Here is a 288,358-nt window from a genome sequence, read left to right on the forward strand (position 1 = left end):
CACAGCAGGTGCTTGGAAAGACCTCTGTTTTCCTGTGCCTTTATAGTTGCCCTTACAAAGCCACGTTTGCCCAGATACGTAGAAAAGCAAACACACTGATCGCTGTCACATTAGGAACGGTAGAGAGTTAGTGGAGCTGGATTTGGAGACCCAGCTGGCCTGAGTCCACTGTTCCCGGTCTGTGGCTCCTTAACTACCTTTGCTCCTTGCGTCCGTCTGTACGGCCAGACTCCCTGAGAAGCAGCCAGACACCTGCTTGTCTTTGGGCACCACTCCCTGGATCAGACTGGGGGGTTCACGTGCACAGTTCCCATTCTTTCCTTTAATTCTGCCGCTGCACCTTACAGAAGCCTATTGGTGATTATATAACTCCCCGGGGCAAAGAGAAAAATGAGGGCTGGAGGGAGGCAGCAACTTGCTCAAGGTCACGTGGCCAGGTACTGGCGGAGGCAGGCCTGGATCCGGCCCTTCCCCTCTGGGCGGTGTTACCGGGCACTTAACTGAGAACTTGGATACTGCGCTGGAGGCCACGGATCCGGCGGGAGTCCTTGTGTCTCACCAGGGCGGCCTGGCCTCCCAGGGCCAGTGTCCTCCTCTCCTCGCTCATTAGCTTCAGGTGGCTGGGGGCGGAGCTGCCTGTGGCAGAAGGGGATGGCCCCTGGGAGCAGAGGGCCTCCAGGTGGCTCACGGTGACCCCGCTGAGGAAAGCAGTTAGTGCCAAGGGGAGCACAAAGGACGCCAGCACATTCACCTGGAAAAGGTAATTCCAGAGGTTACGGAGGTATCACCAAGGCTCAGTGATACTCTGGTCATCAGGCCGGGCCCAAGGGCCCAGGAATCTGTAGCAGCAGGAGTGGGGGCTGGCAGGCGCGTGGTGACAGCAGGCTTACAAGAGTAAGTCGAGAAAATCCTCAGAAAGTAAGGAGAGAGCGATGAAAATGGAAGAGAAAAGATAAGAAAATTTGGGACGTTTAGGATGCTCACCATCTAAATAATAGCCGTTCCAGAAAGAAAAAGAATAGAGAAAACAGAGGGGAGGAAATTATAACAACATCGAAACACACGACCAAAACCACGTTTAAGGAAGCTTTCCCAAAATGGAGGAATATGAGCTTCTAGACTGAAAAGCCTTTGACTACTGAGAAAAATGAATGAAAATAAATCCATGTCAGGGCGTGTTCTTAGGAATTTTAGCGCCTGGAGATAAAGTCTTGAAAGCTTCCGAAGGGATAAAATGGCACATACAAAGGATGGGGTACCAGAATGGCATTATACTCACTCAGAACAACAGTGGAAGAAGCTAGAAAATAAGAGTGATGCGCCACAGTCTGTGAGGAAAACGATTTCCATCTTATAACTTTCTGCCCAGCCATATTACGAGAAACGCAAGGATAAAATGAAACATTTTCAGACATGGAAATTCTTAAAAATTTGTTTATCTTCTACGAACTTTCTCTCAGGTCGCAGGAGGTTACAAGAGCATATGTTCCATCAAAATAAGGTTCTGAACAAATACAGAGGGAGACCTGGGATCCCCAAATCAGTGTCCCACAGAGGAGCAGAGAGATGGGGTGGCATTGGCAAGGTGCCAGCTGTGCGCCCAGTGAGGCTGGAGCAGAGGAAAGGGCACCAGGGATGATTGAAGAAGACAAGATGAAGCTGGTAGATTACCTCATGGGTCTGAACATACTGAAATGGTATTTATACTTCTGGTAGAGCAGGAAAAATGAGTTAGAAATAGATGGGAAACTAAGCAAATGAGGGGGAAAAAAAGGCTGTTCATTATTAACTGCAAGGAAAACAAATACTGGAGATAATATTGTAATATTGGAAAGGACAAAAACCAAAAATATACAACCTGGCTCATCAGTGAAGAATTTTACATAGTCACAATAAAATAAATATTGACCATGAATCTAACCAAATACCATGACATAATTATACTGAAAGGATGGTGAGAGGAAGTGTGTGTGAACGTGGGGTGTGGAGGGCAGGGATGGGAGTGTAAAAGAATGACGTATTCATCTTCTACAGGTAGAAGTCAGTGGATAAATTTAAGGCTGATGGATAAAGCAGGCGTATTCTTTGGAAAATGTAGGCAAAATGTAGCGGGAGTTACGTAAGAGTGGATGGTGGTTGCCTCCAGATGAGAGACTAGAAATCAGAGCATGGAGGAGCAGAAAGGGAGCAGCTGTTCTACATTATAAGTCTTGTGTTATTATTTGATGTTTTTTGATTTATGAAAAACAAGTTTATATACCTTGTGTTTTAAATGTTTAATTTTTCAAATTCAAAATACACGTGTTATAGGGTTTTCTCCTCCTCAGTTCTTTCCCTCTGCAAACATTGGGGAAAAAAATGAAAGATTTTAATAGCACTTTAAAATCAGTGCAGAAAAAATGGGGACTTCCCTGGCAGTCCAGTGGTTAGGACTCTGCACTTCCACCGCAGGGGGCATGGGTTCCGTCCCGATCAGGGAACGAAGCTCCCGCAAGCGTGCGGCCAGAGCAACAACAAAAAATCATCACAAAACGTCTCAGTGCTGGACCTTTTTAAGGAGTTATCATTCAGGCTTTTTTCACCTTAATGCATGCTTACAAGTCAGCAACACCTAGAGAAAAATAAAACACTGTACATGACAATCATTTTAAGTTTGTTGTGGAACCAAACAGGTTTTTATTGACAATATACTTACTATCGAACTGTAACTTTAGTACCAGTCAAGACAGAAATTGAAGGTAAAACATATATTCATAAGTTAGTGATTAATCTTTGGCACCTTTGAGATCTTTCTAGAAGAACTATCAAGGCATACCTGGAGATATTGTGGGTTTGGTTCCAGACCACTGCAATAAAGTGAATATTGCAATAAATTCAAGTCACACGAATTTTTTTGTTTCCTAGTGCATATAAAAGTTATGTTTACCCTACACTGTAGTCTATTAAGTATGGAATAGCATTATGTCTAAAAAAAACAATGTACATACATTAATGTAAAAACACTCTATTGCTAAAATTTGCTAACCATCACCTGAGCCTTCAGTGTGTCGTAAACTTTATTGCTGTCATAATCTTTATTTGAAATATTGCGAGAATTACCAAAATATGACACAGACATGAAATGAGCAAACGCTACTGGAAAAATGGTGCTGATAGATTTGCTCAACTCAGCGTTGCCACAAACCTTCAATTTGTAAAAAACACAGTAAAGCCAAGAGCAACAAAACAAGGTGTGCCCTTGCAGCTTTTTCTGCTTTCAAAAACTCTGAGCAGTTTCCTTGGTCAAAAAGCATTGACTCATGTGGATAATGAATCAACTCACTGATAAGACACTAGAAAGAAAGCTGGGCCAAAATAATTTGAGTCTGGTTGTTTTGTTGTGTTAACACAGGCTGTACATCTCAAGTGAAACATTTTTGACATGCACCATTTGTCAAACAACACTGGTTCACTGAAAGAATTCACTACATATAATGTCAAAAGCTAGGCCCGCGAACACTTCATGGCTTTCATTGCATTGGTTGGTCCGTACCAGTAAAGCAAACGTTGAAAGTAGCATATCTGCAGCACAAACATTGCTTGACACTTTTTTTTTTTTTTTTTTTTTGCGGTACGCGGGCCTCTCACTGTTGTGGCCTCTCCCGTTGTGGAGCACAGGCTCCGGACGCGCAGGCTCAGCGGCCATGGCTCACGGGCCCAGCCGCTCTGCGGCATGTGGGATCCTCCCGGACTGAGGCACGAACCCGTGTCCCCTGCATCGACAGGCGGACTCTCAACCACTGCGCCACCAGGGAAGCCCCTGCTTAACACTTTTTTCTCTCTCAGGCCTAACTCCAATATAAGTACAGCCTGGAAGCCACTACCCCAGTCTGTGAAGCGTGGTAGAACTTGACAACCAGGTCTTTTGAGCCTGGGGTTGTTAGTCCATTGCCGGGGGACCGCATCAGTGTGCAGCGGGAACCAGGCAGTCAGGCCTTGGGCAGAAGCAGCAGTGCACTGACTGTTCTGCTGACTGATTCCCTGCAGCTCACAATCTGGGACGCTGGGAGGTAGATGAGTGTCCCGTGCTGCCCTGTGGCCGGGATGTGCTTGGGCCAGGGCGGGGGCAGGCAGCAAGCCTGTGGGCAGACCGCTGAGGTCTGAGGCCACAATTAGTCCACCTGATGCAGTGCTAGGAGGAGCCACTCCCACTGCTGTCAGTGGCCTCCCTTATTCTGACTGCTGTCTTGATTCCCTGCAGGACCAGTTCCATTAGTACGGTTACTGTTGGTGGGTTTTGTTGGTGTTTGTTGTTTTGGTCTCCTTTATCATCAGGTCCAGACTGGGGTAAGGAATTTGACAACTTGCAAAAATGTCTGATATAGGAAGTGGATTTTTTAAAAATTAGGGATCCTGCCTAGCTGCCTTGAGTAATTCTCCTTATAGGGACCAGAGTAAGCCACTTTGAAAGCAAGTGGAATGTTTTCTTATCGGGTTTAACTTCACATTTTTCCATATTCTCAGTAAGGCTGCAGTGGATATGTGTATTTCTTTTGAAACACTTCATTAATGTTGAATGTTCAGGCCTCTTTTTATATCTGCACAACGTCCCAGTAAACTAGTTGTTCTTTCATGTTCTTGTCTTGGGGCTAAAGATGACTAGTTTTGGTGATAATACAAAAGCAGAAGCCTGGGGGGGGGTCATGAAATCTATATTTTTACCTGCTCTCAGAGTAATTCTTACACCCCGTCACATTTGCTCACCACTCCTGCAAGAGTGGGAAGGCTCAGAGTTCATTTGGAATTCAAATCTGGACTTCTCTTTCTTTATTATTTTTTTTTATTGAGGTATAGTTGATTTACAATACTGTGTTAGTTTGAGGTATACAGCAAAGTGATTCAGTTATACATACATACATATTTTGTTTTATTTTCCATATAGATTATTACAAGATGTTGATTATTGTTCCCTGTGCTATATAGCAAATCCTTGTTGCTTACCTATTTTATATAGAGTAGTTTTTATCTGTTAATTGCATACTCCTAATTTATCCCTCTCCCCTCCCTTTCCCCTTTGGTAACCATAAATTTGTTTTCTATGTCTGAGAGTCTGTTTCCGTTTTGCATATGTATTCATTTGTATTATGTTTTAGATTCCACATATACGCGATATCATATAATATGTGTCTTTCTCTGACTTACTTCATTTAGTATGATAATCTCTAGGTCCATCCTTGTTGCTGCAAAGGGCAATATTTCATTCTTGTTTGGACTTCTCTTAGTGTTTCACTTTAGCCAAGTCTCTCCACAAGTCCTTTGTAAAATGGGGGCAGTGAGACCCAAGTTTCCGACTGGTCTCCAGTATGAGAGATGAAAACAGGCTGTAGGGTCGCCCCTCCCGCTTACCTGGATGAAGACCTGCAGCGTGGTACGGCTCACCAGCACGGTGCACACGCGCGAGGCGGGCTCCGGCTGCCCGCCGGCCGTCTGCAGCTCGTGCTTCTGCCCCATGACGATTGCCATGGGCAGAGCCAGGCCGAGCGAGGCGGCCCAGACGAGGGACAGCAGGCGGCGGGTCCTGCGCGGTGTCAACAGGCTTCGGGCGCGCAGGGGCTGGCAGACGGCCAGGCAGCGCTCGGCGCTCAGGCTGGCCACGCTGAGCACCGTGGCGTAGGCGCACAGCTCGCGCACGAAATAGTAGGCGCGGCAGCCCAGGTCGCCGAAGACCCAGGGGTAGTGGAACCACACAAAGTTGTAGAGCTCCATGGGCACGCCGACCAGCAGCAGCAGCAGGGCGGAGAGCGCCAGGCTGAGCACGTGGCAGCGCAGGCGCCCGGGGGGCCCGGCCCGCGCCTTCAGCACCACGTGCGCGGACAGCGCATTGCCCGCAGTGCCCAGCGCGAAGATGAGCGAGTAGAGCGTGGTGAAGAGCACCTTGGCCCAGAGGCGCGTGTCCACGCCCAGCCGGGCGTCCAGGCCCAGCGCGGGGCCGGGGCTGGGTCCCGGAGGGCGCGGGCTGCTGGTCTCCATCCCGCTCCCGCGGCTGCACTCCCTCCCTCTCCCTGCCCGGAGACTGGGCGAGCTGCCCCGTCAGCCGGCGCCTCCTCCTCTCTGGGAACCTCCAGAACAGGAGGACACGCCCCGCAAAGGGTGCCCCCGAGCCAGCGCAGGACCGCGAGGGGAGGCCCGCTAGCCGCGTTCACGTTTCTCAGTTCAGCTCCACGCAGGAAACACGTGCTTGGTGGACGGTGGGCTCCTTTTGGGACCTGAGAGACATGCTTTGGGCCAGACGCCTGCACGTACTAGCTGTGTGACCTTGGGCAAGTTATTTTTTAACCCTCTCTCAACGCATTTAAAAAATATTATTGCAGAATCTCTGTGAAGATGAAGTGGGTGAATCTGTGTGAAACTCTGCACTGCAGCATAAGTAGGCATCCCACACGTACTGCGTGCCCCTGTGCTGTGCTACTGTCTGTGTGTATAGTCCCAAGGACAACTGATCAAGAATTTGCCCGCAGTTCAGCATTTTGCAGCTGTCATCCTTCTTGCTAAAGCACTCTTCCATCTTCTGTTAAAGGCTGTTTCAGTGCCGCACTAATAACCTCAAGGACTCCTTTGTCACTGTCAGATGCCTCCTCATGATATCACGTTTCCCCAGTCCTTCAAGAACGTCATTCTCATGGAGCAGTGTCAGCAAGGGAAAAGAAATATGTTTCGCATGTTTCAAAACCTTCCATTGCTCTCTTTCCTAAGCCCTTCTAGAACACCAGAACATTACAACTGGAAGGCCCTTGTGGAGGGTTTCTTATCCCCCTCTTAGCTCCCCGGGCATTTAGGGCCAGAACCAGGTCTCCTGATTTTTTGTCTTCAGCAAAGTTGTTATGGCCCAGTGATATTTAATTCTTCCATTTGGATATATAACCTTACAGTCACTTCGGGGGCTAGGTCTTATTTTTATATATATATATATATATATATATATATATATATATATATATATATGGTTTGAATTTTTTAAATATTTATTTATTTGGTTGCATGGGGTCTTAGTTGTGGCAGGTGGGCTCCTTAGTTGCAGCTCACCAGCTCCTTAATTGCAGCATGCGGCTCCTTAGTTGCGGTATGAGAACTCTTAGTTGCGGCATGCATGTGCGATCTAGTTTCCTGAACAGGAATCGAACCCAGGTCCCCTGCATTGGGAGCACGAGTCTTACCCACTGTGCCACCAGGGCAGTCCCAACATACATGTTTTGAGTGGACACAATTCAGTCTATCACAAGGATTCCATACATATGAGTTTTAGACAAATTTTCTTTAAAGCAAATAACCAATATTAATAAATTTTTAACTTTTTACTGGGTTTCACATAGCTCAATCAGGCCTGTAGGACCTGGAGAAGGGCAAGTTCCTGCTTCCCTTTGGACGAATTCTCCAAGGACTTAGTCTCCCAAGGTCTAGACTGGAAGAGTGGAAAGACCCCCGGGGTGGAGTCGGAAGAGGTGGGTCCAAGTCTCAGCTCTGCTGTTCACTGGTTGTGTGTCTTGGACAGGCCTCCTGTCTCTCTTAGCCTAGTTTACTTTCTGAAAAGGAGGAATGAAAAATACTATGATCTGTTTTTCTTATCTCTTTGGGTTAGAGCACAGAGCAGATAGGAATCTTCAGGGCTGGAGTTCCCAGGCTGTCACTTCAAGGAGTTAAATTCTTAACTCTTTTGAGGTAAAGAAGCTCCAGGAAAAAGGGGGCAGTCTCTGGTTTTTCATTTGTGGTGCTATTGGGGGTGAGTCCGTTTTCCAGGACACACCATCAAAGACATGAAGAGGTATTGTTACCTTTTAAGGACAGTTCTAGGCAAGCATCCTGTGTCACGGAGAAAGAGGAGAATTTCCTTCGTATCTTCTGTGGTTGGACCTCTCCAGCCAGGTCAGAGGAGGACGGTGAAGTGCAGTTAACGAGTGAGTAGGAAGATTCAGCACCAGTGACGCACCCAGTGGGTTCCCCTTACAGATGTGTGCAGGGGGATTGCAGTTTCTCTCTTCACCCAGGGGGACAGAGGAGAATGACTGATGTGCCTTCTGGTTGTAGATCTCATGCATGGTCCCGCTAACCTGAAACTCTTCCTAGAGAGTGTGTCTGTGTATAGATGCTCGGAGACTAGCGCTTGCTTCTTCAATACCCAGGAGAACTTACTTTTGCCTCTGAATACAAACATCACTTGTGTCAAGATTGGTTTCAGCCTGTATTGGAAGACTCTGATCCTTGATATCCCCCACTGTCTATGTTAGAATCAAAATCTTGGGACTTCCCTGGTGGCGCAGTGGTTAAGAATCTGCCTGCCAGGGCGGGTGACACAGGTTCGAGCCCTGGTCCGGGAAGATCCCACATGCTGCGGAGCAACTAAGCCCCTGTGCCACAACTACTGAGCCTGTGAGCTACAACTACTGAAGCCCATGCGTCTAGAGCCCATGCTCTGCAACAAGAGAAGCCACCGCAATGAGAAGCCCATGCACCGCAACAAAGAGCAGCCCCCGCTCGCTGCAACTAGAGAAAGCCCACGCGCAGCAATGAAGACCCAACGCAGCCAAAAATAAATAAATAAAAAATAAAAATAAATAAAAGAAAGATGCCTGCTGACTTAAAAAGAAAAAAGAATCAAAATCTTGGCTTTCCTGTTTAGCCACAGACCAGGCTAAATTCCTCCCTCTCTAATTGCGCAGCAAATAATTCAGAACCACTCAGTGCTGGAGGGTGCTGCCAGGGGTGGGCAGTTATGGAAGGGCAGCAGTTCTGAGTCCAGGGATGCCAGAGGTGGAGTGTTGCTCTGCTTTGGGCTGTCCGGGCAGTAGTGTCAAGTATTGACAAGGCTTCCTGGCCAGGCAAGGGGGTCTCTGAGGCCAGGAGTCGGGGTTTTCTGCTTGCTTTGTGTGCTCAGGTTCCTGACTTTCTTGCCTGTTGCTTGTAGGATCCCATCCCGGGGGCTTCTGCTGTGGATTGAACTGTGTCCCCCGCTCCCCAACTGTTGAAGCCTTAGTGACTGTATGTGGAGTGAGGAAGTAATTAGGGTTAAACGAGGTCATAAGGGTGATTAGTGTCCGTATAAGAGGAGACATCAGAGAGCTGCCTCCCTCCCCCTCTCTCTGTCTCTTTCTGTCTTTCTGCCACCTGAGGACATAGTGAGGAGGAGATGTTCTGCAAGCCAGGAAGAGAGCTCCCACCAGGAGCCAAATCTGTTTGGCACCTGAGTCTTGGACTTGCAGCCTCCAGTACTGTGAGAAAATACATTTCTGCTGTTTAAGCCACCCAGCCTGTGGTATGCTGTTCTGTAGCTGGAGCAGACTAAGACAATTTCCGATCCCTAATCAGCTTTCGGTCCTGATGCCAACAAATGACCCGGGGAGATTATTTGCTACTTGAACCTTGAAAAAAAGACAGTTAATTCCCTGTTTCCCTCACTCCAGGAGTGAGTTATGGTGGGGTTTTCTGACTCAGAGGAACAGAGTTTACTTTCATGAGAACAAGAGAGTCATTGTGTGTGTGTGTTTGTGTGTGTGATGAGAGAGAGCGACACAGAGAGACAGAGAGATACAGAGAGACAGAGAGAGGGAGGCAGAAGATGTAACATATCCTGTGTAGTGTGACATATCCGCAGATTCGGACCTGGACACTTTGGAGGCCGATATCCTGCCTCATACACCTCAGGTCACTGATTCCCCTCCTGAGGGGCCTGGCCTCAGCCCCTCCCCTGGCTGGCCTACGTCCTGCCACCACCCCCTGCCAGTCTTCTTCACCCCTCCCCATATCCTTGTAAACAGCTCCCTTGTCAGGCCGTGACCCAGCTCCAGCCTCCCATCTGTTCTCAGCTACGACCTTGACCAATCTAGTGTATGTGCTCGATAGAAGACTGTTATCCAAAACATACACAGAATTCTTAACGCTCAGTTAGATGAAAAATGCGCCAAAGACCTCAACAGACACCTCACCAAAGAAGACATACAGATGGCAAATAAACGTAAGAAGTTGCTCCACGTCATGTGTCGTCAGGGAAATGCAAGTGAAAACAAACACGAACCACCATCAGACACCTACTAGAAAGGCCAAAATCTGGGACACTGACAGCACCAAATGCTGGAGAGGACGTGGAGCAACAGGAACGCTCATTCGTTGCTGGTGGGAAATGCACAATGGTGCAGCCACTTTGGAAGACAGTTTGGTGGTTTCTTACAAAACTAAACATACTCCTACCATACAAGCCAGCAACTGTGCTCCCTGGCATTTATCCAAAGGAGCTGAAAATTTGTGTCCACACAAAAGCCCTCACAGAGAGGTTTGTAGAAGCTTTATTTATAGTTGCAAAACTTAGAAGCAACCAAGATGACCTTCAGTAGGTGAGTGGATAAACTATGGTACATCCAGACACTGGAATATTATGCAGCACTAAAAAATGAGCTCTCATGTCATGAAAAGACATGAAGGGAGGGAGAGGTGACAGGCTGAGGACAGAGGACATTCATGGCAGTGAAACTCCTCTGTATGATTCCAGTGGTGGTTACATGTCATTAGACATTTGTCAAAACCATAGAATGTGAAATACCAGGAGTGAACCTTATGTAACTTATGGACTTTGAGTGTTAATGATCTGTCAGTACAGGTTCACTGATTGTAAAAAATGTACCCCCCTGTTGTGGGATTTTGATAGTGGGGAAGGTTGTACATGTGTGGGAACAGGGACTCTATGGAAGCTGTATTTTCAGCTCAATTTTGCTGTGAACCTAAACCGCTCTAAAAAATTGTTTATTAATTTTAAAAAAGCGGATGTGACCTTTTCACATGCTGTGTCACCCTCTACTGTGTGAGGTACTATTGGAGCTAAAGATGAGTAAGGCCTGGACCCTGTGCCTACAGTGGTTGACATAATGAGACATAAACTCACAGGTAACTCACCTGCCCCAGCACACACTAAGTGTCGGATAAGGGGAGTGGCTGGTGAGGATTCTGAGCTCCACCTCTTCCTGGCCAGGGGAGCCCCTCTGAGTCTGTTTCATCTGGGAAATGACAACACCTAACCTTGGGACTTCGAGATGATATGTGTGAGAAAAGCACTTGGCTCATGGAAGATGATCAGAAATGTCAGTCCCAACCTCGCATCCTTTTTCTCGAAGGTCAAAGCATGGAAACATCCTTATGGAGCAGAGAGATCAGGGGAGGCTCCATGGAGGAAGAATTCAGTTTGACCTGGGCCTAGAAAGTGGACACTTTTGGAAAGGCGTTCCAGGACGGGGTCATAGCATGAGCTAAGGTTTAGAAATGGGAACATCCAAGGTGCTCTTGTGGGGCCTCGCAGGAGACTCCCAGACCCTGGGCCTGGCCGTCTGGGAGAAAGGAGTGCCCTGTGCATTCTTGCCGCCAAGAGCATGCAGGGGCAGTGTTTCAGGGGAAATGCAGCATGGTCCTGGCCGTGCTCCCTTGGGGCAGCGAGGGGGTCCTCAGAAGCTCCAGTGGAGGACAAGTTGGCGAGTGTGGCCAACAGAAGTACAAAATAAAACAGCCTCCACTGCTTTGCCTGTAAAATGGAGCTATGAATACCCACCTCAAAGTTACCGTGAGGATTAATAGTTGTTACGTCTTTTTTTTTTTTTAATTTATTTACTTTTGGCTGTGTTGGGTCTTCGTTTCTGTGCGAGGGCTTTTTCTAGTTGCGGCAAGTGGGGGCCCCTCTTCATGGCGGTGCACGGGCCTCTCACTGTCGCGGCCTCTCTTGTTGCGGAGCACAGGCTCCAGACGCGCAGGCTCAGTAGTTGTGGCTCACGGGCCCAGCCGCTCCGCGGCATGTGAGATTCTCCCGGACCAGGGCTCGAACCCGCGCCCCCTGCATTGGCAGGCGGACTCCCAACCACTGCGCCACCAGGGAAGCCCAGTTGTTACATCTTTTTGAGGGTCTGATACACTCCAGGCATTGTGTCAAGGGCTCTCTGAGCCTGGCCTCAGTATCCCCACAACAGCCCTATGATGGAGAGACTATTTTTATCCCTGTGTTTCCCAGATAAGGAAACAAAGGTTATTAAAGGCCTGAGTCAGAACGGCTTCCAGGGGCCGAGTCAGCCCCAGGGCCCAGGTCTGTGTGACTCAGGTGACGAGACTCAGTCATCACATGGAGCTTCCGGGAGCCAAGTCAACACTCACGTCCCCATCTCTAGGCACGCCAGTCAAGCCAGTGCTGGCTGTCAGCGGCCTGACGAGGCAGCAGGACACGCATCAGCCTGACCTCCCTGCCAGCCGGGTTGAGAAACCCGCCTGGGCCCAGAGCCCCGAGGACCACGCCTCCCCCGCTTGTTCCTCCCGCGGCTCCACGTGCTAGCGCCTCGGGATGGACGCAGGGACGCCGGTGTGCTGTGTGCAGGGTGACTGCTCCTGTGTGGCTCTGTGCATCTAGGCTAAATGTTCACCGTGACCAGGTATAATTACAGTCTTACCCCTCGTCGGTCATGAGGTTCTCAAAATATCCCGACGGGATGAATTAAAACTAGTAAGAGGGGTGGGGACCCAGCTCAGTACAGATGTCTTAAAGTGTTGTCTTCTCCCTTCCACTGAGGACATGTGGGAGCCATTCCAGGGGTGGGCTGGTGGGGTCTCCCTACTTTTTCTGCTCTTCCCCAGTGGGAGGAAGGCCAGCGGAACAGTGTGACCAGGACCGTGGGGACCTGGGAATGCGGAAGCTGGGGGCTGAGGATCTCCCTGCTCCTTACTAGGTGCAGCGCCAGGGCAGCCACCGGCCCCAGCCTACAAAGGGAGGTCATTATACCCATCGTGTTAGATAGGACACGCCAGGCACCTTTCGTGTGTTCGCACACGCCGCTCTCAGCACAGCTCCAGATGGATTCCTTGTCAGGATCCCCTCCGGAGGGAAGGAGGAAGAAGAGTGAAGCGAGTGGAATGGGAGAAGGCCTGGCTGGGGAGGAGGTGAAGGACCAGAAAAGGGGCTTCTCGGCCCACGGAGCAGAGTTGGGAGACTTCAGGAGGTGGTTGGTCTTAGCGTCACAGGCTGTAGGGACAGCAGCTCTGGGGGACACGCGGGGCGAGGGGACCCTCTGTGCTAAGAGTCAGGGAAGTTGTCTCCCTCAGTCCCTGTCAAACTGGATCGGAGCCTCTGCATGCATGCTTGCAGCTGCCCTGGACCCCCTCCCCTCCCCTCCCCTCCCCTCCCCTCCCCTCCCCTCCCCTCCCCTCCCCTCCCCTCCCCTCCCCTCCCCCTCCCCTCCCCTCCCCTCCCCTCCCCCTCCCCTCCCCCTCCCCTCCCCTCCCCTCCCCCTCCCCTCCCCTCCCCTCCCCCTCCCCTCCCCCTCCCCTCCCCTCCCCTCCCCCTCCCCTCCCCCTCCCCTCCTCTCCCCTCCCACTCCCCTCCCCTCCCCCTCCCCTCCCCTCCCACTCCCCTCCCCCTCCCCTCCCCTCCCCTCCTTCCCACTCCCCTCCCCTCCTTCCCACTCCCCTCCCCTCCCCTCCCACTCCCCTCCCCTCCCTCCCCTCCCCTCACCTCCCCTCCCCCCACCCAGAAACACCTTCCCTCCTGCCCTGCGCTCCTCTGAGCCCAGCCCCATCAGCACAAACCCATGACTCCCAGCAGGATGAGAACCACATTTCAAGCACCACGTGTGGGATCAGGCTGACCCTGCTTTGTCACTTCCCGCTTTGTGACACAAGACCAGCTCTTCACGCTCCTTATTTCGCTTGCATAACCTTAGATGCAAAATATGTACCAGAAAGCAGCTTCCTGGTGTGTGCGGGGCATTCAAATCCAGCTAATGGTCGCGATGCTGCCGCTGAGCATGATGGAGGTGACTGGGGCCCACTGGGGAAGGGAGGCCACCGACCCCAGCCTTCCTGGCTCCCCAAGGGGTGCCCAGGCACGGAGAGAACGGATTCCCTGTAGCTTTTGTGGGATGCACAGGGAAGAAAGTGAATAGAAAGTGAAGAAATGATCTGCACAGCTTTTTTTGCAAGGTTCCCAGCATGTGGGGTGGTCCCTCCCTTAAATCCCCTCCTCCCCTCAAATTCCCTCTGGAGGCAGCACTCGTGGGTTTGAATCCCAGTTCTGTCCTCTGTTGCTGTGACCTTGGGGAAGTTAGTCAATCTCTGAGTCTCACTCCTGATTCCTCAGAGCTGGTGAGGAGAGAATGGCCAGTCGCCGGCCAGCAGGGGTCACGCCCCCTCACCGGGTGTCGTTCTCAAAAAGTCTAGAGAAACTGGCATGTGTGGGAAACGTCTGCATCCTTCAGGGAGCGGGAGGTGTCCGGTGTTGTTTTCTTAGCCAGTCCCAGGTGGGAGAGGATTTGCAATTCAGCACCCTGCTCTTTTCCTGAGCCTTGTGACTTGGCGAGGCTCCTGGGTGTAAAGAGAAGCCGCCTGCTCTGGGCTCAGTGTCGCCAGCCCAGCCTCCCAGCTCCTGAAATTAGCCGCTGCAGACACTGCTCTCCGGGCACTGGGTGAGGAGGCGGCTGGCATCCCTCGGGCCCGGCCATGGAGGAACAGGACCGCGCCTGCGGCTCCACCTGGGAGCCCTCACAGGGCAAGAGCCCCCCGGACTCACCTTGGTCATGGGTAAGGGCCAGGGCGTGGCCACTTGCAGACCACACCCCCTCCTCCCCCAGCTGAGGAGCGCTGATGGGACCTGCGGGTCTCATTGGGGATTTGTGCATTCCTACTTCTTCAAATGAGTGACAGGACCAGCTGCTGCCCACGGGCCCCTGCTATGGAGGCTGCATTTATAGAAGAGGGTTTAGAACTTATTCAAGAAGCGAAGGCTTTTTTCTTTGCCTTGGATGGAGGGAAATAGTGATTGCTTTGAGCCCCAAGATGGGGCATAATTTGAGGGCTCCCGCTCGCCAGGCACAGTGCTGGGACCTCTTGTTGTCCTCTGTGTCTGCATGCGGGAGAGGAGGGAGGCCCTGAGTGTTGAAATTACTGGATCGACAGTCATTTAAGCATGGTTGTCTCAGAGAGTGTGACCTGTGTGCTGTGAGTGCCCCTGGACTCCAAGGCCGGTGGCTGCACCGTCCTGCCTTTTCTGGATCCCATCCTAGATGCCAAGGCTTTGTTCAAAGGTAGTTATTTTCATTTAAAGCCCCAAAGCAAGAGCAGAGGGTGCTCAGATAACCCCAAGTGGAAGTGGGGACCGAGGACGGAGCCTGGGCTAGAGTCAGGCCTTGTCCTTTCTTCTGAAGGCTGGAGGTTTGGCTGCAGTGAAGACAGGGTGTTAATCTCCCACCCCGAACGGCATCTAGGACACCTGTGATGTTCCTCAGCTGCAGAGGCTGGGCCGGCACTGGAGGGTTCCACACGTCCTGCAGGCAGAGAGAGCCTGGGGCCTTCTGCTCCCTACGGAGAAGAGGGTGAGGGTGTGGCGTGCGCGGGGCAGACAGAGCCTCCCGGCTGCTGGTTCCCCAAAGCACCTGTCGCTTGCACTTCAGGCACGTTCCCCCCCGCAGCGCGGCTCCTTTCCCTGCAGGGGCGAGGGACCTTGCTGTTGGTGCTCGGGTCAAAATGCCGGGGGCTGGGGACGGGGGGCCGAGAGAGAAAGAGCGTCTGGATTCTGCTCTCACCATTTGCCACTTGGCCCTTTGGGCCGGTGTTTCCTGGGTGGACAGATGCCTGCAGAGGAGACTGGTCAACAAGCCTCCCTCTGCAGGCTGAGGACAGGAATGGGGCCTCCCCCAGCAGCGCTGTGCAGATCAGGGGCACCCACGCTCAGGCTAAAGGGACGGTTTTGTGGTTAGCTGGGGATTAAGATGGCTGTGTCTCATTTCCATTCCTGGAATATCTCTCTTGGACAGAGCAGCCCCGTGCTGCCTGAGAAGCACCCCTACTTCTCCCGCGTGGGGAGCGCTCTCAGAAACCTCTCCCAGGCCCACTCTGGGACCGAGTGTCCCCGGCCCTGGGATGCAAGTTTTATTATCGTGGGTATCTCTCTTGTGCAGCCCAGGCCGACACTGTCATTCCCATTTGACAGCCGAGCACACTGAGGCTTTGAAGTTGGGACTTGCCCACTGCAGCTTGGGGGCCGGCGGAGGACGGAGACAGGATGGCAGCCCCGCCTGTCTGTCATCCCTGGTACCCAAGGCCGCTGTGATCCGAGGAAGCTCTGACGATATCTGCTTTCTGCTTGTGTCTTTGGATTATCAGTTATTTTTCCTGGTTATAAAAGTCTGTTTATTACAGAAGATTTAGAATCTACAGCAAAGTGTAAATAAGATAGTAGAATGCCAGTCATCTTACCCCTCGGGAGGAGTCTGGGAACTTTGTAAACAGATGTCGTGCTTCATTTCCCTGAAGGCTCATTATAGTTGAGCCGCAGAAAGGATTTCAAAGCCTCTGGTCCCTTTTTATTTCAACCCTTACACCGCCCTGTGTGCTTGGTTCTAAAATCCTCAAAGGCCCCTTGGCTGTCCCACTGTGGCCTGGACCCCCGCTGCGTGGCGCCTGTGACTGTCCTCCCTGGGAGAGGCAGGCATCCATGGCAGGAGCGGGGGAGGGGCGGGTGGGTTGCTGGACCCCGCTGGCCCCTGCGGGGTGTCCACCCCTGGGCGCGGGGTCTCAATGTGCCCGGGAACTCGGGCTTGGCTCGGGCCGATGCCCACGTCTGGGAGGTTCTGACCTGCTGTGCTGAAGGGTGTCTGCAGGGCGGGGATCCTGGGAGCCTAACTGGGCTCCAGTGAGAGAGCTGGCCCCCTTCCACTGCTGGGGGCTGGGTCCAGCCCTGGGAGGACAAAAGAGGGCCAGGTCCAGAGTCGGGCTTCAGCAAAGCAGAACTGGAACACAAAGCAAGAAATGAAGGCAGATGCCCAGATGGACAGACTGCCATGCAGGAACGCTTAGGAGGAGGCTGCAAGAGAGCTGGCCAAGCAGGATGGGAGAGGCGGGAGCCACAGCTGCTGTGGCCAGGAGCCCGGGCTGGGCTGGCTGCTTGCAGGAAGGGGAGAAGTGGCTCGGCCACCATGGGGCACCTTCATTCCTGGGGCTGGAAAAGGGCAGCTGGCAGCTGAGCCCTCAGAGGCACCTGTGAAGTTGGCACCAGCTACCTGAACATTGGCCACGACCCTTCCCAGACACTGTGGGCGTGATCTCCAGGCCCTGAGCGTGTGCAGAGCCCCAGGGGGCACAGAGATGGGTGAGACCTAGTGTCTACCCGAAAGAGGTCCAGGCGGAATTTGAGTGGGTGGGTCTGCACCGAGCCAGCTGCCAAGTTCATGGGGACACAGATCAGGAGGAATTCCTACTGGCAGGGCTGGAGGAGGCGTCTCTGAGAAGCTGACATTGGAACCAGGCCTTGGCGAAGGGTAGGATTTCAATAAACAGAGCACACGGTGGGTGGAGTCTTCTGAGCCAAGGGTTCAGCCTGAGTGAAGGCTGGGCTTTGCGAGCACAGGGCGTTTCCCTAAAGCTAAGTCTGAAGGTTTTGTTCCTCAGGCCATTTGGGATTTTATTTCTCCTTAGCTGGGGCGTGCATGGTGACATTCGTCTTGGTCAGGCACCCAGCCTGTGAAAGAAAGCACACAGTCACGGGCCAAATATGCGGGACCCAGCGTGAATCTGGGGGTGGGGGAGGTGGGAGCCATGGGGCTCGAGTGCTAGTTTTGCCACTTACAAGTTTTGATTAACTGGAGCCTTAGTCTTCTCATCTGTAAAATGGGGCTTACAATACCTAATAATATAATAATCACAGCTATTGGGTAAATGGTAGCTATTATTCATAATAGCACCCAAACCCGAAGAAACGATAGCTTGTTACAGGTTGGACTGTAAATATCACAGTGAAGAGAAATCAAATCCTTCACATTTGGACCGTGGGTCTTAGCACCGTCAGGAGGAAAGGCACAAATCCAGACCCCCGTGTCCACTAATGCAGAGAATTCTGAGGGAGTCTTTGTCCAGACATTTTGGCTCAGCATTCAAGGCCTCTCAAAAGCTGGCCTCACCTTCCTGCTCTTGGCTCTGTTTCTCCTACCATGACCTTGTGCTGCACAGCGAGTGCCTTTCTTCAGAGGCGCTGAGCCAGTCGTGTTAGCTGGGTCTCCAGGGAGGTGGCCATCAGGACCCCAGACCCATTCTGCCACCTCCAGCCCCTGAGGCTTGGGCAGGGGCTGGAATTTGGGCCTCAACTGCTCAGAGCACATGCTTGCTACCTAAATGCCTTTGGGAAAGCTGACCGGAAGCCAGATGATACCCTCCTGGACTCCTTTCTTCAGGGACCTCGGGGGCCTGCACCCCTGACTGTGGTGAGGGCATGGAAAGACAGACTCAGGGAAAGGGTCCACCTCTCCCTAGACCCGCAGCCGACTTGAAACACCTGTTTGCCCACCTGGTCCAGGGAGGCTCCCAAGAGGCTACTGTCTGGGATCAGCCTGAAACCGCCCCCTGGGTGTGTGTGCATGGGGAGGCGGAGACAGAAAAACTAGGAAGCCGTCCCCACGCACCCTCGCTCTCCGGGAAGCAGAGCTTGGCTTCTTTGCTCCTTCTCTCGGTGTCCTGGGCCCACCCGATCCCCCTTCAAGTGAAGTCACAGGGGAGGACTGGAGCGCCCCCTGGAGGCAGTACTCTGCCACTACACACAGGAGAACCACCACGGCCTCCTAACGCAACCATGAGGCAGATGGAACTTTAAGTAGGGTCGGAAACTTAGGATGAACAGGGAAACTCAATGCAGCAAAATCAGTGATTACTGGGTCCAATTTGAACTCCTCGCCATTACGTTTGTTTGTGATTAACTCCTTGCGTCAAACTGCTTTATTTATTTGGCCGTGCCGTGCGGTTTGCAGGATTTTGCTCCCCTGCCAGGGATTGAACCCAGCCCCTCGGGCAGTGAAAGCGTGGAGTCCTAACCACTGGACCACCAGGGAATTCCCAGCAGCAAACTGTTGTTGGAATACATTCTGCATCTTGCCCAGAGAGAGATGCGGTTCCTTCCTTCTCAACTGATCCCAGACCTACTCATCCTTTAAGGCCCGGCTCCCATGCCACCATCTCTGTAACATTTCAGTTGGTGTTTAAGGTTGAGGGCCCCCTCCCTCGTGTCAAGTAATGCGTCAATTTTCTCGGCTTCATGTTCTGGATGTTTCTGATGGAAAGAGATTTTGTTTCCCTTTATGGAATTGGAGTGCAGGGGACGCTGCCTTTAAACTCGGACTCCAGCTGGCACCCCTCCCCCACCGCCTGTTCTGTTCTCATACTTATCTACAGCCTCTTCTCTCCCGTTGAGCGGTGAGCTCCAAGCGAAGCGAGGGTGTCTCCATCTTGGCATCGCCACCCCTCCTAACACGGCTGCCTCTGCCCTGGGTCAGTCGGATTTACACCTATTGTCCTGATGTAATTACTTGTAGCCTTCGGCTCTGGAATGGGGTCATCACTCTACCTGGCCCACACCTGTCAGTCCACACCTGTGCCTGGCTTTGGGGCCATCCGCTCACCCGCAGCTTGTTCCCAAAGGTCTTTTCTCACTGCCACTTAGGGGTCCTAGTCATCTCCCCCACCCCTCCGGTCAGGGCTAGAGCGGGTGGAGGGCTTTGTGCGGTAGCGCTGTGTTTCATGCAAAGATTAGGATGTAGCGTTACTGCAAGGGACAGATACTGTGTGGGGTCCAGTTCCCTGCTGATGCTGGCCCCTGCAGACACCATGCCTTGCCATGTTAGCAGAAAAACTAAGGGAATAGATTAAATAGCTTCTCTGCTGGGGCTCAACGCCCAGCTCTCCGCCTTGCTAGCTGGTGACTGACCTTTCGTAGACGCCTTTCCTTGTGTGCAAAAAGGATTTTGTGAGAACTCAATGAGTTAAAAGCCATAAAGCACTCAGTATGCACGTAACGAGTGCTGGTTCTTATTAAATCCAGCACAGGCCCTGTTTCCCGCAGCCTTGAAGCAGATTTCCATTCCCTCTCTTAAGCCTTGCATGATTGGCCTTTTTGTCACCAGGTGACCTCTCTCCTGGAACGCTAGACTCACGTGATGTGCGATGTTAGCCCCCTAAGACGCTCCTGAGAAGAGAGACAGTGAGGAAAGAGCAGATCTGCATCTTCTAGCCCATTCCTCTCTGGAAAACAGCAAGAGAAATTGTCATGCGCGCTTGAACGTATTTTTTTGTTCTCCCCCTCTCTATTTTGCCAAAAGTATAATTAATTGAATGCATTTACATTAAAAGTATGAACATGATGAGGGCTCCTCTCTTTGCCAACACTAAGTTTTGCTGTACATGTATACGTGCTATTGAGAAGCAAAATGCCGAGGTGCCCTAGAGCTGTGGACCCAGGGTCTCAGAACCAGGGCCGAGGGCCCAGCTTTCCAAATGACTAGTTATCTGACCTTGGACAAGGTCATGTCTCTGAGAGGCTCAGTTTCTCTGCCTGGTGCTGGGAGGCTCAGATGAGTTATGTGAGTTGAAGCACTTCGCAAACTGTAGGGCTCCCTAGAGATGCAGTTGAACTCGTGGGTATCCGCTCTGCCTGCCCTAGACCCTGCGGGGCTGCAGAAGAAGGGCACGTGCTCTCGAACTGAAACGATAGCCAGCCAGATTATGTGGCAGAAAGCTGGCGAGTCATGCTTTGAACCGTGAGGTCTGGAGCCTGAGGACGGTCAGGTTCAGAGATGGAAACCCTTGGAGTGAGGCCGCTCAGGAAGTCGGCTTTTTGTGGCAGGTGGGCCTGGAGCTGGACCTGAGGGCTGGGAAGGGGGGCTGAGAAGGCAGAAAGAGAGAAGAGAGGCCAGGGGCAGCTTTTGATTTGGAGAGCTGCAGGTGCGCACTTCCTGGCCCCTGACCCTCACCCCCCGGACTCCGCAGAGGAGAGAAGGCGGAGGCGGGGCTGCCCCTGCACCTGCAGTGCCTCCCCTTTTCCCGCCTCCGCCAACTTGCTCTTAGCGTCTCTGATGCTCGGGCTCTTCATCTTTACAACGGGGCTAATACACCGCCTTGGCTAGCTTACTGTGAAGGTAAATGGGGTGAGGTTTGTAGAGCCTTATTTTATTTTTCTCTTAGCAGCTGCATGAAAAATGCAGTAGAAGGAGCTGTGGGAAAAGTATAACTTCACTGAAAATTCAACGTGAACTGTAAAGTTCGTGAACCACAGGCTGGTGTCATGCTGGTTCTCTCTGATCCAGGGGGTGGCCCTGGATCTGGGCTGGCTTCTGGAGCTGGAAACCCACCGTTTTTCAGTGTCAGGAATGATCCCCACGTGAGCAGGCACGTCTGGGGAGCATGGGCCAGCCAGGGGCATGTGGACATCTTGTCTTTTTTTCAAGGAAGAAGCACTGTGACCCAGAGCTGGAGGGTTGGGAGGTGTTGGAGATGAACGGCTGATGGTGCCAAAGGCTTCAGTGATTCACAGTGGAAATACAGACTAGGGCAATGTTGTGTGACGTATGCGTTGACGTGACCTTTTCTTGGGAAAGACTACTGTTTATCCTGAGAGAATGCACTTCCCACTTTGGGGAGGTTAAAGTGTCTTTCCTTTATGAAATGATTATTATAGTAGATACCTTCCTTCCTTCCTTCCTTCCTTCTTTTCTTAAGATAAAGAGTTGACAGTTCTATGTCACTAATCACCTGTGGTCCTCCAAACAAAAGTAATAAAAGATTACTGTCTCTTTATTCATTTATTCATTCTAGTAATAAATACTCATTAAGTTTCTATTATGTGGCAGACATCTTTCTAGGCACTGGAGATGAAGCAGCAGATAAAAGGCCGAATATCCCTGCCCCGCTAGAGCTTACATTCTAGGTGGAGGAGAAAAGAATTAGCAAATAAAAAGTAAACTATATGCCAGATGGAGAGCGGGGGTATAAAGTACAGTAGGGAGCATAAGATGGGAGGATGACGAGCTTTCAGATGGAGATGTCAGGGCAGATCTCCCTGAGAAGGTGAGAGTTGAGCACTCCCCTAGTAGAGAACCTGGGGGAGGGGTTGCCACCGTCAGTCGTCCACTGATCCTTCAAGGCCTTGTCCAAGTGCAGCCTTTGCCTGGAAACCCCAGCTGCAAGTGATGTCTCCATCCTCAAGCCCCATCCTCTTTTTGGAACTTGGCACACACGGTCTTCCATTGTAGTTGTTCCAAGACTGGTCCCTGGCACACAGCAAGTGCTTGGCATTTGTTGAAGGAACAGGTGAATGAATGAAATGACAAAGTGAGAACCCCCAGGTCTTTATCACTTGATGGCGAGCTTTTGCCTGGTCTGGTCTTCATTTACGCACTGCTAGCACTTACTGTGTGATCACCCACAGCCCTGCCCTGGGTGGATGGGATGCACTTGGAGAGGAAGGAACCAGGGAGTAGGTGGGCCCTAGAAGCAATTGAGAGATGGCTCTGTAGGGACTTCCCTGGCGGTCCAGCGGTTCAGACTCTGTGCTTCCACTGCAGGGGGCGCGGGATCGATCCCTGGTCGGGGAACAACGATCCCCGCGAGCCACGCAACACAGCCCCCCCAAAAAAAGAAAAAACAAGAAATCTCCGAGGTTGCTCTGTAGTTAGGCCCAAGGGTGAAACGGGGGGCAAAGACCGGAATGTCAGGAAGGAAAGACTCTGGGAAAGGAGACGGCTCATAGGAAAGGGTGGTACCGGAGGGTCTCGCCCAGGTGAGGTATTCTGGAATGCTTGAAGTTAGTGGATATTGGCTGCTGGACAGAGGCTGTGTGGTGTGTTTTGGGGGGTGAGCTGGCCTGGTTTAAAGGCACAGGACTGGGGTGGATGGCCACCACCTGGGCGCTGTGAGCAGAGCGTATGCTCACCAGAAAGATCATACCCATCCCACGCGAGTGATCTAGAAGATGCCTGCTCTTGAGGCTCTGGTGGTCGGACGCTAGCTTCTGTTATCTGTCCTGTGTGAGATGCCATAAATCCATTCCTTGCAGGGTGTATGGTTGGGTTGCAGTCTAACGGTGATGAATCGACATGAGTCCTTCTGTCAGACAAGAGCCCTGTTTCTCATCTTCCCCCTCCGCCCTGGATGCCCTGGGGGCTGAGCCTTTCTAAGTGCCCAATTGCGGGATTGCTCTGAGACTAGATTCCAGGAATAAGCTCTCCACTTCCTCTCCTAATTCTAAATCCTGCTCCATTGCGTGGCTTTTGACGGTAGTTTTCAACAGTTTGATTACTTGAGTTTTTTCCCCAAGCTGCTTAGATCCTTTTTGGATTTGTTAAAGGATATAAGCAAACAATAAGCAAAAGTTTGGAATAAAAATACCTAATGTCTTCTTAATTTATCAGGATTGACAGGAAAGCAGGACGTTCTGGGAATGTGACACTCCTAGTTGGTTGGTCTGTAGTCTGGGGGGAGGGGCTGAAGAATGTGACATCTCCTTCAGCGGGGACAGCACGGGGGCGGGGGGGGGCAAGAGGGGCGCCTCTGAACTTTTGAAGAGTTTATTGTCACCAGGATGAAGAGAATGAGAGTCTCTCTCAGTAGGAGGGGAACACAAAGAATTTGAATGTCTGGAGGTCTAGGTTCTAAGCCACAGTGTGGCTTTGAGCAGGCCTGCTGTCACTTTGGAGCCGTGCCTCCGCCCCCATAGAGCCGTCTGCAGACCACAGGAGACCCTGTCTGTGTAGCTACAGGCACAGGAGCACCCACTCTGCAGAGCTAAGCTCACTATTCCTCAAGCCTTATCAGGTGCCTTTGTAGAATGAGGGTGCGGCAGGGCTGCCATGTAGGGTCCTGCAGTTGCGGTCCGCACAGAGTTCTGGCTCAAGGGCAACCGGGGGTGGAAAGCCAACCTGCACTCCGCTCACCAAGCCTGCTGGACTCTGGGACTGAGGGTGGCTGTGACAGTCGGGAGGAAGGGGCACCTTTTTGAAATCTGTTCAAACAAAGGGGTGCTCTTTCTGCACTCTGCGCTCCAGAGGGGCCCTGTGTGCCAGCTGTGGCCCGGGGAGTTGGGCCTGACCACGCTTTTCAGCACTTGCATTCCCCGATACGAAACCCTTGCTATCAATGAAAATATCTGCAGATCCCTCCCTGTAAATGAAGTAAAAATGGGGCAACTTGTGAAATGCCAAGATGGCGAGTTTGGTGCCCTCCCTCCTCAAGCGCCCACATCAGCCGCCACCGTGTCCCCGCCCTCGCTCTCTTCACCGTCACCCAGGGCTCCATGCAGCATAGTCTGAACCCCCTGGAGGGGGAGGTAACCTCCTGTGGTCCGTCCAAGTGGACCATCTTGGAATCACAGCCTGGAATTCTTTGGGGAGCAAAATGGAGTGACAGTCTCTGGACTTCAGATGGGTGCGCTGAGCCCTTCTGTGGAGCCATGGCTGGGGGACCCTGTTTCCATGTCCTGTTACATCCAGCGGGCCCTGCACGTTCCTCCTTTACTCCGTAAACGTGCAGCCTTTCGTAGGGAGCATCTAACTGCTGTCGTTCGGTGTCCTGGCCCAGAAATGCCCTCTAGAGGGCGCTGTGACACTGGGACCCATGTCCCAGTGAGGGACATGGAGAGGGACCATGTCCCCTCTGCTCCATACAAGTGCGGGACAAATGAAAACTGAATCAATATACAAAACATTTTGGCCAACAATTAGAGAGTTGTGTTGAAATTCCTGAGTGAATTATTTTTATCTAAGGTGATGTGAACTTCAAAGGAGTTCAAGATAAAGGAAATGGGGACTTGGGCTAGCTAGTGACTTCCCCTGGTTTGACCCAGGCAGAAACTTAGTCTATTAATAGACATTTGGCGGACACTTCACGTTTAAAGGTGAAGCAAGATGGGCTCAAGTTTCTAGGTGTTGTCCAATTAGAAACGCCAAACAGGTAAGAGGTCACCAGATGGAAAGAGAAAGAACAGTAAGTCTTACAGGCTGAACACTGAGCGGCCACCTGGTAGAGTAGTGTTTTTGCAAACATATGAGTTATTCGCAATTTATGGGTAATTTAAAGTGCTTTCAAAGTGATACATGTCCAGGTTTATTATTGTTGTTTACTGAGTGCTTTCTGTATGCTAGGCACCCGATGAAGCATTTTTCTTTTTGTCTTATCAGTCTTCATAAGTACCATGTGAGTGGATTTTAGCCTCCTTTACACACAGAGGCGCTTAGAGAGATTACGTAAGTGGCCTGAGGTCTCACAACTAGCGGTGAAACCATTATGCCTGCTTCTGAAGACCTGCCCTCTCCACCGGAAATGCTGCTTTTCTGTTTTTCTCTGGAAGCTTTCGCAGGAATGAGCTCTTTCACGGGAGCCAGTCTCCCAGCTTCACGTCTCTGCTCAGCCCTGTTGCTCAGGGTTAGAGATTTGAATCTCCAGCAGGGACCGTCTCACTTGAATGACGGTCATTTTTCAACCGGCCCCGTTGCTCCTTGCCTCTTCCTGGGGTGACCTGGCGGCGGAGCAGTGGAGGTGGGGTTAGCAGGAGAGACACTGTTCTCCATGGCTCCCCCCCCGGAGATTTTTTTGGTTGAGAGAGAACACTTCTTGGTATATGGGCTTCTCGAATGTTAGATGGGAAGGGAGGGGCCTTGCTGGCTGTCACCTAATCTAGTCTTACACTCATAGCTGACCTCATGGGACTCCTGTGGGCACTACCAGTCCTGGACATCAGACTCACGGGGTTTCCAAATAATACAGAATCAGAATCTGTGGGGTTTAGCTCCCCGTGTCTCTGTTTTCTTAGAAGTTCCCCGGTGATCCAGGCATAGAAACACAATTCTGGTCACACTGAGCTCTCAAGTTTTCCCCAAATCCACCCCCTCCACGCTTCTGCCCCCTGTTCACGAAGTTCCCTCCCTCCCTCTTTGTTCAGCGAGCTCTTACTTGCCCTTCAAAACCCAATTCCTGGGTCACTTTCTTAGTGAAACTTCTTGTCTACTCTTGGAGAGCAAATGAATTCCACCTTCCTCTGGTGCTGGTTGTACTTCGTATCCATCAGTCTAGAGCTGACTTCATTGTATCAGTTAGTTCTGCAGCCTTGTTTCCCTACTGGATGGTGAGCTTCTTGAGGACAGAAACTCTGCTGTGTTTCTCTGGTTTCCCGGCACCTGACAGGATCTGGGGGAGAGAAGCAATTCCGAGAATGGAAGTGGGAGGTGGGGCAGCTTAACTGCAGGCCAGCATTTAGGAAGCAACATTCACCTTTTTTTTTTTTTTTTTTTGTGGTACGCGGGCCTCTCACTGTTGTGGCCTCTCCCTCGCGGAGCACAGGCTCCGGACGCGCAGGCTCAGCGGCCATGGCTCACGGGCCCAGCCGCTCCGCGGCATGTGGGATCCTCCCGGACCGGGGCACGAGCCCATGTCCCTTGCATCGGCAGGCGGGCTCTCAACCACTGTGCCACCAAGGAAGCCCAACATTTACCTTTTTGTAAGGTTAACCCTTGCCTCCAGCTGGACCTCCTGTGCTACCCAGAATCAGTCTTGTATGTATATTTAATAAATTGAATCTTATTATTAAAACATATATAGTTAACCCTTGAACAAGACAGGTTTGAACTCTGCGGGTCCACTTATGTGAGGGTTTTTTCAATAAATACATACTACGATGTGATCCTCGGTTGGCTGAATCTGCCCATGCAGAACCGCAGATGCAGAACCGCAGATGCAGAACCGCAGATGCAAAAGGCCAGCTGCAAAGTTCTGTGCGAGTTTTCGACAGCACGGGGGTCAGTGCCCCTAAGCCCTGCATTGTTCAAGGGTCAGCTGTATTAATAAAATCAATATAGTTAACAAAGATAAATAAAAATATATTTAACAAAATATTAAATATATCTATATTTATTTAATTATAAATATATTTAAGATGTATTTTTGCATTAAATATATAGGTTTAAGTATAATAAATATATAAATATATGATATATATTAAATATATGATGTATAATATTTTTATATATTATTTATATTATATATAAATAATATATTATTTATATATAATAATATATTAATAAATATAATAATTTTTATGATAAATAAAATATATAAATACATAATAAAAATATAATAAATTTTATGATAAATATATGATGTATAATATTTTTATATTATTTATATTTTATATATATATATATTTTTTAGTAACTATGTCTTTTTTCCAAGGTATGTAGACAGCGTTCACGACCCTGCTTCATCTTTTCTTCTCCAGACTAGATATGCTCAGTTCCTTCCACTGGCTCTTTGTTGTGAGACATGACTTCTGATTCTGTCGACACCCACTCGGACTCTTTGGGAAGACCCTAGTTTGCTAGTGTCCTTCTTAAAGTTTTATCTGACCAGTGCAATGTACAGTGGCCCCCGTCTCCTTGTTCTAGATCTTATATATCTCTTACTGTTTTCTAAGATCAAAGCATTCAGAGCTAACTGCTGATGGCTAAGCCTCCCCTATCTTCTAGTTACACAACTGACTTTTTGAGCCTTAGTTTATCTGTCTTAAACGTCATTTCATTGGCTTTAGACCTGTCAGAGTCCTTTGGTGCTTTAATTGTTATCCAATGTACTGATTTTGTTACCTCTGGAAATCTGACTTACTTGCTTTCCTTTTCACGTTCCTCAGGAATGTTAGTTTAACTAGCTGTACTTATTACTACATTACCTAACCCAAATTATCCAACCTATCTTTTAGGGGCATCATGAAAGATTTTATCAAATGCCTTGGTCAGACCTTTAATACCCTTGTGTGTGTGTGTGTGTGTGTGTGTGTGTGTGTGTGTGTGCGTGCGCGCGCGCGTATGGTATTCTCCTGATCTGCCAACCTAAGTATTCTATGAAAAAGAAAGCATTTTCTTTGCCAGGTTTATTTTTTGTGGATTCTGGTGGCTGCCAGGCTGTCCACGCCCCTGGCTTTTTAACACTAAGAATGACTCACTTGGGGGCATGCAGGGTAAAGTCTACATGGTGAACATGCCTTTGCTGGGAGCATTGACTCACTATGTATCCTAAGGAAACACCGGCATATTCAAGGTAAAAAGTCATAGCCTATTACTCCTGCCAGGATTTTGAATGTTTCCGCTTCCTGTGAAAATGCCGCCAGAAAGGTTGGTCCCACTTCCTTCTTGCTTTGCTCTGACGTTTACTGACCGTGTGACTTCAGAACGTCCCTCTGCGCTAGAGTGGCTTCATCTGTAAAATGGGTTGCTGGGAGGGTTAAACGATGTAATACCTGCTTCCTAAATACCAGAATGACCTGGGAGCTTTGAGAAGGTCCTGGGTTCTCCCGCTAGAGGTTTCGATTCAGCGGGTTAGCGTGGGCCTGGAAGAAGGACTGTTAGTGAATTTTCCAGTGGATTCTGCTGAGCAAGCAGGTTCAGATCCCAAGTCGTAGTGTCTGTAAAGTGCTCAGCAAACAGCCAGTGCCCTGCACAGGCCCTCAGCCCCTTTCCTTCTCCCATATCCCCTCCTCTCCTTTCCTCCGGGACACCCGGGGCTCTGGTGTTGTCCACTTTGTGTCCCAGAGGAAAACCACAGGAGGAAACTCATTTAAATTGCTCTTCTCCAGATGTTTTCCTTTGATAAAAATAGAAGAAAGGGCAGTATTTAGTTCAAAGTTTTCATTTAAATTTTACTGCCACTTACTAGGTCCATCTTCTGTACCCTTGGGTAAGCCCCACGATACAGAGGTAAGTAGGATCCTGGCCCTGAGACCTTGGGATTATATTGCAGCCTGAGAAATTTAAGGCGTCGAGACCAGCTAAAGTGGGGGAGACATCTTCTTTTGGGTCGCGGGCCAGGCTTCCTTATACAGATCATACCCCCTAGGCTTTCTCCGGCTGAGTCCAGCTGAGAATGGAAGGAAGCTTTGAGGTCCTTGTGACAGACAACATGGATCCAGCAGGTGGAGCTAGAGAGTCAGAGACATTGAAGAGCCAGGGAGAGCTGGTCCTTGGGGTCTTGGGAAGGTGAGTTGGGACAGTCGTTTTTGGAAAAGACTATGCACCAGAATCCCTGAGCAACTTGTGTGTGTGTGTGTGTGTGTGTGTGTGTTTAAAGACTACAGAATCCTAAATGCCATCCCTATGGAATCAAATTGCTGGCATTAACAAGTTGCCCACGTGACTCTGATGTGCTGATAGGTTTGGGAAGCACTGATCTAGAGATTCTAGGCTGATCTAAATGTGGTCCAGGCGCTCTGCTGAATGGTCCGGTCAGCAGTCTGAGAGCCCTGTGTTGGTCCTCAGACCAGCGGCAGCATCTGCATCACCTGAGCGCTAATCAGAAGTGCAGACTCACAGACTCCACCCCAGGCCGGCAGGATCGTAAACTGCCTTCATAACTAGAGCCCTCTGGCTGGCTCAGAGGCGTATCAGAGTGTGAGAGGTCACCGAGAATGGCTTCTTGCTTACCTGGGCACCCAGCCCTGCCATGGGAGCTCCTGGAGGCCGGGTTTGTATTTTGTCCTTGGCGTCTCTCTGAGCCTCAGTTTCCTCATCTTCATTGTATCTTCTTCTCAAGGTTGTTAAGGGAACTGATGTCGGACTCCCATATTAGACTGTGAAGTCTTTGAGGCAAGAGCTATACCTTTAAAAAATTTCTGCCCGCTCAGTGCCTAGCATTGAGTGAATTGGTCATTTTGGCACACAGGATTATAGAATCCTCAAAACAGAAAAGACTTTGTGGGTTGTATAGAACAAGCGACCCCGCGAACGGATGCAAAAGTTATGGTGAGGTTGACAGATGTTTCTAGGGTCAGATGCTCTGTTATTGTCACACGAGCTTCCTGCGAGAGTGCACTGCTACAGCTCCTGTTCTCCATGAAGCCTTTCTCCTTCCCATGGCTCATCAGAGCTGACCTCAACTTCCCGTCTTTGTGAAGGTCTGGGCCCTGGGCCCTCTGAACTTCTGTGTCATCGAGTGTCAGTACCACTCGTCTGCCCATGAATCCTGGACTGTCTTCCTCGTATGTTCCGGAAGTTACTGTGTTGTCTCACTGTACGTGTCAAGGTCTTGGAGGGTAGGACCAGCATTCTTCGTGCTCCCCACCTACTCCCCAGCCCAATACCTAGCATAGGACTGAGCCCATAGTAGTTACGGCTAACTTGCTGAATATCTGTTATTTAAAAAAATATATGAAATCTTTCATAGATATAAAAGTTATGGAGAATAATATATGAACATCTGTATCCCTACTACTCCTTTAAAAAATAAAAAAAGATTATTACAGTTGAAGTGCTCTAGGTACCACTCTCCAATCATGTTCTCACCATCTGTGAATCTCCATGACAGCCCATCATCTGTGACATCATATGGTTTATTTGTTTGATTTTGCTGCCCATCAAATAAGCATCTTAAAACCAAGGTTCAAGGCAGTCATGAGACTATAATTAATTCAATTCCATCACTCAAGAATAATTATTGAGAGCCTATTATATGCCAAGAATTCTGCTAGAAACTTGGGACGCATCAGTGAACAAATCTGACCAAAACCCAAACAAAACAACTAAAAAATAAAGCCTCGCTCTCATGGAGTTCACACCTGGACAATCCATGAACAGTAAGTATACTAAATGTGTAAATTATCTAATGCACTAGAGGTTAGAAGTGCAATGGAAAAAAATGAAACAGTACAAGGATCAGAGATTCTGAGGTGGAAAGGCAGACTGTGGTCAAGCGTGGCTTGTAGAGAACGTGATGTCTCAGCAAAGACTTGAAGGAGATGAGGGAGTTGGTCATTTGATTTGGGGGAGAACGTGTTCCTGGTGGAGAGAATAACTAGCACAAGGACCCTATGGTGGAACCTTTGGGGACCAGGAAGAGGCTGAAATGGAGTGCAAGGGCGGTGGGGCATCAGGAGATGGTCAGGGTTGGGGTGGGGCTGGAGTGGATGGGGGAGCTTTTAGGGTTTTCCAGGATGTTATGAGGACTTTGGCTTTTATTTTGGCCATTGCCGGGTCTGAGTTGAGCACAGCAGTGATGTCTTCTGACGTCTGGGCCTGCAGTGTGGAAAGTAGTTTGTAGGATCAGAGAAGCAGGAAGTCCAGCTAGGAGGCCACTGAGAAGACAGATAAGGGGGTTCCAACTAAGGTGAGAGCAGTGAAGGGGGTGAGAAGTGACCAGATCCCGGACACATCCCAAAGGCAGAGCCATCGGGATTTCCTGGTGAACTGGATATGGGTGCGACAGAAGCAGAGAAGGTTGCCCAAGCCCCTGAAAGTCTATAGCTGTCATCACCCAAGATGGGGGCGAACCTACAGGCAGAGCGGGATGGGGGTCAGTGGAGGTCTGCACGTGCTGAGTTGGAGAATTCTGCTAGATTTCACAATTGGAGATAACGAGTAGGCAGCTGAGTATGTGATTCTGGACTTTGGAGAGAAATTGGAGCTGGAGATACTCAGTCAGGAGTCACGAGCCTTCTGTAGGTATTTAAAGCCCTGAGACTCGATGAGGTCACCAAGAGAGTCAGTCAGCTCGAGAAGAGGGACAGGGTGGTCCCTGGAGGGTGGAGGAGAGACCTGCAGGAAACCTAGAGCTAACATTGGAGCAGGAAGAAAAGACAAGGGCCTTTGGTGTCCTGGAGGTCAGAGAAGGAAGTGTTTCAAGGAAGGGGGAGTGAGAAATTGTGTCAAACGTTGGGGTTTTTTTTTGTTTTAATTAATTAATTTTATTTTTGGCTGCGTTGGATCTTCATTGCTGCATGTGGGCTTCTCATTGCGGTGGCTTCTCTTGTTGTGGAGCACGGGCTCTAGGCACGCAGGCTTCAGTAGTTGTGGCTCGTGGGCTCTAGATCACAGGCTCAGTAGTTGTGGCACACGGGCTTAGTTGCTCTGCGGGATCTTCCTGGACCAGGGCTCGAACCCATGTCCCCTGCACTGGCAGGTGGATTCTTAACCACTGCGCCACCAGGGAAGCCCTCAAACATTGCTGATGGATCAAAAACATGATTAAGGACTGAGAATGTTGATGGGATTTAGCAACCCGGATGCCACTGGTGACCCTGACGAGGACAGTTCTGGTGACAGAGTGGGGGAGGCGGGGAGCCCCTGACGCGGGTTTAGGAGAGAACAAGAAGATGCACCTGAAGAACACAAGCACGAACGACTCTTCAGAGGCATTTGCTGGAAAGGGAAGCGGAAGCGGGCAGCAGCCAGCAGGGGAATCAGGTGAAGAGAGGAGCTTTGATGGGCAATAAACAGGCAAAACAAAGGGAGAGCGTATTTCATGGTTGACTGGGTGGATCAGCGGGGGAGATGGGCAGGTTGGTGATGCGTTAAGAGGGGCTGCAATCCGTCCCTGTTGTGGGGCAGCCTGCTGAGTCCCTAAGGCCTGATGCACAGGCTGGGGCAGGCTGCGGGCCTTCCAGCCAGAGCAGGAGAGGCGGGCGCAAAGCAGCTTCATCCGCAGCAGCGCGGCCAGCTCGGCCTGGGCCCAGGGCGCCTCTTCCCGGCCCCGCATCAAGCCACAGGCCACCAGGGGCTGCTGCTCTGAGCTGTGACGCCCTTGTGCCCCTTTCCCCGCTGTGGGGATTCTTGCCCCCTTTTGGCCTTGAGACCCCCATCCACCTTCACAGCTGAGCTCGGCTGTCACTCCCCTGTGGCTCTCCCTGTGTTCCTGCCCCGTCATCATGCTCTCTTTTACCTGGTTCTCAGGTTAGCAGGCGTTGGTGGTGGGGGCCTGGGACCCCTCAGAACAGGGACCTCCACCCTGTCTCTGGGTACCCAGCCTCTGGCCCAGAGAAAGGTGTTTGTTCCCAAGAACAGAGCTGCGTCCTAGCTCGAGTGTTTCCCTAGCTCGAGTCCCGAGAAGGTTGCACCCATTTCTGTGGAGCTCTGGCTTATTCCCTCTTTGTTTCTAAGTGAAGCTGTCATTCAAACAGGCAGTCCCCAAACCCGAGGCCCCCTGTGTGCCCCAAGGCCAGGCTCCTGCACGTTCCAGAAGCCTCGCCCAGCTCCTGTGTTTGTGGCAGCCCTGAGCTCTGACTGCCCTCCAGGCTAGAGCAGCAGCAGCTCCTGGGGGCCCGTGGCTGCTGCCGGGGTTGAGGGTCAGGAAGGGGCCCCTCCAGCCACTCTGGACCACACCAGGCTTTGGTTCCTACTTCTCCCTGCTTCAGCCTGAAAGCCCGGCCAGCCCGAGGAGTCTGTGCATCAAGACTGAGGGATTCAGCCTGCCCCCCCACCCTGGGAAGCTTGCATTTGCGGAACCTTGGTGACCTGCTGGTTCCTTTCTTGCCTGTCATTGGTAGTGACGGTGCTTGGCCCGGGGACAGGGAAAGGCCCCCCTCACAGGCGGGCTGAAGGGAGGAGCTCTTGGATGGCCGTCTTGGCGGCTGAATACCTGACTCCCACCTGATTAGCCTCTTGGCTGTGGGCACCTGGCAGAGCCTGGTACCAAGCCCCTCCTGTGTCCCGCCCCATTTACATACCCCTCCTCCCCATGTCCCCAGGCCACCGGCCACCATCAGAGGTAGGGTTGTCATGCTTCCCTCAGCTTTCGGCGACTTCCCAACCTGGAAACGCCAAGCTTTGCCTGCAGTCCTGAGTGGGGCATAGGCGGCCAGATGGCCAAAGAATGTCACTGTGTCCAACGCTGACTGAGTTGTCAGTTTCTCCCGAGCAACAGACAGTCTTTCCCTCCAGTGCCCCTCCCCACAGGTCCCAATTTCACAGGGATGTGGGTGTCTGTCATCTGGGTCAGCTCAACCCATGGTGCTCTGGGGTAAGGCTGGCCACGTAGGGGCACCTCGTGTCCTGTCATGTCCTGATTCTCCTGCTGTCGCCTCCCTTGCCCCTTGCCCGCTCTTCAGCCTGGCGGGGGGCCAGCTTCACCGCAGCTGTCCTGGGAGACCAGATGCTTTCGTAGAAGGAGCTGAATGTACGCAAAGTCAGGAGGCTTTCTCCGAGTTCTTTATGTAAGAGTCCTCCCCGGAATCAGGGCTGCTGTAACTGGCTCTCTCCTCAACTGCCTCTTCTGAGAAATGCAAGAACAGTATTGCGTGAACCTAATGTCTTCAGGGGAAGCAATTTCTTCATCTTCTTGGTGGTTGTTTATACATAGAAACCCACCAACTTTTGAACTGATGGATCAGGGCCCGATTGTTTTTTTTTTTTCCCAAACATGCCTTCCCCGCTTACTCTGTACCATTCCCACCCTTCCATCATAAACTCCTTTTCCTCCGAGCAACTGAATTTGCTGAGCGTATTTAATCTGTGGACACTGTGCTCTGTTTGTTCTCTCCACAGGCTGTCTGTATCTTAAAAGATGAGCTTATTAATCCAGACAAATACTGAGTTGGTAGATGGCATAGGAAAGCTATCTTTTAAAATTGAGATATAATTGACATGTAACATTGTATTAGTTTCAAGTGTACAGTATAATGATTTGATGCGTGTATATATTATGAAATGATCACAATAAGTCTAGTTAACAGCCAACACCATACGTAATTAAACATTTTTTTTCTTGTGATGAGAACTTTTAAGATGTACTCTCTTAGCAGCTTTCAAATATACAGTACAGCATCGTGAACTGTAGTCACCATTGCATCCTCAGGACTTGTTTTATCGCTGGAAGTTTACCTCTTTTGACCCTCTTCATTCATTTCATCTAAAAGGAAACGAAACCGAATGCATAGACATGGAGAACAGGTTGCTGGTTGCCTGGGACTCATTTTTAAAAGCTGGGCTTTTAAACTCTGCGGCATGTGGGCTCTTCCTGGACCAGGGCTCGAACCCACGTCCCCTGCACTGGCAGGTGGATTCTTAACCACTGCACCACCAGAGAAGCCCCTGTGCTAAGTGTTTTAAATTCATTCACGTTCAGTCCTCATCATAACAATATAGTCTTATCCCCATTTTACAGGTGAAAAAGTTGAAGCACAGAAAAGTTAAGTGACTAGATCAAGATGGATGGTTTGTGATGGGTCTGGGATTTGACCTCAAGCTGGTCAGATTCTAGAATCTATGTTTTAGTCTCCCTGTAAAAAGCTACTTGAATTACTAATTGGTGTATCCAAGGCTGATGTGCCCTTTCTGGTTGGTTGGGTGTCTGTTTGGTTTGATCAGTGGCTGTACTAAAATTCTTAACTATTTTGTATAATCCCCCCTGGGTATATCGATACCTTGATGTTATCATGGCTGCTTCTGTCGAGTTCCACCTTCTGGGCTTGTGGCTCCAGGAAGCCAAGTGTTTTAAGTGTATGCAAGATTTGTTTTTTTCTGGTGCGGTAAGACATGTGGACACAGAAATGACTGCCATGAAGGAAGACATTTGTAATTCTCACAGATCCCTAGAAACAGGAAGCAGACACTCTATGCAGGGTCACACGAGGAAGCATCAGGGTCACTCAGGAGGTAGAAGGAGAGAGGGGAACATATGGGCAAGAGTCTTTATTGTGGTTTCGGGGGTAAGGAATGGACAGGCAGGGTCAGCAGGCTTCGGACTGGCTGGCGTGAATGATTGCAGCAGGCTCTGGGGGATGGAGCTGTCCCTGGTTGTCTGGGCCCTCTTCCTGGGGTGATTAGGACAAGTGGATAGTGGCCCAGAGTGTGAGCATTTGATCAGAGAGGTGGTTGAGTTAAGGGGTCTGGACTGGTTGCTTTGCATATGAAAGGCAGGCCCCTAGGTCATCAAGCCTGGGATCTGAAGGAGAAACCAGCCAGGGAAAGCTGGACTTCAACTGCGTCACTTGTAAGAGTTTTTTTTTCTTTTTTCTTTTCTTTTTTTTTTTTTGGCCACTCTGCTGCAAGGCTTGTGGGATCTTAGTTCCCCGACCAGGGATTGAAGCCGGGCCCTTGGCAGTGAGAGTGCAGAGTCCTAACCGCTGGACTCCAGGGAATTCCCATAAGAGGTTTTTATGCTTAAGAAAATAAAGAAGTAAATACTGCTGCCTTTTCTTTTGACTCACAAGACCAGGTGTTCAGTAGCAGAGAAACGACACTAATTTCTCTTCTTGGCTACTTGGGGAGGGGTAGTCTCTCCAGGATCAGCAAAGCTCTAGATATTAAAGCATTAAATACAGAAAATAAAAAGACATGGTCAATACACCATGGAATGTGGGTGCTTGAGACAGACAAACCTTGGCTTACTTGGCGTGGGCTGGAGAAGAAGATCTTAGTGAGAGCCCAGGGCTCTCTCTTTGATGAGACCTGCATGGAGAGTGTGTCAGGATGGTAGCAGAGAGGGCTTGGGCCAACCTCCCTTCCTCTGGCCTTGTTTCAGTCTTGTCCCTCATCCCCATGGCACAAACATCTCGTTTTCATTCATTTTTACTGCCCTCCCAGCCCTCCCAGCCCTCCCGTGTCTCCTTCCACTAGCCTCCCCATTCAGACTTGTCTTTTTTTTTTTTTTTTAAGATTTTTGATGTGGACCATTTTTTAAAGTCTTTACTGAATTTTTATTACAATACTGTTTCTGTTTTACGTTTTGGTTTTTGGCCGCAAGGCATGTGGCATCTTAGCTCCCAGACCAGGGATGGAACCTGCAACCCCTTCATTGGAAGGCGAAGTCTTAACCACTGGACTGCCAGGGAATTCCCCAGACTTGAATTTCTTTTATAAATTTCTTTCTTTCATTTATTTATTTTTGGCTGCATTGGGTCTTCGTTGCTGCGCGCTGGTTTTCTCTAGTTGCAGTGGGGGGGCTACTCTGTTGCGGTGCGTGGGCTTCTCATTGCGGTGGCTTTTCTTGTTGCGGAGCACGGGCTCTAGGTGCGCGGGCTTCAGTAGTTGTGGCACATGGGCTCAGTAGTTGTGGCTCGTGGGCTCTAGAGTGCAGGCTCAGTAGTTGTGGCACACGGGCTTAGTTGCTCCGCGACACGCGGGATCATCCAGGACCAGGTCTCGAACCCGTGTCCCCTGCATTGGCAGATGGATTCTTAACCACTGCACCACCAGGGAAGTCCCTGAATTTCTTAACACTACTTACTACCTTACCTTCTCTGGGGGGGCAGTGGAGATGGGAGATGTGGATGACTGACCCCCAGGGTTGGAGACTACACCTGTTACTTCTGCATCAGAATGTCCCATGAATGAGTTACCAGACACACAGAGACCACCATTTGCTCAGTGGAAAAGGGATTTCAAGATTGTGTGGTTTGAGGAAACCCTACGTTTTATATTCCCTTTAGGAGATTGACAGCATACAATGAGGTAGTAAGGAAAGAAGTTATGCAGGAAATAAATCTTTGTCTGTTTTATCTGGTGTTTCCAGAATTATCTACCCCACCACAGAACTGGTTTTTGCATAAGACTTACTACCATCCCACGAGAAATCCTCGGGGAAGGCTGCCCTGCTTGTCGGGTGGGGTGGGGCATGGCTTGGCTCTGAGCTGCCCACTCATGGGCTTGGACTGATGATATTACAGGGCTTCAGGTGCCCTAGGAGCCCGAGGTCACTGCCCCCAGAACTCTGGGCTCTCATCTTGGCCTGATCCTCCCTGGGTCCCCAGGCTCCCGGCATCCCAGGGCATTGTACCAGGCCTTGCTTCTCTCTGGATTCCCAGATCCTGGCACAGTGCCTGGCAAACAGTGGGTGCTCAGTGGTTGCCTGTATTGAACGAATTCCCCAATAGAACCCACCAATTAGAGGCTGTGTCCTTGTTTTCTAATCAAACCTTATCCTTGTATAGGCACACACACACGTGAATACATCTATGGTCTGTGTGGGTTCTTCTTAAAGATAGGCAAGGAGGCACGTTAGCCCTGGGATTGGATTTCACGGGGGAGAGTCGTCCTCATCATTTTGCCATAAATACACACACACAGACACAGAGAAAATAAGAAAACACACAGATAAACACACAGAAGCACAGGCTGTGTAGATACAAGCAAACACATAGACACACTTGCAAAACTAGGCACAAGCACAGATGCGCAGATGTAATTTTACATGTAAACAAACGGAAATAGAAACCAGACGCCCTCCCCCAACACACATCCTCTGTTCTGGCTACTTATTCCTCCAGAGCAAACTGCCTCACAAATTAGTGCCTTTACACAACAACTATCTCATTATATCTCATGATATCGTGGGTCAGGATTTGGGCAGGACCTGGCTGGTGATGTTTCGCCTCCTCATGTGATGACTCAGTGAACCTGACTGCTAGACGGGCTGGTCTGGATGGACCACGCTGGCTTCCCTCACGTGGCTGGTGGCTTGGCGGCGGTGACTGGTAGGCCGGCCTCAGCCGGGACTGTTGCCAGGAGTGCCTGCAGGGCCTCTCAGACGTGACATCTCAGGGTACTCAAACCTCTTGCGTCGCAGCCGGCATCGCCCTTAAAGAGCATTGCAAAACGCGGAGGGGACGCTGGAAGGTTTCTAATGACCTCGGGAGTTGAAGAATGTCACCTGTCCTGCATATCACCGAGCAAGCAGGTCTGTTAGGCTTCCTCAGATTGAAGGGGAGTGTTAGACTTCATCTGTCAATGGCAGCAAAGAACTTGAGGCCATCTCTGATCTAACGCCACACACACACACACACACACACTCACACACACACACACAGGCTTCCGGCAGGGCTGGGAGGTGCTGCCTCTCTTCATTGTCCTTCCAGTGGCTGCACATGAAGTACGAGGCTTGGGTAAGAGCCTGTACTGGGGAGGTCACTCCTTTCAGGGGAGAGTTCTCTCCTGGAAGTTATATCTCAAGTACTTGCAGGGACCGACACCACCTTCATCTTTCCTTAGGAAAAGTACGAAAATCAGGCCATCCGCAGTCCCCTTCCTTTACCAGTTGCCTGCAATGCAGATGGAGTGACGCTGTGGCTTAGAGGTCAGTCACACCTGGGTCAGATCCCAGCTCACCCACCCCCGCCTGCTAGCTGTGTGACCTTGGTCAAGTTCCTCGACCTTCTGAGCTCCAGTGTCCTCCTCTGTATGTTGAAAAAGTCACACTTCTATACTTCCGTTCAACGAGTATTTATTGACTATCTTCCGGGGGTGCGATGGTGAGAACAATAGCCGCTGTCCCTGATGGAGGAAGCTGTCATTAGCTGAAGAGTTGTGCAAACAATTGTAACTTTGCCAACTGTGCTTAGGGCCAGCAAAGAGCAATAAGGTGCTATCGGAGGCTGCAGTCATGATGTGATCTCTGTCAAGGAGGCCAGGGACCACTTCTCTGAGATGATACTTGGCCGTGGTCTGGGGGATCCGTAGCAGCTAACCAGCTGAAACGTGTCTTGGGCAGAGGAAGTAGCATGTGCAAAGGCCCTGTGGCTGGATGGAATAAATTGAATAGGAGGTGGTGAAAGGCCAGTGTGACTGGGTCAGAGAGATCAAAGGGTGCAGATGGGAGATGAGACTGGACAGGTGGGTGGAAACTTTGTTCACCAAGTTAAGGAAGGGTTTAAAAAATTGTATACATTTTATATATTTATTTGAGTGGTTTTACTCATGGAGGTAAAACGACCAGATCGTGTTTCAGAAAGATGCCCTTGGCTGCAGCAAGGAGGATGAACTACAACGTGGCAAAAGGAGATGTGGGCGATCCCATGAGGAGGCCGTGCCAACAGAATAGTGCCCCCTGAGATGCCCATGTCTTGATCCTCAGAACCCGTGAATGTGTTAATCACATGGCAAAAAAGAATTAAGGTTGCAGATGGATTTCAGATTACTCATCACTGACTTTAAAATAGGGAGATTATCCTGGATTACCCCGGTGGGCCGGACGTAATCCCATGAGTTCAGAGAATAGGTCAGAGACATGGGACGTCAGAGGCACTCAACCTGCCCTCGAGAGCTTTGAAGATGGAGCAAGTGCTATTAACCTCATTTTGTAGTTGAAGAAACTGAATTTCTAAGACATGAAGTGACCTACCCAAGGCCAAGCATCATTAAGTATTATAACCAGGGCTTAGATCCAGTTCTCTTGAGTACAGACTCTCTTTCCATTTCCACACTAGTCGAAGGGACCCTGGGGGACCCAGGTTAGAGTCTGACTGGGTCCAGTTCCAGCCCCACCTGTGGTGTCCTCCTCTTCACCCCGTCTCCTTCCAACCAGAGCAAACCCTTCCTTATCCTCATCCCTTACTTCAGATCATATTGACAGAGGGTGCTGGGCTCAGAAGAGGGGGATCTTGGCATTGGAATCATGATGTAGGAGGGCACGTGCATTTAGGCTTATAGAAATTTGGAGATAAAGAGCACTTAGTGTAATTCTGTCCTTTGACAGAAGAAAAACTGAAACCTAGAGAAGGGAAGTACCTTGTCCAAGGCCCCCTCCAAGTTAGTAAGACAGTCAGGACTAAATCCTGAATTGCTTCCTCCCCAGACCAAGGCTCCTCCCACTGCACCCTGGGCTGTTCCCAGGTGTTCCTGGAATCCTCAGCTGGCGGTTGGATGCATTTTCCCATAAAAGGAGGCTGTATAAACCGTACTGCCAGCAGGTCCCTGGTTGTACAGCTCAGCCTTGCTTCAGTTCATCTAGGCCATGGCTTCCTCTGCCTTTCCTCCCCTGGAAAAACGAACTCACTTGGATGGAACTCTTTCTATGCGAAAATGTTACTCTTTATTTAAAAAGAAGTTCAGATGAACAAATGAACCTTAGAATGTGTAAACTGGGACGTGCCTGGCCTATCACTGTGGACTTAAGGCCTGATGATCTGGAAGACTTTGTCTCCGAAGTCTCCCTCATTCTCCTTCTGTGTGGTGGGAATTCTGTGGTCCAAATGTTTCTCCATCAGTGAAATGGCAGCAAGAGCTTTGGGGTCACGCAGACCTGAATTTGAATTTGGATTTAGGCTCATATATGTGACCTCCAGCAAATCACGGGCAAAGGGGTAGCAGTGAGCAAAGGCCCTACGAGGAACACAGGAGACTGTGTCCTGGACTTTGACCTTCATCAGGCTGCCATCGAGATTCAAATTCACCTTCATTGAGCACCTACCATATGCTGGTCACTTTCAAGTACATCTCTCACTTAATTCCCACAGCAGCCCCGAGGTGGGTAGTGTCATGTAGGTTCTTTAGAAGAGGAAACGGAAGCTCAGAGAGGGTGAGTCAGTGGTTCAGTATTATTCTACTTATAAGTGGCAGAGGCCCTGACCAGGACCAGTCTTTGTGGTTCTATTTCAACTTCCCTACACCCCATAATGATTAATATAGTCAAGTGAACAAGCAAATCCACACAGCATAAAGGAAAAGACAAGAGGAAAGTATCTATCTATCTCCTATCTATTATTCCATCTACACTTACTAGGTCCATTCTCCAACCATTTTTCATTTCTCTATATCTGTCTGTCTATCATCTATCTGTGCACTACTGTATTTATCGAAGGACAAAAGATGGTTCAAAACATAACAGAATTTCTGTCTTGATCAGCTGAGGCTGTTATAACAAAAATACCACAGACTGGGTGGCTTAAACAACAGAAATTTATGTCTCATAGTTCTGGAGGCTAAAGAAGTTGTGCAAGTACAGTGCAAGTACAGTTTAGTACAGTGCAGTGCAAGTACAGTTTAGTTCTGCTGGGAGCCCTCCCCCTGGCTGGTAGGTGATGTGTCACCTTCATGATGTATCCTTACATGGCAGAGAGAGAGCTCATTTCTCTCCTATCTCTTCTTTTAAAGGCACTAATTCCATCACAAGGACTCCACCCTTATGACCTTATTACCTCTCAGAGACCCCACCTCCACATACCATCACACTGGGGATTAGGGCTTCAAATATGAATTTGGGAGGGACACAAACATTCAGTTCATAGCAGTTACATATGTCTAAATTAAGTGAGGAATAAAAGAAAATAAGAGGTAGAGGCAGAAAATAGAGCCAAGAATGAGGCTAACACAAACATGCATTTCATAGAGTCCGGCGCATTTATAAGGAGTAGAGCAGAAGTGTGGCTCTGGCCCCCAATGTCTCAGGAAAGACCTGAGCAATTACACATTTCATGGTATAAATAAGGTGAAAGCAAACCAGCTGTTCAGAAGATGCTCACCTGTTCCTGACACTGAGACTTCCGTGCTATCATCATCCAGGATTAGCAATTAAAATTTGTGCACTGTTGTTTTACACAGTATTATATCTTTTCTTTCTTACATCAGCTCCAGAACTATTTTATTTTTCTCTCCCTTTTACAGATGAGAAGATTGAGGCTTAGGAAGGTTAAATTCCTTGCTAAAGGCCATACAGCTCTTATTGGGAGAAGGGGGTTCAAACCCAAATTCATTTTTGGCTTCCCCCATGGTTGCTAACTGCTTGGTGCCCAGGGACCAAAGGTTGGGCTTCAAATTTTGCGTTAGAATTTTTTTTGTGGTACGCGGGCCCCTCGCTGTTGTGGCCTCTCCCACCGCGGAGCACAGGCTCCGGACGCGCAGGCTCAGCGGCCATGGCTCACGGGCCCAGCCGCTCTGCGGCATGTGGGATCTTCCCGGACCGGGGCACGAACCCGCGTCCCCTGCATCGGCAGGCGGACTCCCAACCACTGCGCCACCAGGGAAGCCCTGCGTTAGAATTTTGAATGACAACAGACAAATAGCTGTGGGGAGGAATGAGATTATTTTCTTCTTAGCTTTGAGAGAAATGACTGTTGAAATACACGGGTTCACCATTTTTGGTGTTCTTGTGTTTATTTTTAATCTCTGAAATCAAAGCGAATTTCTGGGGGGTCAGAGTCATTGCTCCCATGGCAGCAAAAAATATATTTGGTATTTGATTAGAAACTTCATTTTTAATTGCGACCAAATCCAAGCATCGTGAATTTGAACTGCTGCCAGTCTTCCTAGCCTACCTCGTGAGTGTAAAATCCGTGCAACTGTTGTACCCAGCGAGTGCTGGCGGGCATGTGACTATGTTTGTGTCCCATGAGGAATTTGAGGTGGGTGGTTCAGAACATCTGTACCCAAGTGGCATGATGTTTTGCAGAATGCTGTAATACTCTAGAGGAGCTAAAATGGAGGTAGTAACTGGACTTCCAGAAGTGTTTCAAATGCATTGATTGGTTGAAACCAGGACTGAAATAATTACTATATTAAGCAATTTATAGATGCAGAAACCAATCGCCTTGCCCGCTCTCCCTACCAGGATCTGGACTTGAATAGAATTCCTTAACTTACACCTACCTTCTTTCCTGGGTTCTGTCTTAGAGGAAAATCTATCCTTTTTATTACAGATCTTCCAGAGTACTCTAAGAGTCCTCCCCAAATTTACCCTTTCAGTTTTCCTCATTGGTTGATGCTTAATGATACCATCATCTACCAAGTCACCCAGGCCAGAAACTTCAGTCATCCTCAAACTCTCCCTGTTCTTCACCCATCCGACCATCCGAGTCAATCACTAAGCCTGGGGCCTCTCCCACTAGGCAGCGCTCACAGCCGCCCCTTCCTCTTCCCCCCCACTGTCACCACCTTCCTTCACACCCTAGAATAGGCTTCAAAGAAAAAAAAAAAAGGGAATTCCACTGCTATCCAGTGGTTAGGACTTCGCGCTTTCACTGCTGAGGGCTTGGGGGTTGAATCCCTGGTTGGGGAACTAAGATCCCACAAGCTACGCAGCTAAGGGGAAAAAAAAAAAAGCCTTTAAATTTGCTTCTCGGCGTCCAAAACACAGATGTCAGAGTGATCCTGTAAAACACAGGCCTGACCATCCTGCCCCTCGGCAGCTCCCCACCGTGTACAGTCATTTTCTCAAACTGTGTTCTCTGAAGCCAGAGCTCTGCACCCAAGCCTGGGGACTCCAGGCCTCTTCCCTGAAATGACCACAGCATTCCCCTTCTTTTTTTTTTTTTTAATTTGTTTATTTTTATTTTTGGGTGTGTTGTGTCTTCGTTTCTGTGCGAGGGCTTTCTCTAGTTGTCGCGAGCGGGGGACACTCTTCATCGTGGTGCGCGGGCCTCTCACTGTTGCGGCCTCTCTTGTTGTGGAGCACAGGCTCCAGACGCGCAGGCTCAGTAGTTGTGGCGCATGGGCTTAGTTGCTCCACGGCATGTGGGATCCTCCCGGACCAGGGATCGAACCCGTGTCCCCTGCGTTGGCAGGTGGATTCTTAACCACTGCACCGCCAGGGAAGTCCCCTTGAGCCTACTTTTAAAAAACTTTATTTAATTAATTAATTTATTTGGCTGTGTTGGGTCTTCGTTTCTGTGCGAGGGCTTTCTCTAGTTGTGGCAAGCGGGGGCCACTCTTCATCGCGGTGTGCGGGCCTCTCACTGTCACAGCCTCTCTTGTTGTGGAGCACAGGCTCCAGACGCGCAGGCTCCGTAGTTGTGGCTCACGGGCTTAGTTGCTCCGCGGCATGTGGGATCCTCCCAGACCAGGGTTCGAACCTGTGTTCCCTGCATTGGCAGGCAGATTCTCAACCACTGCGCCACCAGGGAAACCCCATTCCCCTTCTATTTACATACGGGCTTCTGCAAAAGGTTTTGTTTAAGGAGGGCATTTGTTAAAAAAAAGAAACTTTTTTTTTAAATGACCCCACTCTACCCATGTCTCCTGACTGCAGACCATCCCGGGCCTGCTCTGTATCACTTGCACACGATGGGATATTCTCCAGTCCTGGATGCTCCTGGCTGTTCCCCAAACATATGTGTGGTGCCTTTGTTTCTTTGAACACACCCTCTTCTCTGCTTGGAATGGAATTTCTCCTCCTCTCTCCTCAGAGAGCCCCACTTATCCTTCAGAAGCAGCTCAGATGTCACCTTCTGTGGATGGCGCAGAACCTTCCTTATATTCCCCGCAAGCAAACTATTGCCTCTCTCCCGGGCTCCCACCTGACCCTGGGCATGTCTTGGTGGTGGTCCTGGCCATGAAAACCTTTTCTACATGTCTTCCTGCCTGCCCCCCACTAGATCATGAGTGACTCAAGGACAGGATTTCTATTTTACTCATCTCCTTGTTCCCACTACCTAGCAAAGCACTTGGCCCCCGCGAGAAACTAAATGAACCATCAGGTAAAGCAACACCAGTAATTATCTGCCAATCAACAATATGGATTGGAAAAGCTAAATGCCGTAGATGAATAGCAGGTAGGGTGATGGGCAAGGGAATGAGAGGATGAGGGAAATAGGAGTAAGGGGCTTCAGGGGTTGTTGATTCTGGGCTGCTTTAGTTTCACTCAGAACATGTATGGTTTTTTAAAATTTTACTTTATTTATTTGGTTGTGCTGGGTCTTAGTTGTGGCCCGTGGGCTCCTTAGTTGTGGCATGTGAACTCTTAGTTGCAGCACACATGTGGGATCTAGTTCCCTGACCAGGGATCAAACCTGGGCCCCGTGCATTGGAAGCACAGAGTCTTAACCACTGCGCCACCAGGGAAGTCCCAGAACATATGTGTTTCTGAGTATAACTTAAGTATAGTTTAAGGACTATAAAAATGTATCACATCCCTTAGGCTGGGAGCTCTAAGGTTGGAAAAGCAGACTGTGCAGGTCCTACTTGCTTGGATAATTTCATACCAACAGTCTTCACAGCTCATCTGTGCATGAGGCTTTGCCCTTTCACCGGAATAGACTCAGTGAGTGCTCACTACACACCCATCCATTCCAGGGTTGTTGTTATGCCCATTTTACAGAGAAAACTAGCCCTTTGCAGTCGTACAGCCAAGAAACAGTAGAGGCAGCACGTGAAAGTATGTCTTCGGACTCCAAATCCCATCATTTTTCCATGTTGCCTTATCTCCGGACGTTTCCCCGATAGGTCCATGTGCTCTGGGAAGGAGGAGACCACAGAGGAGTAAAGGAGTGGGAGAGAGAGATTTACGACCTCACGATGTGTCGTTTCTTACCAAGACCTCACACTCTGAGTGTGTTCGGAAAAAACCTCACCAAATCCTTCTTCTTACTGCATTTCCTTTTTTTTATTGAGATATAATTCACACACCGTAAAATTCACCGTGTTAAAGTGTACAGTTCGGTGGTTTTTAGTGTATTCACAAGGGTGTGCAATCGCTACCACTAATTACAGAACATTCCCGTTAAGTAATTGCTAATGTTTTTGTTTTCCAGATTCCAATAATGAGAGACCCTGGATGGATTCGAAATGTATGGTCTTCAAACATTAATGTGAGTAGAGTTGCTATGAATGCCCTAATTATATCAATACTTTGACATTTCAAGATGAGAGAAAATACTCTTTGACAAACTGGTTTATTGCCATGGATACATGCAGTCCCCAAACCAGGACTCTGCCATTCGACTGAAGCTTTCAGAGTTGGCCTGTCGCCCTTTCTAAAGGTTTGATGAGCCCCAGATGAAGCTAAGAACATTATGGCTAGTTTCTAACCTCTTCTCCCTGCGAGCCAACCTCTGCCACGCATAGATCTGAATTTGTCACCTCCCTGATTGAAAAGCATTCAATGGGGCTTCCCTGGTGGTGCAGTGGTTGAGAGTCCGCCTGCCAATGCAGGGGGCACGGGTTCGTGCCCTGGTCCGGGAAGGTCGCACATGCCGCGGAGCGGCTGGGCCCGTGAGCCATGGCTGCTGAGCCTGCGTGTCCGGAGCCTGTGCTCTGCAATGGGAGAGGCCACAACAGTGAGAGGCCCGCGCACCGCGGAAAAAAAAAAAAAAAAAGCATTCAATGGCTCCCTAGTGCCAACAGGAAAATGTTCATATCAGGTTCATGCCATTCGTTTGCCCTTAACGGACTGTCACGTTTATTTAATAAGAGCCCTTGCGGCTGCCCCTGAACTCCTCAAAGCCCTCCTGAGGATTCTGCCTCTTCCTCCTGTTCCCATTGGCCCCTTTTGTCACTGCCCTGTGCCTGGTCCCCAGGCCTCAGCTGGGCCCTGCAGGTTGTCTCTGTGACTGTACTTAGCGCTTTGCTCTCTGCTCTTTTAAGGGTCTCCCTAGACCCCATGTTCAGCAGCCCGAGGGCCAGCACCACGCCGCCCCCACGCCCACGCCAGCTTCCGGGTTCTGCTCGTGAATCTGGCTCGCTGAGCCTCTGTAGTCTGGGGGGATAATTTGCTGAAGCATCCCTGGCAGTGGTCCACCTACACCCTGGTTCTTTTCTCACAGTATGTTCGTCTCGCCCTCACCTTGCCTAAGTTCAGCAAGTTCATACAACCTGCTCTACCCCATAGATTTTAAGCCTGGGATCCTTTCCTGTGGAGAAGAGGCTTGGAACAGCTCAAGGAAAGGCTTTTGGAATAATCCAGGGAGGAAGTGATACAGCCTGAAGACTTATTTGTCCTGACTGTGGCCTGTCCTAAACCTTGGGGATGAAGAATAAGAGTAACACTTGGTGTCTCTCTCAAAGAGCTCAGTGCGGAGAGAGACTCTGGTCAGAGTGTGGACCGAGAGGCCTAGTGCAGGGCCAGGCAGAGGGAGAGATTCTTCCTCAGATGAATCCGGGGGCTCCAGTTAAGTGAATGAAGAAGGCTGCCGAGGAAGGCCTGGCCCCGGCGACGCTGGGAGGACCGCAAGTTCTATTGATACTTCCCAGTGGATTGGCAGAGACGGGGCCCAATCAGAGGCCAGGAATCTTAAGCAGGGCAGGCAGCTAGTGGCCTCTGAGCCTGGAGTGAGGGGAGCCGTCCTCTATGGAGGAGAGGAAGGGCAGGAGGTCCCGGTAAGTGAGCCGCTCCGCCTGTGGGTAGGCGGGCAGGCTGGCCATCACAAGGTGGTCTGAGGCTGCCATTCTCCGTGGCCAAGTCCCATTCTGCAGACCTGGGGGCTGGAGCCCATGGCCACCGGGTTTCCAGGCCCAGCCTCCGGCCCAAGGTGCAGGGCAATGGCCATGGTTACAAGGGAGGTGGTCTAGGAAAGGCATCTGTTGAGCCTCTGCTGCCGGGCCCTGTACTGGGCCCGTCACAGAGCTCATGCGGTAACAAGACAGGAAGCGATGGACAGGGGATGTGAAATAGGCAGTTTCTGCTGCAAGGGCGAAATTACAGAAAATCTTACCATCTAAGCAGGGGACCTGGATGTGGAGTCCAAAGTTCTGGTCACATCTGCCACTTAGAGTACGTGTGACATCGAGCAGGTTCCCTAACTTCTCTGAGCTTTAGTTCCTTGGCTGTACGTTGGGAGTTCGTCCGATCGTGACCACAGAGTGCTTGCTGTTCACCACCAGGCATTGTGTAGAAGAGAAGAGGGCTTGGAACTCAGCTTGGAGGGGTGGGGTAGAGAGTTTAGAAGCAATTCAGAAAAATGCCTCTGAGAGGAAGTAAATCTTATGCAGAGTCTTGAAAGAGGTGTAAGCTAGCCAGGCACGGAGGTGAGAACTGGGTGGTGGGATTGAAAGAAGGGAAGAGTGGGAGGTGACAGTGGAGGAGAAGGGAGCAGGGTGCTCATGACGGGGGGCCTCACTTGCTTTTCTAAAGACCTTGGACTTTATCCTACAAGTAATGGTAATGGGGGGTGTTGGCATTGAGGGGCCTTAAGCAGGCAGTGCTATGTCACATCTGCAGCCCTGTTCCAGGGTAGTCATGGGATGGGGCTGGAGGCAGGGAGGCCATTTAGGAGGTCATCGTCAGCCTGGTTGAGCTGAAGTGCGTGGTGGACAGTCCAAATGAAGGTTTCCAGAATGTTCGGTCTGGAGCTGAGAGGCAAGGTCAGGACTGGAGATACCGATCTGTGGGTCAGCAGTATTGCTGAAGTCTCCAAGGGGGACAAAATCACCCAGGGAGTGTGTGTGGCCAGGGGTGGTGGGCGAGGCCACACAGGTGGGTTTCCAATCAGAACCTCTACTGTCACAGCTTTTGGTAATTTTTATGTTGTTATCCTTAGAAGATAGGTTCATAAATTCCAAAAATGCTTAGTGATGAGAAAACCCAAACGAAGGGAAAGTACAACAGGGCAAGAGAGTAGGACTCAAAATCTCTGTCTTTGCCCGTCTGTCTCTTTCTCTGTCCCTGTCCCTGTCTCTGTCTCCTACTTATTGTGCAAATAAATGTTCTAGGCACGAGGGTACACTGATGAGTGTGTCGTGGCTGGTCTTTTGCTTGAAGGGCTCACCAACCAGTAGAGCAGATAGGGGCATATGAAATGACGCAGTGACAAGGCTCTGTGAAACGTGCCCTGATGGAGTTCCACGTGGGCTGGTTAGTACAGAGAAGCCAGTGATGAATCCTTCCTGGACCCGAGGAATGTCTGAGGGAAGGCTTTCCTGGAGGTCCAGCTCTCAGTTTGAAGAATCTTGGTCTGGCCGTGGGATGCAGAAACCCCCCAAATACACACCAGCATACCCATCCCTGTACACATGGAGGTTCATTCAAGGCAAAAGGCCCCGAGTTCTGGAGGGAGAGTTGAGCAATGAGATGTTCACCCAAACTGCGTAACCCGTCTAACTCAGGCGGGGGAACGTGGCACAGTTAGTCACGTGAAGCCTCCCTCTTGGCCCGCCTGTGCTTTGATTGCCCCATTTCTAACAAAAGCATCAATTCTCAGAATTCTAGGTTATCCTGGCACAGTTACTTGGAACCATATTTTTCTTATTCCTTTTCTTTCTTATCTTTCAGTTTGAAAAAGGACAGGATTTAAAATGTCTTCTTGGATGGAGAGCACATTTTGTGCAGAGAGGAAGTGGCTTTTGGTTAGATTTAAATTAATTTTTGAAAAATTTTATCCAAGTGCTTCACGTGCCTATTTGCTAGAAAATCAACTAGGAGATGCTGACTCACGACTAAAGCCAACTACTTACGTATCTTCTTTGCACCTTATCCTATGGAGTTACTGATAAACTAGCTGATTCTCACAGAGCGTCATACGCTAATGCATCCTCCTTTTTCAGACTCTGCCATTTATGTATAATCTTATCCTGTTTTAGTTTGTTCTTTATTCAGACTCTGCCTTTCTTATATATAGAGTTTTTCTTGGGGAGAGGTGTGTTTTTCCTGGAAGTTATGTTTGCCTTTCTTTTTCCTTGTTAGCAGGAAAAATTTGTGCTTCCCATTCCCTGCCCGTCCTTTCTCCCCTGCCCTCCGTTCCCACAACACACACACATAATGTCCTTAAGCTTTTACTTTAGTCTATCACTTGGAAACTATCACAGTCTTTATTTTTAAGCCCATTAACTTGTTTTAATTGGGATCTATTTATCTTATTTGGATGACCATGATTTTCATATAGCACTTCGGTTTTCTTATTTATTTAACAAACTTTATATGGTGCTTACCAAGTGACAGGTTCTCTCCTAAGAGTAATACAAGCTTAACTCATTTACTTCCTTATAGTAGTTCTATAAGTTGGTCTTATTATCTTCAGCTGAGAGATGAGAAAATGAGCACAGAGAGGTTGAGCCACTTGCTCAAGGTCACACAGCTGATAAATGGCAGGATTAGGATTCAGACCCACATCTTCTAGCTCCAGAGACTTTATTCCTAAGCACTGCAACATGCTGCCTCTATAAGAAGTTTTTCTCATTCAGTAGTTTCTAATTCTTTTCTTTTATTCCTTGCACTTAGTACTTTTATCACGTTCCCTAATTTTTCCAAACTCTCAGCTCTCTGTGCAGGAGTCCTTTTTTTTCCTATGACCTCTCTCTGCAGGAAATCTCTCTTCCTGCTTGCCCTCAGTCTTCTGCCAGAGCTGTCATCTTGGGAGGCTCTCACTACATCCACCTTTACCCAGATCCTTGTTTTCTTCTTAGTTCACTCTTTAAAAATAAGCAAACTGGAGTTTTGTTTTCATGTAACCTCCCAGAAAAGGGAGACAGAAGATAAGTTTTCGAGCCCTAGCCTGTCTGAATCTCCTTTTTAACTTGACTTCACATCTGATAGTTTGGTTGGAATTAGCATTTGAGGTTGATATAAATTTTTCACAGAATTTGAATGCATTGTTTCACTGACTTCTAATAACTAATGTTACCTCTATGCCAGTCTGACTTTTGTTCCTTCCTGGGTGACCTACTATTACTATTTTCTACCTGTAAGTTTTTAGGGTCTTCAATTAATCCTCTGTGTCCTGAAGCTTCCCAGTGATGTGCCCAGCAGTGGATCATGTCTCATTCATTCTGCTTAGACCTTGGAGCACACGTCTGTACTGTCCCAGTGGACAACATACTTGTAAGCTAATGAATGTCAGCAGATTAAATATGTCAACAGACTAAAGGAAAATGGAAAACAGATAAAAGAGTGGTGACTGGAGACCCATGAAGTTCCCCTCTGTCTCTCTTACCTCGCATAGCCCAGCTTTTTGGTCTACAATTGGTATATTTCATTCACTTAATCTACTTTTGTTATGATTCTTTTTGGCATCAGATTTTTCCTTTAACAGATTCTTTTTTGTTCTCCAGTCTTTTTCTCTTTCGCAGCATTCTCCTGTTTTTTGTTTTCTGAATGAAATAACTTCCCAGATCTCTCTGAGATTTGAATTTGGGAATTTCTTCCTATTAATTTCTCTTCTGTTCCCTTCATTATTTTTATTTCTTCTGGAGTCAGGTTTCCCCCTGTCTGTCCTTCTCTCTCTTGCATGTTGCAGAGTTTCCTCAAATGTCTGGTGATTGGCAGTTGACTGTATGCCTGGGGTAGGAAGGTTGCCTGGAAACTCCCATGGCTGGGGTTCTCTCTAACCAGTCAGGGAGCCGGTGGTTACCCGGGGAACAGTGTGGTTCTGGCTCCGGCACCTGTTTGAGGGTCTCCTGGGCAGGTAGCCCCTCCCTTGGCTGCAGCCCCCTTGCAGGTATTCCAGGTTGTAACTTGCTCCGTGTTATTTCTTTTTCTAAAATTTTATTTACTTTTTATTGAAGTATAGTTGATTTACAATGCTGTGCCAATCTCTGCTGTACAGCAAAGTGACTTGGTTCTATACATGTAGACATTCTTTTTTTAATATTTTTTCCATTATGATTTATCACAGGATATTGAATATAGTTCCCTGTGCTCTACAGTAGGACCTTGTTGTCTATCCATCCTATATATACTAGTTTGCATCTGCTAATCCCAAACTCCCAGTCCATCCCTCCCCCCCGCCCCCCCCCACCTCTTGGCAACCACAAGTCTGTTCTCTGTGCCTGTGAGTCTGTTTCTGTTTTGTAGATAGGTTCATTTGTGTCGTATTTTAGATTCCACATCTGAGTGATATCATATGGTATTTGTCTTTCTCTTTCTGACTTACTTCACTTAGTATGATGATTTCTAGTTGCATCCACGTTGCTGCAAATGGTATTATTTCATTCTTTTTCATGGCTGAGTAGTATTCCATTGTATATCTGTACCACATCTTCTCTACCCATTCATCTGTCGATGGACATCCATGGTTGTTTCCATGACTTGGCTGTTGTGAATAGTGCTGCTATGAACATAGCGGTGCATGCATCCTTTTGAATTATAATTTTGCCTGGATTATGCCCAGGAGTGGGATTGCTGGATCATATGGTAATTCTATTTTTAGCTTTCTGAGGAACTTCCAGACTGTTTTCCATAGGGGCCGCACCAACTTACATTCCCACCAACAGTGTAGAAGGGTTCCCTTTTCTTTTCTTTTTTTTTTTAATGTTTATTTATGTGTATTTATTATTTATTTTTGGCTGGGCTGGGTCTTCATAGCTGCGCTGTCTTTCTCTAGCTGTGGCGAGCGGGGGCTACTCTTCGTTGCGGTGAGCAGTCTTCTCATTGCGGCGGCTTCTCTTGTTGCAGAGCATATGCACGCAGGCTTCAGTATTTATGGCTCGCGGGCTCTAGAACGCAGGCTCAGTAGTTGTGGCCCATGGGCTTAGTTGGTGGCATGTGGGATCTTCCCAGAACAGGGCTCAAACCTGTGTCCCCTGCCTTGGCAGACAGATTCTTAACCACTGAGCCACCAAGGAAGCCCTAGGGTTTCCCTTTTCTCCACACCCTCTCCAGCATTTGTTATTTGTAGACTTTTTAATGATGGCCATCCTGACTGGTGTGAGGTGGTACCTCACGGTTGTTTGGATTGGCGTTTTTCTAATAATTAGTGATGTTGAGCATCTTTTCATGTGCCAACTGGCCATCTGTATTTCGTCTTTGCAGAAATGTCTATTAAAGTCTTCTGCCCATTTTTCGACTGGATTGTTTGTTTTTTTGTTATTGAGTTGTATGAGCTGTTTGTATATCTTGGAGATTAAGCCGTTGTGCTCTGCGTTCTTTCTTTACTCAACCTTTCCCTTTGCTTTCACCTTCCAAATTTGATTAGATGTCTTTTCCACAGAAGATGGCCCTCCTGTTCTCTCTCTTCACTGTTGTAAGTTTTTAAGTTCTGAAGTTGCCTTGAAATTTAATGAGATGCAGTGTCTGGAAGTAAAGGGAAAATAAACACACCCGTGTTTGTTCTGCTTCACCCGCTACCCTGCCCCAGGATTTTCCTCCTTGTTCAGCATTGTTAATGGAGCTATTCTGTGCGTGTCCGATGACATTCACTGTGTTCCCATCTAGAAATGCACTGCATATCTCTTACAGCCGATTGCGTTTCTTAGCCTGAATCACGATAGCCCCATTCTGCCGTACACGTCCCGGGTGGAGTAGTGCCAAGCACCAGCACAGTCAAATCCAACAATAATGTATTTAATTAGAATCTTACAGAGAATGATTATTCCCTGTTCAGTGAATGCTTAGGTTTTATAGAGATGTCCCAGGGCTCCTTTCTCACTTGTGATAGATAGAAACGTTCTATGAACGTCTCATTTTAGTGTGTATTCCCAATCCTCCCTTTCACCAAATCCTTCTCCCACCCCACTGGGCATCCTGTTCTGAATTGTTTGTGTTTGTTTTCTCTTGCTGGACACACTGTGTATCGACTTATCTTGAGCTCTTTGAGGACAGAGGCATCTCTTAATCGTTAACCCCCCACTGTACCTAGCACAGAGTAAGCACTCAGAAATGGCTAGTTCAGGACATGTCAAACCTGAGCTTTCCAGTACGGTATCCACCAGCCACGTGTGTCTCCCGAGCAGCTGAGATGTGGCTGGTCCAGACCTAAGTGTGTTACAAGTATAAAATACATACTGGATTTCAAAGACAGTATAAAAGAAAAGAACGTAAAATATTTCACTAGTAATTCTAATATTGATCACCTGTTGTAATGGTAATATTTTAGATTTATTGACTTTAATAAAATATTTTATTGTAAAAAAGAGAAATGGCTGGTTGCATAGATGGGTGCATTCTTTGTGACTTCCCTCCTGCCTCATTCGTGATAAGGGAACTGGTACCTTTAACACCAGTGCATCCCTAGTTAGTCTATTTTTATTAGGATGAATATATATATTTGCAACCAGGCATTATGACCCCTATATAATAATTATGCATACATTTCAAAATATTTATTGAGCACCTACTAAGTGCCAGAAACGGTGCTAGGTATTTAGACAGAAATGGTCTTTTCCTTCCTGCAGAGTCTGTCTGCTGGGGAGAGATTTTACAATAATTGCACACACAGATGGAGCATTTAAACTATGCTCAGTACATTGAATGGAAGATATGCAGAGCAGTGTGAGTGTCTAACAGGGAGAACTGACATAGATGGGGACGTTACTGATGCTTGAACTAAGGTTGAAGAATGAGCAGTGGTTAACCAGGTGAAGGGGGGAGAGGATTCCATGCAGGGGGAACAGCAGCTACAAAGGCCTGGTGGTAGAAGGCAACAGGACAAGCACAAAGACAGGAAAATGATCCAGCGCAGCTGGAGCTTAGACTGTGTGGAGAAATAGTGGAACCAGAGCCGCCGGGACAGCAGACACGCAGTCAGACGTTTGATGCTGGAGAAGCGGGCACGCGTGTGTGTCAGAGAACCGTTTCCCATTCAGATGCTCTCTAGCTGATCCATCTGTCTGTGAGTCTCCCGAGGACGCCGCAGCTGAGCTGGGCGTCAGTGGAGCAAGTCGTACCGCGGTGGGTTCGACACTACAGAGCACAGAGTGACAGAAGAGAACTGAGCCTGAGCAGTGTTGGGACTGGGAGGAATCTTTGTCCGCCCAGCCCCCAGTCCCTGCCCCCCACTGGAAATTCGAGAAACCCTCAACTGAGTCTTCGTCTTGAGTATGCCCCACTCTGCTCAGAGTTTCCTGTGATTAGGTTAGTGATGCCCGAACCTTCACTTACACAGCCCCTGGGGAGGGAGACAGGAGAGGAGAATATTGGGTGCGGGTGTTATAGTTTAAAATTAAAGTGGAATCACATTAGTTTCTTCTTCTGAAGCTACCTCAATGTCCTCTGAAATGAACGGAGATGCCCTGGGGTGTCATGGGCCCAGGACTGACAGGTATCATCACACTGCATGTGTGTTTGGGGGCTTGGGCAGGGGTGACGATGCAGGACTGTCTGTACCTAGGAAGTCACAGCACAGATGTGTAGATGACAGGTCAGAGCTGACGGTCCTCTATTCCCACTTCCTCTCTTTCTGATGTGGAGACTGAGGCGACATCTTTAGGGTCTTATAAGTGGCAGAACACAGACCAGAATCCAGGTCTCCAGTTCCCCAGAACCACACCCTGCCCAGGAAACCTCAGATTCCAGAAAGTTCTGTGGGATTTTATTACTGGGCCAATGTCCTTACTGTTTGGGGAGGAAAAAATCACAGAGTGTGGCCAAGACCCAGGTCAAATTTATTTTTTTAAAGCTTTTTAACAAAATTTTTTTTTAATTTTTTTTTTTTGCTGCGTTGGCTCTTCATTGCTGTGCGTGGGCTTTCTCTAGCTGCGGTGAGCAGGGGCTTCTCTTGTTGTGGAGCACGGGCTCTAAGCTCGCGGGCTTCAGTAGTTGCGGTGAGTGGGCTCAGTAGTTGTGGCACGTGGGCGCAGTAGTTGTGGCTTGCAGGCTTTAGAGTGCAGGCTCAGTAGTTGTGGTGCACGGGGTTAGTTGTTCTGCGGCATGTGGGATCTTCCCGGACCAGGGCTTGAACCCATGTCACCTGCACTGGCAGGCAGATTCTTAACCACTGTGCCACCAGGGAAGTCCCCCAGATCAACTTTAGTGTGGAGCTTGGGGAGGGCCACATTCCCTCTGGGGACATGGGTTACCTTACAGTGCAACCTGAGCGCTGGACCAGTGCAGATCTAAAACTCAGAATTAGCTTTTGGAACCAGCTTGCTCTCAGAATCCCTTTAGACAGAGTGTCCCTGGCCCTTTTCTCCTCTTGGGGCAGAAGCCTCATTCACCTCTGTTTTACCCAACATAGAGCTTCCCTAGAACCAGGTCATCCTCTTTGGGGGGCGGGGTGGAGGTGGAGAGCAGCTAATTCACTCCAGGAGCGGAAGAATCAGGTGGCAGCATTTTGAGCCCGACCTGCCCACCTCTACACAGACCACCATTCCTCTGCGGGCTGCTCGGGTGGGACACAGCGAGGCTAAGCCCAGAATTCTCAAACTGGTTATGCGAAAGATCCAGCAGTTCACTCTGGATCTGCCTCCCGTTCAGAACCCTCCACAGCCCTGTTCCAAGTAGGTATCCAGCTGGGAGCTCCCAGGCTCCAGACGTAGCCCAGATGGTCTCTGTACACGCCTTACCTGTCTCCTTCGGTCTTTTTATCACGATCACAAATCCACCTACTTTCATCCTTCAGATCCTTTGGAATCTGCAGGCAGATATGATCCTATCCTCGCATTAGGCCACCATTTTCCCATCTCCTGTTCCCCCCCAGTGGGTTTTCTTTTGCAGGTTAAACAGCTTTTGTTATTAGAGAGTGGTTTGGCCTCACCTTTCAGGTTGTGGGTCGTTCCTTCCAGAGAGGCGTGCGCCATCCTTCCGGAGCTCAAGTATGAAGGTGGCACCGAATGTGGTTTTGTGAGTGTGGCGTGACCTGCAGAGAAAACCACGAAAAATGACTTCCTTTGTTTCGGGCTAACAGGCGTCTCTCTGCGCAGCCCGATACCACAGGTTTGGGGAAGTGTGAAGCTTCGGAATCTTCTTCTCCTGAGGCTGGCAGAGGGGCACAGAGGCTGGAATCTTGTGGCCATGCATATGCTGGCTTCATATCTCAGTAGAAAACTGTACACTTTAAAGATGAGAATCACAATTTAAGAAGTGAGTTAACGTTTTTTAGCCTCCAAACTTTGGTAAGGCTGGGTTGACATGATCTGGAGAAACTACAAGAAGAGCCTCATATTTGGTTGAAATGATTTGTAGATAGCTTAGACACTGCTGCTTCCAAGGGCATTCTCTCACACAGGACAGAATGTGCTAGGTTTGCACATGGCTTCCTGAAACGTGCTGGGTTGCATGGTGACAAGTCAACAGAGCAATGTATAAATCCCACGCAGCTACTGGGACCTACTGCTCAGCCTTTTCCCACTAGAACGTCCTTTTCAGGACTCTACCCTAACCACAAATCTATCCAAGCTACCATGAGCTAGAGACGAAAGGAACAATTCTCTTCCTTGTCAAGAATTGGTCTTACAGACGCGACTTTTCCGTTAAGATTCAAAAGCACCATCTGAAGAAGACATGGGAAGGGGTAAGCAGGTTGTGCACATCTGGAAGACCAACTCTGGCTGTAACTCTGGATTTTCCCAAAGAATGAGAAGGCCCATGGTTTGTGAACCAATATTTCCAAGTTTTACCTTCTACTCTGATGTTTAACATCTGGTGGTAGGCATTCTGGTCATGCCTAAAGAAATTGCTTGTGAGAAAACAATCCCACTGTAACCCTAAGCATCTATATAAAGACTGGGTGCAAGGTGGTCCTCGAGATTCAGCTAAAAGTTTGAGTTCACAGTGTCACACCTGAGCAAAGACGTCTAACGCTGTGTAGCAGTATTGTCATCTTTCAAAGGATTCCAGTCTAACTGTATAATAACTTGCCAGTTGATCACCATTTAAAACTATTTTTAGTTGATGGATAATACTTAAACAACTGTATCCTGTAATTACTCATCATTTTTGTCCGTGACTTAGGCATTTCAAAGGGTTCCTATATAGTTTAAATTTCTTGGAATTGATGCTTTTTCTGCAAAAAGGTCTATTATATAAATATCTTACTAGTATACTTAGTAGATAACACCAAATTTTCGTGTTCTATAAAAGATGGATATGCTAATTCCTCTCTCAATGTTTTCTCACTTTGTTAGAGTGAAAGAAAAGTCCCTTCTAGTTAGCTTTTTATAACTCAGAATTCAGCCAGGCAAAATCTGATTTCATGGAAGAATTTGGTCACATTGTGCTCCAAGCTTTCGATCAGCCCCAGCGTTGACTGGGTTCAGCTCCATGTAGCAGCCTTACTGAGCCCTCTCTCTCCTCCCCTGAGCATCACCAAATGCTGACATCATAACCCCAGTGGGGTCATCAGAATCCTGCCACCCAACAATGAGCTTTTCCCGGAGTCTTTGCAGAGGGCACGGGTGAAAGGACAGTAGAGAAGGAGAGAAAATGGCAGTGGATAAGGCAGGTTGAGGGGCAAGATCAAGGAGGAAAGAGAGAGAAGGGTAAGGCTGGGATGGGGGCCAGCCACGTGTGTCCTAACAACAGCCCGTAAGCAGTGGCCTGGGCTGAGGGGAACTAGAAAACTAGGAGACAGAGGAAAATCAACCAGGAGGCCAGTGTTCCCATGAGCAGCGACCTCCAGATGAAATTAATGGACGTTGAATGGGGTCCTGCCAACACGTCCTCCAAGTGGAGAAGGTGAGGATTTCTGCTGGCAGTGAAGGTAAACGGCTGGTTTGCGGGGGTGGACACAACGGGGCATCAATCCCCACACGACACGTCCAAACGTCCCCCATGCTGGCTTCTCAGCCACTGAACCCACCGAAGAATGGCATCAGCGGCTGAGATCTGGGGACACTAGAGCCCTATCACGACTCTTGGGGTCTCAATTCTACCTTCTGTGAATTGGTTTGCTCTGGGCTGTTACACGGGTTTCCTCATCTGTTCGGTGTCACGGATTGCCTTCTTGTGGAGTTCTTTGAAGAATGGTAAACCATGGTGCATTATTTATACAAATATTTTCCAATATTTTATCTTATTAAATGGAAAATGCAAAGGAAATGCCATTTAGATGTACGCGCAGGCATGTGATACTGAGAGTATTTTCAGGGAGTCCTGCAAGTTGGTGCCTAATTCTCATTAGAAGGACGAAGCAATAGGGACAGGAACTTCGATTCGCAGACCAGGACCCAAGCAGAGCCCACAGCACCCCTGTGAATAGGTGACTCTGCCTTTTCCCTCCACCCCCTCCTGGCTCCCTCCTCCTCCCCTTGGTATAGGCCCAGAGCAGCTAGTCATGAATATATCAGCACACAAGCATTTATAGGAGGTGCAGTTTCGTTGGGATTTAAGAGAGTGGTTTCTTTCTTTGTTTTTGTTATGTTTCTGAGTTGGGATAGGGTGGTAGCCACAGACCTCTCCAAACAGCCAGCTTGTGTGGACAGACACCCACACCAGGGTCCCAGCTGGGAAACAGGCAAGCACAGCTCCCGAATCACTTTCTCTCCCTGGTCTCTTGCCCTCTTTTAATGGATGATGGCAGAAACAAATGAAAAATCGGGTTTTCTACATCCAAGAAGGATTTCACTTCCAGGGAAGTTCTAAGGGCTCTCATTTCACAGCCTGGGGCAGGACTTATCCCACCGGGAGCCAGTGTGGGGATTAGTGTTGTTACCTGAGAAAACCGGAGGAGTTTGGAAAGGTGTTGTCCCTTCATCCGTTCTCCATGACAACTGATGCCTGATCATTGCTTGACCCCGGAACTGGATACCTAAGACCATCGCAGAAGCCGCCTACCTCTACTGTCTTCTGCCGCCCAGCCTTCCCGCCATCCCGCATGGCCAGCCCACCCTGGCCAGATTCATTTCCATAAAATGGAGGTTTCATAACATTTCCCTCCCTGCTTATAAGCTTTTAGTGGTTCTCCAGGGCCTTCAGTTTAAAGCATCATTTGCAGTGCCATTCTTTTTGCAGTAGGCGAATGTTCACTTTAATTGTAATTCTAAATTACTTACTTTCACGTTAACAGAGAGAGTTCATAAACCAAAAAGAACCAAGTATTATATATTTTTTAATGGTTAATGTGATTCAAAGAATTTTTATTAAAAAGGGATCAAGAGCTGGTTGAAATTCTCACCATAAATATAAAATATCTATTGCTATCTTTATTCACAGTGAATTCAGATCCAAGCTTCCCGAAGAGCTGTACTCTCTAATATAATAGGGATGACAAGTACTTGACAGCCACGCTCTAAAGCACGGGCTTGACATAAAGCAAGGTGGTTAAAAACACCAACTATAATACGAGGCTGCACTTGAGGCCATGACGTGCTGGTCTCAGCCCACTTGCCCGTATTAACTGCTCAACAAACCCATGAGGATATTCGCTCTTTGATAACCTGCACAGCAAATCCCCAACACGTTTCTGACTTGCCCACTGCCAAAACTTCGATAAACTTGTCTTTCCACATTTACCTGCACCCCTTCCTCCCACCCTTGCAAAATCCCTTCTCTATTCATTTCCACTGCTTGTTATGCAATGATCCTTCAAGGTCTGGATCAGACCCCATCTGCTTAAGTAAATTAAGCACAGCCTGTAGCACCTTTTTCCACCCAGAACTCTCCCAGCACTCCTCCCTAACTCCTTGGGCCTTTGGGTCTTTGCCAATCATTTGGAACTAAGCGTATGTGGCAATATCGAACCAGTCATCTATTTTTTCTCAAGCTAAGCTGCAGAATTTATTCAAATGTCGCCAGTTTTTCTGCCAATTACTTTTTCTGTTCCAGGATCGAGTCCAGGATCCTCAATGGCATTGAGTTGTCCTGCCTCCTTAGTCCCCTCCGGTCTGTGACGGTTCCTTGGTCTTGCCATGTCTTTCACTATCTTGACACTTTTGAACACGTGATACTGTGTTCCGTATCAGGCTTCTAAGTGTTCAAACTAAATAATAATAATAATAGTAGTAGTAATTATCATTACTATTATAAAACTCACCAGAGTGGACCATGTATATTGTGCCAGGCATTGCACTAAGTACTTTAGATCATTTATTCCTTCAAACAGCCAGTGAAACAGATATTTCACCCCAGTTCAGTAGAAAAGGAAACTGAGGGTCAGAGAGGTCAAGATCACATAACTAGCAAGAGGTGAAGCTGGGATCAGAGCCCAGTGTGGAGCCCCTCGCCCTGGCGTCTCCCATCAGGCTTGATCCGGTCTTCTCCGCTCTTCCATAGCACCTGCTTCTCTTCCTCCCTCAGTTCTCCCTGACATCAAGGCTCGGATGTTTGACAGACTTATGGAGGCCTTGAAGGAAGGTGCCACGTCTGGCTCCCGGCTCACTCTCCTACAGTGTCGAGCACTGTGTCTGGGGTACGTGAGGTGATGGAAAAGGGGATACAAGCAGAACTGGGGAGCACTGGACCAGGGATGGACAAGCAAAAGTAGTCATTCCTATCATGTTAGTGACTTTGTAGTGTAGGTTGGGAGATGACCCGAGTCAATACAATTTCTCCCTTGAAATTTTGGGGTTAGGGGAACTGAGGTAGGTGGTCATGTGAAGGAAAGAGCTACCTGGTGAGCTGTGTGTAGGAGGCAACCCTGGAGAGGAAGCAGAGGAAGCAGCTGGGAGAGGGGAAGGGGGCAGAGCTCAGCAAGTGGAAAGACAGTGAGGGACAGAGAGAAATCTGCCACAGTTCAAGGCCCATTGCTGGAATCCCTGGCCCCTTTCAATGTATCATGCTCCACACACACACACACACACACACACACACACACTCACACTCACTCTACTTGAGTTGTCTTGTATGGGTTCTGTTACAAGGACATTTAGAAGGAACATAAATTACATGTTGACCCTTGGCACAGGGTGCTGGGAGAGGAGATGGTGGGCTTTGAGAGAGGGAAGGCCAGCCGGCCAGGGTACAGGATGAAGGGAAGTGGACTCGGAGAACACTGGGTTGTAAACGTGACTGTGCACTTGAATCTCATGGGGAGTTCTGCGGTGTACCGATGCCTGGGTCCTGCCTCCAGAGACTGTGGTTAGTTGATGTGAATGCTGGTCTGGGCATCCAGAGTTTTAGCAGTTCCCCAGGTGATTCTAATATGTGAGAAGTTTTCATGGCTGGTCTGGGCATCCAGAGTTTTAGCAGTTCCCCAGGTGATTCTAATATGTGAGAAGTTTTCGTGGTAAATTACCGTGTTAGGGGTGGGTGAGAATGTCCAATTAGGAATAATTTTACTTATTCTCAGAACAAGAGATGATGAGAGCCATGACTTGAAGTCCTTGAGTATAGAGTGACTTTCCTCAACCAACCCCAGGTTCTAGGTCAACGATTAAAGAAGTTGTGTTTAGTTAGGCTCCAGGCAACGAGCAGATGCCAATGTGCCTGGCTATTGGCGAGTTTAAATGCTGCATATTTACAGATATGAGAATTTGTTGGCAAATCCTGTCCCTTCTCCTTTCTTAATTGTTGTTTAGAGATGACAAAGGATTATATCAGTTAGCATTGAAGATTTTATCTTAACTGGGTGCAAACAAAGGTCTATCAGCTGAAAATTCTAGTAGTTGAGCAATGACCTTGGGGCTGGCCCTGAGCCCACGGCCTGTAACGGGTTGCACAGTTTCTTCTTGCAGGAAGCTGATTTTATCCTGTAGCCAGCTTCCCTCAGTGAGGTCAGAGGCTGGACCACTATGTTTAGCTTTGGGGTCCAGGTTTCTGGTGGGGCTCCACCTTCATGATTTCATCTACAAGCCTAATTCCCTCCCCATCCCAAATGCCATCACACTGGGAGTTAGGGCTTCAACATATAAATTTGGGGGGGATATAAACATTTAGTCCGTAGCAGATGCATTTCCCAGTTGAATTCCAAATATGTTTTCTTCTCAGGTAGATTCATCTAGTATGGCCTTGCCAATGATTAACATACCAGTCACCAGTCACTGTCCCAGGTTCCCTAAGTGGCCTCACTCCTGCCACCTCATCTCTCCTCTTCCCTTCACCTCCCAACCTTCTCCAGAATCCAGCAGGACCCTGCTCTGCCGTGCTACATGTCTGTTCTCATTGGCAAATGCCTGTCTCAGACCAAACAGAGTGACTGTCAGTCCTGGGCCTGGCAAAGGAGAGACACTTGTTCACTACAAGGCTGGGGTAAAAACAGGGAGGGAGGAAGGCTATAGAGCGAAACTCAGACATCTGGTGTGTGACGTATACACCAAAGGACATACCTTCCGAGGTGTGAGGGCTGCTTCATAGAGACCTGGGTCCTGCAGGCCTGGCTGTGGAGGAGGAAGAGAGAACGATGTAGTTTCCTAGCAAAAATATGTTTCTTGTCCTCACCTGACTCTTTAGGAATCTCCCCCATGCGGCCAGGGGAGAAAGGCTGTCCCAGCCCCGCTTGATCACCGGGACGCAGGCGGGGAGCCACTGCCGGGGCGGTCAAGGGACTTGGCGTGCTCCCCCTCCCCCATCAGAGGCCAGCGGTGCAGGGCCGGGGCGGGGGGTGTCTTCCTTCAATCCCTGCAGGTGCCAGCCCGCTCTGCACAGGCTGGCCTCCTCCCGTCGGTCTGCTCCGGCACACCCGGCCTAGAGCAGTGCACGTTAGCGCCTGCCCCTCTTCCTCTGGGGCCGGGCAGGTCAAGTCCCGCAGCCATGTCCAACTGGTCAGTTCATGGTGGCACTGAATAGGGTCACAATTTTTATGTGTATCTGTGCCATCGACCGACATTACTGCCCCCAACCGAACACTCAGCGGAGGACAGACGCCGCGACTGGCCTGGTCCCCGCTGGAGCCCCCAGCGCTCAGCATGGGCACAGGGCGGCACTCAACACATGAGTACTGAATGACGGCGGGGAGACAAACGGGGCTGGGGCTTGCGGGGGTGGTGACTGCTCTCCATGCCTGGCAGTGTGGCCCGCCGGCCAGTGGGGGACCTGCGTCTCCCTCTGCCCTGAGGCGGGGGGTCTCCTTGCTTCCCTGCTGCACCGTGTGCCTGAGTCCCATGAGTCTTGGACTCTGCCCAGCGTGCGGCCCAGGGGAGGGTGCACTGTGCTGTCTAATTAATGTATCTGTTAGGGTGAATTAGGGTGGTGTGGCCTTCAAGCTGTGGCCAATTGTCAGCCGCTCCCCTTAATCTCCCTGCGACTTCTTTTGCCCTCTTGGATGCCTCAGCCCTCATCTATGATCCTCCCCCTAATTTGGGGGTGGGCCCTCTGTGCTTTGGTTCCAAGCATTCCCTCCCCCTGGTGTACCCTCCCTCCTCCTCCTGTGGAACCCAGGACCTCTCATACCTGCCTCTTCCCCCAAGAAACTCGCTTTGGTTAGCCCGCCCACGGGCACCCCGCTGGATTGGGACCCACTCCACCTCTGGTGGATTTCCACACTGCTCTGTGCCCTGCCCTCCGAGGGGGCGGTGCAGCACTGGGTGGTCCCTGGTTCCCATCTGATTCTTGAGGCCTCGAGCAAGGGAGTGCCTGTGCTGAAGGCCTCCAGCCAAACCCCAGCCTTGCATCCTACTGAGATTCCCTCCCTCCCTAGGAGACCAAGTCAGGCACCAGAGATAAAGTATAGCCCTCTGGGGGAAATTCATTGTTCTTTCTCTGGTATCCTTTCTGCCCTGCGCATTTACAGAACTAACCACTCTTGTCACTGTCAGGAGATGAGTCAATTGCACACCCACCTGTATTGTTTCATGAGACTCAGGTGAAGAGGGGCCAGCGGTCACCCTCCTGTCTCCCCTCCCCCTTGCAGAGCCCTTTCAATTGTGTAGGTAGTTAATCTGGAAAACTTCAGAATTCCCAGGATTGTTATTGTCACTGGATAGAAGGATGGAGATTTCCAGCTGGAATAGGGCGGCTTAGATCATTCTCGTCGCTTTTCTATGTAGAGAAGAGTTCTGACAATCGAGGAGCTGTAATTGTTTAGCCTTACACATCATCAGCCTTCTCTAGGTGTCCCTCCTAGGAGGAAGGTCAGCAGCCTGCAGGGTCTTGAGGCTGGGCAAGCCGGGCAGTCTCTGTATCACAGCTGGGCTAAGCACTGAACAGATCCTGGGAATCACCACTCCTTAATGTATACGGTTCTAGAACTTCAAAATCTTTCAAGTTAGCAAAGTCCATGTATTTCACGTGATGGCCATTTCCATCCTCAAAGTGGATCTGTCTCCGATTTTCCAGATAGTGAAACCGAGTCTGAGTCTTTTTAGGATCGAGGGTGCTTGCATCGCTTTGCCCTGGCATCACTCCTCCCTCCTTCCTCCTCCAGAGGCTGCAGCAAGTTTACGCATCCCGGTGGTTTCCTTCTCCTCTTCCGAGTTGGGCTGAAAGCGGCAGGTCCAGGGATTGGCCCAGGGGATCACCTCAGCTGTCCTGGCTGAGTCACAGCTGGGTGACTGCTTGGTTGCAGACCGCACAGCAAGGGCCCTCCCAGGGGGACTCCAGCCAGGGCAGGATCAGCAGGGCAGAGGGCTTTCGTGAGTCCAGCTCAGTTTATACTGAAACATGATCTAGTGTCTTCTCCTCATTGCTTGTTGGAAACAAATTCTCCCTGCACAGTCTGGACTTGTTTAGATGCAGTGGAAATAATGGGGATAGCAGAGAAAGATAGCAGATGACCCTAAACTTCTACCTAGAGCCAGCCGGCTTCTTCAACGAGCACCAGAAGCCTTCCCCTTCCCGGCATGTCTGGGTTGGCTGGAAAAAATCCCAGTCTTAGAGTGGCCAGAAGTGCACTCGTATTTCCTTCCGAGCCCGCATCTTCCGTCTTCCTTCTGCATGTCTGTAAAGAGCACTAAGGTAGGCGAGGAAGGAGGGGGCGGGCTGCCCCGGCACTTCCTGCGAGGAAGGCTCTGCCGCCTGGGGCCGGGCGGGCCCTGAAAGCGGCCGAGTTGCTCGAGTCTCGTGAGGCCCCTTGCGCCGCCCCGCTCGCCCCGCCCCCGGGGGCCGGGCCGCGCAGACCCGGAGCGCGAGGCGGGCTGGGTGTTTGCATACAAAGGCGGCCGAGCGTGCGGCGCCGCAAGGTGAGTACCAGCCTCCCCGCCGCCAGCCTCCCGTGTCGAGCCTCCGTGGAGCCCCGGCCAAACCCCGGCCGCCGCCGAGGTAGGGGCCACAGCCTCTGCGGGGCCAGGCTGGGCAGGGCGGGGCACCGCCCGGGGGCGGGGGGCGCGGTCGGGCCGCTGCCGGCCGGGGGATGCGGGACGACGTGATGCCCGGGGACCACACTCTGTCCCCGCGGCCCTTTCGGGGCAAGTGTTTCAGGGAGGGAGGCGGAGAACAGGCCCCAGGGACCCGGCGGCCTCGTGAGCTTCCCTCGGGCCTTCTCCCAAAGGGCTGACCTTGATCGGCGTGGCGAACTCGAGGGGTGGCCGCGGGACTCCGTCCTGGCAGGACGTGTGGGTAGTACTTGGGCGGCAAGCAGCCCTTGCTTAGCGCCGGGGACTTTTATGAAACTGGTCGGGGAGGTGGGGGTGGGTTATTTGGGATTCCTGCTTTGCTGTTGAGGAAACAGGCTCGGGGAGGTTGACTTACGTGCCCAAGGTCACACAGCTGCCGGGCGGCAGGCTGAGCCCGGGTTGGAATCCTGGTTCTCGGATTACATACAGTCTGGTCCCTCCTCTGCCAGCTTCTGTGCACCTTTCCTGCAGCCTGCTGGGTGCTAGGCCTTCCATCAGATGCCCCTGCGAATAATTTTATTTTGGGGAAGGTGGGGAAAATGTAGGATGAAAAGTAGTGTTTGGGAAATACCTTGAAGAGCCGCGGAGCAGGGGTGTGTATAGATTCCCGGCTGGTCATTTGCGTGGAGGGTAGTGGCTGGAGAACGCAGATGTCAACCCCGTTTTGACCAACAAACAGGAACTTGACTAAAACAACTGGCCGTGTTAATTCAGAGAATTTTTAGAGCCCAGTAGTTTGAGGAGTTTTTTGGAGACATGAACTTATCAACTGTTTTTATGGGAGGGGGCGGGTAATGGGGGGGTGCTTGTGAAATTTACTGTTTGTCCCTGTTCTATAATTCGAGTCTTACGAGTTAAAGTAAGCAATTGCAGAAAGTACAGCAACTGAGAAGTAAACACACACGTACGCGTCTTTCCCCCAGAAATGGTGGACATCTAAGAGTTTGTCTTCCGGTTCTGTGTTTTGATAATGCTTCGTTCACATCTGCCGACATGTTTTATTATCGAGTGTTTTGTGTGTGGGTGTGTGGTTGGAGCTTTTATGCGTGTTTGTGTGGAGGGCTGTATGGCGTGGAGCCAGGCCTGGACAGAGCCCTGGACCTGAACCTAGTGGGCCTGGAGGCCTGGGCTCTCGTCTGGGTTCTGCGTTAGCTTGGCAGTGGGGCCCTGCCCAGGTGCCTTCACCATCCCGGGTCTCAGTTGCCCCACATCTCAGCACTCTGGGAAAGAATGGCTGCAGAGGGCAAACCTGCTGAGTCTTGTCGCAAGGGAGAGAACTTGGGCGCTCGGGTGGGGCACCGACGGATCTCCTGGTCTTGAGGGGACCTCGGAGAGGCTGGGAAGTCTGCCCTGGGAGGGGGCGGTCTGGCCAGAAGGAAGTCTGTAAGCCTGCCCCCCACCCAGTCAGCTGTGTTCAGGGCCCTGGACCAGAGGGCGGGGTGGAGGGCAGGAGATGGAGAGAGATTTCAAAGGAAGGGCCTGAGGCCTGTGGCGCACACAGGCTGGTGCAAAGAACTTGGCTTTGTAGTTTTACCCACTTGTAACTTGGGCCAAAGACACGTTCTCTTGAGTGTCTCTTGAGTGTTTCTTCTCCTAGGCAATGAAGAGAGAATCACACCCATTTGCAAGTTATGGTAAACGTGTTCACTGAGACACACAAGAGCCCCTGGGAAAGAATGTGGGGTCCCTGTGGTCACTGTTATTTTAAGGGAGGAACGCAGGGTGCCAGTGAGGAGGGCTCATTGTAGAGTTGGGACAGTCCTGCCTAACTCTGGCCTCTGGGCTGTGAATCAGCGCTGTGGGTCCCCCCTCACACTGCGAGTTGGCCTCCCCTGGGTCCTTTCTCTTCCGGGTTCAAGGTCTAAAGGTACCTCAATGTGATGAATTGATTTGGGCAGGGGTGCCGATGGGGGTGGATGACACTGCAGGCAGCTCATTCCAGGGAAGGCCTGTCGACGGGAATGGCCTTTGGAGCATTTTGAAAAAGTCCTAGGAGACGGTGGTCCCGTTGGGACACTGAGGCTGGTGGTTTGACCTGTTTGCACTTCAACTTCCTCAGCGTGACCGAGCCATGAGAACCGGTGGCGGTTGAGGTGACAAGGAACGTGCGAGGCCGCGACGTCCGGTCAGCGTTGGGGCGAGTGCCCTGGGGAGGGCGGGCAAAGTCCCACTTCTTAGGTTTCACTGAACCCTGGCCGGGTTTATTACGCCCGAAGCCCACTCACTTAGAATCGGAGTGGGATTTGTGAAAAGAAGTCGAGCAAAGTCCAAGCAAAGCCCATCAGCGGGAGCTTTCTAAGCTGTAAGCAGAGGGTCTAGAAAGAGCAGGGGCCTGACACCTGCTTTCATTCCCGGCAGCAGGTCCAGCTCGGGGGATGCAATGTGCCGGGCTTGGGAGACCCTCCTGACAGTGGGGGGGGGGGCTGTCAGGGAGACTGTGACCTGTCCCCCTGTCCTGTGTCCTCCACACTTCCCTGTGTGCCCCTTCTCCTTCCTCTTCCCATGTCTCCCCCCTGACCCCGCCCCACCTTTTATTTAAGCAACAAGAAGTGAATACTGGCCCAGGCCAGTATTCTTCACAGTGCCGCCTGTCACCCTCTGGTCCTAAAATCAGTTTAGTAGGCCCATGGGCATTTTAGAAAAGGTGAAATAGAATAGAAGAGAAAATCCGAGACCCGGACATACTAATCTTAGGTGAGGTATTGTTTTGTGAAACTTGTTTAGCTGAGATGGCGTGTGTGTGTGCCCGTGTGCCCCTGCGTGCGAACTCTGGTGGAGGGAAGCGGGGTGTGTGAGACCCAGTGCCTGGTGTGCGGGGAAGGGCCCGCGTGTGTCAGGTGTTGGGCGAAGGGGCAGGGCTCCGTCTGGAGAGGATGCTTTTCCGCGCGGGTGATGGAAACCACATCTCTCAACACGCTGAGCAGGTTTGGGATTCTTGCGACAACCTTTTTTCCTGCTGCTGAATGCTGGGCTTTCGAGTAAAGAGCTACAGGTTGTTAGAGCAGAGTCATGGCTCTGCATCGACTGGCTGCCGACCACAGACCCTGCATTCGAGACACCCTGTGTGCCCAGTGCTCCTGGGACACCATCAGCACGCTTCCACCACGTGCCTTCTTCCCGGAAGGCCCGTTATCTCCTTGGATCATGTCTTCTCTCTTTTTGGTGAAATCTTCCTCTGCATTGATTGGTCTCTCTAGGCATCCACCTTTGGTTTACAGAAGATAGAGGCAGCGAGGGTCGTGGGATAACCGGGTACCCACAAGGCAGCTCCCCGCTTTGGCCAGAGAATTTCCTGCCGGTGAACTCTGCATCGCTCCAGCCTGTGGCCCCGTCTTCGGGGTGCCTTTGGGCTCAGATTTTTGGATAAAATGGAAATGTATTCCCAGCCTATTGGAATCTAACCATACCCTTCTGATATTTCTGTATTAATTTCAACCAGTAGTATCCTTTGGCCCTGTCTTTTTGGGAGGATGAGATCTAAATAGTTGACGTATGCAAAGCGCTGTCAGGCTGCAGCCTTAACTCACAGTCCGGCCTTCGGTGCCGTGTGTGACCAGAGGGTTAGCACCTGGCTTTCGTTTGGCCGTGCACTTGGAAAAGAACTCCACGTTCACCCGTCCTATGAGGTGGGTGCTGTTAGGGTCGTCCGTTTTATAGATATGAGACTGGGCGGCCGAGGGGTCGGTCAGTTGTTCACGGTCATGGCTTAGCAGGTTGTGGAGCTGGGAGGTGGAGGCCAGCTGTCTGCCTCTGCGGCTCAAGCTTTTACCCCTGAGCTGTAGGCAGCACTCTTGAACGTCCATGTGATATTTGGGTGGAGGGAGCAGGGTTCACGCAGAAGTCACAGAAGCAGGGCTTTCTTTTTGGCCAAGACACAGACCTGGACAGAGGGCCCTTGCTGGGGTGTAAAGAGAGGCTGCAAGCCCTGTGCTCCATTCGTGAGTTGCGGGGTCAAGAGCTGGGGAATCGGGGTCTAAACCTGGGCCTGTTTTTCCAGCACATTGGCCACCGGGGTAGTTCAGCTGCCTCCACCCTCCACCACCCAGGCCTTTTGTGCTCCTTGCCAAGGACCTGAGAACACTCATCACACGGGATTGTAAGATCGGAGCATTGCACAATCCCAACGCTGGAGGAGCGGTCACCCATCTGACCCTTCCGACCAAAGCAGGACCACCCCGCATCGCCCCCGCCTGTCCAGCAGTTTCAGTGCTGGGGAGACCCTGACACCGAGCAGACCAGAGTTTGCCATCCCTCCCCCAGTTCTCTGAGGTCATTAAAAATAACGTTAAAGCAGTACATGCGCATGTAGAAAACAAAACCCAGGAACCAACGCCTTGGAAATATTTGTGATGAAAAGTGAAGGTCTCCTCCCCTTCCCCAGGCCTGTTCCCTAGGGTGAGCCTGTGAACCTTTTTGGTATGTACATCAGTCCATAATTTTTTTGTGCATATGAGAATATGTATAAATGTAATTCTTAGAAATGGGTTCATATTATAAATATTTTTGTACTTTTTTCACACAGTATATATACCTTTTCATGTTAGTATTTGGAGAACTACCTCTCCCTCCCTTTTTTTTTTTTAACAGCCTCATAATATTCAATTATATGGTGTGGGTGGTCCCTAATTTACTTAACTGAAGTCTTGTAGATATTTGTTTTTAATTTTCCTTATTATAATCAGTGCCCTGATTACTGTTTTGTACATAGCAGAAGAATTGCTGGAGTTTGCTGGTGTGTGCAAAAAATGACAGCTATTGCCACAATGCTTACCCCGTTTATTATCCCTCCGGCAGGGAGTGGTGAGTGTTCGTTTCCTCCTGTTCTCACCAACCCCTCAGGTTTTTACAAAATGCTTTGATTTTGGACCACCTGAAAGGCCTCCTTTGATTTGCATATCTTAAATTATGAATAGGATTGAGTATCTTCTCATACATCTTTGACCAAATGGACTTCTTTCTCTGTGAACTCTCTCTCTCTCTTTTGCTCATTTTTCTGTTGGGATGGTCTGAGGCCATCTTAAATTGACATTAATATTTTAGAGGTGGATGGTATTAGCGGAGCCGCGGGGTTACGAGAGCGATGGCTGGGGTATTGAATTTTGGCAGAAGTTCCGAGAAAGCAGTGTTTCTTGGCAATCTGTGAACCCTGGAGAAGGATTCTGCCAATTTTGGATGAAATGCTGACTCTTCTGGTGTCACAGTGAGGAGAGAAGTCATGAGACCTCCCTCCCCTCATCTTGACAAGTGTTCGCAGCGCTGCCCCCTGGACCCATACGAGACTGGGGCAGCTGGCGCGTTTGTGCATCTGCTGTGTGCCCAGAGTGTGGGGCTCCTCCCCTGTGGGCGGCCTTGAAGGAGGAGAAAATCTCCTCGGCCTTCCCTCTCTGTCTTTGCTGAGTGTCTGGAGTTATTCTGGACGCCTGCTTTCCTGACTGACTTTGCAGAGCGGTAGCCCCCTGCATCCTGGGCACACTCACGCCCCACGCCTCCTGCCGTATACCCTGCGTCCTGCAGGACGGCCTGCAGCTGGCTCGTGCTTCCTCTGGGCCTGGAGGTGAGCTGTGGTGGGCAGGACCTGCTTAATTCAGAGAGGGCTTTGGCGCGGGAACCCCAGGGTGGGCTGGTTTTGCTGCTTCATCACTTTTGTCAGGAAGTATTGATATTAGTGTGACCTGCAAGCTTTTCAAAAGCATTGCAGGGTTTTCTGGTGAATTTTTCTTACTTTGGACCAGAGTGCCTCCTGAAGAACACTGGCGTGCCAATAAAGTCCCTGCATCCCCAGGGGTACTGACGGACACAGAAGTTTGCTCTCTTACGTACGAAGTTTCTCTTAGTGCTCCGTTCAAGATGGTCGGACATGGGCTTCCCTGGTGGCGCAGTGGTTGAGAGTCCGCCTGCCGATGCAGGGGACACGGGTTTGTGCCCCGGTCCAGGAGGATCCCACATGCCGTGGAGTGGCTGGGCCCGTGAGCCATGGCCGCTGAGGCTGCGCGTCCGGAGCCTGTGCTCCGCAAGGGGAGAGGCCACAACCGTGAGAGGCCCGCGAACCGCAAAAAAAAAAAAAAAAAGATGGTCGGACTAACACATGGGGCAACTGCTGCCAGACTCACCTGGTCCAGACTGGCCAGGGGGAAGGGACCTGCCCCAGCGTGTGCTGTCAGCGCGGCAGGGGTGGGCGTGAAGCCCAGGCACCTGGACTTCCAGTCTGGCGTTGTTTACCCTGCGTCACGCTGCACCTAAGTCATACTTCCTCGTTGGTCTATATAATTTATCACACTTGCCAACTGATAAATATCAATGCGCAGTGCTCTGAAGAAAGACTTCCTCTTTGCCGTTACTGTAAATAGCACGAGGAAGATACGCTGTTTATGAACCAATTTCATTTCCATGTAAGTCTTACTAGTCATAATATCATTTTTGGAATTTCTTAGAAATTGCCATTTTTTAATGCTTTGTATGAAAACCAGCGTTTGCCTCGTAACCTCCCAGGTGAATGTGATCTTGGCCAGTTCCGGAGCAGCACGATGTTTCTGTTGTTACTCAGAGCTGATCAGACCTCACATTTGGACCCCAGACGTGGAGACAGTCTGGAATGTGCTCAGCGGAGATCAGCCAGGGGTGATGGGTGGAGGCCCCCCACCCATCCCTGTGAGGCCCGGCTACAGTGCTAGGGCACAAGGGGCAGTCACACAGCCGTCCTCAGATGAAGAGAGAGACGTGCCGGGGCTTCAGGGAGCTGTGGGGAGAACCCCAGAGAGGCAGCCTCTGTCGTGTCCTCGAGGAAGAATGGTCCTAGCTAATAAAAGCCAAATGGCTTAAATATGCCCAGTGGCAGATGCTCACTCTCCCAGAGCAAATTCTTCAGTGTCCAGAAAGGTTATAGATGGACGTCCACGTTCAGTTGTTCAATAACTGAGCCAGCTAAGATGTAAGACTTCCAGCTTCTCAGGACAGGAATTAGCCTTGGCCGGTGCCAAGCCCTGTGCCGGGCACAGGTGAGCTTTTGTGTCATCTGCTGGGTGCAGGGGGAGTGGACGTGTGTGAGATTGGCTAGTTACTCACCAGTCCTCAGAGGTGACTTTCAGATGCTTGAGGTAGATCTGGATAAAAAGGAGGAGGGGAAGGTTTTATCCATGGGCACTTAATTTAGATTTTTTTTTTTTTTGCGATACACGGGCCTCTCACTGTTGTGGCCTCTCCCGTTGCGGAGCACAGGCTCCGGACGCGCAGGCTCAGCGGCCATGGCTCACGGGCCCAGCCGCTCCGCGGCATGTGGGATCCTCCCGGACCGGGGCACGAACCCGTGTCCCCTGCATCGGCAGGCAGACTCTCAACCACTGCGCCACCAGGGAAGCCCTAATTTAGGTTTTAATGGTAAAATCTCTTTGCCCTTTTTCTTCATTAACTCAAAAGTAATGAGACCCTTTCCAGAGCTGCAAGGTCCCTGGGGCACGGCCCTGACTATTAGCTGGTGGCAGGGCTTGGCCGAGCCTGTGCGCCTGCCCTGAGCACCTACTGCTCACCTGCGTGTGCCACCTGGACATGTCAGAGGATGAGGCTGGTCTGCCGCTCCTGGACCAACCGGCAAGCACAGACATACCCCTGGAGCAAGCAGACCAATTTCCAAGCCAGCAGATACAGCTCTTAAAACGTACCGCGGTGGATAACTTTGCCTTCACCGTTGGAGAAGTGAATATATTTTTAAATGCCGTGCGTTATATTTACCTTTCCGCAGGTGTAATTTAAAGTCTGCGCGCGCTGCCCCATAGGTAGGTCGGACCATCAAGTCATACGGGAGGCTGGCAGGATTGTCATAGTGTTGGATATAGACTGAACCTGGGTTGGATGTACTTCCACCCCTTACCCTGCCCAGGTTATATATAGACTCTCTGCAAACTGGGAAAATTATATCCCTTGCATCATTATGATAACTAAGCAAACAACTTAAACTCTTGATGATTATCCCATCTGGACAGTGACCAGCCTTAATGGTATGTGAACAGGGACAGCAGGTTTAAAGGTTTGTGTCACGCCGGTTTGCTGCGGTATTGTCTTCGCCTAGCGTTGCCGGTAAGTATCCACTCAGTGGATATGGAGAAGTCCCTCAGATGCGCTCCTTTGACCAGAGTAGCTGGCAGGCCGGCCGGCTGGCCCCGGAGAGCAGCAGCTGGTTGGGTTTCTGGGGGTGTGATCCTGCTGCCGATCGCAGGAACACAGAGTCAGAGGCCTCGCCCTGCGTGATGTTGGGTTGGTTTTCCAACCAGGACACTCCCTGCATGTGCCTTAAACCCAGAGTCCACAGGAGTCCCTTAGGCACCTGCTGTGAGGGGAGAGGTGACAGAGCACACGGCTGTGTGCACAGGTGGGGGATTCCCGGCAGGCTCGCTCCAGGAAGCCATGAGTCATCCCGAGGACAGAGTGCCGAAGATGTCTTCAGATCCCAGACTGCATGAAGGAGGGTGTCTGACCTTTTAGACCCTGAGGACTGTGGGGGAAGGTTTTGGATTGACCTTCTGCAGCCCCGAGGAGGGGTAGCTGAGGAAGGTGTGAACGCCTGTGAGAATGTCGCACCCAGAGCCCACGACTGAGTCCGACTTATCGAGTCATTTGCTCAAGGAAGAAATGGCAGACATTTGGCCTGTGCTTTCCAAGGGCAAAGACCTTTTCAAAGTCACCGTCTTGTACCTCGCCCTTGGTGACAGCGGCGAGGCCTCATCAGAGAGGCCGTGTGAAGACCCGGCTGCCGTGCACACAGCTCACAAGTGCCGGAGGAAGGCGAGCACATCCAGGCCTTCGGAGCCCCATTGACTAAACACACATGCGCACCTGAAAGCGGAGAGCTATGTTTATCTGTGACCTTGTTGAGGACTAGCAGCCTGGGTGCTCCAGAGAGGTAAGGGGGGAGCCAGCGGATAGAGGAATTTTTTTGCCGAAAACAAAAAATTTAGTTGAACATCAAAAGATTACTGCTGGGCTTCCCTGGTGGCGCAGTGGTTGAGAGTCCGCCTGCCGATGTAGGGGACACAGGTTTGTGCCCCGGTCCGGGAGGATCCCACATGCCGCGGAGCGGCTGGGCCCGTGAGCCATGGCCGCTGAGCCTGCGCGTCCGGAGCCTGTGCTCCGCAACGGGAGAGGCCACAGCATTGAGAGGCCCGCGTACCGCAAAAAAAAAAAAAAAAAAAAGAAAAAAAAATTACTGCTAATGACAAAACCCCAGACATCTCAAGTTAAAGATTTGGGAAGATGCAAGAATCTGGGCTCATTGAAACGAATTCTTTGAAATAGATTTTAATTGTCCAGGGCCGGTATCCTGTTTTTCTCCATCCTGAGTTCCTTCAGGGTGCACCGTTGGGGTGGCTGCAGTGGCGGGTGGCTTGATGGTGCAGCGACATTCATTGTTTACCAGAATGGCAGGCAACGTTATTTGTTTACTGAAATGGCAGGCAGCATTTTTTTTTTTGTCCTCACCCCCAATTTTATGCAGTTTCTGTTTTTCCTACTTATCCTTTATCTTTCATGGCCTGTTTGTTGTCAAGAAACGTGTTATGAGCTTGTTGCCTAAACTGCGTTTGTAGTGAATTTAGTTGGGGGCATTGTCTTCGTGAGTTTTATGTTCCTGGGAGAGAACAATTCCCGTTTTCTTAATTTCTTCTAATTTTTGAATTTTAGCACTGTTCCCCTCATACCCAGACTTGCTAAGCTACTTTGAGGCGTTGTGTGCACATCTGGAATTTTTTATGATGGGACAAAAAAAAATTCCCAAACAAATCCCTCTCCCCTACATCCCCGCTCTCCCCCTCCCCCCGCCAAAAAACAACAACCAAAAAAACCCCAATAACCCTAAAACAAAAAAACAACTCCAAACCCCTGGTTTCTTGCTTGGGATGAAAACTTGCTTTTATGATGTTGTTATGACCAGGTCACAGAATCGTCAGCTTAGAGCCCCATTTTTGAATTTCCTTTACAACCTCTTTGTTGGATCGTGCCTGAGATTCTTTGAATACTCCCATTGATGCTGAGCTCACTCCCTCTAACGAGTCAGTTCTCGTAGAAGCTTGGTCTCATAGACTGTGCTTTCCACCCTGGCTCTGGGATGGCCTCTCTCGGATTCCAACTTTAATTACAATCTCTGATCACTGGGGTAGCACTGGATACCCTGTAAACGTGTGCCGAACGTTACTGACCTTTAGAACTAGATGACTGCCACCTTTTCCGCTAAAGCCACATGACTGGTCTTTCTTTAACTGGGCCTCACCCATTGATGCCAGTTCTGTCCAGCAAGAACGGGAGGCAACGCTACGCACAGCAGGACAGGGAGGGCCAGGGGTTCAACCTGGGCTCCTGTCCTCACTGCCGCTTACTGGCTGTGCTGCCCTGAACACCACGCAAGCCCGGTGCCCCAGTTCCTTGTCGGAAATGGGGTAATGATGTCGGTCCTGAGTACTCCACCTAGGCAAAGGAGTTTCATAGATTTGCATCAGATGAGCTGCCCTGGGCAAAGGAGTTTTGTGTGTCGTGAAGTGCTGAGCAAATGTCGTGTGGAGGCTTGCGTGGCCTTTCACCTGGGATTCAGGAAAAGGTGATTATTAGTGATTAGTGGCCTGCTGAGGATTTGCGGCACCCACGGGGTGGGCGTTAGGTCTGATGGCTTTGGAGTATTCCTTGTTCTCCAGAGTCAGTAGGCACCCGTCGTGGTTTTCCAAGCCCATTTAAATCTTTCTCCAAACCATCATTTTATCTTCTTGCCTCCACTATTCTCCCTGGAGCTCCTGGTTGTTGCGTCAGGTAAGAAGCACGTGTGTTCAGACTGCATCTGCAGCTCCCCGGAGAGCCTCACGGAAACAAGGATCGGTCTGGGGGCGGGGGGGCTGGGTTGACCGACAAAAAGTTAACATCATACGGCAGTAGAATTTTTCTCAGAGAGCCTGAAATTCTGTTTCATTCTGTATGTCCTTTCAGAGATGATCCACAGGTTAGCCTTTGCTGAAATTCTAGTAGAGTTAGGGAATCTGTTTTCAGTAGTTCTCTTTCATTAGCTTCTGGTACGTTTCCTCATTTCTCTTTATGTGATATCCTGTCTCCTCGTTCTTCCTTAAAGCACTAGAATATTGTGCCCACCCGTGTGGCCATGTCTGCCCTGGGGGCCCCCTCTGTGACATAGCTTCGCATCCCCCTGCCTGCCACCGCCCCAGTCCTGTTGTGCCGCGATGGTCACCGGGGAGAAATAGGCTTCTCCTGCACTCTGGTCCGTCACTCTGGGACGTGCGTTTGTTTCAAAGTGATAAGAGTAGGACCGGGGCAGCTTTGATTGTGCATCCTCTGTTTCCATCGAACCATTGCAAAAGCGTTCCCAACCAATGAAGCATTTTCACTTTTTGAAAGACAGTCACCATATAGATTTAATTCAATCACGTCATTCCACACGTACCTATCTTAATAGACAAATACAAGAGATTAGGCTCCTGGCAAATGCTGAAGAATGTAGTCAAAGGTAGCCTGGGAAGTTAAAGGAAACGTGGTCGTGTGCGGCCGCAACATTTCCTGGGTGCCCAGAGATGAGCAGGCCCCCTCCCCGTCCTCAAGGGGGGCAGACAGCTTGCTGGATGGGGTCTCTCCAGCCGCTTGACAAATGACAGCCTGCGTTTATCAAGCAACTTTCCAGGATGGGAGGGGTTGGTGTTAACTGAACAGGAGGGCCAGTGGAAGGTTCAGTTTGCAAAACGATGAGTGATTTTGGGCACATAGATGAACAAGGTATCCTGATATGCAGATGAGGACGTTGGAGACGCGATGGGAAATACAGGTTAAGGGGTGATTGTAGAACTCTTGCGGGACTTAAAGAGATGAAGGTAGAAGGAAATGATGAAGGTGAGGAAGGTTTAACAAACATGGGGATTCTGAGAATTGTGTTTATTGAGACAGTTTTGCACTCTTTTTGACCTTTGCTAAGGTGAGGTTTCTCAGCCCCGCGTCCTGATCCACCAGCCTTCCTGGAGAGAAGTAGCTCCGACTTGGGTGTCGCCTGTCGTAGCATCACTGTGTCACGGCCGGGAAGCACAGCCACAGTATGAAAATGGAGACACTGTTATTTCCTAGATAACATGCCTTCGATAATAGTCTCCTTGACAGACCCGGGAAGGGAATTAAAATCACTTTTATCCACTTGCATAATAAATGAGTGGGGATGATTCCTGAATTGACGATTAAAGGGACTGGCCTAAAATAATTCAAAGCCCCGTATTTAGGTTTTTTTTTTTTAAAAATTGATTAATTTATTTTTGGCTGCGTTGGGTCTTTGTTGCTGTGCACGGGCTTTCTCTAGTTACGGCCAGCGGAGGCTGCTCTTCGTTGTGGTGCGCATCGTGGCGGGAGGGAGGTGAAGGGCGGCAGGGAGGGGGACTCGGGCTGGCCTGGCTTCTTCACTGACATCAACTTAGCTTCTTCCTTGAGCCTTTTACTTCAAACAGAACTGATGGAAGTGAAACTTGGGAACCGGCGCCCAGCCGGTTTATTCTTGTATTCGGTACCTATTCGCCAGCCCGTATTTACAAGAGACCCTGGACGAAGGGAAGGTCAAGGAGAGTGTGGTTGCCTTCACGCCCCTCGGTCAGGCAGGCACTGGAGGTGACATGGGCCCAAGCTGTCACTCAAAGAAACTTTTTAACCAAATAATGGTTCCTCTTCCTGAAATGAGTTTTGGTTAATGCAGTATTCTCCTTTACCCTCCTTGTAAAAAAATTTAAAAATGGTGGTAAAATGCACGTGACATAGAATTTATTCTTTGAACCACTTTTGAGTGAACAGTTCAGTAGACTTAATGCAATACACGCACGTGGTTGTGCGTTCACACGGTGGACGGTCACCATCCAGCTCCAGAACTTTCTCATCTTGCACAACTGAAGCTCTGTCCCCGTTAGACATGAGCTTCCCCTGCCCTATCCCTACCCCCGGTAATCACCGTTCTGCCTTCTGTTTCTCTGGGTTTATCTGCTCTAGGTACCTCAGATAAGTAGGAGCATACAGTATTTGTCCTTTTGTAACCGGCTTGTGTCACTTAGCGTCATGCCCTCAAGGCTCATGCGTGTTGTAACGTGCCAGAGTTTCCTTCCTTTTGAAGGCTGAGTAGTATTCCATTGTGTCTGTAATACTGCATTCTGCTTATCCATTTATCCTTCTGTGGCCTCTTGGGTTGTTCCCACCTTTTGGCTGTTGGGAGTAATGCTGCTGTGAACACAGGTGTGCAGGTTTTCTCTTTGAGACCTAGCTTTCAGTTCTCTCGACTGTATACCCAGAGGTGGCATTGCTAGGTCATGTGGCAGCCCTGTCTTAAGTCTGTTGAGGGGTCACCACGCCGTCGCTGCACCTGGCTGGGCAGCCAGGCGGGTGTGGCTCACGCCGGGGTGGCCGTCAGAGCCCCAGCTGTGAGGAGGGCCAGGGCTCGGCGCCGGCGGGGCTCCCGTTGCCCTGTGCCCCAGCGTCTCCCGGATTGGCGCTCTGCCTCGTTTCTTCCGTCACTGCCGCCTTTCAGGCTGGCATCCTGTCTTGTCGGCACCATCACCAGAAGCCACAGGTTGGTCTTCCTGCCTTCAGTGTCTTTTCTTGGCCGCCTTCTCTACATTTTTACCGCAGCGCTCTATCTAAATCACGGATCGCATCCCAATCTTGTGGTTCCCGAGTCCCCGACGGCTTCAGTTGCTACAAAGCACCTTCCGAGTCTCCTGGCAGGTGTCGGCTCTCGTCCTCCCCCTGCGTGTTCTCTGCCGCAGGCGCCACCCCCTCTGTGCCTGTGTGCACACCTGTCTGCGGCGGCCTGTCCACCTTCCTGTCCCGGGGAGCATCCCAGCCCTGCTCCCCACCCGTTGACTGTCGGCTCCTCTGGGATGGCTCTCCTCTTTCCCTGGACGTAAGTCCCTCAGCGTCTCCTTAAGTCCAAGCAGACACGACCACGCGGACGTGTGTTCTCCTTCTCTCTCCTTCACGAGCCCGAGTCCCTCCGGCGGACGGGGTCTGCATCTTTTTAATCCGTGTTCCCGGCGCCAGGCCCCTGGTGGAGTGGAGGCCCTGGATGTTTGCTGAGTGGACTTCGGTTGATCGGCTGGGCAGACAGACCGAAGCCGAGCGCAAGTGTCCCTCGAGATGTGAGAGCATCAGGCGGGCAGAGAAGGACCAGGGTGGAAACTGTTCAAAACAAAAGTCACTTATTTTTTCCTTCTCAAGTAAAAATAGTCATTTTTTTCTACCAGCGTTATTAAGCGCCTACTCTTTTTGGTGTGGTGGGGAGTATGAAGAGGTCTCAAGTACAGTCTCTCTTCCCAAGAGTCTGAAGATTTGGTCTGTAAAACCTGCACGTGATGCAAGAGCGAGCGCCACACGTACTGTGGACTCAGAGAGGAAGAGCCCGGTGACGACCGAGATCAGGCCTCCTGGGGTGGCCAGGGCTTGGGGAGGGGAGCGCTGGGTGGGGCCCATTCCAGGGCAGCCAGATGCCCTGAGCTGGGTGTCTTTGAAGTCGGGCGTGCGGCGCGGGCACGTTCGCCTTGACTGGCTCTGGAGCCTGCCCCGAGTTAATCGTTTGTGCACCCTGCTTGTGTCTCTGTCTCCTAGGCTCAAACCATGAATTACGTCGGGCAGCTGGCAGGCCAGGTGTTTGTCACCGTGAAGGAGCTCTACAAGGGGCTGAACCCTGCCACCCTGTCCGGATGCATTGACATCATCGTGGTCCGCCAGCCCAACGGGAACTTGCAGTGCTCCCCCTTCCACGTCCGCTTTGGGAAGATGGGGGTCCTGCGTTCCCGAGAGAAGGTGGTACGTGGCCTGGGGGACGGGTTCTCTCCTTAGAGAAAAATCCTCGCACTTCTGCGGCCTTACGTATCCGGAGCTCCTCGCGGACCCCGAGTTTTAGCTTTCCGTTGGAAAGGGCCGGTCCCTGAGTTGACAGTTACTCAGATTGTTCTGATCTCTATGCTTGTGTAAATTTCTCCAAGATTTAGTGGCCTAAGCCAACTGTTTATTAAGCTCCGGGGGTTCTGTGGGTCAGGAATTCACAGCAAGTGCCTCAGGCTGGCCCGTCTCTGCTCTTTGCCGCCTGGGGCCTCAGCTGAAGACTCAGGGCTGGGGGCTGGGACCCTGGGTAGATGCACTTTCTCACTCGGCTGGTGGCCCTTGGCTGGACTCTTAGCCGAGGCTGTCACCCAGACGCCTCCGCGTGGGCTCCCCATGTGGCCTGGGCTTCCTCACACCATGGCGGCTGGCTGCAAGGGAGGGAGCCGGGCGGACTCTGCCTCCTTTTTCTGGTCTAGCCTCGGAAGCCACGTGGCCTTACCTGTGTTGTGCTCTACTCCCTGGGGCAATCACAAGCTTGCATGGACCCAGGATGGTGGTGGTGGGGGGGGAGTAGACTCCGTTTCTTGACCGGAGTGACCAGCGGAGGTTTGGAATGGTGGGATATCTTGGGGACGTGTGTGACTGAAGTGTACGTAGAGACCTGGTCATTGCCCGTGAGGTTTCCTGTTGTGATGAAGAACATATGTTTTTCTTTCAGGTTGACATAGAAATCAATGGGGAAGCAGTGGATTTGCACATGAAATTGGGAGATAATGGAGAAGCGTTTTTTGTTCAAGAGACTGATAACGATCAGGTAAGGAAGGCTGGGTGGTGAAGCTTTCTCCCGCATTTTGAGCTTTGAGCAGGGCTCACCTGGGAGCGTGTGTGGAGAGGTGATACTGGGGCCGGCTGTGTGGGTGACGGAAGAGGAGAAAAGTGGCTGTTTACCTGTCCTGGGGATTTGAGCCACAGGGTGAGTGTGTGCTATGTCTACCCAAGACTCAGCAGTCCCAGCCTGATGCGTTCGCTCCCTGGTTCCACGGAGACAGAGGAGTTGAATGACACTGGCCCGAAACCATCATCCAAAAGCAATGCAAGTTATACTCGAGTGTCAAATCTCAGACGGCTGAAACGTTCTAGTTTTTGTTCAGTGAGTGACTAACTCACATTACTTTTTGACTATGAAGAGATGGCTAACAGCTCTGTGGAGACACCATTCTCACACCATGCGCTTCAGCCGTCTCACGTGTACAGTTCTGTGGTTTTTAGTGTTTTCACGGATGCATGCAAGTCATCCCCGCAGTCAGTTTTAGAACATCTTCGTCGCCTCAGAAATAGACTCTGTACCCTTTAGCTACCCCTCCCCTATCCCTAAAGCCCTAACTCCCCACCACCCTGAGCCCTGAGCAACCACTAAGCAAACTTTCTGTCTCTACAGATTTCCCTAATCTGAATAGAATCACATTGTTTGTGGTCTTTTGTGCCTGACTTTCGTGTAGCATAATGTTTTCAAGATTCATCCGTGTTCTGGCTGTGTCAGTACTTCATTCCGTTGTATGGCCGAATGATAGTCCACTGTATCTGTTTACCACATTTCGTTTATCTTTTCACGTGTTGGTGGACCCTTGGGTTTGTTTTCCACCTTTTGGCTGTTGTGAATAATGCTGTGTACAAGTTTCCGTATAGACACATGCTTTCATGTTGAGGGGTATATACCTGGGAGTGGAATTGCCGGGTCATATGTAACACTGAATTTACCACTGAGGAGCTGCCAGGCTGTTGTCCAAAGCTGCTGCCCCATTTTACATTCCCACCAGCAGTGCACGAGGGTTCCGATTTGTCTATACCCTCATCAGTACTTGCCCTTTGACTTGGTGATTCTAGCCATCCTGGTGGGTGTGAGGTGGTGTCCCATCATGGTATTGATTTGTGTTTCCCTAATGACTCATGATGTTGAGCATCTTCTCATGTGCTTATTGGCCATTTGTGTGTATTCTTTGGAGAAGTGTCTATTCAGATCCTTGGATCGTTTTTTTATTGGGTTATTTGTCTTTTTATCCTTGAGTTATACGAGTTCATTATATATTCTAGATACATCAGGTAGATGATCTGTAAATATTTTCTTCCATTGTGTGAGTTGTCTTCTCACTTTCTTGATGTTGTCCTTTGAAGCACAAGTTTTAAATTTTGATGAAGTCCAGTTTATCTGTTTTCTCTTTGTGGCTCGTGCTTTTGTTGTCACATGTAAGAGTCCTTGGCCGAGTTCCAAGTCATGAAGGTTTACCCCCATGTTTTCTTCTAAGACAAACCGTTTGTTTTTACTCTTTCATTCACTGGGAAAGCCACTTTGAAGGGATCTGATGTAGAGATTCCTCAATAAAAACCACTTGAACTAGTTCCTTTATGAGAAGATAGGCTTTATAGAGGAACGGCTCTAAATAGCTCCAGGCTCTAAAATGAATGCCCATAGTTTCAATTTCAGGACAAAAACATCCCAGGCTCTGCTTCCTTCTGGTCTTCCCAGAGGTGCCACGGTCTCTCCCAGCCTCAGCCTTCCCGCTCAGATGTGGATTTTATATGTGTAGCACATTGTCTGATGCTCTGTAACCCACTTTATTTATTTAATTATTTACTTTTTGGCCATGCCGCGGCCTGCGGGATTTAGTTCCCTGACCAGGGATCGAACCTGAGCCCCCTGCACTGGAAGTGCGGAGTCTTAACCACTGGACCGCCAGGGAAGTCCCTCTCTAAGCTACTTTAAACTATCAGCAGCATGCTTGTTAATCCCCCCTCTCTTTTGTATATATTCTTTACTTCTTTTTTTCCCTAGATTTTCTTTCAAACTAGTTTATTTAGGGCTTCCATTGGCTCTCCTCAATACATTTTATGTATTTCTCATATGCTTCTTCACTCACTAGTTCACCTAGTTCCGGGTGTCATCTTGATTAGCCAACCATCTTCGTAACAAGATTTATTGACAAGTCCTGGATTTTCTGATAGAGCTTCATTAATTTCATTTACTTCTCCTGATAGAGGAGAATAGAGTTCACGAGCAGCTTTCACGCTTTCCAAAGCACCAAACTCCTCTTGTTTGTTCAGTTCTGTTGCAACTTCAGGCAGACGACAGTACACAATGTCTCCCAAAGCTTCCTGTGTAAAACTGCTGATTCCCACTGTTCCAATACCATTTTCTGTTGTTATCCATTCATGTTTGTCCACTGTTCCAATACCGTTTTCTGTTGTTATCCATTCATGTTTGTCTGTGAATTTTTGCATATGTGTCAGGCTGTATGTACAATAGTTACGTTGTTCCCTTTTATCTGACAACGCCGTAAGGTTGGGATTATCACTTCCATTTTTCTGATGAGGGAAACAGACTCAGTGGCTGCCCAAGATCACATAGCTCATCAGAGGTGGAACCCTATTTTTTACTACCTGTTACCAGGTTTCTGATAAGAAATGAGTCATTTGATAATAAAATGATGGCTATAGTTTTTAAAAAAACTGGTGAATCATTATAAAACAACTATTAAATTGACAGGCGGTGGAGGTTTTTTTTTTGCTTGTTGTTATTTTTGTTTTCTTGTAGAGAAGAGGGTCAGTACCTAATCGCTTGACAGCCACATACCTAGGTGTGCTCTGGTGCAGGTGGGCACTTGGGGCACGGTGTGGGGACACTGTCAGATGTTTTCTTTAAAAATTATTATTATCCTAATTCAGTGCGTGTTAAAAACACACACACACATTCTCTCTTACACACACACACACACACACACGAGTGCAAAACAGAGTCCAGTTCCCAGGGTAATGTAATGACTCCAAGCCCATTTTTCCTCTTTACCCTGGAAATTTCAGACCAAGTGGAATTTTGGTAGCCTGAAATAACTGATAATTCCCTCGCTTTGTTATAATTACGAAAACGCAGGATTCAGTACAAAATGGCAGTTAGCGACTTGTCGACTTTACGACCAGCTGTCAAATTCGGCAGCCGCGTCTGCAGATCGCCGTGACGCCCTGTGCTCCCCACTGCCCCCCGCGCCTGGGCTCCGGAATGAGCACTGGTGGGTCGTCGGCACCACCGGCTCCTTAAACCCCAACTAACGACACTCCTTCTCGGAAATGTGTTCTGTCTTTCAGGAGGTGATCCCCGTGCACCTGGCCACCTCCCCGATCCTGTCGGAAGGAGCCTCGAGGATGGAGTCCCAGCTGAGGAGGAGCTCCGTAGATTGGATGAGAAGCCTGGACCCCAACACGTCAGCCCAGGTCTTATCTCCCAGCGAGACCCCTTCAAGTGGCTCGTTAGTGAAGAAGCGAAGGAAGAGGAGGAGGAAGTTGCAGCTGGACAGCCTGAAGCGGGACGACAACATGAACACGTCCGAGGATGAAGACATGTTCCCCATAGAGATGAGCTCGGACGAGCTGCAGGACAGCAGTAGGTAAGTGTGGGTGAAAGGCAGGGCCTCAGCTAGAACTGGGTGAATTCATTGTTTAGGATGATCCTTTTATTTATTTATTTATTTTTAAATTGATGTATAGTTGATTTATAATGTTGCGTTAGTTTCAGGTGTACAGGAGTGAATCGGTTTTTTTAATATATACATGTATATATATGTATATATCTGTTCTTTTTCAGATTCTTTTCCCTTATAAGTTATTACAGAATATTGACTAGAGTTCCCTGTGCTCTACAGTAGGTCCTTGTGGTTTATCTATTTTGTATACACTAGTGTGTATCTGTTAATCCCAAACTGCTAATTTATCCCTCCCCCCTTTTCCCTTTGGTCACCGTAGTTTGTTTTCTATGTCTGTGGGTCTGTTTCTGTTTTCTGTGTCTGTGGGTCTATTTCATTTGTATCTTTTTTTTTTCGATTGCATATATAAGTGATATGGTACGATATTTGTCTTTCTCTGTCTAGCTTACTTCACTTAGTGTGATGATCTCTAGGTCCATTCATGTTGCTGCAAATGGCATTGTTTCATTCTTTTTGATGGCTGAGTAATATTCCACTATGTATGTATATACACCACATCTTCTTTATCCATTCATCTGCTGATGGACATTTAGGTGGCTTCCATGTCTTGGCTGTTGTGAATAGTGCTGCTATGAACATTGGGGTGCAGGTATCTTTTCGAATTGTGGTTTTCTCCATATATTGGCCCAGCAGTGGGATTGCAGTAGGATTATTCTTATAAACTTTTTTTCCCCCAGAATTTCTTACTCTTCTGTTAATGCATTTGAGACTGAATTTTGGAATCCTGCAGGCCCGATTCTAAAGTAGCATAAAGATGGGATGTAGCTTGTGACAGAGAGACGATTGGTAACATCCTTGGTGATAACTCCAGCTTTCCAGATCAGAACCAAGAAACAGGAGCTCAGCAAATGAATACTTCATGCATGAAACCGTTGTTTCAGAACCCGCTTATTCCTATTTGAGCACCACCTGTGAGCCCGGTAGTTGGGCTGATGGGTAGCTGGAGGCCAGTCTGTTATAGACTTAGGGCCACAGGTGAATGTAGAACATGACCGGTTTCTCCACAAGCAGACTTTTCAATTTTGATGAGGCCCAAAGTTGAATGGACACCTGTTGTTTTTTTTTCTTTGCTTTTAATAGTGTGGCGGAATGCTGTTTCTCGGTATTACTATTTTGGTGAAAAATGCCATTTTTAAAAGCCAAAACATTTGTAAAGAATATTTGATGTTTCATATTTTTATGTAATTCAGTGTAATTTTTGCTCATTGTTTTTGTGTCTTGTTAACACAAAAGGGAGAAGGATGGGTAACTGAATCGCTTTGCTGTATGCTTGAAGCTAACATAACCTTGTAAATTAACTATACTTCGATTAAAAAAAAAAAGGGAGAAGGAACATCAGGATTAGCCTCTGCTTTGTTATTTAGAATAAAATTTTTTTTCCTGGCTGAAAATAAAAGCACATTGGCAACGTCGATTTTCCTAACTGTGGCCTCTGATCCGCTGTGGGCTCAGAAGCTGGGTGGTTGGGTTCCTTACAGTCGCCTTCCCTGCGTGGCTTTTAGTTCCAGAAATTAGTGTTAGGTATTCCAGATAACATCCAAAAATAGAGACCAGTGGCCTCTGCGTGAGTGAAATAGTGAATCCTATTTCGTTGAGCATGCTATACCTGAAACGAGGTAGATTTGCAACCATTTCATAATGATAAGACTACGATTGGTTGTGACATTTATTTAATTCTGCTGGACGAAACATTATCTGTGTACGGCCATACAGGGATTGGGTAGCTCACTCGTACATGGCAAGAGTTTTATTAACCCTCTGGGTACAGTTTTGGGCCCAATCTACCTCTCAGGCTTTTGAGACATGAGATGTGAAAGACAACTCCGTAGGCCCTACCGTGTAAGTAAGAAGCAGTGTGGTCATCAAGCCCATGTCTAAATCCCAATTCTTGAACAAAATCACTTTGCATTTATAATTCAGCCAAAGCATGAGCACACAAAACATTTCTCTGAGTCACTTTTTTTCTGTCCATTCCTGTCCTGGAATGTGCCTGGAATATGCCTGGGTAGTTTATTTATTTTATTTTTTAAAATCTTATTTATTTATTTATTTATTTATTTTTGGCTGTATTGGGTCTTTGTTGCTACATGAGGGCTTTCTCTAGTTGCGGCAAGCAGGGGCTACTCTTCATTGCGGTGCATGGGCTTTTCATGGAGGTGGCTTTTCTTATTGCAGAGCACAGGCTCTAGGCGCATGGGCTTCAGTAGTTGTGGCACATGGGCTCAGCAGTTATGGCTCGCGGGCTGTAGAGCACAGGCTCAGTAGTTGTGGCGCGTGGGCTTAGTTGCTCCGCGACATGTGGGATCTTCCCGGACCAGGGCTCGAACCCATGTCCCCTGCATTGGCAGGCGGATTCTTAACCACTGCGCCACCAGGGATGTCCCGCCGGGGTAGTTTAAAAGGAGATCATGTTAATCTATGAAGTATTAGCGAAAATCAAGGAAAAAATGGAAACTTGCCTTTATTATGAATCTATCACTAATAATTCTTTGACTTTGATTTTTTTTTTTTTTTTTTTTTTGGTCTCCAGAACTCTTTCTAATGATATACCTCCATTCCAAGGAGATATCCCTAAGGAAAACCTTTCCCCAGTCATGACTTACCTTCAGTCAGCATCTTACCCGAATTCCGACAGAGAGTGGTCACCTAGTGCCAGGTGAGTGGCTGGTGTGTGTACGTGTGTGTTCACCTGTCCTGGTCCAGAGGATTCCAAGTCAGTTACAGGAAACATGTTTAATAAAATGGTGAAATCTAAGTAAAAAATGAAACAAAGTAGGACTGGAAAAAACACAGTTTAGAGTAAGAGGTACAGATCAGGATTAAAACCAGAGAACGTGCAGATCATAAACTTCTATCTAAAGCAAAATGGAACTACAGATACGGCTCTTAGCTTCCCCAGGAGACACTGAAAGGCCAACCACTTGTTAAGTTACATAAAGCTAATTGTCAACAGCAGCAGACAGGTGACAGAGCCCTTCTGGATACTGAGCCCTGAAGCGGGATTCAAGAGCAAAGAGATTGCTTCGGGGGCCCCTGCGGTCCTTCGGGGCTGTGAGAATGAGGCCTTCTTCCCTTGCTGCGTTTACGAATATTGATTTCCCTGAAATGAGCTCTCAAGGGGCCCTAGACTTCCTGTATCAACTTGGAGCACCAGAGCTGCTCGGTGTGCGGGGAAGACTCTAAAGCCTTGAAGGCTGTGAAAGCTGTGAGGCTATGTGAGCCCTTCTGAGCGGTTTTCAGGACTGGGGAGGGGACAGAACCGAAGCGTGCCTTCTCAGCAGGGATAATATCACCCTGTCGGGACACAACTTGGTTCTGGGGTGGCAAAAAAATCTTAGATACTATAGTAGTGTGTAGCCTGCAGAGGGCCACAGCACATGAGCAGATGCATGGTGTATCCACGGCGTGACAGTTTCATGGTGGAGGGAGGGCTACTGGGAAAAAAAGTTCCCGGAGGTGTGGCGAGAATAGAAAAGAGGTTGGGAAGCACTGATCTAAGTGACAGCGACGTCCTCAGGTTACTCGTGCCTCTAACGTGTTAGGTTTGCTTCTGGTCTAAAGGGGAGGTTTCGGAGCCCCTGAGCCCTGGCACGTGCTGCAGGGCTTCCCACCTGAAGCCAGGCTCACATAGACGCCACTCCCGGCTCCAGTTTGACCCGCGTAATCTCATTGATGAGATGGCACGGTCAGCGCCGTGTGCGGAAGCTGAGGTTGGAGAAAAATGGAGGCATCACAGGCCTGGTTTCTAGCCGGGACCGTGACAGTGAATGTTCGTCAGCCGAGGTGGGGCTGGGGGCCTGTGGGGTCCCCTCATGGGGGTCTGTCTGTCCTCAGGCCAGCCCTGTCCAGTGGAAACGTAATGCTAGCTACATACGTAATTGAAAATTTTCTAGTAACCATCCTTAAAAAATGAAAAGAAACTGATGAAATTAATTTTGATGAGCTATTTCAATGACCTGGTATATCCAAAATATTTTCATTTCAGGTAATCAGTTTTTTAAAACATTTTTGAGCTGTTTCAATTCTCATTTTCATAAGCCTTGGAGTCGTGTATCTCATATGTACAGAACATCTCAGTGTGGACCAGTCACATTTCAAATGCTCAGTAGCCACATGCAGCCCGTGGCTATCATATTGGACAGTGCAGGTGTAAGACCTTTCTAGAACCTTGTACATTCTCTCCCTAGGCCTGTGGAGTTAAACCCTGAGGGAAAAAACACAGTACTTTTAGGAAGAAAATGACGTGGAATATTTAGAAACCACTAATAGGTAGAAAAATCTGTTCAAACACTCTAATTTTAAGCATTTTAAACAAATGTTTTAAACACAATCCTGAATATGTTTCTCTGTCTTTCATGTTTGGCTCTGTGAATCTAGAAGAATGACCACGTCGGATTAAGTGATCTGGCCACTGTTAAATGCAATTACGAGTTAGGATAAATAGATACATTTCCATACTTGGGTTTATGTGTTTTCCTTTAAGAGACAGTTACCAGCCCAAATTATCCAGCCTTTGGGAGTAAGTCATTTGATTAGGCACTAAATTCTGACCCAAGAAAAGCAAGCGTTTATGGGCATATGGTTGAAGTAGAAAGTGAAATGGGTGTCTTGGCAGTGTCCTGCTTCTGCGGTTCAGAAGATTCATGTTGATTTCTTAGTGATTTCAACGTGTGATCCTCTGCTATTGTTGGATGCCCAAGTACCTTCACTTTCTTAAAGATGTTAGCGCCGAGGGTAGCCGAATAATTGATAAGAAATTTTGTTTAATTAAATTGACCTGTGATTTCTCTCGCCTTTAATGTGGATCACGTGGCATCCAGTAGCCTGACAGATTGCAGGGGGAGCCCCCCTCGTCTGGCAGCTGCGGCTGAGGGCGGTCTTTCTAGTTCTTGCCCTCCACAGTCTTCCCACTTCCACGCTTCGGAAAGGTAGATGGGTTATCTTCCCACCGTGGATGTCTTTGATAATAAAAACTTTGATCTAACTCTTAGAACTGTGTGTTGCCATTAACCAAATTACTTACGTGGAAAATACATATAGATTCTATGAAGTGAAAATGTAGGTTTAACTCTTACCAATCTATTTTACCAACTAACCAAATCACTTATGAAGAAAATACGTATAGATTATTACTTTTCCTTTCATTTTAAGCATTTGTCGATGGTTAGATTTTTTTTTTTTTTAAGTACTAAATTTAACTCTCTGGAAATTAGGGTCACGCATATAATTCTTTCTAATTTTGTGAAGTGCTTTGAAAAATACGACAGTGCATTGAAAATTGGGAATATGATCTCTGTTTTGTGTCTGGGGTTGTTCAACAAATAAGTTTACGAGACTTTTTTAAGATGTTGCTTAAGCATAAGGAGAGTTATTATTATAACTCACTAAATAGCTTGTGGACCTTCTGGGACGTCCCTGGCGGTCCAGTGGTTAAGACTTCACCTTCCAAGGCAGGGGGTGTGGGTTCAGTCCCTGGTCGGGGAGCTAAGATCCCACACACTTCACGGCCAGAAAACCAAAACATAAAACAGAAGCAATATTGTGACAAATTCAGTAAAGACTTTAAAATGGTCTACATCAAAAAAAAAAAAAATTCCTAAAAAAAAATAGCTTATAGACTTTCTGCATAATATAATCAGATGTTTCCACAGCATTTGTAGCATAGAATTTTGGAGAATAGCATAGGATGGACTTGAAGGTTTGGGATCCTAGGTTAGAGTCTTCATCTGAGGCAGAGGGCTTAGATTCCTGCCTCCATTCCCTCAACGTTGCCCACGCTTTGACCTGCCTGCTTTGTAGACTTACAGGGTTTTCTTTAGAAACCTGAACAGAGAAGCAAGCTGTGATTAATTTCTACCTGGGAAACTGTTTTTCTTTTTGATTCAAGAACCCAGTCTCAGGACGTACTTCACTCACAGCTTACTGTGCAGAAGAAAGGCCACTTTCAAATGAGGTCAGCTAAGTTGTGAGCAGTTATAACGGATGTCCCTGATTGGGATTTCAGGAAAAATGCTGAAAACTATTATGGCTAATAAATGCATTCGTTATGAAAATCAATCAGTGACCTTGAAGCTTACTTTTTTGAACAACACTTATCTTAAAAGTCTAATATTTGGTAATCGTATTAGAAATTTTGGAACCATCTTTCTCATCGATCACAGTCAGCATTGGGAGTCTTTTTCCTAATTCATCTTCTGTCTATCTGAATTCTCTCAACAAGGGCGCCGACTGTGCTCACGTATTTGGGTGCAGCATCCTTCCGAGAGGCTGGTGCGGCCTGGGGGCCAGCGTTTACTGTAGTGGCACAGTGAATGTGAGAGGTGGCACGTCTGGCTTATGGCTCACACAGGGCTGAGTCCTTTGTGAATATGAATTTGCCCACCTGCATGCCTCTATGGAAACCGTATGGCTTGTAGCTTTTATCACAGGATCAGAATGTTAGGGATTCTGGAGTTGAGCGGGGTGACAGAGAGCCGTGTTCAGTGTGTGCATTCTTCTAGAGTGGGTTTGGTAAACTACAGCCCGTGGCCCCAGTCCGGCCCACCCTCTGTTTCTGTAGTTTTACGGGGCACAGCCAGTTTGTCCATATATCGTCTGTGGCTGCCTTTGCACCGCGCGGGCAGAATTGAGTAGTTGCTGCAAAGATCACATAACCCACAGAGCCTGGAATTCTTGCTACCTGGCGTCTTAGAGAAAACGTTTGCCAACACCTGTCTCCAGAGCAGGCCCAGTCTAAAGGGCTTGACTTCATTTTGTGCGGTGGGTAAGACGATGTATTGTTCCAAAGAATTTATAACAAAATATAAATAAAGTGTGTTCTTTTCAAACAAATGATTTGAGGTTTGGGTGCAGCGCCGATGAGGGTGGGAAGCCAGTTACGATGGATTATCCCCCGTGATGCCTCTGGAGAAAGAATGACCCAGGTCACAGTTGTCGGCACAAAGGCCCCTCGCTGGAGGCCACAGCGCTCCATTTGCGCATGTCACTGATGCTGAACGTGTAATTCTGGACACTTCGGTGCCAGAAAAGCACTGACCCTTTGGAGAAAAGCAGACTTAGGAAACTAGAGGAAGCAAGACAGATCGGAGGTGTTGAATGCTTCACCTCTCAGATGTCTGGAGGGCCCAGCGTTCTCGGGGGACTCCTTCCTTATGGGCACGAGTGTGTGTGTGTGTATGTGTATGTGTGCATGCGCATTTACACTCATGCGTGTAGAGGTGTTCCATCATTTACATGCCCACGGTATGCTATCTCAGGGTCCTCCTCTCCGCAGACTGGCCAAGTGGAGCCCGAGGGCTGCCACGTGCCGTTGACATGGGTGGAGGGTAGCGGGCGCCCAGGGAGGAGGAACCAGCCAGCGTCCCCCTCAGTGTGAAACGATGGAGAGAAGCAGCATTTAGTCTGTTTGTCCGAATGGCTGGACTAAAGAGAGCCAGGAGCAGTTTAGCCATTCAGGGTCCCTGTTTGTCTGAAACATGGCTGTGTGTCACCCACGGGCTCTCCTTGTCCTGGCAGGAAAGTTCTGTTCCCTTGGAGCTGACATCTAACTCGAGCAGATAAATGAAACCAAGCACATGGATGAGAGGTGACTTAGGGGAGACTGTGTGAGGTCTGTGAGAGAAGGTGCAAAAGGAAAATTACAGGGGCTTTCTTTCTCACGTCATTTAAAACTGTCATCTTAGAGGAAATGGTGCAGGAGACGGAAGACCAGAGGTAATTAAATGGGTCTTCCTTCTCCTCCGGTTGTTGCTTAGAAGGCTGTGAGAACTCTGTAGACAAGTTGATGGTTTCTGTGCTTGGACAGAGGTATGACGGCTCAGGGCTCAGGAATGAAAATGTAGAAAACGCAGAGAGGCAAACCCAAGTTACAGCCACTTAAAAGCCGGTCTGAGAATTAAGCATCATGATGTGTTGTTGCAGGAAGAGCTTAGCAAATAGGAATCTTTGAAGTATTCTTGGAAGATATAATATCTTGCAAAATCTCAGCTTGGAGGTCCCTGCCACGTTAGTGAGTTATTTGTGGTAAAGTTGGCCCATGATCAGTTTCCCGTTCCATCTCTCTTTTTTCCAACTTGCCCTTTTAAATGCTCCTTCTTTTCATCTTTACTTACTTGGAATTTGGCGGCAGGTTGGGACAGGGCTATGCAAATTGGGAGCACCTTCTCCCTTGGCGCGTGTTCTGTCGACCCCTGGTGGCCACAGAGGGGATAGTCATGAAGCTGTGGATATAAGGCAGTGGCGGGTTGGGTGCATTTTTCTGGGCTCTCCCGAACCCTAGAATTCTGGGCCAAAAACAAGTTTTAAAAGTTTCCCTTCCCACTTTAATCATGCATTTGTGTTTTCTTAAGTCCTTCAGTTTCCCGACCTTCAACACCTAAAAGTGATTCGGAATTGGTCAGCAAGTCTGTGGATAGGACAATGCAAAAGGATAATCTAGAAATGCTCTGGCTTTGGGGAGAATTGCCCCAAGCCGCAAAGGTAAGCTCCCCCCCGCCCGCCACCCGCTCAATTCTGCCACGCACCGAAGGTAGTTTGGAAAAACATGTAATGGGCACAGTTCTTTCTTTCAAGAAATTTTATTTCATATTCCAATGTGTTACAAGAACCTTGAATTATATTATTATATCGCAAGCTGGGGCTTTTTTTTAAAAAAAATAATAATATTGTAAGATCCTTGGAAGATGCTACGGCCTCTTGTATCTCCAGTAAATCTTTGTGATATGAATGAATGAATGAGTGAGTGAGTGAAGATGGAAAGCATTTCTATTATGACTCAAGAAGGGCAGCTCTTTGGAGACTAGGTCTGTTGAGGCTGGAGTTGGGGGTTAATTCGCTTTCTAGGTTATTTAACTTCCACGGAAAATGATGACTTCTCTGCCCACAAGTGGTAGTGCTGACCCAGCCAACCATCTTTACAAATTCACGTCATTTGTTGCTGGAGAAACGGCACGAAAGTGCAAACCCATCACTTCTTCTGGCAAAACAGTTCCGGCCACAGATCCGCTGTTGCATTGTTTCCATTTGTGTTCGAAGCTGTGGGATCAGATACAGAAATGCATACCCTCTCCCCACTTTCTGGCCCACAGATGGCATTTCGGTTTCTGTTTGGATAAATCTTTTCCATAACTGGAAACTCCTTGGAGAGATAGAGACAGAAATGCTAATTTCCCACTCATGTGAACCAGCTACCAAGTCTGCCCTTGTTCATTCACGTTTTGGGGGGGTAGACCTCATTGAAATATAACACACGGGCAGAGAAATACCCAGATCCTAAGTGCTGAGATCAGTAAATTTTCACACTGTGAACGTGTCCACGTGACTTGCACCCAGACCAGGAAGTGGGGCTAAATCAGAACTTGGAAACCCTCCAACCCTTTGCAGTTACTGTTCCAACTGACCGCCCGCCCTCCCCCCCGAAACCCCCAGGATAAACCCAATCTTGACTCTAACAGCAGAGATTAGTTTTGCAAGATTCATCATGTTGTTGGGTGTAATCGTAATTCACTTGTTACTCTTATTACTGCAAACGCCCTGTGGTGTGAATACACTTCCCATTTGCCTGCTGGACGTTTGCGTTCCGTTGCTGATCTCACTCACTGCTCTTTGGTAATTGATGTTTTCTGTGAAAGTTCATTCACTTTGGAAGTACTGTCCTTGGTTTCCAGACCTTTGGGCAGGTACGGAATCACCAGGTGGCTCCCGAGGCTTCACCGTGTCCTGCCAAGTGTGGGCATGGCTCTGGAGATCCTTGCCTGCCCGGTTGTTCTTTGGTGACTCAGTTTCTCTCTGACCTTCTCTCTCCCTCCCTGCCCCTTTGATCTAGTCATCTGCACACAAGATGAAAGAGTCCAGCCCGCTGAACAGTAGAAAAGTCTGTGATGAGATGCACTTTCAGGCCATCCACAGTGAATCTTCAGACGCGTTTAGTGACCAGTCACCGACACTGGCTGGGGCGTCTCCCGTGCAGCCGCTGTTGGAGCAGAACAAGCCGCAGAGGGAGATTCAGTTCGCGAATGAAGAAGACGTTGAGGCCTTAGGAGCTGCAGCGCCCCTGTTGCCTACGATTGAAGAGTCCAAAGCCCTCTCCGCCAGTGCTGCCCCCACAGCCAGCAAGACGGATTCGCCTTCTAGGAAAAAGGGTGAGAATGCCGGCGCTTCCCAGCTCCCTCCTGCGAACTTGGGGCTCGGCAAACTACAGCTTCTTCCCCCCAAAGTTCGGGGTGCTTCAGAGTGGAAACAGGACATCTCTCCTGTTCGTTCCGTACCCTTTTGCTGAATATGTGAGTTCTCAGAATTTAGTCATAGAAAATCCGGCCTGAAGGAGGCCTCGGGGATGGTGTGGTGAGCCCCGCCCTGTGCAGGTCAGGGGTGCTGGGGTCCGGCACACGCTGGGACTGCACAAGACGTTGATGACTAAGCTAATCTGTGCCCCCTCTCCCCTTGCCCCTAGTTTCTCTCTAGTGCATTATCCTGTTTTAATTTCTGCGTACTGTGTGTCACTATTTCAAATGATCATTTGTTTCTTTTTTTGCCTGACTTCCCTACTAGAACATATGTGCTCTGCAAGGTCAAGAATCTTTTTGGTCTGTTTACCTGTGTCCGTGGTACTTAGAATAGTGGTTGGCACGTAGTGGGGGCTCCTTACATATAGCTGAATGGCCACCTGGTTGCCTGTCTGGAGGAATGACGTTAAGCCTGTCTGTTAGCCGTGTGGCTTTGTGCGGTGTTCTAGGTTTGTATGAACCAGTGACGTAATTCTCCAGCAGAAATAAACTGGAAGGCTGCAGTCATGGTGCCCAGGGGCCGATGGTACCCTCATTAGGGTACTGTGCTTCAGAGTCTCGATGGGGAAGTGCTTAACGAAAGCGTTATTGTTTAGTAATAATAATAACAACAAAACCAATGCTATTAATACCAATAATAATAACAATAGTAATCGTGTCAGTATATCGAGTGCTTAGTACTCTTCAGGTCCTTCCCAGCTGGGGAGCTGAGGCTCAGTGAAATTAGGCGACCGGCCCAGGCCACACGGCTGGCGAGGGTGGGAGCCGCATGCGAACCTAGGCCGTCGGCCTCGGTGGCGACGCTGTGCCGCTGGCTTCTAGCTCTTGGGTTTCTTGCAGTTTGGGCACCTCTGAGCACATCTGCACACTGTGCTCAGGTGCCCTTTCTGGAGACGCTCAGAAGTCCATGAGGTTGTCTCTGGAGAACGGTGCTCTGATCTGACCCCTTTGCTGTTTTAGACAAACGGAGCAGACACCTTGGTGCCGACGGCGTCTACCTGGATGACCTCACAGACATGGATCCTGAAGTCGCTGCCCTGTATTTTCCCAAAAAGTAACCATCCTTTTTATTCTTCGTATCAGTTTCTGTAATCTGAATATTAATCCGGGAGTCCGCTTTTTCCTTACATTTGATTAGAAAGTGAGTAAGCAAAGGCCGCGGGAGGCTGACGTTTTACTGTGAGAAGAAACCAATGACAGCAGTGGACCCTCTGTGTAGATGAGAGTGGGTGGGTGTGTCCCCGGGTGGCATCTGAGCGGGAACGCAGGCACGACGCCACCTCCCCGATGGCACCAGGGTAGTGTCGCAGGGGTCAGTGGTCCGCAGCCCGAATCAGTGGCCAAGAGCGGGCAGCTGTGTGGCCCTGTCCCTCCCCAGGGGAGAGTCCCCCGTGGCCATTGGGGGCCCATCTTCAGTTCTCCCGTGATTTGCAGGGAGGGCCAGATCCTCGGAGCATGTAGCAGAGGACTGTGGCCTCTTAGGACAGCGTGCTTTCTCTTCCGTCGGCTTCAGTGTGTCTGGGAGAGGGTGCAGGGAGACGTAGAGGCCAAAAATGACCGTCTTCCCTCCTGAGGTCGTTCACTGAGCTTGTCTGTCTTTGTCATGGTGCCTGAATGAAAGTCTGTCCTGGGATGAAATCATTGGCTCCTCTGATTGCCAGAGCCCCTTGATACCCACGTGAGACCTCACAGCCCGTTCCACTCTTCTGCTTCCAGCGGAGACCCTTCTGGGCTCACAAAACACGCCAGCGACAACGGAGCCCGCTCAGCCAACCAGTCCCCGCAGTCCGTGGGCAGCTCTGGCGCTGACAGTGGCATGGAGAGCACCTCGGACAGCCTGAGGGACCTGCCGTCCATCGCCATCTCCCTGTGCGGCGGCCTCAGCGACAACAGGGAGATCACCAAAGGTACCGTCCGGGAGCCGGGCTCAAGCCAAGAGCGCCCCCTGGTGGCCTCTGGTGGGAACGGCTCAAAGCCTGGACTCCTAGAATGCGTTCAGGTCACGGGCGATGTTCTCTGGCCCGGTTAGTGGAGCACGCGTGACCCACTGTTGCTCAGGACCCGAACGTTGCTGCCTGGCGGTTGGCTGACCTCAGGGTTCTGTGGGTCACACGTGGCTCCAGGCGACAGCAAAGCCACTGGGGTCACGGGTCGTCAGGTGTGCTCGCAGAGCGCAGCGTGTGCCCGTCCTGCAGGGGTGTCCCAGGGCGGCAGCGTCAACATGGGGAAAACGCAGTTCGTTGCAAGTGTGCAGAAGTGCCGGAGGAGGGAGGGGTGTCTGAGCAAGTGCTGGGACACATCCCGGCTGCCTCCGAAGGGGGCACCCACCCTACTTATAACAGTGGTGTCCCAGCGTCTTACGCCAGTCATGTGGTGAGGTGGCCCTGAGACCCCCAGTCGATGCAGTCAGCCATTCCGGCTGATGATTCCTGGCCCTGGTGGCCCTGGGTGTTTCCCACCCCCAACGTGCCTTAGGCAGGTCACCGCGCTTTCATTTGTGACTTTGTTCATCCTCACGACTACCGAGGGGGTAGGCGAGGTTCCTATTCCCACGTTACACGTGAGGGAACTGAGGTTTGGGCAGGTGGATCGCTTGCCCAAGGTCACACCAGTGACTGTGACTAAAACCCGGGTGGCCGGACCTTGAGCCCTGCTCCCCGGTCGTCTGCTTCTGCGGACACGTGTGTTTACCGTAGTCCCACACGCCTGCTGCCGCGTAAGCGCGTGTGCACTGATTAAGGGTCAGCCTGCCCCCCCATCCTCCGAACGCCCCACGTCCCTCCATTTATGTGCAGACACTGCCCCCCAACTAACGGAAGCCCCCTTTGCAAATAGATTTTATAGGATTGTCTGCACAGTTGGAATGTATAAACTCTCAAAATACCTGTGAATATGAGCGACTGAAAAACAGGCCTGGTTTTTGAACCAAATTTTCCTTATGTTTTCCCTATGCTTGCTTTCGCAGATGCGTTTTTGGAACAAGCCGTGTCATATCAGCAGTTTGTGGACAACCCTGCCCTCATTGACGACCCCAATCTTGTGGTGAAGATCGGGAATAAGTAAGTTCCTCCCGAAAATCATTTCAGCTGCCGTGTGATAATGCTTCAGCTTCAGTTTCTCAACTCTAGAGACCTGGACGATAGCTCTTGGAAATATGTGAAATTAAGTCTCTGTTAAAAGTCTACTACTGTCTCTTCACTCTTGGCAAAATGCTGCGTCACCATATAGCGAGAGCGTTGACGTAACTGGATCCCCGGGCGTCTACACTCACCTGCATGAGATTTCATGATGGGAGGTGTGATGTCACAACCCTGGCCCGTGGGGCTCGGCCCGTATGATGCGCGGGTGTCGCACGATAGACTGTGCACACACCCCGTGAAAGCTTCGTTGTCTAGGGTCAAGGGGCGTGCACGTGTTTTTACAGACTGTTGGCAAACTTTTCTCTCCAAGAGGAAGCCATGGACGTTTATGTGTTAACTGAGGGTCCTAGTTTCCTTTTCCTTGAAAGGTGGCAAGAAACGCCCCAGCGCGTTGGTGGTTGATGCGCTGCGGGGCGAGGGCTGCTCTCAGCTGGCCTCTTGGTCGCCCGCCATGCCATGTGTCGTGCCAGACGGCCGTGGCCGCTGTGGGTTTGATGGAGGAGGGGCTCCTGCAAGGGCAGGGCATGTGGGGGGGGGCTGGGCCGGGTTGCTGGCCACAGTTGTGGGCTCTTTAAGGACCCAGCTGGGGTTCCAGAACCTTCCACGACCGCTTCTCAGGACATGAGGTTTTCAGTCTGAGCCTTGGTCTTCTGACATCTTTTTTGTTGTTTCGTGTCAGGTACTATAACTGGACGACGGCGGCACCTCTGCTCCTGGCGATGCAGGCCTTCCAGAAACCTTTGCCAAAGGTGAGCTTTACCATGAGACAGAAAGGGACATGGAAAATGATGGCAAGATGAATGTGGGGGGTTGGAACTTAGCTTTTAATTTAGAAACCATGAGGTGAATTACACTGTGCTGTTTGGAAGTCCAAGGGTGTAAACGTCAGGGTCTCTCTTGCACCTTGACTGTCCTTCCCCCCTCCTCGCAGTCAAGGCAGTGCCAGTCTGAGCCCTGCCCCCTCCAGTCCCCTGTCCCCGCACCCGCCGTGCCAGGGACACAGGTGGAGGCAGAGCAGACGGGCCGACGTCTGAGCCCAAGGGAGATGAGGGGAGAAAGGGTGGGAGCAGGCAGCAGGGTTGGGCGCAGGGAGGCGCTGTACCAGGTGCCAGGTGTCACCGTCAGCATGAGGCGTCCCTCAGCCAGGAAGCGGGTCTGGGGCCGATGGGCCGAGTAGGAGCAGGTGCGGGCTCCCGGCAGCTCGTAGCTGCACCTGAGCGCAGGTGAGCGGCTGCAGGGAAGAGGCAGGGCGAGGGGCAGACGCACCGCCATGACCCCGCTGTGCCCGTATCCTCCCCCTGCCGGCTCCCTGGGCCTCGCCTGGGATTGACCGTTTTCCGGCGTTGAGTCTTTCTACCAGATGCTACGTTCTTTTTGCTGCAGAGGCCACGTCTCACACTTGCCTCCCTCATGTGCTTAGCGAGCGCTTTGTGCTGCCGTGGATGTTGTGGTCTGTCGGAACTCTCATCTCTGAGGTTCCTGAAGGTCTAATCCGACTTCGTTGAGCCCCTGCTCGCTCCTTTGTGGTTGTGCGTGTGCGTGCTTTGGGATTGTGACCTCGTCCTTGGTGGTGCTTTATCTGTGAGTATCCTTTGTTGGACGGGGCCGAGGGCATGTTCTCCAGAGCGGGTTTTGTTCTGTCCTCGGCAGCTTCTGCATAGCATCCGTGGCCCAGGACAGACTTTTATGTTACGTGTCTCAGCTCTGAACAGCTCAAAAAGAAGAAAGAACGATGCACTAGATATTTAGTGATAAAGTTCACGGAAAAAGAAATGCCTCCTGAACTTAAAGAAATTAGTCTTTGTGGTAGGCGTTCTCAGTCTTCCTACAGGTTGTCAGTAATTTTTTGCATTCTGTTTTCGGTGTTTATCTAATACAGAATTTATCTTTATATGTGGAATTTTTCACCGTTTTCTTTTGTGGCTGCTGGGTTTTGTAGCACGCTTGGATATTTTGAGGGTCATGAGTGAGGTGTCAGGAGCCAAATCAGTTGGTTGTTTTTTTTTTCTCTTCAGCTGGTTATTGAATTAGGATATGCTTTGGTTGCAAGAAACAGAGTGACTACAAGTGCCTAAAATAATAGGGGTTTATTATCTGCCACAGTAAGAATGTTAGAGGTTGGTAGTTTCAGGCTTGATGAGTCTGGGTGAGCTTCTTTGATTTCCTTGGCTTCCCCTTTACGATCCCAAGATGACTGTTTTACCCATCATCTCGCATCCAAAATAGGAAGGACAGAGGCAGGCTTCTCACATTTCATTGGCCACAACTTGGTCACATGACCACCTCCAAGCCAGTTGTTGGCAACACGGTGGAAGGGCCAGTCAAAGTGGTGCTGACCCATCGAAGTTCCTCCCCTGGAGTTGAGCCTGCCTTCCCAGAACATCCTGTACAGTGTAGTCTGATTGTCCAGCAAAGTGTTGGCTATGTGGGCAAGAAAGAAAGGGGATGATTCACCCAGGGAAGCAACCGAGAGGGTCTGTCAAAGCTACCTAATTATCCCGATACCTTTCATTAGATAACTCTTTCTCCCGCTGATAGGCAGTTACAACTCTATCATATGACTACTTCCTCCGTGAATTTAGATTTATCTCTGGACTTTGTCTTCTGTTGCATCAACATGTTTACTCATGTCCCAACACTGCGTTCTTTTAAATACTATGGTTTTTAAATGTATTTTAATAAAATAAATTTTATGAAGGCTCATGCCTACTTATTATTCTGTCTGAGTTTTCTTGGCGAGTTTTGTTTGTTTGTTTTATAATTGAACTTTAGAATCAGTTTGTCTAGGTTTGGAAAGAATCCTGTTAGTTTTGTTTAATTGGAGTTTTGTTATATTTATGGATGGAATAGGGCAATTGACATCTTCATGACTTGTCCTGTTCGTGAATTGGGTATGCGTGGTTTGCTTTTTGGTGTATTTTGTGGTTTTCTTTTGTGTCAGGTAGGGATTTTTAAATGATAGAAAGAAGCACACGTCAGGCTAAATATGTGAATTATTTCTCTTTCCACTTACCTGCAACTCGTTCGGTTGAAAGACTTAAATCTTTCTTTCATTACTAGCTGAGGTATCAGCTACCTGATAGTTCTGTAAACCAAGGAAAGGAAATTAGATAACATTTACCTTGGTCCTGGAATTAGCCTCAAGATGGCTATTTTGTTCTTTAGAAATATGTGGAAAATTATAATTATTTTTTAAAAATTTATTTTATTAAAGTACAGTTGGTTTATAAAGAAAATTATTAATTAACATTTAATCTTCTCCTATTCAACTGGCATTTATTTAGGGCAAGAGTATGAATTTTCTTTCTAATGCTTGAGCTTTTAAATCAGATGCATCTATTAATACTCAGTGTGCCACAATTTGGAAACTTACATTTGCTAAAAAGATCCTGTGCGTTTTACCTTTCGTGGAAGACTGTTTACCCTGTACCTCATGTTAATCATTTCATTTTTTATTTTACAATCATCTTATTGAGAATAACAATATCTTAATCAGTAAACCACTTCAATTTGAAAACCTCTGGTCTGACTAATCACTAATGATTTTCAATGCTTTCTTTTTCTGTTGTTGTTGTGTTGTATTTTATTTGTTGTTTGTTGATTCCTTTAACATCTTCTTAAGTCTTCATGCTTAAGTTATCTTAATGTAATTTTGGACTCCATTAGGTTTTGCTTCTCAAAAATTTTTAATTCACAAATAGTATGTTGTGTTTTCTCTGATTTTTTTTTTTTTTTTAAATCTTACTTTAATTTGCATGTGTGTGTCTTTTGGTTTGACTGTGCTAAGTTGATCTTTTTTTGGTTCCATTATTTATGTTACCATCCATTTAAAACAGGCCACGGTGGAATCTATCATGAGGGATAAGATGCCCAGAAAGGGAGGAAGATGGTGGTTTTCATGGAGGGGAAGAAACAGCACAATCAAAGAGGTGAGTCTGAAAAACAGGAGTGTCCCTGCTTAGCTCAGCGAATTTGGGGTTTGGGTAGTAGGGTTTCTCTTCATGCGCGTGTCAGTGAAAGAAGCCATCACACTGAGTGTGCAAGAGTCAGGCCTGCCACAGGGTACGCAAAGGCAGCACAGAATGAGGGGAGGTGGAGAAGGGCCCGGAGCGGTGAGCAGAGTTGCCGTCACCTCCTGGCTCTGTTACCTCTCAGCCTGGGGACCGTGGTCGGGTCACTCCTGCTCTGAAATGTGTCTTTGTCTGTAAAAAGAAGAGCTTCAACGTGATGTTTAATTTTTTTTTAAGTTAAATATCTTCGTGTTGCTTGTGAGAACAGTTTTAACGAGGTAGATTTACAGCCTAGACTAATTCCCATTAGTCGTTTCACTTCGGTGGCTTTGGTTTCCGTTTCTATAAATGCCTATAATTTGTTTCAGATCTTTGCCAACCTCTCAGCCTATTTCTGGAAGCACTTTCTTTGCTTGGCTTCTGTGCCAGTGTGTCTGCCTGGTCTTCCCCCCCGCCTCGGGGGCTGTTCCTCCCCTGGCTCAGCCCCTTTGTAAGTGGGTCCTCAAGGGTTGTCTTAGAGCCTTCTCTCCTGCTTCGACTGCCTGTTTTTCCCTAGGCAACCTCATTTACGCCCATGCGATGACTCCATTTTTATTAACAAGGAGGGCGTTTTGTACTCCATGTCCGTTTATCAGATAGCCAGCTAGGCAGATACCTCCATGTGGACGCTTCAGGTACTTCAAACTTGTCATTTCTGAAATCGATCTGATGGTTTTCTCTAGAGTTCTTCCTTTGTTGGACCACCGTCAGCAAATGGCACACTGTCCACCCACAGGCTAGCACTTCCTTCTTCCCTCACCCCTCCTGTCAGTTTACCATCCTAAATATCGCTCAGGCTTTCCATTTCTCTCTAGCTCCACACCCCACAACTCAAGGCTGCCACCTTCCCTCCGAGGATTGCTTCCAAATGGTCTTTCTGTATCCATTCTTGCCCTTTCTTCCTCATTCTCTGCAGTTGGCATTGGTCTATGTAGTATAATGGCCCCATTTATATTTCTCCCTGCTTAAAAGCTTTCCGTGGTTTCCCAGCGCTCTTGTAATTAAGACCAGTATCCCTAGCATGGTCTGCAGGGCTTGTGTATCCTGGCCCCTGCCTCTGTAGAGCCCCACCTTTTGCCATTCTCCCCCTGGCCTCTGTGCTTTGGTGTCCCTGGCTGAAAGTACCTTCTACCCCAGGACTCTTGCATGTGTTATTTCTCTGCCTAGTGTTCTTAGGACCCCTGTCACTCTTCTTCACTTAATTAACTAGCATCTCAAATGGCCCTTTCTGGACAGGTTAGTCTAGTCTGCTGTTCTCTGCTCTTCTAACCCTGCCTGTGAACTTTTCCTTCACAGGTTTTCTCATCGTTTATAATTATACCCCGATTAGTACGACTATTTGATTAACATCCCTATGTCCCCTCCAGACCCCAAACTCCATGAAGGCAGAGACCACACGTGCTCGTGGCTTGGATCCCTGGGGTCTCCCGAGCACCCGTTTTGGGACCCAGAGCAGGGGTTCGGCAGATATTTGAGGGAGTGCTGATTGTACTTTTGGAATCTAGTGTGAAGAAACCCCAAGGGCAGCGGTCAAGTTGGTTATTATAAGAGTAAAAGAAATCCCAGGAGCTCAGTTTGTTTATTTCATTAGTTCAGAGGGCAAGAGTCTGTTGGGAGGGTTTCATCAAGATAAAAGTGTTCTTGGGCATTTTCTGTTGGCATACCTGAGCTTTACTGACTGTCCCATTATCTCCAAGGGGTATAGACACGGTAGAGCAAGCAGGCGCTTTACTTTAGGAGACTTAAGGTGTAAGGGGCCTTTCTGATTCTCTTACTGGAGAGCAGAATGTTCGAGAATTTAAGAAGAAGGCTACTTCAGAGACCTATTTTTGCCGAGTGTCCAGAGTTTCATTAGTTGGAACTGAGGAGAATACGGCATGCAATAAGGAAGAGTTATGAAATCTCTTAAAAACCTGAAATATATTTCAGATAGATACACATTTTTGTGCTGGTCTAATAAAGAATTGTTAATAGTGGCGGCTAAGTTACCTGCCTCAACAGATAAATTAAACATTACTGGGCCTGTTCTCACATCAGTTATTTGCGTGCTTATAAAAAGCTAAAGAATATTTGAAAATAGCTTGTCCCCATCAAATGTTAAGCTCATCACCCTGTTACACAGTTTCTATCACTCATTTTCTTTATTCATATTGAAAACATCAATCTCTACCCCGTGACCAAATGACCACAGATCGTGAAACTTGATTGTAAATTCTGTGTCCTTTGACACACGTGTCTGGCCTGTGATGACTTCCTGTGATGTCTGTGGGGCTCGTGGATGTTCTCCTCCTCCCTTGCCTGCTGTGGGCCAGGCTCTGTGTTTATTTGCAGCATCTCTGTGGTCCCCATGGCAGCACTAGGAGAGGCATGTCATCATCCCTGTGTTGCTGGTGAGGAAACGAGGCTCCAGAAGGTTGCATGACTTGCCCGAGGTTCCTAAGCCAGGGAAGCAGGACTGAGCCCAGAGCTCTTAGAATTCCAAAGCTCTTTCCAGTACATCAAAGGAGCATCTTCTATTAAGAGCATGCGGTATTGAGAAAGAGAATGCGCCCATGTTTTTCTCAGGCAAAATATGGTGTGAAAATATTTTCAGGCATTTCTATCAGCAATTATAAGAAAATATTTTGAAAGCCCTCGCGTATCCAAGCAGCCCTTGATAGAGCATTTGCATAAGCTACAGTGATTATGAAGTTTGGTTTGGTGCCAAGAATACTTATGGAAAACAGACTTATTTTTGTCAAAAATACTTCTCAGCTTAATTGTAGACGGCTAAGCAAAGGAGTAACTAGGACCCACCATCCCTGTGGGGGCGTTGCCGTTGGGGAGGGCACTGGGGCCCTGCTCTGGACTTTGAGGAGCCCGTCACAGAGCGCCAGCGGTTGTGTAGGTGGTTTCCCTTTGGTGTGTTCATGATTCTTTGTCTTCTTCTTCTCCAGGAAAGTAAGCCAGAGCAGTGCCTAGCAGGAAAGAGCCACAGCACTGGGGAGCAGCCGTCACAGCTGGGCATGGCCACCAGGTACAGTGCCACGTCACCTTGGGGCGTTGTGGCTCCTTTCCGTGTCTACGGTCAAGGCACAGATGCTGATAGCGTTCACCGAATAGCCCGGGCCTTGGACCCGGACGGACCCGGGTTGCAGACCTGGCTCTGTCCTTTACTCAATGACCTGGAGCAATTTACTCAAATGGTTCTTCCCAAGAATCAGATGGAAGCGCTTGCTCCTCAGATACCGAATTTCCAAAGTAAACGTGAGGCGTGCGTGAGACGACGTAACGAGCACCCCCCGTGCTCTTGGCATGTGCTAGCCCTCCGTTTACAGAAGGTGGGAGCAGTGGTGGTAAATAATGATGATGAGGTTGAACAGCGGCGTTAACAGGGGCATGAAAACAAGTTGCCCTTCTGAAGGAACTTGCCTTTCTCTAGAGTTGAAACACTTACCAGGACCTACATTGATACTCTCCTAAGTATTGATAGGGATTCGTGTTAACTTGTACAGGAGCCCTTAGCTTTTGATAATACGGACCGTATGAGTCGTGTTGTGTCTTCAGGGTAACCTACGTGTACGGGATTTGAGGGTAACGACTGTGAGGGCCATGCCGTCGCCCTCTAATTCGACGGTGTTACTGCATATTGACGCTGAGTGATCCGAGCTTGTATAACACCTTTTACATATGACCTCACCCTTCTGGTAATCCTGTGCTTGAGAAACCCAGGGTTGCGTTTCTTATTTAGCAGGCAGAAAATGCTAACATGTTCATTGAGGGCAAGATGCATATCTCTATCCGTTTTTTTTTTTTTTTTAATTTTATTTATTTATTTACTTATGGCTGTGTTGGGTCTTCGTTTCTGTGCGAGGGCTTTCTCTAGTTGCAGCGAGCGGGGCCCACTCTTCATGGCGGTGCGCGGGCCTCTCACTATCGCGGCCTCTCTTGTTGCGGAGCACAGGCTCCAGACGTGCAGGCTCAGCAGTTGTGGCTCATGGGCCTAGTTGTTCCGCAGCATGTGGGTTCCTCCCAGACCGGGGCTCGAACCCGTGTCCCCTGCACTGGCAGGCAGATTCTCAACCACTGCGCCACCAGGGAAGCCCTCTATCCTCTTTATAGCTTAGAGGCCAAGCCAGTGGCTGACCCAGAGCAGGCATGTCTTCAATGTGCTATTACTGAACTGATGAGATTTTTCCAGTATATTGTTGTTTCCTAGGGGAGGCGGGCTTAGATTTCAAGTCCTTGGATTCCTGGCCAGAGCTCTGTATCTTAAACTATTTTATTTCTAGAACTCATTGTTGGAAATAGAAACTCATGTAGGTGTCACGTAGGAAACAGTCTGATTTCTTTCTTGTCCTCTGTGGAGAAGAGTGTGCAGGACCTGATAAAACTGCATGGCAGGACCGGCTCTCGGCTGGGATGCTATCACAGGACACCCTTTCTGTTCCCTCTGCTGGTGCCCTGGCGCTGTTCCTTCCCACCTGACCCCCTGCCGGTCTGCCCTGGACAAGGGAGCAGGGTTGAAGAGCTTGTGTGTTTCTATTCCAATCTTCACCCTCCATCTCTGGCTCATTCTCTGGGGAGGGGCTTTCTTTCCGGCACGGTTTTCTGGATACCTTCCCGACCTGGAATTTTGAGTGTACCTTGAGTGAGCTTGGAGGGGAGAAGGCGGGTGGAGCTCGGGCTAAAAATGTGCGGTCCTGAGGGGGTGTAGGAGGCCGCTAGGATAGAAGGCAGGGGGTTTTCGGTAAGTAGGTGTTTGAAGCAGCAGGATGTACACGGCAGACTTTGGAGCCAGGCAGATCCGGCTTGGAGTCCTGGCTTTGGGTAAACTCCTTTCCGTATCTGAGGGAAGGAACTAGTGTGCTGTCCGTTCCCAGAGCAACCAGGGAGGGAGACACAAGCAAAGATGCCACCCTTCTGTCCTGAGCAGTTTAAACCAGCAGTTTGGCTGCACTGGAAATACCCTGCTCTCCTGGGGCTCTTTTTGAGACCCTCTGTGTCCTGCAGTAATTTCCAAGCAGAAGAGGCAGCATGAGCTGGGACTTTGTCACTCTTCTCTATAATCTTTGGCGAATTCATCAGCCCCTCGGTGTTTCCTCCTTTATCTGTGAAATGGGCACAAGACTGACACCCACACCGCAGGTGTTGGCTCATCTAATCCTCACGGCAGCCTCATGAGAAAGGAGGTGCAGAACGTGAAACCCAACAAGGCCACATGGGCTGTGCCTGTGGTCAGGAGGGTGGGTGGCTCTGTGGTGGCCTGGAAGACACAGGCTCATCTTAACCATGCAGTTGCAAGTGTTTAAAATTATACTCCACAATATGGGCCAAACGCAGGATGTCCGCCAAATCCGGCCTGTGCTATGCCAGTCTGAGACCTGGGGAAGGCTGGCCAGGGGCTCAGAGAGGTTTAAAAGGGACAGAACACGACGGTGGCTGGTACGGGCTGTGTGTTCTTCTCCTTTCCAGCCGCGTGACCGCTCCCGGAGGCCGCCCGGTGGGCCGAGGGTGGAGGAGGCAGCAGGGCGCTCCTGCAGCTCTTCCTGAGCTGGAACATCGGCTGACACAGTCCATCTGAAGCGCTTCGGATTTTCTTAGTATCTGATATGATCCTATTCAGATGTTGACAGAAACGCTCTGCCCTCTTAGATAGAAAGAGTTTGACTGTTGGCCACTCTGAGTTAGTTAGTCAGGCTACATTTTTTTTACGAAACCTGAAACACGGAGAATTGACTCTTGCGAAAAGGATTTGAGGCTCTGAAAAGTCTTCGTGTAAAGTCTCCTGAGCAGTGTACATCTTTTCCTTTTTACTGGCATCCTAGTCCCCTAATTAGATTCATGCAGTTGACTGAAAAAAAGTGTCGGAGTGCTTTCCTAATTGACAGACTTGTGATTGACAGAACAGTCCCTGAAGTCTCATAATTGAGCAAACAGCTTGTCACCGTGCAAGTCATTAAAATACCATCAAAAACTGCACGCTGACAAGTGCGAACTTCAGTGTTGTTCACAGCTCCTTGGCGGAACACAGACACTCGAGTGAGATGAGCCCTTTTGTTTCTTTCTGTCGCTCCTTGCAGACGCCGCGAAGCCAGTGACGTTAAGGACTGTTGCAGGAGTGGGGAAGGGGGTGGCCAGGTCCACAGATGACCGTGCCCTCGCCCTAAGCCGGCACCGCCAGCTGAGGTGTACAGCTCCCATGGCAGTTTCTGTATCTGTGTTTTCCTTCCCGCGCTCCCTCAAACGTGGCATGCCGCACCGATCTAGGCGTTTTGGGTTTTGTTTTAAAGCAGCAGATGGAGATAAGAGCTCTTCTGCCTTGCTTCCGCATCCCACCAGCAGAGGCTCACATCAATCTGTTGCCACTGAGAGCTTCAGTTCACATTTGGATCTCATTTCCCACCAAACTGTTTGCGTGGAATGTAAACATTTTCCAATTCAATGAGGGGCCTGTAGCTTCATCTCCTGGGTTCCCACCCAGGCACTGGTCAGGCCGCTTGGCGCCAGGACCACGTGTACCCGTCTGTCTGAAATCCAACCTCTAGGTCGTTGGTTGAAAAGGATCAGCGTTGTTTGTAGGATCGGCAGAGGTCGGAAGGGGAAGGGACTTCTGTGTCATTTTACAGATGAGCCACCTAGGCCCAGAGAGGAGTCCTGTGGTTATGAGGCCTTTCCTGGGACGCCTGTTTCCCGGTCCACTTCCTTCTGTCTCGTACCTGCCGGCCTCCGGGATCTCTCGGTCGGTGGGATGCCGTTTGCTCCCCTGCACTTTAAGATGAGGAGATCTAGTCTGAAAGAAAATAGTCTGAGCAGGATAACACAGCCTGAAGTTCCTGGGGTTCAAACCCGGGCTTCTCAGGTCTCCACTCTACCTAGAACTGGCCCCCAGCGTCACAGGTGTAGATTCATTCATCCAGTTGTAGCTTAACCCCGCCAGGGACCAGCCGGGATTCTAGGCTACGGGCTCTTTCTCCGTGGACGTAGTCACCTGTCCCCACGGCTCGTTCACCAGGGCTGTGTCCCCCTGATGGGCAAGTCTGTGACTCCAGCCCAGATTGTTCTGTGTAGCTCCTGGACCCCTCGTCCGGCTGCTCTCAGATGTCCTCTGCCTTCTTAGTAAGCACTTGGCCAGCTCTGTTGTGGTTGTTCAGACAGAAAGCCCCGGGGAGCGCAGGGGCCAGGCTGCTTGCTGTATCCTCCACGCCTGGCATGGTGCCTAGAGGCATCGGTGGCATGAGCTCCAGTCCACCAGCCCGCAGCCCACAGGCCGCCCCTCGTAGGGCCCCGGGAGCAGGGGCCTGGGGAGGGGCGTCTCATTCTGGACATGGAAGGAGCCAGTAGCAAGAACGCAGAAGCGGGGTGCCGTGTAATGGGGTCTTCCCTCTTGTCTGCCCTAGTGCGGGGCAGTATCGGATTGTAGGAGCTGCTTCTGGAACGAGCACATGGGGCAAGAAAGCAACAGGCTGCAGAGGAAATACCCAATCATTTCCTGGTAGAAGGGAAGGGAGGGCGAGGGGGCAGGAGTTCACTGAGATGCAAAGCTAAGATGGAGCCCCGTGTGCCTGTCTTGCATAAGGGGATGCGCTGAGCCAGAAGCTTTGCGGCGGGGCGGGGGGGCGCGGGGGGGGGGGAAGCGCGCATCCCGGGAGTCGGGCGGGGCCTGCTCTGGGGCTGCCTAGCTTTCTCCATTTAGCCTAACAAACGTCTACGAAGCACTTTGTAGGGCGTTAATGGCATTTTCAAAGAAAATGGTCCCGGGAAGCAGGTCTGGTACTGCTGGGTTGGGGACTCTGCCATAGCAGGATTTGAATCCAGGGGACAGCTAATTGCTGACATGCCTTATCTGAGCTATTTAAAGAAAATGAGCCTGCTTCCCATCCACACCTCCCAGCCCCGACCACGTGGAGAAGTCCAGAAGCGCTCGGAGCGCTGGATCCTGTGCAGGTGAATAAGGTACGGCTCTGGCTCCTGGGACGGCCTGCTTAGGAGTCCAGGGGAGCATCGGGCGGCCTTTCTTGGCTCCCCCGGCACCTGTTCGTGAGGGCTAGAGTGTCCTCGTTACCTGGGATTGCGCGTTTGGAGCGGTGTGTACCGGGAACTGGTCAGCTTGGACGTGCAGGAAATTTGGGCTCCTGTGCTCGGCCAGCAGCCTGGGACACGGCAAGAGAGGGAGTGTGCGCATCCTCCAAGGCCAGGAGGGAGCTTGAGCCCGCTGATCAGGACGGGAGCCTCCTGGTTTAAAGCAGAATGATGATGACAGGGTGAATGAGGAGAGGCAGTCCCGGATGAATAATGCAGGAGCCGCATGGATGGCGTTAGTGATGGCATCTGGTCAGTGACCACCCAGAGACAGCACCGGGAGACACCCGATGGGCTCTGTCATCGAGTCTGGCCTGATGCTTTTTTTTTTTTTTTTTTTTGCGGTACGCGGGCCTCTCACTGTTGTGGCCTCTCCCGTTGCGGAGCACAGGCTCCGGACGCGCAGGCTCAGCGGCCATGGCTCACGGGCCCAGCCGCTCCGCGGCATGTGGGATCTTCCCGGACCGGGACACGAACCCGTGTCCCCTGCAACGGCAGGCGGACTCTCAACCACTGCGCCACCAGGGAAGCCTGGCCTGATGCATTTTTAATGGCTACCCAGATGTACTTCCTAATTGGCAGTTACATCACTGTGTGTTCCAGAATAAAGCATGAGTCATCCTCCAGTGAGGAGGAGCACGCGTCCGCCAGGCTGCCCAGCACGAGCCGCCCCCCCCTGCTGTCCAGCGTTGGCTACAAGAAGACCCTGCGCCTCACGTCAGAGCAGCTGGTGAGTGTCCTGTCCTCCCCCTCCACCACGCTGCGGGCACTGGCCCAGCCACGGCCACCTGGACTCGGTGGGTTCAATGATCCGGGCGTCCCTCCCGTGCTCTGGCTCCGGCTTCAGCTCTGGCACCTTCTCTATCCAACTGCCTGCTGCCCCCCCGCGACCTCACATCCCCCTTTTGGTGCCTCCGGTTCGCGCCCCACGTCAGCTCCTGTCCAGGCTGGCTCCAAAGCATCACTTCCCCTGTGCCGGCCCTGCCGCTGTCCGGGAGGCTCCTGTCCGCAAGTGTTGGCGGAGGGCGGCCTGAAGGCGTGAATTTATCCTGAGCTGTGAATGCCTGAGAGCCCAGATCTCGCAGGGCTGTTTCCACTTTTCCAGAGATGTTTGTTAAGTCAACCGCATCTCCTGAATTGGGGGAAAAGGAGGACTTGTGATGGGATTCAGAGAGCTTCCGGTAGCAGGTGGCCATCCTGGTCACAGCGTCCTCTGCTCTGTGGCCGTGCCACCAGTTTTAATCCCTGGACCCTGTTTCCCAGGAGCAGACAGCGAGCAGGTATCTGCGCTCTGCTGCTCTCCTAGGAGTTCGTGGGGGCCAGGCTTAGTTGTGATGGTGTCTGATGGGAAAAGAGAACGGTCAGGCCTGACACCCTGCGCCGCTGGGGGTGACCTGGACTCCTGCCCCCAGCTGGCTTGCACTCGAGGGCCCCGGTGCCGAGATTCAGAACCGCTGAGAGGGGATTCTGCCTTCGGAATCCGGCGTGATTTCCTGGGGTCTAGCTTCTGGGCTTCTGGATATGAGATGTACCTGATAACTGAGACGACTGCTTTCTTCCAGTTTGTGTCTGTGTATTAACTAGTACTCGTGGCTGGTTCGGGGAACGTATTTTCACCCTTGACTTAGATTTGTCTCCCCGGCCATGGCCCTTCGTACTCAGCCGTGACCTAGTAAACGCATCCCAGTCTGAAGTTGTGATTTCCTGCGGCGACCCTCAGAGCCCGTCACTTACAAACCCCAGGGGGCATGGGTGAGGGTGAGCTGCACTATGCTGGGGCCTGCGAGGGGGCCTGGGGTTCAGGTTGCCCAAGTCCTGGAAAGACCAGTCCTCCTCGAGAGCAAGACAGGAAAAGAACTGTACGGTGGCCTAGGGTGGTGCTTTGAAAAAAATAAAATCCGGATCCATTTCTCGTGGAACAGAAACCGAATATCCCTCTCTCTGAGCCTCGTCCTCCAGCAGACACAGAGTGCATATCTTTCAGAAAAGCCTGAAGTTGAAGAACGGACCCAACGACGTGGTCTTCAGCGTCACCACGCAGTACCAGGGCACGTGCCGCTGCGAAGGCACCATCTACTTGTGGAACTGGGACGATAAGGTTATCATCTCTGACATCGATGGAACCATCACTAGGTGGGTCCCGCCGACTCGGGGCCGTGGGACCCCGGGGCCTGGAGCCAGCGTGTCAGTTCCTCTTTCCGGGCGTCGTGCAGCTCATGCGGCTCAGTTTCTGGGGCGGTCGGTGCCGCCCGCGGAGCCATAGCTCCTTGATTTAAACAGCTGCAGTGGGGGATTGGGGGTCGCTTCCCTCTGGGGCGGTGGCTCCCTGGCTTTGTTGCTCAGTTTCGGGGTTTCCGTCCAGAGAGCAAGTCGTGCATCCCACTTGCATTTTTTAATGAGGCATTTGGTGCGATGAGTCAGAATGACTTTTTTTCCCCCCTTTTGCGATGCCCTTTTAACTTTATTTTTCCTGTCTCTGTTTTTATTTAGATCAGATACTCTTGGCCACATTTTGCCCACCCTTGGGAAGGATTGGACCCACCAGGGCATCGCCAAGTTGTACCATAAAGTGAGCCAGTAAGTACCCAGCGAAGTGCTTGCGGCAAATCCGCACACGGAACCTTTTTCGACGGGCTGACTTACAGACGGGTGCCCCTTGGCCAGGGAGGGTGAGCGCGTGGTGACTCCCGCCAACTTCAGATCTGAATTCAGTACCAAAAGGCAAGAGAGGAAGTGGCCGGGGAATTGCAAACTGACAGAGGAGGAAGGCTGTGGCAGCGTTAGGGGAGGGCTTGAGGTTCAGTTCATACTGAGGAATGGCACAGATAGTCGGGTGAGGACACGGTAGTCTCTGATGTAGACCAAGGGAGTTATTTTAGGCTGAAAAGGTCCAGATTCCAAGCAGGTTTTGTGGGCCAGCCAGCAGTGCACACCTTGCCCACCTGGTCCGGGGAGCGCTCTGCTGAGGGGCCGTACCTGGGACGTCAGTGTGCGAGGGAAGATTTGAGTCGCTCTCGTGTGTCGGGTACATCTGTCACTTCACTTAACTCTTACAGTAGTTCCGAGAAGCAAGTAATACCATTTCTAGGTTTAGAGGGTTAAAACAATTTGTCCAAATTCCCGTAGCTGCTAAGAGGCAGAACTCACTGAAACCCTGGTCGGCCTATAGCTCCAAGTCCAGTACTTCTGCTCTGGTTCATCTCCAGGGCTCAGAGCCCTTGGGGTCCCCATCCCTGCACCACCACCAGCAGGTGCTTGGTCCCACTGTCTCCATCTCTCTGTGGACTAGGGTCTCCCACGTAAGTGAAACCTCTCTGTCCTCCAGTTAGTTACAGCCGGGAGGTGCAGACATGGTCTCTGGCCTGCTGGACTTCACGCTTCGGGTTGGTGGGGCACGAGGTGCCTGGGAGGAACTTTCCTCCTGGTGGATGCAAAGCTTCTCACTTCTTAGATGCCCAGCTCATTGATTTGACTTTCCTTTTCTGGATGTCTTCCTTAAGAAATGTTAAAAGTAATACATGCTTCTTCGAAAAAAATAAATAAGAAAAACGAGAGAAATATAAAAGTACAAAGGTCACATCTTTCTCCCGCCTTACCGATAAGCTGTAAGTTATCGGCTACGAGTATTATACGTTCGCTACCAGCGGAACCACCGTGACCGGTTTGGTTCCGTGTATACTGAAAATTCATTTACATGCTCCCCCGCCCCACGTGCACATTATTTAATGAAAGATCCTTCTGTTTCATTATGTGTGAGGTTTACCTCGTTCTTCTTAACTGCAGTACAAAAGTCCATGCTGTGGATAAACCATCCTGCATTTAACTAGTCCTGTGGGTGAACACGATAGGGCGTTTCCAGTTTTTCACTCTTTCCAATAGTGATGCAGTAAGCATTTACAGAAAGTGCTTATTACGTACAACGAGCGTACAGATAAGTAGAGAAGGTACGACGCTTACACGAGGGCCGCCGTAAGGTGGATTCTCAGAAGCAGAATTGCCAGTGGAAGGCTGAGCACAGGGAAAGGTTTGGTCGATATTCCCGAGCTGCCCCCCGAGAGGTTCTCCCGGCCTCCCTCCTGTAGGCGGTGTGTTCAGGGCCTTCCCGCCACCTCCGCACGTCCGACTCTTTGCCTCGAAGGATTAATCCACTGATGAAATGCCTTGACTGGCCTCACACTGAAAACTGTCTCTATTTTTAGTCGAAAGAAACCCCTGTGGGTCAGGATACAGAGTAGTTCACAGCCTCATTCATTGTGGGTTTGGGAACATAAAGCTATTCCTGTTCTTACTGTAAGGTTAAAAAAAAAAAGGCACTGTGTTCTGGCGGTTTTTTTTTTTTTTTTTTTTGGTTTTTATTTGTGTCTCTCTTGGGTTTTCCTAGAAAAGGTATCTTCTTGAAAACTAAAGTTGCGTAGCTTACCAAAGAATGCCTGGTCGTTGTTCTGGTTCGATTGATTGATTTAGAATGAGTCCGGGCTGTGGGTGAGGACCTGAGAATCACAGAGCGCTTGTTGTGTTTTCATTTTGGTCGAGAGGAAGCAGCTTGACAATTAACTTGTTCACTGAGTTTGACGTGTGTCCTCAGTGGCACCCGGACGGTTAGCCCAGTGATGTCCTGGCCGTCCCCCAGCTTGGCCGTCGCCTTCAGGGGCTCTGTACAGGAGCAAGGGCAGCCTCCTTAGCGTGGCTCTCAAACCCTGCGGTTTCGGGTCAGCTTCCGCTAGTTCCTGATCTGCTGCTGCTTCTCCGCAGACCTTCCTGCTCGAATCCAGTCTGACTGTTCCCCACCCCGTATCCGTCGTTTTCCCATCTTCCCACCTTTGCTCACACGGTGGCTTCTGCTTGGGCTGCCTTTACCTCTGATTTTTGCCTTCCCCAGTTTTTCAGCCTGTAATGCCCGGCTCAGACCCCGTGGTCCCCACCAAGCCCCTCCAGGCCAGAATCGGTGCCCCGGGCAGCCCTACGTCCTCCTCCTCTAGGCTTCCTGATACCCAAGGGCTCGGCCTGGCTTGGTGGCCTTGGTACCATCCCAGAGTTCCAGCCCAGGCTGGACGTGGTGTCGGCTTTCGTAGCTGGTTAGAGCGAATGCCCGTCCAGCCAGCGTCTCACGTGCTACCTCCTCCAAGTCTTCGGCAGCCCCAGCTGGGAGAAGGGCAGGGACGGACTGAGAACTGGCAAAGGCTGGGTGGCCGTTTCTGCGGGTGTCATGTTTGTGATCACCCAGAGACATATTTAGAGAAATGTTTCGCATGAAAGAGCACCAGGAGGAAGGGGCCGTTTAATTGAGTTTTGGACTGATCGCTCTTCCCTGCTGCTTCTTTCCTTGCATTTGGGTACCCCTCAAATTTTATGCCCTGCAGTATTTTTCTAACGGAGAAACCAGTCTTGCAGATGACCACTTGCCTGGAAACAACAGAAAATGAGGACCATTGTATTTATTTTTCGCCAAATGTAATTACTTGTTTGAATAAGTCAGCCCGTGAGAGATTACCTGCCACGTTGATTATCACCTTGTTTGTAGGGAGGATATAAAGTTCGCTTGGTTATTGATTTTAAAAAGCAGACTTGGTCATTGATTAAAAGGAGCTATAGCAGATACAAATAAAGAGATGTGAAACTCCTGCGTATTCAAATATACGTGTCCAATAAGTAGAAGGAAAATAAAGCAGGACCGTTTCCTAAAATATGTAGATCGTTGAGCCAGTGGGGACTTGCGGGGGGCTAAGTATGGATAAAAACTGCTCTAATTTCCTACCTTCCTGGATAAATATTTTTATATTCACGTAACCGGAAATCAGTGGCTCCGTGACTTAGTGAGAGGAACGCTTCCTGGGTTTCCATGGATAAGTTAGTTCATCTGCGGAACGTAGCGTCTGAAGCCGAGATGCTGAAGACGGGGACCGGTCGTTAGCAGACTCATTAGCATCTTTCTTCTTCTCCTGCCCACAGCGGTTCTTTCTTCCCCTCACCTCAGGTCTTCCTAAGTTATCGCGTCATCGCTGTCTGCCAGGAAGGGAGAGTGTGGTGTGGCGAATGGGAGGGAGTCGGGGACCTGGGCTCTAGGGGCCGTAGCCGTCGGCCCACCACAGACCTTCCGACCCGTCCCCTGCTCGCGGCTTTGGCTTCCTCATCCCCGAAGGGCGGAGTTGGATCCCACCATCCCTTCGGTCGGTCCCTGCTAGGCTGGCAGCACTGCGCCGCTAGGTCGGGTGGTTCAAGTCAGTCCCGAGCCCGCGTGCGCTGTTCCAAGCTAAGGCTCCCTGAGAGCCCTGAGGATGTGCGGAGCCCGACCCCAAACCCGCTGTGCACCGGGCGCTGTTCTGGGTGCGCTAGGGGGTGCTGCCAGCCCCTCCCGTCGGGCACCCTGTGACCCCCCCAGAAGGACCCCTACAGCACGCCCCGTAACGAGGCACTGGGGCGGGGTGTAGTGAGAGAGGCAGATTTTACAGACGTCAGTGAAGGAGAAATGAATTCTGATTGGAAGGGCGAGGAATCAAAGAAGGCTTCAGCGAGAAGGTGGCACCTGAGCTGAGCCTTACTGGGTGAGCAGAGTTTTGAAAGAGAGGAAGGCTCATCACAGGTGGAGGTAGCAGTGGGAAGAGGAGCTGAGAGATGGGCAGGTTCGTGGGGGTGAGGAGCGCTCACAGAAAGGAGGTCCCGGTGCAGGGGGCCGGCGGTGCAGGGGGCCTGCGGTGCAGGGGGCCCGCGGTGCAGGGGGTCGGCGGCCTATGTGACTTGGAAGTTGGCTGGCACCAGACAGCAGGGCCTGTGGAGGCGGGGCTGAGAACGAGCCTGAGTTTGGCCCTGAGCTCTCCTTTCTTAAGGTGGCAGGGGAGTCCCCTTCCTCTAGGGCTGCAGACAGGGCTACCGAGTTCCCTTTCCTCTACATCACTGTCGTTCAGTGGGGATTTTGCCCCCCGTGGTGTGTGGCAATGTCTGGAGACATCTTTGATTGTCATGACTGGGGCGTGTCATTGGCAACTAGTAATCGAGAAACTCCAATATAGAAGCTTATCTTGGAAAATTAAGTAGAAGAGGTAGAAGGTTACCCAAAGGGAATCTTTCCAGTCTATTTCAGTATCTCTCCAGGCCTCTAAGAGGGATGTAGAGATTGGGACAAAAGGAGAAAATCATTTGTACCAAACCTGGCCGTGGAATGATGCCTTCTTTTTGTCTCTGGCGTTTCCCCAGAGCCCCGTTCTAGTTGCTGAGATGTCGGAGGGATGAGTGTGACCCACGTGTGTGTGTTGCACCTCTGTTCACTGGTACCTCTTCAGGCAGGGCTGCCCTTCCTGCCCTGGTCCCTCGTGGCCACCTTGCTCCATCTGTTTCCGTTATAGTTGGTCCCGCAGTACACTCTACTCCTGCAGGGAAGGGCTGTGCTGGGCCCTGAGCACGCCCAGCCCAGCCTGGCTCGGGAGTGTCCGGTGGGTATGCCTGCTGTATCCTGCTACTGGCTGCCCTTCTGAGCGAGGGTCTTATCCACGAGGGGTACCGTTGAGAGTAATCTTTCTGGTGACTCTCTGCCACCTGAGTGACTGATGGGAACACCTGGCGTTTCACACAGCTTTCACCGGGATGAAGGCTCTGGAGAGGTGATCCCTGCTGCCACCAGCAGGCATTTCTGCCGTTAGGACGTCCTCGAGCTGCTTTTCCAGCTACGTTTAGTAACGGCCTTTGAAGCAGAACACTTGTGTGGCGAGGACAGCCAGTGGCAGGGTCAAGCCGGGAAGCATATTTGCAAACCAAGCCTTAAATAAAATTAGCGTCTCAGACCCCTGCAGGTGGCAGCTTTTAGGACTTTGATGTGAAGAGCTATATACAGAAATAGTGATTTTTTTAAAAAAAGATTGCATTAATTAGACAGCTCAGATACAAAGATGTTTCATTAAAGTGCTTGCTTGATTTTCAGATACATCCCTGTATTCCAAACAACCTGATATTTCTAGATTCTCTTCGTCCCAGCACGTTCCTGTTTCTTGGTTTTAAAGAACATATTATTAGGCAAATCTCAAGACAAGTCCTTTGGCCAGCACTAAGTTCACGGTGGAGCAGTAAGTCGGATAGGAAGCGGGTAGTTTGTATTTACCCATCGGCAAAGATGTACAGAGTGTCTGCTACTTGCCAAGCACGGTTTTTGGCGCTGGAGTTAACAGCAAGGAATGAGACAAGGTCCCACCCTCAGGGAGCTCATGAATTAATGAGACACAGTCAAACAAGGGGCTGTCGTGTAATATTAGTGACCGGTGGTACATGAGGAAAAAAGCGGAGCGAGGGCTTAGTGCCTGGGGTGAGGGTGAGGGAAGGTGTGTTTTATTAGCTAGGCGGACGAGGGAGGGCCCGCCGAGGAGGTACTGTCTGAGCAGGTCTCGACGAGGTGAGGGGGCAGGCAAGCCCGGAGGTCTAGGGGAACAGTGTGCAGGCAGCAGGAACGGCAGGTGCAGGAAGGGGTGTGGTGAGTGCGAGGATCGGTGAGGACACCTAGTGTCCAGCCTGGTGCCAGGGAGCAGATGGGGCTGGAGAGAAAGGCAGGGACCAGGTCTCGGCGGCCTTGCGGGTCCCGGCGAGGAATTTGGATTATATCTGAGAGAACTGGCAAGGCTTTGGAGAGCTGAGTATTAAGTTTTCTTTCTCTGTGGAGGCTCGGCTGGGGGCAGGGAGATGATTGATGCTGTTGCAGGAATAGAGGTCAGAGGTCCCGCTGGCGGGGGCGGGGGACTGAGGTGCGGCACGGGGTTCATGGTGTTACGGGTGGGACTGAGCGGGCTTGCCGATGGGTTGCAGTGGGGGTAGATGTGGGCCCCACCCCTGGGCTTCCAGGGGTGCCTGGAAGTGTTTGAGGTACTACTCGTGGGTGTCTGATGGGTAATGTGGGGTGTGCCGCTGAGTCTATTGCTCTGGAGCTGAAGAGAGGGGTCTGGGCTACGAATGTAAAGTTGAGAGATATCTGCGTACAGATGGGGGTTAAACATTCTTTTTCATGTATTTAATCCAGTATATTAAAATACTACCATTTAATCATGTACTCGATATCAAAACTGAATGGGTGGTATCTCATATTCTGTCTTCATAGTAAGGCCTTGAAATCTGGCCTATATTTTATATTTGTAGCACAACATCTCATTTCGGACTCCTAAGTTTTCAGCGGTTCCAAAACAGGGACATGTAGCTCTCCTAAAGTAATAAAGTTGTGTTTAACAGAAGAACCCTCCTGTGATCTGTTTCTTCACTCGCGACACTTCCGACACCAGATGTGTGGGGGTTTCACACGTTTCACAATTCCCAAGTTCTCTTCAGACACCAACTGGGTGTCCATTAGTTTAATTCTGACACTAAGTACCTAGTTAGTGCAGACCCCACGGGTTAAGGGCTCATTCCCGCAAAGCCGCCCCAAATTCAGACACCAGTCGTGAGTGGTAGGTCCTCAGCTTACCCACACTTCTGCCTGACTTGACTACAAAGTGAGGGTTCCCACATGCCCTCCCCAGGTTTGATGACGGCTCATAGGACTTGGGGAAACGCATTCACCGGTCTGTGTTATCAGGGTATTATAAAGGATACAGCTGAGCAGCCAGATGGAGATGTATGAATGGTCCGGGTGCAGCTAAGTTGGACAGTTTGATGCCTCCGGCCTCAGTTTCCCTAACTGTAAAGCGAGAGGAAGACACCTACTGAACAAGGTTCCCTTGAGGATTAAACCGAGTGAGGCCGTGAGGGTCCTTTAGCAAACGGCAGGGAAAGGTGTTCAGGCTTCTTTCGCCATTAAGATTTTATAGAATGCGGCCTTTTGCTTGGGAACTAGAGCCGCGCCCGTCCTCCGGAAACAGGTACAGATCAGGGTTTGTGCGCGAGAGGCTCCATCGTGTGATGCTGTTAAGCAGGAACGTTTCATCTCTTTTTCAGAAACGGGTACAAGTTCCTCTACTGCTCCGCACGGGCCATCGGGATGGCGGACATGACGCGGGGCTACCTGCACTGGGTCAACGAGCGGGGCACGGTGCTGCCCCAGGGGCCGCTGCTCCTCAGCCCCAGTAGCCTCTTCTCCGCCTTGCACAGGTGAGGGCTCAGCCTGCCCGCCCCCCGCCCCGCCCCGCTGGGCCGGCTCGGGACCCCTCTCCTGCTCACCGGAGGTTTTGCCAGAAGAGCTGCTTTACTCGTCCTCCCAGCCGACACCCCCGCTCCATGCTGGGCCCCGGAGATTCAGCCTCAAGTGCGGGTCTGGCCTCGTCGCCCATCAGCATCCTTCGCTGGCTCGGCACGGCCCTCGGGAGAAAGCCTGAGGCCACGAGCTCGGCATCACAGGCTCTTCACCAGCCGCCTTGTCCTTCTCGCCCATCTCATTCTCTCCGGGTTCTGGGATGCAGTCGTGCTGAGCTGTCTCCGTTGTCCAGAGAGACGGTCTCTGCTCTGAGCCTTAGCACGTGCTGCCCTCCTTCGTGGGCAGCTGCCCCTCTCCCTGCATCGCTGGCCTGAGTCTTAGTGACTCTGAGAATCTATCTATGTGCTTTCCGTCGAATCAGGGACCTCGGCTGGGTCCAGTGGCCCCCCTACCAGCCACCATCACCACCTGCCTGGCCTGAGACCTCCCGTAATGAGGAGTCCTGGTCACACCATTTATTTTTATAGACCACCAGCCCAGTTCTTTTCTTTCATTGGTTACTTTAAAAAATATTTATTTATTTTTAACATCTTTATGGGAGTATAATTGCTTTACAATGGTGTGTTAGTTTCTGCTGTATAACAAAGTGAATCAGCTATACGTATACATACATCCCCATATCCCCTCCTTCTTGCGTCTCCCTCCCTCCCACCCTCCCTATCCCACCCCTCTAGGTGGTCACAGAGCACTGAGCTTATCTCCCCTTGTGATGCAGCTGCTTCCCACTAGCTGTCTATTTTACATTTGGTAGTGTACATATGTCCGTGCTACGCTCTTACTTAGTCGCAGCTTACCCTTCCCCGTCCCCGTGTCCTTGAGTCCATTCTCTACGTTTGCGTCTTTATTCCTGTCCTGACCTTAGGTTCATCAGAAGCTTTTTTTTTTTTTTTTATTCCATACATATGTGTTAGCACACATCATCTGTCGATGGGCACTTAGGTTGCTTCCATGTCCTGGCTATTGTAAATAGAGCTGCAGTGAACATTGTGATACATGACTCTTCTTGAATTATGGTTTTCTCAGGGTATACGCCCAGTAGTAGGATTGCTGGGTCGTATGGTAGTTCTATTTTTAGTTCTTTAAGGAACCTCCATACTGTTCTCCACAGTGACTGTATCAATTTGCATTCCCACCAACAGTGCAGGAGGGTTCCCTTTTCTCCACACCCTCTCCAGCATTTATTGTTTGTAGATTTTTTGATGATGACCATCCTGACCAGTGTGAGGTAATACCTCATTGTAGTTTGGATTTGCATTTCTCTAATGATTAGTGATGTTGAGCATCCTTTCATGTGCTTGTTGGCAGTCTGTATATCTTCTTTGGAGAAATGTTTGTTTAGGTCTTCTGGTTGTTTGTTTTTATGATATTGAGCTGCATGAGCCGCTTGTATATTTTGGAGATTAGTCCTTTGTCAGTTGCTTTGTTTGCAAATATATTCTCCCATTCTGAGGGTTGTCTTTTTGTCTTGTTTATGGTTTCCTTTGCTGTGCAAAAGCTTTTAAATTTCATTAGGTCCCATTTGTTTGTTTTTGTTTTTATTTCCATTTCTCCTCTAGGAGGTGGGTCAAAAAGGATCTTGCTGTGATTTATGTCATAGAGTGTTCTTTCTGCCTATGTTTTCCTCTAAAAGTTTGATAGTGTCTGGCCTTACATTTAGGTCTTTAATCCATTTTGAGCTTATTTTTGTGTATGGTGTTAGGGAGTGTTCTCATTTCATTCTTTTACATGTGGCTGTCCAGTTTTCCCAGAACCACTTATTGAAGAGGCTGTCTTTTCTCCATTGTATATTCTTGCCTCCTTTATCAAAGATAAGGTGACCGTATGTGTGTGGGTCTAGCTCTGGGCTTTCCATCCTGTTCCATTGATCTATATTTCTGTTTTTTGTGCCAGTACCATACTGTCTTGATTACTGTAGCTTTGTAGTATAGTCTGAATTCCAGGAGCCTAATTCCTCCAGCTCCGTTTTTCTTTCTCAAGATTGCTTTGGCTCTTTGGGGTCTTTTGTGTTTCCATACACATTGTGAAATTTTTTGTTCCAGTTCTGTAAAAATGCCATTGGTGGTTTGATAGGGATTGCATTGCATCTGTAGATTGCTTTGGGTAGTATAGTCATTTTGTCAAGGTTGATTCTTCCAATCCAAGAACATGGTTTATCTCTCCATCTGTTTGTCTCATCTTTAATTTCTTTCATCACTGTCTTCTAGTTTCCTGCATACAGGTCTTCTGTCTCCTTGGGTAGGTTTATTCCTAGGTATTTTATTCTTTTTGTTTCAGTGGTAAATGGGAGTGTTTCCTTAATTTCCCTTTCAGATTTTTCATCATTAGTGTCTAGGAATGCAAGAGATTTCTGTGCGTTAATTTTGTATCCTGATACTTTACCAAATTCATTGATTAGCTCTCGTAGTTTCCTGGTAGCATCTTTAGAATTCTCTATGTATAGTATCATGTCATCTGCAAACAGTGACAGCTTTACTTCTTCTTTTCCGATTTGAATTCCTTTTATTTCTTTTTATTCTCTGATTGCTGTAGCTAAAACTTTCAAAACTTTGTTGAATAACCATGGTGAGAGTGGGCATCCTTGTCTTGTTCCTGATTTTAGAGGAAATGGTTTCAGTTTTTCACCATTGAGAACGCTGTTGGCTATGGGTTTGTCCTATATGGCCTTTATTATGTTGAGGTAAGCTCCCTCTATGCCTACTTTCTGGAGAGTTTTTATCATAAATGGGTGTTGAACACCAGCCCATTTCTGATGACCCTCCCTCTCCCCTTCCCTTCATGCCCACATTCAGGACAGCCCAGCCAAACTAAGTCTGGCCTCCTAGTGGGGGGCAGGAAAGCAGCGGCCTCCCTGCAGCTCGGGGCCCAGGGCAGTGTGCTGAGCTGCTCTCAAAGCAGTGGATTGAAGTTTGAGACTTATAATCATACATTCACTCATGTGTCTCTGTCTAAGAGTCCTGAGATGTAGACTGTAAGGCCCTTTTAGTGCTAAGGAGGGTTCTGGAGTCCATAGAAGTCCATGCAGAGCCAGGACCAGCCCCTGGGCCTCTGACACTCAGTTTGGGGCTCATCAGCGTCATCTAAATTACGTTTTGTTGAGGCGCCAAAGAATAGTTCAAAAAATACATGCACGGCCTCTGTCGATAGATAGATAGATAGATAGCTATGCAGTATCTCTGTAATATACGCAAGCTGAAAGGGACCCTTGAGATCATCCAATAATCAGACAGTGAACACCAGCCTGCCCATGACCGAGATAAAGCGAGAGGATGTGCTCTCACTCCACCCTCTGAGCCGTAATAGTGGCTGCTATCCCTGGATTGTGCGTTAGTCATTCCCTGCTCCTCTAAATAGTTAGCACGTGTATGTGTGCTCCTAACCAGTATGCTGAATTGTGCACATTTGTGAACTTTATGTAAATGAGTCATATGTTCTTCCGGAGCTCACTTCTACTGCTCAACGTGACGTTCCCAGGATTGTTGAGTCGCTGTAACTGGCTCGTCTTTGCTTCTGTGTGGGTCCCGTTGTTAGACTCCACCACAGCCCGCTTATCTTTTCTGCTGTTGGTGGGTGCTTGAGCCACTTGTGGTTTTCTGCTCTCGGGCGCAGTGCTGCCTGTGTGTGTCCTCTGGGGGCACCTGTGCAGTGTGCTCCAGGGTACACCCCCGGGAGCAGGATTGCTGGGCCACAGAGCATGCACATGTGTGGTCTTCTCTGGCCATTGCAAACTGTTGTCCAAAGTAGTTGAACCAGTTCGTACACCAGAAGCAAACAGTGCGAAGTGTTCCTTCCATCGGCTTTACTTTCTTACCTACATGTTGTCAGCCGTTTACATTTTTGCTACTCTGGTGGGTACGAAATGTCTCTTTCCATGCGTTTATTGGCCATGTGGGCTTCATCTTCTGTGAAGTACCTGTTCACGTCTGTCCCTTATTTTCCTTTTGATTTGTAACAGTGTTAGAGATTGTGCACACGTAGCCTTTGTTACGAGCGCTACAAATATCTTTCTCCAGTTTATGGCTTTTGATGGACATAAATCTGAGTTGCCTTTAGTTGAACAGATCATTTCCCCTGTAGTTTTGTTCTTTCTGTGTGTTGACGAAGCCTTCCCTGACTGTGGGCCTGAGGAAAGTCTCCTGTATTTTACCTAAAGGTGTCGCCTTTCACATTGAGGTCTGTAATTCACCAGGAATTGATTTTTGTATATCGAGTGCACTAGGGGTCCATTTTCTTTTTCTTTATACCTGTATGGATATTCAGTTGTCTCAGCACCATTTGCTGAGAAGAGTGCCCTTCTCCTCTGCTTTGACTTGTTGTCGTGGTCATAAATTGAAGGCCCGGAAATGTGTGCCTCCGCTTCTGGCCTTCGTTCGTCTCTATAGCGATTTGAGTCATATTCCATAAAAACATGCAGACAACAACCTGCTGAGAGTTTAATTGAAATGACAGTGAATCTGTAGAACAATGGAGAATTAATATCTCATTATAATATTGCATATTCCAATTCAATCGTATGGTATATTTCTTCATTTATTTAGGTCTTCGCTAATATATTGCAATAAAGTTTTTAACTCATTTAGAATTTTTGCGCTGGCGTTCCCGAGTGAGATTGGCCCACACTTTCCCCATACTTTACTACCTCTTTCAGTTTAGTTTTTGAGGTCATGCTGGCCTCGTGAAGTGAGTCAGGAGAGGTTTTCTCTTCCTCTGTGCCCTGGAATTCTTTGTTGCTTGGATGGCTGGTGGAAGTCTCTGTCGAAATCACTTGTCTGGGGTGTTTTCCTTGTGGGAAGACTTGAAAGTACGGATTCACTTTCTGTCCAGCGTTTCTCTGGGATGGCTTAACCGACTTGCGCATATTTAACTTCTGAAGATACAAAAGAAAGCGCTCTTAGTATCCCAGCACCTTTGATGGTTAAAAGTAGTTTGATGCTAATGTCTCGTGCTGACCCGTTATTTATTTGTTTTAACAGAGAAGTGATCGAAAAGAAGCCAGAGAAGTTTAAAGTCCAGTGTTTGACAGACATCAAAAACTTGTTTTCTCCAAATACAGAACCCTTTTATGCTGCTTTTGGAAACCGACCAGCTGTAAGTAGTAGTCGGGTATATACGAGTTCTTGAAATTACTGTCTGTTCAGAGAGCCGTCATCTGAAAGGCCGGCCTAGACTCCCGTGTGAAGCCAGATTCTCCTACTACTAGAAATAACTGCTAAGGAGCCGCTTGCCTACATCTAAAGGCAAGGAGATCGTCATTATTTCATGGCCTCTAGTTTTCTTTGAAGGTGGGCTTGTGGGTTTCAGTTTGAAACTAGAAACTTTAAATTCCAAATTGCTTGCTCAATTAGTAAAACCAGAACATTAAGTAGGATTAGATCCTTTCTACCGGAATGGGACCACAGAGCACAAAGGTGAATTCAGTGTCTCCAGTTTTAAGAGTGTTATTTCCTATAGTAAAAGTAGTACTTTGAGATTTTGTGCATCCTTCCCAAATTTGCTAGAAGGGTCAGCACCCTGGAGAAGGCAGTTGGGAACTTACTTCCCAGTCAGAAAATTCTCCTGCTTCTGAAACTCATGCCCAAGAAAATGGGCCAGGGAGTGACCTTAAGGAATGTTAGAACTGCAGGGGATGTCGTAGGTGGTTTACTTTTTAACGCAGTTCTTGAATAGAGGGGTGAACTGAGGCCCAGAGAGGACAACTTACTTACGAGTTTCACATCCAGAGACATTCTTTCTCTACACTGCTTGGAGGTATTATTCGAGTTTAATGAAAGTTTTATAACACAGGCAGACCTCGTTTTATTGCGCTTCGATTTGTTACACTCTGCAAATATTGCATTTTTTTTTTTTTTACAAATTGAAAGTCTGTGGCATCGAGCAAGTCTGTCAGCACCATTCTTCCAACAGCATTTGCTCACTTCCTGTCTCTGTGTCACGTTTTGGTAATTCTTGCGATATTTCAAGCTTTTTCATGATTTCATACATTACGGTGATCTGGGATCAGTGATCTTTGATGTGACTGCTAGGACTCGCTGAAGACTCAGATAAGGGTTAGCATTTTCAGCAATAAAGTGTTTCTTTAAACTTTTTTTTTTTTTTTTTTTTTTTTTTGCGGTACACGGGCCTCTCACCGTCGTGGCCTCTCCCGTTGCGGAGCACAGGCTCCGGACGCGCAGGCCCAGCGGCCATGGCTCACGGGCCCAGCCGCTCTGCGGCACGTGGGATCTTCCCGGACCGGGGCACGAACCCGCGTCCCCTGCATCGACAGGCGGACTCTCAACCACTGCGCCACCAGGGAAGCCCGGAAGTGTCTTTTGTATGCACTTTTTCTAGACATAAAGCTGTCGCACGCTTAGTAGAGTGCAGTGTAGTGTAAACATGACTCTTACATACACCAGCACACCAAAACGTTCGTGTGATTGGCTTTGTCGTGGTGTCTGGAACCAAACCCGCAGTAACTCTGCGGTCTGCCTGTGTTTGTATCAAATCTGAAATATTTGTATTTACGATGAACTCTTCTCTTCTCATTAACACTTTACCAAATATAGGATGTGTACTCGTACAAGCAAGTGGGCGTGTCTCTGAACAGGATATTCACCGTCAATCCCAAAGGAGAGCTGGTGCAGGAGCACGCGAAGACCAACGTCTCCTCGTGAGTATTGTGCCCCTCGCCGTCATCGCTGTGTCATTGCCTGTTGTCGTCATCTTGACCTTGGAGTGGTGTTTCACAGTCAACAGTATACCTTTTTAATCCTTCGGTGCCTATATTTTAATCTTTAATTCCTACAAGGGAAACGTATGTTAACGTCTCGGATTTTGTCCAGAACCTAGCTTTTGGACAGCCTGCATTATTAAATCAGATCCCCACCGGGTCGAAAGTTTAAACGAGTGGTTAGATGCTGCTGCAGAGTGGAATGGCATGAATTTGAAAACTACCAGCTTACATTTGCCGAATTCGTTTTGAAAGCCTAGAATGCGAATTAGAAATATAGCCAGATTAAAATATCATGAGAAGATATAGTTACAGATGAAGAACCTATGTAGCCCTTCACATTACTGACCTGTAATAACATTCTCACCAGAAACATGGCTATGTGACGGTAAGAATTCTCGTATTTTGGGCCGAAGCGCATTCTCCCCAAGGCCGTGGGCTGAACTGGGTTACTGTTTGCAGTGAGGCCTCCTGGCTGGCCGGGAATCTCCCTTCACTTGGATATGTCTCTCTTTGGGCTCCTGACCTCTTAGAGTGGAGAGCGTTTCCTCAGCTTTGCCCACTGGGTGATGTCGGGCAGACAGGTGTCGTCCTGCCTTGTCCGTTTCAGAGGCCGTACCCCTGTTGGTCTGATCCCTGCAGACCTGGAAAACGGCCTCTGGCCTGAGCGACCCCAGGGGGCCTGCTGGGGCCCTCCTTATGTGGAGGAGTTGGACTGGGGGAGTTGGGGTCTAGCGGCTTCCCAGGGATTGGTTTTTTGGTTTGATAGAGATCTAGGTTCCCCTAGGGCAGATTTTCACTTTCAAGATGATCCTTTTACCCGTTGGGAGTCTAATCCAGCTTAAAGAGGATAGTTCCATGCTAGAGGGCGCCCTGGGGTCTGCCTCCCTCCCCCATAGCCAGGCCAGGACCTGAGTAAGCAGTTCCCAGGGTATGTGGGGCGAGAGGGCAGTGGGGGAGCCAGGACCCGCCTCCATCCTTCACAAGGGGAGGCCGTGCAGGTGCTGCCTGATGGGCAGAACGACAGCAGGGACTCTTTCTTCCACACCCCTTTCCTTACGGTTTCTCCCTCTCCTGAGTTCTGAGCGGCCGCCCTGATAACGTCTCAGTTCCCTCTTCTCCGTCGTTCCCCACGTGAAAGTCTCTCCTCGGTCTCGAGGGGAGAGCGGATTTCCATTTAGGGTCGAAAGAACTCTGAGCTGAAGGCACACTGCCCTGAAGTGGCAAAGGTTTCTGCCCAGGCAGCAGCCCGGTGGCATGTCTTGTCATAAGAGGTGTTGAAAGGGGGATGCCAGCATCTCCGAAGGTCTGCCCAGGAGGCCTCTGAGGTTATCCCGTTCGCTGAGACGCTGGGGTAAAAATGCACGCTTTGCCCACGCCTTGGGGGAGGAAACTTTATTTATCTCCAAGGAATGGTGTCTTCTTCCACCTAGACCGGGAGATGTGATTCTCCCTGTGGGAGAGAGACTCTCCTTCCCCAGTTTAAGCACACACTTTTCTCTGGTGGTACCAAACTCGGTACCACCATTTCAGAGCCAAGTGGGTGCTTGCCCGTTGGAAGCTGGGACATTGTCTCGGAGAAGTCAGGGGCCCACGCCGATGGGGGGCTTCAGTGCTTTCCTTCTTGGCATTGATGGCCAGCAGTGTGTGAGCTCTGCCTGCTCTGAAGGAGCCCCGTGCATGGAGGGTTGGTCCGAGAGGCACAGACGGAGCTGATGATGAGCCGTGAACTGCCCCCTGCAGGGAGGGGCCCCCTTCCAGAGCCACAAAACTCAAACAGACAGGTCTCCAAGCCAGAGGGTATTTTAAAATTTTGTTTTAATCCCTAGGAAAGACGATTCTTATTAAGAGAGATTTTCCCCATTTTGTGCAAGCACAATGTTTCTCATAAGTTCTTTGGGGGTCCTTTATTAAATACACACACACACTCATCCTTATTAAAAAGTTATTTTATGCCTCAGAACATGCTAACTCCTTGAGTTTGGATTTCAAAAGCCTTTTTGGTTCTTAGCAAATTAGAGCTGGAGAGGGACCGGCGGCTGTCAGGGAGGACTCCGAGGATATGCAGGGAGGCCTGGGCTTGTCACAGTTTCTGGTTGGAGGTGCCCGGAGGTCTGAGAATGCATATTCAGTAGAGCAACTTTCTTTTGGTAGTTCTAGGCCACAGAAACTAATACGCAACATCTTCTTGGGAATACACAGAAAACAGAGTGAGAGAGTCTTGCAGGGAGCGTTGAGAAACACTGATCAAGTCCAAGTCCATATTCATAAGGACCTGAGGCCCAGAGAGGGCAAGACCACCTGCCCAGGGTTCCACAGCAGTAAGGCGGGCGTCTTGACCCAGGTCTCTTGACCCTCATGCCAACTATGGCTTTTTTTCCTGAGGCTGACAGTTGGCCAGGGCGAATTATCTTGTAGTGTTCATGGTTTATTGTTGAATAAATTTATGGGGCATCGGCTCACATTATTTTCCCGTGGCATACGTTATCTGGTTTAATTCTCACGTGAGCACTGTGGACAGTTTTCATTTTCTCCCTTTACGGCTGAGGGAATCGTGGCTTAGAGGGATGAAGCCACTTGTCAGAGGTGGCACAGCCCATAAATGGCAGAGCTGAAGGTCAGATTGGCGTCTCCTAACCCCGGGGCCCAGTGCCCTTTCATTGCACAGTGAGGCAGCCTCTGGGTGACGCTCCGAAGATGTGACTTCTCTGTGATTCTTGTCTCCACTGCCCCCAGGGCGGGCGGCTGTACGTCTGTCATGCTGTCTTGCTTCTGCTCCTTTGAGTGAAGTCAGGTCACACCCGCCTTGCCCATGAGGCCATCTCCGACTCCCCTCCTTGGCAGACTCTCTGATTTCCCGTTAATTAGTGAGGGATTATTCTAGAACAGCCTCCCTCGTGTTAAGCACATGGTCCATTCTTGGGGGTCCTGGATCCCTCCTGACTCCCGGGCACCGCTCGGGGGATACGTGCCGGTGTCCCGCGTGGCCGAGTGTCCCTCCCAGGCGGTGACGTTGTCCATCTTCCTCCCAGGTATGTGAGACTCTGCGAGGTGGTCGACCACGTTTTCCCCTTGCTGAAAAGGAGCCATTCTTCAGACTTTCCCTGTTCAGATACATTCAGTAACTTCACCTTTTGGAGAGAACCACCGCCACCCTTTGAAAACCAGGACGTTCATTCTGCATCAGCATAGTACGTTCCGGGCCACTTCCTGGCATCCTGTGGAGATCAGGCGCCCCCATTAAAGGATAGGTTTGGGAACCTGCAGTCATTTGCTTAAGAGCAGAGGAGCATTTCTCTCCCGGTGCCCCTGGCCGGGGTTGACATTTCTAAGCGATGTGTACGTCCTAGACGGGGCGTCGGGTGCGTCCCTGGTGGGGAGGCCATGCCCGGTTGAGGCTTCGAGCCTGTGGCAGCGCTGCCCTCCCCAGCCTGCTGCAGGCTGGGAGCGGTTAGTGTGCAAGAGGGGCTGTGAAGCGGGGTCCCTGGGATGATGGGATCCAAGGAGGGGCACCAGGTTTGCACGACTTCTGGGAGAGCGGGGGACACGTTTGTGCCACGTGGAGGGCTGTGCAGGGTCCCGTGACCTGAATCTGAGGTCTCGGAAGGGACTCCAAACCCCACCGTTCTGGGCCTTGACCTTGCGGATGTCCCCTTGTGGTGTTTGCCGACTGGTCTGATGGTTTTAATTCCTCTGGTTAAAGCTAACCTATATAACTGGCATATTTTCCCCTACTTTTGTGGCACAAGGCTGGAATATTTATGCCTTAACGCACCCGTGGCAGATGTTTTATTTAGAATGTGCTTTTTCCAGCTTCCTGTACCTCTGCGATGCCTTAAGTTCAGATTATAGGAAATATTATTAGGGCAGTATTTCGAATCAGTTCGACACTCTGCCAGCAACCTGTCTGGCAACGCGCTGCCGAAAACGTGGGCTCGCGCAGAGCTTACGCCAAGCGGTGACGGTGTCAGTTTCTTTTGGGAGCTCTCAACAGAAACTGGTTGGTTTTAAGAAAATAGTTTGAAGAAGTTAAATTATATTCTTTGTAGATAGTATTATTTATTACCTTACTCTGATTGGGTTACTGCTATAAGCATTTTAGCCATGTTCTTTCTATTATAACTGTCAGTAATACATTAAAAAGATATACGTGTTAGACCATCCAAAGAGCCTTATTCTGTAATTCTCACAGCACTGACCTTCTTTTGGAATTTATGAGTCATACTTTTTATTTCCCTTAGCTTTTCCCACTCAGATTTAAGGGCAAGTGGATAAGTAGTCATTTGAGTGACATTCGTCAAGCCGGTAGAAGATGATTCTTTTACTTGTTTGTTAAATTGGCCTGTGGAGAAGAGAATAATTTGAAAAGTGAAAGAATTATTTTGGTAAAAGATTTCGCTTTTCGAGCTCTTACTTTGTTAAAGAGCGTTTTACTCCGGTGGTTGAGATGCTCTCCTATTTAAATCGCATGGTTAGAGTCCTGGAGGCACACAGTGAAACAGTTGAATGCAGTTTTACTCTTTCTGTGAAAGAAAACCCAGAGGCGTTGCCTCCCCTGTCGCCGGTGGGCTCTGCTGGCAGCGGAAGCCTTTCCCGAGCGGTTCGCGCGTGGCCACCCAGAGAAACGCAAACACCCGTGCGTAGCTGGTCGCAGGTTCGCGGAGCAGCACACGCCGCATGTGCAGATGCCCTTTTGGAGGCATGAAAAATGATTTAAAATAGTCCTGCCTTAACCTGGGCTAGCCATTAGTGACCTTCAGAGGCTACCTTCATTCTTTCTGTCACGAGGGTATTTTGCGGTGAACTTTAACTGCTGTGAACTAAGTAGAAGACGACCAGCTGTACTCCTCTCGCAAGCGCATGCAGCTTTGGACCCCCCAATTTTGATGCACCCTAAGCTTCCACGCCACTGCCCTCTGAAACAGAGCACGCCTTCCAGAAAGTCGCACTCGGGTCTGTGTCAGGTTCAGAGTGTGACCCCTGGAGAGGCAGTGACATTCACACCTGCCTCGTGGCTTCGGAAAGCGGGATTTGTGCCCGGGCCGTGCTCACGCATGTGCGAGCTTGTTTATCTGTGTTCACACAACCGTAACTCAGTGACCCCAAAGCCACGTGCTAGGATGCTGTGTTTGGGCCACGCATTTCAGAGTTGCCCGATGGAAACGAATCCCTCCATCGCGACAAGTCATCAAACATTCATCACACGTGATGAAGAAAAGTATATGTCCCTGGTACATTGGAGAAAATGATGACACCTTCAAAGAGGAGTCCCTTTTCCATTTTAGGTTTGGATCGCCACTTTAAATATATTTTATTTACGATGCTTGATCTGTATTTGTGTTTGCTGGTACGATGATAAAAATCACTGTAATACTTCATTGCATTGTGCTGGATGCAAAGCTAGGATGTATTGTAACAAATGAGACGAATGACAGACTTCCCTGAAAATCAGGTGTGTGAATTTTAAATAGTTTTTGGTAAGTTATTAAGATGCTGATTTCCTACTGTGTGATATCAAGCATGTTATTTTCTACTCAGTAAACAAAAAAACGAAACCCTTAATGCTGTGAACTGTTCATTCAATATTTGGAATAAAAGAGCCCGTCTCTTCTGATGCCCTCGGTGAAATACTGACCCTCTGTGTGCACTCGGCGGCGGGGGCGGGGGGAAGGAGGGGTGAAGACAGAGAGGAGAGGAGAGGGCTGCCCCCCTGGGCTTGTCCCACCTTGATGGGAGTGACTCGAGCAGGGAGGGTTCCGTTAAACGCTGTACCTGAGGCGCCTCCCAGGACCTGGCCTGTAATCGGTGTTTAACACGTGGCTCTTACACGGGTGGGCTCCGTTCCCTGTTCTTGAATGGGATGTCAGTCAGGTGGCAGCCACAAGAGAAAACACAGGAGAGGCTCAGGAAAACCAAGCTTATTATACTAGCGGCTTCTCAGAATGGGAGGCAGCTCGCCAGCAGGGCCACGTGGGGAAGCACCAGGGTGGTCAGGAGGCAAAAGACAAGTGATGGGGGGGGGGCGGAGCTGAGGCCACGGCCTTTGCTGGGATTTCTGCAGGAAAGGCAGGGCAAGGTGAACAGCTTAGGACTGCCTAGTGCAAATCATTTCAGTGGCCTCTGAGCTATAGGGGTGGCCCTTGGTTGCCTGATTAAGGCAGAGGACTAGTGCCTCCTGGGGGTGCACAGGCCAGACAGGAGGCCTGGCTCTGGATCAGCTAGTTTGCACATCACAGGCGTGCTTCAGCTGGGCCCTTTGCTATCCCTAAAACATGGCCAGCCCGTCTTTCCCAGCCAGCAAGTTTTTTAAGATCCCAAAACACTATAATATGCGTAAAATAAAAGACACGATACAGGTTCCCTTGCGTCATGTCCACTGTCCTCATTTTTTGGACACTTTCTGTGGTATACCCGATTTGTCTCTCATTTTGAACAAATCAGCCAAAACCCTTGGCGAGTTTACCCAGGTCACCTGAACGCCGTCGTAACTCCTATCGATGTTGTGCATCGTCGACACAATAGGATGCCTGAGGCATCCTGTTATTTACCTGTGTGCGTCAGCCTGAGTGTTTCGGGAATAAATGTAAGAATATTGGTCCCTCTTTGAAATGCTTCAAAGATGTCCCTGGTACTCTGGTACAGGGTGCCGGGCTGAGCTCCTCCTGAAGCCCAGATCCAAACAGTTCATCTCTTCACGCCTCTGTATCTTAAAAACAAAACAAACTCTCATTTAGCTGAACATCACAGATTTATTCCAACCCTGATTTCAAGTTGTAGGTGCTTTTATCTGGAAAGCAAAAATCAGTATAAACTGCATCTTGGGCCCGGCGATCCCCACCTGCTCTCCCATCACCACTTTGTCTCCGTGGAGCCAGTAGGCTCTGCTGTTTCCATTCGGTTGCGCAAGCAGCCCTCACACATGCGCCGGGGAAACCAGTTCGGTAGCTTGCATTTCCCCAGTGTCTCAGCTGTAATCACCTGAATATTCAAAATACTTCCTATCCTTGTTTTCAAACCCTGATACACCCCACCAGATTTGCCAGTGCCGTCATGGGACCTCAAGGAACATTGCCGATGGGTCAGTGACCGCCGGCTTTGGACCTCAGAGTGACCTTTCCTATAAAAGGTAACGCAGGCAGCCCTGGTACACACCTGGGACAGGAGAACAGGAGTGGAGGAAAGTTACACAAGCCCCATTTAAAAAAATGAAACTCTGGAATCTGACTTCCTTGTTCCAGCAGGAGTGTTGTCCTAACCAGCTGTTCCAGGGAGCTTTGTGACATCACCCATCATTTCCTACTTGTCTGCCTCCCCTTGAAAGTGTCTGTACAAAGCACTGTGCCCTGCTTCTACGGGTCTGCAGTGGTGGGGGGTGGCGGGGTATCCCGTCTCTGTGCTAGGCAAAGATAAGGTGGTTAAAAGCGCCACTAGAGGGCTTCCCTGGTGGTGCAGTGGTTTAGAATCTGCCTGCCAGTGCAGGGGACATGGGTTCGAGCCCTGGTCTGGGAAGATCCCACATGCCGCGGAGCAACTAAGCCCGTGCACCACAACTACTGAGCCTGCACTCTAAAGCCCGCGAGCCACAGCTACTGAGCCCACGTGCCACAACTGCTGAAGCCTGTGCTCCTAGAGCCTGTGCTCTGCAACAAGAGAAACCACCGCAATGAGAAGCCCGGGCACTGCCCCGCTCGCCGCAACTAGAGAAAGCCCGCGCGCAGCAACGAAGACCCAACACAGCCAAAGATAAAATAAATAAAATAATTAAAAAAAAAAAACCAACCCAACCAAAAAAAAAAATGCCACTAGAGTCTCCTTCCTGTTTCTGACCCCTTTCAACTCCTGCTGCAGTGGCAGGTGGAGGTGGGTGTCACCACCACCGCGATAGGTCTTGGTGTCTGCAGAAAACCAGGATTTGAGCAGACAGAAGCTGGCCCTGGAAGTCATTGGCCCCCAGATGGCCACCGGGGGGCGCAATCTGTTTTGGTTGGCAGTTCAACCTTTAAACACATCGTCCTGGCTTGACAAAGGCCCCTCCCTGTAGTGCTTGCCTTGGAGGCCAGCCAGGTGTGTTGTGAGCTTATGGGGAGAGAAAGGAGGGACCATTCTGGTACCAAAGTGCCTTCAGTTGGCATGGCCCCAGGTCAAACATCATTAACCAGCCTCGAGGACAGAGCAGTTTGTGGCAGCTCGTCATTCAGGTCTAAGACCCATTGAGATTCGTGGTTCTCAGAAGTATATGGTCTCAGGGCCTGTAGCGGCAGCATCAGAGCTTGCTAGAAATGCACGTTCCTGGGCTCTTCCCTGGGCCTCCTGAATCAAACCCTGGGCATGGGGCCCACAGTCTGTGCTAATAAATCCTCCCCAGGATTCTGATGCACGCTCAAGTTCCAGAGGACACACCTGAGGCCGGATCCTGTTCCCAGGGAGCCGCTTCTGTACTATAGCCGCTGGCATCTAACTTTGGCCTGGTCAGGGCCACAGAAAGCTGCTGAAGGTTGGGGGCCCCTGGAAACCCAACACAGCGCCTCGACCGAGTCCAAGGTGTCCCAAGCCTTTGAGGCTCAGCTGCCAGCCTGAACCACCTTCCTGGGCATCTCGGGCCGCTGGTCCCGGCTGGGAGGAGATGGGAGTGCGTGTGAACCCGCAGACCTGGGCTCGGCCCGGATTTCTGACGGCTCCCTTCCTCCCCCAGATTGCTGGAGCCTTGAGCTGCTGTCCTGATGCCAGCGATCCTTTCACTGGTGCAGGAAGTCCATTCAGCCTTGCATTGCTTTTAATGAGTTTTGCAAGCAAGTAGCCTCTTCCGGTGACTCATTCTGCCTTTTGTGAACCGGAGATGGTGGTTTTAGGTTTCACTTTGGAAAGTAACCACGACTTCTCTGCTGCTGGAATCCGAACAAGTTACATTCATTTTGCAACAAAGAAATGTAAGTGTAGGAGCGCCAGTCATATTTCTGCTCTGATTGTAAAAACATCCTTTTCCGAGATGCATGACAGAGCCAAGCTAGGAAGAAATGGTTTATATTTTCAAGGAACACATTCATTTGGGAACTTTATATTTTTCCTTCCAGAGTGGCCTGATAGTTTCGCTTTTATTCTTTTGTCTTTTTGATTCATATTTCAGGGATATCCTAAAAATAAACAGTGCCTGTTGACTGAGTGAAGCCGTTAACCTCTGTTTTATTGAGGGAGATCTAGTTCTGGACAAAAGTTCGTGTTCTTGTCTTCATGCAGCACACAAAGGACGATAATGGAAATAATTTCTTACGCAGTAAAATTGTTTTCATCTGGACCTTCTGCAGAAATAAGTTTACGGTACCCAGATAGGCGAACCTCTTAGGACTGGAGAGCGTGTGTTAAGTGGACAAATGCTACGCAGCATCTTTTCTCCAATTCAAACAATACAGGGATCTTCAAAATGTTGCGGTGTTGAACTAAATCATTTTTATATAGTTGTATTTAAGTACGCATAAACAGAAAGCAAGAGCCCTAATACAATAATAAAACCAAAATGCCTTCAAAATTAAGAGCAGATAAAACTAAAGCACCAATGAAATTCAGATTAACCTGAATGTTATGTGGTAGAAAATGGTGTATGAAGGCTGGCGAGATGGTGCTGGATTTGGGTTTATGATAGACGTATCCGTGTTTTATGTTTCATTTGTCAGCCTGATCCTTTTGATTTTTTGAGCATGGCGGGTCATCGTTTAAATCATTATTAACACTGACTTCTGCAAAACACAGTAATGAAGAAGTTCTTATTTCCCATTTCCAGCAACACTGACGGCTAATGAGCGGTTGCAGATTCTTCCAACAGGATGGGGGTCCCCTCAGTAAATTGTCTGATGGGATAAGCGTGGCACTGATTTGGAAATGGGGACTTCGGTATTTAGCCAGGGCTCACACTACCATTCCATCGTCCTAATCTTCTCTGTTTGAAGTGCCCTAAAACTATCGTTTGGACATCGTGCGACATCATTCGGTACTTAACGCATCAGCACACTTGGAGGCTGGGTCTGGGGTGCCCATCGCCCTTCTCTCCTCCAGGATTCTGGTTGATGGAGCACAAGTGAAGAAAATGGGCACTCACGGGTCAGCTTTTTTCCCCAAAATGACAGAAGTTATGGAAGTTGCCTGAAGTTTCATTGGAGCGTTTAAATATCTCTTTTCACCCCCGACACTAGAAAATTCCTCCCGTCTTTGGCTCCGTGGAGAAGGGAGCGTGCCTGCCGCTTTTGGGCCCAGCTGGCCTGCACCCGCATCGTGCAGCAGAAGCTCAGCGCCCCCACCCGCCAGAGGGAACAGCGAGGATGAGGCCTGCTCGGCAGCCCCTCACACAGGGCGGGGACCGTCCCTCCAACGATGTGGAGGGTCTGATGGGCTAAATGCACATCTGCATGCATTAGGGGAGGCAGGTGGGCAATTCTGTTTCCAGGGAACCAAAGCGATTTTGAAACTTCTAAGGGTGGTTTTGCTTGCTTTGGGAGAAAGTTGGCGAGTGGTCAGGTAAGAACCTTTGCGTGAATTTGGGGGGCCCTGGGATGGCTGTCCCAGGCACTGGGGAACCAGGCCTGGCACCTCTCCTGCCCATGAATGACAATGAACTTGACTCGGGCCTCAGAGAAGGCCTGGCTTTTTCTTTCCGCAGAACGGCAGTACCTGGCAACTAGCATCCTTTTACAACAGTGTAAAATCATCAGCTAAAGTACAGAAATTGAAATTCAGATACAAGAAATAGTTTAGGGCTGTCGATGTACAATGTATGAAAACGAGAGCTTATGAAAAGGGCAGACGTTAAAACTGAGCGTGTCCTGCGTGTCTGTGGGAGGGTCTCACCCATGCCTGTGGGTAAAACATGGCTTTTCTGAGGCCGTTTGTTTTCGGTATAGTTGATATGCCTGTTCATATTGATAAAAGAAATGTTCACATATTGAGTTCCGGGGAAGTCATTCTGGCTTATACATGAGCTAACTCGAATTTTATGCTAATTAGAACAGCTTTCTTTGTGACCTACCAAACACACCTTGTACATCTGCTTTAATTATTAACGAAAAGGGCGCAGTGACCAGAGCTAAAGAATGTCCATTTAAAAAATAAAGATTAAACGCCTCCGCTCCTGGGACACCAATGCTGGGACTCCTTTGACGATAGGACTCCCTTCCCAGGTGCCGAGGCCATACTGACTCGCTGTGCACATGCTGGTCTGTTTTTTTTTTTTTTTTTTAAGGTTGAAGAAATATATCCCTGACTTACTCCACGTCCTTTGTTCTGATAAGATATAAAACTGTGCTGAAAACCATGCTTCTCTGGAGCACTTTCTCAGAGTCATCTGGGAAGGTGGCTTCTGGGCTGTAGGTCCTCAGTGTGGCTCAAATAAAACGCTTTTTTATTCTTATTAGAGATCGTTTATTGATTATTTTCTTTGACAATATGTTCATTGAAACAAGTCCTCTAAGGACATCTCTCAACTGGCGCGCCGATAGGCCGCATTTACAGTAGTGCCCCTCTGAGCGTCTCTTTCCAGTGTACGGAGTGCTTGCACATTCCTGAGCTCACTGGCTTGGACCCTGCCGCCACCCCCCCCCCCCGCCCCCTTCCGCAGGCGCGCCTCAAGCATCTCTCAAGGCCTGGTGTAAGCCTCACCTTCCTACGGTCTCCGTGAAGCTCTCTGGACGGCTGCCGCACGCCAGTCATTCAGTTCATCCTGACTTGCTGAGCAAGACGGAGCCGGGCCAGGAGCAGGGAAGTCTCCCTTTCCCTGTGTCATCCCACTTCAACTCCGAGCCCCGTAGAAGGACCAGCTCTTATATTTCTTTTCCAAAGCAATGATTGCAGTGCCTGGCGCCCCGTTTATGTCCAGAAAGGTTGCTTTGTAACCCTAGTCGGTCTTGCAGTCTTTCCTCACGGGCACCAGCATCCTACCTGGGCATGAGTTTCCTCATCTGTGAAGTGGGAGAGCATCGTTATCCCTGCTGGCTCCACACGGTTGCCATGAAGCAAATAATGGCACAAAATTATGGGCACGTCTGTGCTTTGGACATGGCACAATCCTGAGCTTTATTGTCATTGCTGTTTCAGATCACTTTTTGCATTCGCTCTGTTTTACTGAGGAGAAAATTGACGTTCAGAGAGACTGTGATTGGTCGAAGGTCCTCTGATAAGTAAAAGGCAGAGCAGGAACTGGGGTCTCCAAATCTAGCATGATCTCAAGTGTTAACAGGCCCTGTCCCACTGCACCCACTGAAAGTGGCAGACGTATGGGTGGCCACTGGGGCGATGGAGGTGAAGTGAGCTAAGATCAGAGCAGCCCCATGGTGTGCCCAGAACTCTACACACAAGAGAGGCACCAACATGTGTCCTGGCTGAGCTGATGGAGACAAGAAGGACACAGAGCAGGGATTAGGCCGTGAGAAAGACCTGAAGCATCTTCCACAAATTACTCAGGGTTGAATCATTGTGTGTGCCGCAGTGCCTTTTCGAACTAACACATTTTGAAAAAGGGGGTAAGCGCTTCCTGTTTCGACCAGAAACGAATGCAAACCAGGCCCTGTTCCTCTCACCAAGCAGAGCTTGACCTTTCAATTCAGAAGTATCTGCAGAGACCCAATTCTGCTTGGGTGGGCGAATGGAGCACGTGTCACTGAAACTCCTGCCAAAGACACCGACTCTGGGCTGCACTGGAGGACTCGCCAGGCACCGTGAAACCTACCGATTGGACGCACCAGAGTGTGAACCGAGGAAGTAGCATCTGGGCCGCGGGAGTGAGTGAATGGTACTCGTCTTTGGCCTTCTGTTCTTTGTTTGCCACAGATGTGTTACAGCAGCCTAGGAACACAAAGGAATGACCCTCATGTTCAGTTGCTGAATTCCTGCTGTATAATATCCTGGTGGAAATGTTAATTGGTTTTGGACTTACTGTGAAAATGGGGTAGGGCATTTGGAGACCCTGAGCTTTAGGAGGTAGAGCAGAGGTGGTTAGCTGTCCTCTGAAGAGTCCTGCTGTCCTGGAGAGTCGTTGCTGAAAAACAGCTTCCTCCCAGGGACTAAGTTCCCCATTCCCCAGCCCCCAGCCCCACATCTAGGTGGGGCTGTGTCACCCCCATCTTGGCAATGGAATTATAAGCAGCAGTGATCTGACCACCTCTGGGCCAAAGCGGTTGAAAACCAGGTGTGCCTTTTTCACATTCCCTGTCTCTCTGCATCACTGGAAGCGAAGGTCTCCAGGGCAGAGCCACAGGATGGAAGGAACCTGGATCCCCGACTCACTCTGTAGTGGGCCGCCTGCCAAGTACGCAGATGAACTTTGCAGAGGGAGAAATAAGTTTCCATGGTGATAACCTCTGAGATTCAGAGGTTTATTTGCGACAGCAGCTGGTGCTACCTAACTGATCCACAGAACGAGAGAACAGATGAGGGAAGGGATTCTGGTTGGAGAGAAGCACGGTGACAGAGCAGTCCTGGGGAGGGAGGTGGCCCAGGCCTCCTGTGACAGCGAGGTCACTGTGCTTTAGGAGAAGTGGTGTTTCGTCCTGAGTTCTGTGTTTTCTTTTCCTGTTTGTTAAAGAAGGAGAAAAAAGGAGGGAGGTATTTGACAATGTGAAAACATGCTACTGAGAAGCTTTCTTCTCCCATAAGATGCTTTTTCGGAGAAGGGAGGAATTAGAACTACATTGAAAGAATGATAAGCAGTAACAAAGAAGCAACTCTCAGCCCCAGGAAAAGTAAAACGTTATAGAAATACAGAATATCATGGCGTTTATACTAGGAGGTTTGGGGATGGGAAAAGAGGGTGTATGAAAGATAAAATCTTCATCTGCCATAGTAAGTCAGTAAGTAGCATCTCAATTTGGTTAATGCAAATATTATAGTACGTTCATGTTATTTAGAAATAGAAAAAATGAAATACCAGAATCAACAGCTGAAAGAGTTGGAAAGGCCCGTCTCCAAGGAGCAGAATGGGTATGTGTGTGGTGGCCAGGCCAGGCTAGCATTTGGTTCTGTGTCTTCTAGTAACACTCTTTGACTTTTAGGACTATGTGAATATATTATTATGGTTTCAATAAAACAGATGAAAATTATCAAAGGATGCCAGCAAAATAAAGAACGACACAGCAGGAGCAGGAAAGAAGCAGGAAGAAGAGAGAGAAATGACCTGCGGAGACTAGACCCAGCACCCGCCTCCCGTCGCCTCCATGCTTCCACTGTTCCTAAGGGACAAGGCTTCTTCACTCATCAGACTCTTCAAGGACAGTCCTTTGTATTCCATCCAGTGGCCAGATCTCAAGAGCACCAATCCATTTATTTATAAGCTGCTTTTTGCCTAGAGTGAGTGTTTATGGGACAGTCAGTGGTGTCTGGTACCTTAGAGCTAGTACTTGACAATAAAGCCAGCCTCTGAAGGAGTAAAGTACATTGCAGACCCACTATACGCCTGAACAAATGCTAGCTGCTAGGGGCTCCGAGGAGCTCGTGCTCAGGAGGAGATGGACGTTTAAGAAATGGTGTGCTGAGGTGGGGCAGATGCAGTGATAGAAATGTCCAGGGTCCTAGGCGGGGGTGGCAGCGTGGAGGGAAGGGTAAGTTTATCTGGGGGCAGGGACGGTGGGTGTTAGGGAGGTGCCTGGACTGAGTCTCACTTCTGGCTGAACAAGTCTCAGACCCTCTCAGAGCCCCCCGGAGCCCAGCTCCGAAAACGTGTGAGCAGGGGGGACCCACCTTCTGCCCGCTCCCCTCTCGACCTCCGAGCCCAAGGCTGGCCGGGTGGGATCCCAGCATCTTCACACCTGAGAAGAGGGAGGCGGAGCCTTATCTGGGCTCAGGTCCAGGTCATCTCCATCCCAGCTCTTCTCCTGTTCTTCCAGGAGAGAGGGGGCTGTGGACACCTTGTCCAGGTTAAAAAAAAAACCCTGATATTTGGTTCCTACAGGCCTGTTAGTTCTTGGTGCGGAATGGAGGAGGAGTCACTGATAGATTTCAGTGCGTTCTGGCTGGGAATCTCTGAGCGTAAAGTTTGCGAGTTTTACGTGAAGAGAAGCAGATTCTTGGTGGGGAGGCAGAGTGTTTACAGACCCCGTGGGCCTCCGTTGTCCTTGGGGAGGCTGCAGCTCTGTGCCCCCATCAGAATTACAGCTGTGGCTGTTGCTGGTTTAGAACAGAGAACCTTCGAGTTCCTACCATCAGAGATCCTCAACCTTGATTGGATTTTAGAATTAATGGGAGGGGGGTGGTATTTTAAACATCACTGATGTGAAAGTCCTGCCCCAGACCGACTGGATCTGAGTCTCTGGATCTCCATCCTCCAGGGAGGTGGGGCTCGGCTTGCTCGGCAGTGCTCACGTCGTAAACTCTGATTATTAGAGATTTGAAAGACCCAGACAGTGGGTTCAACCACAGCAGCGTGATGGTGGATTTTATCTACAAAAGGATAGAGACCTTTGTGAGCCGGGGGAAGGAGTTGTTTTATGAGGGTTATTCCATCTTCTTGAGTAACGCAGAGAGAAAAAAACCAAAACGGAATTGTCAGGAAGCAAAACGCTACACATAAATGTGGTATGCTCTGCTGAGGGAGCAGAGATTGATGTGAGACACGGTTAGGCACTGGGGGTGCCAGGAACGCCTGGGGAAACAGATGAAGAGACTTTAAGAGGCAGAAGGGAGCCTCTAATACATACGGAGACTTCAAATTTCTCAAGTTTTCAGGAAGACGGCGGTGTCTCAAATGTCACTTTCTGAAGAGCCGTCTATTTGCAGCCATCACCCCGAACCTCCTCCAAGGTGAAGGCTTCCTGCTGAATTTGTGCTTCTGGAAATAAAAACGCAACCAAAAAATGGCCAGACTCACTGGGCTTCTGCTGAAGCTGAAACCAAGCAGACTGAACTTTTCCCGTGTATTTTCCATTTCTTGTCCTCTCACAGAGATTTCTGAAATCTGTAGCGGTGTCTGGCTGGGTGCTGAACTGTGCAGTGAACTGGTCTCGCCACCCTAATTTTCACAGAGCTAGGGATTTGCTAGGGTTTTGTAACATTTGTGGGTGGTGGTGGTGGTGCTGAGGTAATCTTGTGGTTCTTCATGGATCTTTGGAAAAATGAGGCATACGAGAGACTTGGCATTGGATTTCTGCCCCTTTGCAAGTGTTAAAAAAAAAAAAAATCACATCCCTTCCATTGGAAGGAGCTCAGGAAGCAGCCGCTTTGGAACAAATCCATCCAGAATCTACTTTCATCAGGACCTCTTTCTCTAATTCTGAGTAGAATGAGACATTTGAAAGGAGAATTATTTTAGATTCGATTTCTTTGGCCTTTAATTCCTACGTGGAAATTTAAAAATGGGAACCAATTTAGTGTCCATATTTCAGAGCATTCTTCAATGTATATTTGGGCTCCGTGTGCAATCTCTCCAGGGCTGTATTAGACTATATGGCTGAACTTAACATACAAAGCGGAATAGAATAAAGGTGAATTTTCAGAAGAGGGGAAATGTGGCCTTGGAGTTAATTATTGTCTTGTTTTCTCCCATCAGAGCTTTTGATGATACCCATGGAATAGTGATAGGAATTGAGGGAGTGGGTTCACACCTTGGGGAGTGTGAACCCCCAAGATTCACACCTTGTGAGGGACACCTCGGGGAGTCCCCATCAGGAGGACAGCTGCACTCATAGACACACATGGAATTTGATGTGAATGCAGAGTCTGGTGGCAGCAGCCACCCTGTTGGTTTCAGTCTGCATTTGATCAGATGGAATAGCCTGGGGGACTATGGGTGACGTAAAACATCCCAAACACTATCCCAACAGCCTACTCGCTCACTGACCTTTCTGCGGTTGGTAAAGTGGTCCTCAGAAGAGATCACATTTTAGAATCATCTTTCAGTTTTCAGTTGTGCAACATTTCAGGTGGATTATGGATTTGATACCCCCTCATCTCAGGCAAATATCCACTCTCCGGTTGGATTAAGTTTTCTGTTTATTTAACCGAAGGTGCAGACACCTATTGGAAGTGAGGTGGTCACACGGCGCAGAGAGCAGAGGATTCACTGCGATGCATTAGAGTTTCCTCTGGCCCTTCATTTATCTGCAGGACAATAGCCAAGTAGGATAGTCTCTCACTGGGTCTATGAAAGTAAATTTTTTATTGTTCTGTAATACCCAAGACAGCCCAGTCCTGCAAGTTCACCCCTGGACTGTCATTTAATATTTTTTTATTTAGAGAGAGAAAGAGGGTGAGGGAGAGGGAGAGAGAGAGAGAGGAATTGGTTCACAGAGTTGTGGGTGCTGCAAGTCTGAAATTTGCAGGGCAGGCTGGCAGCCTGGAGACCCAGGGAAGAGGTGATGTAGTTCAAGTCCAAAGGGAGTCTGGAGGCAGAAGTCTTTCTTCCTCAGGGGACCTCAGTCTTTTCCTCCGAAGGTCTTCAATTGATTGGATGAAAACCACTCACATTATGGAGGGTCCTCTGCTTAACTCAAAGTCTACTGATTTAAGTGTTAATCCCACCTAAAAAATTACCTTCATAGCAACATCTGGACTAGTGTGTGACCAAACATCTGGGCACCAGGCATAGTCTAGCCAAGTTGATGCAGAAAAATTAACCATCACAGATGATAAAGCTGAAACTCAGAGAAACGTGGGCTGGTGTACCTAGGACTTGAGTCGGGAGCTGACTCCAGAATTTGTTCCATCGAAGCCACACCGTCTCATTTAGCGCGTGTATGGATGGGTAGGGGCACCGGACCTGTTAACCCCGGGGTCTGCTGATGGCAGCAGGCATTTTTCCTGCCTTGATAACCTTCTGGTCACCTTACTGGGAGAAAAATCTGGGATTCCCCCAGGCTTCTCAGGATAGCATCTCTGGAAGACAGTTCTCGAAGACCTGGCTTTGCGGGAAGGTAAGGATTCCTGGGTAGATGCTGGAGGCTGGCCCAGTTCAGTTCAGTTCGATTGAATCCAGCCTGAATTCTTTTGCCCTGACCATGCGTTGGTTTGCTGTGGGCTACAGTGTAGGGTAGGAGAAACAGAAGAAAATACGTGGCTCGTGCCCTGTGGCTTTGGTGGAGAGGGAGGCAGGCAAGCACAGAAACAAAGACTGCACAGAATAGAGAGGACTGGGGTACATATTATAGTGGGAACCCAGGGCTGCCCCCGGGGATGACCTGCCGCATTACTCAAATCAAACCTTTCTAATTCAGTCCTTAATAGACAATACTGAAAAATACAATTTTTAAAAGGCCTATTTAAATATGTGTTGCTTTGACATTTTAGCCAAGCTTATTTTGCCTTTGACAGAGAGCTTTATGATAAAGAACGTGTGATCAGCGGTGACGTGAGTATGTGTATGTGTGTGTATAATTTATCAGAAAGAACCAACAAACATGGATTTGAATCCTAATTGCTGCTGAAATTAAAATAAAGGTAAAATGGAGACTCTCATGGAAATACATAATGAATGCATGCCAAGAATTTTATTTAACTCATTAATTAATGAGGGAACCAGTAAAATGTACAAGCAGGTTCAATGGAGAATTCAAAGAACACACAAACACAGGCAGTCAGGAATTGGGAAATGAATTTGCAAATAGATGCAAAACAATTCAGTGTCCACAGGGCAATTATCAGCTGTGTCTCCGAGGACCAAAATTCACTTGCATTTCCGTGGACAAGAATTGTTTGCATTACTGTCAGTTTTCTACAGTTTACAGAGTAGAAAATAGCACAGTTTTAGATATCTTGAAAGGATGCTCTAGAAAAAACACCTAGTAATCTGTTTTATTCCCATTTCAGAGACTTTCACAATTTTTTCTCTGACCCCGGAGAACACTGGGATAGTGGCTTTGGGCATGTTATTTAACCCCGTCATTCCTCATCTGTAAAATCAAGCTGATATTTCTTCACCGTCTTGTTTTGCAGGTGAAAAATAATAACATACATAGAAAGTTTCTGACATAGAGGATTTTTCCAATCAATATTAGATCTTCTTGCACTGTATTTTTTTTCAAACGGATACGCGAATTTGCTCTCCCATAATCACCCGTGCATTTGTCCCTTCCACTTTTGCTGTAGGCCTATGACACCAGGCACGTGCCAAGCTCTCATGCGCAGCTAATGATCACACGATGAGCAAATCGAAGGCTAGGAGGAGCTTTAGATCGGTGGCAGGGGGTGTTGAAGAGACAGACCCACAAGTACATCAGTAATTATGATTTCCTGTGACACGCACAGGGATAACGAATCCTGGGAGGGTGGCCCAGGGCATGTAAGTAGTGGCTCAAAGCAATGACTCAGGAGCCACACTGCCTGGGCTAATGAACTGTGTCCACGGGCAAGTTACTTAACCTCTCTGTGCCTCAGCGTCTTCGCCTTTAAAATGGGGAGGATACCTATAGATTGTGCAGATTGAATAAATGAATTAATGTTTGTGAACATTTGAAGCAGCTCCTGGTGCCTATTCAGTGCGTTCTAAGTATTAGCTATTACTATTTAATGAATTAATATACGTAGATTGAACAAAAAGTAGTTTCTCCATAAAAACCTAAGTCAGGGAAGGACAGAAATCATAGGACAACATTCATATCTCCTGGTTGCTAGACTGCACTGATACACCACACTCAGGCAATCACTTGATGTTACCGTGTTCTGTCTTCTCCCGCGGGTCGTTTCTTCCCCAGGCTGAGCTGGTACGGAATTAAATCTTATGGACCCTCCTCGGGCCCTAGCCCGGCCAAGGCTCTCTGTGTTGGTGGGAAGGGTTCTTTTTCCGTTCGGGTAGGAGCAGCGGGAATAATGAAACTGAAGCTGAGATCAAAGCCGCACAGGCTTTATTCAGTGGCCAAAAGATGGAGAAGCGGGAACTAAGTTCACAGAGCAATTTCTTGCCCACGTGGCAAGAGGAATTTAATTTACAGAGTAAAGACAAAGGGAGGAGGAGTGAGGCTAATGACGGGGGGCATATGCATTAGTCTGTGGGGAAGGGGTGGGACTTTTCGAGGGGGAGGGGTGCCACCCCCTTTTTATCCTTTTTTGGTCCTTAATGTCTGGCCCTGGTCGTTGGTAGGTAGGTGTGTCATTTAATATGCTGATGTAGTCGAATCAGCATATAATGAGACGGGATCTGTTGGAGGTCAGATTGGTCACCACCTTGGTCCCAGCTGGTTCCGTCTGTTTTTGTTTGTTTGTTTCTTGGGGGCTTCCTTTCTTATCTCTGGACTCTTTAGCTTAAAGATTTATGTTTAACTCCTGCTAAAGACTGATTGGCCTGGTCTTTTGGCCTCAGTGGCTGCCGGTCTTGAATGCAGGGGACACGTGAAGGAGGTTGAAAACAGACTAGATTTAAAAGGGTCTTGCAAACCCTTAACGACCCCCAGAAAGGGTGAAGATGCTAACGCTATGGGCCTTTTCTCCTACCCAAATGGACCAGCTCCTGTCAGCTCTGCAGAACAGCCTCCGAAGGCATTTTTCACAGTTTTCACCTCGTCAGAGAAGGCATCTCTGATTCTCTGCTGTTGTTTTCTGTGTGTGGCACAGTCTTCAGTGCATATAGAAATCTGATGAGTCACCATTTGACCCAGGGTTAGAGCTACAAGGGGTGAAGTGATGACTTGAGCACGTGTTATGTACCAGGCATCGTGAGGGGAGCTTCTTATTATAAACCTCATGCTCAAGACCACCCTCAAGGTGAGGGGAGTGAAGGCCGGGTGTATAATGGACGTAGCCTCGAACCCAAAGCCGGTGTCAAAGCGGCTGAGTTCCTCTGCACGGAGATGGTGAAGACCTGGCTCTTCACTGGCTATGACTTGCTGTTGGGCAAGCTTCCCTGAGCCATGCTGCTCAGTGGTAAATGGAGGGACAGGTGAGCAGAGAAGGGGGTACGGACAGGGAATCTCTCACAAGGCTTGGGGCCCGGCCGGGTGGGCTGCCGGGCTGGGCTGGAATGGATCTCACCGGCCACGCCTTCCCGGCTCACTGCCCCCAGCCCAGCCACACTGAGCCACCAGCCCTCCCCATCGCCCCAGCTCTTTCCTCCCCTGAGAAATCTGGGGACCATTTTCTGAAAACGTTGGCCAGATCCCAGGCAATCCCTACGCTAACTTCTGTTAGTAGTTCCCAGTCGTAGAGACAAGAGCGTCGCCGCAAAAGCAAGCTCGAAGGGCCCTGGGCGGGCGGGCTAAGACTGCCTTGCCTGTCAGGAGTCCCCCTCCTCACTCCTGGTGTCACCCCCGGAGAGTCCCTTCTCTCTCCGGGCTCCTGTTTCTCCACCATGAAGTTAACTGATGGGGCTGGACCACAGTTCTCCAAGTGCGGGCTCTGGGCTGGCAGCCTCAGCACCACCTGGGAACTCATTAGAAATGTGTGTTCTCAGGCCGCACCCCAGACCTCTGGAATCAGGCGTTCAGGACTCAGAGTGCAGCAGTCTGTTTCCCCAGGCCCTTTGGAAGGGGGTGGTTCTAGTATAACCTGAAGTTCGAGAACCACTGGTTAGGTGAATTTTAAGTTTCCTTCTGGCTCAAAGAGTCTACGATTCTCTCCTCTAATCTACGAAGAGGACAGAGTATACCTATTACCAGTAACATCTGGGATGATGACCGGCAGGAGAGTGGCCTCACACGATGAAAATGGGGCTGAAATAGGTGGCTCTGGAAGTTCCTTTCAAGGCATCGCCTATTATCGCTATTACCTAAATGCCATTTGCTAGTTTATTGAAGCAAAAAGCAGACCTGTGGGAAGGTCCTGACACCCTGCAGTGAACGCATTAGGAACAGCTCTGTTGTCCCTGGAAAGGTGCCCTGTGGGCAGCACCTGAAGAGGGAGGCTGACAGCACCATTGTGCATCTCAGAGCGGACACTGTTTCTCCTACTGGTTGCTGACACAATCGGGCAAGTGTGCACTGGCTCGGCCGGCCTCCAGCTGCAGCTGTGTGCCCCGCGCTCCCTGGAAGGGCGCCTGGCAGCCCGAGAAGGGGCGATCTGTTTCCCCGGGAGGATCCCCGGCTCCTGTGGACAGGTTTGTCGTTCACAAAACTTCTGCTTTCCCGAGCTAGCCTGGGACGGAGCCAGGAAACAGTTATCTCAGAGCCTAGCACGTAGTAGGTGGGGTGAACATCACACATCGTCATCACTGCTAAGAGTTGCTTCGGGGCTCAAGCGGAACCCCAGAATCAAATTTGGGCAGCTCCTTGGCTCCTGGTGTTGCCGGGAGGGACACATGACCTCAGCTTCCCGCGTTCCCCAGCTCCTGTCTAACGGACAAGCCGTGGAAGGAAATTACATTTTGCCACGTGGCAGGCTTGATGGTTTCACGTCTACGGTATCGCATTACACTCACCATGGCATTGCTGGGTGGAAGTTGTTTCTAATTTCCAGATGAAAACTCTAGGGTGCAGAAAATAAAGATCCTGACCAGAGTCACACAAAAAGTGAGTCTAGAGTCAAGATACTAAATTTAATTTCATTTATTGAGTGCTTATTATGCAGGCAAATAATGTACTCATTATAGAATGGGTTTCTGTTTCTAATTATCCTATGTATTTAGTTATTATATCTACTTCTTTTTATTGATTTTATTTAATGTATCTATTTAATTATTCTAATCATCCCAGTAATGCTTTAAATAGGTGTTATTGTCACCATTTTACAGATGAGGAAACTGAGGCTCAAAGGGATAAATTAACCTACCCTTGGTCACAGAGCTAGGAAGTGGCTGGGCTTGAACTGTACCCCAGTAGGTATTTGGATGGATGGAAAACGTCATAGTCTGTTCTCAGCCGTGTTCCTCTGTGGTGTGGATTTGAGTGTATCCTGGAAGAACCTTGCTTCCTATCCATGGTTGCAGTGTCTGAATTTTCACCAGCTTAGAATACTTAGGCTTCTAATCTCCTTTAGCCCCCTTTAGCAAGTGATTCATTTTCTCAGTGAGTGTGGTTAGTCCTGGACAGGTGAGCCATCAGATAAGTCACATGAACTGTACATGATGAGACATTCGGTGAGGCGTTGATGTCACAAGCTCACACACTGAGCACGTAGTTCATCTACAGGCTTTCCTTTGGGCAGAGGCACCTCGAGGGGTATGGGAACCCCTGGAGCTTGGGCAGGAGGTGGGGCACCTGTCCAGAGGAGAATTCCGAAAGGAAAGGGATGGATGAAGAAGAGGGAAGGAAAGGAGAGGGATGAAGAAAACCTTCACTACATTTGCCTCTTGGGGCCATGTGCTCTCCATCTTTCAGATGAAGAAGTGGGCCTAGAGATGTTGGAAGACAGGTTCGGTTAAACTGGAGTCACTCAGTCAGCAAATCTTGACGCCCACGACAAACTTATTCTGAGCACCTCTCTGTGCCAAGGAAGGGGAAGACAGAGAGAAGACACCATTCCCACCTGCAAGAAACCCACCATCGCGTGGCAGATAGAAACCCACCATCGCGTGGCAGATAGAAACCCACCATCGAGTGCAGATAGATAGGCTATCCTAAGGGATCACACAACAGGACACGGTCTGTAATTTTTGTCAAGTAACCTAAATTTCACAGATACGAGAACAGTGGAGAAAACGCCCTTCCTGACTTCCAAGTAACAACGATGAGCGTGGGGTCTGCAGGTCACAGAGCACATTCACACGTCAGCCAGAGGATTGGACGCATGGCTGGTGAGGGAATAAATACCACCCCACGTAGACATGTTTTGCTGAGTCTAAGATCACACGACCTGTGAGGGGCAGAGCTGGAACTTAAACCTGTGTCTGAGGTTTGAAATCTCATGTGGTTGCCAGCAACAGGGTAGGTGAGCAGGGGCAGCGCTGGGACAGTGAAGTCTATGGATGGGAATAAGCTGGGGAAGGCTGGGGTGACATCACCCAAAGTGTATCCCTCAGACCCGAGAGATTCAGGTCAGAGCCGAGAGCAGGAGATAGAGGCAGAGAGGTCACAGAACGGCAGCGTGCCTCACGGCAGAGTCCTGGGGAGGCCAGGGAGGGGAGGGAGGAGGGACGGGCAATTACTGACTCTGATCGGGCACCAGGCATTTTACATGATCTCATTTAATCGTCACACGAAACTACGACGTGGGTTCGTGATCTTGCTTAGGGATGAAGGGAGTGGCTTGCGCAAGTCTGCCTTGTTAAGCAGCGTCAGAGGTGGGTTTTGAACACTACTCCCTGCCGGACTCCAAGCCCACTTCTATTCCTACACTGGCCGGCATCCCCATACTGGGTTCCACCCCATCCTGTAAGATCTTTACTGTGGCATCCGTCCCAGCTGTCCTGCCCCAGCCATGTTTCCTGTGGTGACTCGTGGTGGATCGTACTCTAGTAACAACTTTAGTTTGGTGTTAGGGTCTTACAACCATCTAGTGGAGTAAACTGGTATCATCGATCCAAGAGACTTGCTGTAAGAGGCTCAAATGGGAAATATCAATATAGAGGTGTGGGACTAGCTCGGAAGAAGGGCTTCATTCTAGAGAGATGGAGAGAAAGGAAGCAAGCAATCCAGGCTCAGGGAACAAGTGTGAGCAAAAGCTTAGATGGGCATGCAGAAATTTGGAGTTTATATGCCTGGAGTGCAGGCCCTCTGAGCTGGTGGTGGGAGATGAGGCCAGAGTGGGCAATCTGGGCTGGATACAACGGCTTGGAGTGCCTGTAGGTGATAAGGAGCTAATGGAGGTCTTAGGGAGAAACGCAACACCAAACAATGGAGAAAATTCTTGTCCTGTTAGTTGGGGCCAGGGAGCAGGGACTCCTGCAAAGATAAAGGTTTTTGATTGAGTGGGTCTTTCCCGAATGCTGAGAGGGAAATGCATCTCAGGTGGCCAGGACTAGAGTCCCCCTCAGACACCTCCTCTGAATGGCCTGAGTCACTGGAGGCTAGAACATTCTGAGGGCCGGCCACGTGCGTCTGTCCAGGATGATGCCGTGTGAGCGCTTAGATCCCAGTGCTTCTGTTCATGTCTCCGCTGATGCCTCTGCTCAGCTGGGGCTCCTTCTTCTATCCGCACTGGTCCAGTGACAGGAGTCAAGGTCCCTGCTGCCTTGGCATTGCCCTTGTAGTTGAAGTACAAGACAGTAACCGTGTAATCAAGAGGCTGCTCTGAAAGGTGCCACCTGGAGGTGAGGCAGCATTATTGCAGGGGCCGGGTCGGGGGAGTGGTTGCTCTGGGGAGGTGACTGGCTAAGGTCTGTGCTGAAGTTGAGCATTGAGGGTGAGAACAAGTCATCCATGAGATGGGCTGGGGAGAGGGCTTTCCAGGCAGAGGGAACAGTAAGTACAGAGACCTGGGGCTGGAGAGAGCCAGGTGTGCTCAGAGCAGTGAAAGAAGGCCAGTGTGACAGCAGGGGAGGGAAGGGACATGACAGGAGCTGAGAGAAAATGGCAGGTGGCTGATTGCTCAGGGCCTTCCTGAGCCATGGGGAGGAGGTGGAGTTTGTTTTAAGAGCACGGGGAAGTCACTGAGGTATTTTAAGGAGGTGGGGGGAAGTGGTGGGAGGGATGAGTAACAGCAACAGTGAACGTGAGGGTCAGACGGAGGCTTGCCCCAAGGAAGGGGTGGTGGGGGCAGTGAACAGCAGGTGGATTTAGGAAATTCTGGAGGTAGAGCCAGAGGGATTTTGGTTGTTTAGATGGGAGGCTTAAAGGAAAAGGAGAGATCAAGGGTGTTTCCTGTGTTTGGGGTTAATCTAGCAAGACGGTGGTAGCAGATAAAGCGAATTAGGAAAGGCAAAGGGAGAAGCCCACTTAACTCCATGCTGGACACGTTAAATTTAGGATACCCATTGGGTGGTTGAATACGTAGGTCCATTGCACTTGTCACCATGGAAGGCTTTAGAATCCTAAGAAGAACATTTTCAGAAGAATGGATATGAAGACATGGAAGTGGATGACCACTTTGAGGCGTTCTGCTCTGAAGGGGTCAAGGGGAACTTTTTTTTTTTTAGACCATTTAAATTTCTTTCTTTTTTTAATTGAAGTATAGTGATTTACAATATCACGTTAGGTTCACGTGTATAGCACAGTGATTCAGTTCTACATATATATATTTTTCAGATTATTTTCCATTATAGGTTAATACAAGATACTGAATATTGTTCCCTGAGTTATATGGTAAATCCTTGTTGCTTATCTATTTCATATATATAGTAGTGTGTATGTGTTAATTCCATATTCCTAATTTACCCCTCCTCCCCTCCATATCCCCTTTGGTAATCATTAGTTTGTTTTCTGTGAGTCTGTTTCAGTTTTGTAAATAGATTCATTTGCATTATTTTTTAGATTCCACGTATAAGTGATATCTTATAATATTTGTCCTTCTCTGTCTGACTTACTTCACTTAGTATGGTAATCTCTAGGTCTATCCATGTGGCTGTGAATGGCAACATTTCATTCTTTTTTGTGGCTGAGTAATATTCCAGTGTGTGTGTGTGTGTGTGTGTGTGTGTGTGTGTATGTGTGTGTGTGTGTGTATACACACACACACATATATATACACACACACCACCTCTTCTTCTTTATCCATGGGAAATCCTTTCTTGATAAGCTAGGGGTTATGTGCTGAATGGTATCCCCTCAAGTTCATATGCTGAAGTCCCAACCCCAGTGCTTCAGAATATGACTGCATTTGGAGATGGGGCATTTAAAGAGGTGATCAAGTCAAAATGAAGTCTTTAGAGTGATTCCTGATCCAGTATGACTGAGGTTCTTATAAGAAGAGGAAATCTGAACATGTAGAGGCACCAGGGATGTGTGGGTACAGAGGAAAGACCACGTGAGGACACAGGGAGATGGTGGCCATCTACAAAGCAAGAAGAGAAGCCTCAAAAAACCCAACCTGCTGACACCTTGATGTTGAACTTCCAGCCTCCAGAACTGGGAGAAAATTAATTTCTGTTGTTTGAGACCCCAGTCTATGGTGTTTTGTTACAGCAGCCTGAGCTGACTGATACGTTCAGCTAGTCAACACCCCTAAGGACATTTGTCTGCCTGTGCACTTGGGCCTTTGACTGTCGGCTGAAATGCCCACCCTCCCTGCCCCCGGTCTGCTGGACAATATTGCTCAAAGGTCACCCCCTCTGGGAAGCCTTCCTTTATCCATCCTTTTCCAGAAGCTCCTTAGGGGAGTGGCACTGTGGGAGCTGGTGCTCTGCACTGTGCGGCCTGTGCTTCTCATTCCCCTGCCTTCTTCATTGTATCTTTTCTGTAGCGTGCATCACCTTCTTACGTTGCCTGTGCTTTGCAAGCTTGCCTTGTCCGTCTGCCTTCCTCCACTGGAATGTAAGCTGCATTCAGACGGGCAATTTTGTCCATCTTGTCGCTGCTGCATCTCCAGGGCCTGGGACAGTGCCTGGGACCTGGTGATCACCCAATGCACTTTTGTTAATGAATAAATAAGGGAGAAATAATGGTGCAAATCTCTCTGCCACTGCTAGGCATCTTGCTCTCCCCGAGGGACGGTCCTGCCGGTTTTTTTTTTTTTTTTTTTTTTTTTTTTTGCGGTACGCGGGCCTCTCACTGTTGTGGCCTCTCCCGTTGCAGAGCACAGGCTCCGGACGCGCAGGCTCAGCGGCCATGGCTCACGGGCCCAGCCGCTCCACGGTATGTGGGATCTTCCCGGACCGGGGCACGAACCCATGTCCCCTGCATCGGCAGGCGGACTCTCAACCACTGCGCCACCAGGGAAGCCCGGTCCTGCCGTTTTGATGAGCCATTTGTTTTTGCCGTAAGAATCATAACTCGGTGTTTTTTTTGCCTTTGTGTTCCAAAAAAATGAGGCAGTGTTTGGCTTATACAGTGAGTGTTTCTGACATGCACCATAACGATACTGTTGAGGAAGGCTGATCAAGGGTTTGCTAGCCTGAAACTTAGTTTCACATCCTGTAATGTATGATCTTCTCACTTCTCCGCCTTTGCCAAGCTTTGGTAAAAAAAGTGGTAGTGCACCTATTCGCAGCCCTGAACCAGGCTTATAGTCCCAAGGCCTGCGGAACTGCCCCACAGTCAAGGTGTGGGCAGTGCGCGTTCTGTCGCTGTGCCGTGAAGGGGAGGGCCAGGCGCACCTGGTCTGCGGGGGGTATACCTGCTCATCCAAAGGAGAGCAAAGGCTTCAGCTTCTGTCTTCCTCTCTGCAGTTTTCTTTCAGCTTCTGTCTTCCTCTCTGCAGTTTTCCTTGCGTCGATGGAGTTTTCCCTCAAACCCTTTGTAGAGTCCTTCCCACGTGGGATACAGAGTTGAAAAGGGGTCATTTAGAGGACAAACAGCAAAGGAAGCCAGCTGGCTCTGCTACCTGCTCCCCAGCCCCCAGTGTGCGTGGGAGGCTGTCTTTGCAGTGCAGTGGGTGAGGTGCTGGAGCCAACCCCTCGAGTGAGGCCGGCTGCCCCGCTTGACAAGCTGGGCGCCCTGGGCAAGTTCCTCTGCTTCTCTGAGCCTCTGTCCTCATCTGGCAGAAGAGCCTGATGACATCTGCCTCGAAGCCGTTTGTGCAGGTCAAGCAGCTGGTGCACAGTGGAGATGGTCTCTAACTGTTGGCGCTCTTCTCCCTTCCTGGGCGGGATCATTGTAATCTAGGACTCAGGGCCTTGGGACAGGGATGAAGATCTCAGATGAGCAGATTTACCACTGGTTTTGGTCATTTTTGTCCTCTTATTTTTAAACCGTTCATTTAGAAATGAGGGAAGGGTGCTGCTTCCTAGCTTGGGCACTCGGGAAATCCCATTTTCTAGGTAAATATAAAGAGAGATCAGGGCCTGAGCACAATAAATGAGTGCCCAGTGCTGGAGCACATTTGTACAGGAGCCGAGCAGGATGCAGAAGCTTCTAGATCTCAGTACTTCTGACATGCTGCTGACATGAGGGTCATTTTTCTCTCTGACTGGCTGTGCATTGTTCCTCCACAAGTTAGGAGCCTCCCACTTCCCCCCCCCCCCGCCCCCTCCAGAAAGTCAGCTCCCCTTGCCGAGAGGCTCTGGACCAAGGGTTGAGAGCTGCCTGGTCCTGAAGCTGGGATCTAGTGGCTGATGGTGTGCAGGTTCCTTCCCGCTTTGACTCTTTTTCTTTTTCTCAGAGGGTTTATAAGCAGCTTGTGCTCATTTTTTCCTGTACTCATTCAGTGAACGCTTACCAAGTATCTACTGCTATCTAGGACATGCACAGATGAAGATAGTGCTTTATGTATGGTAGTAAAGTATGAACAAAGTCTCTGGGTATTCAGATAAGGGAACAACTAAATAGTGAATGGGGTCGTGGGGGGAGGTTTCACAAAGGGGTGATATTGGAGATGGGTCTTGAAGGTTGAATAGGAGTTTGCCTGAGAAGGAGAGTCATCCCAGCCAGAGAGAAGTACTACAAAGATTCAAAGATGTGACAGATCCCAGCGTGTTTGGGGATGTTGAGGTTTCTGTGCCGGAGTCCATGACTGGTGCAATTTTCGCCTGTGTATAGGAGTATGGATAGTAGGTATGCTTCTGTGTTTATAGGAAGGTTGTGTGTGTGTGTGTGGGGGGGGGTGATGGGGGGGGGGGAAATGAATGGAACGGTTGGTAGGGCCCAGCATGAAGAGACTTGATGAGCCTGAATATCACCAGACATTGGAGAGGAAGAAGGGTCCTAGTCTGGGACAGGAAACAAAGGGGATAAAGCTGTCACAATAGTGAATGTTTTTTCGGAACCCTCAGTGGTGGCTGCCACCGGCCACCTAGGACTGGTTCGAGTTCCTTTAATTCGGTGCCTGCCTGTGCAGCTTGATCTCCTTCCTAATGTGGCCCCTCCGGAGCAGCTCAGGGCTAGGAAGAGGTCCAAAAGGAATCAAACCCCTCCCAGGCTTTGAAGTAGTTTGTAATCTTGGAGGATGATAAAGCCCCGGGCATTTCCTGAGCGCCACTGACAAACAGAGCTGCTGTTCTAATTTTTGCATTTAGTTTTTCCTATTCTGTTGGATTTATACAGACAGATTACAAAAAGATCCAGTTACTGAAGCCTGGTCCAGTCATTCACTCAGAGAACGTTTATGCTTCAGGAACTATTCCAGCCTGTATGAGCTCAGAAAGAGGATGGATTTTTCAATGACAGCAAATTCATCGTCTTGCCCTCTGTGAAATTAATTATCTCCCTGAACCTCAGTTTCCCATCTGTAAAACTGGCAGAGCAATTCTCACCTAACAGGAACGTAACATTCAAGGTACATGGAAGCATCTGGCTCATGAGAGGCAGATTTTTATTGCTCTCCTCTGACATGTACCTTCTCTCTGAAACACTGTTTTTACTTTGTTTGGGCAGGGAGATGGGTGTGGTTCCCCAGGACACCAGCAGATGGCGCCCAACAACGCACCGTGCTGGGAACGAGGTTTCCCCCGGTCCCCAGCCCTCCCCTTCCCCCTGTCTCCTCCACCCACTCCAGCCCCTTAGCTGCCTTCCTCCCCTTCTCAGTCATTCCAGGACCCAGGCAGAAAGTCACACAAAACACTTTGTGTTTGTCAGCAGATTCCTGGAAGGTCAAGCTGAAGGATGAATGCTCCCGGGTAGGACTGGAAGGTTCTTTTTTCTTATTTATTTTTTTTCTTTTCTCTTCTTTGTTTTTTTTTTTTTTTTTTTGTCTCCCATGAGTTGCATCACTGGGCAGCCTCTTGGCTTTATTCATCAGACTCCTATGGTTTTTAGACCTTTCCCAATTGTTCTGTGTCTGCTTCCTTTCCAGGTCCCTTCTGACCAAGGCAGGATATCCAGTGTTGGCTGTGGCCAGGGAGCTGGTCCTTGTCCAGAGTTTTCTATGGTCACTCCTTCTGCCCACCCATCGTATCTCCCACTTCCAGAGCCCAAACAGATGTGGTCCTGGGGACAGAGACCTGACATTGCTGTGATCCCAGGTGACTGTCTCTCAGCCCCAAGTCCCACATAGGGGAGTCTTGTCTGGCAGGGAAATGGGTTTCATCTTCAAAGTCTGATTTTTTACCTTGGAAACCCTGGCCTTTTCCCTCCCTCTCCCTCTTCCCAACCACACATGTGCTGCTGCTGGTATTTTTAATTTTGCAAGGTCTTCAAGGAGCTATCCCAAATTGGGTAGCCATTTGCTTTGCAGGTATCCTGGGATGGTCCTAATGTACCATTCTGACCCATTGTCCCTGTGTCAGGTTTTAGGACCAGCGAATTGATATTTTGTTGGAGGAAGGTGAGGCTGGCCATCCAGAGGCATGCGGTATGTGGTGTAAGAAAGTGCTTCTTTGCTCATCACCCTCACTGTATGCTGGGCACTGTGAGTTCTGAGCAATGAAAATAGACCCGGCCCCCAAGGAGCCCTTGGACAAGGGGGCATTAGAAGACAGACACAAATATAGTCCCTGGAGCGAGACGTGCTGTGGAATAGGTAGATCACACGGGTCCAGGAGCTAAGAGATGGGAGCAGGAGTGGCTCTGCTCACCATCGCCCCCTAATGACCCACTTGGGGAATTTATGTTTCCTGTCACTTCTGCAACTTTGGGCTCTGAGGGTCTAGAGGTCTTGGGTCCCAGAGTGGCAATGTCATCACCAAGGAATACAAGAACCCATAGACTTAAAGCTACAGCATCTGCTGGCCATTTTGGGCTCTTTGTGCCAATAATCATCAGGCAAAGAAAGGAGTTCCTCTACTGGTAGAGGTAATTGGCCGTGCTCATCATGAGGAAGTGGGGCTGCTGCTTTATAACGAGGGCAGGGGAAATATGTTTGGCGTTGAGTTGGTCCCCTGGCCATCTCTTGGCACTCCCACACTCGATTTTGACAGTAAATGGGCAAGTTCCACAGCTATGGCTTAATAGGGGCTCAGGCCCCCTTAGGGGATGGTTGGGTCTCCCTCTGCCTCGGGAAAATCCACATAGGTCAGCAGTGCTAGCTAACATGGTGGGAAACAGTGCGGGTGGTGGAGGAAGGAGATGATGAACTTCAGATACGACCTTGGGAACAACGCAACGGCCCCTCTCTTGTAAGTTTCCCCAGGAAGTATGCCCAGTCAGAATCCCAAAGAAGCTGTGCCTTAATAGAGTGAACTTAATATGAGAGGCAAGGGATGTGAGTGGTGAAGCGTTGGACCGCATTGCTGATGCCCATGTAGACCCCTTCTACCTGATAGTTCCTTCTCTTGAGAATTGCCTTGGATAGTGGGTGCAGCCCTGGAAATGCTTGCAAGGTTACATTCTCCCCCAGAGGATGGGTTCCAGCCAAAGGTTAACTCGGGATACAGAAGACTAGACTGACCCCTTGCCTCAAGGTAGGACAACCCTAGGGTTTCTTTTATGGTCCACATAGGCTTCAGCTGAGCCCAGATTTTTGCTTAGCTCTCTCCACTGCCCCATCTGCTTCCCTCTCCTCTGTAAGGATCTTACTGAGAGCCCTCCCTTAATGGATTACTTGCACAAGGGTCCCTGACTTAGTTCTAGAGAGCCTGACTGAAAATCAGTAGCTGTTGGAACAGAAGAGAAGGAGATACGTTTGTCTGGGAGCTCAGAGGAGTCTTCCTTCGCGTAGGTCTCGAAGGATGCATGCGAATTTGATGATAGGAAAAGACATTCCAAGCAGAGGAACAGCATAAGAAAGGTACAATAGTCATGTGCTGTGTCTCAAAAAATATCGGGATGTTTTATTTGGCTGAAGTGCTAAGCTTATGGGGTAGGAAGGGCTGTGAATGGCAGAAGCAGTTTGAAACTAATTTGTAAAAGTCCAGGTAAGAAGATGGACTTCAGGCTTTACATCCGAAATAACCCTGGCTAGAGCTCTTCCCTGGCTCTGTTGCAATTGGCTCGGACCTGAGGGACCACCACTTAGGAGTTAATGGCTATATCAAAAAAGCATCCTATGTCACATTCCAAGTCAGTGGGAGGGTTAGGGTGTAAAACTCATGCTCTCAATTTCCAGCCCAAGGCTTTAGCCTTTGCTCATAATACTGAAATCCTTTGACTCCTAAAATAATATTTTTAGCCCACTCCTGCCCTGTGGAGATAGACGTATCCCGATTCATCTAGTCCTAACGTTCGTAACTGTTTCTTTTTTCTTAACAATTCCTAACAATAGTAGTTCAGATTCATTAGCCTCACTCTATGTCAGATGCTTTCGTACATTAACTCATTTGATTCTCACAACTACCCAGGGAAGCACGTGGTGTTATTCTCATGTTAGAGATTCAAAAATAGAGTCACTGGGAGGTCAAATAAAGTATCTAATGGAGAAACCCAAGACTTCCCCACTTTACTACTAGAGTATGTTTTCTTCTATGTCATTCATTTTTTGTTGCATAACAAACCACCCCAAATGTCAGTGGATTAAGACAACAACTCATTTATTTGATGACTCCCTGGGTTGGCGATTTGGACTGGAATCAGCTGTGTGGCTTTTCTGCCTCAGTGGTGAGCTGCTGCTGGCTAGGCACCTCTGTTTCTCGAGATTAGCTGGCCTATGGCTGGGGCACTGGGACAGTTTGTCTCTCATCACGCCACAGACAAGCCCAGGCTCTGTCGCACGGTAGTTGTCTTAGGATCCAAGAGCAACCAGGTTAGACAAGCTCCAGCGTGTGAACGCCTTTTAGCCTCTGTTTGTGTCACAACCGCTAACATCCCGCTGACCAAGTTACCTGGCTCAGAATCTGTGTGGTGGTCGCTGCCCAAGGGCATGGATGCAGGGAGGGAATAATTTGTGGCACTGTTGTCCATCTATCACATTCTGTTTTCAAAACACTTCTTTTAGATTATAAAAATGAATGTATGTATGATATATTTATATCTTATACATGTATTATACGTATATTGTGTTCGTTTGGAAAATTGGGGAGATACGGAAAAATCTAAAGAAGGACAAAAATCATCTATAACGCGCCACTCAGAGATGATCATTGTCAGTATTTTAGTGTTTCCTCCTGTCTTATGAGCATGTGAGTGAATTGATGACTGTGCGTGTATATACGTTTGTGTAATATTTTCTTCTAAAAGAATATCAGAGCCTGCCTTTTAAATTGACATTATATTATGAACATTTCCCCATGTCACCAAATAATTCTTGAAAATATGATACCTTTCAATATTCTATCGTATCTCTCCACCATATTTATCCTTACCCTGTCTTTAATTTATTAATTTTTTTCTGCTGTTTAGGTTGCTTGCATTTCTTTTTGTTTGTTCGTTTTTAGGTATTATAAACGACAGTATATTGAAGACTCTGGAATATAAATCTTTGTCCACATTTCTGGTGATTTTCCTAGGACAGATCCCCAGAAGTGAATGACTAGATCAAAGAAGATAACATTGCTAGGGCTTTTGATACATTTTGCTAAACTGCTTTCCTGGAATCTACTCTCTCACAGCCTGCATTGTGGCACTCTCAAGAGTGCTGAGTATTCTCTTGAAAAGAGAAAAATGATCATTTTTGCCAATTAGGCAAAAAAAAGGTACCTTATTTTAATTTACATTCCTGGTAAGCAGTAAGGGTAAACATTTTAGAAATGCTTATTGACCATTTATAGTTCTTCTGTGAATGTCTTTTTCTTTAAAAAAAAGTTGTCCATTTTACATCAATTTGTATGAATTGCCCTGTATTCATGTTTGCTAAATTACAAATATTTTCCTACTTAGGTTGTCATTTGCCTTTTAATTTTGTTTGGGGAATTGTTTTTGACATGTGGGGCTTAACGTGTTTTGTTGTTGAATCTATTTTTCTTTCTTTTTTGATAACAGCCATTGCTTTCATGTTTAGAACATCTTTTTTGACCTATCTCTTAAAAAAATGTAAGATGTAGTGGCTTTGCCACTTAGCAGAACAATGTTCAGAAAGGCTTTCTGTCTCTGGAACCAGAACTGACAGGCAGAGCTGATGTGCTGTGTGGCATTTCCCCTCCAGCTGAGCTTGTGTCCACTGCCTCCAGGGTCCATGGTTAACTGACACAAGGATGCTTGGCAAAGGCCTCTGGGGCCTCGTGGTGATGCTGTGAGCCCATCAGGAAGCCTGCGCCTCGCTCACACCCACTGCTTTTCCTCTTACCGTTGGCCCCAGCCTCCCATCAGCCTACCTGGGAAGCGGGGGCCACACTCTTCTTTGTGTCTTTTATAATCCTGGCTGGACTCATCACCAGATACTCTGAGGTGCACGCTGCGTGGTAGTCTGTCGTCTTCCCCGTGGTGTGAACTTGAATCCCAGTGGCCGTGAGGCTGGTGTGTGACGGTGTTGCTTAGCAGATTGATGAGCAGAGCCATCCCTGTCCAGCTCCTGTATTTCAAAGTAGCTCTTTAGTGCCACCCGTGGAGTAATCGAGTGGTTCTTTCTTCATGTGCGCTACAGATGCAAGGAAATACCATTGGTGTTGCAGATTCTCGTTTGTACTGATGGGGATCTGAGGTTGATTTCCTAGTGGCAACTGGGAGGGAACATGGTTGTTGTGGAAAAAGGTGAGGGATACAGAGCCATTCAGAACGGGGTTCCTGTTCCTTTCAGCCTCTTATTATGTTGCTCTGACCCATCACTGACCTTCCTGAGCCTCTACCTCTGATCATTAGTAGAAACTGTCTTTCTCAGAGAACTGTTACGAGTATGGAATGAGGTGATGTAGATCATGTATGGAATGAGATAATGAGATCATGGTTGACACATAATAGGTTCTCAGTAAACGGTCAATAGTATTTTTTTTTTTTTCTTTTTTGGCGATACCTCATGTCATGCGGGATCTTAGTTCCCTGACCAGGGATCGAACCCGTGCTGCCTGCAGTGGAAGCGTGGAGTCCTAACCACTGGACTGCCAGGGAAGTCCCGGTCAATAGTATTTTTATCCAGAAAAAGAAAGCGATCGAAGTAAAAAAAATTAAATGATGGTTTACAGATGTTGGCAATTTGTGAAAATTTCAAGAATAATTTTTTGGAATGTCAGGGATCTGTCACTATGCTTTCCCAGAAACTTGAGGTGTGATGGGTTAGGTGTAATGCAAAAACACAGCACTGCCCACCTTCTGTAAGCATCGATTTTGATATTAAAACACACAGTTATATGTAATGGAGTTGGATGCAAAATTCACATGAACTTCTAGGAAAAAACATAAGACTTCAAGGAAATTGCTCACCAGGGCAATTTGAGGGAGCAGTTTCCTCCCAGCCTCCTGGAAGAGAACCTCCCAGGAAGGTTCCCTCCTCTTGGGCACACGCAGTATCTTTATACACTCCTTGTGGGGACGTTGGAGCTGTGGAGAGACTATATCTTGTTCTTCAGGCACTCCCCTGGCCCCTTGACATTTGGTGTAACTGTGGGACTTGTCAGAGACAACGAAACATGGGCAGAAGTGATATTTGTCATGGGAGCAGAAGCTCATGAGCCAGCATCTGCTTCGCCCTTTCGCTCTGTCCAGTCTCAGCCATCGTGGAAATGGGACAAGCTTCACTCAGCCTGGGTCTCTGGCAGGGTCTCCCAGTAGGTCACAGTGACATGTATTGGGTGGGCCAAAAGGTTCGTTTGGTTTTTGCCGTAAGATGGCTCTCGTAGCACTTAGTTGCCTTTAACTTCATTAGAAACAATTTTCTTAGATTGTATGTGACAGCTGTCATATCAGCGTGCATTTAAAAAGTGACTTATCAAAATCGGTGAATTTTTGTGTAGCCATTTTAATATTGAAGATGGAAGAAAAAAAGCAACATTTTCGGCATATTATGCTTTATTGTTTCAAGAAAGGTAAAAACGCAACTGAAACGCAAAAAAAGATGTGTGCAATGTATGGGGAAGGTGTTGTGACTGATCAAACGTGTCAACAGTGGTTTGCGATGTTTCGTGCTGGAGATTTCTCGCTGGATGATGCTCCACGATCTGGTAGACCAGTTGAAGTTGATAGCGATCAAATAGAGACACTAATTGAGAACGATCAATGTTACACCACGCAGGAGATAGCTGACATACTCAAAATATCCAGATCAAGTGTTAGTCATTTGCACCAGCTTGGTTATGTGATTCCCTTTGATGTTTGGGTTCCACATAAGTTAAGTGAGAAGAACCTTCTTGACCATATTTCCTCATGCCATTTTCTACTGAAATGTAATGAAAAAGTTCTGTTTTTAAAACAAATTGTGACGGGCGATGAAAAGTGGATACTGTACAATAATGTGGAATGGAAGAGATCGTGGGGCAAGCGAAATGAACCACCACCAACCACGCCAAAAGCTGGTCTTTATCCAGAGAAGGTGATGTTGTGTATATGGTGGGATTGGAAGGAAGTCCTCTATTATGAGCTCCTTCCAGAAAACCAAACGATTAATTCCAACAAGTACTGCTCCCAGTTAGACCAACTGAAAGCGGCACTCTACGAAAAGCATCCAGAATTAGTCAACAGAAAACATAATCTTCCATCAGGATAACGTGAGACCACATGTTTCTTTGATGACCAGGCAAAAACTGTTACAGCTTGGCTGGGAAGTTCTGATTCATCCTCCGTATTCACCAGACGCTGCACCTTTGGATTTCCATTTATTTCCGTCTTTACAAAATTCTCTTAATGGAAAAAATTTCAATACCCTGGAAGACTGTAAAAGGCACCTGGAACAGTTCTTTGCTCAAAAAGATACAAAGTTTTGGGAAGATGGAATTATGAAGTTGCTAGAAAAATGGCAGAAGGTAGTGGAACAAAAGGGTGATACGTTGTTCAATGAAGTTCTTGGTGTAAATGAAACATGTGTCTTTTATTTTTACTTAAAAGACCAAAAGCACTTTTTGGCCAACCCAATAACACAAGCGAGAAATCAGCCTCTGTTGTTTTAAGTCTCTGGGTATTTGGGATTCTTTCTTTCTTAATTGCAGCAGAACCGAGCTTATCCTGACTGATACACTACTTGAGGGCAGAGGTGGAAATGCCAAGGCCTGAGCCAGGCGCTTCCTCTACATCCTAAAGATCGTAGCAGCCTAGGGGGTTATTATTATTACCTCCCTTTTATAGATGGGAATGTGGTCTCTCAAGGAAGGAACTTATTCAAAGCCCCAAAGCTGGTAATGGTCCAGGCTGAGATGCAAACTCAGGCTGAGGAAATGAACTATGAAGGGAGAATCTGTGTCCTTCTCATCCATTATTTATATTTCTCTGAAGTGCTGATTCTCATCAAATTAGAGCCAGGAAGCATTTTCTGACCACTCAGTCTGAAAAGGATCTTGTCCCCTGCCTCTGCATCATCGCTTTTTTCTTACCGTGTGTTTTCCTCCATAGCTCTTAATTGTTTACTGTCTGCCTCTCGCATCATGCTATAAATGCTAGCACAGAAAGGATCACATCCTCTCACTACCTCTTGGGTGCCCAGGACCTGTTCACTGATGGCACATAGGAGGCATTTAGTAAATGGTTGCTTTATTCAATAAATGAAGATCCCATATGTTGATGGAGGGGAGTGTAGAGGTTAAAAGCACAGACTCTGGAGCCATACTACCTGGTGTTGAATCTCAACTTTGCTAATTCCTGGCTGTGCGACCTTGGGAAAGTTACTTAACCCCTCTGTGCCTCATGTTTCTCATCTGTTGAATGAGGATAATGCTAATAACTTTCCTCATGATAGTTGTAAGGATTGAAAGGTGTGTAAAACAACTTGTAAAGCGTTTAGAACAGTGCCTGGCACACAGGAAGTGCTCAGTGAGTACCAGGCATTTGTATGTGTGAGTCCACTGGACAGTGTCCAGAATATGCTTCTCATACTATCGCTGGTAGAGCCCATGAGAAAATGGTTGATGCTGCAGTGCTTGAAATCATTTGCTACAGTAGAAGGATCATGGAACTTGCAGTCAGACTGACCTGGGATGCTCTCAATACCTAAGTTCTGTGGCCATTCACCAGGTATGATAAACTGAATGTTTGTGTCCCCCCAAAATTCATGTGATGAAACTTAACCCCCAATGTGATGGTATGAGGAGGTGGGGTCTTTGGGAGGTGATCAGGTCATGAGGGTGGAGCCCTATTGATGGAATTAGTGCCCTTATCAAAGAGACCCCAGAGAACTCCCTCCTCCCTTCCCCATGAGGACACAGCCAGAAGACTATATACCAGGAAGCAGGCCCTCACGTGACATCGGATCTGCCATCATCTTCATCTTGGACCTCCGGCCTCCACAACTGTGAGAAATAAATATCTGCTGTTCATAAGCCACCCACTCTCTGGTGTTTTGGTTACAGTAGCCTGAGTGCACGAAGGCACCAGGTGATTTGGGCAAGCCCATTGCCCACGTGGATTTGTTTCCCCATCTGTGAGTTGTGCTGTGTTAGCAAGCACATAGACCAACATTGCTGGGAGGGAGTGATACACACAATAATGATGAAAACAGCAATGACATATATGCATGGCAGACTTAGTATGTGGATAAGATGAAACTTGGTCTGTGAAGACCTCCTGCTCAGTGTAGGCGAAGAGCCTGTGAGTGTCTGTAACAAACATGAACAAATGTATGGATGAAGGTGGATTTTGCTGAATGAATGCGGAGAGGAGACAGCATTGCTTTTTTGGTTTAGGACTTAAAAATGTCGTGCTGTGTGGGTAGAAGAGATTATGTAGGCAACAAGAATTTCTCGGGGATTAGGTGAAATTCTGGCATCGAGAATCGCATTTTGAATATTTTGCCAGGCACAACGTTCCTCTTGCCCTCCTCATGGGGCGGCCTGTGTGGGAATGCTCTCTACTAATCTGTCGTGACACGGCCTGAGCTCATGATCACGTCTTCCACTTACTACTGACTATGTGGGAACAAAGAAATCAAAACCATGGTTCCTAAAAGATTCCCTAATGGCTGCAATATTTTGGCTTCCTGAGCATAACTGAATTAATTCATGGTTTTTGTAGACTAGTAATGGAATCCCTCGACCTATGGCTCTGTCATGCTTGTTTGGGAGATATGCCAATTGGTTCCATTAATTCTGGGAGAAAACAGTCGTCAGCCAGTTTTTCTTTGCACCTCACCTGCACAGTGAAACATTGGGTGGTCTTTTTCTCCAGTTGAATAGATTAATCTGTTCCTTGTATAAAAGGAATCGTGAACTGAAACATTACATCAAACTGCTAGCCTGCACCCTACACTATGGAATATCAGTTTTATTAGTTCCATTCTTCAAGACATTGTGAAATAATGGGAAGCACATTGTGTAACGGAGGTACACATCATCTGTATGGCAGATTTCAGCGCACACAATTCCAAATGACCTTCTTGGTTTTCTAACTAAGTGTAAATTACTTAGTAACAATGGAGTTAACGAAACTACTATTCACTCAAAACAACATTGCTATTATTCACTTAATACAAAGCCCACGTGAGATGCCTCTAGTATATGAAATACATTATGGGTAATTATGCAGTTGTTAAAGTCTTCTAAAGCATTTGTTTGAAAATTCAGGAAATGGAAACATCAGCAAATCCAGATGTTAATTAACCTTGACAGTGATCACAGAGTAACTCTTTTGGTAAATAAGGCTGGGAAACATACTGTTATTGTTATTTGCTAAACAAGAGGGAAAACAGATCTAGAGGTTAATGAAGTTGGCAAATCACTTCTCAGCTACTCCCTCATTTGTAACTTTCGACTCCATTTTAGAGAGACTCTGGGGAAGTTATGGCTGAAGATTCTGTGAGGAAATGTGACACCTCTTGAGATGATGAAGAAAGTGGTCTTCTGAAGTTGTTTGGTCTGGAAAAAAACATTCCCTTTCCTTGTCAAGGTCATCCTATTTTCACAACACACAAGCAAGAGGTTTGTTTAAAAAACTCAAAGGACTTCAAAATTGTACCTAATCAGAACTTGAACTCTGATGCCCTCCTTAGTCAATAAGCATCTTTTATTATCTTCCAGGCACAGTGAAGGCAGGTACTTAATTGGGGAGAAGATGGAGGGGGAAGATCGGGAGAACTTCTAGATTGATTTAAAAACACCAAACACCCTCCTATAATTTTACTTTTTATCCTTTTTTATGTATAAAATGTTGAAATATCAGGGTTAGAGGAAACTTTACAAGTTATTTAATCCAGTTGACCACTGAATTTCCTCTAGAGAATTTGTGTCACTGGTCTTCTAACTTCGACTTGAAGTTGGGTGGTGGGAAGCTCAGCAGGAACTAGCAGTCTTCCCAGCTCAGCTGTCTTTCACTAGATTTTGTAAACAATTGAAGTGTAGTTGATTTACAATGTCATGCTAGTTTCAGGTGTACAGCACAGTGGTTCAGAGATATATACATACATATTTATAGATAGATAGATAGATATGGCCATTCTTTTACACATTCTTTTCCCTCATAGTTTATTACAAAATATTGAGTAGAGTTCCCTGTGCTATACAGTAGGTCCTTGTTGGTTATCTCTTTTATATATGGTGGTGTGTATCTGTTAATCCCAACCTCCTAATTTATACCTCCCTCTTTTTGACTATTAATTTCTTCCTTACTTATTTTAAAATTTAGCTAAAATTCATTTCCTCATAAAGTCTCTTGGTCCTAATTCCTTTTCCACCTGCCTCCACCCTCGCTTTCCCCTTATGGTCTCACACCCACGTCTAATTCTTCTACAAGACCAGCTGTGTCTGATAACATCCCTCTGGCCCTCCAGACCCTCTCTTCACCTCGTCCCTCTGCTCCCTGCCCTGGGACGCTGACCTATATGGAATTCAAGGGGCTTCATCCGTGGGGTCCTGTGTGCTCTGACTTCTGGTTGGCTTTGGCCATAGGAGACTGAAAGGAGAGAGGAGAGTGGGTTCGGATGTCTGTATTACCTAGGCGCCTACCTGTGGGGTTCTCTCTGGTGGGGTTTGTTCTTACTGATTGTCACTGATTCTTTTTCAAGGAGACCTTCTCTCTACATGACTTTCTTCAGGTTTCAGGAACTACTTCCTCCCTACATACTCTGTGTCTTGGGGAAACAGCGTCTCTGCTTCTAGCCTTCTTCTTTTTTTCCTTTTATACCTATTCCACTGCAAATAGTCCCTTTGTAGACAAATCTTCCTCGAATTAACCCAATTGGATAAAGCCATCTGTTTCCAGTTGGGACTCTGGCTGATACAATAGCCCTTCAGATAATTCTAATACACTGCATATCCACTATGTCTTCTCCACTCGAATGCCCCAAGATCCCTCAACTGTGACTAACATTGCATGGCTTTAGGAATTCTACCTATTCTCTGCAATGTTCCAATGGGGCAATTTCCCTGATGAAGTGTGGGACCTAGAGTGAAAGCAGTGGTCCCGGGCTGATCAGAACACGGCAGGGGGGCTTCCCTGGTGGTGCAGTGGTTAAGAATCTGCCTGCCAATGCAGGGGACAGGGGTTCGAGCCCTGGTCTGGGAAGATCCCACATACCACGGAGCAACTGGGCCCTTGCACCACAACCACTGAGCCTGTGCTCTAGAGCCTGCGAGCCACAACTACCAAGCCCATGTGCTGCAACTACTGAAGCCCGCACGCCTAGAGCCCGTGCTCCGCAACAAGAGAAGCCACCGCAATGAGAAGCCTGCGCACCGCCACGAAGAGTAGCCCACGCTCGCTGCAACTAGAGAAAGCCCCCGCGTAGCAACGAAGACCCAACGCAGCCAAAAAAAAAAAAAGAACACAGCAGGGTTCCCTCTCATTGCCTCTGGAGACCACGTTAGCCACTGACACAGCTGAGGGCATGCGTGCAGACCGCCTTTGGACACCACATCGTGTGGTGGCAGCAGGCCGAGCTTGTAGATGTGCTGTGTGATGTGAGGCTTGCTGTCGGTCAGACCTCAGGGTGAGTCCCGGCTCCACCACTTACCAGACGTGTGAGCGACTCTGAGTCCATAAGTTGGGCTAAAGTGCCGCTCCCTGCCTCCCGGCTGTGTCCTGAAATGAGCCAGTGTATGGGGAACTTCTCTGTGAACGGTAAAGCGTGGTGCAGCTATGACTACTACTATTTATCAGGTGGTGTTACCTCTGCTCTTCTCCCTCCCCTACCTCTCCATCTCCCTCCCTCTCCATCTCCCTCCCTCTCCTCTCCAGCAGCTGCAGGGGTGTCACCTTTGACAGAAATGTCTCTCAACACTTCATCTCCAGATCCATCAACGTTCTAGGCGTTTCTCAAAGGCCAGCTCACGACGGCCGCCTTCCCAGCACTCTCCCCGATCAACCCTATGACAACCACTCTTCTCATTTTCTGCTAGAACCTTTGTATTTCTCCTGGAACGTTTTGCTATTCCTAACTCTTAGAAAGCTAGAGACAGAAGGAATCTTAGTTATCCTCTGGTGCTACCTTTTTGTTTGAGAAAAATGAGTAAGTTGAAATTTAGGAAGGGGAGCGACTTGTCCAAATGTATGGAGTAAATGAGGGATGCAGTCAGAACCCAAAGGCAGGACTCTAGCCTCTGGGCCCAGAGCTGCTCCCAGGACACCCCTGCACCTTGAGGACTGTCTGCCCTGCCCCATGGTGGATGGTGTGTCCTTCTGCTACTCAGCTGTGATCTCTTGGAGGGCAGAGGCTGTGACTCATTCTTCTAAGTGCTCACCTGTCGTGACATTTACCTGTAGCCTGGCCAGTCTATGCAAGGCACAGATGACTGCTGTACTGAGGCTGGAATGGAGAACAAGACTGAAAAACTGGGATGGTCTTAAGTCAACTGCTGACTGAAAGCGTCTTCATCTTCTGCCTCCTTTCTCACCCCAGATGATATACCCACTTTTTAAAATCCAAGGCCAAGATGGGATTATCCCTTTCCCCGTTAATTTTAAGCGAACATTTTCGAGATTCCTGGATCTAACTGCTGAGCCCTGCTGAACAGAGGTTCTGGAACACTGTCAAATGAAAAAGGCTCAGGAGCTCATGAAAATGGAAAATTCAGTTGCGAGGAAGTGACTTCCTTGGCTTATTGCAGTGAGAAAAGTTAGCTGACGAGAGTGAATCTTCAAAGAATTAATTTACAGAACTATGTGTTTAACGTTGCAGCCTCAGCTGAAAGAGCCAGAGAGTCGGAACAAGTGCGTGTGTGGGAAGGTTACTGACGGCCTTGGTACCTCGTGAGGTAGGCAAGCCAAGTCAGCATCCCAGAGCGGGGAGGATGGCCCTGGGGGCCGAGTCTTTCCAATGAGGTACACTCTGCAAGGTGGCGTCTTGCCGGCTTGAGGTCCTGCCAGTAGAGCTTTCCAATGGAGTGGCCAGAGTCGTGGAGCTTCCTTTCGAGAGCCACAGAGAGCTGAGAAGCCAGGCTGCTTCTTAGCATGCCATCAAGCTCATGTTTCTCAAGGAGTGTGGTAGCCCATCGAAGCAAGACTTGTTGTGATAGCTACATGCAGGAGAGCATTTTTTTTTTTAAACCATGCGAGCAGGGGCGGCTCTAACACCTGTTCCTCTGCTTCCTAACGTGGTATATCCTGTGCTCAGGTGCAAGGTTGGTATGGTGGCATGCAGGAAGTCTTAGGGAGAGAGTGGGGTATCCTGGAGACAGCACCAGCGTTGGAAGAAAACAGAACTGGGCTTGAGGCTGAGTTCTGCCTTTAACTTGCTAGGTGATAATGATTTACCTCTTTGCGGCTCAGTTTTCTCACTTGGGAAATGATGACAGAGAAACGTACCTTGACAGCTAATGTATTGAATGGCCATCAGTATCTCCAATTATAGCTTATACTAGTACCCAGCATGTAGTAGGTGTTGCTACTGATAATGGCGCCGCTGATGGTGATGACAGTGATGGTGGTGGCCATCATGGTGCTGGCGGCTTAGTACCAATGGGGCTTTCTCTTCCCATTCAGTATTTTGAAGTACATGATTCTTCTTTGTGATTAGGAAGTAGCACCCAAATACAATACAATAATGGGATTCCCTGGCTGGAGGGGATCATAGAGACCTTTTCCTCTAACCTTCTACATGTGATGCCTAAATACATTTAAATTAGTATTTCATCCTCTGTTTCAATATCCTCCTGATGGGGCATTCAGTAACTCACTACCCTGATGTTGATCAAATGGTTTCTTTCTGAGCAGTAGTTTCCTAACCTGGAAAATAGGGTTGATAATGCCCAGGTATCAAGATTGTTTCAGGGGTCAGAGGTCATGCATGTCAAAGGTCAAGACAGGAGTGCAATAACTGTTTTCCTCTCTCCCTTCTCTTTCCCTTCCCTGGAAGCTGCTTGTTTCATCTTTGGATGGCTCTATTTTTTTTTAAATCAATTTCTGACTCCCGGGGCTTTCACTCATCAGTCTCAGTTTCCCTCTTTGTGGCCACCAGTCAGTCTTCCCTAAGCCAGTCCTGCAGACATCACTCTCGTCCCTCAGTGTCTCATCTCTAGTCCCTGGTTCCTTTGGCCACTCCTTGTCATCACATGGTTTCCAGGCCTCTTGCCTTATTTAATCGTCTCTGAGTGTGTGCCTACTTCCTACTCAAACCATGGTACCTCTCAGAGTCAAGGGAGAGAGGGTATTTAGAGAGCATCTCACTTGTAGTTTTGTATCTGGAGAAACAGACGCCCAACATGAGGAGTATTAGCACAGCAAGTTCTGTCGTGGTCGGCGACATATCCTAGTAGGTGTTTGCTGATTTATCTGTTTACAGCTGTGATGCCATTGTGGCAGCAACTTTTATACTTTCATTGCAGTGTTTCTTTACTCTTTCGAGAATGGGCTCCAGATACAGCAAAAGGGTTCTCTTGGTGGTAAGAGTATCTGGATTCTTTTTTTTTTAAATAAGTTTATTTATTTATTCATTTATTTTTGGCTGCAGTGAGTCTTCGTTGCTGTGCACGGGCTTTCTCTAGTTGCGGCGAGCAGGGGCTACTCTTTGTTGCGGTGCGCGGGCTTCTCATTGCGGTGGCTTCTCTTGTTGCGGAGCACGGGCTCTAGGCGCGTGGGCTTCAGTACTTGTGGCGCACGGGCCCAGTAGTTGTGGCTTGAGGGCTCTAGAGTGGGGCTCAGTAGTTGTGGTGCATGGGCTTAGCTGCTCCGCAGCATGTGGGATCTTCCCGGATCAGGGCTCGAACCCGTGTCCCCTGCACTGGCAGGTTTATTCTTAACCACTGTGCCCCCAGGGAAGCCCTGAATTTTTTAAGAACATTTTACATGCAACAGCAATTGGTGTTCCTTAGCACAACAACTTGAAATTTGGATGAGCATCCACTCTTTGAAGCTGGTGCAGCTGTACGGCAGAGGCGTGGAGCTGGTTATTTTTATTCCACATGGCAACAGGGTGGAGAAGAAGAAGGCAAGCTTCCCTGTGAGATGGGGCTGAAGTACTTCCTCCAGTTACATCTAGTAGTTCAAGTGCAGGTGCATCATCCTATCTCTCTAGACCTCAGTTTCTTCTTAAAAGGAGGGTTATGACCTGTTCATTGCCTAACACTAAGGGTTGTGGGAAGATTATGTGAAAATAATGTATCAAAGGATTTTTTAGAACTATAAAGCATGATGCATAAACACATTTTCTTGCAATCTAGGCTGAGTAAATTTTCTACTGCCCAGTTATCTTCCGTGAATTCACAGCCATCTTGGTCACCTGAGGCAGGTTGCCAAGTATGAAGTACACTCAAGTTCACTGTTCTGGATTTTTCTTTTCTCAAGCTCAAGTTCAAGACTCCAGTTTTCCTGAATGTCTTCTTGGACGACATCAGCCATGGTGAGTTTTCTGTCATCTGAGCCTAGTCCTACCTGTTGTGATTTTTATTTCGGGCACAGTTATATTATTCTACTTCATGTCTGTCTCCCCTTTAGCCAGTTTCCAGCAAGTTCTGCCAACTTCACGTCTTACAAGACTGTCCAGTTAAATCCTTTTACATATCACAAATGCATAAAAATAGAGCTTCTGAAGCAAGAGATAAAAGTTGAGAACATGTTAAGAGTTACCTTCCATTTATAATGATTTGATTATAATCAATGATTTGATTATAGTGAGTTTACTGTTTCTCTTAAGTTCTGGGCCATACATATTTCTTTTTTCCTCCCTCCTTCCTTCCTCCCTCCCTCTCTCCCTCCCTCCCTCCCTCCCTTCCTTCCTTCTGTTACTGGACTAAACTTGGGTCCGCTTGCCCGCGTGCAGTAAAGCCAATCTACTGACACCAGGCTTTGGTGAAGGAAAATGAAGCGTTTATTCGGGGCGACAAGCAAGGAATCCAGATAGCTAGTGCTTAAAAGATCAGAACTCCCCAAAGGCTTTCAGGGAAAGGTTTACAAAGACAGGGTGATGGAGGGGCATTGTGGCGTGTGTGATCAGCTCGTGGACATTCTTCTGATTGGTTGCTGGTGAGGTCATCAGGAATCAACATCATCAACCTTCTGGTTCCAACTGATCTGGGGTCTATGTCATTGTGGGCAGCATACAGTTCACTTCTTCCACCTGGTGGGAGTTTCAGTATCTGCAAAACAGCTCAAAGGACATGGTTCCAAATATTATCTACAGCCCTTGAGGAGGAACTAAATGTCCTTGACTTTGCTTAATGGCCAAACTAATATGAGTTTGTCTTGCTTGACTGTTTTCCTTTCTTTCTGCATTTTCTCACTTCTCTGATTAAATTTATTCTTTGACTAAAGTTTTTGTACAGACAAAAGGCAAGCAGAGGGCATGGGGGAAGCCCTGTTCTGGGAAGACCCCACAGTCTCCTGCTCAGTTACACTTCCCTCCTTCCACCCTCTTTCTCTCTCTTTCTTCTTTTCTTTCCTTTTAAAAACAATTCTCATTTGTATCTTTTCCCATTACCTTCAATGTTTATTTTTCTAAATTTGTTAGATTTTGCTCTATGGTTTTTATCTTTGTTGATATACTTCAAACGTCTTCTTATATATGAAGATTATGTAAATATTGATCAATTTTATCTAAGTATTCTTATGTATTAAAAAATGAAATCTTTAATTCATTTAGAACTTAGATTATAAAATATAAGTCAGGGCTCTAGTATGGTATTTTTTCCCTAAGTGGTTAGCTAGGAGTTTCATTGCCTTTGCCAAGTAGAATCCTTTTTCTTCCCAGCTGAAACAAAATTATACCATTCCATTTATTTGCCTACCTATATTGGCAAGAGGCTATGATTCTTTCTGTTTTTGTTATTTTAGTTTTAAAGTTCATTTTAATATCTTTTATTGCATGGATCCCCTCCTTTTATTTCTACTCTTCCCCATTCCCTCCCTCATAATGTCCCATTTAGTTTTATAGATTTTTTCCTATAGATAATCTTTAGGATGTCACGTCTCCCAAGCTATTCCACTGTACTTTGATTGAAATTGCATTACCACGATTGGATAAAACAGACTCCAGAAAATAAAGTAAAACAAATAATAGCAGAATAGAAATTCAGTGTTGTACAAAAGTAACAACAGAGCACCAGATCAAAGTGAAATTTGGATGGAGAGAAAAATGACAGATGTAAAAAGTCAGAAAAAAGATGATGTAAATAAACATGGACTAGAAAAAAGAATAACTGCTAGGCCTGAAGAACAAATCAGAAAAAAATATTCAAAGTAATACAGAATAAAATGTTTCTAAAACCAAATAAGTTGTGACCCTGTCAGGTGAACTTTATCCACTTTATCCAGAAGATTTAATTAAATCTGACAAACATTTTTACATATCCTGGTGAAAATATTGAATTCCATGGACAACCAAAGAATCCTAAAAAACTTGACAGAAAAAAAAGAAAAAAGTACAGTGGGAAAAAGTCAAGGAGTCCTCAGACTTCTGTCTACAACATTGGATAAAGGCAGTTAGTGGAATAGCATCTATAAAGTTTGGGAGGATTATGACTCAAAAATTTTATACCCAGCCAAATGGTCCTTTGTAATTTCAACAATTAACAGGCATTTTCTTATTATAGAAGAAAAAATATGTTCATGATAGAAAATAAAAACTTACTATTAAAATTTAAAACAGCTTAAAAACTTAGAACCACATGGAATCCATATTTTTAAAAAAATTCTAGTTTCTCCACTGCTTCCTTTTTCCTGCAGCTGTGTGCGGTGGGGCTTAGGGACTTTGTGGACATAACTTGTTTACATTCATTCTGCTCCCACAGTCCTCACAATGATGACTGGAATTTGGCTCCATATTTGTACTACCTACCAGGCAGAAACATTTGATTTTGATTTTGGTTAAAGCAGAGTTTAGAAACAAGTTAGGAATGAACACATAGCATGGAAATGAATGGACTTATGTGCCTGTAGATTCGAGATTGAAATGTGCTCCTAAGTTTGAATGAAAACCAGGCAAAGCCATTGGAATAAATTCTCAGTCATTTGAAGCTTCATAATCCAGAATTGTCAAGGGGTTCATTTGGAGGAAAGGTCATTGCCATGGGCGGAATTGGGCAGACACAAGTTTGTGTATGCAGTGCTTTATTTAACTGGTGTAACTTTGGCTTCTTAGATCACAGAGCCTATATATATATATTATTTTTAGCACATATAAAATGATAATTATGTCCATCTTACGTAGTTGTTATGAGGGTTAAATGAAATGATATGAATAATCAGCACAGCAAGACGCTGAATATTAACTCATTAATAAATGATGACGGTTTGTTAAACTAATAATTTAGTAAACATAATAATTGTTAGCTTCATTTCAATGCTGGATAAAATCAGTGGATACTTGAAACCAAGAGATCAAGAAATGAAACATTCCTTCAATATCTGGGCCAAGTAATTAACTCTCATATTCATAAGCCTTGGTGATACATTATCAAGTAATATAGGCCTCTTGTGAATTATAACTTTTTAATGAATTCACCTCAGGGGTACTGATTAGTACTAATTTATAGCTTAGTTTGCATATACTTGAAAGAGGTAAACCTGTGTGCCTTTTGTGTGCACGTACTTACGCGCTCCTCAGATTGTGCTCTAAGCCAGCCCAGTCCCTCCTCTCAGTCTGTCTTCCTCCTTGTGCAGTTTTTAATAATCCTGGCCAAACAGGCAAACCATACAGTAATCTGTCCCATTTGCAGGCCTATAGAGATATCTTTCCTCTCTCCCTTTTTCCTTCCATCGGCTCCATTTTCTGCCACTGGCCCTCCTCATGGGATGGAAGCCAAATGCCATCATTGTGTCTTAGTGGAAAGATCTTTAGGTTTGGTGTCAGAGAACTTGGTTTAAGTCTTGGCACCGTTAACTGTTTACCATTTATGTCACAGAGGCTGTTATTTATCCTCTCTGACACTCAGTTTCCTCTTGGAGGAAGATAGCTTACAGAATATCTACTTTACCAGGTTGTGTAAGAATTGGAAAGATACACAGGTTAAATTGAGTTGCTCTGTTTATGGCTATTTCCAATGGGCGGGTGTTGCAATGTCAGAAACAATAAAGCCATTTCTCTGAAAGGAGAATTCCTCCCTGACTTCCTCCAACAAAGAGAGAAAGGGGGGCTGAGAGAGGCAGAAAGGACGCCACGCAGGGAGGTGGACGTTCTGGCTGGGTCGTCACCCTTTCCCTGAACTGGGCGGACGCTGTCAAGACAAGGGAGGGCTTGGACGTGGCTGGCCTTCTTTCATCCTGAGAAATGGTGAGTGGGGTTGAGGACAAGCCCCAGGGTTGGGGGTGGGGGGGAGTGTCAAGAGCATGGCTCTGGGTCTGGCATTGCTGCTGTTTGCTGTGTGAGCTTGGGAAATCCACCTAACCTTTCTGAGCCTTATCTTCCTAGCTATTGAATTGAAAGCGATGATAACCATCTCCCTCCCTTACAAAATAGCTGCAGGGATTAGATAAGAAAATGAGTGTGAAAGTGATTTATCAAGTGTAAAGTACTTCGCACATGGTAGTTATTACTGTAGATGATCTCAATGATCCCTTTCAGTCCTAAAGATTTGTGATTCGAAACACAGTGGTCTGAGCAAGAGGCTTATTTTTTCTCAAGCAACTGTCGACATGATTTCCTCCGAGTTTCCAGTTCCTAATGCACAGTCAAGGCCCCATCTCCTCCCTGGGAGGAAACGTCCCTCCTTGGGGGCCGTGCCTGCCACAGGGATATTGGGGTGACTCAAGGGACAGAGTTGAGCTGCGTTAACTTGAGGATGTAGAGTTGCAAAGTGTAATTGAAACTTTTGAGGTTTAAATTCAGTTTTCTTTAGTCAGATTCAGATTTTTCAAATCCCCTCCCTTTTTGTTTAAACTCAAAAGCTCCAGGAGAGCTTCGATGCCTTCTTGGACGTGAGATCTTCCTTCTGGGGAAGGGGTAGGAGGGACTTCTGATGAACAAAGCGTAAACGAATCTGAAACATATGGATTTGATTTGCCCCACGATTTGCAAGTTTAAGTCTTGCATAGAAAAAGGCCTGGAAATGTGGATTTGGTGTTTCCCTCCTAAACTCTAAACATTTATAAATAGATCAAGATGCATGGGGTGGGGAGAACACATTCATTCTTACTGTGGCTGAGTGTCTGGCTTAGAGGAACCCAACCAGACTGGAGCTGCCTTCAAGGGGTCTGGCCCTCTGCATTTGGACAAGCTTGTCTTATCGGCACGATCAGGTGCCTACATTGTAGGTTCAGTGAAAATGAAAACGCAGGTCTCCATGTTCAAAGGTGAAGAATTTCAAGATGGTGGCTGCAGAGGATTAGAACAAGTAGGGTTCCTGGGCGACGATGCAGGTGACGTGCCTGGGAAGCCGCCTCTGCTTATCCGCCCAGCACACAATTCCTCTCCTTCCCCTAAGTCACCTCCCAAGCTCAGATCTGCTGTTTCCTTCTTAGAGCTTTCCTTGACTCTCCAGGAGGGCGAGGCACCCTCCACTGTGCTCCTAGAGCCTCTTCTTCTCGCCTGGATCAGTGCACCCTTTAACCAGCATGGACCATTTATGTATTCACTTACTCACTCAACAAACATCGACAGCACTGCCTGCTATGCACAGGGCACCATGCCGAGCGCTGGCAAGCCCATTCCGGGAGCGTGGAGGAGGGGAAACTAACTCAGCCTGGGAGAGTCTAGAGAAGTTTTCTTTTGGAGAGGATGCTTCAATTGAGTCTTGAAGGATAATTAACTGTAAGAAGGGAATTGGAAGGATATGAATAAGACATGGGAGCAGGGAATACCTGGGTCGATGCGTTGCTGCTGGTGCGTGACGCTTGAGACAGAGGCTGAAGTTAAATGGGGCTGGAGAGGTAGGTGGGCATGAGTTTATCAAGAGCGCTGTAAGCCACACAACTTGCTCTGTCTCATCCAGGAAGCCACAGAAAGTTGTCAGCAAGGAGTAAGTAGTCAGATTTGCACTTTGGATGAATGACTCTGGTTGCAGTGGGGAGAGCAGGTCAATACGCGGGGAAGCAGGTAGATAAGTTGAGGTAATTCCAGGCAAGAAATAATGGTGACCTTGAATGAAATAGCAACTGTGGGGAATGAAGAGACATGTATGGATTCAGGAGACAGGGTGTAAGACTGGTGAGCTTGATGGGATATGGGTGACGGAAGGAGGGGCAAGAAATCGCAGATGAACCCTGGGTTAGGTGACTTGTTTTCTGGTTGTAATTCAAACTGAGATAAATTAGGAAAAGGGTTTTTTTTTTTTTTTTGCGGGGTGGGGGGGAATGGGCATGACAATGGAAATGAGTTTTGTCTTGAACAACTTGAATTTGAGGCTCCAGTGGGGGCCTGTATGGAAATGTGCAGCCGGCAGTGGATGTGCACATGGGGAGAGGTCTGGCTGGAGCTGTAGATTTCAGGGCGTGAGTATATGGGTGGCAGTCGAACCCCTCCCCTGCCCCATTCAGTAAACTCATCGAGTATCCACAGTAAGATATGACCGGATGGTTTCCGCTGCACTTGACAATGAGTTATTATAACTAATACATTATAAAATCCACATCAGTAGGGATGGGACAGGAAGCAGTAGGTTGAAGAGTAAATGGAAGGTGAGGAAGTAGGAGAGAGGAGGTCAGACAATTAATTTTAGAAGCTTGTGTAAGGAGGAAAGGTGAGCTTGGATGGTGGGCTAAAGAGGGATTTGAATCAAGGGAGGTTATCTTTAAGATGTGTATTAGTTTCCTATGGCTGCTGTAACAAGTCAGCACCAGTTTAGTGGCTGAAAACAACACAGATTTATCCTCTTACAGTTTTGGAGATGACAAGTCCTAAAATCAAGGCATCTGCAGGTTGCATTCCTTATCAGGGAAGGATCTGGTTCCTCACCTTTCGTAGCTTCTAGAGGTTGTCGGCATTTCTTAGCTCGTGGTCCCCTCTTTGCATCAGTCTGACCTCTGCAGCTGTCGTCACATCTTCTGACTCTGACCCTCCTGCCTCCAGCTTCTCAGGACCCTTGTGATGACATTTTGGTCCACCTGAACTATCCAGGAAAATCTCTCCATCACAAGGTCCTTCATTTAATCAATCTGCAAAGTCCCTTTTGCTGTATAAAGTGATGTATTCACAGATTCTAGGTGGGGGCATTGTTCTGTCGATCACAGGATGGGAGAGAAGTGAGCACGTTTGAAGTTTGAGGGAAAGGAGGCAGGAAAGAGAGAGAATGGGGGAGAGGGGGGATAGATAGATAGATAGATATTGCAGATAGAGGAGAGGAAATGATAGTAGTGGGCATCAAGTGCAGGTGGAGAAAAGTTTGGAAAATTGGGAAAAATAAAGTAGTTATGGGAGTGGGTACGTTTGGGTTTACAATTTGGGAGGCATGAGGTAGTAGGGCCGTGAGAGGGGTTTATAGGGAACTTGAGGGCAGTGGTAAATGAGTGGAATAATTACTGAAGGAACTTGGGTTGGAGGTGAGTCAGGATAAGCAGAGAGGTGTAAGGGAGGGGCTGAGGATCCAGCTGGTGTCGGAGAGATGACCTTGTAGTTGTTCCCACTCCAGGGTATGCAGTGTCCCCCAAGAGCACCGAGCCACTTGGGTGTAGAAATTCAGAAAAGCTGCAGCTCGCCTGGCAGAGATGGCAGACGCTATCGCTGGGATGGGCTGCTTTGTGTCAGCTTGGCCGGGCCTCGTGATTCCTTGGCATTTGGTCAAGCATTATTCCGGGGGCGTCTGTGAGGGTGTTTCTGGATGAGGTTGACATTTGAATAGGTAGGCTGAGTAAAACACGTTGTCCTCCCCGATGTCACTGGGACCCATCCAATCAGTTGAGGAGCATTCTAGAACTAAAAGACTGAGGAAGAGGGAGCTTCACCTGCCTGACTGCCAGAGCTGAGACTTGAGTCCTCTCCTGCCTCAGACTAGAACTGTGCCGCTGGTTCTCCTGGGGCTCCAGCTTGCCCTGCAGGCCTTGGCCTTGGGACTTGGCCTCCTTAATCACGTGAGCTAATCTCTGATAATCAGTCTCTCTCTCTGTCTCTGCCTGTGTCTGTCTCTATATCATCTCTCTATCTCTGTCTCTATCTCTATATCCTCTTGGCTCTTTTTCTCTGAAGACCACAGACTAATCCAGACTTCAGATTGGGAGAGAAAGGAGGAGAGACCAGGAGGGTGTGGGAAAATGGAGGGATCCAGGACCTGGAGGTCTCTTCAAGGTCAAAGACAGATGTCAAGAGAATGAAGGCAGGAAAGATACGGAAGAATTGGAGGTGGTGGTCAGAGGCAGGATAACGACGTTTAATATTTGTGAGATGCTGGGGCACCACCTCCAGAGAGTCTAGTTAGGTCGGGCTTTCACAGGAGAGACCAGGAGGGTGTGGGAAAATGGAGGGATCCAGGACCTGGAGGTCTCTTCAAGGTCAAAGACAGATGTCAAGAGAACGAAGGCAGGAAAGATACGGAAGAATTGGAGGTGGTGGTCAGAGGCAGGATAACGACGTTTAATATTTGTGAGATGCTGGGGCACCACCTCCAGAGAGTCTAGTTAGGTCGGGCTTTCACAGGAGAGACCAGGAGGGTGTGGGAAAATGGAGGGATCCAGGACCTGGAGGTCTCTTCAAGGTCAAAGACAGATGTCAAGAGAATGAAGGCAGGAAAGATACGGAAGAATTGGAGGTGGTGGTCAGAGGCAGGATAACGACGTTTAATATTTGTGAGATGCTGGGGCACCGCCTCCAGAGAGTCTAGTTAGGTCGGGCTTTCACAGATGGATGTGCAGAGCACCCAGGGTTGAGAACCTCCTTATCAGGAGTTACTGGTAACCGGTATGACGTGGTCTGAGAGGGCTGACTCCTCTGCCCATCATCTGTGATGCCCACCTGCTTCCACGGCGTCTTCCTGTGCAGGAGCCCGTATCTGTCCTGTCTCTGCGTGTATTTGCTCCATTTTCCTTTGTGCAGTCGCTTTCCCTGCAGCTCTGAGGAAGGTAGCTTCCTTCAACACTCTGCCGGAACTGTTGGCTGCCTGCTTCTTGTGAATACAGGCATGGCTTCCCTTCTGTTCTTAGTTTCCCACCTCTCCTCTTTCAGTGCTGAATTCCGCCGCTCTGTGGAGAAAGGAGGGGTGTTGTGAATGTCTTTTGGTAGCAAGACTCACTTCCTTATTGGAGTCTGAGCTGAAAACAGGGTCTGCCATCAGGTAGAAATGTAGACACCATGCATCACACTATTAGAAATAAATCCGTGGTTGGAGGCTGGGGGGCAGTGCTCGTTAATCATTTCATGCCAAATACCACATGGGTTGCACCCACACACCCCAGTTTACAAGTCCTTGTAGAGTGATGAATGCACAATGGACCCTCAATAAATAGGTCTGTTCCTCCAACCAAGTGGCCAATAAGAATGAGAGTTCTAAAGGACCTATTGAACTGGACTCTGAAAAGCATTAAAAACGATGAAATGCTTACCAGGTGCCAAGGAGCAAAGCAGACCCTGTGTATACATGACATCACCTCATTCTTTCAATAATGATGAAACAGAAAACAAGGCAATGATCTGAGCTCTTCAAGTTTTGGACAACACTCTCATACCTCTTAGTGCATGAAAACTGCTATTAGAGGCAACAGTCGGTGAGTTTTCACTAGGACTTAACTCTCCCTTTGTTACTTTTGACTTGATTTTTCTGTGTATGATGTTGGTTCGTCCTTTAATTGTCAATATAAGATTAGCACCACCCTGCTGCCTCTTTCTCTCTCTCGTCTTTCTTGTTAACTGTTTATACTCTGACTATGACCGATTCTAAGTATTCTTGGCTAAGGTATTTTTTAAAAAAGTTTTTACTTTATTTAGGAGGATTTGAGAAGAAAGAGGGGATATTTTAAAAGTGTGGAGTGGCCGGAACTGGAAGCTGAATCTCATAATATCCTTAACGCTTTGGAATAGAGAATCTTCTCCATTCTAGATGTTACTCTATTGTGTAATACTGCATTCAAAATCTAGAGCTTTAGTGCCCCTTTCACACATCTCCTATTCAAAGATGTTAATTTATCCTTTGTAAAACATTGTAAATATTCCAGACCCCTGAGAAGAGATCACTTTTCTAGCCGAGGGAAATTTATTCTGAGTTAAGAAGCGTTAAGCTTTTTTTTCTTGGCATCTATCTGAATAAACAGCGTGGCTCTGTGGCATCTGAATTTTGTGTTCAGATCAGCATTCTTAAGGAAGCAAGACGACCTGATTTTTACTTTCCCTTGTAAGCACGTTGTGATGAATCCACAAAATACTTGCGCCCGTCCCCTGTGTCTGGTGGATAGCTTGCGTGATGGTGTTATTTCCAGCAGGGTGGTAGTTTATGGGGAAGCATGGAAGGTTCGGGCAGGGAATAGATGGAATCAGAGAAAGCTTTAGGGAAAAAAATATCAGTGAGACTTAGAAGTAGCTGATTGGGGATGAGCCTCTAAGTCCACGGTTTTCCTCTATTACACTCCAGAGTGAAAGAGGCAGAGGAGAAGTAATCAGAAGCACAGGGAAAAATGCCTCGGGTGTCCTGAGACTGGGGAATTTGTTGATGGTATGAACGCATTGGCTGGAGGACAGGCCATTGAGTCGGACCTTCAGGAGGACAAGGGAACTTGCAGAGATGGGAGAAGCTGGATGGCAAGAGTTAGGCAGATGGGTAAGATTGAAACAGTGAAGAAGAGAGGGGATGGGGGCCTGTACCTGACCCTGGGGAGGTAGAAGGGGATAGATTTAGGAATCCCAGGTACAACTTGGTACTATGATGCGGGGTCAAATTAGAAAAGAGGATGAGCAAGTTTAGGGATCAAGACCCAGACCTCAAAGCTGCTTTACCTCCATGAGCCTCAGCTTTCAAATATGTAAAATGGGCACAAACATAGCCCCTTCCTAGAGTTCTGAGAATTAAATGAAGTGATGATACTGCATAAAGGCTTAGTCCAGAGCCAGGGGCCTGGGACAGAACAGGATGGACATGGTTCTGTCCTCTCCCCTTTCCTGGAGGAGGGGATTAACTTTGAAGCAAAGGAAGAGAGGAAGGGGGAAGGTCACAGAGGAGAAGGGTGGAGAAGAGGGGAATCAAGACAGCTCACGTCAGTGGCTCCTAAACTCAAGCCCATTTTCATCTTTTTTTTGCGGTACGCGGGCCGCTCACTGTTGTGGCCTCTCCCGCTGCGGAGCACAGGCTCCGGACGCGCAGGCTCAGCGGCCACGGCTCACGGGCCCAGCCGCTCCGCGGCATGTGGGATCTTCCCGGACCGGGGCACGAACCCGCGTCCCCTGCATCGGCAGGCGGACTCTCAACCACTGCGCCACCAGGGAAGCCCCCCATTTTGATCTTTAATCCTACTGGTTTTATTTGAAAATGAGCACAGCACTTTTACAAATGGGGAGGGGAGGAACGTCAAGGTCACCTGGCCAGCACTCTACCTTCACCCAAGTGAGGTCGCTAAGCTGCATTTCATGAGGTTGGGCTTGTCCTGTGTCACACAGCCTGGGAGAGGAGAAGCCAGGCTGAGGCTGCCACCGCGAATTCTGAGTTCTTCCTATTGGTGTCTGGAGGAGGGGAGCCTCCTGGCTGGACTCCATCCGCCTGGCCCGGGACTCATGGCCTCCGGGTGGAGTCCAGCGAATCCACACAGGATTTGGAACCTTCCCCGTGCCACCACCCCATGACCTTTACAGCAAAATCTCTCCCTAAATCTGGCTAGAAGAGTGAGTCCCCGACGACCTTAATCTGAGCAGAAAAACAAATGTGTTAAAGTGATTAGGGCTGTGGTTGGGAAGTACCGGACGCCGTTTCCCGCTCCGGTCCAGGGCAGGACGCCCTTAGGAAGGCGAGACCCACTTTTCTGGTGAGAACCGCTGATAGAAACAGCTCCCTTTTCACAGGTGACAGCATCCCAGGCTGTGCCAGGCCTGCAGCTTCTCCTGTGTGAATCTCGCTATGAGCCAAGTTTATGTTATACTGATTACACTGGAAAACGAAATATTTTGTGTGATACCAACAAAGGCCATGGATACTTAAAAAAAAATTCTTATTGGAGTATAGTTGATTTACAATGTTGTATTAGTTTCTGCTGTACAGAAAAGTGGATCAGTTATACACATACATATAGCCACTCTTTAAAGAGTGGTCATTCCCATATAGGTCATTACAGAGTATGGAGTAGAGTTCCCTGTGGTATACAGTAGGTCCTTATTAGTTACCTATTTTATATATAGTAGTGTGTATATGTCAATCCCAGTCTCCCAATTTATCCCTCCCCTCCCTTACCCCCTGGTAACCATAAGTTTTTTTTCTACAACTGTAACTCTACTTTTGTTTTGTAGATAAGTTCATTTGTACCCTTTTTTTAGATTCCACATATAAGCGATATCATATGATATTTGTCTTTCTCTGTCTAACTTCACTCAGTATGACAATCTCTAGGTTCATCCATGTTGCTGCAAAAAAAACCATGGATAATTTTTTTCTTTTCATGAGCCTTGATTTAAAGAGAAGTCTGTGCTTAATCATAGCCCATGCCCATCAATTATGTCGTAAGCAGAAGGTACCAGGTGGTGTCTGGAGTCCCAGGTTCTGGTTCCGGCTGGGCTCTGTCCCCATGTGACTCTGCGTGGCTTCTTTCCCTTCCCTCCCCCTCAAGTTCCCTGTTCGTAAAACCAGAGATTTGTTCTACCTCTCCAAGGCCCTTCCCAACTCTGGGTCCTGCTGTGCGCCCCTGAGGCTGTCAGCCGCCTCTTTCTCCAGGAGTTAGACACTCAGGAAAGCAAGCGGTGCTCATCGGGAACACCTTCATGCTGTAGCTTGTCTTCGTTCCCCTGCCCAGAGCAACCTTCATGCCCCTACTCGACCTGGAATCCTCTTTTTCATTCTTTAAGACCTGGCTCAGGCCATACTACTTTCTTAAGCCCTCTTTGACCCTGGTGTGAGAGGTTGGGCATTTAGTAGTTTGCTAGGGATGCTGTTACAAACGACAGCGGTCCCTCAGTGTCTGTGGGGCATTGGTTCCAGGATCCCCCTGATACCAAAATCCACGGATGCTCAGGTCCTTATATAAAATGGTGTGGTATTTGCATATAACCGATGCACATCTTCCCGTATACTTTCAATCATCTCTAGATTACTTATGATACCTAATATAATATAAATGCTATGTAAATGGTTGCCAGTGCTTGGCAAATTCAAGTTTTGCTTTCTGGAACTTTCTAGATTTTTTTTTTCCAAGTATTTTTGATATAGGGCTGGTTGAATCCAAGGATTCAGAACCTACGGATCTGGAGGGCCGACTATACCACAAACTAAGTGGCTTAAACAACAGAAATTTATTGCCTCACAGCTCTGGAGGCCCAGACTCCAAGATTAAAGCATTGGCAGGCTTGGTTCCCTCTGTGATGGAGAATCTGTTCCATGCTCGCTCCTAGTTTCTGCTGGGTGGCTGGCAATCTTTGGCATCCTTGGCTTGTACAAGCATCATCCCAATCTGTTTTCATCTTCACCTGGTGTCCTCCCCGTGGGTGTGGCTGTCGCCACATTTTCCCTTTTTATAAGGACACAAGTCACATTGGATGTGGGACACACCCTATTCCAATGTGACCTCACCTTAACAACTACCCCTCTATTTTCAAATAAGGTCACATTTGGAGGATCTGAGGATTAGGCCTTCAACATGTGAATTTTGGGGGGATGCAATTCAACCCACAACAGGTACCCCTGTGCATGTTTCTGGACTCCCTTCTCTCCCAGCCCCATTAGGCTGTGGACCCGTCTCTCCCAGAGTGGCCAGAGCAACAGACGTGATTCAGCCAGAACCATGCGTCTGGACTGTGGGTCTAAGAAACAGTGGCCAAAGGGAGCAACTATTGCAAAGCTCACATCTGCAACTGGTGGACCAGGAGAGCAGAGGGGCAGATCTTTGTGGGTGGGGCATCAGCTTGGAAGGTGGGAGGAGCTACAGAGGAGGAAGGTGTGGTCAGGGAAGAGAGGACCAGTCAAGACACAGGCAAGGTCACCTAGGTTAGTGCTGCATAATAAAGATGCTAATTGCTTCTGTCCTGGAGCCCTTTGCAGTTTACACACACCTGCAGTTTGACAAGTTCTTTCACATTAAATCCCTGGATGCGTGGGAGATGTCTCTTGCCTGGTGACACTCTTCGAAATTTGTGTAAATGGGCCCTGAGAGGCCAGTCCTTTGTTCATCTGTTTGTCTTCCTGGCCCCCCTTCCTCAGCCACCGGGTATCTAACTCCAGCCTCCAGCCTGGCCTCCCCTGAGGACTGGCCTGGCTGCCTTCCCTTTGTGTTGCCTCCTCTTTGTCTCTCTGATTTTATTTCAGAAAATTCCCATCGCACAGCCTAATGGCTGGGAGATTTTTCGGGGGCAGCTCCAGTGGTTGCCTCATGTGTGAAATTTCTTTGAAATCATGTTTTATTTTAAAAATTCATGTAGATTATTGAATTCTATTCCATTTTTCCAAATTTGTGCCCATGTGAAAATACTGTTTGAAACTACTGAGCTTTGCTCTTGCAAAGAGGTGGGCCTTGCTTCTCCTGTGGCTTGTTGTACCCTTGCCCACCTGTTACATGCAGGTTGCCTGTGCGTGCTGGGTCCTGCATTTTTTGCCTGTAGCTTCAGTTTTCTTCCCACTTCTGATCCGGCTGAGCACCCTCATAAGTAAAGTCCTCCCCAGATTCTGGGCCCAGGCTCTCAGTGCTGCTTCCCCTTGGTGGTCCCTGAGACCAGCCCCTCAGTTACACTGGTCCTGGACTCCAGGGCAGGGCCACCTATGCCCTCCAGGGAGCACCCTGTCAGATGCCCCATCTTCATCCCTGGACTGGGCTGGGCCCCTGGGATGCTCCCCTCTGTCATGGGGGAGCCGTGAGCCACTTTTAAGCTGCAGTCCTCTGGTTCCTCCTTCCGCGCCCCCAACAGAGTGCCTCTCTTCTCTCAACCAAGAGGAAAAGGCAGAGTGGAAGCCTCCCTGCCACGTCTGCCCAGCCCAGGGCTTTCCACCTCCTCTGGGAGCCATAAAGAGTGTGGGCTTCGGTGTCTGAAGGACTTGGGTTCAAATCTCTCCTTTGTACGGGATCTTGGGCTAGTCTCTCAACTGTGAGGTTCCATTTCCTTCTTTGTAAAATGGGAATATTAATTTCGTCTCCAGTTGAGAGAATTAAGAGGGGAAATGTGCAACAAGGTACGTTAACAGGGTACCCGGCACCGAACAGGAACTCTGTGCATTTTCCTCCTAATCTCCTTTCCCTCCCAGTTGGTCTGTTTCTCCCTGTCGGGACAGGTGATCCTTAGTCCCCTTTCCACAGTCTGCATGACCTCTCTCAAAGCCCCTCCCTTTGGAGGGGTGGGGCCACTGATGTCCCGTTTTGCAGATGGGGAGCCTGTGTCCAGAGGGGTGACTCTACCATGGCCAGCCTGGAGACCAGGCTTTCTCCAAGTCTTCCTCTGACTTAGCCTGGCTGGGCCACGGCCACATCTGGGAGGTGTGCATTGACTAGAGGATGACCAGGACCAGAGGGAAAATTAGATCTCGTTGTCTTGGCCAAATTGACGTCTAAGATATGTCTTCTCCATCTTGCTCACCTCTCATGGGGCATCTGCCTTCCCTCCCGCTGTGTTTTCCTTTAGCCACACACACGTGCCTGACTCTCACCAGAATCTTCTAGTCATTTGTATCTTAAGATACTAATTTTTGTTTCATAAAAATACTAACTTGCTTATTTGTTATCTTACATGTGTCTCTCTTTGTTTCCTGTTTATGTCTGAAAACTTGCTTACAAGCTCCTTGGACTCAGGGACCACATCTTCTGCTTTTCTTGTGTTTCTTTTCTTAGTGTCTAGCATATTGCTGAGCTCCCGATAGGTCCTGGAAATATTTTGTGTCTGCTTTTCAGTCCACAAAAGCAATAGTAGCTAATATCTATAAATAAGTTAGATGGTTCACCAAACAAAGCTCTATTATATCGTTTTATCTTCTTACCTACCATGGAAGGTAGTTATTATGGTAATAGGAAAACTGAAGTTTGGAGATACTCAGTGACTTGCCCAGGGTTCCACAGCTAGTAATTTTGAAGCAGGGTATGTGGGACTGCAGGACATGGAATGAGCAAGGCTTTAGATGCACAGCACAGTGGAGCACATGCTTGGGTTCTTCAGAATTTAATCTCGCTGCTTGGAAAACTCATGGCTTGAGTTTGTCCTAGTCGAGAGACATAACTGGAGTGATAAATCTGATCTGTATCCTTAAGATGGTTGAGTCCGTCTTTGGTCTCAGACTGAAAGGCTCTTTAGGAAATCATTTCCTTATGTTAACTTTTTTTTAAACGGAGTTTTTGGACTAAATACATATTTTCCATTTTTTTTATTGCAGAGCACAGTATTTATCTTATAGAGAATTATGATAAACCCCCTGAATGTTTCATGTTTTTCACGATTCATATGGAACAAATTAAAAATAACTTTCCATGGTACAGATTGCCCCAGAGAATGGCTCAAAGACTCTTCCTTCCGCCTGCTTCCTCCAGCTTTTCGTCCGCTTCGAATTCCAGCACCTACAATCTGAGAGAGGCTGGGGTGAAGAGGATCGCCGGGGAGCACCAGGCCCCTCATCCCGAGCAGAATGCATATCTGGAGACTTTGTTCGATGGGCCACCGGGTCCTGTGAAGGAGAGCTGTCTTTTAAGACGATTTGTTACACAACTGGGGAGACTGCTGATTTTTATTGCTTTGTTCAGATTTTAAATATACTTTGTCAGTCACTTCAGTAAGTATTTTAAAAAAGAAAACTGTAAGCCCCCAACACGAGCTCCCAGCAGGTGCCCTCTGCTAGAACATGTTTGTAAAACACTTTTGTCTTTATCGAATCTGCGAGTTCCTAGGATTTGTATTGCCACTGTTACACTCAGCTCTACCGCAGTGTGCCCCAGTTACAGGGCTAAGAAGTGGCTGAATGTGGATTTAAATCCATGTCTATTGGACTAGGAAGGACTGTTTGATTTCCATTCCACCATGTTGCTTCAGAAAAACTGGCTCTGCGTGGTAGCCCTGCCATCTGTACTGGTGACCTTAAGAAAATCATCTTTTCAGTAGAGTGAGGCAATATGACCAGTTTCAGTGAGTTACTGTGAAGAGTGAGGCAATATGACCAGTTTCAGTGAGTTACTGTGAAGAGTAAATACACATGAAGCACCTAGTTATGCAGTACATTTTGGTGAGAAGCCAGAATATTGGGACAGTGAACCTGCTGGTCTTGCTCAGGGAAATCTGGGAGGGGTGGGATCAGAGCTGGCAACTTCCCTTGTTTCTTCACATCCTTTTCACTCCCGCCCCCTGCAACCTAAACATACTCAAAAGGAGTGGGTCTGAATTTCTCCAAAAGGGCAGTGGACAGCATCAGCTCTGAGGACGTTTTTCCAACACTGAGCAGGGAGTTCAGAAGGAAGGCGATCCCTTTGCTAACCACGGAGAGCTGAGATGCCCCAGCCACTGGGTTTGTGGAGAAGACACTTAATTGAGGTCTCGGGGCTGGCTGTCCAGACATGGAGAGGGAACTGGGTCTTCTCTCTGTGATCCTTCTTGGCCTCAGTGGGCCAGAGAGAATAGAGGAAATGGCAGGAAGTGCCAGGTAGGTACCAGTGTCTGTTGGTCCATCCTTCCATCCATCCCTCCATCCATCCATCCACCCGTCTGTCCGTCCATCCATCCATTTATCCATCCATCCATCCACCACCCACCCACCCATCCGTCCGTCCATCCATCCATCCATCCATCCACCCACCCACCCATCCGTCCATACATCTGTCTGTCCGTCCGTCCATCCATCCATCCATCCATCCATCCATCCATCCATCCATCTGTTCATCCATCCATTCATGTTCCTTTCCACATATATTGAAACCTAATTCCATGTTAGCCAGTTGGGCTTAGGGCTGAGGATACAGATGTAAATCTCAAAGGTCACTGTCCTCTAAGACCGCTCTCAGCCTCTCTCTATCGAATAATTCCGGTTAACTTTTTCATAGAATTTTTCATTATCTGAAATTATGTTAGGTATTTTTTTGCATGTCTCCTCTGCTGGACCATTAGCTCCATTAGAGCAGGAACCTTGTTTGTTTTGTCGACAGGTATGTTCTCAGTGCCTCCCATGGTGTCTGGCAAATAATGATTAAACAAGCTGACTTCAGAGGGATTAATGGTGCTGACCGAGCACAGGGAGTTCAGGAACCACAACAAAAAAGTTGTAGGTTCACCCTGGGGAGGAGGTAATTACACTGGTGGCAACTCAGAGGGAAGTTACTTGTTTTGTAACTGTGACGGATTTCTTTTTTAAGCAAAGTACAATTGACCAACAACACTATGTTAGTTCCTGGTGCACAGCGTAGTGATGTGATGTTCCTATACATTACAAAATTATCACTATGATAAGTCTAGTTACCATACATACCCATACAAAGTTATTACAATATTATTCACTATATTTCCCATGTTGCACATTTCATACCCGTGACTCATTTGTTTTGCAACTTGAAGTTTGCACCTCTTAATCTCCCTCACCTATTTCACTCATCCCCCCACTCCTCTCCCCTCTGGCAACCTCTGATTTGTTCTTTGTATCTATGACTCTGTTTCTGTTTTGTTATTCTTTTTCTTTTTTTTTTAGATTCCACATGCAAGTGAAATCATATGGTATTTGTTTTTCTCTGTGGGATTTATTTCACTTAGCATAATACCCTCTGGGCCCATCCATATTGCTACAAATGGCAAGATTTAATTCCTTTTTATGGCTGAGTAATATTCCATTGTGTATATGGAATATATATATCACATCTTTGTCCATTCATCAATCAATGGACACTTAGGTTGCTTCCATATCTTGGCTATTGTAAATATGCTGCAATGAACATAGGGGTACATGAATCTTTTCAAATTAGTGTTTTCATTTTCTTCAGAAAAATACCCCAAAGTGGAACTCCTGGATCATATGATAGTTCTGTTTTTAATTTTTTGAGGACCCTCCATACTGTTTTTCATTATGACTGCACCAATTTACATTCCCCCCAACAATGAATGAGGGTTCCCTTTTCTCCATATCCTCACCAACACTTGTTATTTGTTGTCTTTCTGATAACAGCCATTCTGACAGGTGTGAGATGATATCTCATATGGTTTTTCATTTGCATTTCCCTGATGATTATTGGTCATCTGTATGTCTTCTTTGTAACAATGTCTATTCAGGTTCTCTGTCCATTTTTAAATTGGGTTGTTTACTTTGTCAAGGTTGAGTTGTATGGGTTCTTTGTATATTTTGGATATTAATCCCTGATCAGATATATTGTTTGCAAATATCTTCTCCCATTCAGTAGACTGCCTTTTCATTTTGTTGATCATTTCCTTTTTAGTTTAATGTAGTCCCATTTGTTTACTTTTGCTTTTGTTTCCCTTTCCTGAGCAGACAGATCCAAAAAAAAAAAAAAAAAAAAAATTGCTAAGACCAGTGCCAAAGAGTATGCTGCCTATGTTTTCTTCTAGGAGTTTTATGGTTTCAGTTCTTACAACTGAGTCTTTAATCCATTTGAATTTATTTTTATATATGATGTGAGAAAGTAGTCCAGTTTGATTCTTTTGCATGTTGCTGCCCATTTATTGAAGAGGCTGTCTTTTCCCCATGGTATATTCTTGCCTTCTTTGTCATACACTAACTGACCACGTAAGTGTGGATTCATTTCTGGGCTCTCTATTCTTTTCCATCAATCTATATGTTTTTTTGTTCCAGTACTATACTGTTTTGATGACTATAGCTTTGTAGTGTAGTTTGAAATCAAAGAGTGTGATTCTTCCATCTTTGTTCTTTCTCAAGATTGTTTTCGCTATTTGGGATCTTCTGTGTTTTCTTACAAATTTTAGAATTATTTGTTCTAGCTCTGTGAAAAACGCCATTGGTATTTTGATAGGGATTGCACTGAATCTGTAGATTGCCTTGGGTAGTATGGTCATTTTAACAATATTAATTTTCCCAATTCATGAGCATGCTGTATCTTTCTATTTGTGTCATCTTCAATTTCTTTCATCAGTGTCTGGTAGTTTTCAGAGTACAGGTCTCTTATTGTCTTGGTTAGCTTTATTCCTAGGTATTTTATTCTTTTTGATGCAATTGTAAGTGGGATTGTTTTCTTAATTTTTCTTTCTGAGAGTTCACTGTTAGTGAATAGAAATGCAACAGATTTCTGTATATTAACAAAAATATGGAACACTTCACAAATTTGCATGTCAGCCTTGCACAGGAGCCATGCTAATCTCCTCTGGATCATTCCAATTTTAGTATATGTGCTGCCAAGGTGAGCACTGTAATAGATTTTTTTTACCCTTCCTCATCCACGAACTTTTCCCTGTAACTGTGGAGGGCCCTCCCACCTGGCTTTTGGCTTGGCCATGTGATTTGCTTTGACCCCTGGGGTTTAGCAAATGAGATGCAGACTGAAGCTTCAAAAGCCCTCACTCAGGTGGGTTTACTGGTCTTGCCCTCCTGTCATCACCACAAGAACGTGCCTGGGCTAGTCTGCTTTGGGCTGAAAGATAAGCAGAGCAGAACACAGTTTCCTTGGAGATTCTAACCAAGGCCTTCCAGGACCAGCTGACATCTGGCCAACCCAGGCCATGTGAGTGAGGCCAGGTAACATAACCGAACACAGCTCATGCTCCCGAACCCCACAGACTGTGCACTGGATTTGTTGCTGCATGCCACTGCAGTTTTGTGGGTATAGTAAGTCCCCTACATATGAATGAGTTCTGTTCCCAGAGTGCGTTCATAAGTCCAGTTGGTTCATACGTCCAACAAACTTAGCCTAGGTACCCAACTAACACAATCGGCTACTGTACAGGTTTATAATACTTTTCACACAAATAATACGTAAAAAACAAACAGAAAAAAATAAAGAATACTTTTTTTTTTAAGAAGATGTTGGGGGTAGGAGTTTATTAATTAATTAATTTATTTTTGCTGTGCTGCATCTTCGTTTCTGTGCGAGGGCTTTCTCTAGTTGTGGCAAGGGGGGCCACTCTTCATCGTGGTGAGCGGGCCTCTGACTATCGCGGCCTCTCCTGTTGTGGAGCACAAGCTCCAGACGCACAGGCTCAGTAGTTGTGGCTCACGGGCTTAGTTGCTCCGCGGCATGTGGGATCCTCCCAGACCAGGGCTCGAACCTGTGTCCCCTGCATTAGCAGGCAGATTCTCACCCACTGCGCCACCAGGGAAGCCCAAGAATACATTTTTAATCTTACAGTTCAGTACCTTGAAAAGCACAGTACAGTACCAGCTGCATCACCACTGCTTTTACGCTTACTTCTGGACATCCTGGGCTTGAAATAAGATAATGTACTACTGTACCCTATATAGTACTGTACAGTAAACTACACAAAAGCACAACGGCATGTAGAGGATACACACATGTGACAATGTACGCCAGATACGTGAACTAACTTACATGATTGGATATGCGAATGCACGTTCGCATCTTTGAAAGTTTGAAACTTGAAGGTTCATATGTAGGGGGCTTACTGGACTTGCTATATAGCATTATTGCAGCAATAGATAACATACAGGAACTTTATAAGGGGGTCAAGAAGCACACTTTCCACTGGCCTTAGTTAGAATGGTGATAATTGTGATAGTAGTGCTAATTATTCATTACTAGGTTTTGGATACCTACAGACTTTTCTAGGAACGTTCTATGTTTTATTTCTAATTCTCACAATAAACTTACAAGGTTGGCAAAACAATAAGACCATCGCCACTTCTGCTACTTACTGAGCTGGGCACACCAGTGACTGAGGCCATAGACAGTGGGCTCAGATGGCCTGGGTTCAAATTCCAGCTTCACCTCCCTTCTCGTGTTGTAACTTTGGGCAACAAAGAGGTTATACTTATCCTCTCTGTACTTTCGTGTCCAAATATGGGGATCATAATAATATCTATCTCCTAGAACTGGTAGGAGGAATGAACAAGGTGACACACAAAGTGCTTAAAGCAATGCCCAGTGCACCATGATCGTGAACGTCCCTGTCATCGTTTTTATTAGATGACAGCCCTGGGCTGAACATTTTATATAAATGCCCTCACTTATTCTCACAAAAACCCAGGAGAAAGGTCTTACGATCTCCATCTTATTGAAGAGGAAGCTGCAGGTAGAGGGGTTGGGACTCAGACCATCCAGCTGAGAGGTGCTGAGTAAACCGGGATCAAATCCAAAGGCCAAGCTGGTTCTCCAGGCCGCTGCCCCTCATTGGTCCCAGATGGTTTCTATTCCCTGTGCTTGGGAAGGACGGCCAAGTTGTCCCAGGAGCTGTCCTAGGCTGACATGGGCTCCGTGAGGCTCTGCGGGGGCTGCTTTCTCCCGTCTCCCTCTACAGGAGGCCCCAGCAAAGCATATGGGAGGTGTGGGATGCAGTGTAAACCTCTGTCCATGCCTGGACGAGAGACCCTCGCACGGCGCTCCTGTCCACCTCCGCCCGACTCATCATGAGACCTGGACCCTCTGCTCCTTGTCTGTGTCCGTTTCTCTGTGCTCTGCAATGAACATCACTTCCGTCACTGCCTTCCCCCGAGGCAGCCCTGGGACTCAGAACAGTGTGTGAGTGATGTCCCTCGGGGCTCCAATGCGCTGTCCCGTCCTCTGCAAACCGAGCCTCGCTGGTGCAGGGCGCTGTCCAGACCTGGGGGGCCCAGAGGGAACCTGACGGGTGGGCTAGGCGACCCAGCCCTGCAGCAGCATCCCGCCACCCGCTTGGAGCATGTGTCTCCCCGCAGTGTCTCCCCCTGCTTCCGCTGCATCCTCAGGGCTCACCAGCTCTCCCCGATCCAGCACTGGTCACCTGGAAACGCCGCTGTGCACATCCCTCCAGACATGGGGCTGTGCAGCCTGCCAAGTGTGCTTCTAGTGCTCTCTGTTCTGTTTTCTTTTGTATAATCCCAGAACAATTTCTGAATAAATGTGTGCCAACAGTTTTACATTGAGGGATGGGATAAGTATGGGGGGCTTTTGACTTTTGACTTACACCTTTGTTTTCCAATCAGTTGTCTTCCTTATGGGAATGAGACCCCTGGAAGACAAGGACTAAATCTAATTGCTCTCTGGGTCCTCAGACCCGCCCTCGCATAGCGGAGCGCTCAGAAATGTTTGCTGAATGAATGCGTGACTGAGAGAATGTCTGCAAACAGAGCTTTTCCTTTATTCTCTGTGACCAAGACCCTCCCGGTGCTTCTTCTCCAGTGAACAAGTCTCTGAATTTTCCCCATGAGCTTGAGTCTCTGCCGAGGTAAGTTGTCTGGCAACATTTCACCCCGGATACGACTTTCCGCCACCAGAATTCCCTGTTCTGCTGCACATCCTGCTCTGTGAGCTCCTGGACCTCCATCCCTTGGCCTCACCATGTGGTACTGGTCTGGTCCTCCCTGGCAGGGCACAAGGAGGGCTGGTACACCCCTTCTAGAAAGAAGAACAAAGCAGCAGAGTTTTAGGGTATGCCCCATGGCCTTCCATGACACCTGGCCTGCAACCATGAAAGCCATGAATTCTCAGAGTCCTACGTCTGTGACTCTCCCGTCCTGTCCCTTGCTGGCTGCAGCTCTAGGACCTTCCAATGCGAAGGCCTGTAGGTGCATCTTCAGAGGCAACTGAGCAGAGTAACTGGGACCAACCTGACACCTGACAGCAGAGCAGGCCTGGAAGGAGACATCCCTCAGGCCACACTGTGGGAGGCGAAGCAGACTGAGGCCTCCCAGGGCCTGGGGCTGAGAAGAAACCAAGGGTGTGAGAACCAGCTTAGGCCCGAGAGAGCACCCTGGGGCTGGGCAGGGAGGGAGCCGTCTCAACCACATTTCCTGGAATCAGAATGTACTCTCCTCACCCTCCCGTCCTTACGCTTGTCTCTAGAAAGAAATCCAGAGGCACGGCCTAGATTCCATCCTCCCGCACATGAGCTGCTCCCCTCTCTCCAAGGTTCTCCTCAGGAAGATGACTGTTGTGCTGCAGTAGTGGCCCCTGGCAGCTCTCCAGCCTCTGGGAACTTTTGTTCCCTCATCCATCTATCTGTGGGCTTGGTCTGGGCTGTGAGGAATGATATGTGCGGGGCCCACACAGTGGGGTTTAGGTCTTTGTTTCCAAGCAGGCCACAATCCCTGCAGAGCCATGGGCAATGAAGGCCATGAGAGAAGAGAGAGAAGAGAGAATGGAGCCCTGATGCTGTACAGAATGTTCTCGGGGGAGACTTAAACTCACACGAGATGTTGGAGGTTGGGCCACTATCCACAGCAGCAGTATTACCACTCTGATATGTGGTTGACCCTGGATGGTGGTGGTCCCTGGGGCAGCCCAGGTGGACTTGCGCACAGAAGATAGAGACACAGGTGGACGATCCTGCTCTTCTCAGTTGAGGTGGAGTCCAGAGAAGAGGAGGGACCTGGCAGCCCTCTGCCATGGGAGGATACAGAAGATAATCTCTGTCTGATACTTTGCCGACTCCAAATGCCCCTGGGAGCGCCTAGAAGAGCCATAATTGCCTGATGAATCAGCGCACCTCTTAGACCTGGAGGACGACGGGCTTCCCTCTATTAATGTTGCTTTGGAGCAGGGACTTTCTTTAAAGAGTACAGAAAATTGCACCAATAAGTCTTTGCTTTCATGACCACTGTAAAACTACTCTGCATAACCTGGTTTTATCTAGCGTAGGGTTTTAGAACTTTTTGAAATCACAGATTCTCTGTACAGTAAGCCCCCTACATGCGAACCTTCAAGTTGCGAGCTTTCAAAGATGTGAATGTGCGTTCCATCAACGTCAGGCGTGAGTGAAATTGCAGCTTGCCCTCCATCCCCTATTGCTGACGATCCTTCAGCTCTACCATCTCCCACCTCCTCTCCCTCCTCCAGTCAGTGACTCTTCTTACCTGTTCACTTGATTCCAGCCCCTGTATGCCAGCTGTTGTACTGTATTACTGTACTTTTCAAGGTACTGTTCTGTAAGATTAAAAATGTTTTATTTTTTGTGTTTGGTTTTTATGTATTACCTGTGTGAAAAGTATTATAAACCCATTACAGTACAGTACTATAAAGCCATTCGGGTACCTAGGCTAACTTTGTTGGACTTATGAACAAATTGGACTTCAGAACGCGCTCTCGGAACGGAACTCGTTCGTATGTAGGGGACTTACTGTAATTTAAAAAAGGAAGCGCAAAAATATTGATTCAGAGGACCTTACGTTAATAAACAAAATTTGTGTAGTATTTGTGTAGGAACCAAGGTAGTTCTGGCATTTCAACTTCGTTTTGTATAGGCCACCTTTAGTCCATGTTTCAGCCAACCAATGAACGGAACAAAGTCCTTTCTAGCCTTCCCAGACTACAACATTAAACCTGGAATCTCTGTGGGTAGTGGTTCCCTACCCACAATTCAGCCTGATCCAACTTTATGGTCTTTCCACCATTATCCCACTTTCTTCCTATTTGTTCCCACACCAACCCCCAAATTCTGTCTGGATACACGGGAAAAAATTATAATTACTAATGTAATAGATGGAGAAGGGTGTATATGAGGGCTCTAAGTCTTCTTTCCTTTGTATATTTCTTTATTTTGGTCATAGGAAAGAAAATTTAATAAACCTAAACCATAGCTAGAGCTGCAGTTAAGTTCATGGCATAGCTGGTGTTTATTGTGTTTGGAAAAAAGTACTGATTTTGACTGGGGATCAGGGAACCACTTGGAGACGGAAGATGAAACCGGAACTCACTCCAGGGATAATATCTTCATGCAACCTTACTTCAAAAAATAATAATTTCACAACATATGCCTAAAACCGAACCTGCTTTGCAAAGGGGGAAACCATGTAGGGTAATGTTAAAGCATGAGTTTCCACAGCAAGTCCATGTTCAAATTCACGTATTAGTGGTAGGAAATCATCTGAAAATTGTGATTTTTGTAGTATATCTAAGTATTAGTTTGCTAGGGCAGCCCAAACAAAGTGCTACCAGCTGCCTTTGCCCCATGTCTTGTTCCCCGGTCATGGCTGGTATCTCCTTTCATCTTGAGGAATCCGTAACTCCATTGCCGCGCTGGCTGCCTGATCTCAGCACCAGCAGTGGGCTTTCTCAGGTTGGCTGCGTGCTCAGCGTTTTGAAGTGGTTTCTGTGAGCTTTCATCAGAGCCCATCATAAAAATCGCTGCAACACCTTTTCTTGTAACATATGTTATTGGGATGTCAGAATGATCACACGTCTCACACTTGCTGTATTTTTTTTTAAAAAACTTAAAAAAATAAATATTCATCCATTGTGAATAAAGAACGCCCGCCTCCCTTGCTTCCTTTCCAGCCTCACCTGCTCTGCCCTCGCGCAGCTTGGTCGTCTCTCTTCTGCTTTATGTCCAGAGCCTCCTCCTGGGTCTCCTCATCTCTCATCTATCTCCATCCTGTCCATTTTCCTCTCCACAGCCAGAGTGACCTTCCAGAACACAGATCCGTCTATGTCGCCTTTCTACTTGAAACGGAATCCAATCCCCTCTGTCCCCAGGGACAGTTCTGAAATCCCTCACATGGTCTCCCAGGCTTTCATGCTTCCTCACTCAGCCGTCACTTGCCCCTTCTTCACTCTCTTTGTACATTCTAGCCTCACCAAGCAGTGAGCCGGCCACCCGACATCGTGACCTTTCAGGATGCTTTTCTGTGCCTTCCCCCATGGTTGTTTTCTTGGCTTGATGGTTCTCAACTCCCACCCTGTCTCTTGTTCAGATTTTTCTCTCCTATATGAATTGGTTCTAATAGCACGTCTTCTGCTGAAGCTTTCCTTGATCTAGTAGATATAGTCAACCTTTCTTCCATGTAACTTTTGTGCGCACCTGCACTAGGGATGACCCTCTCTCTTACTGTTTACACATTTGAAGGCAGGGAACACTCTTCCTCTTTATAAGCCATCATGTCAAAGTTTGTATTTTGACGCACTGGTCATTGTTTGTTCATTTCATTTGTATTGTATTTTGGCCATCTACAGCACAGTACAAGCAATGCTCTCCAGTAGAACTTTCGGAGGGGATGGATATAGTCTGTATTTGCTCTGTCCAATATGGTAGTGACGGGCTACACTTAAATGTGGCTATTTAAATTTAATTTTTAATTAATCAAAACCCAATCAAATTGACAATTCAATTCCTTAGTTGTACTAGCCACATTTCAGGCGACCATTGACCACCTGCCACTAGTAGCTACCATACTGCATAGAGCAATTGCACTTAAGAAAGAAAGTGGGAGATTACTTAAAGTTTTCAAATTCTTCCTGTGATAGTATTACCCCTACTCCTTTGATTAACAAATATTTTATCTGTGAATACTGCAAAAGGGAGACTTTAATTTCTATCTCTTTTTTTGTAAAGAAATATGTAATTAGTATGCATGGATTAATGTGGTTTAAGAGTGCTTAGATTTGAAGCAGGAGTCTTTAAATTATTAAGTAAATATTCCTAGAGGCAGAAGGATGAGTTCCATCATGAATGGAACTCTTATATAAATCTGGACTCAGTGAGATCACCCAATTTTCAGAGTTTAACTTTCAAGGCCTGTTTATAGCTCACCAGTTCCGTGAAGCATGTTTCTGAAAAAGTGTGTTTACATGGAGACACTCTTCCAATAAATATAACAAACTAACAGGCTCTGCACGTAGCTTGGCTGTAATTATTCGCCTTTTTGACATCTTCCTTTATTTATGTAATATGTAATAAATCTGGAACATACTCATTGGATGGTGCATTGTTTTATATCAAATGTAAATGTTAGGTTTTATTACCATTTACCATAGTTCCTGTTGAACATTACAATTTACTTACTTCATGATGTTTTGGTTCTCATCATCATTAATATTTCACTCATTTTCCACTTGCCATACATTTATTTAACACCTACTGAGGCCTTCTATCTTGTGGTGTGTGTGGGGAGAAAGATGAATCAGATACTGACTGGGTCGTCTGGGGTCCACAGGCTGGAGGGAGAAACAGACAGACAAACACAGGCCACACAATGTGGCTTCTCTGTGACGGAATTTGTATGGGAGCGTTGAGGAGGGAGCCATGTCTTTTCTTTGGAAGCTGGGGAAATTTTCATGAAGAAAATATCACTTGAAAAGACCGTGGGGCATTAGTTCACCAGCAGGGGTAGTACATTGCAAAATGAAGGGCCAACAGGAAAGAAATTGAGGCCTGAAAATGTGTGGTGTGTGGGAGAAGAGTGAGGATTTGGTGAGGCTGAGGCGTGGGTGCCAGAGCATTGGGAATGGGTTGGTGGAAAAGAAGGGTGGAAAGTTACTGAGAGTCACATCTGAGGATGACTATTAGATATGTTTTGAAAATATTTTGACTTTTGGGTAAGAAATCCTTGCTATGAATTTTAAGAACATTTTAAAATAATTTTAAACAGTGTAACTGAAGGACCATAGACTTTAGTGTTGGTGAGACCTAGGGCTGAATCCATACTCAGCTGTTTAACTATGTAAAATTATGCTAGTTTCTTAACCTTCCCCAGCCTCAGTTTTCTCACATGTGAACTGTTGACTGTCTCCTCTATCTGGAATGCTCCTTCTCTACATAGCTGCATGACTAATGCCTTCACCTCCTTAAATATTCCTTCTATGGTCTGAATGTTTGTGTCTCTCCAAAACTCATACATTGAAATCCTAACCCCCAAAGATGGTAGTATTAGGAGGTAGGGCTTTTGGGAGTTTCTACCCTCGTGTATGGGATTAGTATCTTTATAAGAGAAGCTCCAGAGAGATCCCTAGCCCCTTCTGCCATGTGAGGACGGAGCTAGGAAGAAGACCCTCACGAGAATGTGACCACACTGGTGCCTTGACATTGGAGTTCTAGCCTCCAGAACTGTGAGAAACAAATTTCTGTTGCATAAGCCACTGAGTCTGTGGTATTTTGTCATAGCAGCCAGAACAGACTAAGGCCATTCTCAGCGAGGGCTACCCTCACTCCCCGTTTAGAAACGCAGCCTGCCCGTATCAATCATTTTTGACCTCTCTAATCCTCCTCTGCCTTTTTTCTTTACTCCTCAGAGCACTTGATTACCTTTTAATGTACTGTACATTTGCTTATTGATCATGTCGATGGTTTATCATCTTCCCTAACCCTGTTAGAATGTAGGCTCCGTATTTTTCAAATATGGTGACAGCTAGGGACCTCCTTTTTAAAATCACCATTTATTGAGTAGTTAATAACACCCCCTCCCCATTTGCGTTCATCTTTCAAGCTTCTAGATACAGGCCTGTGTCTATGGTCTCCATTCCATTCCACTTGTCCATCTGTTCCAGCACCTCCTAATTTAATTGGTGTAGTTTTATAACGAGACTCAGTCTGGTAAGTATAGTAACCCACTACTCCCAAACTTATCGATTTTCTTCACAATGGGTTCAGCTATTCCCAGTGCTTTGCTCTTTGTGACAGGAGTTTCCAAGACCACCCTCAGGCTTGAGGATTTGCTAGGAGGACTCACGGGACTCAGAAGGTTGTACTCAAAGCTACGGTTTATTGCAGCAAAAGGCTGCAGATCAAAATCATCAGACAGAAAAGGGACATGGGGCAAAGTGTACGAGAAATGAGGTGCAAGCTTCCAGCGGAGTCACATGGGGACACATAGTCCTCCCAGCAGCAATGTGTGACATCGCATGTGTGTCACGACCTGGGGAGCACACCCGAATCTAGTGCAGGGCTTTTATTGGGGGGTCTGTCAGGTAGACACGCAGCAACCTGCATGACTGACCTCAGCTCCTAGGATTTCAGACCCTTCTGAGTAACCCCCTCTAGCTCTGAGAGAAAAAGTCATCACCATAGATCACATTCTCAGGATGATTTTATCAGGCCAGAGTAGTACAGCACGACCCGTGGCCTCAAGCACACAAAAGCAGTCTAATCAGACAGAATATTCCGAGGACTCAGGGGTATTTCCCAGGAGCCGGCTAACCAGCCCAGAAGAGAAGCCTTTCTCTGGAATGTGCAGGGTTTGAGCAACCTAGGGCTGCCGCGTTAACCCTTTCCTGCCCACTCTTCCTTTTGGATTTTAGGGTTAGCTTATCAAGTTCTACAAAAACAAAACAAAATAAAACAAACCCCAGCCCCCCCCCAAAACCCCCCCCAAAACCTTGTTGAAATTCATGTGTTAAACGTACAGATCAATTTGAGGAAAACGCCTTCTTTATGATGGTGATCTTTATAATAAGCATGGTAGAGATATCCATTTATAAAGGTCTTCTTTTATGTCCTTGCACATATTTTTACAATTTTTCTTAATAAAAATCCTGTACATCTTTTGCTGGATTTTTCTGAGCTCTTTTACAGATTTGTTACACTTGTTCATGCCTCTCTCTTATCCCCATTTGAGATGGGGATAATGTCCCCATCTCAAACTTTTTTAATGAGTCCCATTGACAAAGTCCCTTTGCCATAAAAGGTAACATTCAGCGGTTCTGGGGAATAGGAAGTGGGCATCTTGGGGGGCGGCGTTTTTCAGCCTACTTCCCCAGACAATGGCATTATTTGTAAATAGGTATAGGTGTTTTTTTGTTTTTTTCTTTTCTGCCACACCAGGCAGCATGTGGGATTTTAATTCCCCAACCAGGGACTGAGCGCGCCCTGGCAGTGGAAGCGCAGAGTCTTAACCACTGGACCGCCAGGGGAGTCCCGGTATAGTTGTTTTGTTCTCTCCTTATTTTCAATTCTTATGCCTTAGCTGTTTTTCTTTTCTTATTTTTGCCTGTTGGGTTATCTAGGACCTCTAACACGCTGTTGGAGGAGGCAACGATGGCAGGCGGTGCTCCTTCTGTGGTAGCAATGCCTCGGATACTTCCCCGTTATATTTATCTTTGCTGTGAGGGTTTGCCAGAAAGTCTGTCAGGTTATGAAGACTTTTATGTCTCCACCTATTTGGGTCCAACAGCTGCTTTCATCACGCACGTTTGCCGGTAAGCTCCGTCATGACTGCCTCTCAGATGCCTCGTGACTATGGACACACAGAGTAACCTAGCCCCTAAGCAGAAGGCTGCCGTCCACCTTATTGACTCACTGAGTTTGGGTTGTTAGCTATGGCAGGAAACCCTGCGACACGAATCTTCTCCCGAACAACCCCAATCCCGTCTTCCAAACACGACGCGGTGGGCTTTAGCACTGCCTGTGCAGGCTCCTTGCTACCAAGCTTTGGTGCACCCTCGCCTGGTCCCCATCCCCTCATGCAGCTCCCATCTCCCCTCCTCCAAACAGACATGCACTCCCACCATCTTTCCCGAAGCTACACTGCCTAAAACCATCCTGTAATCAACCAACTCTCCCCGGCTCTCTCTCTCCCCTCCAGCTTCGCCCTTTGTAATTTTGAGCGTTCGTATTATAGATAAAGGGTATAAAGCGGAATGCTACAATATCCTTCATCCCCAAGTGTGGTTGGGTTTATGTGCTATTCAGGGAGCCCCGGGTACTTCAGTGATGAACAGAGCGGAGGACACTTACGAGCAACGGCGGAGTAGTTAAAATGACTGATGGAGAAATTGAGGTGGTGTTTCAGCCTCCGGTCAGGTGGCCGAGGAGAAAGGAAGGAGTAATTAAGATGGTTGGGTGATGCTTCTGGCAGAGAGCAAGGCTCTGCAGGCTGTAAGCAAGTCAGCAGGGATAGGGGTCAGCAAAGGGAACAGGGTGACGTGGAGACAGCTCATTCATGGAAATGAAGGAAGGGGTGAGACACTGAACATGACCAGGAGGAGGGAGCTGGTCAGGTGCTGCCACGGAGAAGGTTGCAGCCACGACAGAGTCCTTTGCTCCAATATCGAGGAAGAAAGAGGAGGTGGGTCCCTTTTCCCAGCCCCTCGTGTTGACTAATGACATTTTCTTTATCACAATTCTGCTGATGGAGGAGGGACAATGAACGTCAGTTAAATGCTGATTCTATCTCAAATTAGCCTTTGACTCATGGAACCGGTGAGAATTAGTTGGTTTTTTTTTTTTTTTTTTTGCGGTACGCGGGCTTCTGACTGTTGTGGCCTCTCCTGCTGCGGAGCACAGGCTCCGGATGTGCAGGCTCAGTGGCCATGGCTCACAGGCCCAGCCGCTCCGCGGTATGTGGGATCTTCCCGGACCGGGGCACGAACCCGTGTCCCCTGCATCGGCAGGCGGACTCTCAGCCACTGCGCCACCAGGGAAGCCCAAGAATTAGTTTTTTCTTCCCCAAAGTTTCAAGCTAAGCCAACACTCCCTTGAGGAGCGACAAGGAGCCTGTCTTCTGTCCCTGCTCCTGCCGACTTCTCCTCCTAGCTGGCTGAGTCAGAAAGAGCTGGGAGGCTGGGATGGCTTTGCCCCTGCCTGCCCATGACCATCCTCGGCGTCCAGCTTCTCTGGAGCTGACTGGACTGAAGCGTGGAGCAGGGTGAGGGGGAATTCGCTCTCTTCTCAGCAGTGTATTGTCTAGCTTGCCAAGGAAATGGCCTCCGTTTGTGGGCCCCGAGACATCTGTGCTAGAATCGCCTGGGGTGTGTTCCTGAAAGCTCTTCTCTAAGCCCCATCCTACACCTTCTGCACCAAATCTTCCCGTTACAGCTTTGGAATCTGTATTTTCTAGCAAGCTTGGAAGCAATGCTTTTGCAAACTTCAGGTTTGAAAACCACTGCTCCAGGGCCGTACCTTCTCACTGGATCTTCTCTCTCAGTTGTTTCCTTCTCCTCACTCGGATCTGGTCCGGATTCACTGAGCAGCTTTGCAGCACCACAGGGCAGGGCTCCCAGAGTCAGATCTTTGCCTGGATGGTCTGGCATCCCCACTCCCTCTTCTACCGCTGTGGAGGCCCTGCTTCTCATTCCCATCCTTGCTTGGGGAATAAAGTGACCAGCACTTCCTGATTGCTTGGGGAGGTGGGGTAGAAGTCTGGGGACACGGTCACCCCATGAACCGGACCTCAGACCCACCTAGGGCCTTGACATGAGGTAATCGTGGAAATGGAGTTCCTGGGAGAAGTATGAACAGGCCAGTCTGCAGGGGCCGTATCTGTGTTCCTCTGCAGCTCACACTTTCCTGCCGAGGACCTCCCTACATCTGCCAGCAAACCCTCTGCCCCCACTGGACTGGCTGCTCTGTGAGGACAGAGGGGTGTTTGCTGGTGTATTAGTTAGGCTTCTCCAGAAAAGCAGAACCAATAGGATTATTATCTACAGACAGTGCTATAGATATATAGACACATCTATCTATTTATGCATCTATGTGTGTATCTATCATCTATCTTCGTCTACCTATGCACATATTCATGCCATGCATGTCTTGTGTATGTATGTATGTATCTATTGAGACTTTAAAGAATGGGTTCATGCGGTTGTGAGGGCTGTCAAGTCTCAAATCTGTAGGGCACACAGCAGGTTGGAGATTCAGGTAAAAGTCTTGAGCTTGAAGGCTGGAAACCAGCCAGAATTTTTTCGTTGCAGTCTGGAGGTGGAATTCCTTCTTCTTTGAGAAACCTCAGTCTTTGCCTTTCAAGATCCTTCACTGATAAGATGAGGCCATCCACATGACGAAGGGTGAGCTGCCTTACTCAAAGTTCACTGATTTAAATGTTAATCGCATCTAAACGTACTTCCACTGCCACATCTAGACCGATGTTTGACCAAACTGGGCACCATAATCTAGCCAAGCTGACATATAAAATTAACCGTCACAACTGGCTTGCTTTTAATCATTTCTTTTTTTTTTTTTTTTTTATCCCCAGTACCTTCCAATCCCAGGATAGAACAAAAATGGCTAAATATGTAGAAAAGGGTTAAAAGTGAAATCTAAGCATGAAATCAATCTGCTGCCCACACTCTGGTCAGAGTAGGACAAAAGAACCAGTGAAGGCTGGTTGTCGTGTCTCCATAGGGCCCTGTTGGTTGGAACGTGGCATCGGCAGAAGGCCGGGGGGCACCGCGCCCTTTCTGCGCCAGAGCAGGCCAGTTTTCTCTCCTTTAGTGGCAGCACCACTGATGAGTGCAGTCCTCCCAGGTGAGAAAGCACAAGCCAGTTCGGCTGGCCGTTTGGAGGATCTGAAACTCTTCGCCCTGATATCTGTTTGCACTTAGTGTTGTGAGAGATTAGCGCTTCTGTTCCGCAAGTGGAGTGTAGTCCTGTGAATCGAATCAAGGTATATACTTTCGTGTGTGTGTGCTGCACAGAATTGCGCTTAGCAATTTGCCACGTTTTCCGATTAAATTCTTGTCTCTTGGCAGGAAGGTGATGGCTGGAAGCAGGTCTTAGGATTGCAGGCAAGAACCCTGTGTTTTCTCTACTCTGAAATCATGTCTTATTGTCTGAGCTGCAGGTTTAGAGGCAAAATAAATCTGACTTTCTAAAAAGCCTTTTTTTTTTTTCTTGCTATACGATAGCTGTGTATTTAGGGCAAAGCTGTTGGAGGATTTTACAAAAACACAAATGTGTGGTTTCATGCCATTGCAGATAGGAAACATGTGTGCTACTGCCGCTCTGAAGCCTCTGGGGCTATTTGCGAGACCACGAGCTTCTCATTTATCATTAATCCCTTTTCTGTGGGTGGACATTTCTTTTCCTCCCTAAGGTAGTAGAGTGAGCAAAAGAAGGCAAATAAGAATTCATATTTCCTATTAAGTGCCATCAAGCATTTCGCGATTACTATCTCCTTCGATCCTCACAACTGTGACACGGTGACTGGTGTGTACTAATGTCCCCATTTTACAGGTGAGAAAACTGAGGATTGGGGAAGATAAATAACTTGCCTAAGGAGTCACTTATATGATCTTATACGTCTCAGAGGCTAATGCTGCGTTTGAGTTTCATTAAGAAAAAAATCGCACAGCCCAAGAAAAAGGTTTTGTCTTGGTTGACCACGCTGGACCACGGGTAAGGGTCTCAGTTAGCTAGAGCCTAATTTTGTGATGACCCCTGTCTTCCTGCTCAGGTATTGGGGTGCTCCTTGCTTGCATCATTCCATGGTTGCCGGGTGGGTGGTATTAGGACGAAGAATGGTCTGTCTTCTCTGGCTCACTAGAGCCCCTGACATTATTCACTGAATGAAATGTGACACCAGATCACACGAATTTATTCAGTCTGGCGTGCAAGGAAAAAGCCTAACGGTATTGTTCAAATCGGATCTTCAGCTAATGGCCACACTCGCTAAGAGGCCATTCCCCTGCAGAAACGGGCTTTACAAACATGATGGGCAGTACTAAAAATTTGGAAAGTATAAATAAAAAATAACATTGCCCATACTTACATCATTCAAACTACTGTCAACATCTTAAGGTTATGGCCAGTAGTGCTGTAACTGGCTGGGACCAGCTTGGGAAACCCAACTGGGTGCTTGTATTCCCCATGTCATATTCAAAGACATAGTGACATCACATTGGCAGCTTGAACTAGGTCATGGTGGGAATATTTACATCACAGTAATCGGCACGTACTACAAACCAAGGCTTTTTAATTTTTTGCTTGTTAAACATTTGTCACTACTCACCCGGCTATTGTCTTCCGGTCGTTTTTTTAAAATATATATTTTAAACATAGTGTCATTTATTATTTTTTTTCATTTAACATAACACAAGCATTTTCTCCTGGTATTAAGAAAAAACTTATAAGCATCATTTTTTAAAATAGAAGCAAGATTCTTTACCGAATAGATGTACTATGAATTATTTAATGGTTCAAATTCTTGGGCAGATATATTGCTTTCAATGATTAAAAGTTGTGCTTCAGTGAGCATATTTATGTATTACGTATCAGGTGCCAGAAATAGACTTACTGGGTAAACTGACATCGGTTGGCTCCTGGTGAGTGGTGCCTTGTGCAAATAGCTTAGCAGTCTGAGTTTCAGTTTTCTCTCTCGTCCTCTCTTCGCCATTAGCTCCTGAGTTCCCTAAAATCCGTGACTTGCGTCTTACTTTGTATCCTTAGCACCCAGGGCAGTGCTTGGCTTATGGAAAATGCTCAGTAGTTATGAACCAAAATAATGCCTCATTTACGCCTAAAAGGGTTGTACTAATTTTCAATAGTGCCTGCAATTTCCCCCAAACCCTGGAGGACACTGAGACGATCAGTAAAGTCTACAAAAAAGGCAGCTTATGTTAGAGGGTGAAAAACGTTATCTTGATATTGTGCTAGTTTGTGAAATAGAAGTGCTGGAAGTAAAAGAAGATAAAACAGCCCCACGTGCTCTCTCGAATGCTTGGAGGAGGCTGGAGGTCTTGGAACACTGAAGGATGTGAGCTGGGAACCACCCCAGGTTCTTCGGGATGTTTTTCTTGAACATTCCAGGATTTGTAGGTCCCCATTCCTCTGATCTTCAAAAGCATCCTTCCTGACCAGCTACTGTGGCTCTAAAGCTGTCTTCCCCACCCAAGTAACATGGGCCCAATGGCCAGGGGAAACACATCTCAGACACTTCAGGGCCATAGCTTAGCAGCACCCTCTCAGCTCTCATCTACCCTTGTTCGCAGTCCGTTAGACTCCCCCTCCAACTTGACAAGGTCTCCTCCACTAATCTTTGAGATTTTCTCAGTGTAAGCCTCCTTGCTCTCTGTCACCATAGAGAGAACCCAAGAGATCAGAGTTTGACTCCCAGCTTTGCTGTTTACTAGTAGTTTGCCCTCTGTCAAGGGATTTCACTCTTTGGGTCTCAGTTTTATGATCTGTAAAAATAGTTCCAGGATTATGAGAAAGTCCAGTGAACTCTCTGCATGGACAAGGCAGTCAACGAAAGTTCTCACTGTTATTTTTGTCTAAGGAATTGGGGTCACCTTCTGATGTTTTTCACTCTTGGCAACCTTGAGTAGAAACTTCCAAACTGGCCCCCTCTCTAGCTTCACCTCCAAGTCCAAACCTCACCTTCCTCCCACCTTCCTCCCCACCCAGCCTGCCTTTGTAGCATGCAGATTTCAGCTTTCCTTTCCAGTTGTCACTCCCATGTGAGTTTAGCCTCCCAGTGAAGCCCGACGCATCTGAGACCAGGAGCTGGGTGTTCCTTCTACTCCCGGGGAGCCTGAGAATGCAGGATGTACTCACTGATTGACTGGGTTGAGTGGTCTTCTTTTGTAAAAGGAGGGGTGACACTCTCTCCTCTTAAACTCATTTCGTATTAACAAGCTGATTTCAGTTTCCTGGTCCCTTTGAACTCAGAATGAGGTTCTGGACCCGAGGCTTCCTGCAGTCATTAAGCTCAGTCAGCCTGGAACTCATTTTACCTTCACCGATGCTGCATGGCTGCCCTGCTTATTAGCACTGCTCCTGCCTCCTATTTCTGGGCAGGGATTTGTATTTTTCGTGCTGTTTAACTCAGTTTTCTCAATGACCTGGAAGATGAGTCCCATTTTACAGAGGAAGAACCTGAGACTGGAGACATCTAAATACTTGTACAAGCTTGCTCAGGAAGGACGGGGGTGGGAATTAAAAGCCCTGTCTTTGTGGTTCCACAGCTTGTACTCTATCACGGGTCTTCCCTGAATCCCGATTTCATTATTTATAAAATGAGAATAAAATACTCTATTTATCACAGAAGACAGTTGTGCAGACCTAGCAAGAGGCAGTCTATGTGTGGTGAAGACACGTGCCCTTGATTCTAGTACTGGACAAAGTTGGGTCAGAGCAGTTGGGGCTAAGAAGTGGCCGGAACGCAGACGTGTTGCTGTTTGCGACTCAGTCCTTCCTATGTGCGTCCTGAGTGATCAGTATTTGAAGGTGACGCCACCAGGGTGGAGACCAGGTGGGAGGTGACCCCACTAGAACCAGGGATGATAAAAAAGTAAGTGAGGGGCTTCCCTGGTGGCGCAGTGGTTGGGAGTCCGCCTGCCGATGCAGGGGACACGGGTTCGTGCCCCAGTCCGGGAGGATCCCACATGCCGCGGAGCGGCTGGGCCCGTGAGCCATGGCCGCTGAGCCTGCGCGTCCGGAGCCTGTGCTCCGCAACGGGAGAGGCCACAACAATGAGAGGCCCGCGTGCCGCAAAAAAAAAAAAAAAAAAAAAAAGTAAGTGAGGAGAGTCAGTAGAAGACGGGCCACAGTCTGAGAGCCCCTGTTCGCTACTGGGGGGTAGCTGGGGGTAATGAAAGAAACCTGCAGCGTATTGAATGATACGTGCATTGTCTGTGGTTACGCTAAAATTAACTGTTCAGTAAATTTAACCAAGAGAATTACTGGCTGCGTTAACTTGGGGCAAGGTTTTAAACCTGTTTCTAGGGCTGAAAAAGGAGCTTCTTATGATGACGAAATCAAATAATACCTGTGGAGCATCCAGCGCCGTGCATGACTTGGAGTAACGTTTGTTTCCAGAGCAGCGCTTAACGGAGATTCTTAATGCATTAACATGTCAAGTCAATAACAGAACATAACAGAGCTTGTTAAAGGAGCAGATCAGGAGCCATTTGAATGGAGAGGAGTACCTCGCTGAGATGCTGAAGGGTCTGGAGCGGTCCAGCAGCACTCTTTTCAGAATGGGGCTTGAACCACGCTTATATTTACTGGGGGGCACAGGCGAGGCTGGGGTGCTGCCAGAGAAACACTCCGAAAGTGGCAACCCCCCACCGGGTGGAGTTCCTCGAAACTTCAGAAGTCCTCACTTCTAGTTAAACGAATGAATTGCCCAGTCTGAGCGCTGTGCGTCCCAAGAGTAAAATCTGTTCGCCTTCGGGCTTCTCTTCTAAATCTCCTTACTGTCTGGCCGACTCCTCCTGCTTTTGAAAAGGAGAGAAACATTTGCAGCCCAAGCCACCGCTGTGTTGAAACGTGCGTGTTAAAACGTTCCGGTCCCACCAACAGTGCAAGAGGGCTCCTTTTCTCCACATCCTCTCCAACATTTATTGTTTGTAGATTCTTTGATGATGGCCGTTCTGACCGGTGTGAGGTGATACCTCATTGTAGTTTGGATTTACATTTCTCTAATGATTAGCGATGTTGAGCATCCTTTCATGTGTTGGTTGGCAGTCTGTATATATTCTTTGGAGAAATGTCTATTTAGGTCTTCAGCCCATTTTTGGATTGGGTTGTTTGTTTTTATGATATTGAGCTGCATGAGCTGCTTGTATATTTTGGAGATTAATCCTTTGTCAGTTGCTTCATTTGCAAATGCTTTCTCCCATTCTGAGGGTTGTCTTTTCATCTTGTTTATGGTTTCCTTTGCTGTACAAAAGCTTTGAAGTTTCGTTAGGTCCCATTTATTTCTGTTTTTATTTCCATTTCTCTAGGAGGTGGGTCAAAAAGGATCTTGCTGTGATTTATGTCACAGAGTGTTCTGCCTATGTTTTCGTCTAAGAGTTTGATAGTGTCTGGCCTTACTTTTAGGTCTTTTATGGAATCTAAAAAAATAAAGATTCTGAAGAACCTAGGGGCAGGACAGGAATAAAGACGCAGACGTACAGAATGGACTTGAGGACACAGGGAGGGGCAAGGGTAAGCTGGGACGAAGTGAGAGAGTGGCATGGACATATATACACTACCAAATGTAAAATAGCTAGCTAGTGGGAAGCAGCCGCATAGCACAGGGAGATCAGCTCGGTGCTTTGTGACCACCTAGAGGGGTGGGGTAGGGAGGGTGGGAGGGAGACACAACAGGAAGGGGATATAGGGACGTATGTATACTTATAGCTGATTCACTTCGTTATACAGCAGAAACTAACACACCATTGTAAAGCAATTATACTCCAATAAAGTTGTTAAAAAAAATAAAAACATTCGGGTCTGGGTGAGGGTGCGGGGGTGAGGGTGGCCCTGTGTCACTGGCTGGGCGGACGTGCTCCTTCAGTCAGGGGCAGTGGCATTCTCATCCTGGGTGGAATTCCTGACAAAAGAACCCGTAACATAGCTGAGCCCCTCCCCCTGGGATGCTAGGCTGCACAGTTTACCTTCACGTCTGGTTAAGCATATTCTCATCACGTTCACAACAGGATTTGCAAGTGGAGGGCATAAGGCACTGGGGGAGGACACGGTTCTTTCCCCTCTCAGTCGTTCCTGGGGCCGGTTGCAAAGCAGGAGAGGGTACGTGCGAGGTCCCTGGACCCAGCTGGGAGGCGCCCGGTAAAGGAGGGTGTCTGAAGTCGGGCCTGGCGCGCAGGAGTTCCCCCGGGCGGCCTGTGCCCCCTGCTGGGCATGGGTGTAGCCCAGATGGCCTCTCCCCAGACTCACCGTGACCGTGAACAAAAGTGCGCCACAGGCGTCCGGCGTCGGCCTTGCTGCAATGTGAGAGAGGCTGTTGTGCGGTGATGTTTCCTCTCCTGTTTCCTGCTCTGAGGTGGGAGGGGGTGGGGGACCACCGGATGCTGAAGGGACAGTCAGGATCCCTTCCCACCTCCGTGCCCTTCCCGGAGCCTGGCAGGTGGTGGGGAGACTCTTCCATGCTGTGACCTCCTCCAGGGTGGACACCAGGCTTCATCTCTATTTCCCCGCGTGGGGCACGTGACGGGCCCTTCGTTGGGGGCGGGGGGGGGGGACGTCTGCCCACGTGGGCCGTGGCAGTGCTTCCTCCTGGGTACTGAGTGGAGAAGGAACAAGAACCCGCTGTCCGGGTCGGCCGGCGGGGCCTGACCTAGTGGGCACTGCCTGTAGGGGTGGGACCTGGGCTGCCAATCACTCCTCGTCTTAAACCAGATCTCCTTGGCGCGGATGGGAAGAATCGCGTGTACAGACTTTCAGGGTCGTAATAAAGACAAAGGAGATAATCTTTGTAGGTGCCCCGTACACACCTGGCACGGAAATAGGCTTTCAGTCAAAGTTGGTGTGCTTCTGCCCTCCCTCTGCCTTCTAACGTTTCCAGGTTTTTCAGTCTCTGAGAGTTTTTGTACTGGGGAGGAGTCCCCACAGCACTGGGCTTTGAGACAGAGTATCTGGATGTTGGTGCAGGGTTTGCCTCTTCCCAGCCTCCTCCTGGCCTTGAGGGAAGCACTCCTGAGAGGCGGCACTGAGTTCTCATCCAGGGCTTAGTCCCTGGCCTCACGCTGCCTGTATTTTCAATCTGTCTCTCCACGGATGAGCCAGGCAAATTGCTTAACCTCTCTCTGTCTCAATCCCTATCTGTGAAAGGAGGATAATAGTGGTTCCTGCCTCCTTGGGCTGCGATGGGTATTAGGAGAGATTAACACACGTCAAATGCTTAGGGAGTGCTTTATAAGGTTTAGCTATTACTTACTCATCTGCCAAATAAAATGGGAATAATACTTCCAACCTGGGTCACGTGGATGGATATAAGCAGATAGAATAGAGTGTGAAGACACCTTTGAAACCTGTCGAGTACCACACACACGTGAGTCTTGTTATGTCACCCCCTGAACCTTCCTAGTGGCCCTTCACTCATCACCTGCTCCTCCAGGGAAATGACCATCACTGCCTTGTGCCCCCACTAACTTCTGTTATAGCATCTGTAACTCTTATTGGCCTTTTGTTTACCTGTCTCCCTCCCTCACTAGACTGTACCTTCCTTATGCTAAGAGAATGCATCCAATTTGATCCTCTTCCTCCAGTGCCCAGCTGGGGCTGTGCAATAAATGTTTGTGGAATGGATGCAGAACTAACTTCAAAGGAACCAGGAGTTGACTAGGAAACCCATGCCCACAGCTCTGGACCTTTATGACGCACTGATGCTTCTCTCTCTTCTGGTAAGCAAAGAAAATCTGCTTATCTCTAACACCTGTGTGGATATGTTTGTACTAATATAGTAACAAAGTTGAACACAGCTAGTCAGTTTGACAGGTGCTCAGGTACAAAAAAAAAAAAAAAAAAAAAAAAATGACCCAGGGAAACATTAAGCATACAGATCTTCCTGTAAATTAACCCCCATTTGTAAGTCTTATTACTGTTGCTTAGAAAATAAAAATTCTCTTTTAATTACACCGTGCCAGTATGTATACTTTAGCAGATTATTCTTCCAGGAGTTTTTGTACATATGTACGTATTTATTTGCAAAGTGGGATCATATTATAGGTATTGCTTTGCAGTATGCTTTTATAATATTTAATGTACAAGGTAATAGTTTTCCAAATCATTACATTTTGGGGGGATGCTTTTTCACTAGTTGTATGGTATTTCGTCAAGTATGCATACCATAAATTGTTTAAACAGCATGTTATCGTTGGACAGAGTGCCTGGATGGAATTTCAGTCTATTTGAAGGCCATATCTTAAGCAAACAACCACATAAATAAATGCAAACTTACATCAGAGGTGAGTGCTATGAAGGAGTGGTCCATGGTGTCATCAGAGGGTGTGGCAGGGAGATTTTATTTGGTCAGAGAGAAAGTCGTGAGTGAGCCGTGAGCTGAGAGAATGTGGGAATCAAATAGATACAACGAATATCCAGGAATAGTACAGGGAAAAGGGAAGAGGGCCAAGAAAAGACCTTGGGGAATGTCAAGAGTTAAACTTGGTATTAAAAGAGGGGTCCATGATGGAGACAAAGAAGGACAGACGGATAAAAGAGACAGGAAGAGACTCAGGGGAGAGAGGCACTTTGGAAGCCAAAGGAGAAGGGTGCAGTGTTAAATGCTTCAGGGAGATCAAGTAAGACACAGGTGATGAAAATGTCCATTGGTGTAGAAAGTGCCATGTGACTAGTGACCTCCAAGGAAGCAGCTTCATTGGAAGAGTTAGCTCAGAAGCCAGATTAATGGGAAGTGAAAGGAGGGGTGGTTGGAGAAGAGGAAGTATACAGACTGGACTATAGTTTTTGGAGCATGTGGCTGTGCAAGTGACGAGGGAGCAGGTGATTGCTACCCCAGAACGTGGGGCGAGGCGTGGTTCTAGCGAGAGCTTTGCTGTCTCGTACCCACTGGGAAATAACCCAGACTTCCTGCGCCTGTGGCCCCCTGCCCTCACTCCCCTCGGGGCCCTGGCCCAACCAGAGGGTGGCATTTGTTTGCTTGTCTGTCTCTGTTTACTTTTGGTAAGAAATCTAAGGGTGAGGCGTGAGTGTTAGGTTGCTAATACAGTGCCCTTCAATAAGTACTGAATATTTGTCGAATGGGTTTTTTAAAATCCAACTTGGAACAGACGTGGGCTTTAAAAGACCAGCAGAGCAGAGGATAAGTATTCAGAAGAGAGAAGTGACACTCTCATGATGCAGGTGAAGGGCGTATCTGCAAGTAGACACAAGTAGAGGGGTGACACTCCTTCCTCTGAATCAGGAGAAAAGGCAGAGGGGTGGAAGGAAATACACAGATACAGTTTCAAAGACAGGGCAGGAATTGGAGGGAGCTCATTTCTGGTGGTCTCAATGTTTTCAATGAAATATTTGAAAAGGGTATCTGCTGTGATAGGGTAGCAGGGAGAGGGTATCTGCTGTGATAGGGTAGCAGTGATAGTGGAAAGATCTGGAAGAGGACAGAGGAGGTTTGTAACAACCAACAGAGGAATGAAATAGGCCTTTGGTGGGGTCTATACTGGTGAAGGAAGCTCACAGTTTCCTGACTTGGCGCCCAGTGATCTGGACACACTTCAGTGTTATTGTAAATTGATGGCTTAAGTCAGGTTTTCCAAAGAAAACTCTGTCTGTTTTGGGGGATGTTTATAAACGGAAAAAACAACACAGGGTTTCATGAGCGGATCTTTTTGGGAAACGCTGTTAAACATAATGAAATGGTTTTATTTACTGTGGGATCTTTAGAGCCTTTAACATGTTAATTTGCATCAAGACCCTGAGGAATGACCCTCAGGAAAGACACGTGAGACGCCACTTCTCCCTGTCTCTCTCTCTCTCTCTCTCTCTCTCTCTCTCTCTTTTCCTTTTTAGACCATAGCACTATTTTTCTAAGAAATTTTGAGGAACATTCTTAGGAAAACACTTTGGGAATTGCTGTCTCAAAGTGTTAGGCTATTTGGGTTTGAACAGAGAATCTGGAAACCAACAGTTTCCAAGGCCAGGATGGAGGGTTTCTAATGGCGGGAGTCCTGGCATCCGCTCGGGATGGTAACAGTGGTATCTGAGACAGGAAAGCGTTCAGAGCAGATGCCTTGGCAGCCACCTACTGGGCAGAACAGATCTGAGAACTTACTTTTCTGTTTCTTTTGTCAGCCCGGGTGGGAAAGAGGCCATGGAGAAGAGAAAAAAAGTGTCCATTTGCCCCATTTGTCTGTTCCTCCTTTTGGAGTAGCTGGGTGAGTGGGTGTTGAGGGAGTCATCCCCCGACCAGGAGCCCAAGACCCTGGTTTTGTGGGTGGCAGAAGCCCTCTGAGAGTTTTCTAGGCCTTGTCCATCTTTTAAGCTGTTCATATAACCCTGAGGGATCCAAGCCACGGGGGGAGATTTCCAAAGGTTGCATGGAAACTGAGAAGGATTGCACAAAAGATAACCAAGCACAGAATTGAACCCTCAAGAGAAAAATAACATTGTGATTAAGGCATGGAGCCCAGTTCAGCCTGCCCGTCTGCATCCGGGGCTGACATCAGAGGGGCGCACTGTGTGAGGCTGGGGTCCCCCTTACCCGGGCTGCTTCCTCTCTGGCTGTTTCCAAGCTGCCAGTGGTGCCGGAGTGGCTGTGATCTGGACCTTCTCTTGTCCCGAGCTCTGCACACGCCTCCTTTGGTCCCCAGCGCCTCGCATGCTGCTTTCATTCGGACCAGCTTTGTGAGGGCTGTGGGGATGATCCCCGTGGTCCTGTGCGAGACGAGGGAGGCCCAGGAAGGTCTGGGTGGCTGAGAGTAAGAAAAAGGAAGCGGAAGCAAATTTGTGGAGGAACGGTTCTCAGAGTATTGCTGTTTTGTCAGGATCTTCTCAGAAAAGAAACGTGACAAAATTAAAAGAGGAAAGTGGTGTATCTTCTATGATGAATTCTTGACTAAATTCCAGAAAATATCATTCTCATCACTGATTACATATATGTTTTTGCAGGGCCCATTGTGGAGACCCTGCATCTCGGTAAATCTCAGAGTTGAGAGCGGGTCCAGGCGTTACTGTGGCAGCTCCAGGGGCTCCCCCTCAGCCTGGGGGCCGTCCCCTGAGTTCTAGACTCTTCCAGGCTCATCTCTCAGCTCTGCAGGTCCACTTGCTCCCCCTGTTAGCTGTTCACCACTTTTCACTTAATTGACAACTCTGTGTCTAGAATTTCCCCTGCTCCATTTTCTGGCGTGGCCTCTCACTTCTGTATGAACCCTGACTGACACAGGGCATTGCAGACTTTGAAGTTTTATATTTTATATACTCTTTTCATCCTTTTTTCTGGAGATTTTTTTTTTTTCCTTTATAGCCAGAGATACTTTGTTTTACACTCGTTAGTGAATCATCTTTCTTTTGGTTAGTGTTAGCATGAAATTTTTCTTTCTTTCTTTTTACTCTCAACCTCTCTGTACCCTTGTTTTTAAGGGTGTGTAGCAGACAGTTGGATTTTGTTCATTCTTGTCCCTGGGCTGTTACCTTTCTGGGGGTGTGTTGTCAAAATCTCGGCTTCTCTGTGCACTGATGCCGAAGAGAAATACGGAGACAGAGATTTTGGAGGATAAGAGAGATGGCCTTATTCCTCTGCCAGGCAGAAGGGAAGACACAGCAGGCTAGCACCTCAAGAACTGTGCCCCTCACACACGGGGAATCAGAGATTTTATGTGTGGGGCTTGCAGTCCCGGGTATATGATAAGGATCAAAGCAGTGAAGGTCTTGCATTCTACTTCTTCAGGAAGCCTGGGTTTCCCTTCTTTTCAGGCTTTTAGCCCCTGAAATTCTTGCTCCTTTAGTCATCTTCTAATACCTTCAAATACATAAAAAGTTTTTTGGTCTAGCTTTTCTAGTCATCTTGGAAAGAGGATTGTTTTGAAACAAGTTAATCTACGGCTGGAGGTGGAAATCTGGAAGTATTCAAGTAGGAAAAAAGAATCAGTCTCTTTAAGAAACTGGTAGACTTAAGCATCCAGCCCAAGCATGACAGCGCAAGAAAAACACATACATCATACACACATAGCTCTTAAAGCCCAAGCTAGGAGCACAGAGCTCAGGAAATGAAGAGATGTCATGGCTATTAAGAGCTGATAAAGGAGGAATGTTAAACTCATGGGGTGGCCAGTACTGTGCCTTGTCTTGATTGAAATGAAGCGGGGACGGGGCAACGGGTCTTATTTCGTGGGAAGGGCACCAGGCTAATTGTCTTGCCACCGCTGTGTCAAGGCCTGGAAAAACTTATGGGAGGCACAAGGGCCAGAAACCCTCTGACACTGGGACAAATGTGAGAGAATCCCTGCTAAGGGAAACCTCATAGATTTAGTCAATATTTAATAACATTTTTTTTAACTAGATGGCTACTTGTATCTAGGTGGTTGTATCTCTTTGCGTACTGTTCTATAGTATATTTTAAGTTTGTCGTAATTTACAGTTATTTTATTACAGGGCCTGACACATAGAAAACCTCGAGGGGTGCTCGTAGAAGGGACCCAGTGAGCATAACTTGTGGTTGGTGAGCTATCTCTGCAATTCAGTACTTTAAGCATGAGAAAACTGTAATCCATTGAGTCTTTCACCCTTTAGGAAGCATCATGTCTTCATGGAAGGTACTGGAAATGTGACATAGCATTTTAGGGTAGGTTCATCAGCTCTCTGGGTGGGGCCTTGCCCCTGATGACAAACTATAAGGAGTGATGGAGTCAGGGGACCTGGGTTAGAACCCCGCTTGGCCACTAGCCAGCCGTGAGACTTGGATGGGTGATTTAATCTCTCCGTGCCTCAGTTTCCTTACCTTACTGCCAACCTTACAGGCCCACTGCGAGGACTAGATGAGCCAATTTCTATAAAGTGCTCTTCACTGTGAAAACTCTTAATAGACGTTAATTCTCCACAGTTGCCCCTTTCCCTTGGAGGACGTAAATCGGCAACATCTGGTTGGAGTTCAGGAGGGCGCTGTTTTCCCACTGATGAAGGCAGGCCTGACTCAGTCACATCTAAAAAGTCACTGAAAGGAGTCAGTCGCAAGTTCAAGTGCCGCACTATCACCCGACCCAGCAGAGTGGGCAAAGAACGAAGGATGAACGTAGACGCCATTCTGCCCTGCGGCCTCATTGGGAACAGGGCTGACCTTAGGAACAAACGGCACGGGACTCCTTTCAGGTGGGTTCGTCTCAAACTCCTTCTGGCACCTCGGCTGCCCCTAAGCATCTTAAAGCGGCGTCTGAGACGTGGTACAGGGATGGGGGAGAGGGAGGAAGCAGTGATTCCAGAGGAACTTTCTGCCTCGCCCTATTTTTATTTCATTTGGTTATATAATCATACCAAGAACTAACACTTCCCGTGTTCTTTCTGTGTGTCAGGCAGTGTTTTACATAAATTAGCTGACTTGCCCTTAGTCACAAAGCTTCTAAGTGTCAGAATTAAGATTCATCGCCAGGCAGGCTGGCTCCAGGCTCTACCTGTGCTCAGTCGCCTCTCTGTGTGCAAATTTGCTTTGTCTTCCCCGGCTTGTTCCACTTGAACTTCAGTGAACGTGCACCTGCGGCATTTAGGGTTTGGGGCTCTGTTGCATCCATCCACCAGGGGTGGAAACCCAAGAGCTGTCCTTGGTCCCTGCTGGTCACCCCAGGCCTCATATTTAAACAGTCACCAATCTGTATCAATCTGAGCTCTCACGTCGGTCCCTAGTCCCTCCACCCTGAGAACAACGCCTTTCCTTTCTTTTTCACCCTCTGCCTGGGCTGTTGGATTAGCTGGCAGCCGCCCAGGGGGCTTCCCGATTCCAGCTCTCCCAGCTTTGGCTTGTTCTCAGTTTACAGAAAGAACAGAGAAAATGCTGGTCTCTTCATGTCCAGCCTCTGATGGCCTCCTCTGGCCCTCGGAAGACACGAGAACCTGAAGAATGTTGGCCCCAGAGTTAGCTGTCTGGGGCGTGAATCTCAGCTTCACCATGTAATACATTTGTCGGCCTCTTGACACTTCAACTTTCCCATATGAATACTGAGGATAACCAGAAAACCTGCCTCAGGTGTGTCGTGAGTTCAGCTAATGTGTGTAAGGCACTCGGCATCAGGCATGGTGAGAGCTCAGCAGTCGTTGCCTACTTTTATTATTACCCTATAAAGTGCAAAGCCCTTAACGTGCCTTATAAACTCCTTTAAACAGGTGATATTTTCAACCTAGTATCTTGCACGTACCCTACACATTTTCCTTGCCTTAGCAACTCTAACTCTCCTTATTCCAGGATCATCAGTATTTGGACTGTCTGCTTTTTTCGTTTTTTAATGTATATGTATTTTTAATTGAAGTTTAGTTGATTTACAATATCGTGTTAGTTTCAAGTATACAGCACAGTGATTCAGTTATATGTATAATATATATTGTATATATAATATATATTATATATATAATATATATATTCCAGATTCTTTAGGTTATTACAATTTTTTTTAAAAAGAATGTTCTTTTCTCCCACTTTATGCCCCAGCAGTAAACTGTATTGAAAGAGGCAAGTGTGAGAGAAGGATCCAGATGTCATAAGGAATTCTAAGGTGACTAAGAATCTTCTCGGCTGTGCTAGCACTTTTATTTGAAAGTAGCATAAGATTGGGGTCCATGGATGCGTGCCCTGTTTTTTCATCCCTTCATCTGTCCCCCTAGCAGGGGGCCTGGAGGTGAGGAAGAGCTCAATAGGGGTGTGGCCTGATGGGAAATGGACACAACTAGAAGCAGATAAATTTAACCAGAGACAAGCTATTCAGCAGTTCTTGCAAAACAATGAGAGCTAACATTTACTATTTATTTTATGCCAGGCACTGTGCTAAACACTTTAAATATATTACCTCTCTTAATCTTCAAAACAAACCTGTGAGATATTACTGTTATTATCTCCATTTTCCTCAGGAAGAGACTGAGATGTAGGGAGATGAAGTGACTTGCCAAGATTTGAACCCGTAGTACCCGATGCTGAAGTCAATTATTTATTAACTTGGAAATATCAGTCCTTCAAAACTCTTCTGCACAAAGGGGTCAATTAGATGAGTGTTTTTCAAACTTCTTGACCTTGATCTGCAGTAAGAAATACATTTTATGTCATGGCAATGACCCAGGCAATACACACTCCCCACACAGATTCACACACATGTACACACACACACACCCCACCGCCCCCCCCCACAGATATGCTCACACACATATTTCTATACCCCATATAAAAATATGAAACTGAAACAAGTTTCTCAAAACAATAATTGTGGGCTTCCCTGGTGGCGCAGTGGTTGAGAGTCCACCTGCTGATGCAGGGGACACGGGTTCGTGCCCCGGTCTGGGAGGATCCCACATGCCGCGGAGCGGCTGGGCCCGCGAGCCATGGCCGCTGGGCCTGCGCGTCCGGAGCCTGTGCTCTGCAACGGGAGAGGCCACAACAGTGAGAGGCCTGCGTACTGCAAAAAAAACCAAAAACCAAAAAACAATAATTGCTCTTTCTATATGTTTTTATTCAACTTGTATTTTATTGTAAAACACATATGCTAATATAAAAAATACAAAAAATGCTCATTTGTAACCTACCAATTTTGTAGGAGGTGACCTTCTCTACGAAAAACCAGTGAATTATAAGATTTTTAGCTCCTTTTCAAGTCATTGGATCCTTTTGTTTCTCTATTTCTTAGAAATTTTGTTGGGTTTATTCTGTTTATTAACCATTCCAAGAGATACCTTCTAATCATGTGAGATATAAATTTTTAGCATGACACGGTCATAATATCTTAGGGTTTTGTGTTTTAGATATTGTTAAAAATGTATTTTGTAAAGTGTTTTTTGTGTTTTGTAACAGGAGAATATGCTTTTATTTCTCTTATTTACCAGAAGAAATTGTATTACACTGATCATTTCCATATGTAGTTTTAAAGTTGCTTGACTGGGTTAAAGATTTATTCTTTAAGTTGCAAAGGGCACTGTATTCAAATAAAAGGAACAATCATAATAGTATTAATTAGAAAAGCAATAAGGCTTTGGTTTCCATGCTAATGAGCATAATTGAAATAGAATTGCATTTTTGCAAATGGATTTTGAAACTTTGGTGGAAAAACTTGGAAGATAAATATTCTCAAAGCTAAGGCAAATGCAGTCTGTATATGTAAATGAGATCAATTAATTTTAGCAGGCAAATGAGAAAATCAATGATTTTCAAAATCTAGTAATTTGGTAACCATTAGTTTCATTAGCCTTTCTGTTTTAAACTTAATTATTCAAATATAGAACCAGATTGAAGTATAATTTATGGAGGACTCATCCTTAAGTTAATTACATGCAAGGCTTTCCTCCTCCAACTGGAAGAATTGAGGATGAAATTGTAAATAATTAGCGCAGGGTGTGGAATCCTTCAGTGAAGATGTGTTCCAGTTCAGCTTGGGAGACAGCGTGGAGTAACAGCACAATGGCTTTGACTCACACCAGGGTCTGAATCTCACCCTTGACACTGCCCAACCCCGGGCTCTTAGGCAGCTTTCTTAGCATCTGAAGAGCCTCAATTTTTTTCATCTATTAAATTAGGAAATTATACGTACACTGCAGGGCAGTGATGAAGACTAAGTGGGGAAATGTGTGTGTAAATCTTTAGCACAGCTCCAGGCACAGAGAAGATCTTATTACAAGTAGCATCCTCCCCCTCCCCCTCGCCTTCCTGCCTTCCCTCCCTTATTGTCCTTTCTGCCTTGAGGAAATGCTGTGTTTCTGGAGTTGCTTTTGAAGAAGGGTGTGTGGTCTGGTTGGTATTTCCCCTTTAGTTGGTAGTAATTTAACCTGAGAGTGTTCTGTGGATCTCTTGCCATATCACTTCCATCCAGAACCTGAGACGGGTTTTAGAAGCTCACTCATTGGAATTATTGAAAAGGCCAGAACAGAAGATGAAATAGGGAAGAGTTCATGCAGTTGGTTTTCTCTTTTTATTTCCTCATTGCTGTGATGGGTGCTCTGATCCCTTGCATTTCCCGCTCTTACCAAATGTTCTCGTTATGACCATCGTGGTAAAGCTCACATCTGTATGATATCTACTCAGTGATTTTGTGAGACATCTGGAGTGGGTATATTGTTGACATTACATAAATGAGAGAATTTGAGGCTCAGAGAGGTTGAGTGGACTGCCCAGTGTCACAGAGCTAGAAAGAAATGGAAGTTCCAGCCTAAGTCTGTCAGGTTGCAAGTTTTGAATAACGGCTTTTTCTACCACGTGGATACAGCCTGTGGCCCATAGGTGAGCCTTGATTTAAAGTGTACATTTCACTGCAGACCCTAAACTGTGAGCGAGAAGCAAATGTGAATTGGTCTATATTGGTGGGAATTTCTTCCTCAAAATCTGTAAGGCTGGTCAGCAAATGGAAGATCACGCAGCTGCAGAGGATCATCTGACCCAAAGGAGGAAAAATCATCAGCAGTGAAGGGAGTCAGGGAAGTCACGCTCCTTTCCCTGCTTCCTCCAAGACATCTTTCCCGGGATGCCCACCCTGACCTTAGCCCCTGCGTGTCCCTGACAGAGAACTCTCTAGGCTCTCTTCCCTTCCTTCCCTGCACCCTGCCACCTCTCCTTGGCTCGTGTTTCTCCACGTCCATTCTCCATCCATCTTCCCATCATCCAGGCTGAACCACTCTTTGAGTCATCTTTGACATCTCCATCTGTTTGACCGACAACCATCCCCATCTCTCGACACACTCCTCCCATGCCCACTGCCATGTGCACGTCAACATCCTTTGTTTCTCCGTCCTGATTTCACTGTCCTGGCTCAGGCTGTTGATAATTCTTCTGTGAGCTCTTACGCTAGTGTCTACGGACTTGTGCTTCCTGTCCCTGCTCTCTGCCTGCTGCAAGCCGTTCAGCACACCTGGCCCCATTAGACATCCTGAGAAAAGGCTCTGATCCTGGCACTCCTTTTGCAAAACTCTCAGTCTCCTCTTTTCTTATTGGTCAAAGGATATGGCAGTGATGCTAAGCTCTTTCTGTAAACCATTTTCCATGGCTTCACACACCCTCTAGCTTATTCTGCCACTGAGGTTACACTCATGGAGGTATCAGCCTCTTCTGGGAACTCTGAGGACACGCACTCCATCCCGGTCATCTCTGTGTCTCTAGCACACAGCACAATACCTGGAACAGAGCTGGTGCTCAGAAAATACTTGTTACACGGATCACCAGTAGACTTAACCTTGCCCTGCCTATGCCTCAGAATTTTCATAGAGTTTAAAATCATTTTTCATTCTTTTGAGGAAAATTTTATTTTTTGGTGACATATATAAAATATACTACAGGGCTTCCCTGGTGGCGCAGTGGTTGAGAGTTCGCCTGCCGATGCAGGGGACACGGGTTCGTGCCCCAGTCCGGGAAGATCCCACATGCCGCGGAGTGGCTGGGCCCGTGAGCCATGGCCACTGAGCCTGCGTGTCCGGAGCCTGTGCTCCGCAGTGGGAGAGGCCACAACAGTGAGAGGCCCGCATACCGCAAAAAAAAAAAAAAAATATATATATATATATACATATATATATATATATATATATATATACACTACAGAGTATAAAAAGTGTATGTGAAGATTAGTTAATGATAATAAATTGGAAACCATGTACCAACTACCTAGATTAAGAGACAAGACATAACCAGTACCTTAGAAATTCTCTGTCCGCCCTTTCCAGCTCCGCTGTTTCTTCTGTTCACTTTCAGCTCTGCCACCTCGAAAGGAAATCACAATCCTGAATCTTGTGTTAATCATTCTGTTACTTTTCTTCATAGTAGTTCACCTTTGTAAATAACCCTAAGTAAGAAACAGTTGTTCTGCTTTGTCTGTTTTTGAACTTTAAATGGTTTGAATAACTTTCTTTGCCTTAGTCTGTGGCCCATTTCTTTCATGCAATGTGATTATTTTGATTTATAACATGAATATAGATTAATTCATGTTGGTGAATGTAGCTGTGGTTCATTCATTTTCCCTCCTCTGTAAAGTCCCATTGCATTGTTTATTTATCCATGCTAACGTTCTAGTACTGATTGATACTATTCTAGTATAGTATTTGAGTTATTTCCAGTTTCCTGACATAATGAGTAATGCTTCTGTAAATATACTTACAGAAACAAATGGGCAAAAGGTTTTCTGGAGTATATAACTAGGAATGGATTTCTGAGTTGTAATTTACATCCATGTTAAACTGGTTGAGGTTATACCAAACGCTTTTCTAAAGTGGGAGCACCAATTTCTGCTTCTATCAGTGGTGAATGAGAGTTCCCATTTCCCACTATGCCTATATTAAAAACGTTTAAAATTAATGATATGAATTTGTATATTAAACTAGTTAAAGGTACAAATTAAAACAGAAGTAAGTTGGAAGAAAGAAATAGTAAAGATTAGAGAAGAAATAAATGAAATAGATATCAGGAAAACCTAGAGAAAACTAACTAAGCCAAAATTTGGTTATTTGAAAAGATGAACAAAATTGATGAACCCTTAGTAAGACTAGTCAAAGAAAAAAATAAAAGAGAAAATGCACTATAAATATCAGGAATGAAAGAGAAGAAATCACTGCAGATTTTAAGGAATATTAACAAGAATTGTATGCCAATAAATTTAATAACTTAGACAAAATGTACAGGTTCTTTGGAAAATACAGCTTACCAAATGAATTGAAGAAGAAATAGTCATATCTATCTCCCTCTCTCTCTCTCTCTCTCTCTATCTCATAGTTAAAAATCTTCCCACAAATACCAAAACCAAAAACATTTCAAGAAAAGAAAACTATACACCAAGATCTCTCATCAATATAGATGCAAAAATCTTCAACAAAGTATCAGCAAATTTAAACCATCAATGTATTAAAAGAATTATACACCACAACCAAGTCCCACATAAATATAGTCAACTGATCTTTGACAAAGGAGCAAAGGCAATACAATGGAGCCAAGATAGTCTTTTCAATGAATGGTGCTGGAACAACTGGACATCCACATGCAAAAAAAAAAAAAGAATCTAGACACAGACTTTACACCTTTCACAAAAATGAACTCAAAATGGATCACAGACTTAAATGTAAAATGCAAAACGATAAAACTCCTAGAAGACAACATAGAAATTTTATATGACCTGGTGGTGACTTTTTATATATAACACAAACGCATGATCCATGAAAGAAAGAATTGATAAGCTGCTCTTCATTAAAATGAAAAGTTTCTTCTCTGTGAAAGATACTGTCAACAGAATAAAAACACAAACCACAGTCTGAGAGAAAATATTTGTGAAAGACGTATCTGATGAAAAAGACTATTACCCAAAACACACAAAGAACTCTTAAAATTCAACAATAAGAGAACAAATAACCTGATTTAAAAATGGGCCAAAGACCTTGACAGACACCTCACCAAAGATGATATGCAAGTGGCAAATAAGCCTATGAAAACATGTTCCGCCTCGTATATCATTAGGGAAATGCAAAATAAAACAACCATAAACTACCACTGCACACCTATAAGGATGACCCAGATCCAGAACCATGGCAACACTGGAAGCTGGAGAGGATGTGGAGCAACAGGAACGCCCAGACGTTGCTGGTGGGGCTGCACAATGGTGCAGCCACTTTGGAAGACAGGTTGGCGGTTTCTTACAAGACCAAACATACTCTCCCCATACAATCCAGCAACTGTGCTCCTTGGTATGTACCAAAAGTTGAAAACTTATGTCAACAAAAATCTAGCACATGGATGTTTGTAGAAGTGTTATTCATAATTGCCCAAACTTGGAAGCAACCAAGATGTCCTTCTTTGCTGAATGGATAAACGACGGTACACCCAGATAGTGGAATAATATTCAGAGCTAAAAAGAAATGAGCTATCAAGCTATGAAAAGACATGAAGGAATCTTAAATGCATATTACTAAGTGAAAGAAGCCAATCTGAAAAGTTTACATGATTAACTGTATGACATTCTAGAAAAGGCAAAACCATGGAGACAGTAAGAAGATCTGTGGTTAATAAGGGCTGGGGCAGGGAAGCATGTATAGTTGGCACACAGAGGATTTTTAGGGCAGTGGAAATACTTGGTATGATACTGTAGTGGTGGATACATGTCATTATGCACTTGTTCAAACACGTAGAATGTACAACACCAAGAGTGAACCCTAATGTAAACTATGTACTTTGGGTGATTACTTACCGTGAAATATTTGTCAAAACTCTTCAAACTATGCAGGTAAATTTGTGGAGTTTATTGTATGTAAATTATACTTTAATAAGAAGATTAAAAATGGAAACAATTTATCAAGGAACACCATAAAGGTAGTGTAAAGACAAACTATAAATCTATATTTTCAACATAACCAATAATGGTTTAATATCTAAAGACCTACAGCAGATCAAAAAGAGAAAGACAAACCAAACAGAAAAAACTTGGGCAAGAGATGGAAGAAGCATTTCAGAGAAAAGGAAATAGGAAATGGCCCATAAACACATGCAAAGATGTTCTTTTTCATTAGAAATCAGAGAAATGCAGATTAAAATAAGTAGATACCATTTCATCCCTACCAGATTGGCAAAGCTTATGTACTGAAGAAGAGTAGAGAAAACAGAACTTGACAGAATGCTGGGGGAAGTGTGAAAAGTGTATGAACGTGTTGGAGAAGTGGATATTATGTTTTCAGGTGACGCTGTGTAATGCATCTGACACAGCAGTGGCTCTCAGGTATACAGACCCCATGCATTCCTGTGTGTGCACCAGGAGAGCTGCAGAAATATGTTCTGAGTGGCATTGTTTGTAATAGCAAAAAGCTGGAAACATCCCAGATATTAATCAAGGGGAGAATGCATGAATAAATTGTGGTTATTCCCCTGTTGGAACACTATACTTTGGCAAAATGAATTAACCATAGCTTCATGCATCAACCACAGTGAATCTTAACAGAACTTGAAGCTGAATGATGAAAGCAAGTTTCTAAAGAACATAAAGAGTGTGATACTGTTTGTACAGAGTCCTCGAGAATACAAAACCTTACAAAGTTTAGAGATAGTTATTATTTAGTTATACTTTACGTGAAAGCGAGGTAACAATAGTAATAAACTCGAAATTCAATATTATATTCCCTTTTGGGCTGAGGGGAACGGAGAGAGGAACTTGAAAGGAATTGTAAGAATCTATTTCTTCACTTGGGTCCTGGGTATAATGATATTTATTTTATAATTCTGCATACTTTATGCATTTCCTGTGTTTTTGTATATATGATATTTTCATGAGAAATCATTTAAAAGGATTTTTTAAAAAGTCTTAAGATGTGGTGCATATATACAATGGAATATTACTCAGCTATAAAAAGGAATGAACTTGAGTCATTTGTAGAGACATGGATGGACCTAGAGACTGTCATACAGAGTGAAGTAAGTCAGAGAGAGGAAAACAAATATCATCTATTAACGCATATTTGTGGAGTCTAGAAAAATGGTACAGGTGAACTGGTTTACAAGGCAGAAATAGAAACACAGATGTAGAGAGCAAATGTATGGGCACCAAGGGGAGAAGCGGTGTGGTGGGATGAATTGGGAGATTGGGATTGACATATATACACTGATATGTATAAAATAGATAACTAATGAGAACCTGCTATATAGCACAGGGAGCTCCAGTGTACAGTGGAAACTGATACAATATTGTAAAATAACTATAACCCAATAAAAAAAAAGTTTTAAAATATATATATAGAGCACTTGACCTAGCATCCTATTGTGTACAGTGCAAACACGTCACAAGCTAAATTAAGAATGAGCCTGTGTTGGAACGAGGTGGAGCCTTCACTCCCAGGCAGGAGCCCTTCATTTACGGGACCTGCTACGCCAGGCAGCTGCTTACAGAGTTTGGGCAGTGAGTGCTGGCTGGAGCAGCCATAGCTCGAGCCCCCTGGTGGGACCAGCACAGGGCCAGGCTCTGCCAGGGGAGTTTAGGGGCCTGGGAGGGTCCACCTGGCCTTAACCCAGAGCAACTGCGCTGGTGAGCAACCCAAGCCCAGAGCTCGCCTTTCTTTTCCTGGTTCTGGTACAACCCATGGCAGGGAGAGGGACCGCATAAAACGACCGCAGATGGCTTTCTGGCCGGCCTCGGCAGAGGATGGGCTTACGAAAAAATAGTTCTTGCACCTTGAGAGTAATGGATTCTTGATCCCTACCCGGTATCAGAGAAGTGAATCCTCAGCAATACAGGACATCCATGACAGTATGATGTATAATGTCAAAAGATATATTTACACCTAAATCTATAACTCTAAGTATATGTAATGTACTTGCATGAGATGTATATATCTGTATGATATGTCTTATATATCATACATATTGTACATTGTATAAACATTATTATGCATGTAATATATAAATACAAAATATACAAATATAAATATATGCTTATACAATGTCAATTAATACAATAAAATTATATAAATATGTAACTATTATACTAAAATATATATAAGTATGTTCCTTAATATTTAAATATCAATCCACTTTTTGATATTATAAATATTATCATTATGAATGTCCTCTTACACCTAGTAAAATGTTTGCTGATGTTATTTGTGGTGGTGAGGTTATGGGTTATTTTTTACCTTGTATATGTTCTGACTTTTCCACAGGGTTTACAAAAATGTGTATTACTTATTAAAAATCAAATTTAATATCTGGTGATTGATTTCAAGAAAGATTCATAATGGGATAGACGCAGTACGTCTGCTTCTTCGTGTATTCGAGAGCTTCTGGTCTTATCCAGCAATTCCCAGGGCTGTTGCTGGGTGGGCATGTGCTGTGGTTTCCAATAGAGGGAGGCTTCCCTCAAGGTTGTGTAGCTTCTGGTCCTGGGTTGGTTTCTCAACGTTCAGGTCCCTTTTCCTAAGCTTCAGTGACTAATCTTATAAATGGCTCCACCATCATTCTTGTAATTTTGACAGAAACAACATAAATCAAAGGTTACGGGGAAGAGAGATTCCAGACCAGATTTCCAAGTATCTCCGTCTGAAGGTTGAGTGATGGGAGCTCACACGTGGCGAATAGCAATGGTGGCAACAAATTGAAAGCACGGTGTTGCTGAGAGGCTGCCAGTCTGTGGGATGGTGGGAGCCTTTGATGGAAGGCTTTCAGGCTTTCTCTCCTTTTGATCTGGTGGCTGGGGTCACTTTGAAGTGCTAAAGATGAAGAGATTGTTTCTCGGGGGCGTCTTTTTCTCACATTTCATGAGGTTAGGTCTTTATTGCTGAAAGAGGGAGTCTTACTGCATGAAAGACACATAGCCTGACTGTGGACTGATTGCCACAGCGGGAAATGAAGGGGCGGGGAGAGGAAGAAGAGTGCCCATGGGAGGGATGCAGGGGGTGGGAGCAGAGCATTGAAGAAAGGCGACTGAAGGCAAGAAGGCTGGAGAAGTCTGGTGGAAAAATAAGAATGGCGCTGAGCGTGGGGCTCTCAATAAAGAAAATAGAGGCCCCTCTTTATTGAGTGCTTCCTCTATACTAGGCACTTGCTAGGGTGATTCCTACAGGGACTTCACTTAATCCTTACCTGCTGACTTACTTGACATTAATTTGGTGTTAGCCTTAACAGACAGGGTAAGTGACTTTCTCCCCCTTCTCAGGGGTAGAACTCAGATGAGATTTGAACTCAGGCCATCTGATTCTCCAGCCAAGGCACTTACTCTGCTGTCATCCCTTCCCGTCTGCTCTGCACCAAGATCTAGCATCATTCTTGCTACACAGTAGCCTTTTGCCAAAACTAATTAACACCTGGATAGAAACAGATGCAAATATGATTTATTTAAGGCTTCTAATTTCTAATGGGATAGACTTTTTTTATCAGTATCTCCATCCCTGGAAAAAAAGCATTTTAGAAAAATGACATGAAAATGGGAGATGAAACTCCACAATACCACCATCAAGACCAATGTACTTTTTGGGTTGTTGTTCGTGTTGGCCCATATGTACAGCAGCACATACATACAGCTGAAATCACACTATTGATGGAATTTTCTAATGAACTTGAATAATGACCCAGTCAAAAGCCACAAGGTCAAAAATAGATATGGCAACTGTCTTGTAAATAAAGCAAATCGATAGCAAAGTTAATATTAATGGAGAAGCTTGAGTTTAGAGGGGCCAAGAATGACATGGAATTCCTCATCACAAGCTAAAAATCAGGCCAAAATAAACAACACAATTTTCTGGCAGGTACTTAAAATCCAGTTTCCCTCTAGGTAATTTTCACCTAAATAAAATTGGAAGTGAAACTCTTGACTATATCCTGCATATTTCTTTGCTGGGAGAAGAGGTGAACACAGGTTATACTTCACTGCTCGCTAGCTGTGGGACCCTGGTCAGGTATTTAATGCCTCTGAACCTCAATTTCCTCATCTATAAAATGGGAGTGTTATGACTGTTAAGGAGAAAGCATGCAAGGCACCTGCACATCGACGGCAAGGCACTGTGGAGGGTGCTCCGTAAGCGGTGGGGAAGAAGCACCACTGGGGCTGGATAAGAAAGCCAATCTCCCCGAGTGGGAGGGGCCTTCCTGAGCACTAGATTTATTTGATCACATTGGTCAACTTCTATTCATGGTCTGAGTGGGCTAGTCTTCTTGGGATGGTTGTCTTTTAACTTATAAAGAAATCTAGGGTTGGAATTCTGAGCAAAGATGCCAATCAAGTTATCTTGCAAAGAGGGAGGCCAGCCACTGGGATAAGGATATTGAGAACAGCACTAGCTTATGAGTTCAACAGCCCTGGTTTCAAATTCTTATGCTCTTGAGTTAGTTACTTAACCTTTCTCAGCATCAGTTTCACCATCCTTAATATGATCATTCAGCCAAAATTAATTACGCACTTAACGTGTGTGTCAGTCCTGGGGATACAGCAGTGAGCAGGACAAACAAGGCCCCCATCTTCACGGGGAAGACGGATGGGTAAACAATGTGATGGTGTGAGGATTAGGGGAGTGGAAGGAGTCGTGAGGGCTGGGACTGGATCCTGACTTGGGGTTCAATGCTATGTCATTTAATCCACACAACATGACATAGCATATGTGTAAATACGTAGTGTAGGCTGGTAACAGGTGAGTGATCCATGTGTATTAGGATGGTCAGAAGAACAGCTTGACAAGCTGCAGAACTAAAACACCCCCTTCTAGATCATCTGGTCCTTTCTAGCTTTCTAATCTGGTGATGGGTACGGAGCTGGTTGCCTCAGCAGCTGGAGCATTTGTTAAAAATACACATTCCTGGGTTTCATCCCCCAAGGAAACCAAGGAAACCAGTAGGGGAAATGAATCTACATTTTAAAAGATTTTCTAGGTGATTCTAATGTAGCCTAGTGGCTTCTCCTAATCCCATATTAGAGATGAAGAGATTGAGGTTCAGGACAGGTGAGATGCCAAGGCCATGTAGCTAGTAGAGGAAGTCATTAAGGAATTGAGAGTATGAGGCTGGTTCTTTTCATGGCTGAGTAATATTCCATTGTATATGTGTACCACATCTTTTTTATCCATTCCTGTTGATGGACGTTTAGGTTGCTTCCATGTCCTGGCTATTGTAAATAGTGCTGCAGTGAACAACGGGGTGCATGTATCTTTTCGAATTATGGTTTTCTCCAAGTATATGCCCAGTAGTGGGATTGCTGGGTCATATGGTAGCTCTATTTTTAGTTTTTTAAGGAACCTCCATACTGTTCTCCATAGTGGCTGTACCAATTTACATTCCTACCAACAGTGCAAGAGGGTTCTCTTTTCTCCACACCCTCTCCAGCATTTATTGTTTGTAGATTTTCATATGATATCGCTTATATGTGGAATCTATAAAAAGAGTACAAATGACCTTAGTTACAAAACAGGAGTAGAGTCACAGAGGTAGAAAACAAACTTATGGTTACCAAGGGATAAGGGGGGGGAGGGATAAATTGGGAGATTGGGACTGACATATACACACTACTATATATAAAATAGATAACTACTAAGAACTCACTGTATAGCACAGGGAACTCTACTCAATGCTCCGTAATGGCCTATATGGGAAAAGAATCTCTAAAAAAAGAGTGGATATATGTATGTGTATAACTGATTCACTTTGCCGTAAACCTGAAACTAACACAACGTTGTAAATCAACACCTCAATAAAAATTTTTAAAAAAAGAGAGAATGAGATTGGATGAGAGGGCAAATGGGAGTCCTGGGAGCACAGATCTCTAAGGAGTGTTTAGGATAAGCATTCCGTTGTTCCAGCTTCTGCATTTCTTCTAAGTGTCTTGAGTGTTGGCAGCCAGGATGCTGATGGGAAAGCATCCTGGTTTTGTCTGTTTTTAGGCAGGAGCCTGGACGGGGATGGGGTGTGTGGTGGCTGGACTGCCAGAATGACTGTGGGGCTTTTGCTCGGCCTTGGCTAACAGAGAAATTGGAAAGCCAATTTCTTGGGAAATCACCGTGCAATCTCTTCCTCTAATTCAATTCTGCATGGATATCCAGGATGTCACATCACTGTGGAGATGAGAGGACAACATGGACATTGAGCCTGTGTCACAGTCCGTGATTTTCAAATGTGTGTGAAGATCCTTAATTGTGTTGACACCCATTAGGTCTCCCTCCCTGGGCAGCTCCAAGAGCTGCTTGAACACGCTGTGATTAAGTTTCCTCATTGTGTCCTTGTGCCTGTAGTCCCAAGGATGTGCAGCCTCAGGCACCACTCAGACCTTGATTTCGACGGCCACATTTCTGCAATACCCAGTCAACTGGACATGCGCTCCCTTTTCTGCCTCTGCTCATATCTGGCCCTGGTAGTGCGAGGGGAGAATGGGCTGATTAATTAGGAACGACAGAATCTTTTGGACACAAGTCATGATTGGCTGAGAGACTACCAACACTGTCACCGTGATTTCTCGCATAGGTTGTAAGAATAACACCCCATTCTACCACTGAGAGTTTCAGCAGCCAGTCCTGTCTTGCTTCCTGAACTAATCAAGCCTGAGAAGAGTTTCAACCACTCCTTGTCCACCAGACTGGACATAAAGGACTTAAGGATAAAAATGCATCCTGATTATTATTAAATTTAATATGCAGCACAGTGATTCCCTTCATTCTGATGCTCGGCCGTATTAAATACTGATCCGATCCCATCATATTCATCTCTAATGGATCACCTAAACATTTTCCTTGCAAAAGTGAATTTGAATTTTCTATAATTACTTGAAATGGGAGTGATAGGCTAGGGCATAGATTTTCTTTTAAAATTGGGATTTAAAAAATGCATTTTGATGTTGTAAACAGCCAGAGTTTTGTTGATGTTTCATTCAACTACATATATATATATATATATATATATATATATATGTAGTTGAATGAATATATATATATAGTTGAATGAATATATATATATATTTTACAATTGCCACAAATAATATCAACTGAGGAAAAGAGAGATGTGATACTTAGGCAATACTTTTATGGTGGGAGGAATTGAATTCTTATTGTCAGAGTTCCCCAAAAGTGATGGGAAACAGTAAAGCGTTTCTGCTGTGAGAGTGACTTGCTCTGATATGTGATGCAAAGCTTTACTTTGGCAGTACAGAGAAAGGCTCAGAGTTAGGGGATGGAGGCTGGAGAGAGGGAGGCCGAGGGAGTCTGATTAGGTGATGTCCACAGACCAGGTGAGTGGTAAGCCCTGGCCGTGGTACTGAGCTGGAGAGGAGGGGATGGATTGGCCGTGTTACGGAGGCAGATTGGACTGGATGGGTTGATCTGTGGAATATTCTGGTGCAGGAGAGTGAGGCGTGTTGGGATGACTGCTCTGTCTCTGGCTGGAAGACTGTGGATGGGGTGTCTGGGGAGGACCGATGTGGGACAGGGGAAGGAAGAGAGCGAAGCAAACCTGGGGACTTCTCCACGGTGAAGTCAGACTTCTGTCCGCATCTTCTGGTCCACCACTCATTCTACCACCCCCAAAGGAGGAATGAGGTCTCGGGGGCTTCACGATGTTGGGAAGATTCATTTCGATTTGACAAGATAGGCAATAGGGAGCAAACTTCTAGGAGTTTGTGCAGGCAAACCTTTATTTGATAAGGAATAGAAGATGATCAATTGTATTTTCTCTGCCAGCCCTTTAATTCCCCAGCTCATTCTGATTTTATGACCCCCTAATTAACCTGGTAATTAAACAAATGTAAACAGCCATTTCATAAATACAGCGCCACACTTTGGTGCTGCCTTTATGCTGAGTTCTCATTAACAGCCTGAGTTATTTCTCATTTACATGCAAGGAAGTACAGGAACCTGGTGCTCACAGAGAGCAGCAAAAAGTAGTTTAATATCTCATGTAGGTAAACTGATGAAAACATACCTGAAAATTGTGTGTGTGTGCATGGCGATATTGTTTTGCTAAAAATACCTTCTTGTGTTTATGACTGATCATTTTGCATTCATTTCATGAGTTTTTGTTAAGGAGCATGGTCTACGATTTTATTAAAGTTATCATCTTACTACTAATATCGTTTTCCTTTTCACCATTTGTTTTTCTATGAGATGCAGCCAGGGAAAGAAAAAGAAACCTTCATACTCAAGGTGATGGCTCCAAAAATTTTGAAAGTGAGGGTCCCTGCCCTCCCATTTTGAGGTTGAAATGATTCCTTAGGGGCCAACTGGAAAACTGTAGTGGAAGAGGAGGTACACCTTCAATATCAAGTTCGCAGAAGAGAGCTGAGACTTGGCATGTCTTGTCAGCATGGCCTTCTGGAAAACACACACACTTTAGAGCTGAAAGAAATGGGGTTGGGTCCTTAGCTCTGACTCTCCCAGCTGGGTGACCTCGGCTTGCTTCTCATTTCTCTATTGGCTTATCTGGAAACTGAGGGAGAATTACACCTTCTTTATTTGGTGATATGAGTACAAATGAGATGTTTCATGCAAGAGTATCTTATAAAATGCAAAGTGCTCTAAAATGTTTCTTCCCTTTGCATTTATTACATTAAAAACATAAATTTATTTATTTTATTTATTTATTTTTGGCTGCGTTGGGTCTTCATTGCTGCGCACGGGCTTTCTCTAGTTGCGGCGAGCGGGGGCTGCTCTTCTTTGCAGTGCACGGGCTTCTCACTGCGGTGGCTTCTCTCGTTGTGGAGCACCGGCTCTCGGCGTGCGGGCTTCGGTAGTTGTGGCTCGAGGGCTCTAGAGCACAGACTCAGTAGTTGTGGCGCACGGGCTTAGTTGCTCCGTGGCATGTGGGATCTTCCCTGCAATGGCAGGCGGCTTCTTAACCACCGCACCACCAGGGAAGCCCGCATTTATTACATTTTTACCAAGTGATTTTTCTGACAGTCACCTCCTACTTTAGACTGTGCTCCTTTCCTCTCTGCTACACTCCCCCACCACCCTAGTGGTACCTCTAGCCTTCCTTCATTCACTCCATCAACAAATGTGGATCGAGCATCCATTAGGTGCCAGACATGGTGTTAAGCACTGCCCCCTGTACTGAAATTACCCCAGCATTTTTTTGAAGAGACTATTTGCTTCTTGTAGGCAGGGATGTGTTTTTCTTATTCTTGAAGGAAAGGAGCATCTATTTGTTTCTTTTGTTTTTTGTTTCCTTTTTTTAAATCGGGGTATATTTGTTTCACAGTGTTGTGTTAGTTTCTACTGTACAGCGAGGTGAAGTAGAGTTCCCTGTGCTATACAGCAGGTTCTCGTTAGTTATCTATTTTATACATATTAGTGTATATATGTTAATCCAAATCTCTCAATTCATCCCACCCCCCCTTCCCTTCTTGGTGTCCATATGTTTGTACTCTACAACTATGTCTCTATTTCTGCCTTGTAAACCAGTTCACCTGTACCATTTTTCTAGACTCCACAAATATGTGTTAATAGATGATATTTGTTTTCCTCTCTCTGACTTACTTCACTCTGTATGACAGTCTCTAGGTCCATCCATGTCTCTACAAATGACCCAGTTTCATTCCTTTTCATGGCTGAGTAATATTCCATTGTATATATGCACCACATCTTCTTTTCCATTCTTCTGTTGATGGACATTTGGGCTGCTTCCATGTCCTGGCTATTGTAAATAGTGCTGCAATGAACATTGGGGTGCATGTGTCTTTTTGAATTATGGTTTTTTATTTGTTTCTTGAAGTCAAAGAAATTGGTATCCTTTCTCTTAGCAAAGTGCCTAACATACAATAAGTGGTTTTTAAAATTACTATTATTTTAAATTTTTTATTTTTAATGCAAGTTTTAAAGGTTACACTTCATTTACAGTTATTACAAAATATTGGCTATATTTCCCATGTTGTACAATACATCCTTGTAGCCTATCTTACACCCAATAGTTTGTACCTTCCACTCCCCCACCTCTATTTTGCGCCCCCGAACTGGTAATCACTAGTTTGTTCTCTATATATGTGAGGCTACTTGTTTTTTGTTATATTCACTAGTTGGTTGTATTTTTTAGATTCCACATATAAGGGATATCATACAGTATTTGTCTTTCTCTGTCTGACTTATTTCACTTAGCATAATGCCCTCCAAATCCATCCATATTGCTACAAATGGCAAAATTTCGTTCTTTTCTTAAGGCTGAGTAGTATTCCATTAAATATATATATACCACATCTTCTTTATATATATATGGGGTACATATATCTTTCTGAATTAGTGTTTTTGGTTTTTTTTGATATATACCCAGGAATGGAATTGCTGGGTCATGTGGTAGTTATATTTTCAGTTTTTTGAGAAACCTCTATACTGTTTTCCACAGTGACTACACCAGTTTACATTCCCACCAACAGTGTATGAGGGTACCCTCTTCTCCACATCCTTGCCAGCATTTACATACAGCAAGTGCTGATTGAACCTGAGGCCTGTATGTCCCATGAGCCTCCATCTGGTCTAATTTTGTTATACAGCAGTAGAGAGAGAGGACAAGGAGTTAAGAAACCAATTGGTCATTCTCTTCCAAGACATGCTTATAGAATTAACAATAACAACACTATTCAAATACTTCAATTTTTAATGAACAAATTCCTCCATGTTAGCAGAATTAGGATCATGACCTACTTGGACCTCTTGGCTTGCTAATCCTTGCCCATCCTCCAGTTTCGTGTTTGCCCAGCTTCACACACACATGATTTATTTTCCTTTGTTTTGAAGGTATCCACTCTGGGGTGGTACCTTCATGGATATACCACTTGGAATAAGCCCGTTTGACAGCACTGTAGGACCTCATAGCCTGTGTCCTTACCTGTGTGGCCTGTACCCATAGGTTGTTCAGGATACACTTCAAAAGAAGTAGGCTCACCCAGATAGAGGCATAAAATGCCCCCTCCCCAATACAACTTCTTTATAACTTTTAAAGTTTCTCTGCCCCTATGTACCTTACTGAAAAATCCCCAGAGTTTGTCTGCAGATATGTATTGAGTCTTGGTGTGCGTCAGTCCTTGTCGATATGCAGTGAGGGATACAAACAAGTATGTGAGACTTGAAATATGCCCTTAAGGCTTATGATCTTTTTGGAGAGATGAGACATGAATTCAAGAACGTCTATTAGGTTTTTTCCATAAAGAGATGATTGTGAGGTGATGGGAAGAACGTGCACTAGGAAAGAGACCCAAGCTCTTGCCTGGATTTATCATCAACTCACTTATTTAGGAAACTCAAGTCCTCTCAAATCATATTTCTGCTTTTATCTGCTTTTTGAAGAGTGACTTTCTTGATGATTTCATTTGAACAAAGGTTTCTGCTTCTGCTGAAAAACAAGGTTAAAACCAGTCAGTTGCTAAGGTCCTTCTAGTTTGAATGACTCCGTCTTCTAAGAGAAGTCACAGAGAGCAAGGTACATTTGGTCTTGTCTTGACCACAACAATGAGATGCCATAGGTAAAGTTCTCAGGACATGGACAAACATTTACTGTGTTAAATAATCAGTAGTTTATTCCTTTCCTTTCTTTTCTTTCCTGCCACATTTGACTTTTTCTCTTTCTTGTTTCTTCATGGCTAATATGGCAAAGCTCATCCAGGTCTTTTGTTCTCAACTTAAAATCTGATAAATTTCACCCTTGATTTGCAGTTAGTAGCTCTAGGCAAAGACAAATAAGATTAATCAAGACACCTTAAGTTTGGTCAAATCAAATTCTTTGGTTCTTCCAGGATTCAGGAAGCTTCTGTCTCCACTTGCAGCTGAAGGTCCCAGGGCCTCTTGGGATAAACTCTCTCTTGGATATTTTGGCTTTTGTGGCTGGTGGTCCTGAGTTGGCCTCCCTAGGACCAGCATCCTTATCCTGCTACTTTAGTGCTCTCTTCTGGACTGATCTAGGCGCTTTGTTTTATTGATTGATTGATTGATTGATTGATTGATTGATTGTACGCGGGCCTCTCACTGCTGTGGCCTCTCCCGTTGCGGAGCACAGGCTCCGGACGCGCAGGCTCAGCGGCCATGGCTCACGGGCCCAGCCGCTCTGCGGCATGTGGGATCTTCCCGGACCGGGGCACGAACCCGTGTCCCCTGCATCGGCCGGCGGACTCTCAACCACTGCGCCACCAGGGAAGCCCGATCTAGGCTCTTTGAACTGGAGAGACTGCTCCAGTTTCTCCCCATAGATGTGGCTTGCTGTTATGAGGGTTATTCAGCCCTCTGAATACTGCACAGATTTTTCCATCAGTTATTACGGTGAAATGCTGCCATTGGGAAGGTAATAAAATCTCTGACCCAAGGAAAGAATGTTTCACACTTACCTGACGACCAGAGAGAACTCATAGAAAGTTCATCACAAGGCAGCGCCATTCATCCTTGTGCATCTCCCCATGACCATTGCTACAAAACTTTGCTCTGGAGCACACATCCCTATAGTTTAATAGGGACAAAACTGCCCAAACTGTGTGATTAAAATAAATTTGGGTTAAAGAGTCTCTCCTCTTTCTAGCTATCATTTGTCCTCCCATTTTCCCACCTCTTGCTTACCCCTCTACTAGAATTTTCTTCTTCCCCTTTTTATCTCCTCTTCATTCTAATCAGGTTGTAAGGAGGAACAGTTTAACAGAAGCCAGTTAGGTCAAGCAGAGCCCAAAGCAGAAGCAGCTGTGCCAGTGAGTGGATCCAGATCACGTGATAGTTGAGAAGCTGTGAATTGTATGAATCGAGTATTTAAGAAGTGTATTAAAGCTTTGGGCTTCCTTGGTGGTGCAGTGGTTAAGAATCCGCCTGCCAATGCAGAGGACACGGGTCTGAGCCCTGGTCTGGGAAGATCCCACATGCCGCGGAGCAACTAAGCCCATGTGCCACAACTACTGAGCCTGCGCTCTAGAGCTCGTGAGCCACAACTACTGAGCCCATGTGCCTAGAGCCCGTGCTCCGCAACAAGAGAAGTGACCGCAGTGAGAAGCCCGCGCACCGTAATGAAGAGTAGCCCCTGCTCGTCGCAACTAGAGAAAGCCCCCGGGCAGCAACGAAGACCCACTGCAGCCAAAAATAAATAAACAAAATAAATAAATAAATAAAAGAAGTATATTAAAGCTCTGAAATGTAATGTGCTTGACATTGTAAAACTAAGCTGAGATCAGAAATGAGGGAAGAAAGAATCACCTATGAGGTGTGCATCCCCCTTTTAAGTCTTCTCTTGCCTCCTAGAAGAAAATACACTAATGTGTACATCTTTCTCCAATTTAACATGAAACTTAAAGGAATCTGCTTCCCCTTAGTAGGAAAGATATCAAGGATATTCTTTATACATAACATCCATCCTGAATGAGAGAGAGCCCGTTGACCAAGGTTTTGAAAAGTCTCTTTAAGGGAAATGCCCTGACAGAGAAATGCAGTGGTGGAATTTTAAATTGACATCTAACATGAGGAGTTTCAGAGAGGAAGATCTCCAGGAGGAAATAATACTCGAAAATGTCATTGTAAAAATGTAATATTTAGTTTATTGTTTTCCTAGGTAAATGTTTCTCCTCTACATGGCTTTCTAATTTTTGCCCGTTTTGAGAAAATGATCGGGTTGGCACAGCCCATGCAAGAGGAAGGATTGCATGTGATGATGGTTCTAGAATGGGTGTATAGTTCCAGCCATTATTCAACCCAAGGGAAACGTCTGGCTCTTTGTATCAAGACTAATGCAAAGGAGTATATAACAATGTCCAGAAAGGCACTGGCATCTACTTATATAAATCTCTATAAACACCTCTTCACTTTAATGAAATGATGCCAAAGAAAAGTCATTAGAGAAAAAATTTTCATTTTGGTGAAGCCAATTTGTCAAATTTTTTCTTTTACAGATTGTGTTCTTGGTTTATGGCCACAAATGTTGTCTATTGTGTTTCTTCTAAAAGATTTATAATATAATATTTGGTTTTTATATGTAAGCTAATATATTTTAATTAATTTTTGTATAAGGCATGAGGTTGAGGTCAAAGTTAATTTTTTTTTTTTGCATATGGCTTATCCAATTGTTCCAAAACTTCTGTTGAAAAGACTACTCTTTCTTCATTGAATTGTTTTTGTGCCTTTGTCTAAAACCCAATGGACATATTTGTGGGTTTATTCTATCCCATGATCTTTATGTCTATTCCTTCACCAATATCAATGCTATCCCAATTATTGTAGTTTTGTAACATCTTAATATTGATTAGTGTAATTCTTCTAACTTTATTCTTTTTTTTTTTCCCCCAAATAGTTTTGGCTTTTCTAGTTCCTTAGCCTTTCCATAAACTTTAGAATCAGCTTGTCTATATCTACAAAACAGTTCTTCTGGGATTTTGATTGATATTACATTAAATCTATAGATCAGTTGGTCATCTTTACTATATTGAGCCTTTTAATCTATGAATGGACTATGTCTCCCCAGTTTTTAGGCTTTTGATGTCTTTCATTAGGATTTGGTAGGGATCTGTAAAGTATGACCTGTGAGCCAAATCTGGTCTGTGGCCTATTTTGTAAGACGAGTGATCTAAGAAGGGTTTTTACATTTTTAATGAGTCATGAAACAAAAAACAAAAGCAAAGTAAAACAAAACAAAAACAAAGAGGAATATGCCGCAGACACTGTAATAGCTCTCAAAGCCTGAAATCTGTCTGGCCCTTTCCGTCAAGTTTTCTGGCTTCTGCTGAAGGTGATTTGTCAGCTTATACCTCAATGCTTCATTTTGTGAGGAGCTGTTGTAAATTTTTGTTTGTTTCCAACTGTTCACTGGTAGTATATAGAAATCAGATTGGTTTTCGTTTATTGAATTTAACTTATAAGGAACTGAACTAAAAATTAAAACCATTTAGTTTTAAATTCATTTGTAGTGCTAAACTCCTGTGGCTACAAAAATCAATGAAGATATATATGATCCTTTCCCTCCACTTACTCTGTCTGATGGTGGTGGAATCAGTGATGGAGGTGCTGATGGGAGACAATTGACAGAACTCATTGTGAGCTATGTACTGTGCTGCAGTTGGGTACAGGATGCTTGCAGCTGTGTAGAGCAGGGGTTCCCAGCCTCCAAGCCATGGACTGATACCGGTCCATGGCCTGTAAAGAACTGGGCTGCACAGCAGGAGGTGAGCGGCAGGCGAACGAGTGAAGCTTCATCTGTATTTATAGCCGCTCCCCATCACTCACATTATCCCCTGAGCTCCGTCTCCTGTCAGATCAGCAGCAGCATTAGATTCTCATCAGAGCACGAACCCTACTGTGAACTGTGCATGCGAGGGATCTAGGTTGCAGGCTCCTCATGAGAATCTAATGCCTGATGATCTGAGGTGGAGCTGAGGTGGTGATGCTAGTGCTGGGGAGCGGCTGCAAATACAGATTATCATTAGCAGAGAGGTGTGACTGCACAGAGACCGTAATAAATCAATTGATTGAAGACTCATATCAAAACCGCATCAGTGAGTGGCAAGTGACAAGCTGCCTCTTACGGAGTAGACTGGACATAAGCAACACACTTCGGGTGTCACTGTCTCCCATCACCCCCAGATGGGACCATCTAGTTGCAGGAAAACAAGCTCAGGGCTCCCACTGATTCTGCATTATGGTGAGTTGTGTAATTATTTCATTATATATTACAATGTAATAATAATAGAAATAAAGTGCACAATAAAGGTAATGTGCTGGAGTCATCCCACCCCCCCACCCCACTGCCAGACCATTGGAAAAATTGTCTTCCACAAAACCGGTCCCTGGTGCCAAAAAAGCTTGGGGACCACTGGTGTAGAGCACAGAAGGATACTATACCACACAGGCAAAGAAGAGAGGCAGGTTCCGGGAGGCCTATGTCTGGCTGACCTGAGTCTTGAAGAACAAATAAGAGTTAAGGGAAAAGATGGAGGACATAAAGGCAGAAGTAGAAAGTCATGAAACAGTAGGTTTGTTTCTAGAACTACAGGCAACTCAGTGTCGCTGGGACCAAGTATGTATATGTAGAAGGGGTGACAGATGCTACTATAGGGGCCAAGCACGTGGATCTTGTGTGCCAAATTAAGGCATTTCAACTTTATAGTGAAACTATTGGAAGATGCTAAAGTTTTGTGAGCATGCAATACAAAATTCTCTGTACTGAGTATGACTTTGGCATGCAACGTGTGACACTGTGTCCCTGAAGAGTAACTGTCTCTATTTAGAGGGATGTGACAAAAAAAAAAAAATCTTTTAGAACTTCTGCCTCTCCCAAAATAGTTACTCTCGTGTGAATAATCTAGCTGGCCATCTGGACTCAGATTGTACCTTCAGACGTTTCTACTCATCACCTCTTCATCCAACTTTTAGCAGCTTCCAATGTCCTGCCAAGGACTTTTCTGCATATTTCTTTCTTGCTCTGCTTTTCTTATTTCATCTCTGAAAAAAATCCAGTCCCTCAAGATTCTTAGGGACATGAGTGTGCAAAGCAACAAAACAAACATTTGATAAGAAACATACATGGAGGTTGGTGGAGTGACCTCCGTGGAGCCTGACCCCCATTGCCCTTGGGTGAGGATCACTCAGCACTTCTAGGGGATCCCAGGACAACACCCTCTTGTATAGCCTGGTGATCCTCCGTAGCAAGTCCTTTTCACACAACGTTTCATTAAGTGGCTCAAAACAACTCTAGAAAACATGTATACAGTATGGTTTACTGGTTACGACCAAAGTTGATTTGCCAAGTTACTTAACCTTTCTAAGCTTATTTCCTCATCCTTAAATGAGGCCAACGATGGTACCTACCTCTCTGGGTCCTTGTGAAGATTGAGAAGAAGTCTGTAAAGCTCTTGGCAGGTACCTGCCCATGATAATAGCATAACAGATAGGAGCTACCCTTAGCGGTGCTGGTGCCTTGCTGTTCCCCACACAGTTGTGTTAGCCTCATAACCCTTATACTTGTGCCTACAGAACATTTTGGAGGAATTAAAGGTGAGTTGGGAAGGAAAACAGGAATCATCCTTTGCTCTTCACAATCAAGTATAAGTATCTGCACATTTTTTTACCTTGAGATGAGATAAAAATCCATCTTGGTATAACTTACACCCATCAGTTCTAATTCTCCTTCTTCGGATCCCATAGAACACATGGGATTTTTCTCTCACATCGTGGGTTCTTCGGGCATTTTAGGAAAGTAATTTTGCTCCTTATTATATCCTCTTTACTTAAAGAAGCACTTTGTCTCTCCCAGTCTAATGAGATTATATCAGGATTCATTTCTGGGCTCATAGGTTCTGTCTGCTATTAGGCTGCAACACCCATACCTGCAGCCCCCAAATTCCCTATAGGAAGGGAAAGCCACAGCCACAAATCAATCTGCATAAATGTACTGAGCATAATTATACGTAAGGCAACTGGAGAAGAGAAATGGCCACATGCTTCATAACATCAAACCAAGTCCTTTGGGGTTGTCAGTGGAGCGTGTATCTGTGTCTGCATGTGTCAGGTGGTGGAGGAGGTCAGGGCTGGAGGGTGAGGCCAGCCCTTGGAGTTCACACCGTTGGTGGGAAGATGCACCTTCCCCATGGAGCCTGTCTCCAATCCTGGCTGCCGAGGCTTCAAAGCTGCCTAGGGTTGCTGCTTACGTTTTACTCTTTGTTACGAACTGAATGTTTGTCTTCCCTGAAAATTCATATGTTGAAAGTTTATCCCGCTATGTGAAGACATTAGGAGGTGGGGCTATAGAAGGAAATTAGGATTAGATGAGAGTATGAGGACAGAGCCCTCATGAATGGGATTAATGCCTTTATAAGAGTCATGAGAGAGCTTGTGCTCTCTGCTGTCTGTCATGTAAGGATAATAAGTCAACAGTCCGGGACTCTTACTAGAACCTGACCATGCTGGCACCCTGATCTTGGATTCTATCCTCCAGAACTGTGAGAAATGAATTTCTGTGGTTTATAAGCCACCCAGTTTATGGTCCTTTGCTATAGCAGCCTGAACAGACTGAGGCATTTATGCTGCCTGGGGTGGTCACAAACCCTCCCCATTTTTTCAGAGCACAGGTGGGGGCTGGGGTAAAATCCGGGAATTACAGAGATGCTCACAAATGGGTACCATATACGTCTGCACTCTCAGCACACAGACCCTGGCCCCTCCACATGGGTTTTTCCAGGCTGTTTCTGTCTGTCTGGCTGGCTCTGGGTAATTGGATGTGGCAGCCATCACTGTTTGACTTCCAACCAGGAGCACCCTGAATCTATCTATCTCCTCACAGTACAGACCCAAGGACAAGTCCCAGAAATGAGAAGAAACTCCAACTTCCCATTTTCTGAGTCTCTATTTCCTGCTCCACAAGCTACCTCATCTCAGGATGGTGGGAATTTTCTCTTCCTTCAGTGGATGCTCTTGTCCTTTACTCACAGGGATGTGGCCTCTGGCTATGCTCTGAGCAGGTCCAGAACACCAGAGCACAATAGCATAACAGCCTTACAAGGACTTACAAAGGATACCCTTAGGCTGGTTTTGGGCATGTGCCTCATTTCTGTGCCAGTCTCTGTTGCTATAGGGCTGGGGTTCTAAGGCTAGTTCAGCTTGAGTCACAAGCCTAGTCTCATGGTTAAGACATAGGATTTGCTATTTGAAGAAATAATCATGAAATGACCATGATTTGTGACTTATCTATTCCCCACCCTTTACATTTCCTGCTGTTCCTTTTGAAATATTCCCTCAATTGGAGCACAAGTGTATTCTGACCAATACACAAAATCATCATCATCATCACCATCATCAAAATTTCTCCAATACCTATTATGTTCCAAATGCTGTATGAAATCTATGTCATTTACTATTCCTAGAAAACCTATATTGTGGCTAGAACTAAGATTGCCTCCAGAAAGCTAAATTCTAAAATCAATGTTAGGAGATCAGAACACGGCAGTGCAAAATCACTTCCAACAGAAAAATGTTTCTTGGGTCTAAACGATTTGAAGAAACTCAATTGAACATGTTAGTATTTCTAAGGGAAAGAATGAGGCTATCAGAAAGGACCCCAGGAAGCAGAAGGTGTGGAGGCAAAATTTACCAGTGCCCATACAGGCACTGTCCCTGGAGAGGTGCTGTGAATACTTTGGTCCCAATGGCCACGTTGTCCTGATGCCTTGAAACAGGTGTTTCATCGAATTCTCCTTTTTCTGATTCCATGTTCATGAGTCGACCTCCTGATTATAATTTGGCTGCCCCTGTGCTTTCCAGGGAGGAGAAATATTAGTCATGCTGATATGACCTTGAGCTTTTTTTTAATCACAATTCTAATCCTCCTTATCATTTTAAAAGTCGATATTCTGTTTTTTCCTCACTCCAGTGAGCTTAGTCAGTGTGATTCCATCCTGAGAGATGGGTGGACATTTGGTGGGCTGAAAAATCATGTCATTACTGTCACAAAATTGATGGCCAGACATTAGATTATAGTAAATTTCCAGGGTACCTATGTCTGCCATTCTTTCCTTTGGACACGTTTGACACTGTATGCTTGGGCTAGGACCAACCTTTTTCCTTTACTATTTTCAACATGTCTAAATATAAATAACCTCATATTTCAGATGGAGAAATAGACGCTTAATAGGGGAAATTAAGTGATTCCTTAAAAATCACATTGTTGTGATGAAGTAGGTTTAGAATCCAGGTCTTTCTGACTTCAAAGCTCCTGCTGTCTCTCCTTTACCAGATACTTTCATCTCCCTGTTTGGAGCCAGTAGTTCTCATCTACAGCCTAATATTGCATGTTTAGTAGGGAGAGGGCTGCCTCTGAATGTATTTGTGGTGGACCAACTCCTTGTCTACAAATGAATACCTCTATCAAGGAATAACCCATCACCATCTTTGTGAGCACATGCAAGATGGCGTCACCAAACAGAAGAAAGTAATGTGCAGAGTCTCCTAACTAAAGGCATTTTCAGATAGGTATGTAGAGTGCAGGGCTTGGAGCACAGTAGATGCGCTGTCACTGGTGGCTCTTTTCCCTATCGGGACAGAGAGGTGTAGGAAGAGAAAAGAACATGAGCCAAGGGTTCCTGCAAGCGTGAAAACCACAGGGGCCCATAGCTGCATAAAAGATGCTTGGAAAATTCTTCCTGATCATCCACCTCTGGTCGATTGTTTGCCTCCTTGGGTGGGGAGAGCCAGCCCAGACAGATAGGAAAGCAGTAATCTGTGGAAACCATCTGTAAGTGCTGATGGGACTTTGGCAGGCAGGCAGGCTGGGATCCGTTTCTACGGATCTGTAAATCCAGCTTTAAAAACTGCTCCCCATGGGAGGCCTGGGGGTGGCTTAGAGTACTTTGTGGGTCAATTTCTGAAAGAAGATATGTGGAAGGGCAGGAGGATATGTCATCTGGACCCACTTAAGAGGACATTTTTTAGGTCTCAGCTCAGAGGTCACCTCTGCAGGAAGGCTCCCGCCCCTGAATTATATTTCTCTATTTATATATTTCATAAATCAACCTCCTGAATCCTATTTATTTATTTACTACCCTCTCCCAACTAGGATGTCATCTGCATGAGGGTAAAGCCTTCATCTCTCTTTTGTCAGTATACTGCAAATGCCTAAACGAGAGTCTGGCACATGGCAGGTGCTTCATAAATATTTGCTGATGGATTGAGTCGATGAATGAATCAATAAATAACTGAATTGATGAATGGGCAGAGAAGATGGTGAGAAATAGTGAGAAACAATGGTGAGTGGAAGGAGCCCAGCATTTGGAAAAATATGGACCTGATCCCAATCTTGATCCTAAACTAACTGGCTATATGACCTTAATCCTTCTGAGTTTTGTTTTTGGTCTATAAAACTCTGTTTCACAAAATCATTATAAAGATTAAATCATAGTCCATTACCATCTGCAAAGTGACTGGCATAATGGCTGACATTATGAGCCATTATGCCAGTCACTTTGAGAACTAAGATATATTAGTGTCACTGTCTTCCTTTCAAATACATCAGCACAAGTACAACCACGCATCTACCTCAAATCGATGTACATTTCTTGTATGAAATGCTAAGCACTTGGGACCGTCAGATAAATAAGGTTCATGTTCTGCCCTCGAAAATCTCCTAGTACCCTTTACACAGAAATAAAAAAAGTTAGCTTGGAGCCAGGGATATGTGTTGGCATTTTCTTCATTTCTTAATAATAGAAGCACCTACTTTCTATCTCACACAATTATTTAATTGAATTTTATCTTTAAACCAAGCCTGAGAGGTAGGTACTATTTTAATTTGGCAGATAAAGAAATTGAGACTCAGAGCAGTGAAGTAACTTGTTCAAGATCACACCGTTCACGGGCTGTGGACCAACGGCTCGGTACCAGTTCTGTATGATGTCAACATCTACATTCTTTGCACTGTGTTTCATGCCTGTGTGTTTCTAACAACTCTATTGGTGACTCTAGGGGAAGTTTCTGTTCTTTATTCACCTATTTGCACAGGCAATGTGCATTCTCTCCTTATTCTAATTGAATCTTTCTTCTTGGAGTCCCCTAAGATTTTGACATATGCCTGCTCTTATTCAAGCCATTGGCTGCTACGGCTCAGTTTATTTCATTTATTATAAAAGATGTGCACATTTTATATATTATGCTCTAGGGCAACTTAGTGAATCATCTTGTGATTCAAGACACCAAACTAGTGTTTTTTATGGAACTGCAGCTATCGTTGGGTGCAATCACAGAAGTTTAGCCATTTGGAAGTTTTTTCTGATAGCCATTTTGTTTCAAGGTGACAACTCACACACTGAACTGAAAAAAAAAACAATAAAAATGTATAGAGAATAAACTACACCTACATATAAGAACATTTCATAAACTAAATGCTGAGTAAAAGGTGCCAAACTCAAAAGATTACATACTGTATGATTCCATTTAGTAGCGTTCAAAAACAGGCACAGCTAATTTGTGGTGAGAGAAGTGTAGACGTTGGTTACCCTGGAGTGGGGGAGGGAAAGTAGCAGCTAGATGGGGGAGTGAGGAAGCCTCCTTTGGATGATCTGGCTCGGAATTCGGATCAAGACGCTCTGAATTAATTCTGATAATCTTTGCCGTACACTGTTCTGTCTATTTTCAAGTGGGAGTTTACTCTGTAGAAGGCAGCTTCTTCTGTTTTTGAGCCATTCCAGTTGACGAAATGCCCATTAAACAGAAACCTTTCTCCTGTAACTTCCAGCCGTTGGTTCTACTTATGTCTTTAGGTGTCACCTAGAGGAGCAACAGTAATAACTACTATTTAGATGAGACCGGTCATGTGCCAGGCACTTTACATATTTTCTCTTTTAACTCTCATTAGCATCCTACAAGTTAGGTACTATATATTTTTTCTAGTAACAGACTAGAGGATCAGAAAGGTTAAAGTTAGGTACTATTTTTTCTTTTTTAATATTTAAGAAAATTGAGCATCACAGAGGTTAATAACTTACCCAAGGTCACACAGTGACTAGATGGGAGATTTCAAACTCAGGTCTAGGTTTAAAGCCTGTGGATTTTGAATCACTCCACTCTATCCCCTCTCCTCTCTGGTATAGTCTGTTAAATGCCTGAATACCAGCCATCATACCCTGACTCCTACTTCCCTCCAAAGTTTGAACTCTTCAGCTCATACTCCTGTGCAGACACCTGTTGTTTGTCTGTTCAGCACTCCCCCTCCAGCTCCGTGGCTGCCACAAGAGCTGTCATATTTGGTCATGACCCTGCCCCTGGTCACAGGAGATTAGTTCACGTGGGTTCCTGGTCAAAGCTGGCCCGTGAATTCCGCTTTTCTTTCCTTATTGTCAAGGCCTTATGGACTATCAGCAGTCATCTGACTTGGTTAAGCAGACTCAGAAACAAGCCAAATTGTTGGTTGTTAGTTGTCTGCTTTGTCTAAGTTTTCCTCTTCTAATTCATTGAGAAGAATGTCTCCCTGGAATCCCCTCACTTTTCTCCAGTTACAGGGTTACTTTCTACCGCTGGTCATGCAGTGGTTCCTTCCTCAGTGCTGTGCTCTGACCCCCATCCAAGCAGACCACCCTCATGTTTGTCCACCTTGCACATCCAGCCGCTGCGCTTCCACCTGAAACAATTCTGCTTAGATCTCTCAGCTCACACGCAGTGAGGCCCTTGGATCTTCTCCATGGCTCTTTTTTGAACATGCTGTTGGTGCATTATTTTCACCATGACACCCCAAGTTTTGTTGGTGACAAGAGCTGTGCCCTGTGCATATCTGTTTCTTCCCTCACTCTGCCAGGGACTAGGCTAGAGCTCTGTTCAGAGAAGGATGTTCAGAGAATCCAAGTAAAACACAAAAATAAATGAATGGAAAATAATTTTGCTTCATAATGTGTGGTGTTGTTTTGGTGAGTGGAAATTCCAGGGAGACAGATTTCAGCTCAAAGGAAGAATTTTTTTTTTTTTTAAAGCCTAAGAGACTCAATGACAGACGGGGCTGCCCAGTAGAGGAGTGAGCATCAGTCCTCTCTTGTTGGCTCAAAGGTAGATGTCTACTTGAAAGACTGCTTGACAGGAGAGTCAAGGATGGTCAGGCACTTTCCAAACTGTTATGAACATGAACCACGTTAAGTGATGTCCTTTATACCACAACTGTCTTAGTTAGCTCAGGCTGCCATAACAAAATACCACAACTGGTGGCTTAAACGACAGAAATTTATTACCTCACAGTTTTAGAAGCTGGCTAGCCCAAGATCAAGGTGCCAGCAAGGTTGGTTTCTAGGGAAAGCTCTCTTCTTGGCTTGCAGACAGCTGCCTTCTAGCTGTGTCCTCACATGGTGAAGAGAGAGAAAATGAGAGAGAGCTCTCTGGTGTTTCTTCACATATTGGATCAGGGTGCCACCCTGATGACCTCATTTAACCTTAATTACCTCTCCAAATATAGTCACATTGGGGGTTAGGGTTTCAACATATGAATTCTGGGGAGGACACAATTCAGTCCATGGCAAAAATCTGGTTCTTTCTCTCTACTTCTTTGTATATATATAAATTGAAGCATGTGTTTCACAAATATAACTTCTATTTTTCTGTTTTATTTTATTTTATTAAAAAATTCTGACCCCTGCCATGAAACTGAGTTCACATTTACTTTGAAAAACACTGGGTAAGATTATGGTGATGATGATGGTGGTGATGATGGTGATGATAGTGATGATGATGGTGATGGTGATGATGATGGTGATGGTGATAATGGTGATGATGGTGATGATGATGGTGATGGTGGTGATGATAATGGTGATGGTGATAATGGTGATGGTGATGATAGTGATGATCATGGTGATGATGATGATAGTGATGGTGATGATGTTGATGGTGATGATGATGGTGGTGATGGTGATGGTGATGATGGTGGTGATTATGATGGTGATAATGATGGTAATGATGGTGATGGTGTTGATGATGGTGATGATGATAAAAGTCATGTTGTGGTAGTAGTTCATAGTAGCTGCAAATATTTCTAGTAGAAGCTAAGAGCTTTATAACAAATGCTTCATTCATGAACAACAGGCCTGTTTTCATCTTATGGGCACCATTAATCTTGTCACTTCCCAGGCTTCTCTCTTTGCCTTAGCCACTAGAAAGCTCAGAGCAAAAACTAGCTTACCTCTGGTCCAGAACCATATGGAATGCAGTTATGTGGACTGACCTTCCCCTGTCTTTTCTCTTTCCTTCTTATTTGTGGTTTCCTCTCTTTATTATTTATCTGTTTTTCTTGCTGCATCATGTCTGTTGGTGGACGCTTATCACCATTTGTGGTGTGGAATCAGGTGTGGTAAAGAAAAAAATAACCTAACATTATCTAATGTAATTGTCACAGCGTATTATGGCATAGGTATTTGATTTTATTTTATACATAAGAAAGTGAGTTTCAGAGAGGTCAGATGCCTTCCAAAGTTGTACAGCTTGTATGTGGGAGATCTTGGTTTCAAAACAAAATGATGTTACTTTAAAAACCACCCATGATACCCCACTTCCTCCTTGAAGGTGCCTCCCAGTCTTGAGAATCTAGTATTCTTGTTCCACTGTCAGAGGGTGGGCGGGTGCGTGGTGTCAGCAGATGGGACCCCCAGGATCTGTGTCTGATCATCATTGGGCCTCTTCACCATACAGCCCATTCAAACTCAACCTTCCATCTCCTCTCCTTTCGTACAGGGACCTTGGGGCTGGTGTGTCTCCTCCATCAGCCATCCCAGTTCTTTGTAGTCTAAAAAACTGTGGCAGCAACATGCCTGCAGGTTAGGTTGGGGGCTCACATCACCTCCAGTTGCTTGGATCCAAACAGAATCTTCTCTGCTTTCATTGTTCCCTGAGCAGACTGTGGCAACTCCAGGGTCAGAATGATGTCTCCACCTCCAAGGTCTGGCACAGACCTGGGACAGTCAAGTCACCAATGAGCACATCAGTGAGCAGATGAAGCACATTTTGTGATAATAATACTTATATTACTACTATTACTAGTCACAAACTTACAACAACAACTAACTTCATTGCATAGTTGCTGGATGCCAGCTACTTTTAAAGAGCTTTCCGGATTTCTTTCATCTAATCCTCACACTAACATGATGATATAGGTCCTTTTTTGATCTCCATTTTAGAGATAGAAACACTCAGTCCCAGAGGGGTTAGATAACCAACTTGCACCCATTCATTCAGCTAAGAAGTAGCAAACCAGAGTTTCAGTGCTGACACGCTTGCTCCAGAACCCATGATCTCCACTGCTGTGTACACAGCCATCTCATTCCCCGCTGACTCCTGTCCTGTGTCCCAGGATGGGGCTCAGGGACCTCAGCTGAGGATTAAGTAGAGTTTACGTTGACCCCTCTGACATCCCAGCATTCCTTCCCAAGTGTTGGATAGATTGGATTTAGTTCTGAGAGCCTTTCAATGCTCTGATTATATTGTAGGTTTATGCTGGTTTGGTTTCAAATCATGAGGCAAGAAGGAGGGCATGTCAAGCCCTGCCAATCTCTTCTGCCCAGGTAACCTCTTGCCTTTAGTCGGACGCCCGAAGCCTGGAAGAACCTCCAGCTGCCGCCAGCCAAGTCTCATTCAGCCTTCAAAGGCCCACCTCAAGTAAACGCCAGATCCCAGTATCAGATCCTGGTCCAACTCATGTAAACCACACAACTCCAGGGCGACTGAGGCCATGGAATTCTGAGATCAAGTGGTTTAATACCGAAGGAAAACATTTTCAAAGTTTTCTTAGAGAGAAAGTAAAACAGTGATGATATTGAATTCTCTAGCTTGCTAATTCATTTCTATTTGATCAGCTCTTGATAGGATGTCATGTCTGAGTGTCCCAGCCCACAAATTTATAATCAAAGAGGTCAGTGTTTTTACATGGATCAAGCAGACGCCAGAAGACAGACTTGGACCCACCTAGCACCAAGAGAGGAATTTTTCCATGCCAGGTCCTGGAGTAGTTGACTTTGCATAGATTCTCTTATTAATCTCACAACTGCTTTATACATTCTAATATTTTGGGCCACACTTTATAGATTTTGGGAATGAAGTTTATGGAAGAAGGAGGAGAAATAACATTTTATTGATCCTAGAAGGTAGAAAGGCGTGTCCTGATTCTAAGTCCAGTGCTTTGCCATCATGCTCTCAGGTTCAAATGCATCCTCTGCTTCTATTTCCAAATGCACCCACCATCACAGCAGGGCTCCACGCTGGGTGGAAGTGTGGTGTTAAGAGAGGAGGGCATTGCCTTGTGGAGATGCTGCTGGAGCTGATCAGCACCGCGCTTTCCAGCTACTGTGTGCGCTGCCAGAGCACGCTTTCCGGGGTTTTTGTCACTGGTCTGAGTTGGGGCCAGTGCAATGTGAGCAGAAGTGACGTGTGTATATGCAGATTGGGATCCTGGGAAACAGACTCTGAAACAGAGATCAGCACGCTGGAAGTTTATCTGTCAGTCCCCTTGATGTTAAGACCAATTGAAGGGAAGGGACAGCAGCAGGGCTGGAAGAGGCAGAAGTGAGTCTGGTCTCTGAAGCTGGTATGGCTCTTCAGAGTTGTCCTAGGTGGGAGTGAAGGACCTGGGCTTTTACACTCCTGTGTTGTCCTAGGAAAGGGATAACTTTCTTCAGCTCAGAGAGACTCCCGAGGGGGCTGCTTGCTGAAGACGATCTGCTATTGGTTCTAGCAGGAGGGGGAATATGTTCTTCAGTTTTAGTGGGGGGCCTGCAAGGCACAGCCCAACGTTCATTACATGCACCATTTGCAGTCCTGGCTCATAAAAACCTTGCACATACAATCGTCACGTCATTCACCTTCTGAATGGAAAGAATTCCAAGGACCTAGGAAAGGTTGGAGCCACAAGATGAAAGAGGTCTGGGTCCCTGAATGGCTGCATGGAGCAAAGCTCTCCAGGCTTAAATGAGCAAACAACAAACTCTTGCTGGGTTAAACCAGAGAAATCTGGGGTTTGTAACTTACAGCAGTTGGCTTACCTTAATATTGGCTGGAAGACAAGGACGTTGAGGGGAATCCTGGGAAGAATTGGGATCTGCAGATCCCAGTATAAGATCTGAAGATCTGCAGATCTTCAGTATAATCTCAGAGAGAGGGGAGATGTATATGAACACAGCCTTAAGAAGCAGAATGTGGGTTCCTCTCGCTGATCCTCCTTTGTAGGCAGACGTCCCTTGGTAAGAATCATCAAGGGCTCTGCAAGGTGGAGGAGTTGAAGGCACCAGCTCTGGAGTTGGATGCCCGGCTTTGCAACTCAGCCCCATGCTGTCTTGGGGGCTCTACCCTGCCCGACACTGGCTCATCCAGGTAGGATCAAAGCCCTGGACTCTTAGCTGTTGGGGAGGAAGTAGAGATACATCCTGGGGTGGGGGTCATAGAGACCCCCGAAGCCATGCTGAGCTAAGTTGGTTAAGAAAGGCTTAAGCTAAGCTTTTCCCGTCTCGGTTTTCAGAGCCCCAGATTCCAAACACAGACGAGCAGGAGGGAGGAATCCAAACTTCTACAAAACATCTCATCGTCCCTTGTGCCTGCAGCATCGTGTGCTTCGTGCGGGCTGGTGGGAGGCGAGGCAGGACCTTGCATACCTCGGAGGTTTCTGAGTGCCGTGCCAGTGGGTTTGGCCTTTATTGGTCAGGCAAAGTGGAGACAGTCCACGGCAGCAAGGAGAGCTGCTCCACCCGGTCTGCGATGTCTCAGGGCCAGAAAGGTGGTGGTGGGGTGGAATGTGATCTGAAACAGAGCAAGTTTCTAGAGGGCGCTGGTGCAAGGTGGAGATGATGAAGGCGTGAGGCCGGGAGCAGCAAGGAGAAGTGCTGATTGGCGCGGGGGACGCTGAAGGTGAGGGAGGGTCAGGAATTAGCGGCTGGTTTCGAGAGTTGGGAGGAGGTGCAGAGAAGACGAGGCAGCGACTGGGGGGTGAGTCCAGGGTAATTAGGGTGGAAAATTCCGTAGCATCCTCATTGCCTTTCTCAGGACAGAGGCTGTGCTTTTCTCAGCTCTGCACCGGCAGCGCCTGGTGGGCTGACTTGAATACGTTGCTTTTCTGAGCCATCTTCTATGTCTCTTCAACTTCAGCAAATCAGTTCTTTTGCTCTGCCTGAGGTTCCTAGAGTTCTGGCAAGGGCTCAAAATCCCAGAGACTACTTAGCTTCTGTCCAAGGACAGCTCTCAGGGGCCTGGACATGTAGGCTGTGATGTCACGAGCAAAGGGCACTGTCTAGAACTACCAGGTGGAGGCCCAGGCCAGGGTGAGGTTTGCCGGATTTAGCAAATAAAAATACAGGACACTCAGGTAAAAATTTCATTTTCAGATGATAAAGGAGTACATTTTAGTATCACTACGTGCCAAATATTGCACAAGACATACTAATTTGTTGTTTATCGGAGATTCAGAATCAGCTGGGTTTCCTATTTTTTCTTGGCAAGTCTGCCCGGGCCCCTCCAGGCCTGGTTTGCTCGGAGAGAGGGGCCTTGCTACTGGGGGTGCCTTCTTCCAGTACCTAGAAACAGCTCTGCTGACTTTAAATAGAAGGGTGGGAGCTGCAGACCCCATGCTGGCCAAGCCCAGCTTCCTCCCACTAACAATTCCCTCACACTTTCTTTTCATTCAAAACACTGAGCAGACCGAGGCCACGGGAGCTGGGGAGGGCAGCCGGGCAGTCATCCATCAATGCCTCTCCCAAGGCTGTCGGGCCATCGGTTCCAAGCATGACGATCATTAAGGTCCTGTCGAACATTTGTGATGCTGCTGGGGGAGGCTTCAGCCCATTGCTGTCTCCGGCAGACGGGGTGGGGATGGCCTCAGCGGGAGCTTATGGGACGGGAGCTTCTAGGGACTGGACGGTCTGGGTAGGATGAGTAGAAAGGAGGGGAGAAGAAAGTGTGAGCTGAAGGGGGGCGGGTAGAGTTGAGAAGAAAGTGTGAGCTGAGCTGAGGGTAGAGTTGAAAGGGCAGGAAGGGGGATGAGCATGGGGGTGGGGGTGGGGGTCTGAGGCCATCACGTCAAGGGCACAGAGAGTCGGGGAAGTCTTTGCTCTCGAAATTCCCTGTTTCTCTTATAATATAAGGAGATGTGTGATAGCATGTAGGACCCACCATGATAATTCAGGATAAGCTCCTCTTCTCAACAGCCTAAGCTTAATCGCTTCCTTTGCCATGTAAAGGGATATTCACCCTTTTGCCATGTAAAGTGTTCTTTAGTGGTCCAGGAATTAGAGTGTGGACATGTTATTTTGGGAATGACCATTCAGACATTCAGCCCACTCCCTGGTGTTAGGAGGGACCGAGCATCATGCCAGGGTAGGGAAGGTTCCTTCAGGGGTCACCTGGAACCCCTGCCCACGCTTTCATTCCCTCCCTGCACTTTGATGCCTCAAAGCCCAGGCAGAGTAACTCACATGCTCCACGGAGGGAGGCACGTGCTCCTGGGAATGAGTGCTGGGCTGTGAGTTCCAGCTCTGCCTTTGACACTCCAGGAGACCTAGCAGCTGGACATGCCCCTCTTTGGGACTGTCTCACTCACTGTAAATACGGATGTGGACTGTAGGGCCTCTAAGGACCCCTTTGACCCAGAGACCAGTTGGCAACGTCTAATGTCATTTTATGTGGGGAAACTGACGTCCCTGGAAGTTGAGCTCCACATCTCTCAGCTTCATTGGGACACAGAGCCCAACCTTGGTGGTGGTCCAGGCTGAGCTTTGGGTCTGAGCTCAGGCTTGCTCTGAACAGCTATTTATAATTCAGAAATGAGGTCATAATTCAACTCACGGTTGATCTTAGCGCTAAGATGTTTTCACTGAAGACATGTCCTTACTTAATAGCGCAGCACAAACCCAGATCGACAGAGAGGCAGCTGGAGCATGGTGAAGGTAGACAAGTTCGGCTCTCTGTGACCTTGGGTATGCTGCTGAACTGTCCTCATTTAAAAATCGAGGATATTTTGAGGTGGTCAATTTATGAGAATTAGAAGTCAATAAATGCAGAGTGCCCACTAGAACGTTCCGTCTGTGTGTGGGGCTTAGCCAAGGATAACCCTGGCACTGAGGGCTCCCCCTAAAGGCGGCTCCTGTCTCCTGTCCTAGGTAACACTGTTCCCTCAGCCTGGAGCATCCTTCTCCCAGACACACCCGGCTCACCCCTCACTTCATCCAGATGTTCATGGCCAGGCCACCTTCTTGGTGGCCTCACTGCCCACCCTATCTAAACTCTCAGCCCCCCGCCCTGCTGTATTTTTCTCCCTGGAACTTATCACAGGGTAACTTGCTGTACATTTTACATAATTATCTTGTTACCTGCCTGTTTTCCCCCATTAAAATGTAAGCTTTATGAGGCCTGGGATACTAACTTATTTTATCACTACTGAATTCTCACTGGAAACAGAGCCTGGCACACAGTAAGTGTTCACAGATATTCGTGGAATGAAAGAATGAGTGAGAGGGTGAAGGGGATGCCCTTGGAGCTGCTATGCTGAGGACAGAACATTGGGAGTGAAGGACAGAAGCAGAGGGACGAGTTAAGAGGCTACAGCAGTCAGGCAGGAGCTGCTGCGGAGGCTTGGGGCAGGGGGAGCAGTGGCGGGGGGCATGGCGGGCTTTCTGAAGGTAGAGGTGACAGGATATGTGGGAGGATCAGATGGATGGCGTGACACAAAGACGTGGTGTGGAGGGACTCCGGGTTGCCTGCAGCGCGTGGGGAAATGGGACTTCTGTTTACTGAGCTGGGATCTCTGGGGAGGAGCAGGTTTGGGACGCCCGTGTCCAGGGGCCTTTCTAACTAGGGAGACACCGATGAGAATGAACTGTACCAGCTTCGGAGGAGCAGGGTTCTCCTTCAGCCTTCGAGAGGAGTTCACTGTTTGACCTAAAGCGATGCACCTCCCGCCCTGGGCCGGAGATTGTTCAGCTATAAAGCAAGGGAAAGGGTGAATTAGCGCCCACCTGAGGTCCTTGGGCAGGCAGTGTGTGACAGTGGAAAAGGCTAGGCTTCGAAGTTAGACTCATTTGGGCTCTGATCTGACTCTTGTCGTTTCCTAGTCATTCTCATTGGAGTCAATTTCCTTATCTCTAAAATGAGATGGTGACTCCGACCTCACAAAGATGCTGTGAAGTTCAAGCGATATAATGTCTCTAAGAGCCAAACACTGCGTCAGGCACATAGTAGAAAATCAGTAATTGTTAACTTTCTCTCTCTGACCCCACTGTGATTTCACAGTCCCCACTAGCCACCTACTTCTAAGCAGATGGAGTTGCATGATAGTATGAGGTTTATAATGCTTTTTCACCTGTGCACATCTAAGAAACTTACTGTTTCATTGCAAACATGCCCCATGGATTATTGTGAAAGGCCATTTAATATGTACCAAATAAAAATATTAAAGGAAGGTCTATTGCTTTGCTCAGTGTCACTTGAATATATCGTAGGGAAGGAATTAGAATTAGTCTCTTTCTCTGCCATCACCTTTCTGTTCGATGTACTCACACCAGGTGTTCACATCCCAGAGAGAAAACTTCCACTTCTCAGTCTGACATTTTCCAATGTGTTGATACATCCCCGATGGAGTGATTCTACAGAAGATGGTGCCACTCGCAGCTCCAACCCGAATGAGTAGCCCCCCAAATTCTATTTAGGTCATAATGAATATATTCAAGTTAACAGTGTCAAAGTCTTGGTAGGCACACCTGCAGCTAAGAGTACAGTACAGATCTGGAGTGATTCTGAATTTTCCTTCCACAAAAATAATTTTGGCAGCTGGCGATCAATATCTTCCTCCCATATGTTTCATATTCTCTATAAAGTATAATTGAAGACAGCCATCTCAGCAGTGCTTTTGGGTGTGAATGCCTTCAGCGATTCTAAAAAGGTAATTTGGAAAGGAAGGAAACTAACATTTGGCTCGTGTCTACTACGTATAAAGGCTGTACTATGCACCTTTGCATATGTTATCTCATTGAATCTGCACAACGTCTCTGTGAGAAAGAGAATGTCAGGCCTACTTTTACCCAACAGGAGACTGAGGCTCAGAGAGGTTAAGGTACTTGCCTAAGATCACACAGTCGTTAGCGGCGCACCCAGGATCTGAAGCCCGTGTTGGACTAAATCAGTGGAGAAACCCGACACTCTGAGACCAGATTTGGAACAAGCTTTCTTGGCCCAAACTTCCACTTGGACCACCTCCACTTCACCTTTAGTTAGAATGCATCAGTGTCTTTATTTCCTTGGGTGTAAACGGAAGCAAAGCTGGACAGAGGTGTCTGTGACCTTAGACCAAGGGAGATTTTGCCTCTATTCTAGGAAATGAATCTCTTTCTCCAGGAGGTGAGAGGGAAGCAGTCCCCGCCAGGGGAGACGGCTTCTTTCCACTGCTGCTCTGACAGCCATCTCGGCAGCTCTCCCAGCCAAACTCTCTGGGCAGCTTCGTGCTCCGCGGCGTGGTTCCTGTTGGGGTAAGATTTGCCTCTCTCTCTCCCTCCACCCATTAAGATTCGTTTTAGTTTGTTGCTATAAAGATACATCTTGAAACATTTAAGAAGTGAAGGAGGAGTTCATCCGTGTCACAGACAGCGTGCTCCAAAGATTGTTATTCCGTCAACCTGGCCAATTTGGACGTCAAAGCATATACCCTGGGAGGAAGTGGCCTTGGAGATTTTCCTTGCTTTTCATGATGTCCTCACCTCCAAATTTGTCCAGAGCAGCAATAACCCATTTTTATTATAGTGTCGATGACCAAGAGGACAGGAATGTCTTCTGTGGCCCTGAGAGCTGGTGGGGGAGGCTTTGGACCCAGGGTATTCCCAGCTACCATGGTCCCCAGACCACATGCTTTCAGCATGGCCACCATGAAAAGTCCTTTTCCTGGAGCCAGTGGATTTCTGCCAGACCCAGGAAGCTCATTGGCATTTCCCCTGGCGACCATGTAGTTATTATGAGTCAGCTTCTGGAGCAGGCTCGTTAGTCTCAGGACCCACACTGCTTCCGACTCTCGCGTGTCTGTTAAACTGATAAGTGCTGCTGGTCATTAACCATCCACCAATGCTTCCTATATTTCTGTTTTGGGGAACTTCAGATAAGGGAGAGGTTCTGACAATTGGAAACTTGGCCGAATGAAGAAGCATTCCTTAGGAAGTGGAGCTCTTTGGACTTAGAGGAATGAGAGTCCTGGGATGGCGTGTTCCCTAGTTTCAGCTTCCAGGCAGATGCCTTCATGGGACCAGAAGAAAAGGAATAATAATTAATCAGAATAATTAACACTAATTGAGTTCCTGCAATCAGGTTCCTATGTTCATGGCCTTTACCATCTACTTTATTTACATTGTCTTATTGCATTTCTGGCAAGCATAGCCCTATTTTGCAGAAAAGGAAACTCACGCTCATGGAAAGTAAGTAGGTGATCATGCTGAATTTTCAAATGTGATTGTATATGGAAAGACTAAGCAAAACCCATTGTCAGGCTGCTGAGGTGTTTCATGAGGTGGTTAATGTTGAGACAAATTTTCCATGGTTCAAGGTATGACCTTTAGCCTTGTTGCTGGATCAATTCACCAAGTTTGTGCTCCATCTCTTGGGGCAGACTCACCTTAACCAAACTCATAAAGGCTGATGTAAAAACCACAGTGTCAACGTATTAAGTTAAAATGGGGTCACACCTATAGCACAATGGCCAAAATACTTGCAATAACCCAGATGGCACCTTCTCTTCTTGTAGGCAAGTCACACAGGAAAGTAAATTATAATTGGAAGGTTCCTTGATGAAAATACATTCCGAGTATGATTAGGTAGCTATGCAATTTAAGTGTCCCATGGCCTTGGGCTCTAGCAGCCTCTTCCATCCATTTTCATAAAGGGGTTAAATTTGCCACAGAGACTGGATGGGCTGAACCCTTAGACGTGGATTCCATCTCTCCTGGTCATTACTGGTATGGGTACTACTCTGTGACTCTCCACTTCCAGGAATGACCAAGTGCTCCTCTGCTTAACTTTAATTACATTAATGTATCCAGTTATTAATAGCTTGGCTTACAAGCCATTCTATTTTTTTCCCAGTTATCTTTCAACATCCCAGCTCTGATCTGGTGTCTGCGGTGCTATATTAACTCTGCTATTAACTTTATTTCTTTAATTTCCAAGTTTTTGGCAGCCCCCATAGCTGTTCCTTTGTAGAGATAATCTCTATGCTGTAGGATTTGGGGGAAGGCTAAATGAGAGACCATGTATGGGAAGGGAGCCTGGTGTGGGCAGCTGGTTCTTTAGTTCTATTCCTTTCTTTCCAAGAGGATTAAAACTGTGCAAAAATGCCCTGCCCAGATCTCCATCTCACTGACATCAGAACACCAAATTATTATTTCTATTTCACACTCATCGCAAACTCTGGAGCAGGGAAAAGTTTTCCCCTCACTTAAAAAGAGACTTTTTACTAACAATGGTGGTTTCTCTTTCCACGTGTGTGACTTTGATTACATTTTATGGAATCTTCGAGTTGGAGACCATCTTTCTCAAACCTACTGCCTGTCAGTGGAGTTAATCCACTGTCATCAGAAGAACAGAAACAACATCACTAGCAAAGGAGGACTTGACATTTGCTTGTGCTCACACTGTAGCTTTAAGAAAGCTTTTACTGCTCCCAAACTTCAATGTCCATAGTGAGAACTTAAGTTTGGGCTTTAGAGAGGGGTAAGAGCAAGAAAGATGCCATCCCATCACCCATACAAGGCGTCATGGTGTCGACCAAGATAGACACCCAAGTTCTCTGCCTTCCAGACTTTGTATTTGTCCACTTAAAGAGAGAGGCAATAATCCCCTATTAATTAATATTATCATTAATAACTAACATTTCAAAGTGTTTCATACTTGATCATCACATCTGATCCCTGATGAGGGGGTTATTAATTTTAACCCCATTTCATAAATTTAAGAAGAAATGACAGCAGATATATCATATAACCAATCAGGTAGCAGAGAACATATCTCTATTGACTCCAAATTCAGAACTCTTATCAGGATGCCGTGCTTTTTCCTCGTTTCTATGCTGAGTTCACCTCTGGCGCTCAGAGTGAGTTCAGTATGAGGGTTAGGAAATAAATAACGTATGTCACTGTTAAGGTTAATTTTATGTGTCAACTTGGCTAGGCCACAGTACTTAGGTATTTGGTTAAATGTTATTTAGATGGTCCTGTGAAGATACTTTTTAGGCATTGCGTAAAGCAGACCACCCTTCAGGATGTGGTGGGCCTCGTCCAATCATTCGAAGGCCTTTGTAGAAAAAGACTGACATCCCCCAAAGAAGAGGAAACCCTGGCAGCAGACCATGTCTTAGTCTCACGTGGCGGCTCTCTTTTGGGACTCCAGCCTGCAAGCCACCCTGCAGATTTTCGACAGCCAAGCCACCACAGTTACGTGAACCAGTTCCTTAAAGTAAATGTCCCTCTGTGTATTTATACATCCTGTTGGATTTGTTTCTCTGGGGACACTGACGCACTTAGATTGTGGTGCTGGGACATGGGGGTGTGGCAGTGACAAATACCTATAACTATGCTGGTGGCTTCAGAGCTGGGTAAGGGGCAGAGGCTGGAAGAGTCTTGAGGTGCATGACAGAAAAGCCAAGATGGTCTTGAAGACTCTTCACAGAAACGTGAACACAAGAGGTGCTTCTGGTGAGGTACCGATGGACACGAGGAACACGTTACTGGACACGGAGGCGAGGTGATCCTTGTAATAAAAGGACAGAGACCTTGGCTGATCTGCGTTCCAGTGTTTTAGGGAAGGTAGGACTTGTGAGGGATTAGCTGGGATGTTTAGCTGAGGCGCTCTCTGAGCAAAGTGTTGAAGGTACTGGCTGGTTTCTCCTTGCTGCTTAGAGTGAAATGTGAGAGGGGAGAGATGCACTGAAGAAGGAATTGTTAAGCCGAAAGGAACAAGCACTGGAAGACCTGGAAATTCTCAGCCTATCAGTTTTGCAAAAACTGAGAATGAGAGAGCGGGAGAGAACATCAGGGGTGTTGCTGGACAATCACTTGGTTATAAAGACATGACAGATATGACTCATGGATCCAATTAAACATTTCAGCAGAAATGATGGCAGGTTGAACTGAAAGGGGGGGCAGAGACAGGACAAGATATAGGAAAGCTGTTGGACTTCTGAGACTTTATAGGATGGACCAGTAGAGCAATCTGGCTGTGAACATGTTACTTTCCAAGAAAAGAGAAGAATGTCCCGGAAGGCAGTTCAGAGGTTTGCAGGGCTGCCACCGTAGGCCTAGAGGGCACAGGCCTGGGAGGGGTGATGGGGCTGCTTCCCTCTCGGTTCTATAGGGTGAGAACTGCGGCCCAGGGCTTTGGGGGGCAGGGCTGCCTCCCTGGTGGACCCAGAGGATAGAAAATGGAGCCACAGAGGGCTATTCTCAAGCCTTAAAATCTAATGGAATTTGCCTTGCTGGGCTTCAGACTTACTTGGTACTTGTCACTCCTTTCTTCTTCCTGACTTTTCCCATCTGGATTGGCAATGCCTATGCTCTGCATGTCCTACCATTATATTTTGGAAGCAGATTACTTACCTGGTTTCACAGATTCACAGCTGGAGAAGAATTTTCCCTCAGGCTGCTTCATACCTTCAAGATGTCTCACCCATAACTGTTTTATATTTTAGGTGAGATTTTGAACTTACAGTTGGTGCTGGAATGGGTTAAGACTTGGGGGCTGTTGGAATGGGGTGAATGTATTTTGCATGTGAGAAGAACCTGCATTTTGTGAGACCAGAGAGTATATAGGGTTATGGACTTAATGGTGTCCCCCCCAAATTCACACGTTGAAGTCTAGTCCCCCAGGACCTCAGGATGGGGCTACATTTGGAGATAGGGCCTTTTAAGGGGCTATTAAGGTAAACTGAGGTTGTATAGTGGGCCTAATCCAGTAAGACTAGGGTCCTTATGAGAAGAAGAGATTAGACACAGCCACATGGACTGAGGGGTGACCATGTGAAGACACAGTGAGAAAGACCATCTGTCAAGTCAGGGAGAGAGACCTCAGAAGAAACCAAACCTGCCAACACCTTCATCTTTGACTTCACGCCTCCAGACCTGTGAGAAAAGAAGTTTCTGTTGTCTAAATACCCAGTCTGTGGTATTTAGTCATGGCAGCCTGAGCAAACTAATAGGTCACCAACATGAATTAAATCATTTAGTGGGGAGGGGAGTTAGCCATGGTCGGGGGCAGAGTTAGCCATGGTCGGGGGCAGAGTTAGCCGCACTATTTTGTTGGCATTAAGAAGATAAATCTTGGTTATCTGACTGATTTTGTTATCCCAAAGTTGATATTGCCTAGACCCAAGTTGAATTATATGCTTCTTCATCTCTGAGTTTTTTCCATGTAAATCACTTTCTCTCAAGTTTATTGCCTTAATAGCCTGGGGAATATCTGCTTCTGAGGATCATATATCAAATCTGTTTCATGTTAGTCAAAATATCTTTCTTTCTTTGTAAACAAAATTATACTGTGATTTTAAGTGCAGAAACTCTTGGAAGGAAGAGTCTGCTTTGGATTCTAACAGAGTTTCCTCTTATTACATTTCATCTCTATTACATTCTTCAAGACTCCTACTTGAAGGATTGCTTTCAGACATTACCTGGAACCAAACTATCCAAAACTAGCTGTCTTCCACCAAAAGGAATTGTACGACTAAGGAACCTGCCCTTTGGAGAAATTCTTGACCTCTCCTGTTTCTCCCTGTGAACACTCTCTAAGGAACCCTACCTGGCGGATGGGTCTTTTTTCTTTTTCTTTCTTTCCGATTCTGAGTTTTACATGCCCAGATTCCAACACTTAAACAAAATATGTACGAAAAAAATGACCAAAAATTATTCCTAATTGACATCTCATTTTCTGGCTGTAGTTATCGGCCCTGAAGATGAGAAATAAGTGAAAGGCTGAAAGAGAATCCTGCCAACATTTGACAATAGACTCAAAGACCGTCTTTGTGCAGGGATGACACTATCGTTCACGAACAACATTATTTCTCATTAACTTGCTTTTCTGGCTAACCAGAAAATCTTTCTGATTTCACCTTTTTTAAAATTATAAATATTTTTTAAATATGGCGAGCCAAATTCACAAACTAATGGCACAGTTTGTTGAACAAAATTGATTTTTGTTTTTTGATAATTCTCTTTAGATTCCTATCAGGAATACAGAAGATTATCCCGAAAAGTGTAGGAGATCAGAGAAGCTAGACACCAAGCAGAGGAGTTCCCATTATGCTCAGAGGATATTTGTCTGTTCATCTTTTCCATCTTTAAAGTAAATGCTCCCCAAAGCTCCTCCCTCCCCCGCAAAAACAAATAAACAAAAGCAGACCCCTGTAGATCCTGGTTAGTTGGATTCCAGGAGAATCTGAACTTGCAGGTGTTTGGTGGGTAGTTAGAGTTCTGGTTGATAGTGTATTTGATGCGCAGAGTGCAGGGAACGTCAGGAGCCCGGTTCTGTCACTTACCCATTGTGCGTCCTTAGCCGAGTCATTCAAACTCTGAGCCTTGATGGGGGAATACTAATATCTGCTCCACAAATTTTCATGTGCCTCAAATGAGATAATGGATGTGAATTTGCTCTTTAAACCATAACTGGGCTATGCAGATGTTAGTCATTATTTTCAAAGAGCATCTGTGACCTAGTTTTGATTGTGGTTTACTTTTGGAGAGAAGAGAATTATAAATGCCTCTTGGCTCAGCTGGAACAAACCTAATCCAGTGATTTTAACTACCAATGATCACATTAAAGGCAAATACCCTGCTGCAAAAGAAGACTGACTCCAAGGACTATTCTTGTTTTCTAAATTCTTATTCGCTAATTAATTATAAGTAGCATTTCCATCAGCATACTAAATTTTGAAAAATCCATTCAAATAGAAAGCATACTGTTTTATAGAGTACCACCTCCAGATTCTCCCACTTGGTTCAGCATAGAGAAGGAAAATACTTCTTGGAAAATTTCCATGTTCAAATATTTCCATCATTTGTAGGGAACTTGCTTTTGTCACTTGTATATTGTTTCTTGAACAATTTTTTTGGATAATTCTTCCGTTATGTGTATTTTCCCTTTAGGTGGTTTTATATAAGGGACTATTTTTTATTGCCCAATTGCCATATGGAAGAGATTAATTGTTAAAAAACTCCCAGGAAATTAACCTCTGGTTCACAATTTTGCACATCAGATGGAATTCTTCAGGATGACCTCATTTTTTCCACCCCGAACTATCCATTCAACCATCTTATCAGGGAATCATGATACTGATTTTCTAGTTCAAGGGAGTATTTTGCTAGAATTCAGGGAAAGGGACTGCACGAGAGACCCCTCCAAACTTGCCCGCCTAGTTGACTTCTGCTTTTTGTGCAGAGTTCAATTCAAACACCTTTTGTCTGTCATCTTGTCAATATCTCCGCTTTACTTTTTACATCTGACATGAGATTATTTGCAAATCTTTACTCACATCATTTTTGCTGCCCTCTCAAAATATTCCAATAATATTCTGCAGATTAACAGTCCCTTTTCTTCTTGTGGTCTAAGGGTGTCTTTATTAGACAGTCCTTCCTTCTGGGCACCTCTCTGCTTGACTTTGAGCCTGTGTGTTGCTGGAGGAAGGGCACGGGGCTTGGGTTTCAGGAGACCTGGGTTCCGGTTCTGCCACTAATGAGCTCCAGGGTGTTGCCAATGTCTCTAGCCTTCTCTGGGCCTCTGTGGATTCATCTGAAAAATAAACTGTTTGGAGAAGCCATCCTCCAAGAATTTTTCCAAGTTTAGATTTTTCATAGTTATCAAGTATGTAGTACAATGACAGAATATGGGCTTTGTATGGTGTTGGGAGAAGTTACTGAAATTCTTTAAACCTCATTATTCTTGAGGGATGATTCTATTCACCTCAAAGTTATAAGGATTAAAGGGGTTTATGTCTACAGAATGCTGTGATATAGGAAAGAGATAGTAAATGTTGTTTCCCATGTCCTCCTCCCATCCCAGCCCCAACCCCTGTAAAAAAAAAAAAAAAAACAGCCATGTAGAAATGGAATAATAAGGCGTATTTTGCAGTGGAGTGGGAAACCTGTGAGATGGCGTGCCCATTTTACCTGACAAACTCTTGGAGCGGGAAGGGTTTGGGAGCTGGGAAGGCAGCTCGCCAAGATTCCCAGTTCACTTCTAGCTCTAAGTCTCACTGGCTCTTTAGGGGACTTTTGATGAGACATCATTCAAATCTTCTCGAATAATCTTTTCAGAGAAAATTGGGATGAAAGATCTGACAAAGGATGCCGGGAACGTTTCTGAGGCAAAGACAGTCTGGGAGAGGCAGCAAATAGAGAAGATAAGCTACTGTAATTTCTAGGACATTTTGGTGATTTATACAGGCAATGAAGCAGACGGAATATTAGAAATTGGGGCCGCTCCAGGAATGTGGGGATGCAGCCGTCACACCTCCGTGGCTTCCTTCCCTACAACAGAAATAACGTCGATGCGGACTAGATTCCAGAGTAACGTGGAAAGGTCAGAAATGACAGCTGCTTTTGGAATGCTGGTCTCACCAAAATTCCAAGCTTTACTTTCTCCCAAATTTCCGAATCATACAGTGCAGAATCTCAATACTCTGCATTCTTCACCAAGGAAAGGCCTGACAGTATAATATAGTTCAGTGGTGGGGGCTGGAGCGTGAATCGGGAGGGAGGAAATGAAAGATCATGGTGGAAAATGCAAACTTCTATGTTTAAGGAAAATGAAGAATTCGTCCATTATACAGTGCAGCTTGGCGGGCATGGGGCTTAGCAAAGAGTTGCTACTGAAAGAAATGTTTCAGTGGTTTGCGATGACTGTGTACGCCCTATAAATCAACCATGGGACATAGCTACCAGAAAAATAAATTGAAAAGTAAAATGCATTGTTAGAAGCATTATGACTTTTTTTTTTTTTGCGGTACGCGGGCCTCTCACTGTTGTGGCCTCTCCCGTTGCAGAGCACAGGCTCCGGACGCGCAGGCTCAGCGGCCATGGCTCACGGGCCCAGCCGCTCCACGGCATGTGGGATCTTCCCGGACCGGGGCAGGAACCCGCGTCCGCTGCATCGGCAGGCGGGCTCTCAACCACTGCGCCACCAGGGAAGCCCTGCGTTATGACTTTTTAAAGGGAAGTGCTGTTTTTCTTGTGATTTGCATGGCCAAGGCTCTAATTAGGGTGTTGCATTCAATTGTGGGGCTACAGGTGGAAAGGAAATGGGTCCCATTAATCCAGATGGATCACTGGGGTTTGCCCATGCTGGTCAGTTTGGAGTGGGTTTTTCTCTATATGCTGTTTGGGGAAGTGCTGCTCCTCCCTAAAGGCCTCAAGGACATGCACACGCTCCATACGCTGTGTTGCAGCACACATTGTACATTAATCTACAGCAGTCATTGACAGACGGTGCCTTTGTGAGCCATGAATTCCTTGGGATCACAGACTGTTTCTTATTTAACTTCCATCCCTGTTGCTCATACAAGAATAGTATTAGTCCTCGGGCTTCCCTGGTGGCGCAGTGGTTGAGAGTCCGCCTGCCGATGCAGGGGACACGGGTTCGTGCCCCGGTCCGGGAGGATCCCACATGCCGTGGAGCGGCTGGGCCTGTGAGCCATGGCTACTGAGCCCTGCTCGTCCGGAGCCTGTGCTTCGCAACGGGAGAGGCCACAACGGTGAGAGGCCTGTGTACCGCAAAAAAAAAAAAAAAAAAAAAAAAAAATATTAGTCCTGTATACCTGTTTGTTGAGTAAACGGAGAAATGAGAAGCTTTTCAAATGCATTTAATTATTCATCTATTTGTTTGACAAATATTTATTGAGCTTCTGCTATGTTCAGGAAGCCATTATGTGACTGCACCAAATGGATCATGCCTAGACCCTGCCTGGATTCGTTCTCCGTCTCGCCGAGGTCTCTCATGTGAAGAATGGTTCAAGGAACTGGGTGCTCAGGTTGTAGGAAGAGCCTGGCAGTATTTGAAGAGCTAGATTAGGGTGTTTATTCAGCCTTTGCAACTTCAGAGGGTAAAAATTGGGAAGGAGTTTTCTGATGATAAGAACAGCCCCAGGATATAACGGTTTGCCTTGAAAAATGGCAAAGTGTGCCAGAGGGGCTGTGTTTGTGGCTGATGCCTGTGAAGCCCAGCTGACCACAGTGGGCGTCTGCCAGAAGATGGAGGGCCACGCTCTGAGGCCTCCTCTGGTCCTAGAGAGTTGTTTTCCCTGAAAAAGTGGTTTTGTAGAATAGATATTTGGTCCCAGGCTCTTAAGCTTTTGCTGCTAAAAATAAAACCTAAAGATAAAATGGAATATAAAGTCTGTGTTTCAAGAAAGACTTCTAGGGGCCGCCCTAATAAGATCTGAGAAAGTGTCCAGTCACCTGCTTGGGATACGGTCATGAAGTCACCCCATTTATTTTTGCTTCTCCGAAGATGTAAATCTACTGGGTGTGAAATTTCATAAATGGACACAGCATCTTAAATAGGACACTCTCCAGCCATTGCTTGGAGTCTCGTTGACACATCGGAGCTTGCTTTCAGCAGAGAATATAATTTTAGAGTGAATTTTCTCAAAATATAGCTGTTAATCTCTGTAGGGGGAAGATGTAATAAAGGTGTCCCATAGTCTATATGTTTCTGGGAACAAGAAGCATTTATTCCTTCACTTGTTCAAAAACATATATTGAAAAGAATAATTAATTGCTTACTATGTTTCAAAAATATACCAAGCATTTAAAATAGACAATCTAATTCAATTCTCAAAATAATCCTGTAAAAGAAGTAGTATTATCATCCCTAGTTTACAGATGAAGGAACTGAGATATCCGAGAGGTTGAAAAACTTGCCCAAGCTTATAGAGCTAGCAGGTGATAGAGCTGGGGTGAGAATGCAGGCAGTCAGATTCTAGAGCTGTGCTTTTGGGTTGGGAACAATTTAGGGAAACTGGATGTGGCTGTGCACGTATGCAACAAAAGTTTCCCACGTTCCTAAACTAGGAGCACAGACGCAAGTCACAGCCATTGTCATTAAAGAGCTCATGGATGTGGGGCAGTTAGAAAGGCAGTGATGATTATATATATTACCGGGAAAGCACTTTGGGCGGCAAGAGGTTAGGACAGGTGATAGATGTAAAGAAATTCCCTGTGGAAGGACAATTCAAGGTCAGATAAAAAGCAGCAAAGTGTAGGTTAGATGGTGATGAGAGAGGTGGTGGGAGGGTGAGGAATGGTGGCCTGCAAGCGGCTGCCAGGAGATGGAAGATGGGTTTATGAATAACTATCATAAAAGCTTGGAAATGAAAAATTCCACAAGAAAAGTATGAGGTGAGGTGCTCTCTGAGACTTGTAAGGAAAACAAAATCATTTCCTGCTGGGGGCAGACACGGGAGGCTTCCTGGAGAAGGTGGTATCTGAGCTGGGCCTTGGGGCATGAGGACGATTTGGACATGTATAGACATAGATCATAAGCGTGGCGGGTAGGGGGTCCACCAGAAATGAGTAAAAAGACATAAATGAAGGCGGGGTTATGAACGGCTCATTTTCCAATGTCTTATTCCATTTGGGTTTGACATATACATACAAGAAAAGAATCTCCTGGAGTGATATTTGTAAGGCATGCATTGGTTTGAATTCCTACCAGTTCTTAATCTGCAGAAGAGAGTTGACTTGTACAGGACACCTGATTATCCATCTTCTGTTAGATGCTTTTTTGGGGTCCAGGGGGGTAAAAGTAGTTCTCAGCCAATATTTGGATGCTTTGTAGAGAATGCATGTTACATTATGGAGATCGGATCTCTGCATTTAATTACAGAATTAGTAACCAGAATACAGGGACTGGGAGGATAGTAGGTTGGAAGCAATGGTAGTCATGGAGTAGAAAAAAATTCAGTATTAATTCTGTAAAATTATATGGGTGACAAAGATTCTTTGATTTCTCCTTTATGATGTTTCATTATTTCAGAATGCCCTCAAAATCGAGGACGTTTATTGTATGAATGAATGGATGGATGAACAGACTCTTTTAAGGGTTCAAAAAACTGTAGAATTGGGATAAGAGTTGGTTGGTCTTGGGGTTGAAAATGAGGTCCATGGGCCATGCCAGCTGGCTGCCTCCTGGGCGACTGGCAGGTTTGTGGCCACCCTTTCACCTCATCCTTCAACTCAAGAACTTTCTGCTCACTCTTTTTCCTCCTACCCTTTCTCTCCTCTCTTCACCTTCCTTTTGTCCCCCCTTTGCAGTATTTTACCTTCTTGCCGCTGTCAGGATACTGTTTGCAAGGGTATGTCTGTCAGCATTTCCTGTAACTTCAGTCTGACCCAATGTTGAGAAATTTCAAAGATTCTCCAAGGAGATATTGAGTGACTTAGGTTACCTTGCAAGAGTCTGTTAGCTTTTTAATCTCTATGTGACAAGACTAGAGGAGTATAGGAATTTTAGGCATTGGTAACATCTATCTATATCTGTACATACTCATCTAATTATACATACACATACATACTAGGGTATATATATCTCTATATATCAAATGTACATATCTGGTTTGTCCAATTTATTTAATAAATATCTAGTGTATGTATTTGGTGATAGACAGATAATAATCATCCTACTTCCGCTGAGAACCTTGTACATGCAGGTACTTTGCTGGCTCCGTGTACATCTCACTCACATTCTCACTGGAAGATAAATCAACTCTTCGTGTTATCAGAGGTTTGCAGTAAATGGTAGAATTGTATTTGGACCTTGTAGGGCTGGTTCCAAAGCCTGCAGTCTTCTCACTTTACCAAATTAGATTCCATGAGGACAATGGACGGGAAAAGGAATCTGTAGGTATTTCTCCTCTCAGTGTTTGAGTGCTAACTGCCCAATGCAGTAAAGAGGTCCTGCTGTGGGGGAAGGAGGCCAAGATGGCAGCCCCCACTGGGACCAGCTTGCTGTGTGAACTAGGGTGATCTCGTCACCTCTCTGGGCTTTGATGAAATGATCCTCTGGGGCCCTTCTAGCCCTCACGTACCAGGCTTTTTGTTTGATTCCAGAACGTTGTCTCTGCTGAGAGGTAAGCCGCTGATGGAGTCACGTAATGCACTCGTTCGTATATTCATGAAGATAAATGCAATTCTTTGCTCACACGTGCAAGCTTCACTCCTGCAATAACTAAATAAGACAGTTTTGATGGCTTTTAAACTGGTACCTGAAGAGTTATGAAGAGTTTTACATTTGCTGGAAGGTAGAAAGTTCATTAGTTATTCTTTCTCACCAACCAGGTCTATGAATTCTTTTTACTCCTTGGGTTGGTTTCCTGGCATTTCTCAACACCTGGAAACACATAAAATATGTCATATTTGAGAAATTTGCTAGGCATGTTGCAAAAGTTGGGTGGAAACAATTTAGAAAAAGATATCTCTGTTTACTTGGAAAGAGAAGTGGAACTTGGAAACTTGTAAGTTATTTTGAATTTGAGGGTTTGAATGACATTCCTGTGCTAGAAACCAACGATTCTCTTCTACTTTTTAAAAAAAATTTTTGGCAAAGGTTAAGATTTTGAGTGTGTAAATTTTGAATACACAAGTAGTCTCTTATTTTTGCCCCAGTTCAAATTATTGACTCTGATAGGCCCAACAAAGATAGACTTGATAAAAATAACAAAGTGCTGTTGTTTTTACATCTCAGAAAAACAACATCTATGACTTCTGACAAGTATTTCCTAGGAGTGGGAACGTCCTAGTGCAACTCGTTAGACAAACACCGTCAGGCTAACCAGTGACCACTTACAGACTTTGCAATATCAATCTGTTTGATTTCGTGGCACCCTGTAGAATCCTACACCTTAACAGCAATATTAAGAAAGTTCCCAACCACCATCTTCTTTTCATTATGAAAGCGGCACCCATTAATTGCATCGAATTTGGAAAATATATTTAACGTGATGACCACAGTACGACTGAATAGCAGTGACTTTGGGAAAGACATCTATGTCCAACTACTTCGTGATGGTCTTTTGAAGGCTTTGAGACCAGACTGAACCCCAGCGCGTAGGGAAGGGTTTGCCATTGAGTGAATGTCCCAGTTTTCCATTATTCCCAGAAGACATAAATCTTGGAGCAAGAAAGGAGGACTCAGGGGAGGGGCCTTATCATGTTTTGTAAGTTGCCTCTTCTGGAACAAATTCCCTGACGTCAGTGGTCAGTCTCTGTGGCACAGAGAAGTATGGTGTGATTTAGTGGCGGGGGACCTGCCACTGTCCTGTTGGGTCAGACGGAAGCCAGGCACCTGGGATCTGGCCTGGAAGGGATGCTCAGGTGACTCTGGACCTGAGGCAGTATTATAAATGATTCTGTCCACAACATTTCCCCTCCTTCGTCTCAGAATGTACCATATCTTCTTGCACGTTGCAGTCTGGGTTTGGTGGTGATTGGAGTATGGCGGCAATACTAGTAATGGTAATGATATTGATGATAATAATACACTCACCTAGTGCCCATTACATTCCAGGTACTATTCTGAATACTAGATGGGAACTCATTTTGTCCTCACAATAACGTTAAGAGTTAGGTACTAATATTTTCCCAGTTTTGCAGGTTAGGAAACAAAAGCCCAGAGAGGGTAAGCAGCTAGCTGAGGGACCCACAGCCGGTAGGTGTTGGAGCTGAGATTTGAGTGCAGGTATTGTAGGGGCACCGTGGGGAACAGAACACGGGCCTGTGCCCCAGGTAGCATGCGGCAGACCTGGGGAAGCTGAGTGAGGTCCTCCCCCTTGAGGTAGAGGGAGGTGGCCGAAGCAGGTTCAGGTAGAAGAGGCCACCTGCACCCAGGAACGAGGGGCTGTCACAGAGTGAGCTGTTGCAGAGGCCACCCGACAGGGGCACGGGAGAAGAAACAGAGGACTTTATCCCAGAGTACAGTCAAGGAAGCATCTGGAAGCAGCGGGGGCCACTTCAGGGAGATTAAATTCTCACTAACAAGTTGGCATCAGGGCCTCATGGTGTGGGTAATGTATAGAAATGTATAAAAGAGAATTAAAATACCACTCAGTTGTCACCACCGAAAGATGACTGCTTTGAACATTTTTGTACATATACATGTTTGTGTGGACGTGTACATAAAAACATGTTTTTCCTTGATTTTATATTATAAAAACTTTCAAACATACAGAAAAGTTGAAAGAATTGTATGGTGAACACTCATATAGTTACCATCTAGATTTTCTCGTTATCATTTTGCTGTATTTGCTTTAGCCCATCTATCTATCCCTCTATCTATTCATCAGTCTACCTTATTTTCTTATTCCTAGTTAGTTGTAGACACCAGTACACTTCATCCCCAAGGACTTCAGATCTGCAGACACACACAGCACACACACACACACGTATGTATGATGGCTTTTCATGTGACATTGTATTCTAAGCCTTTTTTCCTCTCACTGAAATTTTTTAATGAAGATGGTTTTTAGGGGCTATGGACTAATGAATTGGTGGGGTTCTACCACAAATTATTTCAGCAACCTGAAAAAAGCTTCCCCAGCTGCCTCTGCTACCCTCACCCACCCTAGGACACCTGTGCCCATACCCTCTCCCCTCTCTCCTATTACCGGGGAAGAACTACCTGCAAGAGTTTTTGTACCAAGTAGCTGCACAATAAATATGTATTGAATAAATGAATTTAACCATGCCCATTTGGGGAGCATTCACCTTTTCCAATTTTGTCCATCATCTATGCAAACACTGCAAGAAATATATTTATTTGCATTCATAATTTGTTTCATAAGACTGGACTTTAAGAAGTGCAATTATTAAATCAAAGGTTATGAGCATTTTAAAGACCTTTGCCTCGTTTTGCCAAACTGTTTTCTAGAATGTCTTTGGGATAGTACTGCTTCTCCGTATTTTTGCAGGGTTGATTTTTACAAGTTTTGTAGCCCTTGTGAATTTAGTTCACTCTGTTATGCAAGGAGGTATATAAAAACTTAGCTGAAAACCAAAGGTGAGTGTAGGCTACGTGCTGGGAGTGAATGCAGAAGTTTTACTGGATTTTTAAATCCGAGTTATGGGGTCTCTCAAGTGATTTCTCTCACCTCCATCGGAAATCAGGTTCAAAAAGGGACGCTACCTCTCCCATCAGTGGATTCTCGGCCTGGGTTAACATGAATTTGCCTGAGTACGGATGTAGGAACCTGACCTTGGATTCCCAGTGACTGATCTAATGTCTTTGCATCCACTGCTTTTCTGGGTACAGAATGCCAGCCGTTTCATCTCAGCAAAGAATGAACACTATTGCACATCAAACTCTTTGCCAATGAAAGACAGCATAAACGCAGAGAGTAAGCAGTTTGGTGGTAATGGCTAGGGTGAAGAGGAGCTCTGATATGATTTTGAGAAGCGTGCTCAACGCCTCGGCATACAAATGAACTTTAATCTCCCTGAAGATCAGAACCCTTCTTAAATATAACGATCCACTTTCAATTACCTATTAGTGGGAGGCCGGGATCAAAGACAACCGAACTCCAGATATAATTTAAAATGCTCATGTCACCACTGAGATGTGACACTCCTTCTTTTATCAAACTTAAAAAAAAACACCTTTCCCCGGAAGCTCTTAAACCACACAGTTCAGCTGCTAACCACTGAGGCTCACCCTTCTGGATTTCCCCTGCTGTACCATGGTTGAGGTGCTAATTAGCAGGGAAAGTGTCAGCTGGCAGGCAGCCAGAAGGAAGAGCAGAGAAGTCAGGAGACCTGCATGAGCTGCGGGTGGGATAACCTGTGCAAAGCAAAGATGCGCCTCTAAGGAGTTCTGCACTGAAGACCCTCCTCTGCTGAAGGGCAATGTCAGGTTGGCAGTGGGCTCCAGCCTCCTCACCTGCTACACAGGGATTATAATCATACCAAGCTCCCCGGCTGGCCCGGAGGAGTAAATAAAATCAGATAAGGGCAGTGGGCTAGGAAGCCATCCTTCCTTGGGTACCCACTTCCTGCCAGGCACTTGGCCATGTTTTTCATTTAATTCTCATGTTGACTTGGTGAGGTAGGCATGACTACCTCTGTTTGATGGGTGGGTGAACCATGGCAGGGAAGCTTCCAGAATGTCATAGATCAAGCAGTCTGACCACACTCCAAAGCCGAGCCACAGGGCAGAAGCGACTGGCATTTTGTAGACACTTAATCATGTCTGTTGTCATTGGAGAGCATAGGGGAAAAAACCCCAAATTATACCCTCATTATGACTGTAAACAACATATATTTAAAGCTATTGGGAACTTTTGGGTTCTGATTTTCAACATCTAATTTACCTGCCCTATTTTTTTTTTTTTTTTTTTTTAATGAGAATCCAGTCCCTTTCCCCTTCAAGCTTCTAGAGGCCAATCATATTCCTTGCCTCATGGCCCCCTCCTGCATTTTCAAAGCCAGCAGCATCTTCAAATCTTTCTTTTTTTAAAAACATCCTTATTGGAGTATAATTGCTTTACAATGGTGTGTTAGTTTCTGCTTTATAACAAAGTGAATCAGTTATACATATACATATGTCCCCATATCTCTTCCTTCTTGCGTCTCCCTCCCTCCCACCCTCCCTATCCTACGCCTCTAGGTGGTCACAAAGCACCGAGCTGATCTCCCTGTGCTATGCGGCTGCTTCCCACTAGCTATCTGTTTTACGTTTGGTAGTGTATATATGTCCATGCCACTCTCGCACTTTGTCCCAGCTTACCCTTCCCCCTCCCCATATCCTCAAGTCCATTCTCTAGTAGGTCTGTGTCTTTATTCCCGTCTTGCCCCTAGGTTCTTCATGACCATTTTTTTTTCTTAGATTCCATATATATGTGTTAGCGTACGGTATTTATTTTTCTCTTTCTGACTTACTTCACTCTGTATGACAGACTCTAGGTCCATCCACCTCACTACAAATGACTCAATTTCGTTTCTTTTTATGGCTGAGGAATATTCCATTGTATATATGTGCCACATCTTCTTTATCCATTCATCTGTTGATGAACACTTAGGTTGCTTCCATGTCCTGGCTATTGCAAATAGAGCTGAAATGAACATTGTGGTACATGACTCTTTTTGAATTATGGTTTTCTCAGGGGATATACCCAGTAGTGGGATTGATGGGTCATATGGTAGTTCTATTTTTAGTTTTTTAAGGAACCTTCACACTGTTCTCCGTAATGGCTGTATCAATTTACATTTCCCACCAACAATGCAAGAGGGTTCCCTTTTCTCCACACCCTCTCTAGCAATTATTGTTTGTAGATTTTTTGATAATGGCCATTCTGACCGGTGTGAGATGATATCTCATTGTAGTTTTGATTTGCATTTCTCTAATGATTAATGATGTTGAGCATTCTTTCATGTGTTTGTTGGCAATCTGTGTACCTTCTTTGGAGAAATGTCTATTTAGGTCTTCTGCCCATTTTTGGATTGGGTTGTTTGTTTTTTTGATATTGAGCTGCATGAGCTGCTTGTAAATTTTGGAGATTAATCTTTGTCAGTTGCTTCATTTGCAAATATTTTCTCCCATTCTGAGGGTTGTCTTCTCATCTTGTTTATGGTTTCCTTTGCTGTGCAAAAGCTTTGGAGTTTCATTTGTTTTTGTTTTTATTTCCATTTCTCTAGGAGGTGGGTCAAAAAGGATCTTGCTGTGATTTATATCATAGAGTGTTCTGCCTATGTTTTCCTCTAAGAGTTTTATAGTGTCTGGCCTTACATTTAGGTCTTTAATCCATTTTGAGTTTATTTTTGTGTATAGTGTTAGGGAGTGTTCTAATTTCATTCTTTTACATGTAGCTGTCCAGTTTTCCCAGCACCACTTATTGAAGAGGCTGTCTTTTCTCCTGGATTTATCTCTGGACTTTCTATCCTGTTCCATTGATCTCTATTTCTGTTTCTGTGCCAGTACCATACTGTCTTGACTACTGTAGCTTTGTAGTATAGTCTGAAGTCAGGGAGCCTGATTCCTCCCGCTCCGTTTTTCTTTCTCAAGATTGCTTTGGCTATTCGGGGTCTTTTGTGTTTCCATACAAATTGTGAAATTTTTTGTTCTAGTTCTGTGAAAAATGCCGTTGGTCATTTGATAGGAATTGCATTGAATCTGTAGATTGCTTTAGGTAGTATAGTCATTTTCACAATGTTGATTTTTCCAATCCAAGAACATGGTATATCTCTCCATCTCTTTGTATCATCTTTAATTTCTTTCATCAGTGTCTTATAATTTGCTGCATACAGGTCTTTTGTCTCCTTAGGTAGGTTTATTCCTAGATATTTTATTCTTTTTGTTGCAATGGTAAATGGGAGTGCTTTCTTAATTTCACTTTCAGATTTTTCATCCTTAGTGTATAGGAATGCAAGAGATTTATGTGCATTAATTTTGTATCCTGCTACTTTACCAAATTCATTGATTAGCTCTAGTAGTTTTCTGGTAGCATCTTTAGGATTCTCTATGTATACTATCATGTCATCTGCAAACAGTGACAGCTTTACTTCTTTTCTGATTTAGATTCCTCTTCTTTCTTTTTCTTCTCTGATTGCTGTGGCTAAAACTTCCAAAACTATGTTGAATAATAATGGTGAGAGTGGACAACCTTGTCTTGTTCCTGATCTTAGTGGGAATGATTTCAGCTTTTCACTATTGAGGACGATGTTGGCTGTGGGTTTGTCATATATGGCCTTTATTATGTTGAGGAAAGTTCCCTCTATGCCTACTTTCTGGAGGGTTTTTATCATAAATGGGTGTTGAATTTTGTTGAAAGCTTTCTCTGCATCTATTGAGATGATCATATGGTTTTTCTCCTTCAATTTGTTAATATGGTGTATCACATTGATTGATTTGCATATATTGGAGAATCCTTGCATTCCTGGGATAAACCCCACTTGATCATGGTGTATGATCCTTTACCTGCCCTATTTTAACCAATTCACATGAACATCTGTTATATAACTAGCACGTGCTTTTACGGTATACAACTTAGGTTACATAAATCTAAAGGCTGCTGACTGCCAGCAGTCTTTAAAATGTAATGAACTGAGAGATTCGCTTTGAGCCTTGGGGCAGGATGACTTTGGTTTAACCATCTGCTGAGTTCAGCTTTAGGAGGACACATTTGCTGCCGCCCTTCAATAATCCAACTGAAGCCTGGATTCCAAGCAACTGTGCATGCGATTTAAAACTCTAAGAATGATATCAACTTAAATAAAACAAGGCTTAAACAGAAAGTCCCTGCAAACCCTGTATCCACATTCCATCAGGATGATGTAATGGAGGTTGGACCCAGACGGCCTCTCCCTTTGGGTCCTATGACCACTCCATGGATAGGGGAAGTAACACAGCAGGGACGTGAAGAGAGGTGACTCACAAGAACCCCAAGTCTCAGTGGGATTTTCTGCACCTGAGTATACTTAGCCATTGGTGAGTTTCTCAAGAACAAAGAGGATCTCTGTAAAAAATGCAAAGTAAGAAAAATTTTGGTTAATTGAAGTCAAATTTTGTATTCGAAAGAGAGCAAATTAGAGTTTAGCTTCTTTCTCATCAAAGAGAAAAAGCTCTACATGGATAAAAGCAGCCTAACATTTAGTCTTATCTATCTTAGTTAAAACTGGAGCGATAAGATCCAGAGAGGGGAAAGGTTTTGGGGAGCCCTTGTGTTCATTCCTCTCCGTTGGAGCTAGAGCACATATGGGTCATGGCCTTATTGTCCCCAAGCTGGGTGTACATATCAGGTCTGCCACATACTGTTCCTCCAGATAATTAGAGGCAGATTATGGGACCTACATTGAGTTACTCAATTCCTCTGTAGCTCACATTTTTTTTTCATCGGTAAAATGGGATAATAATGGTACCTACCTCAAAGGGCTGTGTACAGATTAAATGAGTTTTAAATGTTAATTAAATATGCAAATTTAAATTAAATAGTAAATCTCTTGGAACAGATCCAGACACATTGTAGATGCTAAGGGTTTGCTATTCTTCTTCTTACATGTATTACGGAGGCAAGAACATGGTACTAGGTGTGTGTGAAGTCTTTGGAGTCTGATAAGCCTGCACTGGAAACCAGCCCTGTCACACAACACCTCCCCAACCTTGGGCGAGTCACACAAAGCCTCTGAGCCTCTATTTTTCTCATCTGTGAAAATGGTATGTCAATTCCTAGCACAAGTAGCATTATGAGGAAAAGGACAAGATTAAATTAGACAATACATAATAAGCATGGTGTGCAGCACGTGGCTAGTACTCTCAATAAATATTTGTGAAAAAAAGTAAAAAGGATGAAAATTGGATATGTCCATATCCAAAGTACTTTTAAAAATTGAGCATCTACTATGTCCCAAGCAGTCTGTGGTTTAAATATTCCTTACAATTCTGAATGTGTCATGCCTACTTCAAAGACGGTAAATTGGAATTTGAACCCCAAAGTCCTACACTGTCTCTTCTTCCCTGCTTACCCTCTGATCAGTTATATTTGAGCTAGAGTGAGAAGCCCCTGGGGCTTCTAGGACCTGTTCTGCCACTGAGACATCCCAGAGCTTCTCTTGCTTTGAAACATACAGAAGCCACATTTATGCAACCAATGAAACTGTTGTATATAAATCAATTTGTAGGCATTAGGAAAGTATATTGAGAATAATAGAACTTACTCTTTAAAAAATAAAAATCCATTTTGTGAAATTTTATTTGATGAACTAATAATTTACTCGGTTTAAGTTTGTGTGACTCAGCCTTTTCTTGTATTGGTTTCTGTGGTTCAGCTCATGGTGCATTTTTATGAGTGTGATAGCCCCATTTCCTTTCAGCCCTTACCCCCATCCTTACATCTTTGACTCTGGCTTCGGGCAAGCCACTTGTCTTTTCTCTTATCCTGCCCAGGTCGCTGGAGTAGGTGAGGCTCAGACAAGATCACGAACATGAACACATTTTGAAATTCATGAGGTACAATGCTGATTATTATGATACTATCTGGATGGATGTAGTTTATGACTTTTCCTTAGGACACTAGTCTTTATTTCTGTTTATTAAGTCCTATTACTGTAGCTTCTGACCACATCTTCATAACTTAACAACTAGATTAACATAAGCTCCTGGGGATGGATTTGTCTAATTATCCTTTATTTCCAGCAAAGGTGGCACAGGCTAGGGCATAGAGAAGTTTCTTAACAATTTCTTGATGATACAGAGACTTTCAGGCAATGATGGTGAGATGAAGGTGGATTGCAAAACCCCCCTCTTGATGACCAACTGAAGAAACAAAAGTTGTAACAGCCAAGAAAGATTCAGCAGCAAAGTAATCAAATTCAGAAAGGGGTAAAATGTGATGTTTTATGCTCTGACAGGCAGGTCTAAGGAAGGAAACAGAAGATTCTTGGCACATCTTGGGATAGCTCTGGCGCATGGCTTCCCACCCTCCCCCAGGTCCCCAGAATGTTATAGAGAAAGAAGAGGAATCTAGAAAATTATGTAAGTTCTCATCGGTACTGCTAATCTTCAAGAGAGAAGAATTAGAGGATCCTGAATAAGATAAATCCCACCCCATGAGAGATGCTAGAAGGTTGCTTTCTGCTAGTGGCTGTGAGTTGGGGGACGGAGGAGTTTTCTGGAAGAAATCCCATGACATCTGCAGATGTAGCAGCCACATGCTTAGCACATGCATGTTGTGGGAATCCCAAGCTGAAAAAAAACAACATAAAACTGGGCCCTGCCCATTGAAACTTTTGGGGGTGCACACCAGAAGCAAAGGCAGAACTGCTCTGTGTGGACACTTCCACTCAGTGTTCAAAATAGATTCTTCTGGAATTTCTTGAGTCTTGCTTTGTGGCTTATTAGATATAAAATTTTGAAACTATTCCGTATGTTCAGGAGAATAAGTGCCTTTTGCCTCATCTTCTCCTGTTTCCGCTTAGTTGGGCACTCTCCCAGTCTGGGCACTACCTGCCCTGATTTCTAGTTTACTTGGTTTGGTTTCAGTAGGGGCGCTCTTTCTCTGTCTAGATTGCATGGCCTCAGGGGTGTGATGTAGGACTTATGTCAACTGACATAAGTCAACTGACATAAGAGTCATAAGAGTCATAAGAGTCAACTGACATAAGAGTCATAAGAGTCAACTGACATAAGAGTCAACTGACATCTGTTGGATGTTTCCTTGGCTTTAGGCGTGTTCAGTATGTCCTTAAATTCTCATGACGACCTGCAAAATTGTCTCAGAGAGATGAAGAAACATGCCCTGGTTGCATGGTTAGTAGCAACGCTGAAAATCAAACCCAAGCCTGTGCTCTGCCCATCTTACCCTGTGCTCCGCCATGCTTCCAGGTCAACACTCTGGGCCAGCATCCATTGGATGACGATGGTAGTAGGGCAGAAAGGGTGGAATTCTATGCATTACTTGATAAGCAAGAATAAAAGCTTTCCTCACCAAATCTCAGGATGCAACACTGAGAAGAAAACCCTTGGACTCAGAGGACCAACGAAAGGAATGCCCTACCTGGCAGGTGGAAATCTTCAAGAAGGAGATCTTGGAAGCAATATTAGAGGACAGAGTGGCTTTGCAAGCCAGATCTCAGAGCTTCAAAGTCAAAGATGTATTGCCTACAGGGTGAAGTTCCTGCTAGTTAGGGAAGCCCACAGGTTTCTTCACAATCTGACCTTTGTCTTGGGGCCCAGCTTCTTTTCCCACTCCTTCCCCTGCCCTGCCCCAGATGGGACAGCTCAGCCCCTCACCATGCTCCTGTCTCCCTCCATGCCTTTGCTCATGCTGTTTCCTTCTCCTAGAACAATCCCACCCATTCTAAAGGCCCACACTTTGAAAAAGACTACTCTCCTTCAAGGCCAAGCTCAGATGTCTCATAAAAAACCTTCTCTAGGCACATTCCCTCGGATACAAGCTTTGCAAGCGTAGAGATGACATTCTGCTTATCTCTCTGTCTCTAGGGCTTAGCACTATGTGGAATGCACATCAGACCCTAAAGGAAGTGTTTGCTGTTAGGATGGCTGGCTGAATTCCTGACATAGCGCAGAGAGGCAGTGCAGGGCTGGGGAACTAAACTGGGGATTCAGGACTCGAGCCCCGGTCCTCACACAGCTGCTTCTCGGCTTTGTGACCTACTGACCGTCAAGACTTAGGTTCCTCATCTGTAAAATGAGGAAATGTTAAATCTTGCTCACCAGGTTTACGGGGTACAGAAAAGATAAGGAGTGTGAACTGTAAACTGTGATGCAGAATTGGCAGTGGTTTGAGAAGTAAAGTCCAATATACCAACGTGAAATTAAAGACTGATAAATTACACTACATTAAAATTAAGAAGTTCTGATCCTCAAAAGACACCATAAAAGAAGTGAAAAGACAAGCTACAAGCTAGGAGATGAAACCTGCAACATCAATAACTGACAAAATCCTAGTATTAAGAACTCCTGAAATCTGGGACTTCCCTGGTGGCACAGTGGTTAAGAATCCGCCTGCCAATGCAGGGGGCACGGGTTTGAGCCCTGGTTTGGGAAGATCCCACATGCCGCAGAGCAGCTAAGCCCCTGCGCCACAACTACTGAGCCTGCGCTCTAGAGCCTGCAAGCCAGAACTACTGAGCCCGCTTGCCGCAACTACTAAAGCCCACGCACCTAGAGCCTGTGCTCCACAACAAGAGAAGCCACCGCAAGGAGAAGCCCGCAAGCCGCAACAAAGTGTAGCCCCCGCTCACTACAACTAGAGAAAGCCCACGTGCAGCAGCGAAGACCCAACACAGCCAAAAATAAATAAATTAAAACAACAAAAAAAGAACTCTTGAAATCAATATGGAAAATCCACCCAATAAATCTGGGCAAAGGCACGGAAGTTTCACAGATGAGGACACGTATCTGATGAACAAACATCTGAAGGTAGAAATCAAGACCAATATGAGATACCATTTTGTATCCATTTGAGTGGCAAAATTGAAGAAGTTTGACATTTCTGTTTTGGAAGGAATATGGGTCAATGGTGTTCCTGCTTCTTTGCTGTGGAAATGTAAACTGCTATAATCATTTTGAAAAGCAATTTGTGATTTTTCATAAATTTGAACATTCACGTACATTAGCACCAAACAATTATCTCCTAGGCATACACGTAAGAGAAAGTCTTGCAGATGTGTACAAGATATGTATCAGAATATTCATAGAAGTACTCTTTCTAATAAAAAGATCAAGTAACCCATGAGTCTATTGACAGGAGAATGAATTGATAAACTGTAATATAGTCGCACAAGAGAATATTACATAACAGTGAAAATGAATGAACTTCAACGACAAACAATCTGGATAAATAATAATAGTGTGATTGTGGACAGAAAAAATACATCTGACACATAGAGTATGATACTAACATGGAGTTAAAGATTAAGAAAACTAAATGATACCTTGTTATGCGTGTATATAAATGCAACATAGTAAGGAATATGAAATTTAGGATGTTGGTTACCTCTGGTGGGAGAGGGGAGGTAGGAAGTTGATATATGTGAGGAACAGAAGATAAATATTATTTAACTGGATATGTTCTAGTTCCCGGCTGAGATGGTAGGGTCATGGAAGTTCTTTATGATTTCAAACAAAAAAAATAAACAAAAGATACAAGGTCATGCAAGGCCCAGTGATGCCAATCAGTGTGCCATTGCTGATTCACTTCAGTTCTGTGTATCTTCTCTCGACCACACGTCGTTCATTTTGTTTTCACTCTGTGTGTGTGTGTGTGTGTGTGTGTGTGTGTGTGTGGTATGTGTATTGGCGTGTGCGTGTCCCTGGTGTTTGGGGGAGGGAGTTAGAAAGGGGAAAGTGGAGTGACCCTGGGTCAGTTTGTAATTTACCACAAATGTAGGAGAATGGTCATTCCAAACAACAAAAGATCTGGGGAATTCCCTGGCGGTCCAGTGGTCAGGACCCTGCTCTTTCACTGCCAAGGGTGTGGGTTCAATCCCTGGTCACAGAACTAAGATCCCGCAAAACATGCACAGTGGCCAGAAAGAAAATATGCCAATGAAGTTAATAAAGCCAGCTTGTTTAAAAAACAAACAAACAAATAAACAAACAACGAGCGATCTTGGAAAAGTTACTCCCCTCTGTGCCTCAGTTTCCCTGTCTCTGAAAAAGCGGGTGGACTCAGAGTCTCAGAATTACTGAGTGTCTATGGCTCCTCCTTAACTTTCCTCCCCACTCTGCAGACACCTTTCTCAGGCGTCTCTTCCCTCTGGGTTTGTCTCCCGCATCCCTGCCTCTGAGGCCAGGCCTGGGCAGAACAGCCACATGCAGAATCCTGGCTGCAAATCCACGTTGGCATCGAGTTTTTCTGCCCCGACCGTCCAAGCATGTTTTTTAATCACACAATTTAGTGCCCTGTAAACATGGCCACTGCTTCATTTCCCCACAAATTCTTGGAAACAGCAGCCAGTGAAGATTTGTTTCTAGTCGTGAACCAAATATGAAGGTCACATGATTTTGTGACTTTTTTCTTTACCAAAGAAATATGGGAGGCTTAAACAGGCCAACCTTCCAATTAATCCTAAGAACAGCTGCCTTCGAGGTGGGTGAGCCTGAATATTATTTACTTTCCTAGTCATTTATCAAGGAAAAGAAACTGTCCACCGGCCTCCAATAGCTTTAATTCCTAGGAGGCTAAAATGCAGCACGGCGGGAAGGTCCTCGATACACAGGTGTGATGCAGATCGTTACCTGTGCCCACCTTTGCTCTTGAGTGGAAAGGATGTTGAATGATTGGACCGTGGATGTGGGTGCCCTGACCCGCACACTCACACACACACACACACACACACACACACACACACACACACACACAGTAGTGCAGGAGTCAGCATCCCCCTGCTGGTCACGGAGTTTCTGGGTGCTCAGGAACCCCCCTCCCCCAAAGTGGCCCTGCTCAGATGCCCTTGTAATC

General features: G+C 47.0%; 2 protein-coding genes across 6 annotated transcripts in view; one reads left to right on the forward strand and one right to left on the reverse strand.

Annotated features, from left to right (window-relative positions):
- The window catches only part of NTSR2 (neurotensin receptor 2), a gene marked incomplete at both ends in the record, with an annotated part of 8,488 nt that extends 2,479 nt beyond the window's left edge, over positions 1-6,009 (reverse strand). Inside the window, 2 exon segments of the mRNA XM_082851423.1 lie at positions 502-751; positions 5,386-6,009. Coding sequence (XP_082707549.1) covers positions 502-751; positions 5,386-6,009 — 874 coding nt within the window.
- Positions 6,010-14,487: 8,478 nt separating this feature from the next.
- LPIN1 (lipin 1) lies at positions 14,488-130,710 on the forward strand (the record flags this gene model as incomplete). Of its 5 annotated transcripts, none has more annotated exons than XM_082851265.1 (22): positions 14,488-14,568; positions 45,788-45,844; positions 80,370-80,570; positions 81,307-81,402; positions 84,726-85,024; positions 87,651-87,776; positions 89,941-90,048; positions 93,469-93,598; positions 94,944-95,259; positions 96,364-96,457; positions 97,120-97,310; positions 98,369-98,462; positions 99,223-99,292; positions 102,380-102,472; positions 105,529-105,608; positions 111,257-111,383; positions 112,638-112,786; positions 113,144-113,230; positions 120,557-120,709; positions 125,783-125,897; positions 127,355-127,458; positions 130,551-130,710. In XM_082851265.1, 22 exons carry the CDS (start codon positions 14,488-14,490, stop codon positions 130,708-130,710), a joined length of 2,931 nt encoding a protein of 976 aa, XP_082707391.1. The 5 variants fall into 5 exon arrangements, with proteins under 5 accessions (XP_082707391.1, XP_082707392.1, XP_082707394.1 ...); XM_082851266.1 differs by having other exon boundaries at positions 89,944-90,048; XM_082851268.1 differs by lacking the exon at positions 89,941-90,048.
- Positions 130,711-288,358: the final 157,648 nt, after the last annotated feature.

The sequence above is a fragment of the Leucopleurus acutus genome, assembly GCF_964270905.1.
Source record: "Leucopleurus acutus genome assembly, chromosome: 12".
Classification (NCBI taxonomy): domain Eukaryota; kingdom Metazoa; phylum Chordata; class Mammalia; order Artiodactyla; family Delphinidae; genus Leucopleurus; species Leucopleurus acutus.